This window comes from Dipodomys merriami, unplaced genomic scaffold, assembly GCF_024711535.1.
Source record: "Dipodomys merriami isolate MVZ:Mamm:240054 unplaced genomic scaffold, mDipMer1.0.p SCAF_26, whole genome shotgun sequence".
NCBI lineage: Eukaryota > Metazoa > Chordata > Mammalia > Rodentia > Heteromyidae > Dipodomys > Dipodomys merriami.
Genome location: NW_027204048.1, coordinates 15416686 through 15642388, shown reverse-complemented (window position 1 = coordinate 15642388; position 225703 = coordinate 15416686). Strand labels below are relative to the sequence as shown.

Below are 225703 nucleotides of genomic sequence, written 5' to 3'. Positions count from 1 at the left end.
TTCTCCTCGCATTTTATACGAAGCAGAGCATGAAGGATGGGGGCGTAGAGACGGAACAAGAATGGAAGGAGTAGGTTGAAAAGTACAGCTTGTACGTAACTGGGCATGTTTCCTCTTCCTTCCGTGATCCTAAATTGCTTTCTGTTTACCAGATGATAAAAGCATCAAAAGAAATCATGCATAGTGACGGAGGTGGAATGATAAAGCAATTTCTGAACCATTCATACAAATAGGTATTGGAAGGAACAACAATCGTTAGTAAGAGCCAGAGAACTTCCCCAAACAAGATTTATAACATAAAACATCTGGAAAATAAAAGCTGCAGACCTGGCTGGTGTGGGGACCTTGTTCTATAATAGAAAATGAGAAGTCTGCCCTATCACAGAAAGTGACAAGTCTGCCCTATCTTGATCCCAAGCGGAAAGAGGACAGAGGAAAATGTTTAGCTACAACTTGCTTGTGGAATAATTGCAGGTTCCCAGCAACATCAAACAAACAACAACAACAACAACAAAAAACAGTCCTGACTTTATTGGCATGAAGTGCTATTAGGTTGTCAAGGATCTTGTGATCTCCAACTACAAGAATAGGCAGAAAATGACTGTGGTGAGACATTAAAGGATTGCAGGTTATTCTCTTTATAACTGCATTATCACATTTATCTCCAAACATTTTGAATTACATGCTAGAGGGAGGGGAAAAATAACCCAAATATAGTTTTCCCACAGGACAATGGATGAAATTTAAGCAAAGAATGATCTTGCTGAGCTTATGGAAGTTCCATCTGATCTTCTATGATAATAATCATGTTAGAAGCAAAGAAATATCGCCAGCTATGATGTGCTTATATTCAGCACGTAAAGCAGAAGCACTGAAATTAACTTTCCATAAGTTATCTTCATCTCAATTCATTTTCAAGAGATTTTTCTTTGTGGGGGGTTGTTTGCCTTAAGTTTAAGGAAGACGTCAGAACTAAATAATAATGAAGTAAATTCCTCTCTCTAGAAACACACAAAGCTTTGCTGGGTCAGGCATAGAGTAAGAAATGCAAAGAGGTCCAGTATACCTTTTGGCTCAAGCTTATCATTAATATGAATGCTCTAAGAGTGTCTGTTGGACATTTGCTGTAAACTAGCCAAGAAGGGGCAGTGTCCTCACTCAGATCCAATTAATAATTTACAGACTGAGCCAATTCCTGGCATCATACAACCTGGCAATTTTCTCAACATTAAATATTACAACTTCATTAAAAGTGGGCTGTGCAGTTCAGGTAATATGCAGCTGGGAAATCCGTTCATTTTGTCAGCGTGGCATGCATTTGAAGAACTTTTTTCTATTTTCATTTCATATGGTTTGGAAAGATCAAACTCCTCTAACTTCAAAGATAGACTTGCAATCCAGATCTGGCCAAAAAGAATCTTTACCACTCGGGAACTAAAGATTAATGTAGGGCCAGGCATGTGACCTAGATAAGTAAGTCAGAGCATTATCCAAGACAATAGCTAGACATGTGGGGTTGTGGGTCTGGAGGGACTTCTCTGGAGCTCAGAAGTCCTTCTGCATCCAAGGTTTGACTGAGGAGGGTAGAAGAGTCACTGAGAAATCTGAGATAAGGTACCCACCATAGACAAAAGTCTTCCACTTTTGAACACTGGTAGATTGTCCATATGGTGAGTACTAGATGTTGTACTGCTTCAAACACACACATGCACACATACATACACACACACACACACACACACACACACACACACACACCAGTCCTCAATTTTAAAGCAGTGTCTTTTATTCTAAATTTAGTGTTCTATTTCTATCTCTTTTCAAAGTAAAGTGCACAATAACTCTCACCCGAGAATCACTGGATTTAGATGAATCCATATTTGTTTAAACATGAACTTTTGCATTCTCTCAGTTTAATCATCTCTGAAATGTATCCATGGCACTTACAGGTGAAAAACTACTAGCCTAAACAGACTGTAATTGACATCATCAGCAAACAAAGATGGGTTTCTTTATTCTTATCTTTAATCTAAGATTCGATCAAACATAGTATTAAGTGTTTATTATACACCAGGAAATACACAAAATAATTTTGCATGAATTTAGCCATTCATTTTCATTTTTATATACCTACTGAAGACATACCCTCTTTACAGATGTGAATTTATGATTGATAGTCTCATCAGCAGTCTCTAAGAGTTCACTTTTCCCCATATCCTTCCCAGTTTTTTCCCTGTTCTTAATTGTGGCCATTCAAACTGGAGTGTGATGAAATGTTAATGTCTTTCTCATTTATATTTCCTTTACGACAAGGGAAGTTGATTATCTATTTATGTGTTCATTGGCCATTTAAACTTCTTTCAAGAATTGTTATAGTTTATCAAAATGAATAGTAGGAGATGAAAGGTGTTGTCAGAAAGTGGGAAAGTCAAGAAGGGAGGGTGAGATGAATGGAGAGAAAGACAGTCAGTGAATACAGTCATAATATTCAATATACTTAAGTGAAAATGAACTAGGTGAAGGGATGCTGGAGGTCCATTAATAAAGATTTATGAGACATAAGCAAAGAAAAAAACTAAGAATTTTCTGTTTCTTTCATCAAACTTGGGCCAGTCTTTTCCTTTTCCACTCCCTTTTCTCCTCCTATGGGGCTTCTTCCATGAGTATCTCCCTAAACTCCTTGAACTCACCAAGGTAGTTTATGTTGGGCTGCAGTCACATATTAAACCCCCAAATTCCAATGGATTTACACAATGAACATTTACTTCCCTATGACATAAAATATCATGTGAGCACTACAGCCTGGCTGCATATCACATCAGTGCCACCTGCAGCATATGGTCTTCAGGGCAGGCATTTCAAAGAAACAGATAGAGGGAAGAGACATTGTAGCTTTTACCAGCCCAGAAGAAATGTATTACACATCCAATCCAGTTTACAGACCCTTGAGAAATCTTATCAGATTTAAAAACCTTGCCAGCATCACAAGAAAATTCATTATACCTCAAACCCAGATCAAAAGAATACACGTTCCTAAATATTATATGAGCTCAGCTATTTTTTACAGTCTTTTTCAATCTTCCTGTCACCATGGCAACCACATTCCACAAGATGCATAAAGAACTATCAAGAGTTATAAGAAGTCTTTTGGTGATTCTAATTTGGGATTCACTGGGTGTTCATTTCTTCTTACAGTGAAGACTTAGTTTCTTGTGATGGATAGCATCTGTAATTAACCCAACAAACATGTATTGCCACCTCAATGCCAATTATAATCCCTAAATTTATGAGTAACTATGCTCATGTCTAACAGCTACACATCTGAGTAACAAGATTCTGTAAGTCCCCAAGTAACTTGGTAAATATTGAGAAATCTTTAAGAATGTAACAAGATAATAATCAAAGGAAAATAGTCAAAGATGAAAGCACACACACATTTAATACCAAATGGCTCTGCCTTTCTTTTTTTTTTTAAATCAGGATATTAAGAAATTGCCATACCAGAATTTATGTGAAAAAGAAGTTGATACTTGGCACACTGTTGCCCATGACAATTCTAATTTATTTTTTTCCTTTCTTATAGTAAATGGCAGCTATGTTTATGGAACAACAGGCCTAGACCTCTGTACTCTATGTGTGTGTGTGTGTGTGTGTGTATGTGTGTGTGTGTGTATGTGTGTGTGTGTGTGTGTGTGTGTGTGTGCATACTTTTTCCGATGTTCTAATCATTCTGTTAAACTACAAGGGACTGAAAAATCTCTATCAGATAAGGAAGGAAACTGAATCTCAAGGAGAGCAAGGTATTTCAAGGTCAGAAACACAGTAATTGTGAACTTGATATTCAAATCCAACCCTAGTTGACATGACTTCAAAACAAACTGACTTAGCCAGGTACTGATGGTTCATACCTGTAATCCTTGCTACTTAAGAAGCTGAGATCTGCAGGTCGTGGTTCAAAGCCAGCCTGGGCAGGAACACCCTGGAGACTCTTATCTCCAGTTAACCACCAGAAAACGGGAAGTAATGATGAGCAGAAAACGGGAAGTAATGGTGAGCAGAAAAGTTCAGGGAGACTGCCCAGGCCCTGAGGTCAAGCCCCATGATCAATCCAAAAAAAAAAAAAAGGAACTGACTTTTTACCAGATGTAAACATGTGCATAAGCCCTTCCCTAACACACATACATACATATACACACATGCACACATATATACATATGCACACGCACACATGCACACACACACACACACTCACTCCACGGCTCTGCTCTTTCTGCATCAGCAAATGGGTAGTGAAATAAATGAAAAGACTGGTAGGGAGGAGCATTGAGGCTTTCCCTTCATCAGAAACCTGAATACGAACAGATATGTTGCTAGGGGTAACACAATGTGTTCCTCTATCCTTCTGTGCTTTCATTCCACCAACAAATTCCTTCCTTTATCCTCTCATTTATGGATCTGTTTATTCACTTATTTATTAACTTCAGGCTTTTTATATTATTGTTTAATGTTCTACTCAACACCCTCTCCTTAGCCAAACCTTCACACCCACAAGGACTACATTCAAAAGAATATCCTGCCCAGCCCTCTGAGTAATGAGGGCTCCAGGCCTGCCCCACTGCACCCAGCTCCCCACTTATTGTGACCACTATTGGTTTTATTAGAGGACAATGAAGCAAAACCCACTTGGTAAGGTTTCCTCAACAAAAGATGAATTTTATTTCAATGGAAACTTTTAAAACAAGGTTAGACAAATGAAGAAGAGAAGAGGGGAGAATACAGTCAAGACTCAATTATTTCTTTGTTGCTTCGTATGTCCCTCCCCCACAGTATAACCCCTGCTTTCACTGTATTTGATGTTGGTATAATTTGTGGAGGGGAAGGGGAAAAACAAGTCGTTTAAATAAGGATGCAGGTGGACCCGTTGCAACAATGAGAAGTACAAGTTGTCATGTCGAAAACAAACTTTACAACTTTGGTTGGGGGAGTAATTAGGTGGGGGGGGCGGGGAGAGGCTGGGAAGGGATGGGAAGGGGAAACAAAGGAGGAGGCTACAATGCTTCATAAGAAATGTACTCATTATCTTGCCCATGTAATTGTAACCCCTCTGTACAGTATTTTCACAAAAAAAAAAAAAAAAAGACTCGAATGTCTATCCTACAAAGCTAAGGAGAGGTCAGGAAGAGGTGAGTAAGGGAGGAAAGGGATGACATTAATTAGGATGTACTGTACTTATTAACTGTTTTGTTAAATGGCAACTCCTCTGTTCTACTGCGTAAAGAAACTGATAAAAGGGAGAAAAATAGGTAAAGGAGGCATTATTTTCAAATCCTGCTTCCACTGATTCTTGTTGTGCAAATTTAAGTCCAAAAATGTGATTTATCATGTGGGGATGAAGATGGAACTCAACCCATTATGTCAACAGATTACATAAAACACACAACACAGGACATAGTACATGCCAGTCACTATTCTATAACCCCTCCCCCCCCATGCTGTTCCATGCTCTTGCTGAGCCCAAGCTAGAACAAGAGAGATGGAGATAATAGGGTAAAAGGAACATCAGACTGCAATATTTTTGCTATGATGAAGACTACTTCTTAGTCTTCATCATAAAGTAGTCTAAATAGTCTCAGACTCTGTAGGATTCAAAACCTAAGCATTTGAAATAACAATCCCCTTCTTGGCAGTCTAGTTCTGTTTGGCACCAACTTCCTCTTATGGATGGAACAGGGCAGAGGGTCACAGGAAGCAAAAGACGTACGAATAGGTCAGTTGATATAAAACCCTCTCCCTCCAGCCTTGCCTAGAGCAGATCCATCTCTATTTTTAATGTATTGTTTGTCTACCATTGTTTTTAAGGTTATTTGAAAGAGAAAAAAAAGGAGATTGAATATTTCTAGCCTGAGCAGATACCCAGTTAAATAGACCTGAGAGTTTAAGAGTGGTATGACTCAGAACTCTTCCACATCCTGATCCTTCATCTCAGATTAAAGCCTGTGAGTTTCCTCACCTCATCCCACAGATTATTACTGAAAATAATCCTCTGTATAGGAAAATGGAAGCATTAGAGGATCCCTCTGAACTTTGCCCAAAGACAGAATAATAAAGTACTTCTCTCTTTTGTGTGCACACCTTCATCCTGACCTGCAGAGTCCTGACCCAGGTCCCCATCAACAGCATTCGGAAGGACCTGCCTCTCCCTGGAGCACTGGGGGAGGAGTTAAATATTGTTAGAGCACTGTTATTGATACACCTTTTTTCTCAGCACCATTTTATATGTTCATTTTGTTTCTTTAAGTGGGTTAAAATTGTGAAGGCCAGGAAATTTTGACAAAGGATTATTAGCCAAGCAACCATGCAGACTGCCCTCATTCCATCATTAGCAGCTCTGAAAACTCAACTAGCACCTTGCCAAAGCCACATGGCAACCAGGGCTGCTTGCTGCTCAAGCACAACTGCAGCTCCTAAAGGCATAGTCCCAGCAAACAGCGTTTGGCCCTCACAGGTCTAACAGAAGACCTGTGACTGATGTAAATACAGCCCCTCATTTGCAGGAAGTGTCTTCCTTCATGAGTGCAGAGGCCCATGTCACACTACCCTTTCTTTCTGGCTATAGAAACAGACCACCACCCTGTGCTGCCCCCTGGTGTTGCCACGTGAACCTCAATCAAAGGCTGATCTTGCGTGGCTGTTCAGCAGCAGTAGAGCAACTGAGCTGATAACCCCAATGAAGAAGTGGGGCCAGAGGTGGCAGCAGGGGCCGACGCAGCAGCAGTGGTGGTGGCAGGCACCTCCCTGGCTGCAACAGCTATAGCAGCAGAGCTGGCAGCAGGTAAACAGTAGGGCAGCCACTACCAGGCAAGGTGACCTTCACCCCTACAGAGTTTGCTTCCTCTGCTGTAGGACAGAGATCAGTTCTAGGACAGCAGCAGAGCACCCTCTGGGTAAAGACAACAGAGTGTAAGATAAAAGGCGATAGCAAAGTCCAAAGTGGCAGCAGAGACATTCACTCAAGTAGAATCAGAAGTAACAACAGTTGTTGTTTTTTAAGTACTAAATTATAGCTACTTCAATAGCTAGGATGATTTTATTACCAGAATTAACTAGTTACTTACCTATTTTGTTGAGCCAAGATGAAACCTATCAGACCTGGTGCATTCATTTTTTTTTCTTTTCCTTTCATGCATTTTTTAATTATTATAAAGGTGATGTACTTAAATCCAGGAATGGATTTAATTGGAAATGTTGATTTTTTTTCCTCTGACATAGACAGAAATGCTGTCTTATCCCTGTCATTTTTCAAAACTTTTCATTCTTAGGTGTTTAAAGGAAAAATCTGTTGTATATGCATAGGAAATAGAGCAATGGTACTCATCCACTCATTCAGTATCTACTGATCAATTTGAATGCTACTGAAATATTATCAATTTCTCCTCATTTCATTTTCTACTATCACAGACATATTTTTTAAGTTTATTGTAAAGACGATGTAAAGAGGGGTTACAGGTATATAAGTCTGGTAATGAGTGCATTTGCTTTTGAACAGTGTCACCCCTCCCTCATTCTCTCCTAATTTTTCCCCTCCTGACCCTTCCCTCCCAAGTGTGTAGCTCATTTTCAATGTGTCTAGTGGATTTCACTGATAATTTGGTTCACAGTTGGTCCCAGTGTTTATTCTATACTTTCCCAACACCCTCCAATCAGATAATCATGGCAAGGAAACCAGACAGCCCTTTTATAAATCTGGTCTGGGTTCAGTTCATTATCATAAAAATAATGAAAATTTTCATCTATGTGGAGCTGTCACAAAAAAGAAGAGGAAGAAGGAGGAAGAGGAGAAGAAGAAGAAGAAGAAGAAGAAGAAGAAGGAGGAGGAGGAGGAGGAGGAGGAGGAGGAGGAGGAGGAGGAGGAGGAGGAGGAGGAGGAGGAGGAGGAGGAGGAGGAAGAGGAGGAGGAGGAGGAGGAGGAGGAGGAGGAGGAGGAGGAGGAGGAGGAGGAGGAGGAAGAGGAGGAGGAGGAGGAGGAGGAGGAGGAGGAGGAGGAGGAGGAGAAAGAAGGAGGAGGAGGAAGAAGCAGAAGAAGCAGAAGCAGAAGCAGAAGCAGAAGCAGAAGCAGAAGCAGAAGCAGAAGCAGAAGCAGAAGAAGAAGCAGAAGAAGAAGCAGAAGAAGAAGAAGAAGAAGAAGAAGAAGAAGAAGAAGAAGAAGAAGAAGAAGAAGAAGAAGAAGAAGAAGAAGAAGAAGAAGAAGAAGAAGAGCAGGAGGAGGAGGAGGGGGAGGAAGCAGCAGCAGAGATGGTGGCCACAGCCAGAATAAAATCAACAGTGGACATGGCCAAGATAATGAGGGATGGCTGAACTAGGCAGAAGGTGAAACAGTAGATTTCTGGAGCTGGAGAAAATCTGAAGGCTGTAAAGAGCCAGAAGGAGAGAAACTGGGCAGTAGTTACTGGAAGATTAACTTTGAAAGAGCTTTCATACTCACCGCCACTGTCTAGCCCCAAGCCCCAAGAGTGGGCCATAGGCCTAAGAGTCTTAGTACCAGGGCCTGCATAGAGCTCCCACACAGGAAGGCACCTCCTACTGCTTCCCACTCTGATTGCTGCTGCCACCCACTGAGGATTCTGGGGTGGGGGTGGGGGGACATCAACTGTTCCCAGAAGTGCTTTGCCACCTACAGTTTCTATTTGGGTCAAGGGACCCCAGCCTGCTGACTGGGAATACCAAAAATGCAGTCAGTAGCTCACAGGAGAACTTAGGGATAGATGGCTTGTCTACGTAGGCATCTGTGAGTCCCGGAGGTGTTCCCAGCACATTTGGATATCCCCAGTATCAAAAAAGGAAACCGTAGTGTTATTTAGTAGATGTAACAATAAAGTGTGACGTTTTACAATTGGCCATTTCTCTCAAAGAAGGATAGAACCTCAGTGAAAAGATATTAAGCCAAGAGCCAGAGCCAGAGACAGACAGGCAGACAGCAACAGATGGATGGACTGACAGAAAGAACAAAATAAGAGTTAAACAAAGCTGCCATGACAAGAAACACACGATCTGCCATTCTGTGAACACAGGTAAATGCCGGTGGTATTGAGAATTCTTTGGTGCATCATTAGCGTCCCTTCTACACTCAGATCACATTGCAAAAGCAAGTAAGATTCTATAATTGCTCTTGGAGGTTAATTGATCATGTCTGAAGACATTTTTGGTTGCCACAACTGGATAGGTAGAGCGAATAGTGTCAAGTGTACAAAGACCAAGGAAGTTGCCAATACTCAAATTTATAGGACAGCCTCCAGCCACAGAGAATTGTCTGGTCCAGAATTTCAGTAGTGCCAAGATTGAGAAACCTTGTTTTAAAGGGAAGAGGTTGAGAAAGATGGTCTTTGATAGTCATGTGCTTTTCTTATGAAAGAGTTAATTGGATTTCTAATAGAAAAAATATTTCCTGCTCTTACCTTGACCAGAAAATACAAACTCCTTTTCAGCTAAAATGTGTCCTTTCAAGATCCAGTCTAAAATGAAGATTAGAAACTGCCAGGAGACATTTTCTTCTCTGATAAAATAATTCATATAAAATATATATTAAAACATAGGTCCCATGGTTTCCCTTATTTGCAATAACTAGTATACGTCTGAGTCAAGCAGAAAAGGTCAGATAAGTTGATGTTAGAGAAATTAACCCAAAGATATGTATTCAAATGTTTTTTTTCATGAGATTGTTCCTAACACATTTATAAGATGATTTCTTTGTTGCTTTGTATGTCCCTCCCCCACAGTATAACCCCTGCTTTCACTGTATTTGATGTCAGTATAATTTGTGGAGGGGAAGGGAAAAAGTTGTTTAAATAGGGATACAGGTGGACCCATTGCAACAATGAGATGGACAAGTCGTTATGTCGAAAATGAACTTTACAACTTTGGTGGGGGGGGGAGGTTTGGGTGGGGAGGAAGGGGGGGAGGCAGGGAAGGGATGGGAAGAGGAAACAAAGGAGGAGGCTACAATGCTTGATAAGAAATGTACTCATTATCTTGCCCATGTAATTGTAACCCCTCTGTACAGTATTTTCACAATAAAAAAATATATATTATAAAAATAATATATTAGATGTTGTGGGTATAAAATATATATATTTGTAGGTTTTTCCCTGAGATGACACAAGGAAATCATGGTCAGTTTTAGCTGTTCATATCAGCTCTGCTAAATGTATTATTTGACTTCATCTCACCATATTACTTTTTTCTTCTCTCTGTTGAGCACCAAGCTAAATAATCAGGAGAATACAAATGGAGACTTTTCATTGTTTCCAAATAGAGCAATCACTCAGGCACAATTAAAGTATTTCACTAAAGTTTGGAATGATATTAACAACTCATAATTAGATATTAATCATTATTGTACTTATCACACAAAAATGATTATAGGATGGGACAAATGCCTCAAACCTATAATGCTAGCTACTCAGGAGGCTGAGATGAGAAGGATTGTAGTTCAAAGCCAGCCCAGATAGAGAACACTGCAGGACTCTATCTTCAAAATAACCAGCAAAAAGCAGGCCTGAAGGAATGGTAGAGCACCAGCTAAGCAAGCACAAGGTAGCTTCAAGCCCTAGGACTGCAAAATAATAATAGCAATTACTATTATAGCAACATACAGAAATATAAATAGAAAAGGACAATTTTTTTTTTGTAAAATGTACACTGAAGTCACAGTTATCTCTCGGAGGTTGGGACTAGACAGTGATCATAGAAGACTAACTTTCTGCTTATGAATATGTAGGCATTAAGTTTTATGTACTTTGCTGATACTTAATGTTCTTCTTTACCCAATTCTTAGAAACATCTCTTTGTACATAAACACCATCCTTTTACTATGATGTTTGTTGAGCCCTGGCTTGCCCCTAGATCTCACTTGCCAACTTCACTTATTTATCTAACCCTCCATCTTTTTAACTTTACCCACCTAAATATAATTTCACGTAGTACTTGTCCAGAGCAGTTCAGCTTCCCTTCCTCTATTGACTTTAGACTTAATTTAATGGTTTACCAAAGCCAATCTTAGAACATCAACTTAAAAATTTCACTAAATGCTGGAATACTTACTATTAGTGCAGAATTAAATATCAGTACTCCAGCTTATATCTGGAAGTTTAGAAATTATAGTGCATCTTTTTGTTCCTTTTGGATCCTACATTGGTATCACTTTGGTATCAGAAATGGTCACAACCAACTTTACTGTGTGTTCAATCTCTACATAAGTCTGGCCTTCCCATCAAACCCTTCTTAGTGAATCATAACCAGAAAAATCCACTAACTCTTTCACTGCACTCCCACATGTTTTCATGTTAATATTATTATTATAGTCATTTTCACTAATTCCAACTATTTTACATATTCATTTATTCTAAAACCTCTTAATAAATGTAAGCGGAAAAGTACTCAGAGGTGTGAAGGAATTCATAAATAGCTACCACGAAAGCTGGTACTGATTTCTTCCAGCTAAGGGCACCTAGGGAACAGTGGATGTAGACTACATTAATCAGCTTTCCTCAACTGTAACAAAATAGTTAAAGCCACTATTTATAAGAAAAAGTTATTTGGGTGCCTGGTTCTAGAGGTTTTGGTTCAGGCCTCTGACAAGAGCAGCCGATCATAGCAGAAGCTCATGGTAAAACTTGCAACCCAAATAATGAGCCAGGAAGCTGGAAGATACCGGGTTCCCATGACCTCCTTTATGGTCACTCCCTCAATAAGCTGTACATCTCCCTCCAGATTCTATCTACCAAAGATTCAACCACTTCCCAATCCTGGGGACTAAGGCTTTTCACATGTGAAATTTTGGAGGACAATTAACATCTAAACTTTCACATAAACAGAGACCCTTAGGGATTCTCTTCTTACCTAGAGATGAATCCTTGTAAAGGAATTCGATGGTCATGAACCCATCCCTGGGAATTTTATCAACTAGGGAAGATGACTTCATATCACTACAAAAAGAGACTGGAGTTTGATACCAAATCCAGAGCCTATTGCCTATTCATCAGGCTGGTTCAGATAGTACTTTCTGTCTCCACACCAAGAAAATTCACCATACATTTCTTCCACTTACCCTCACACACCTGTGGGTCCACCACCCCCAGGAATCTCAGGCCTCCATTTCTTTCTATAGCTCAGGTTGCTTGGTCACCTTCAATCACCCAACCCTGGGTTTATTTATTAGAGATGCAGAAATGAAGTACCACAAAGGAAGTGGCTACACAACATAACGTTTTCCCTCAAAATAGTAGAAGTTAAAAATCTACTATCAGAGCCAGGTACTGGTGGCTCACGCCTGTAATCCTAGCTACTCAGGAGACTGAGATGTGAGAACCACAGTTTGAAGCCAGCCAGGGTAAGAAAGTCTATGAGCTATGCTGCTTGTCTGGTAAGATTATCCTAGATGTATACTAGTTATTGAAAATAAGAGAAACCATGGGACCTATGTTTCTTTGGGTCTGGCTTACTTCACTTAATATAATTTTTATCAAATAGGGCAATGTCATTCTTTCTGATGGAGGCATAGAATTCCATTATATATACCACATTTTCTTGATCCATTCCTCTACTGAGGGCCATCTGGATTGGTTCCATATGTTAGCTATGGAGAATAATTCTGTGATAAACATAGTTGTGCTGGTAGCTATAGTATTGCCTTGTTTGTGATCATTTGGTTGAATGCCCAAAAGTGTGATTGCTGGGTCATAGGGGAGCTCTATGCGTAGTCTTTTGAGGAATACCATACTGCTTTCCAAAGTGGTATGACCATATAAGATGATGCTAAGCAAAATGAACCCTAAGATAGGGACACAAGAGGTTTTTTTTCTTTGTCGCTGTTGTTTTTAATGTATTATGTGATTTTTTTTGTTTATTTTGTATGTTCTTCCCCCATGGTATAACCCCTGTTGTCATTGTATTTGATTCTGGTGCCCTGCATCTGGTGTATACATTTTTCTAATTTGAGGAGGGGAAGGGAAATAACAAAATGCTGAAACAAGGATACAGGGTGACCCATTGTAACAATGAAGATATACAAGACACTATGTTGAAAATGAACTTGACAACTTTGGAGAGAGGGGAGGGAAGAGTTGGGGAGTAGGGGAGGGAAGGGATGCTAAGGGAAAAACAAAAGAAGGGGTAACAATGCTGGACAGAAAATGTACTCATTACCTTACTCATGTAACTGTAACCTCTCTGTACAGTATCTTTACAATAAAAAATATACAAAAAAGAAAGTCCATGAAATTCTTTGTTTTTATTTATTGTGAAAATACTGTACAGAGGGGTTACAATTACATGGTCAAGAAAAAGTCCATGAAATTCTTATCTCCAATTAACCACCAGAAAACCAGAAGTGGAGCTGTGACTCACAGTGGTAGAGCATTCTTCTTGAGTGAAAGAGCTCAGGGACAGTGTCCAGGCCCTGAGTTGAATAACTGAGTTCAACAGGCCCCATGACCACCACCACCAACAAAAATATCCAATATCAGAGTGTTGGCAGGGTTGGTTTCTTCCCTAGCTGTTACTGGCCTTCTGTGCTTCTCCTTGTCTCTGTCTTCTTCTGTGGACATTGTCATATTGAGCCAGTGCTAACCTTAATTACCTCATCCTCACTTGTTACATTTACAACAACCCCCTTTCCAAATCAGGTCACATTTGGAAGAACCGAGGATTAGGATTTCAACATATGATTTTTGGGGAGAAGATACAATCCAGCCCATAATGAATGGCTAAATGATTATAGTTCTGTAGTCACTACAGAGGAGACTATCCAGCAAAAGCCACAGAAAACAGCTACTCACTTCATAGCTAACCCAGTGGGAAGGGACACTCTGAGAAGACAATATAAAAAGGATGCTATTTGAGCCAAAGTTGATCATCCTGTCAGAAAAATAGTCACCCTAAAGTTGATCTCGCTGATACCACTTACCTAAACTCTAGACTGCAACAGGCCCCAGCAGCTCCTTAGACATCTGAAACCCAATTCTTCATTTCCACCTGCACCTCCATCTTCATCTATTATTCCCTCGCTCCTTACATTTCAGAAAGCCTGCTTTCATTTATCTCCAATCTGTGTTCAGAATAAAATAATTTATAACCTCTACTGATACCACGACCAACTTCCTCTGCCTCGGATGCATTGATTGAGAATTTTTGACCTCACGATGGTCTGATAACAACACGCTTTCATTAGCAACGAGTTTTGAATCTGGAACTTTTCCCAGACTCTGTGGCAGGATGTTTTCTTGCTGTGGGTCACAGCAGCAGTGAACTACAGTTCCCGTTCAGCACATGACCGTGAGGGGACACAGCATCTGAATCTACAGGGCTGTGTTGCTAAGCTATGATATTTGCTAGATTAAGCATAGTCAATGTTTACTTACAATGCTTTCCAAAGACAATGTGTTTTATCAGAATGTACAAAGAACATCTGTACCTTGATGCAAGTGACTTGCATTTCTACGCAGGGGTCCCCTGACTGAGATTCCAGTTCTACCCTTCCTCCCTTTTCAGTCCAGATCTCCTGAAAAATGTAAACTTGATCAGGTTGCTCTTTTATGCAGTATTTTTGGAGGTTTCTCACCAGCACTACTTTTCCAACTGCATTTACACGCTCCCTTTTCTCTAAAGGGTCAACCTGCTGGTTCTCAACAGCCAGATACAAATGTAGCCCAAGTACAAAGGTACTGGACGTTCTCTTTGCCTGGATCATTCTTCTCTCAATGTTCACAGCTGACATTTTCTTTCAAGACTCTATTCAGATGTCATCTCAATCAAGCCTATGCTAAGAACCTCAATCAAATGGTAACTTTGTTCCAGATCCTTCTGGTATCCTTTGCCCTGATGAAGACTTTTTCATGAGATTTACCCCCTTCTATTCTACTTGTTATGTTTTGAATCGTAAATGTTCCCAGAAGGCCTTCACGATCAAGAATGAGTCACTGTGACCTGGGTTACTATTGGGAGACTGTGAAGCCTTTAGTAGATAGAACCTACTGGAAAGCAGGTTGGCCATTGTGGGCGTGTCCTGAAGAGGGTAATAGGGCTGGCCCACTGTGTTCCTTCTTTGCATCCTGACACCTTAAAGTGAGCCATGTTCTTCTACCACGTGCTCCCTGAAGGGTGCTCTATGCTGGCACAGGCCCAAAGCCTCAAGCCAAGTGACCATGAGTAAAATTAAGCATTGACTCCTGTGAAAGCAATTTTCTGAAATATTTTGTCACAGTGACCGAAAACTAAAACTGTGTTTTCTAAGCTAGTCACTTTGTAAATATTTCTGTGTAAGCTACCAAGAGGCAAGGAGTTTTGTTTTTGGTTTTGAAATCAGTTTGGTTTAGTATTGCATTTCCAACCTCTGAGAATGTACCTGCAGAGGTTCAACAATACTTGCTAAAGAAAGCAGAAAAGTACAAAGGAAGGTGGGAAGCAGAGGAGGAGGAGAAGGGGGTGAAGAGAAGGGAGGAGAGAGGGAGAGAGGAGAAGCAGAGAAAGAGGCAGAAACAGAAGAAAGGAGAGAGCGGAAGACAAAAGAAGGAAAAAAGAAAGCAAGGAAGGAAAAGAGAACAGAAGAGACAGAAAAGAAAGAAAAATTAGGAGGAACTCATCTGGTTTATCTTCAGGTGATTTTAGTAACCTTCAGTGATTTGGAAGCTATCTTCTAGTGGGGCCTAGAAGCATAACTTTCTAACTTTTGGACATGGTAGTGATCATCAGGCTCCTGCTGGGATAAAAAGCAAACTTCTGTCCTCCTTTTTTAGTGTTTTCCTGAAATTTGGACATAGAATTCAGTGTAGCTCAAACAAAATCTGCCCAAGGAAAGGTAAATAAGTCCATAAAGTTCTTTTCAGTTGTCTATTTGACCCTAATAATTGGAAAAATAATCCATAAAAATTCTCTTTCTGTCATATAATAGGAAATATCACTGTATTATATGTGTGGAACAGTAGGCTTCAGGAATGGGTCTCTGTGTGCACGCGTGTGTGTGTGTGTGTGTGTGTGTGTGTGTGTGTGTGTGTGTCACTTCACAACATTTGAGCAGCTTTATCTATGAATAAAAAAGACAAGAGTAGGAGACGACACTCACCACAACCATTTAATTTTACGTGTCATGTGCAAAACAAAACCTTTTTCTGATATTCAATATTGTAAAGCCTGGCCCAGAAGGGTTTCTGTGTCTTCTTTTGAAGATAGCCTTAAATTCATCTTACTGTTCTGAAATGTGATAACAACGATTTGACCACATGTCTCTTTGCTCCCCTTGTGGTCTTCCTTTCGTCTCTTCCTAATGTTCTTAGGGACTAGGAGAAAACAGAAGAAGTGACAAGATGAGATCAGGACAGATTTAACCCTGAACCAGGGAGTCGCTAAAATGCAGTTTAAAATGTCTTTGAAGAGCCCTTTACAAGGCCTCTCCTGGACTCTGAGGTAGACACAACAGGCATAGTGACAAAAAGAGGTGACTCAGAACTTGTCTCCCCTCCTCCCCCCTGCCCCAGCCAACAAAGATCACAATGCAGAATAATAGCGGAGAGGAAGAGAGTCAATTAGAAACCATAGAATAAAGTTGCACCCTTGCACAACACATACTCAGCCACAAAATGACTCACTGACTCCTTCCCGCAGGATTTCTCAACCTTGGCACTGTTGGTACCTTGGGCTGTATAAGTCTGGGCTGTGTTGGGGGTGTGGGGTGGGGAGGCAGCTTGAACAGTAAGATATTTATCACTCTTGAGTTCCTTTCTTCTGATAACATTCTGCAGCCCTGGGGATGGGAAGCAAAGTCTATGCCAAGCTGAGATTCACTGCCTCAGCAACATAGTTTAGCAAGAGATAAGCAATGAAACAAAATCACAGGCCGTTAATAATGCTAGATGCTTTTCATAAGGGATTATTTTCACAGCAATTAGTATAGAAACCTGATCATGCTCCCTTCTCATTACATTCTCCTGGTGTATACCAACTGGAACGATGCCCATTTTATAGGCAAGAGCACTGAGGCACAAAGGCTGAATTGACAGGGTTGCACAATCATAATTAGTAGTACTGCGATTTGAATCCTGGCTGTCATCTTAATCTCGGCCCAGAGCTATGAGAAGTGATTTTTTTTCAAGTGTTGTTAGACTCACTCATTTTCTCTACATGACTAAAGACTGAATCTGGAGCTATGAAGAGAATTTCTGCTTTTATATATAGTGTTGTAATTTTTGCGAATATTTTTATCTTTTCCATTCTGCACCTCATTAACCCAGTTTGTGTTGGAATCTTTGGTTATGTGAGTCCTGCTCCTACATCCAGAGAAAAATATAGGCTAATTTTGAAAAATGGGGTACATTTTTTTTTTTTAAATTGTATTTTATTTTATTTGAGAACATACTGTACAGAGGGGCTACAATTACATGGGCAGAATAATGCATACATTTCTTACCAAGCATTGCAGCCTCCTCCTTTGTTTACCCTTCACTTCCCTTCCCTGCCTCCCCCCTCCCCCCACCCAATTTTACCCCCCTCCCCCCACCCAATTATACCCCCCTCCCCCCCCCCACACCGAAATTGTAAAGCTGGTTTTGACATGACATTTTGTACTTCTCATTGTTGCAACAGGTCCACCTGAATCCTTAAACGATTTGTTTGTCCCCATCTCCTCCACATGATATACTGATATCAAATATAGTGAAAGCGGGGGTTACACTGTGGGGGAGGGACATACAAAGCAATAAAGGAATAATCTTATAAATGCATTAGAAATACATGCATGAAAGAAACGAAAACATTAAAATACATATTTAAGGGTTCATTTTCCTAACATCACATTATCTGGCCTTTTCCGCTTGACTCATACCTATACTAGATATTGCAAATAAGGGAAACCATGGGACCTATGCTTCTTTGGGCCTGGCTTACTTCACTTAATATAATTTTTTCCAAACCTTTCCATTTCCTGACAAATGGGGAAATGTCATTCTTTCTGATGGAGGCATAGAATTCCATTGTGTATATATACCACATTTTCTTGATCCATTCATCTACTGAGGGGCATCTGGGTTGGTTCCATATCTTAGCTATGGTAAATAATGCTGCAATAAACATAGTTGTGCTGGTAGCTTTAGTGTGGTCTTGTTTGTAAACATTTGGGTAAATGCCCAAAAGTGGGATTGCTGGATCATAGGGGAGATCTATGTGAAGTCTTTTGAGGAACCTCCATACTGCTTTCCAAAGTGGTTGAACAAGTTTACATTCCCACCAACAATGAAGTAAGGTTCCTTTCTGTCCACATCCCCTCCAGCATCTGTTGTTATTAGAGTTCTTGATTTTTGCTGTTCTAACTGGAGTGAGGTGATATCTCAATGTTGTTTTGATTTGCATTTCTTTTATGGCTAGGGATGTTGAACATTTCTTCATGTGTCTATTGGCCATCCTTCTTTCTTCTTCAGAGAAGCTTCTCTTTAAGTCTTTCGCCCACTTATTTATTGGGCAGTTGTTTCTTTGAGGATTTGTTGTTGGGTGGTTTAATTTTTTGAGTTCCAAGTATATTTTTGATATGAGACCTTTGTCCGTTGTATGGCTAGTAAAGATCTTCTCCCAATCGGTGGGCTTTCTATTGATCTTGCCAGCTATGTCATTTGCCCTGCAGAAGCTCTGCAATCTTATGCAATCCGAAAAATGGGGTACATTTTTAATCTTATCTTTGGCAGTTCAGTTACTCCGTAAGGCCAAAAATAAATCCCTAAGTTTAATAAAATATTATGAGCTAAGACCAAATACATCCAGTTATTTCTACTGAAGAGTCTCCATCCAAAATGCCTTCTTCGTATTTCATTTTTTTTTAATCTCAAAGGATTTGAATTTTAAAAAAAGCTTTAATTTACATTACCAATTCTATAACTTATTCAGAAAATACTAAGTGGATGGTTCCTGTGTAAACAGGATTCTTACAGAGTTCATTAGCTTAATTAGGATGCTTGATAGAGTAGTTATCATTTTATACTCATCCTCTTACTCCAATAGAACATCAGATTCGGCTTTTAGTGACCCAGTGTCTGTGGCCTATTAATATATTATTCCAAATCCAGGAAATACTTGAACATCAATATAGGAACCATAATTGTTATCAAAACCCTAGTAATTCACCACATTTCACTATGGATGGTTCTTTGTGGAATTGGGAGTGAAATCAGAGGTTGAGGGAAAGCCACCAACTAGATTCTCTAGCTGGCACCGTAATTCATAATGAAAGTGAGACATCGGAAAGGTCAGGAAGGCTAAGGCCTATGAGATCTATTAGAGTGAAGGGTGCATCATTGTGCTTAATTGCGGCCCAGATGCTTGTCAAGTGATGTTTTGTAATCTTGAAGACTTAATTTAAATGAAACATTCTATGAAGCCATGACACTGTGATTATACCCTTTTGCTATTTAAGAGGTGAGAAAGAGACCCAGATCTGTTAGTTAGTGCAGACTAAACTTCCTACAAGAAGCCAGAAGAGCAATCACATAATATGTATGGCAAGTTATTTTTTATGCGCTTGCAAGTTATATTAGGCTTGCAAACATCAGGCAGATAATAAATGTATAGTTTCTACCTCCAGTTACTACCATTAGTAAGTATAAATAGTCTAAATGTAACCAAACCATAGATATTTCTTTCACAGCTTTCTACAATGAAGAATTTCTACCAACTCTGATAAAATTTCCTCTATTCACCTTAAATATATTTACCCTATATTAAAACATTAAGCTATTTAAATAACAAGCCTATTGCTCTTGTCTGCAGAAGAAAAAGATCAGTCCTTTCTGGTTTGACCCTTTGATAACACATCTGACTTCCTGATCTATTCTCAGTCTGGCCAGGTCCTACTCATCTTTTGGGGTCTATTTTTAAATGTCATTTTGAAGACAGGTCTTTCACTAACTCTTAAGTAAGTTTCAATGTTACACACTGTCCCTAAAGTTATATTGTTGCCAGGTGCTAGTTACTCACACCTGTAATCCTAGCTACTCAGGAGGCTGTGAGCTCAGGATTGAGGTTCAAAAGGAACGTAGGCAAGAAAGACTATGAGACCCTTATCTCCAATTAACCAGAAAAAGCTAGAAATGTAGCTGTGGTTCAGTGGTAGAGTACCAGTCTTAGTGAAAATGCTAAGTAAGAGCATGAGGCCCTGGGTTCAAACCCCACTACACACACACACACACACACACACACACACACACACACACACACACACACACACACACACACACACACACACACACGGAGCTATATTGTTATAAATAGCATTTGCATTTTATAATCTTCTTGGTGTGAGCTTATTTGTTTAAAACCTATCTTCTCCTTTGATGCCTTTTAGTCCCTTGTATCCAGGCCTGGAACCATAGTGGAGAGTTCATGTGTATATAATGAATGAATAATAAATGTATGGAAAATAACAATAAGAGTGACCATATCTTGCTTAAGACAAGCAAAGAATTGGCCCCTGCTCCTCGTAAGCTCATTTCTCTTCCACAAATGTCTGAGATATCCCTGTGACCTATTTAAAATAAAATCCTTTTTTTCTTGAGCCAGCTGGAATGACTCTGCTACTTGTAGCAAAAAAGTCCTAAGTCATAGCCAGAGAATGGAGACACATTGACTCAACAGTCAAAGCAACTATACAAACAACAAGGTAACATTCCAGCAAGAACATCCATTGGAGGGAATTTGCATTGTAAGTGTTTATAAAACTCTAAACAATACTTGTTTTTATACTTGTCTCTTCCTCAGGCTTACACAGAAACCCTTAACCAAGCTTACACTTGAAAGTTAACCCTTTATTAAACTGACCTCTGCTTCCACCTGGTGGAGATAGATAGAACCAGATGCAAATAAAGATCAAAAGCTATTGAAAGTTTTCTTCATGACCCAAACCACAACACTTACCCCAAAATTCAATTAGATGCCCTTGTGGAGTGTGTTTTACTCAGATGCACTCACTGCAAAAGACATAATTGGGGTTGGGCACTGTTGGCTCACACCTGTAATCCTAGCTACTCAGGAGGCTGAGATCTGAGGATCATGGTTTGAAGCCAGCCTGGGCAGGAAAGTCCATAAGACACTTATCTCCAATTAACCACCAGAAAACCTGAAGTGGTGCTGTGGACCAAGGTGGCAGAGCACTTACCTTGAGTGGGAAAGACTGGTCAGAAGTTGACCAAGAAGAGAGAAGAGATTTGCTTCCTGTTTTAGATTCAATTGCCTTTTTTTTTTTTCTTTTTTAGCAGCAAGGATTTCAATTTTCCTTTTGTCACTAGTTTATGGCTAGGCTGTTATATGTGAAACAGTATCATTCTTTTCCCAAACGAGTATGAAATTAACATCGTTTTAATAAGTATATTAATCATTTAAATTTCCTTTTGTGTTAATTGCATATCGCATACTCTGCCTATTTCTATTAGCTTGTTTTCATTTTCTTCTTAGTACATACAATGTGCTACACAACCAAGCATCAGTGGTTCATACCTATAAGCCTAGCTACTCAGAAGACTGATATTTAAGAATCATGGCTCCAAGTCAGCCTGAGCAATGCAATCTGAGAGATTCTTATTTCCACTTGACCAGCATAAAGTGGAATTGGAGGTACGGCTCAAGTATAGAATGCTACTGTAAATGAAAGAGCTGAGCAAGGGGTCGTGAGTTCAAGCTCCACCAGCATAGAAAAAAATTACCATCTATGTTTTTATTTTTCTTTAGGAAATTTTTCCTTGTTTAAGAACATGAACATATTTTCTTTTTCTATTTTTTTTTTTCTGTCCTAGGGCTTGAACTCTGAGCCTGGGTACTGTTCCAGAAAAGCTAGCACTCTATCACTAGAGCTTTGGACTGTAATCCTCAGATCTCAGCCTCCTGAGTAGCTAGGATTGTAGGCGTGAGCCACAAACACCCGGCTTTATTCACTTATTTTAAAATAATCTTTCTCATATTTTAGTCCATGTAGAGTAATATGAGGTAGAAACTTAAGTAGAAATCTTTCCCTCTCTGCTTTGTCATAGACCTGTGCCTTTTATATGCTTGACTTGATTGATGTTCAATATACGTTTTCACTGGAACATTTTAATCATGTCAGAGACAACCCATATAGTCAATTTTAAAGTAGGCTATATTAACAAACTTAGACAATTTGAAACAGCAATGCTAAATCACAATCCTAAAATTTAATCTTCTCCAATCCTCTCAACAAAAGTGATATAACACTGACAATGTTTTTCTGAATCCCACCATCCACACACAACCAGCAGCTATTTCCGGGGGGGGGAGGGGTAGCGATAAACCAAGTTCATAATAGTGTAACAATTCAGGAGTAGATTCAAGACAAAAATCTATACTTCAACTGTCTGGGTTGATCCATTTCAATTACAGGTACCAGTTTTAAGTTAAAGACTTTGTGCTCAAAAGAAGAAAGGTTCTTAGCCATTAATCATGCCATAATCTTTGTGTCTCAAATTGCTTTTGATGGATGACAAAATGACACCCATCTTGGTCAATAAAAGATCAAATAAAGCACATTCAAAGAGAGGTGGCATTGATCAAGATGCATTGTGCTCCTAAATTGTCGTGCAGAATTGAAACCCCTTTCTACAACTAATTAAAGATAAGATTCTTTAAGTTTTTGGAAGATTTTATATTGTAACAGTGATATATAGAGGGGTTACAGTTACATAAGTCAGGTAATAAGTACATTTCTTTTTGAACAGTGTCACCGCTTCCCTTGTTTTCTCCCAGGTTTTTTTCTCTCAATACCCTCCCCCTCAAGTTGTAAAGTTCGTGAATTTCACTGCTGCATTAGTTTACCCTTTGTCCCGCCATTTCTGTGTTTTCCCTTCCCCTCCCAAAATCAGATAAACTTATACAGAAGACAAAAAGGTACAGAAATTTAAAAAAACAGCAACAAAAAGGAAAAAACAGAAAAACAAAAAATACAAAAAAATAAAGTAAACATGCTCTCATCTCCAATTATTGTTCATTTTCATAAAAGATAAGATTTTTTAAAAATAAACATCTATTTTATTACACTGCCAGCTATTACACTGCCTGTATGTATTATAACTAGTGCTAATCTCCCTTGGTGCTACTGTTTTAGATACTCAAATGCTCATTTCCCCCCACCATTACATGGAGAAACCCTGAAATTAAGCATCAACACTGCTACCATTTAAATATAACCCTCCAAATTTATATATTTGGACATTTAATCTTAATTCCAACTGTATTGAGAGGTGACCTTCAAGGGATGATTTGCGGGGCTGAATTCAGTAGAAGAGAGAGAGAGAAGAGGGGGGAGATGATTTGAGCTCTTAATAAATTATCATTGTTATCCTAAGAATGAGTTTATTTTCCCAAAAGAGGAATCCATATAAAGGATGAATTAAACTGCCTCTCTCTTATCCACATGATACCTCCTATAGTGTATATAACAAGGTCCTGAACAGATGTGATCCCTCCATCTTGAACTTCCCAGCTTTCAAAACTGTAAGCCAAACAAGTTTGTACTCACTGTAAGTGATCCAATCTCTGGACTTCTGTTATTATGGCACAAAATCAGCTGAAACAATTCGTAATAATATTAGCATCATGCCTGTCATCATCATCACTATCATCATCATCATCATCATCATCATCATCATCATCATCATCATCATCATCATCATCAATGAATCATCACACCATGCTGTTATTTACTTAACACATACCTAAGTACATGCTTTTTTTAAAAACCTATACATGTTATTCTACTTCACCTTCTCAGTCTTACAAGGGAAGTACATCATCCTTAATTTTCAAATGAGAATATAGCATGGTGGTTTCCCCACTTTCAAACCAATTTCTTACCCTCATTTGAAACTTCCAAAAAGTACATTTTATAGCAGCCTTGGGTCATTTGGTTGATTCTTTACCTAAAATGTAATCGATCTAGTAGTTCTTTCTTCACATGTAGTCAAACATGTGGAACACATGTCTGTAAGTAAACTTCAGTGATTGATAAGTGTATATGTTATACTCTTAAAAAATAAAACAAAATTAATTAATTAATTTTATCAGTGTTGTGGCTTGATCCCTGGGCCTGGGCTCTGTCCCTGAGTTCTTCATCTCCTGGCTAGCGTTCTACCACTTGAGCCATAACGCCACTTCCAGTTTTCTGGTGGTTAATTGGAGATAAGAGTCTCACTGACATTCCTGCCTGGACTGGCTTTGAACCACGATCCTCAGATCTCAGCCTCCTGAGTAGCTAGAATTATAGGCATAAGCCACCGGTGCCTGGCAATTAATTTAATTAAGGTGTATGCCTTTATATTTTGTTCTGAATATTACACAATGGTGAAATGTTGTATTATTGTGTAAACACAACTGTGTTTACAAAGGTGACTGCAAAATTTTTCTGTGTTACTGTATATTACAATGCTATAAGACCTCACTTGAACAAGTCGTGTCTCTTCTCCCAGATCATGGCTTTGACAAGTTTCTTTGTGTGGCATTGGCTTTTGACAAGTTCCAGGCCAAAGTTTCAACAGGCCAAGTAGCTTCTGCTTTTATTCTCTTGAAACTCTGAGGCAGATCCAACTGTCTGACAGAGATAGATTCCATCTTGGATTCCCAGCACAGCTGCTGGCTGACTGCAGCTGCCTACAGGAATCTAAGCAAAGCCAGTAGAACTATTCAGTCTATAGAATTTTCTGAACTAATAACACATCATAATGTTAGGATATTTCTGACATTGTAAGATATAACTCATGTAAAAGCATAGATGCAGACAATAGTAATTTTTTAAGAAATTTCTCAGTTGAATAAAAATTTTCTTAGCATACTTTAAAGGGCAATATAGATTTTGTAAGGACAATGGTAGATTTTTAAAGGCTTTTTAATAGGGCCTGTAAAGTTTCTCAAACAATGAGTAAGAGAATATAGAACATTAGTCTTTGCCTTCTTCTGGTAAAGCAATGTATTATGAGCTGTTACCTGCTCAGGAGACCTATAATTTTTTTTTATCTTTTGACTTTTATCGTCAAGTAACTTTATTGACATTTAATTTTATGTTGTTTTGCTTCCCTTAAAATGGAGCTTCAATCCACAAAATAAAAATTAAAAAAACAACCTTTTCCATCCTTTCCATTTATGTATCATGTAGGAGACTGACTTCTGTTTGTAGATTTCCCTCTGTGGAAATCAAGGGGCCACATCTTCTTTGTCTCTACCCTGATACTGTCAGAGGTATGTCTCTATCCTTAAATGACTTTTCCACAAAATAAGTCAAAACTCAATTTCAGGTAAAAAAAAAAAAATCTGTGCATTTACTTTAAGGTAATAATATGTCATGAAATGGATTAAGACTCTAAGATCGAGCCTAAGGGATCTAGACTGGAAGAACTCCGAAGACCTCAGTAGAAGAAAGCAAGAATATACGGCAGGTTCAATCCTGAGAATGAGTCTGGCAACAGATGCCCCAAGGCTGCTAAGTCTTTATGTACCACCAGCTTAAGATAATTCCTGACTAGGAAATTGAATTCAAGGAATTTAAAAGTGAATGTCCATTGCAACACATTTCTCATAGTTTCCTACATGTCCTTAAATTTATCCCTTTTTATTTCTCTCAAGCATATTCTTTATTGAAGTATTCTAATAGATTAACATCGATCTCCCAAGTACAACTAGAGAATTCTATTTTAAGAATTGAATTCTTTATCAGTGGTATCCATAAACATTGCTAATCTATATATCTATCCAGGAAGGTCATTTCCCCTATTTTTTTGTTTTCTCTACAAGCAATAATGTGAATCACATTTTATGAAAGGTTGATAAATATACATGTTAGTTAAGTAGAATTTACAGACACCTTTGAGTTTACAACGTGTGCCTGAAATACTAGTACATGTAACTGGTTCTAAAGAATTCCATTTTTTCTTTCTTTTTCTTTTTTTTGTCAGTTGTGGGTCTTGAACTCTGGGCCTGGGTGCTATCCCTCAGCTCTTCAGCTCAGGCTAGCACTCTACCTCTTGAGCCACACAGCCACTTCCGGCTTTTGCTGTTTATGTGGTGCTCAGGAATCGAACCCAGGGCTTCATGCATTCAAGGCAAGCACTCTACCACTGAGCCATCTTCCCAGCCCTAAAGAATTCCGTTTTTATCTCATTGTACTGTGACTTTTTTATTTTCAGTTTTCCACCTGATATTTTCTTTCTTAGAATGAAAATTCAAATGCCATCATTTTTTGAGTTGTTTGATCTTCATTGACCAAATATTGTTTTGTGAAATTACAATATTAAGATGCATTCAGCATTGCAAAAGTTCACAATGCTCATTTGTTGACTGTATCAAATTCTACTACAAATATACTACAATCAGTGACTTCTTTTGCCCCTGCCCCCATCTTTTCCCATGAGCGTTCATTCATTCCTGTTTTTCCTGTAATAAATAAACCAAGGCTTAGAGAAAATGATTTTAGCAGTAGCAGAAAAGAGATGTAAAGGGATATTCTATCTCATCTTGCTTGTTTACTGTAAAGCCTTTGCTATACAAACAAAAATGATATAACCAAAGAGTTTGTCATAATGATCAATAAGATTGATGCCTAACTTGAATATTCTAATAAATGCCTGTTAATTGGAGAAGTCCAGGTGCTGGGGAAGGTAGATGTGAACAGTGAACAGATAGGAAGCAAGATCTTCTCATTGTAGGAAAGCTGTCTCTATGCACATAACTGATGTTTAAATAGCACAGTCTAAGAGAATATACCATTTAAGCAGAAATAGATTAAAGCTTAATAGAGTAAAGCAATTATTTGCGATGTGGGGGCTTCCTTTACATTCAGATAAGCAATCAAAACCAAACAACTGCTCATGGAGCTACTTACCTCTCCAGCACATGCTAAAGGAAGAGTTCAGCATCACACCATTCCTCTCTAAAGGCTGCTCTTTCTCCCCAATGTCCCCACAACTGTGTTTATATTAAAAACTTCTAACTTTAAAGAAAAAATGCAAAAAAATGGAAATATTATTGCATAACATTCCCCTAGGAAGTCAGAAATTGATCTAAAAATTGGAATTACTGACCAGATGCAGTGGTCCATCACTGCAATTCTCACTCTTTTGGAAGTGGAGATTAGGAGGATAATAGTTTTTTGCCTGGGATGCTGGGCAAAAAAGTTAGCAAACAAATAAGCCAAGTATGCTGGGTCTAAGCTATAACCCCAGCTGTGCAGAAGCATAACCTAGGAGATAGTATTCCAGCACCAGCTCAGCAAAACCACCAGACCCTTTGTGGAAAAAAACCTAGAATAAATAAATAAATAAACCTAGAGATGTGGCTTAAATGGCAGAGCATTTACCTAACAAGTGCCAGACCCTTATTGAAAACAATAATGCTCTCCATAGGGAAAAAAAAAACTCACAATTTTTACAAAAAGGAAATGAGCTCATAAGAAATCACATGTATGGGCTGGGAAGGTGGCTCAGTGGTAGAGCGCTTGCCTTGCATGCACGAGGCCCTGGGTTCAATTCCTCAGCACCACATAAGCAAAAAGAAAAAAACTGGAAAGTGGCGCTGTGGCTCAAGTGGTAGAGTGCTAGCGTTGAGCTGAAGAGCTGAGGGACAGCGCCCAGGCCCAGAATTCAGGTACCATGACCGGACCCCCAAAAAAAAAGAAAGAAAGAAAGAAATCATATGTATTTTATAACTTTGAACTTTAAAACAAGTGTGATGCATCATAGGTGCAAAATAGAAAAGTTTTTTGCCACATGACAAGGATCAAAATAATGGCCTATTTTATTTTCAAAATGGGAGTCATGGCATGAACAGCACCAGGCACAGCAGATACACAGAAAAAAAAATGTCTGTATATGCCCCGCAATACCTGTTGGCCAGGAAAGCCAAAACTAGCCTAAAGTAGCATATTAGCATCACAGAAGAGTAAAGTACTAAAGCTGATGTCAAGATCTGGAAGCCATATTTGGAGGGCTCTGGTTTCAGCTGAGATTGGAAATGAGAGTTGTCATCTGAAGACAGAACAAATAGAAGTACCTGTAGTCCAGGTGCAGCCAACAAAGCACTATCCGAGAGCAGAAACAACCAGGAAATAAAACAAGTAAACACAACAAACCACATCTCTGTACAAGCCAAAGTATATGAGCTGAAGAGTGAAGGTCCAATTGTAATGGCAAAAGGAAACTGGGAACCTGTGAAAATGACATGATCCTAAACTGGAAATGGTGATTTTAGCTTCTCAGCCTGCAGACACGAGTTTCTTCTTTTACCTATATTTTATTTTAAATTTAAGCCTTGAATTGCTGACCTATGGTGTCTCCATTAGCTCTGTTCTTCTGGAGCCTTTACCTCAGCAGTAATAGGTTAAAAATAAGTAAAACATCACATGAATTTATGCTGTGTGTGTGACTTGTTTTCTGATCTGGCATTTAGAAAGACACAAAAGCAAGTCACACAGAAATCTCAGCAGGAGATATCTTAAGTTGGTACCAGATAATAGTTGAAGAATTTCCCTTAATTACTTTCTCTGGGTCTCATTGTAAGACTTTTTAAAAGAGAACAGTTTTAGCTCCACCTTGTGGTAACCTATGTGGAAAGCCAGGCTCAGATCCTGCTCCTTTGTGGGGGGGTAGTAAGGTATAAAGAAATTATTTCATTTCTTTTCGTAGGAAAAGAAATTTGCCTTGACCAATAGTCTCAGACTGTGCAGAAATGGGCTTTTTGTGGGAAGCACTTCTAATATCAGAAATATCAGCATAACCACTGCTGATCTTTATACATCATCTTGCCAGTAGACCTTATTAGTATGGCTTTATACTAGTGCTAATGTTCAACTGTAGTAATATATCTTACAACAATCCAGGTTTCTACATTCTTTTTCAAACTCAGAAGATCTGGGAGCATTAGGTCCACAATAATTAGCAGAACTAAGTATAATGCTTGGTACCTATTGCAGATCCATTCCAAGTTGGAAATAGCAAAAGCTATGTAAAATAAAACATTTTGTACACCAACAGTGTATAACATGTTCCTTTACATCCTTGGCACCACTAGCTAGTTCTTGCAGCAATTTAAAATGATGTTTATTTCTGTGCAAAAAGCATCGTGTGGGGATAAAAAGGGGGGTGACACTGTTCAAAAAGAAATGCACTCAATACCTGACTCATATAACTATAACTCCTCTGTATATCTGTATACAAACCATAGCCCTGTATATAAACCATAACCCCTCTGTATATAAACATAGCCCTTTACAATAAAAAATAAAATTAAGCCAGGTATTCCCTGGCTCATACCTATAACCCTAGCTTCTCAGGAGACTGAGATCTGAGGATTGAGGTTCAAAGCCAGCCCAGGCAGGAAAGTCCTTGAGACTCTTATCTCCAATAAACCACCAGAAAAACAGAAGTGGCGCTGTGTCTCAAGTGGTAGAGCACTAGCCTTGAGCTGAAGAGCTGAGGGACAGCGCCCAAGCCCAGAGTTCAAACCCCATGACCAACAAAATGTTTTCACTATATTTGATGTCGGTGCCCTGCATCTTGTATATACAACTTCTCTAATTCAGGGAGGGGAAGGGAATAAACAAAATGCTTAAATAAGGATACAGGTTGACCCATTGTAACAATGCACTGTGTTGAAAACAAACTTTACAACTTCAGGGGGGTGAAGGGGTGTAGTTGTGAAGGTGGGAAGGAAGGAATGGTAGGGGAAATCAAAGGAGGAGGCAACAATGCTCGATAAGAAATGTACTCATTACCTTGCTCATGTAACTGTAACCCCTCTGTACAGCATTTTTACAATTAAAAACATACAATAAATAAATAAATTAAATTTGAAAAAAACAAAAAGCAGAGTGTTAAGTATCACGACTACCTAGGTTGTGATCATTCAGTCTTTTTGATAATGTCCTTCCCACAAGCAGAGTGTTAAGTAACACGACTACCTAGGTTGTGATCATTCAGTCTTTGATAATGCCCTTCCCACACTGCTTGGGGCCTTACAAACACTATAGAAGTAGACTCTGGTCAACCAGACCAGAGTGGCCTCAGTGTATCTCAATCTCGGTGTATTCCTGTCAGACAAGCTTGCCTATCACCTGGTAGAGCAGCTGAAACTATCATCGACTTTATTTTACTTTCTCATGATGTCCTTATCATGAGTGGATTCTGGGATTTTTTCCTCATGCATTTATTTATTTCATTTTATATCATGGTTATATAAAGAAAAATAGGCTCCAGAACCTAGTACCATGTCTGACACTGCAAAATCTTCTCAGTCTAGAGGTAGTGCAACCCGACTTGTTGAAAGAATGGTTGCCTTATAAAATCCATTCATGTTGTCTTCAGTTCAATTAGAAAGGAAAATGGGAGTCATGGATGTGCTCCTGCTATTGCTAAGGAAGAAGGCAAAGCCAGACCTCTCGGAATCGAGCAGGTATTCCTTGGCTTTGCTCAGCTGTATGCACACTGTTGGAACTTACTTACCAGTCAGCTTGACCCTGAATGTGATGCTAAGACCCTTCCAAAAAGGTCTTCCTAGTACCAGGAACACAGTACCACTTGATTTCCCCACATACACACAAGTTTCTGAAATTGATTTTTCATAGTGTTCCTGATACAATTCTAAATTCTAAAATGTGTGTAAGAATCAGATAATTCAAAAAATAGGAACAAAAGCTAGGGTTTTTGTTCCTTAGAAGCAGATGCCTATATGAATCATTTATAGTTTATTTTCAACCTGCCAAGACATTAACAATAGTAAAAACATGATTGATAACCACATGAACAACATATTTAAGAAAAATAAAACTGGAAATGCATGTCACAATATCTTGTTTTGTCTGTTTTAGGTGTATAGGGCTTGGAAATTAATATTTAATCTTTAAATAAATTAGCCTACATGAATAACTACAGAATATACTAACCAAGCTATAATAATATTAAGAAACATTTTGTGTTCATTAAAAATGTCCCCAAAGTCATTTATATTAGATTATAATATACTAAATAAAAAAATCTATAAAACTAGATGCACCATGGGATTGAATCTATTTATGAAAATTGTGTATAAATGATTGTGAGTCTGAAAAAATATATCAAAGTGTTATCAGAAGTTAGTCTGAATGTTTTTCCTATCCATTTCTTCTATTAAAATTGATAAGTTTGTTAGCATTAATTAGCCACTACTAAGCATTTTTAAATAATCAAAAGGGTTTATATGAGAATTTTTATGGTATGAATGAAGAAAATGTTTGTCATATAATATCTAATATCCAAGATGAGGTGAAATGGATAGATTTGTTTCCTTTACTCATAAACATTGAGTCATCAAATCTAATCATGGAAAAGCAGCAGGGCCATCCAAAGAAAAGTAGTCAAAGCAACCCTTTATAAGAGACTTTTGTTGGTCATGAGGCTTGAACTCTGGCCCTGAGTGCTATCCCTGAGCTCTTCAGCTCAAGGCTAGCACTCTACCACTTGAGCCACAACACTACTTCCAGTTTTCTGAGTGGTTTATTGGAGATTAGAGTTTCACAGCTTTTCCTGCCCAGGCTGGCTTTGAACCGTGATCCTCAGACCTCAGCCTCCCGAGTAGCTAGGATTGCAGATATGAGCCACCAGCACCCAGCTTGTCAGACTTCTTAATTCCTCTCACAAAGATTAAAATCCTTGGTCTAGATTCATTTCTTTGCCTTCCAATTTTTCCTCACAAATTTAATTGATATGCATGTGAAAAACAATATAGAAATAAATCATAGCAATCCAATCTTCCTAGTAGAAGCCTATTCAAAATAGCTTTGGATGCAACAATCACTGTTTAAGACCTTTGTCTCTGTAGTCATACAGAAATGTTTGAAAAAAATGTTTGCAACATCTCTCTGGAGACTGAAAAGTTCAACATTTCTAAAAAAGATTAAGCATAAATCAAGGAAATATTTAGCTGCTATCAAATTCCAAATTGTGCATTTACTTATAGAGACATTGATAGCTGGTATATACTGTCTGAACATTTATAACATTAACATTTGTTCTAAAAGTTCACCATGCTGGGCTCATGCCTGTAATCCTAGCTTCTCAGGAGACTGTGATCTGAGGAACATGGTTTGAAACCAGGTTGGGCAGGAAAGTCTGTGAGACTCTTATCTCCAATTAACAACCAGAGAGGCAGAAGTGGAACTATGGCTCAAAGTGGTAGAGTGCTAGTCTTAAGCAAAAGAGCTCAGAGACAGTCCCCAGGCCTCGAGTTCAAGCCCCATGACCAACAAAAAATAATTATAATAAAATAAAAGTAAAAGTTCACCTTTAGGAGATGAACACTTTTAGAAATACATGTCTTATCTCATCATCCTTATGAAATAGATCAAAAACACCTCCTGTATTTGACAACATAATAAATTATCTGAACTTATTACCACACAATGCACGGATGGTACAAGTATAAATTAATATTCGCTTTATTTAGTCATGTGCCTTATAACCTACAAACAATAAATCAAGCCCATTGATAGCTAATCAGTTCCTTACATCATAGCAACATTTCTTATGCAAATCACAGAAGTTCTGATTCACAATACAGCTGCCTTAAGTTAAATTCATTCAATTGAATCCACAAGCATTTCTCCAGTGCACAGCACTATTCTAGGCATATAAAAGAGTAAGAAGATAGGACCCCTGCTCATAAAGAGCTTACAAACTGGATAGCAAACAGGACTCGTACAAACAAGAAACAATAAAGGCCCATGTCAAATCATATGGAAATTAATCAAATTAAGAAACTGGAGGCCAAAGAATCCAAAGAAGTCATGGAGGGCATGATAGAGTTGGAAATGGAAGTAAATCTGGACAAGGTAAGTAAAGAAAGGAAGTCTTCATTGACAGAGGAACCAGTGACCATTCTTTTTCTCAGTGGAAGAATGAGGAGAAGAAGAAATTCAAATGGTAACCAGAACCTGAAAGTCAAATGGCAGGCAAATTGGCTAAGCTCTGGAGAGGGATGCTGTAAATTTAGGAGATGCAGCAGAGGCCACAGCAGAGGAATAGGAGGGCATGGAGTACTACTCACCAAAGTCAACTCCAATGGTACAAAATTAATCATGCTTAAACACATCGATGCACTAAACAAATCCATCCATTAAACCTCCCTTAACAAAGAAGGCAAGAACAATGATAGATTACTGGAACTGAAAACCACAGAATATGCTAACTGGAGGCCAACTGAGCAGACCACAAGGTGACAGCAGTCACGTCTAGTGCTTATTAATTTTTATTTCTTTATTCTTTTTAAACTTATAAACTGGTTGGATCATTTAAGACCCATGTGTCTCCTCAAAGTAAGATACGTTTTTGGACCCTGGGTTGATCAAAAAATCCTAACTAAAACAGGATTTTCTTATTTAAAATGTCTATTGCTTTCCATACTCAATTCAACAACCCGTCAAAAGGTTGTGAGTATATATTTGTGGGGAATCACATTGGGGAGAAAGTTTAAATAAAAGGAAAAGGAATTGGTTCCAAAAGCAAGTTAATACATGATGGCAATGATTACTTAAGTTAGAGGAGAGCAGAAGGTCACATATTTGTTCTCATAATTCAAGAAAACGATGGCAGAACCAATATGTAAGTTGAAAGTTCAATTACCAAATATACTCGGTAACCTACACTTATTGGATCACACTTACTATTAAACTCAGTTTGCTTGGATAAAAGGCTCAGAAACATCCAGGGGAGAAGATGGTTGCTTCTCTGACAAATCCTTAAATGGGAAGAAGATGAGGATCCTAGCTGGAGAAAGATGGGTGATTCCGTGTTGGACCCTGTGTGCTTGATAAGCCCTGAGCATCAGAATGGAGCAGCTGTAACTCTCCAACATTTGTTCTTTAGGTCTTTATACCGTGCATTCATTTAAGCAGGAAGGTAAGGAAGACTTCTGCACCCTCCGGTATCTGTGAAGGTTACTGCCCACCAGCAGCTGCAGCTGTTTAAAAAGAGGGTGGGGGAGGGGGGAGGGATGAGAATTGAAGAAGAGTCAAACAAAATTTTAGCCTTTAATATATCCTGAAATTTATATTATCCCAGAGGTGATCCATTCTGCAACAATAGTTATCATTTTGTACTAAGAAGAATATTTCTATATTTCTTGTTTTACTAAGTCTTCTCAAATTCTAAAGAAACAAGAATGAAGGCTGTACCTATTGGTTACCATAATTATCATATAGATAATGGATCTTCTTTCCAGATTTTTAAGTTAAGATTCCCTCATTGTTCACAGAATATGGTAGACATTCACAGAGTGACAGCACCTCATGGCAAAACATCAGATAAATAGCATCCTACAGCATGATGCTATCATTTTTTAACAATAAAGAGTATGATGAGTCTTGAGCAGAATTTGAGTTTGAGAAGTCAGAATTTTCCACTCACTACTCCAAGCACTAATTTGATAAGGCAATATTCTAAAACAGTATGTGTGAGATGCATGCTTCTAATCCCTTATCCCCGAAGGAGCTAAATACTGCTAATCAGGACATATGGAACTGTGCATATCACAGAGAAATAAGTTCAGAACTGAGCATATTCTAAGCATAAAATTAGAAGTGGACTGAATTCATACATACTACTACTCCCTCTTTGTTATTGTTTGCTTATTATTTTTGTTTTCTTTTTGTTTTTGTTTGGGATTTATTGTTATTTTGTTGTTTTGGTTTGGTGTGTTTGTTTCATCTAGACTCAGCATCTTGTGCACACTGGACTAGCTTGTTCAGCTGGTGCTTGAGTCAGATCTCTATTCCTTCCTCTTGTTCATTTCTCTAAGAAGTTCATCTTTTTAAAATTAAACCCATTTGATTTTTTCAAATTACTTATGTGGGAGAAAAGTTCTACTTATGTAAAAAGGTACAAGGTTAGGAATGGAGGCTAAGTTGTAAAAGACTAATTTGCTTAATTGTCTCTGTCACATAGGGCTCAAGGCACATTATTAGCTTTTGCAAATAGGAATCTACTAATTTGAATATAGCCAATCCCTCCCGATCTCTGCAGGAGACTTGTCCAAGACTCTTTCCCCCACTCAAAGATAGACAAGCTAAGCTGTGCCACTGTAACATTTAGACAATAATGATGGCACAATGACCCAAACATTTTCAAAAGGCAGTTCATTGGATCTTCAGATGCAAACACTGCAGCTGCAGGTCTAACTATATTTAAAAATGACAGAGGTTGAATAAAGAAAGGCTAGCAGGTTAGAAATGCTTTCTACCACCAATTAGGATGAAGCAGAGGAGGACCCTTCGGAGAATGTCCCAAAATTTCTTTCCATGTATAAAAATAGTCCAAATGAGCACTAATCCCATTTGCTATTTGTATAAGTTAGAGGAAGGTTTTTACCATTTTTGGTCAGTTTTTAAGGTCCATTTTTCTTAAGCACTATTAAATTTGCATTATTCAATGTTCCCTTCCCCGTTCTCTTCTTTTCTTCCCCTCTCCTTCTCTCTCTTTCCCATCCTCTCTCTCCTACCATGGAAAGGAAATCAACTCCATGAATGTGATGCTTTGTGATGGGTTCAGACATAGACAGTGAGGAGTGTGGAATGACTGATGAGAAACAATAAGGCCCCTTGCTGTCAAATGCCTGATGTGAAGAATAAAGCAAGAGGAAGCATCACTTGTTAGTAAGAAAATCAGCGCTGACAATGCCATCAGCTCCAACCTGCTCTTGCGGCTGCCATCTTCTTGTTTCTCATCTTGTTCTCCAAAGCTTGCTACATGGTAAGAAAGAACACAACCAAATTAGCTTTCCCAGTCTTTTCAACTGTGTAACAGCAACAAAGACAGTGATTTTAAAACAACCGTATCCTACCAGTTTCATCTTCTTCTTCAGGTCCAGATTTGCTGCCTTTTGGCCCTTGGCAGTTGCATTGAGATAATAGATGGCCAAGCTACATGAAAAACAAAATAAAAATGATGGTGGTGTCTGCAAGGCTCTTCTTAAATTTCCACTTACAGCATAGTCCTTATCATGAGAGTGGACACTAAGGTATTTCCTACTCCAAATCTAATTTTGTAGATTAAAAAAATGAGGTCTAAGGAGGTATAGGAAGCACATGCACAATTGCAGAGGGTAGGATGAAGGTTTAGAGTTGGTCCAAAGACTCCTAAATCCACACTTCTGTCTACTACTCCACCCTGACCCTTATTATCAGCTTTCTCTGGGAAGTTTATTTACATCAGTGTAAATTATAATGAGAAGCAATGTTTTAAATTGATGACAGTGACATCCAAGGAAACAGAAAGTCTACTGAAGCTTGGGAAAATATGTTGAATCAAAATGGGGACGGCTTTCTGCCTGAAATTCCCTCCTTTAGTCTTGACAACTAAAACTGCAATCTTCATAAGCGGAGCCTTGTTTTTTTTTCTATAGACTGCATTGTTTTCATATCTCCTCCCCCTTTCCCTTCCCCAAAGATGTTTTATAAAGGTATATTTTTGGATTTGTCAATGACATTTACATTTTTGGAAAGAGTAAATGCCAGCCCAGCAATTCTGCAAAAAGTAAATATGTTCCTTTTCTCTTGAGGCAACATGAACAAAATGCAGTTAACATTTGAAGAAGGTAACTGACTTTGTTCTTTGTTGCAAGTAACTGTATCTTGAACACATTTCTCCTACTTACTAACATGCTGGATAATATCCTTTATGAGCCATCTGGTGCAAGTAGCAAATTTACTGATATGGTCTGAGTGGGTTTGTGTATCTCTTACATGACTAACTGAAATTGCCTACATGAAAGCATCAGGGGTAATGTCTAGCATGAATAAGTGCTCAATAAATGTGTATATATGTGTGTGTGAAAGAGATAGAATAGAGAGGGAGGGAGGGAGAGAGGGAAGGAGGGAGGGAGAGAAAGCGAGAGACAGAAAGAAAGAGAGAGATTTATAAAGAAAAGTCCCTGGATATTTAGAGTGATGGTCTCTTTTATTTCTGAATTTTCTATCTATCCTTAACCTTTTTTCTGTTTTATAATGCATCTTAAATGAATATTCCTCAAAAATCACTTTCCTTCTCCAAAGAACAACACTGACTACAGAAACCTGACCTGAATTCCACTCAGATACCTGAAAAATGTCCAAGCAGGATTAATATAGTCCACTGGTAAAACTCAACCTGTTAGCCTATAATCCTAGCTGCTCAGGAAGCTGAGATCTGAGGATCACGGTTCAAAGCCAACCCAGGCAGGAAAGTCTGTGAGACTCTTATCTCTAATAAAACCACTCAGAAAACCAGAAGTGGTGCTGTAGCTCAAGCAGTAGAGCTCATGCCTTGAGCTGAAGAGCTGAGAACAACACTCCACCTGTTTGTAACATTTTCTAATTAAAGGTCATAGAAATCCTAGCCAACTCTAGGGGGCCCAGGAGACCTCCAGATTTGAATAAAATCAAATCAGTAATAAACTGAATTTTTGCTTTTAAATTAGAAGCTCAAGGCTAAAGTCAACCTTTGTAGACAGCGATTAAAGTAGGGATGCTGTCCACTTTCCTCTGACTGTCTCTATCAAGGATTGGCAAACTATGGCCTTGATGCCAAATCTAGATCTCGACTATTACCTTTTTGTGTTCTCTTTCCTTTTTTCTTTTTCCACCTCCCTCCCTCCGCCCCCCTCTCTCTTCACTCTGGGCCTGGGCACTATCCCTCAGCTCTTCAGCTCAAGGCTAGCACTCTACCACTTGAGCCACAGCACCCACAGCTTTTCTGCTTATGTGGTGCTGAGGAATCGAACCCAGGGTCTCATGCATACAAGGCAAGCACTCTACCACTGAGCCACCTTCCCAGTCCCTCTTTCTCCCTCTTGTTTGTTACAGTGCTAAGGGTTGAGTCACCCAGGGGCTTACCCAGACTGTTTTTATTTCCCATGTCCTAAGAATATTTTTACTTATTTAAATGTTTACCTAAGTTTTCATATATAATATCCTCATTTTCACCTGTTGGTCTAAAATACATACTATTTTGACCCTTTAAGAAATGCATGCCGTGGGTCTAAAGTATACCTAGTAACTGCTCTAAACACTGACGGGAGGTACAAATGAGTAGAAGAATAAGAAACAAGAGTGAAAAGAGCCATGTCTCATTTCTACCTATTAGCTGCTTTACTTGGGGCAATTTTTCCATGGACTATTTATAATCTGATTAATAAAGCCAACCTCTTCAGGTTTTTGTGGAAATTCACACTAGCCATAGAGATTGACCTTTGAACAATGTTGCTCCTTGGCTTAAGAAAAAAAATTGCTTTCAGCAAATTAATCATATTATAACAAATTTGATTTTTGTATTGCATGTTTAAACTCAATTTCATTTATACTACGGAAAGGCTTGGATGGCCAAATGTCACAGGACAGCTATTAATATGCTCTTATAAGCTATTGTGTGGTGAAATGGGGAGCAAGATTTTCCCTTCAAGGAACATCTGGTAAGCATGCCATATTCAGCACATCATTCTGCAACACATCTGCACCAGAGACTTGCTACTAGATTCTTAATAATATCTCATCATCAAGGTTTGGCAATAAACAATAGTAATCCATTTTACTGTTCAATTATTCTTATGGTTATTAGCTCTTGCATAGAAGGTGTTGTAGTATAAGAGTGAGCCTTGGATTCATACAGAAAGGATTTTCTTTTCCCTTTCCTTTCCTTTCCTTTCCTTTCTTTTCTCCTTTCCTTTCCTTTCCTTTTTCTTTTTCTTTCCTTTTTCTTTTGCTTTTCCTTTCCTTCCCTTTCCTTTCCTTTCCCTTTCCTTCTCTTTTTGTCAATTGTGAGGCTTGAACTAAGGGTTTGGATGCTATCCTTGAGGATCTTTTTGTTCAAGGCTAGCACTCTACCAATTTGAGCCACAGCACCACTTCCATCTTTCTGGTTGTTAATTGGAGATGAGTCTCAGGGACTTTCTAGCCTGGGCTGGCTTTGAACCATGATCCTCAGATCGCAGCCTCTTGAGTAGCTAAGATTACCAGCACCTGGCAAAAGGGTCTGTTTTGATTCCCACGTTACTATAGCATTATCTTCATTGCTTAAGAAAAACAACTTCATTCTTGTATGTCAGTTGCTTGATGTATAAAACTGAAGGAAATGGCTCCTCTCCTCATGATCTTCAGAGGATGTTGAATCCTCGTTCCTGTACTTCACACCACTGAAAGTTTCCTTTCTCGCCTACCATTGTGTTGCTTTTCTGTAAACGAGCCCAGCTTTGTACATCAACTTTGTTCCTGAGATATCCTGTCCTGGAAGAGGCTTACTAATTGCCTGCCTTCACGGGAAGCAATGGCAACGTCAGAATTCTCATTTGAGATGGGATAGGGGATGGGAGGGGGGATTGAAAGAAATGGGCTTTTATGTAAGTTTAGCTATTGTGATCAAGAGTTAGAATGAATGAAAGCTGTATGGGAACCAAAGCCTGCGATGTTCCTCTTTGGAAATCACTTCTCACTTTGAATCCCCACACCCTCTAGCGCTCTGATTTCATTATCATGGTCACATAGCTATTGACAGGTCTCTAAGAACAACAGTGGAACTATTTTCAAGAACCTTTAGGCCTTTCGGCCTAAAATATAACCCTTAGGGCCCCTGAGGGGAACATTAACTTAGAGACTCATTATTTCTGTATATTCACAGCCATCTGCTTTATGGACAAGAGGTGGGAGACATGCTGTCAGAGGAAAGCTCAATGTGCCGATTAGATTTAGCTTTTAGCATTTATGTTTCCCTTGCTTTAGTTGTTTACAGAAAATTATTTTGGTTACTTGGGAACAAATCTTATAATCCTGGGAAAGCAAAGACAGATGCAGATGGCTGGGAATTACATCCAATAGCATCAGCACACAGCTCAGGAATTTCAGCTCCCACCATCATGTAATCAGTGCTGAATTTGGTGATCTTACAGTACACCCCTTGCAGGAAGGAAGACACAGGCAGGCAGGCAGACAGACAGACAGACAACAGTCAGTAATATAGGCAGACAGACAGAGACAGAGAGACAGAGAGACAGAGACAGACAGAGAGACCCAAAGAGACATAGAGACAGAGACAGACAGAGTTAGAAAGGGACAGAGAGTCAGAGACAGTGAAAGAGAGAGAGAGAGATAGTGAGGGGGAAAGAAAGCTAGAAAGACACAGTAGGAGGGAGAGAGAGAGAGAGAGAGAGAGAGAGAGAGAGAGAGAGAGAGAGAGAGAGAGAGAGAGAGAGAGAGAGAGAGAAGGTTGAAAGGTAAAAGGAGCCCAGAAGAGTCTTTCTATGAGAAGAGGAGATACATACACCATCACCAGAATGATAGCGATGACTAGTCCAGGGTTGGAAAGCTGTCTCAAAATTTTTGCCATCCAGCTTGGGAAGTCATTCTCTAGAGTCTCACCAATGACTTCAAACATTCTGTTTTTGCCACTGTGAGGGGAAAAAAACAAGAATGACAAAGAGAGGATGTGTGTGTGTGTGTGTGTGTGTGTGTGTGTGTGTGTGTGTGTGTGTGTGTGTGTGTGTGTGTGTCTATTTAAAACAAATGGGAAAGTCCTGGCTACAGCAAACAAATTGGAAATATTTCTCAAAACCTGCCTCAGAACCCTTGGGTTGAGAATCTGATAGAAGCTACATCTGCTGATATTTCAGCTTAATCCCTTCAACATACGAATAAGAGTTGAGAAGTCTTTTCCCATCATGCAACATGGTCCAAGTTGCTAAGAAATGAACCGCAGATTAGATATTTCCATATTTCATTGCTAAGGGTTTTAATTGAAATATATTTCACGCAGAGCTTGTAAGGCTGCCCCTCAGCTAGCTATACTTGTTTGAAGTGAACACACAGTACTCAATTTTTAATTGGTTTTGGAAATGAGCACAAGAAATAGCCTGGTGGAAGAAAAGCCACAAATAAAATCAACTATCTGTTTCCATGCAATAGTTTCCATCCTGTTTTCCACCAGACCTCCCTCACCAAGGATGCTAGCAGTTTTCTGAATAATTTGCCCTTGACCTTCAGTGCTCCTTCTGCTACAGGGCCCCAAATGAAAACCAACAAAGACCTGTTAAGTTTATCGGAGAATAATTCCTTTAAGCTATCAAAGTCAAAGCAGGATGTTTTAACTTAATATAAAGTCATGTTATAACAGAATAATCATTAGAAGTGACTTTTCTGTGTACGTGCATTAACCCTACTATAAAAAGTTGTGATTTTTCAGTAGTGATTTGTTTTTTGTATTTCAAACAATCCTGTGTACTTAGAGTAAAAGTTTAACACTTAATATGGTACTTAGTTCTCCTTTGTTTTTTAATGTCTAAACATTTTCAGTTGCTAAATGGACATGACCCATAAGCCCCAGAGAATTTTTTTCTTTTCAGTTGCTAAATGGACATGACCCATAAGCCCCAGAGAATTTTTTTCTTTTCTACTGATCAAATTAGTATTTTCTCTCATCAGACAAGAGTGAGTCTAAGTAGTCACAGGTCTTTGGGCTTGCATTTAGCTTCATTTTTTTTTGTTTTCTTCATAAATTACAAATCTGGAGAGAAACAAACAAGTATTGTAGTAACACCATATGACTTTCATTGTCCCTAGTGCATGATCTCAGTTATTTATAAAAGATCTATGTAAAAGGAAAATAGGCGTATAAATACCAAAATACAGAGCTGTTATTTCATGTTTATGATATTATGGATAATACGAGTTTAATATTACAACATTTCTACAATTTCCATATTGCCTGGGATATATAATTTTTGCAACACGGTGAAAACACATAAGGATTGAAATGCCACAATATGTGTCAAAACCTAGGAAATTTCCATGCATTGGTAATTAGCAACTATGAACCTTGCTACTCAAAGGCTGAGATCTGAGGATTACAGTTCAAAGGCAGCCCAGGCAGGAAAATCCATGAGAATGATATTTCCAATTAACCACTAAAAACCTGGAAGTGGAGCTTTGGCTCAGCTGGTAGAGTGCCACCTTGGTAGGCCCAGGCCTTGAGTTTAAGCCCTAATATCAGTGTGTGTACATGCGCACGTGCGCGCGCGCACACACACACACACACACACACACACACACATCCTAGGGAACCAGAAATTGTTCAGAATTATTGACAAAAAGTGAAGGGGAAGTGGCACTGTGGCTCAAGGAGTAGAGCTCTAGCCTTAAGCTGAAGAGCTGAGGGACAGAGCCCAGGCCCACAGTTCAGGCCCTATAACTGACAAAAAAAAAAAAAGTGAAAAGGGTATCAAGTGTTGGGAACTATGACAGAACAATTAAAATCATCTTAACCTGGAGATCAAAGAAATAATTTTTAAGTTGTCCAACTATTTGAGGTAAACCCATTTAATAGTCATTGGAATAATATTCTCAAAAATTTGTTGTGTGCATAAAGGGTCAATACGCATGGCATTTGGAAATATCTGCAACTTAATCTACCTCAAATTCATCTTTACCAACCTTCTCCCCAACCCATAAGAGATCAGGCAACCTTTAGCAGACACTTGAGACTAATCAGTCCGTGTAGAGTTTGTAGAGACAAAAAGCAAAAATAACATGCTTCTCATTTCTAGAGCAGAACAGACTTTTCAAACTCTTGTGCAGACAAAGAAACATTGCCTTTTTTTCAAGAATGTGAAAGAAAATGACTAAGTAGACTAGACATGCTCCTTCCCAGAGATTCCCCCCCCCAAAATTAAATTTCCTTAATCTCAAAATAGAGAGCCATGTACTGAGATTACCTAAATTTGGTGAAAGTCAGATAGTATGCTCACAGTTTGCGACATGGAGCCCTTGAAAACCTGTAAGAATTAATTAGTACATACCACAGAATTGAGAAATAGAAGGGAGAGTGTAGGTTGAAGGGGGATGAAGATGTTGAATTCATGACCCAGATCAAGGCACATTATATACATAACCAACAAGAAACACCCTAAAACTAAGAAAAGTGAGGGCAGGCGTGGGTTTGGCAAAGGTGGGTAAGAATGTGGAAAGAGGTGATATTGCTCAAGATGTACTAGATTTGTAAACTGCTTTGGTGAATGCCAACTTCTTTGTACAACTACTTAAAGATAATAAAAATATTCAAAAATAAATTGTCTAGGTTAGAAAAACAGAAAAGCAACTAAACTTGTGCAGTCCTTGTGCCTGTCTAACCCAGTCGGATGGAAAATCTAAATGCACTTGTATAACCACTCACCTCTGTATTTTCATGATGAGCTATCCTTCAACACCTAAGGCTTTTTGCCAGGCTTTTCTGAAAATGATTGCCTATCAATTAAAAACCTGAACATATTTTAAAATTGTGACTTTGAATAATAACACATCTCTTGAACTTTGTACGTAGATTTATCAAAATGTCTCCTTCAAGACTGTAATTTCACCTTTAGTCTCCAGATGTCACTCTCTGCATGATTGATTTCAGTCCATTTGAAAACACACACACACACACACACACACACACACACACACACACACACACACACACACACACACACACACACACACACACACACACACACACACACACACACACACACACACACACACACACACACACACACACACACACACACACGATTTCCTGATCCTGACAGAAATCCAGCTATCTTCTGGCTACACATTTTCTTTCTTTTACCAGGAAAGTAGTAACTTACGCTATCATTAGAGCACAAAATGCCTTTAATGTCAAGTATGTGGCCAATGAACCTTTGACTTTAATTCGACCACTGGGGCCTGACAGGAGGAGGGGTAAACACAATGTGGCCCCAGCATCATGTTCATTATTCACATGGACTTCACGGTCTCTTTCCCTTCAATCTGTATGAATGCTGGCTGGTAATTCCATATGCATTCTCAGGCAGACTTGTGGTCGATCCACTTTTAAGTTTCTCTGGGAAAAGTAGTCCTACTCTGCAGACCCCAGGGACTCTGCTTTCTGAAAGGTAAAGTTTAACGTGGATCAAAGAGCCTTCTTGACCCTTCATTGCTGACTTCATTCATATAGGGGAGAAAAACTGAGGAGCATAGTAAGTACTTACTAACATAAAACATTTGGGATCACAAAGAGTATGATCCTCTTTATACTTAGTAGTAGTTGATAATGTTTCTCCTTCCTTTGTTTGAACAATCTCTGTTTTAAAGGTGACGTCTGACCCCTGCTGAGATACATTAAAGAAAAGAATAGCTGGCTATCGGTGGATATGATGATAAGCATCAGAAGCATCACTATCCCTTACTATGGAAACAACTCAGACTCACCAACTGTGTTTCACTCAGGCAGTGCCTAGAACAGCATAAACCACTCCCCCTTTTATTATACATGAGAAAATGGATGGAAACTCCCGAAGACTTCCTTTGCCTCTCTTTGCATAATCTTGACTACTCAGTCTCATTTCTACCAATCAAAAATGTCATTGTTTAAAAAGAAAAAAAGAAACTAGTCTGCTGTGTGGGATAGGTGGCCATCCCCGCTTCCTCCTCCAAATGAGCACGATGGCTCAGAGAACAAAGAAATTAAAGACACGAGACCTGAAAGGACCACAATCAAAAGATGGCGGGAGAGACACGATCATGTACAGGACAGGCATGGTGGACAGGAAGAGGATGAGCAGCAACATGCCCAGGTAGAAATTATTTGATCTGGACGCTTTGAAGACCCTGGCTTCAGGAACGTTGCAACACATCACTGCCCAACACTGGAAGTACATGGACGTGTGGAGCCGGAGAATATTGATGCCAGGGAGGCTAGGAGCGAAGAAGGAGCCCATCCTAGAAAGAAAACAGAGATTTGCTTAGCGTTCAATCTTACCGCATACCAAAGACAGAAAGCATCTGTTTATTTCATGCTGCCTTGTTACAAAGGGAGAAGCTGTATTTCCGAATTGAACCACACAAACTTACTGATAAGTAAATCTAACCAGTCAATTTCCATCTTCTACACACATTTCCCACTTTATGATAGGTAATGTAAGCACCATTCTTTAATAGAAATTATGCTCTGAACTGATTCCACGTATCATTAGCAAACATAAGAATATAAAAGTAAACAGTATGTTACAATTGTTTTCATTTCTTCATGCCTTTCCTAAAATGAACCTAATTTCCCCTAATACTCAGGTCATTAACATATCTAAAAAATGACCCTGAACGTCATTCATTTTATTCAAATAAACTGCACATTTAGATCAATCGTTTTTGTCATGGGTAAATAATTTTGGCTTGTTGAATAAGAAAACATTTAAATGCATTTTTGTTTTTCTGATGCCAGTCTTTTTCTCATTAAACCAACTATAGCATTTTAGAGTTGATGGAAAGATACATTTGTATGGATATATGTATTATAAATAAATGATATTTTCTTGATAATTCATAGTTAGCTTTGTGTGTTTTCAAGATCAGATTCTATGCATCCATTTGCATGTAGATTATCTTCCTACTTTCTTATTTGACTTGTCCTGGAAATCCACTGCTTTGTGCACCTAATTTTTTAAAGATAATTTGTGTGTATGTGGGGGGGTGTAGTGCACACGTGCAATTGTGTATATGTGCATACCTGTGCTGGGGCTTGAACTCAGGGTGCTTTATTTTTGTTTGTTTGCTTTTCTTTTCAAAGCTAGTGCTCTAACACTTGAGCCAAAGCCTCACTGCTGGCTCTTTAGTAGTTAATTGGAGATATGATCCTCAAGTACATTCCTGCCTAGACTGGACTCAAACCATGATCCTCAGACCTCTGCCTCCTGAGTAGCTAGCAATTAATTGCTGAGTATCTCAGCAATTAAAATAATAATAAAACCTTGCCACAATTTGGATTATTTTGTCAGTAAGAGTCTAGAGAACAGTTCTTTAATGATATTTAATATACTGAATTGACCAAAAATGTTATTAAAAGTTATTTTTAACAGAAAGGTAGAGTTTCAAACAACTACTGACAACCCCATTTACTTTTGCTATGAAACACTAAGACAGGACTTGGAACTCAAACAAAGGATAAAGTGGTGATAGTACCAGCTGGCGGGTCAGAATTGCAAAGTCCTAATTTCTGTCCCAAATTCTAATTCCTGAGAGATAATACACGAAGATGACCAAGCTCACATGGACTTTGCGGCTTGCTTGGGCCAATAAAGGAACAGGAGCTAGCTCTTACTCTTTGATGGAAACTTTGTAAGCCATGAGTGGATTCTGTTTTTTTCTCCCTCTTCTATTGTGACCAACAAGGTTGTAAACAAATCCCAGTTCATACGTTTATGTCTTTAAAGCAAAGGTGAGCTGTCTTCCAACCTGCACTGGACATGTTCTTTCCATAAGACACTAAGAGCTGAAGGCTGAGTTTCATTTCTGTGCAACCTGATTGAATCTGAGACAAAATTTTGCATGTCATTCCAAATCTAGATATTCCTAAAGTCGCCTTATTCCTGAACACAAATGGGCATTGTCTATAAGCAAATATTTGTACACATATTATGTGCATATATTGGTAATGAATTTTAAATTAAATATCACATTGACATTATAATCAAATGACTAAAGAGCAATAACCTAGAAAAATAGGTCCTGGTATATTAATGTCTAAATCTTGAAGATTGGTTTATCATTCACAGTTCATTAGCCAGGTGAACTCACGAAATCCCTCCCCCAGATTTGATACTATCACCTGAGTTAAAAAATTATTGTGATAATTTAGCCCTATGAAATTCTTCCTTAACTTTATGCAATGACTTTCCATGAAAATCAAAACAAAAAAACCCCACAACTCTTCCTTTATTTAGCCTTCCTATTACTCCAAGACCATGTGGATGTAGGTAAATAATTCACATCGGATCAAGTAAGAAAATGAATAGAGAAATCTCCTAACCCAGAATATTCAGTGGAACATGGTTGGAGCAATGTTCAGAACTCTTCTCCTCAATCCCATCACCCTGTTCTCTGCCACCTTTCTGACATTCTGTTGTAATCAAGATAGCATGTGTTTTCTTCATTTAAAAACATTAGCCAGGTATTGGTGGTTCACACCTGTAATCTTACCTTCTCAGGATGCTAAGATACAAGGATCAAAGTTCAAAGCCATCTGTTGCATAACACTCCATGAAACTTTTATCCCAATTAAGACCAGAAGTAGAGGTATGGTTTGAATTGTACAGCACCAGCCTTAAGTAAAAATGCCAAGCAAGTCCATGAGGCCCTGAGTTCAAGACCCATGCGCACACATTATATATATATATATATATATATATATATATATATATATATATATATAATAGTATATGTGTTTTTGTGTATGTGCATTTGTGTATACATGTATATAGTTATTTTAAAAAGAAGTGTGTAAGTGCAGGTTTATTAATTATTTAGACAAATTATAATGTGTTTTGTCAATAAGTTTTGGCTTTAATAACATCTACAAAAATAACTTCCATGTTTCAGCAGTTCTTAAACTAGAATATGAATGTCTCTAGTCACAATCTAATGGAATTAGATGGTAAAGCCCCATAATTTTTATTGTTTCTCTCTGAAATGGCTAACTCGGGGATCAGATCCTTACAGCCCATGAAATACTGGTATCATCAGCATCTCTGGAGACCTATTTGCAGAATGAGCCTACTAATCTTATCTTATACCTCCCTCATACAAATCTTACTTCTGCATAACATCCCCACTCCCACACCAACCCCCTGGCTGCTAGAAGAGTATTTATGAAAAGCATTTGACCTCATGGTGATTAATGGTTATCTCCTTCTGGAACTCTGGAAAGCATGCAAGTATCTCTGTATATTCATATAACACAATCACTCCCTAACGCCCTACTCAAACTAATCAGAAACAAGCTTGGCCAATGAAAGAAGAATGAATATATAGAAAGCATAAAGGAAGTAGATTGCAGACACTTTGTGGTGCATCTGGGAGGGATGTTTAGATGTTTCAGAATTTCAGTGTGAACAATAGCGGATTAAATAGTTGCAAAATGGCACATGACACCCATCAGGACAGCAGTTATATCAGTTTTTTTGGACAATAAAAATGATTTCTAAGACAATCGGTTGTCTTAACTCTGAAAGAACACAATAGACAAACAGCATATGTTTGTGCTAGTGGCACCCACTAGGACTGAGAACTTAATGACATTTGTGTGAAAGGCCCAGATATAAGGCAGAGGTTTCCTCGTTACTCCAAGAGAGATGTGAGCCATTTTCTGCTATGACACCAGATTTCCCTCCAGGCAGTGAAAGACCAGAATCCAGGGCATCAGTCACCTCTCCTTGAGCCAACTTGACTTTCCTCCCTTCTTGGAGAATGAAGCACATAATCCAGCCCTTTGTGTCTCTTTAGACGTTTGATCCATATTTGCAAGGATGGGGACAGACATTGCATTTTTAAACACATCGGACAGAGAAAATTGTCTGTTTATAGTGTTTTCTCCATTTTGATTCATCTAATAAGATACAGGAATTTGAGAACTCCCACTGGTACGATGCTGTACCTGTGAGGGTGGTCTCAATGTGAGTGAAATAAGATGGTTTTAATATTTCCAAAGGGCTCAGTCTCTGTCAGAATACAAAGGTTCAAAAATACTCAGTCTGGTCATGGTTAAGGGATTTCAGAGATGTAAGAAGCTTGTTGAATACCTGAGGCTAACCTGGAACTGTGGTAGGACAAGGTGAAAGTGGTGTGATTGGTAGCACAATACTGTATTGGACACATGTCTCAACTGACTGCTTGTGGGTTAGGATGCTTTTAGTTCGGAGTGACAGATTTCTAAGACACATGTCCCCGGATGAATTGCATGCTGTGATTCTGTTTTTAAATGCAAAAACGGTTTCTACTATATTAACTTATCATAACTTGTCATGGTTTACAGTGGAGATGCTTCCATTTCCTTTATATCAAAAGAAACAATTCTAATATAAAAAGGACACTGTAAAGCAAGTTACAAACTACAGATCCTACTTTAAATTTGAACATCTAAAAACAGGTTTTGTCTCTATAGACTACTGAAGATCATTTTTAAATAGCTATAAAATGTATTTTAAATATGTTTGGTAGTGATAAAAATAAAATCTGTTGCTCAAAAAGACTTTATATTGATGTATTTTGTATTTCACAGGTGATCATTGCTGTTTCCATGTTAGATCTTGGTGTCACAGAATATAAAAAGACATTTATACAAATAAACTTACCAAGGAACACACACATACCCATGATTTGATGAGGAAGGTTTTGAAAAACAGGAAGATGAATTTGAAGACAATGACTTAGAATATGCAAAAAAAAAACAAACCCTATTTAGACCCATGTACCTTGCAAAAAAATAAAATTAGAATCCACAGACTGTTCCCCTGTGACCCCCACCCTACAGGACTTTCTGCAAAAATGACCTTGAAGACTTTTTTTTTATAAGGATAAACTGCTCAACAACTGGCCTACCATATCATGCCTTGATTGAAGATCAAAGCGAGGACGTTGCCACTGATATCAAATTCTGTGTATGAAGGCTAGAGAGAACACAGGTATTCATGAATGAGCATCTCAAATTTAAAAAGTCAGGAGTGTTTCTGAATAGGTCTGTCTTTCAGTAACAGCAGAATAAGCAGTAGTATACATAACGAATAAGAAAGTCAAGTTAACATTGTAACACTCACGTAAAAATGCTGCCATGCAATTCTGTGTAAATATGTCTAGTCACTCTTAACCTCTAATGGTGAAAGTGAAAACTGTATCCAAATTTTGGAGAAAACAGTTTGATGATGCATAACAAAGAATATCATTTACTTTCATCCTGTAACACTACTTCTAGGAATTTATCTTAACAGAGTAACTTGTGACGGTGATAAATTTTAACAAGAAATGAAACCATCTGATTTTCTAACAATGGCTAAATTAGCCCAACATATGACAGTATTGAAACTGATTGCAATCATTTTAAAATATTTTCATGGGTAAAAACTCTGTTCTAATGATAAAATACCTGTAATGCTATAAACACATTTTCATCAAATCTACAGAAAATAATAAATGACTGAAAGCTAATCAGCAGGTGAGATTGATAGTCTGTGTTTTTAAATTTTTTCTTTTCTACACTTTTTTTTTTCTATTTAACAATGCTTTCAACAGCAAGCAAAAAATAAAAAAAAAAGTGAAGGACTTCCTGAAAGTTGGTGACACCACCACAGGTAAACTCCCCACAGTGTTGCTCCCTCTAGCAGCCAAGAAGAAGACTTTGAGAACGCCAGACCCCCCAACAGGTCTCAGCTGGCCAGCTGTCAACACCAGCTCCAGAGCCTGTGCGTCACCCATGGGAGATCCCTCCCTTGGGGAACCAGCTCTCGGTGGTGACCCAAAGTTCCCTGACCAGATGCCCTCCCTGAAAGAGAGGGGTCATATCTGAAGAGGGCAAAGACCCAAACTCTTTACCTGCACCTTCTCTGGCTACCCAAGAAAAGATTCCAGGACATAGCTCCCCTTCCTGTGCCAGCAAACTACAAATCCCCACTCCCCCCAAATCTCCCTCCAACTCCCATTCCCACTAAGTTAGGCTGGGAGGAGAGGCACAATGTCTCCAAGCCTGCAAAGCAGAACATTTTCTGCTCCTTGAAATAATCTGATTTGACCATCCATGTGTTCCCCTTGAGTTATAAGTTAGGATCTGACAATGGAAATCTAGGTAACAGGTTCACTACAGTATCAAAAGGATATCTGAATCCAACCAAGCCACAAGGAAAACTAACCATGGGAAGGCAATCATGACTCCACCAAGAGACTGAATAGAGAACATTGATGAGACACAAGCTCTCCCATACTGGAAATCTCTTTATTTTTTTCCTTCTTACATCTTCATTGTTATTCTGTTTAGTTCTCGATATACAGTACAGTGGTTGCTAGGTTTTTTTTCCCCCCTATTTACGTGCATAATTAATTCTGGTTGTATTTTTGATTACTCGGTTTTCTATTTTTCTATCAAGTACTTTTTTAATTTTAGCATCACTTTTTCTCATATTTTTATTTTAATTTTTGTTCATTTATTTATTTTATTTTTCTCTTTTCCTCTGAATTTAGGTCTTAATTCCCTTCATTCTGTTCCTTTCCCTCTAGATACTCATCTACTTTTATCAGCATCTCCCTCTATTTTTCATTATATCCTTTAGTATTTCTTTTCATTTTACTTTTACGCATTTCCCTTTATTTGTGGTCCTTCTCCATTTTCTTTAGTCCATTGATCTTTAATTGTGTGCATCTGACTTAGAGTATATTTGGTTCCACTTATTTAGGGAATACCCATCTATGATATCAAACCTCTAATGTATATACAATTAGAAAGTGTTGGGCTGATTCTTATCTTAAAATCATGTTCTCTTGTCATACTGCGTTGGCTTTTGTTTCCAAATGGGCAGAACAACCCATAGACACAGAAGAAATAGGGCAAGTCAATGAAACTCAACTCCCACTGAAAAACAGTCGTTGAAAGACCCAGAGGATAGCTCTCAAAATACTTTAAAAAGCACTGCTGGTAAATATACTGAATATGGCTGCCCATGGCTATGAATGAAAGTGATGAGATTAATAGAGGAATTCATGGAATCCACAATAGAGGGCTGAATGAATTCCAATAGAAGGAAAGGGAGGCCAATGAAAATATGGCCACTCAGCTAAAGGGTTGGAGAGAGAACACTGACAACCAAATAAAGGAAGTCCATACAAGATCTAAAACAAAGCTTCAATAAAGAAATAGAAGCCAAAAAAATAACCAATTAGAAGAAAAATAAGAAACAAAGTAGAAAGTCTTGACAGCTGATTACATGAAACAGAAGATAGAATCTCTGGAATTGAAGATAGTATAGACTTATAGAGAAAGAAGAGGCATTTATTCAAAACAAAGCCAGCAAACAACATATACCCTTACAGGAGCTACAAGACACACCAGCAGGAGACCTAATTTAAGGCTAATTGATATTGAGGAGGGTCAGAGAATGAAACTGAAAGAATAGAAAATATATTTAATAGAATCCAAGCAGGGAACTCCCCAAACATCCAAAAGGATATGCCCATACAGATAAAGAATCCTTTAGAACTCCAAACAGACCAGACCAGAAAAGGGCATCCTGCCGTCACATTGTAATCCAGACAAGATCAATAGAGACCAAGGAAAGGATCCATAAGCTGTCAGAGAGAAGAAATCAATCACCTATAAAGGAAAACCAAACCAAATAACTATACATTTCTCAGCAGAGACCATGAAAGCATGGAGAGCCTAGAATGTGGTATGCCAGGTCTTAAATATAAACAACTACCATCAGAGAATAGTGTACCCAGCTAAGCTATCACTCATAACCAAGGGACAAATAAAAACCTTCCAAAGCAAGGAAAAATTGAAAGAATATATCTCCACCAAACCAGCATTACAAAAAATACCAAAAAGACATTCTGCACATAGAAAACCAACAAGAACATGATATTAGCAGAGAAACAGCCTCTAAACAAAGAACCAGAAAATTATAGTAAAACTTAATGCAGCACAGTTCCTAAGAAGGTGCATAATATGCCAAGAACTACCCAACACCTCTCAATCCTCATTCTCAATATTAATGCACTTAATGCTCCAATTAAATGACATAGATTAACTAGTTGGATCAAAAAGCAAGAGCCATTTATCTGCTGTTTTCAAGAGACACATCTCACCCACAAAACAAATACATTCTGAAAATGAAAGGCTGGAATAAATCTATCAAGTAAATGGACTCCATAAACAGGATGGAGTTGCAAACTTAATATCAGATTTAAATAGACTTCAAATTAAAATAATTACATAGTAATAAAGGGATCTCTCCTACAAGAGGATATAACAAACCTAAATATCTATGCACCAAATGCTGGATTACTGAACTTCATCAAACAAACACTACCTACACTAAAAACACCATAGTTCCAAACACATTGATAGTTGGTGACTTTAACACACCATTGCCACCTCTCGATAGCTTGATATGGCAAAAGCTCAACAGAGAAAACTCAGAACAACAATTGCATAGACAAACTAGACTTAACAGACATCTAAAGAACATTTCACTCAGCAACATCAGAATATATGTTCTTCTTGGCAGACATGGATCATTCCCCCCAAATAGATCACATTTTAGGGCACAAAGCAAATCTCTGCACATTCAGAAATATTGAAATTATCCCCTGCATTCTCTCTGACCACAATGGAATAAATTTAAAGCTCAACACCAAAGCCACCATACAAAATCCTTTTAACACATGGGGACTGGAAAACACATTGATGAATCATCAGTGGGTCATTGAATATACCAGAATGGAAATCGAAACACTTATGATATTTAATAAAAAATGAACACAGAAAATACCAGCTTCTCTGGGACACAGAAAAGTCTGTACTTGGAAAACTTATAGCTCTGAGTGGCTACATCAACAAATTAGACATCTCAAAGCAACAATTTGAGGATGCGCCTTATGCTCTTTAAGAAAGAGCAACAAGCCAAACCCTAACCCAGTAGATGAAAACAGATAATAAAAATTAAATCAGAATTAATTGAATGAGAGTCTAAAAAACATGAGAAAATAACGAAACAAAGAGTTGGTTCTTTGAAAAATATTAATAAAATTGACAGACCCTTAGCAAATCTTACCAAAAAAAGAAGAGACCACACTCAAATAAAATCAGACATGAGAAGGCAAACATCCTGAAAGAGACAAGCAGCAATACTTTGTAAACCTTTATATTAACAAATTTGAGAAGCTGGAAGAAATGGAATAATTTATACTAAATATTGATATACCCAAACTAAACCAAGCAGATTTAAACCAACTAAATAAGCCCATATCAAGTAATGAAGTAGCAATGTCAATAAGAGACCTTCCATCGAACAAAAGCCCAGGACCAAATGGATTCACAACCAAATTCTTTAAGGCCTTCAACAGAAAACTCACGACAATACTCCTCAAACTCTTCAATGAAATTGAAAAGGAAAGTTCACTACCAAACTCATTCTATGAAGCCAGCATAACCCTCATCCTAAAACCAGACATGGACTCATCAAAGAAAACTATAGACTCATTTCTTTAATGAACATTGGTGCAAATCTTCTCAATAAAATTCTGACCAACTGACTTCAACAACTAATAAAAAAACTCATACCTTATGACCAAATGGGATTCATTCCAAGGATGTAAAGCTGACTCAAAATATGCAAATCAATTAATGTAATTCAACACATCAATTTCAATTGATGCAGAAAAAGCATTTGACAAGATCCAACACCCCTTTATGATGAAAGCTCTGGACAAACTAGGAATCCATGGAACATTCCTCAATATAATAAAGGCTGTACATATGTCAAACTACAGCCAGCACTATACTTTATGGCGAAAAGCTAAAGCCAATTCCTCCAAAATCAGAAACGAGGTACAGAAGCACATTCTCTCCACTCCTCTTCAATATAGTATTAGAATTCCTAGCCAGAGCAATAAGGCAAGAGACAAACATAAAGGGGATCCAAATAGAGAAAGAAGAAGTAAAACTCTCCCTTCTTTGCAGATTACATGAGTCCATATTTAAAAACTTCCATAGAGTCTTCTCCAAAGTTACTTGAGCTGATCCAAAACTTTGGCAAAGTAGCACAGTATAAAATTAACTCAAAAAATCAGTCGATTTTCTGTATGCCAACAATGAGAAAAGTGAAACTCAAATCAAGAAAGCAATTCCTTTTGTAATTGCCTCAAAAAAGAAAACCTAGGAATTAACTTAACCAAAGATGTAAAGAACCTCAATGATGAAAACTTTTAAAACCTGAGAAAGGAAATTAAAGCAGATTTAAGGAAGTGGAAAAACCTCCAATGCTCCTGGATTTGTGAAAATGACAATACTGCCAAAAACTATCTACAAATTCAGTGCAATATCCATCAATGTTTAAAAAATCTTTAATGAAATAGAAGCAGCAATCTAAAAATTCAAATGGAATAATAAAAGACCTTGAATAACAAAAACAATCCTTATCAGGAAGAACAGTGCTGGAGGAATATCAATACCAAACTTCAAACTCTACTACAAAGCTATAGTAATAAAAACAGCTTGGTACTGGCACAAGAACAGCCCTAAGGGTCAATAGAATAGAACTGAAGACCCAGAAATGAGCTCACAGACCTATTGTAACCTAATCTTTGAAAAGGGAGCCAGAAAAAACACAATGGAAGAAAGACAGCCTCATTAACAAATGGTGCTGGCAAAATTGGCTACACATGTGTAGAAAACTGAAGTTACATCCTTATATATGACCCTGCACAAAAATCAATTCCAAATGGACCAAAGACGTTTAGGTAAAAGTAGATACTCTGAAAATACTACAAGAAGGAATAAGAGAAGCACTAGGGCTCCTTTGCACAGGTAAAAATTGTCTAATAAAGACACAGAAACACGGTAAATCAAAGAAAGGTTGAATAAATGGGATTGCATGAAGCTTCTGAATGGCAAAGGACATAGTTAGCAAGAGCAATAGAAAATCCAAAGATTGGGAGAAGATCTTCACTAGCCATACAACAGACAAGGGTCTCATCTCTAAACTATACTTAGAGCTCAAAAAACTAAATCTCCTAAAAACAAATCTCCAAAGAAACAACCACCCCACTTACAAGTAGGATAAAGACTTAAAGGGAGAATTCTCTGAACAGGAAATAAAAATGGCCAATAGACACATGAAGAAATGTTCTGTATCTCTGGCCATAAATGAAATGCAAATCAAAACAATATTGAAATTCCACCTCACTCCAGTTAGAATGGTCATTACCAAGAAATCTAATAATAACAGATTCTGGAGAGGATGTGGCCAAAGGGGAACATTATTACACAATTGGTGAGAATGTAAACTTATTCAACCACTCTGGAAAGAAGTATGGAGGTTCCTCAAAAGGCTAAACATAGAGCTCTCCTATGACCCAGCTATCCCACTCCTGGGCATTTACCTAAATGACAACAAACAAGGCCACACTAACACTACCAGCACAACCATGTTCATTGCAGTATTGTTGACCATAGCTAAGATATGGAATCAACCCAGATGCCCCTCAGTAGATGAATGGATCAAGAAAATGTGGTATATATGTGTATGTATATAATGTATGTGTGTGTGTGTGTGTGTGTGTGTGTGTGTGTGTGTATATATATATATATATATATATATATATATATATATAATGCCTCCATCAGAAAGAATGATATTGCCCAATTTGTTAGAAATGGAAAGACTTGGAAAAAATTATATTAAGTGAAACAAGCCAGACCCAATGAAATATAGGTTACATGCTTTCCCTCATTTGTAATAACTAGAATATGTCTATGATATTCTTAGCAAGAGATCACAACAGCCCACTCACTAAGTGCATAGGACCATATATAATGAAGCATATCAAAATGAACTCCAAGAATTGGAAACAAGAGCTTCTTATTATGTTTTGTTTGCAGTTATTTTTATGTTTTTAGTGTTTTGTACCCTTTGTCTTATATATAAGCTTATCTGATCCATGGAAGGGAAAGAGAATCACAGAAACAGCAGGACAAAGGATGACCTAATGTGACAATGATACTCATTAGACACTACATTGGAAATAAACTTTACAACTTGGAAGGGATGGGAATGGGGAGAGGAAAGAAGGAGAAAATGAGGAAGGGGGTAACTATTCAAAAAGAAATGTACTTATTACCTTACTTATGTAACTGCAATCCCCCCTGCTCCTCACTTTCATAATTTCTTACAAATGTGAAGAAAGTTTACCACAAAATAAATACAGAAAAAAAGAAATATAACCAAATTTAAGAAGGTATTGGATTCAAAGCCTATTCTTCGTGTCCTAATTATCACGATCATGCTCAGGACATTAGCACAAAGCCATTCTTCATGTAAACAGCTACTAATAGTACCAACGAGAGATCCTTTGTAAGGATAACCAGATAAAGTTATCCTGCTGATACATAAGTTATCATGGCAGGAAATTTTCTTTCAATGGAAGTTTGTTTCCAATAGCAAGAGAAACACAACTCTATTATACTTAGTTTGAGATGGAGAGGTTAGAGTAGAGGGACTAATTCAGACTTAGAATGTCAGAAGGTGGCCAATATGAAGTAAGACTATGAGAAATGCCTATAAAGGGAAAGATCCTCAGCAAAACCTCAGATATTAATATTTCCAGGTTTACTTCAGCACTTCCATATCCCTAATACAATTCTCAATCCATACACACACATATTCACCCTCACAATCACACACACAAGATAACCTGAGAGAAACTCTGCTTTTTCTAAACCTTAGAACTCAAGAATATTTATGTAATAAAATAGAACAGCTCTCTATTTTATAACTCTCACAAAACTATTTCCAATAGTCAAGTACCTTGTCTCCAAAGTCTCATGAATCCAGTTCCAACTTAATCACTTTTGCCAAAGGCAATAGTGCTTTTCCTTTACAACTGATGCATAAGCTTTTCAGGAAATAACAGGGATTAACAGCAAATATAGCATAGCAAGAATCATTAAGTAGCAAGATAAAACAGTCAAATGATGTCTAATAAAATAATAAATACCTCTGTATAATAGATACAATAATGACAACCCAGAGAATTTCAACATAAATTAATTGAGGACACTGTTAGAAGATACATAAAGTGTTAAATCTATTCTGTTGCTTTTCTAGAATCATAATGCTCACAGAAGGCAAAAATGGTTGGTTGGCAGGTTTTGTTCTAAGATAAGTAATGATAAAAATGTGTCCTTCACAGGAGAAAATATTGCTTCTTAACTGGAGAATCTGAACTTCAATTCTTTCTCCTTTTATGGGAATATTTTGCCCTGGATCATGTACGTTTTTCTCCTAGAGTCCAACATGATCAAAGAACACTTTCAAAAAAAATGCTCCATCAGGTGGCGTATACTGTCTGTGAAGTGGGAATCGTTTTTCTCTGTGTCAGTTCAACAATTAAATCTTCAGCTTCCTTAGAATGATCTCACATTTAATCTACGAAACTATGGAACACAGAAAAAGAAAATTCAACTTCTAAGTTGCTTATTTTCTTTGATCTCTCACAAGTACATAAATCTCTTGAAAGGCATTTGAGATAGTTCATAACTACTGGATAGGAAAACACAAAAGACACCCTTGGGAATGAATCCTTGATCTACATCTTGAAGGAGGAGCAGCTGTAAGAATAAAAGCTTTGATTTTGAAACTTTTCTGATGCAAGCAGGATATGAGAGAGTCCTAACTACCAAGGGTTCTTGTGAGATAGACAATTAACCTGGATCTAAATCTATCACACTTTGCCCTCCCATTTTGCAGCTAGATGAGCTGGGTCAGACGTTTACCTCTCTGGGGGCCTTAGTTTCTTCACAGACAAACTAATAAAATGAAGTGGGTCAAAGGTCAAAGCACATTACAACCTGTAAACCAAATCAGGACTGTCCCAAACATGTGAATAAATAAAATCTTATTTTAAATCTTATGGTAAATAAAATCTTATTGTAATAAAATTTTATTTGGCTGAGCATTTCTTTCATGAAAACAAAAACAGAGCTTACTGGCTACAGAGACCATAGGATTTTCCAAATCTAAAGTATTTTCTGTATGACCCTTTATGATTTCTACAATCCTTTTCTAACCTAGGAATCTAATTGGAACCAGATATTAAAGAATTGGAATTCAATACATCATATATAAAACATAGAACATCCCATTCTAAAAATGAAGCACATGCAAGAGAAAAAAACAACAAAAAAGTGACATATGTGGAAAATTAAATGCTCATTCTTAGGTAGTCTAGAAAAAAACATGAGATTATAAATATATTTTAAAATAGTAAAGCAATATGTCACTACATATAAAGTAATTTATAACATGCTTGTTGACTTGCTTCTACAATAGAAGAAAAAAGGTCAAGGATGTTGGGTAGGGGGAGGTTTTCTTAAAACCTGAGACAATGATGTGATTCAAATAGGAGAAATAAATATTAAGTTCACTAATGGGCACTTCTACCCACACTGTAAGAGGCCAGCCACAAGGGAGCCTATTTGGATTTGGGCAGAGAACAATAGTGAAGGGATTAGATGGTATTTTCTTAATTCTGGACCTTTGTTTGTAGAAGGCCAACATCAGTCAATTGCCCGGAGGGAAGACATACGGTACCCATAGAACTGAAAAAGTCTGGGGAGATCCATTGTCTCCTTGTAAATTCATCTATTTGGAGCAGATTGTCAACCTATGGATATTGTGACATGCAATTCGAGACCTCAGAAAGAATTAATTCTATCGTTGAATGACCTGTCTGGCATTTTTCACACAAACCTCAGTTGCCACAGCTTGAATCACTCTACTTGGAGCTGTGGGGCTGCTCTGGGCTTAGCTTTAGATCATCCATTCTCCAGTGTGGTCTCCAAACCAGAGTCAACAGCACTTTCTGGGGAACTCGTAAGCAAAGTTAATTCTTTGGTTCTGTCCCAGAGTTACTGAATAGAAATGCTGTGTTTTCCCAGGTCGTCGGGAATACACATTCAGCTTGACAACCACTGATGGAAGACAAACCTTAGCTTCATTGACTAGGATAATTCAGCTCTTGGAGCTTTGTACTTGAACCCTTCAAATGGGATCTGTCCACATGTTTGAGTAAAACTTCAAATAAAGATATATTGTCCCTGTTTCCGTGTCTCACACCTTCTAGAAGATAGCAATGTCTTCTGCTGATGGTGTGTTTTGCTATCTTCTTCACTGCTACCTAGTATCTCCATGTTCCCAGTAAGGAGTATGAGTTTATTTTCTAATTCTATATTCCACCTCCTCATCCTAACACTACTCTACTGCAAATAAGCTTGAGTGTAAATGCAATACAGTCCAGGCTCTAGTGGACCGTGCCTATAATCCCAGCGACTCAGAAGGCTGAGATCTGAGGATCTCAGTTCAAAGCCAACCCAGCAAGAAATCCATGAGAGTTTCCGCTTCAATTAACCACCAAAAAGCCAGAAGTGGAGCTGTGGTTCAAATGGTAGAGCACTAGCCTTGAGCAAAATAGTTCAGTGATGGCACCCAGCCCCTGAGTTTGCACACACACACACACACACGCACACACACACACACACACACACACACACAAAACACAAACACAAACAAAACAAGGTAGAAACCTAGTTGTTGGTGGCTGGAAAGGTGGCTCAGTGGTAGAGTGCTTGCATTGCAGGCATGATGCCCTGGGTTCAATTCCTCAGCACCACATAAGCAGAAATAGCCGGAAGTGGTGCTGTGGGTCAAGTGGTAGAGCGCTAGCCTTGAGCTGAAGAGCTGAGGGACAGTGCCCAGGCCCAGAGCTCAGAACCCACAGCCGACAGCAACAATAACAACAACAAAAAACATTGTTGATGGCCCTGAAGTTAATCCGACATGGGTTTAATTTCACATTCTCTAAGTCTCAGTCGTAGGAATAAAATAAAAATAATATCTACCTCATAGCATTGCTGTTAAAGTTACATGAAATACTATACATAGTCTTTTGTGGCATTTCTGAAGCATATTAAGTAATATATAAAATGTAACACTATAATATGGAATACAATGTACTGTGATTGTGATCCACACAGTTTGTGAATCATATGGTATTTATTCATGGGTGATCTTCTGCTCCTTCATGAAGTCTGAGGAAATTTCCCATATTTTCCATTTATATAATTTGAGCAAGGATCTCCTTTCAAAACACAACTGTAAACAAGTTCCTCAGATGTCAGCCTCCTTGAGTATCTAGTATTACAGGTGTGACTCACCAGTAGTCAGCAAACGTTGCCATTTCTAGTACTTAAAAAATGTCATTAAATTTATTTTTTACCAGAATTCCAAAAATAAAATGGATTCATTGTAGAATATCTGGAAAATATAGTAAAGCTAAATATGAAAGTAAAAAGCATGGGTAATTCTACCATGAATGAGAATATTTAAATCAAATAATAATATCAATATTATTTGTGTATAGATAAATAACATACATTTTATATATAATACTATTTATATATTTTCTTTTTCTTTTTTTTTTTTTTTGGTCAGTCATGGGGCTTAACTCTGGACCTGGGCACTGTCCCTCAGCTCTTCAGCTCAAGGCGAGCACTCTACCACTTGAGCCACAGCGCCACTTCTGGTTTTCTGGTGATTTATTGGAGATAAGAGTCTTACAGACTTTTCCTGCCCAGGCTGGCTTTGAACTGTGATCCTCATATCTCAGCCTCTTGAGTAGCTAGGATTACAGGCAGGAGCCACCGGTGCCTGGCTATCTATATATTTTCATACATATAAACATATATTTTTGTGTATATATGTATATGTGTGCACATATACACACAGAACAATAGATAAGCAACATCTACATCCTACACCTCTCTCACACACGCACACACACATTCTCTCTCTTCTTCTCTCTTTCTCTCTCTCTCTCTCATTCTCCTCATCAAAGTTGAGAGAAATTGATCTCTCCTACAGCATTTACCTCTTATGCCTTTGTAGGTATTGAGAGATTATAAGATAGAAGAGCAGTGGAAATGAGGATGCAGATGGGCTATCTTTCCCCCAGAAGACAGTGGGAAGTAAGTGGAAAGTTGGGTCTAATGTTGTGAAGACATCCATTGTGTCCAAAAATAAAAACAAACAGCCCAAGCATCCATGTCTTTATTTAAAATTTCCTAGCTTTTAAAGATCAGCTCATGTACTACTACTACTACTACTACTACTAATAATAATAATAATAATAACAGAAACACAACACTAGGTAGTCAAGCAAAAACTAAAACCCTAAAAACTAAAAACTAAAAAGCCTTTCTAGTTGAAGCCAGCCTACAGGTCCAATTTCCATCCTCTCAGTGGGTTATACTTTCTACATCTCTATTTCTTCCACACAGCCCATTGTACCATTGGGCACACATTGGGTAAGCAATCCATTTACCGGGACAATGATTATATGAGCCACAACCAAAATAAGTCATTCAAAATGAATGTTAAAATCTTGTTTTGATTCTGAGCGTTCCGTCAAAGAGCCTTCCTAAGATAACATGAGAGAAAATTCTTTCTCTAGGACCTAAAACAAAACCTTGTTTCCTGTTCTTTGTAATAACTCAAGAGCTCTGTCAGCACTCAATAAATAATAAATTACAGTCATTTAATTACAGCTTTTATGCATCCAGGTCATGTTATTTTTTACTTCATATTTGCAGTCAAATTTTCTACCATTTTAAGGAGAAAGCAGCAAGGGGATAAAAGACAAACAACAGCCAAGCAATGGTCTAAAAAAGAAATAGAAATGCTGAGTCCGGTGAGGAAAATAGAAATGAAATGAAGCCAGCTGGATATCTCTTAGCAAGCAATGGAGACGCATCACAAGAGGATCTGGGATCTATACCACCACCTCATGTCGTGCACCAAAGGGCATTACCTAAATGGGAGGGAAGCCCTTCCATAAAAAGTGCTAGAGATGAACTAATAAAAGGCACTGTCTCAGAGTCAGATACCCAAAGGATCTACCCCAGAATCTTGTAAACAGTCTTGAATGTAAGACTTGTCCAGAAACTAAGAAACTAGAGAGTATGAGACAAAAGAGATCAGCTGTAAAGGAAAGAAACTGGTGAGAAGAGAAACATCATTAGGTCTAGAACACCAAGCTGGAATAGCTCCATTGGCCGTCACTGGAAAGGGATCTTCCAAAAGGAGAAAGGAGAGCAGTAACATAAAACCAACACTGTAGGTTAACAGCCCTCTCCAAAGGGACAGAATCCTGTCAGAACCAGATCTTTAATGGCTCCAGGAGGTGGAAAATCAAGTTCAACAAGGTACTTAGCACATAACACCAGCTGTGTGACCAGAGAACTTCTGATTCAAGTAATAGAGGTCAAAGATTAGTTTCTCTTTGCAATGCTTTTGTTCTACATGAGAAAGAGAGTTAAACACATTTATTAAAGAATCATCAAATACTGCTACTATATATATATATATATATATATAATGTTTACTATGTATACTATATATCTACACATATATAGTATCTATGTATATATAGTATCATATCTACACATATATAGTATCTATGTATATATAGTATATTTACTATATATGTATGCATATGTATATACAGATATGTGTGACATATGTATACATATACACATATATGTATATATGTATATATACATATATATATACTATATACACATATATATATTCTGTATATATATATATATATATATATATATATATATATATCCAAACTACAGGTTGGACTAGAGATTGCTTCATAGGTTACATTTGATTGAGTAGTCAGGGAAGAGAAGATTTCCATCAGCTGAGTTTTTAATGATGAGAAGGAATCTGCTATGCGAAGTTGTAAGAAGCTCACGTCTTGAGAAAGAGGCAGTAATGACTTCTTGTGGTTGAACATAAACAGCAAAGCTCAAGTCTGCCAGCTTTGTAAAGCAAGAGCAAAGGTTATAATAGATCTCAGAAAGAAAGAAAAGGAGTCGATCATAGAGTGCATGGGAATTTACGCCAAGTGCTTAGGAAGCCGCTGGAGGATTTAGGCAGAGTACTGTCAATTCCCTTCGCTCACGTTTAACTCCAGGATAACTGGGGCCAGTTTCATTTACCAAAAAGAAAAAGAAAGAAGGGGCAGGGGTGGGGAAACAGACTGTAAAAAACCTGGCAATGCATTAGGGCACAGATGATGCTTCCTCCCTTAATAGAGTCTGTGCCAATGGGGTTTAGAGAAACCTGTGTTATTCTATCAAGAAATTAAGCTGCTCCAACCCAAATTTGACGCTACTTAGCAGATCCTTATCAGTAAAAGTCTTGAAACTTCTACACACACACACACACACACACACACACACACACACACACACACTACCAGTGTCTCTTTTAGGCTCTTGTTAGACTGTGAACTTCATAAAGAGAGTGAAATAGTTACTGGATCCTTTTATCTGCGAGTCTACTGCATGGCAACTGACATATGATAATTATCTCGTAGTCTAGGAGAACTCAGAGGAATTAGTGCTTGTACAGTCGATACTCATCTTCCCCTGATTCTAAAGATGCCAGCTTTAAAGGGAGGAGAATGGCAATGAAGCCAAGATTTCCCGAGCTCAACATTTTCACTGGCAGATCACGGGCCATCGCTTTAGCTGTCCTGTGCTGCTTTTTATTCCAATGTTAGAAACTCAAGTATATAGAAACTCAAGTCTGGCCTCTCTTGAATGACAATTGTACTCACTGGTGTTCACTTAAGGACAATCTAACAAGGATATCTCATCCATCAGACCCGGGAGCCCTTCTCTGCATAGCATGTGTAAACGATGAATCCCCAAAGGAAATCTAAAGCATCATACTTACATATCCATATTCCAAATCCCAGCACCAGCAATAATTGCAAAACCTTACAAAACACGCCCTGAGGAAATCACCAATGAGGATTGTGACGTAAGTGGTGAGAACATCAGAAACAGTCAGCCGCACGAATTCCTGAGGAGAAAAGGAGACAGAGACGTCTTCCAACGGCCTTAGTGGTAATGTCAGACTTGTCTTGTTTTGAAAGGCTATCAGCTTGAAGATGACGATGAACACTCAACAGAACTCAAGCAGCATACCTCAGAAGTAAAAAATTATTTGTCTGTATTTTTGTTGGTCTAAAAAGATTCCCTCACCATCTCCAAATTACTATACCAAAGCTTTTCTTCTTACTTTTTAAAATTCGTTTATAACTATGAAACACAAATAAAGTCAACTATGAAAATATTCACTGCAGAGGAATTTTAAGATGCCTAACTGGTACTAAATTGCATATTTAAAATAGGTAAAATGTTTGATGTGAAAATTACATTCCAATACAGTCATTTAAAAAGTGCTAAAAATCCTGATAGGTAATGGGATTTTAAATTTTACAAAATAAGTTAGATGACATGAAATAATTTTTAGCAATGGGATTTTAAATTTTACAAAATAGGATATGTGATATGAAATAATTTTTAGTAAATCACACTATATAGGTAGAAATGATTATGCCTATGGATATGTGTATATATGTGGAAATGAATATGCATATGTGCATGCATGTGGAAATAAAAGTTATGATATGGATTTGAATTTATGAGCAAAGTACATCTATTATGAGTTAGTTAGAGAAGAGGGTCATTATTTCTTCATGGAAATCAGATGACAATAATTAAATGTTAAGAATGAAGATACAATCACACATTTTCCATCATCGTAGCTTGCTTCTGCTATTCTCTTTTTTTATTTCGTTCCAACAATTTATGCTTTAGGATTGAAACATTAAACCAAATAGGTCATAATTTTTCAGAAGTACTAGTGTTCTATGAGTCTTTTGGCTTTCCTTTCTAGCAACCTATCATCTCTCTTCCATAATAACTAGAGAGTTGTCTCATAAGACAGAGGTGCACTTGGTAAAGGGGCATTAGATTAGTTTCTAGCCTTGAACTTCAGAGCTGTGATTCCTAAACTTTCTGCCAATGTGATCTCCTTACAAGTCCACGCACCATTCCAATAACACCTGAAATGTTACTAGCCAATGTTTCTTTTAATTTTAATATACTTTATTTTTTAAATGACTGGAACTATTATAAGTCCACAGTGTTCATCGGCTAGCTATAATGGAAAGACAAGGAACAAAACAAAACATTATTGAAAATGCATAATTCAAAAACTGTCTTAGCATTCATTCTCATTAATTCCCACCAAGAATAGTAGTAGGAGTCTTCTTGGAAGTGATCTCAAAGAAAGAATGATACAGTAACGAAAGAGTGTCCTCTCCCCTCTCCCCCCTCCCTATGGTGACAGCTCGTAACAGTGAGCCTTCACCCTCTGGAGACCTGCACAGGCAGCTCTTTATATTCTTGTGTTGCTCTTCCCTTTGTTCCAACTCACTGGCTTTTGTTCACACCCTCATACTTCACCTTTTTCTATACCAGTGGGCCTTCGTGGTACTAATCGCTCTTAACTCACGTCTTATCTCAGTTTATACTGATTAATAGACATCATTGCAACATTACTAACTAGGAAACCCTCTTTCACCTCTGTTATAAGGCCAGCTCTCAGAGCCCTCATTTTATCTTTGGTTACTATTGTATTTTTGCCTTTTTGTGGGTGTCATTCTTTTACTAATGATCTTCTCTCTCTCCATCCTCCATAGATAATGATTTTTTAATATCTTTAAAATATATCACAGTGCTTGGTGTTTAGCACTTGTTCGATACATATGGAATTAGTCTCAGGTTTCAGGAATATGGAATGAAGAGCTTTGAAGGTAATCTTTCTATCTTCTGCTTCTTGGGTCCTAAATTTATCTCTTCTAAACACACACACACACACACACACACACACACACACACACACACACACACACAAACACATATTTTATTTCATTTATTATTTATCGGTTTCTATAAACATATATGAAATATACATGCCTGAAAAATTAGTTCCTCAATAAGTAAACAGGATGTGACACAGTTTGGGAAATTTTTAAAAGTAAAATCAAAGCTTTTCATTGTAGCATACATTTTGTACTCAGTCTTTAATCATGTATGTTCAGTATCACATCTATTTATTTAATTTTTTCTCATAATTGAAATCACAACTAATTGGCCTTAACCCAGTGAACATGAGATTAAGTTAGACATAATATCAATATTTGTTGAAATGATCTTAGTAAGTACACAGCAAGACGTTATGCTAATAATTTCCCAAAGAGGTTGCGTTACCGCTGAATCTAAATGGTTGTCTAACAGAAGCACTATGATAAATTCAAAATTCTCTGTTCCCAAAGAAAAACTAAAGTCAATTTACTAAATAAATGCACATTACAAATGTTAATAGAATGAGTTAAAACAACACACTTCTCAAAATAAAATCTGAATCTATACAAAAATAAGAGGACCCAAAATGAGTCTTTGTTGGTTTTATTTGATTTGGTTTGTTTTCCCCTGATTAGAAAACAAGCTATATGAAATGTTATTCCTTTTCTCTAGTAAAACACACTACTCTTAGATTAAAGGAATTTACATAATTGTCATGAAAACAAATAAATTAAAACAATATTCCCTCTAAGACTCAATTTCCTCTACGGCTTCAGGGAAAAATCACTATTTTATTCAGTAATTATGATTACTACTAATTCTAGTATTCGTATATGTTCCCCCAAGAAACAACTTTTATTTTGATGTTTTTGGCAAGCAAGTAACACTAAATAGAATTTCTTTGAAATATTAGCTTAAAGCTGTACCTAAATATAGGTGCGTTATTAGAAAATAAGCAGAGAGTACAAATTTCTTCAGACCATTTCAAGCAATTGTCCTTTTAATGTATCACACACACACACACACACACACACACATAAAGGTAGACAAGAATACTGATATTATATGCAAATAAAACACTGTATTGTATACAATATATATAAATAAATATATATATATATATTTGTTTCAGGGAATGAGTATGAGGATTGCATGAATTAATGTATATGAAATGCAGAGATAGAAAATGCAGGGTACTCAATAAAACTGAGCTGTTTCATTCATAAACAACCTGCTCTTTTATTCCCACCTGCTGATGGCATATTCTGTCTTCATAAAATTACCTGTCCCACCATTGTTTCCCAGCAGGGTCCTCGTGGTACATCTGCAGGATGCACGTAAAAGGGAGGCCCGGTGGTATTCCCTGAGAGGGATGCGTTGTAGGCCTTGATCATGTTGGCCTCCCACAGTGTGATATTGGCCTTCACATGCTTCTCTTCTTCAATCTACAAAGCAGAGGTGGGAGAAGAAATCAGACAAGACAATTTCCAAAGGCAGTTCTAGCAATCTCAAGACTAAGTCATTCACTGGTGGCAAGGACATTCCAGACAAAGACTCACCTTGTTGTTAATCTCATCCATCAGAGCAAGAATAAAAACATACAAGTTGCCTAAAAGAAGAGCGAAAATGCGTCCCAGAAGCCATTTCAGAGCAATGAGAGGATGATAATCTTCCAGTTCAGCAAATAAGTCAAACAGCGTTGGACAGAACATTCCCAGGAGAGACATAACCATGTTCATCTACCAGGAAACACAGGGAATGAACCAGGTTAACGAGATTTTAGAAATTACTATGGTTTTCCTCAGAATTTGGGGGGCTTTTCCACTAGGTTCCTATGATCTTTTATGCAATGGAAAAAGACTTTTAGAATTTAATCTCAATAAAGCAATAAAGACCATATTCCACTCACATTCACAAGATGTATATGTGTATGAGATTGCATATGCGCCAGTAAAAATGATTTGTCTCCTTCTATAGTGAGGGATAAAATTTACATCGCTTTCTTCCCAGGGAACACATCTTGTTCTCCATGGTAACTGATTGTGATATGATGATGTGCTTCATGGTGAGTGAAAACAAATAGAAAATGATCTGCTTATGAAGAAGGTCCAAACTGGGAATACTAACTTATCAAACACCAGCACATGAATTCGTTTAATCAGCTACAATGGACAAACTCTTTAAAATTGCCTTAGGACTAGATATTGAAACTTAGGGAATTCAACTTTTGAGAGAGAGAGAGAGAGAGAGAGAGAGAGAGAGAGAGAGAGAGAGTAACAAAAAGAGAATATATATATGTATATGTATATGTATATGTATGTGTATTCCACTATTGGGCATCTTTTTATTGTATTATTATACTAGATAAGATTAAAAAAACACCACAGAACATAGGCTAGTTTTATAATGAAGAAAAAAAGCTTTCAGGTAACTCTGTGTTTTCTCCAAGTTTTTGGCTCAAATTGTCACAACTGAACATTTTCCATTCTTTTCCCTGAGTATTTATACTTGGAAAGATTATATCTACCAGACTATCCTTAGAAAGTAATTGCTATTACTTTTTATTAAAAGCATCCTATCATTATGGTCAACAAGATATAAAACTCATCCTGGCATAATATTAAATCGGCTTGAAATAATTTTAGCCTCACACACACACACACACACACACACACAAAACAGCAGATGCTGTGCAATTGAGCATAAGGCAAATTTAAATTTTGTTTCATTAGATTTATAAAATTGTTCATGAGTCCCCATTATTTTCTAAGTTTGCCTCTAGGATTCAGGGGTTTCTAAATTCGACGTTCGACAAGTTCCTGTAAAGGATGACCCTTTTAATGATAATCACATGCATCCATCAACAAGGCTCATTTATCCTAAAATAGTATCAATATAAACTAAGGACCAAAGCTCCCTAATAAACTTCCCTATGAATAATATTACAATTATAAGAGAGAATGTTGAAAGCAAGCTTGGTAAATGCTTTGAGTTCAAGTTAAAAAAAATCCATCTTCTTGGGCTGGGAAGGTGGCTCAGCGGTAGAGCGCTTGCCTTGCATGCATGAGGCCCTGGGTTCGATTCCTCAGCACCACATAAGCAGGGGAAAAAAGCCAGAAGTGGTACTGTGGCTCAAGTGGTAAGAGTGCTAGCTTTGAGCTGAAGAGCTGAGGGACAGCGCCCAAGCCCAGAGTTCAGGCCCACGACCAGACCCCCCCCAAAAAAATCCATCTTCTGGACAAAGGGTGAACAAATGCAGCAATGGTACCCACTGGACACTACATGGGAGATGAACTCTACAACTTGTGGGTGGGACTGGGAGGGAAAAACTGGGAGAGAGCGAGGGAAGGGGTGACACTGTCCAAAAAGAAAAGTACTCAGTACCTGATGTACATTACCTTTATAATAACAATATTTTTAAATCCTCCTTCTTCCTGACTTACTTTCCATTACACATCGGATGTTATAGTCTCTTAAATGTATGGTTCCTCATTTCTATTGCTGCATATAAATACCTAGATTTTTTTTTTCAATTTGGAGCTTTTCCATATGTAGCCTATAGCATTGCTTCTCTGAGACTTTGCTAACATATTCTACATTCATGGAGATTATTCTTAATGTTTAATTTTAACAATTTCCACGAAGCTCTGCAGATGTTTCCTTGTGGGAACTCTATGCTTATCACAAACTGAACCTGAATCTGCATAGACTTTAAATATGCTCAAATTCAAAATCATGTTCCATTGTATACTAGAACACGTTAAGAGAGAGGCCATGTCCTAGCAGGAACTCATGACCAATGGAGTCCAGATTCTAAATTTCTGCCTCTCACCTCTTATGGTGACACAATCAATGGGCGGAGCCTGAGGGATCACTTGACAAAGAGCTGGCCCTCTTACTGACTAACATTATAGAACAATTGTCAGCTTTGGGGAGAAAGAGACAAGGGCGTGCTGTTCAACTTCCCAAGCAAAGAAGAAACAAATGAAAACCCAGACTTGCCCATAGTTGGCAAGCAGTGTGAATGCTTCCAGTGAAATGAATATAGGAACCAAGGGCAGGAAAGTAGCTGTTGAAGAATTAATCTTTCAGTGGCAGATCCAAGATCTTTGGAGAAAACAACATGGCTTCCTGGAAATATAGTTGGCCTCCTAACACTGTGACTCTAAACCCGATTGCTGCTCAGTCTCATCCCATCTGTAAAATAGTGCTGGCACTCCATCCTTTCTAATATCTATTTGGAGTCTAATCTTCCATCACATCCAAAAGTGAAAGACAGTACAGATTAGGAGACAGGAAATGTGCATCAAGCAGGGTTAGCCACAGAAACAGGATGGAGGGTAGATAGCACAGCCTCATCTAGAGTTTCGCCTTCGACACACAGCCCTCCCAATAGCCCATGTCAGGTTCGAAGCACGTAAAAAGCATGCAGAGACGAACTTCATTTTTCTCCCACCACCCCAGGGTGTCAGGATCTTGCTGTGCAAATTCCTGGGATCGTTTCACGGCCCAAAAGATGAGGTAGCCACTGGCACCGAGTGTCAGAAACACAAAGAAGTTAGCCAGAAATCTCAGGAATCTGATCAGATGGACGTTTTCTTCTACTTGGGCGGCTCTTTCTTCTGTGATAGCTTCCTGTACCCGGTAAAGCAGAATTAAAAACAACAACAACAACAACAACTTTAGTTAGGGAGAGTACTGTGAACTCCGCAGTGTTAGAACTAAACATTTACACTAAATTTAATATTCAAACCCCAAGGCAATATTACCCATCAGCCCTGGCAAAGAAGAGAAAGAAGCAAAGATGCTGGCAAACAAAATGAACACTGAAATGGGACAATCTGCATTCTTAAAAATAATCGTGTTTTCAAGGAGAGGATCAACGGGGGAGTGGGAGAGGAAGAAAGAAAGGAAGGATGAGAGCTGTTCTCATCTTCAATGTGCACGTGCGGAATGGTACTAGGGTGTCTGAGGAGATGGGTGAGGATGGGATATTTGGGGAAGAGGTGACATTGGTCAAGATGCCTTGTGCTCAGAAGCTGACATGTTGAAATGAAACCTTTCTGCACAGCTACTCAAAGATAATGAAAAATAAATGAATAAAAATAAAAGACACCCTCCACCATGTATGTATGTAACGCTGTATAATAAAGCTTTATAATCATTTTATATGATGAGCTCAGGGTGTGCTTGTAGATAATTCGTAAGGATCCTTCTTCTATTATTCAACTTTATCTTATTCTGATTACTGGTGGTCTCCTGTTTTAACCGAACAACACTTTTAAAACCAAATGTAGCGGTGAAAAGGACACGCTGGATATTTCCAGGTCGTCATCAGAGCCAGAAGGCAGACACGTGAGTTCACCCATTTCTAACTGTCAAATCCTTTGCCAGGTAGCGCACATGCAGTACCTCCAAGGTTACTCTTTAGAAAACAAGGAACAGACTCCCGAGCTTTGTCTCTTTACCTTAAAGTTCATCGTGATGGAATTGAATTTGTTGTCAGCTGTTTCGGGGTTGCCTATGAGGTAGTCCCAGCTGCAGAAGACCTTCCAGCTGAAGTTGAAAGTATTGTCATCGCCACCTCCGTCGTCACCAATGTTTTTGGTCATCCTGTCAAGACAGGGAGTTAACCCTTGTTCACAGGCGCATAATCTGTATTAGTCTTTCCTATCCCTCCTCTCTCTCCTCTTCATTTGAAGCAGTTTTGATTACAAGATTACCTTTATGCCATTTTCATACTATATTTAATGTGCTTCTAAAGTATTCACCTCTTAGTATCATCGTGTGTGTGTGTGTGTGTGTGTGTGTGTGTGTGTGTGTGTGTGTGTGTGTGTGTGTGTGTGTGTGTGTGTGTATACTTGTCCTGGAGCTAAAATGCAGGGCATGAAAGCTGTCACTGAGCTTTTTTGCTCAAGGCTAGTGTTCTACCACTTGAGACACAGCTCTACTTTCAGTTTCTTCTTCTTCCTCCTCCTCTTCCTCCTCCTCCTTCTTCTTCTTCCTCCTCCTCCTCTTCCTTCTCCTCTTCCTCCTCCTTCTCCTTCTCCTCCTTCTCCTCCTGCTCCCCCTCCTATTTCTTCTTCTTCTCCTTGAGTATTTTGTTGGAGAATGAAAGTCTCATGTACGTTCCTGCCTGGGCTGGCGTCCAATTTCAATCCTCAGATCTCAGCTTCCTGAGTAGCTAGGATTACAGGCATGAGCCACTAGTACCCGGCCTGGTATCTTCTTTTTTGCCTTCCTCTCATCTATTAATTCCTCCTCTAAACAATTACCCTTTTAAAACCATGTCACATTATCGTTTTTTAGGTCTAGATTCCTCATAGGCTGGAAAACATGCAATATTTGTCTGTGAGTTGGGCTCAATTATACAGAAATATGAAATTATTCTGTTTAACTGTTTATAGAAAAGTGGGTGGGATTAGAGAACACCATGTTAAGAGACATAAGCCAGGCTCAGAAAGACTTGTGTGCAATCCTAATGCAAATTGGTTACATATATTCAAATACGAATTTAATTTTTTGCTTTTATATATTATAGTGCATTCATTATAGATTTATTTCAATGGTTCGAAATTCAACATACTGCACATCTTTTTTTCCTCTCTCACTGTAAATTAAATTTTACAATGCACCTATTATGAAATGATTCCATATGTGTTCTTTTTTTTTAATAGTGACCTGAGACCAAAAGGAGGAAGAAGAGCAGTAACATAAAACTAACACTGTAGGTTAACAGCCCTCTCCAAGAATATCTAAATCCCTGTACCTTTAGCCATACTTTGTATGGATGCTTATATATTCTTTTGAAATTTATTTGTTCATTTTGAGATGTTTGTTTCCTTACTAGGAAGCCCAGGTGGTCCTGGAACTTCTGAGCTTCCTACCTTCACTTCCCTAGCATTGGGAGTACAGACACGCACTGCCAAAGTTCATATATTCTATACAGCCTAATAGGTTCTGAGAAATACCTCAACACAATTATTCCTTTCATCCGTCTCCTATGTTACCCCTTGAAAAGGTTAATGTCACAAATTTTCATACTTGTTCTCATCAAAGCTTAGCAAGTGATCAGGCAGTTACTCATTTTCTCTTTCTTACACCTGAGCAGGTTGAGTCTCCAAGTTATAAAGTCATTTCCTGGATCTTATCTAGCAATAACCAGGCAGACACATCAACATCTCAGGCTCTCCACCTTTATTCCACATCCAAACTAGGACGTCAATGAGGAATGCTAAACTACATACATGTCTCTCTTTTTTTTTTTTTTTTTTTTTTTTTGGAGTTTCGAAAGGATCAGAACCAGCTAGTCCTTATCATGAACCGAGGGAGAAAATTGTTTATTTGATAAACATGGCATTGTCACTGTGCAAAGGGCAGAGCCCCAAATAGAAATGCCCACTTGGCAGATAAGTGATTAATGGATCTCTATTACAGCGTTTTATAGCTGAAGATAACCTCTGACAGAAGGAGCCTTAGCTAGAGGCAAACTCGAACTCTCTGACATATGAAAATCACATGAAAAAAGATAAAATACTGAAAATAACAAAGGAGGATGGCAAAGATAAAGCTGCTCACACACGTTTTTATGGAGGTTTGGACCAGACACAAAGTCTTCCACGTACAGCTCTACTTCTTATCTAAAAGAGCACAAATGTACCCACATATCATGTTTTTCCTTTTTCAAAGGGGTTATAGTTCTGAACTGCTTTATCTATGAAAATAATCTCAATATATCATTTACTTTGACAGAGCTGTCAGGGAAGGTAATTTATGCTATTACCTAACATTTCTATATTGAACTTTTTTGCCCTGAACTTCAAGTCTACCCTGTTATTTACACGCTGGCATCATCTGGTTATTTTATGATGCATGGAAGTTTATAAATATATATATATATATATATGTATATACATGTATATATATATGTATATGTATATATATGTTCTTATGGTGCATGGACATTTTGAATAAATCAAATAAATTCCTCTTTAAAATCCTAAATCAACTCTGATACTTTCAGATAGCCTTTAAGAGAAGTTAGGAAAAAGAAGAGAATTCTGAGGAAGGTAAGAAAAGAAACTCTTTAGAATCTGACAGAATAAGACATAAACACACACACACACACACACACACACACACACACACAGAGCAAATCGTTGAATGGATGATACAAATTATCATGTGCTGATTTCTTCACAGAAAAAAAAACAGGCAAAGAATAACACAAAAATATAGAGGCATAGTACATTGGTTAAAACTACTGGTCAATCTTTGTAGTCTGTTTCCTAGCTGAGAACCATAAGAAGAAAGACTTTTTAATTTCATTCGCTGTTAAATTCCCAGATACTAGGAGCTACCTAGAATTCCTATCAGAGGTTCTCCATATATAGTTATTTAATGAATGAATAAAGCTGCTTGAGTTGTACACAAAAACACCACTTGGAAAAACTCCACTAAATAAGTAAAAATATCATAAATAGCTTTTACCTGAGACATAGCATACATGATTGCTGTGCTATTGTTACTCAGACGGACGCTGTGATGGGTTTTCACAGAATCCCCTCACTTTACAAACCACTATTCCTAGTTCATGTTCCCATGAAGAAAGATCCTCAGACTACAGTTGATCACTGTGGATTCAGAAATGGACTGTGGTGATTTCATGTTTTCCTACCTCACTGCTTTTCTACCCTAAACATTAAGTGTATTCTGTTGTTGGTGATTCTTTTTTCATTTTGAAGGGGAGGCATGCTATTCCATAAACTATTATAGGTTCTAAAATTTGCCATTTGCGATATCTAACATTGTCATCTTCTGTGAAAATATCCCTGAAGAGTAAAAATATTGGACTTAGATCAATGAGGAGCTCTGATTGGTTAATCAGACAAAAGATAGTTTATTTGTGGGTGGGACTGAAGAGGCCGATACCACATCTACAGTTGTCTCACCTTTGTAATCCTCACCAGCAGCATGTGTTTACTGAGTCCCAAAAATATGACTAGTAGCTAGGTGTGCCTACAAATTCAAAGCCATGGGTTCAAACCTCAGTACTGAAAAATAAAGTGCATAGAGTAATACACATCAGGTTACAATGACTTTATTCTCTCCCCCCCCCAAAAAAAATATAAAATTTCATTAATAGAGATTAGGGATTTAGGTCAGTGGAGAAGCACTTGCCTAGCAAGTGCAAGTTCCTGAGTTTGAGCCTCAGCTCTGAAAAATAATCAATAATGATTTTATAATGATTGCATCTTGAGAAGGTATTATTTTTGGAAGATATTATTTTTGAATATCATGCTAAGGGCATGATATTCAACCTTGTTTATATTTTTATATGGTTACAAGAAATTTTTAAATCCTATATTTGTCTTGTCTTGTACCATCTTGCTCGGGATATGTTAAGTTTATCCGAGAGGAAACTGTATTAAGCACAAATTTATTAATGTATCTATGAATGCACAACCGCATACTCGTTTGTGGTGATCTTCTTTTGTGCAGCTCTGGGAATTAAACCCAGGAAGAGTGTACCACCACCCTGACTCTATGCTCTAAGAATATTAACATTTTTAGAATAGGCTAACAATATCCCCACAAACTTCAATTCATGTATCATAAATAACCCCCTGAGGGGTGTTGCAAAATTCCCTCTGCTGGTTAGAGGACAGTCAGGTAGAAAGTCAGTGAGACATTATCTCCAAGAACAAGCCAGGTGTTATGGTGTGGTATGGTATGCCTATAACCCCAGGTGTACAAGAAGCATAGGTAGGAAGATTATGGTCTGAGGCCATCCTGGCCAAAAAGTACAAAAGGGTTAGGGACATAGTTCATAAAGGAGAGCACCTGCTAAGAGGTACAAAGCCCTAGTTCAGACTAGTTCCACCAGAGAGAGAAACAGAGATAGAGACAGAGGCAGAGGCAGAGAGACAGAGATAGAGAAAGAAAGAGCAGGAAAAAGAGGAGGAGGAGAAGGAAAGGAAGAGAGGAGAGGGGGGAAGAAGGGGAGACAAGGAGGAAAAGAAGGAGAGAGGAAGGTGGGAGAGGAGAGAAGGGGAGAGGAGAGGAAAGCAGAAGACAGAACAGTGGTTCATTAGTGATCATTAAAAACACTATCTGGCACAGCTCAGTGATGGCTTGCCTATGGCTTCACATTCAGGAGGTATTAGATTCCATTCTCATCCTCTCTCTCTCTCTCCCTCTCTCTTTCTCTCTCTCTCTCTCTCTCTCTCTCTCTCTGTGTGCGTGTGTCTCACACACACACACACAAACACACACACACACACACACACACACAGCTGAGTACAGTAATTAGATGTGCAAACACATTCTAAAGTCCATGAACACTAAAAGAGTAACACAGAAATGACACATGATACATAACCCAGCCATAGAAATGGTGCATCTCATTTTTTTATTCCAGTCAAAAAAAATGGTCCAAAGACCAGAAAATAGTGTAGACTTTGTTTTTTACAGTTTGGTTGTTCTTTATCAGATGAACAAGATATTTTGTATCTTAGATTTCTGATTACATTTGGACCAGTTAAGAATATTTTGGATATGTGTTCTTAATGAAGACTTTTTTCAAGTCCTGAAAAGATTCTTGAAATGAAATCTGACATTTTTCTTTGAATGAGCAAGCAAATGAGGTAAAGATAGAATGCAAGACATGTCCCAGAGCACCCCTGCTTTGCCTAAGTGGATATCTTAACCCTTCTTAGGCTCTAAGACAGAAAATATGCCCACACGGAGGCAAAATGTTTGGTTTAAACATCAAAACAGAGTTCATGGTATCATGACTGTATGCACAGCCAAAAGAACAGGGCCCTTAATTGAGATATTACAGCTCTTCTCCTCATCTGGTTCAGAAAATTAACTGAAAAATGGTTTTCTTTTATAGTCCCAAATAACTGTGGTAGGTTTTGGCAGTGTCTTTATGTAATCAATGTCCCAGTGAAATTCTTTCCTCTACTCCAATAAATCCTTTCCCATGACAAACTATGATTATATAGTTGATTTCAATAATCTCACGGGGTCTTGTTCATTTTTGTCAACTTAAAAAGCTAAAGTTTTGTTTGTGGATGAGTGATTATATACTGGCTTTAAAAGAAATTAACAGAGAATGCATTCTGCCTACTGAGCTGATGCTGCTTCACAAGGTTTTTTGCATGCAAGAGGTGGGGAGCTTCTCCCTTGTCTTGGCACCCTTGATTGATACCTTGAATACAAAAAGGCCCTTTGCAAAAATGTGCAGTTCTTAAAATACAAGATAGGCACCATCATCCTAAGCCCCCAAAGGTGACTCAAAGGTCTGGGTTCTTCTTCAACCCTTTTGCTTTGGAGAATATTACTGTCCAGCATTTGTACTGATATTAAAACTACATTTCATCTCTCCAAGACTGTGCAAACACTAGACGTGACATAAGAACAAACTTATATCCAGTTCTCAAATAAGCTCCCCCTTTGATTCCAGGAATCACTGTGTATTTCCCAAGAGACACGTAAAACTTACGCTTTGAGGACAACCAGAAAGCTGTATCCGATGCACATGATCCCCACCAGGAAATAAGACAGGGGAAGTCTGAAGTTCAGCCATCCGATCGTTCGTTTATTGTCATAGTAGCCATAAAAGAGGATGGAATATTGTGCCAAACCCTAAAATCCAACAATAAAACCACTTAGCAGATACCGCAAAGAGAAACTCAAAGGACAAGAGAGCCTGGAGAGGAAGAACAAGATGACATTTCTTTTCAAATATGGGGTCACCTGTCTGACAGCAGCCCTAGTTTTTGTTCCACACTGTGAAGGTTTCGGCTGTCACAGCTTCTTGGTTTACATGAAATTCAGTGACTTGTAAGTAGACAACATTTTAAACCAAGCCCAGGCTTGCTCCACCGTGACAAACCCATTGATTTAAACATCAAAACAGAGTTCATGGTCGCATTCGCTTTACAGTGTTGAAAGCTGCTTAATACGGTCAGGGAGGAAATTCGTGTCAGAAAAATGATGTAGCAGGTTCCCTTTTCCAATCAACTGAGCCATAATTAAAGCAATTCTACAAAGTGGGAGAAAGAGAAAGAAGGGGTAACATTGTCCAAAAGAAGTAATGTACTCATTACTTGACTTATGAAATAGTAAACCCTCCAGATAACACCTTCATAATCACAATAAAATGATATTAAAGATAAAAGAGCAGTCCTCCTTCAACACAGAGGTTGTGTCTCAACTCCAATTTATTAGAAATGCTAAGTACTCAGGAGCATACTGGAGGCTGAGATCTGAGGATCTGCATCAGAAAGTCTATGCAACTCTTAACTCCAACTGATCACCAAAAATCTAGGAGTAGAGCAGCGGCTTCTTTGGTGAAGCAACTAGCTTTAAACATAAAAGCTCAGGAACAGAGCCCAAGCCCTGAGTTCAAGCCCCAGGACCAGTACAAAGACAACCAGATGAGATGACATTGGATCTTCCATTCCTAAAGACTATAACAGCATTTTCTCTAATAAGCATGTCCATTGATATATTGTGTTTTCTTTCCTAAACATTACTTGCCAAGAGTTACCATTTCCCAAAGCCTCCCGAGAAACTCCTGTTCATACAGATAATACCAGCATATTTCGTTGTTTCCTCTTCTATGGTGTTTACCTCTCACACACACATACCCTCTGTTTTTCACTCATCAATATTAACACATGGTGTCCACATTACCATACAGCCGCTTCCATCTCCTCTCTGATTTCTCTCTGACAATCGTTTCATATTATTGTGCTTCATAAAATGAGAAGACAATAACTTGCCAATTTGAGAGATTCTCTTAAGATCAGATGACTCAAACTAGAACCTTACAGAACTTAACTGTTGCCTTTAGCATCTTTACTAACTGCTTAGTTGTGGGACTTACAATCCCATAATGCAAAAAGAAGTGGGGAGACAGGAAGTGTGGAAAGGAAGAGGGAGAAATGAGTCAGATGCCAAATTCCTGGGGAGAGAATGATGCCGGGTAATTGAGAAAATAGCCTTAAACAAAGATCCTATCTAACTCAAATCAGAGGTTAATGGAGATGGAAAGAAAAAAAAAACGATCGCTTCCAAATTTGCGGCAATGTTTTTAATACCGGAAGAACGAGTGGGAAATAAAATCAGCAGAAAATCTCCCAGGACCTCGTGGGTTTAATTAGGGCTGGGATGAGATGAGAGGGTTGTAAGTAAATAGCGCTGAACTTTCCTGCTCTACACAGGCCTGTATTTTTTTTAGTTTCAGAAAAATAAAAGAAGGCCATTATGGGATGGTTAATCTTGTGTGTCATCCAGCGTGGACCCTGAGGAGGGCAGATCAAATAGTTTTGGGGTGCCTCTGGGAGGGAGTTTCTGGATGAGATTAGCTTAATCTTTGAGTCAATGAACTCAGTAAAGCAGATTGTCCAGCCCAGTGCATTGGGCCTTGATCAAGCCATCTGGGGACTGAGGGCAATGCATAATAGAAGGAAGAATTTTCTCTTTTGTATCCTGTCATACTGCTTCAGCCCGGCAGGCTCAGCTCTTCTCCTCCTGCTCTTAGACTGGCTTCCACGCCATCAGTCCCTTGGTTCTCAGGCCATTGGTGTAAGACTTAATTACTCTATTGGCTAGCATGGTGTTCTAGCATTCAGGAAGCAAAGGACTTTGCCTCCATAAATGTGAGTTGATTGCCTAAAATGAATTTCCTCCTGTATGTAATAAATCCATTATTTATAAGTACTGTCAATTATATATAATATACAAAGATTTATATATCATAAATCTAAATAAGCAATTGAAAGTCTGTCTGTATATTAGTTTTTGGCTATCCATTTCTGGAGAACCCTGACATATGCAATCCTGATGAACACTTGCAGGTAAACCATTAGCAAAAAAAATAAATAAAATCTCAATTGTAGAGCAAATGGGCTAATCGTGTGTCAAAAATTTAAAAAAAAAATAGACACGGATTTATCAAGACCAGAAATCTTTAGGACTTCTAAGTGCTGACTTCCATTTCATCTTCCTGTTTCATACTAATCTAGTTCAGGCCTTGCCCTCAACTGTGTTAAATCCAATCTCTTTCTATTCTGTCCAGAATCTTCTCACTTGTTACTCTAGCTTGGGGCAATGATAGCCTGTTTATTTTCCCCCGTGGAATGATGGTTTCCAAGTTCCTCTGTTTTCTTTGCCACTGAGCCTTCCCTCACAGTCCTGACACTCAGCATCAATGAGAGCTTGATAGTAGCAATCAATATATGTTGTGAATGACTGAGCATGTGTTGAGTGCCTTCCTGCCGCTCCCAGGATTCCCTTGGGAGCCTGAGGAAGTTGCCACTGTGAGGAGTAAACACTTCCCCTCTCTGGGTGCTCTGTTCCACGTGCCGGAGATCCATAAAAGTAACTCTGTCAGTAGTTCTGGCCTGCTTCACTCTGACCCTGAGGAGTAGAAACCAAGGGAATAGAAGGGCAGTAAGTGATGGAGTAGAAAGCTCCTTTCCTGCTCCGGATAACACACTGTGTCCTCTATCCCTGCAAAAGGAAGTCTGTGCTGGCAGAAAGGTCTAGATGCAAGGCCTACTTTGTCCATAAAGTGCTGCCACATTCTTCAATGCCTCCTTATACGGTTACAGAGATGACACGTCGAACTCCACCCAACTTACACTTTGTTTGCTGATGTCTTTGTGGTTTGTTTGTTTGTGTCTGTCCTGGGATTAGACCTCAGGGCCTGGGCACTGTCCTTAAGATTTTATGCTTGAGGCTAGCTCTCTACCACTTGAACTCCAGCTTTTTGGTTCTTAATTGGAGATAAGAATCTCACCGTTTCCTATTCAGGCTGGCTTAGAATCTCAATCTTCAGATCTCAGCCTCCAGACTAGCTAGGATTACAGGTGTGAGCCACTAGCACCTGGCGTTACTCTTTGTCTGTTCTCTGGTTAGCTCAAAACCTGGCTGGACAATAGAGGAGGTATCATAAACCGCAATAGTTACTATCCCTATACCTATTTTACACATAAACTGAGCCTCAGAGAGGTTAGGGAACTCCTCCAAGTTCACACAGCCAGTAAATGACAGTTGGAATATGAATTCGACCCAACTTCAATGCCAGGTAGTTAAGAACTTTGCTATATTCCTTCTCCTGGGCTGTTTTTGTCTCCCAAGATTTGTATCATGCTACGGCCATATATCCCCCCAGAAAGAAAGAAAAACAGAAAGAAGAGGAAAGAAAAAAAGAAACAGAGAGAAGGAGAAACCGGAGGCCATGGCTCACACCTGTAATCCTAGCTACTGAGGAGGCTGAGATCTGAGGATCACGGTTCAAGGCCAGCCTGGGCAGGAAAGTCTGTAAGACTCTTATCTCTAATTAACCACCAGAAAACCAGAAGTGGAGCTGTGGCTCAAAGTGGTAGAGTGCTAGACTTGAGCTGAAAAGCTCAGGGACAATGCCCAGGCCCAGAGCCCAGGCCCATGACTGACCAAAAGAGAGAGGGGGGGGAGGGAAGGAAGGAGGAAGGAAGGATCATACCACCACGCATGCGTGGGCTTGGATCTGTGCCCTTGGATTAGTCCTAAAGGTGGCAGAACCTCTTAGAAAGAAAGAACCCTAGACATCTTATTAAAGAGAGAACTTCTTCTCTATATCCGTAAATGTGATAGTCTAGCATTTTTTCCTAATTGATAACTTCAGAATTGGGATCAAAAGCCACCTTGAAGATGACATGAGAGGGAAATGTAGATATATAACTAGCAGCTGGTAAGCTTGTTAGGTGAGCACAATAGCTACCAAGCCTCTGGCTCATCTGGTGTGTGTACCAGTCAACATATGTTCAGTGGTTGGCACTTCATAAATATTACACCACACCACGGTGGGGGCGGAGGGCATCCTGATTCTATACCAAGCTTTTGCTCCGCTTGCCTAGTTGCTCTACATAGGAAGAAATGTGTAAATGGCAGAGGTATTATTAACAAACATCGTTTGAACATACCCTTATCAGACGCATCTTAGGCTTGAAATACGTAACTCTTAGAAGCCAGGAGGATACCCCTCCTTTCCACCCAGTGGGCATGTGGCTCCCCAAACATCTCTGAAAACTCTGCAGTGGACATCTGGGAGTGACTAAAATAGAAATGAGTCGTAGCCCAGCCAGTGTTCTATTCAGTTTCCATGTCAGTGCGTCCTGCTTTCTCTGTGGGAGCACTCCCACACCCCCAAATCTGTGACAGAAGCCAAAGCTGGAGCCAAGGGTCAAATGAGCACAGAAAATTCCAGCCCAATGCTGAGATTCTATGCTAGAACAAATGTGTACTGATTCTGTTGAGAAGCTGCAGTAGGTCTAGGACAGAGTCCCTGACACATTTTCATAAGAAAGGTAATGCTTTGATTATGGGGTCACTATGAATCAACTCCTATTTATGTAACTAGCATATATGAAGAACATACATTAATATTTGCCAAATATTCTACGTAGACAGAATGGGAGGCTGGATTACAGAGGTGCCGAGGAGTTTTGCAGGTAAAATATCTATTCATAAGTATTTGTCACCTGAAAGTACAGTCGAATACCATCTCTTCAGGGTCTCTTAAGATTATAAAGAAATAATCACTGGGTCAGCAAATCCTGTCTCTGGAAGGTGAATGAGTTTCATCACTCAAAAATCTACTGGACCATTAATTTGGGGGAAAACAAGTTATACAGTTTTAACTGGTGGGAAAGGGAAGCAGCATTTACAAAGCATACTTCTTAAAAGTATGTGAGGGAAAAGTGAATCAGGGTACACTTCTACTTATCTCAAAATTGTTAGCAATACCTTCATATGGAAACGAGTTCCAGGTGTGGGTAAAAGAGGGATGATTTCACTGAATAGCTAATAAAGTGGAACTGGGGAGAAAAGCAAGGAATGATCACAAATCAACACTGATGTCACAAGAACAGCAACCAGGGCTGGCCCCAATCGGCTGCAAGCTGACACTCAACCACATCCTCCTCTCCAAACAGACCCAGCAGGCTTTTGCCTACTGCTTCGTTCACATCTGAGTTTTCCTTTCTCTTTACTTAGATCTAGACCCCTAAAACATGTCACATGGAATGAGGAGGTTACAAAGAGGTAGCTGGGCTGGGCCTTACCAGTTCTTCTACTAGCTGTCTCTTTCTATGTCTTTCTTTCTATCTTCATAAAGGGCACACAGCTGCTGGAAGCTTCCTGCCATCTCGTAGCATCACCATCAAGATCTTGTTCCTATTTGTTGTCCCTCCAACAAATTAATGTGTTGGTGAGATTAAGTATCCAGAGCAGACATTTATTAAACATCTACTGAGAGCCAGACATGATGCTAATCATTTATATAGACAATCCCATTTATTTTTATGACAGCCTGATAGGTGAGCATCAGTCCCATCATTTTCCACCACAGGGTGGTTGTCTAAAAAACCTCACAGGTAAGTGTGCTGGCAGGATGTTTAAACCCAAATCTGTCTGAATCCCATAGCTCAGTTCCCTTCCATTTTTGTTCTATAATAATTGTGCAGTTGCATTTTCTTTTCTTTTTAATTTTTTATTGTTGAAACACCGTACAGAGGGGTTTCGATCACATGGGCGAGGTAATGAGTACACTTCTTATCAAGCATTGTTGCCTCTGCCTTTGTTTCCCCTTGCCTTTTCTGTTGTGTCATAGCAGGTACCTAATATCCAAAGTGGAAAATTCCAGACCCTTGATTGGACGCCCATGGTACCTCATGTCACTTGGAAGTTGTACAGAAAGTATATACTCAGCAGATTTAAAGAGCTGCCCCAAGCCTGTTTCCTTCTTTTCTTGGGGTATAGCCCTCCCAACACAACCCAAGTTACCCCCATCCAAAAACCCAGGCATTAGCATCATTGTCTCAATTTCACCCACAATCCATACCCAATTGCTTAATGAATCCCCAAGTTCCTATGCCCCCCCTCATTAAGACATTAAGAAATGTCTGAATTACTACTATTCACAGGCCTCCACAGGCTACAATTTACAAGACTCCCAACCTCATTACATAGTAGCCCAATAAGACTGTGCATCACACAGTGGTCTTCTAAAGAATGGATCAGACTATGCTTCTAACCTGCTTCAAAATCCTCCTATCTCTCTGCTTCCAATGGGAAAAATCTGACTCTTGGAATGATGAAATTATCCTCCCTGACTAGATCCTTCTATGTGTGTGAGGTTGTACAACAATTTAGTCTAATCTATTTCCACGAAGGTAGGCATACTGGAGGTAGCAGTATAGAAAGTTCAAAGACAGCCCAAACTGAGGTAGTGGGGAAAAAAACCCTATTTCAAAAGCAAAGAAAAAGAGTCTAGCATTGTGATTCAAGTGGTATAATACCATGAAACCCCGGGTTCCATAAATAAATTAAATGATACGACCTTGAAGCCTCTACAGACCCTCTCAATCAGACCTAACTAGCTGTTTCTGGAGATATGAATGCTTATTCCTTTTTCTCGGTAATTCTTTCACATCCCCAGAGTTTCACTAAATGAATCACCATTCAACCATCATCTATCTTTCCTTCCCCTCAAACACCAGGGAGATGACTACAGTGATTTCTCCACTTGATAAATGGGGGATTTATGAGGCTGCTACCTCTCAAAAGCAACTTCTTGAAAATAAGCTGTGATCAATGTAAACTGGATTAATTTAGAGTTATATAAAAGCAAGCCCATTTGGCTAAGGGTCCTCTTGTTTGGTCTCTTTTGGTAATGGTTGTGGGATGTTTGATCTGCCTCTCCTTTTCAGACAAATTGCTCTGAGCTCAGATGGGAAAGAGTTATTGTTACTGGGTCCTCTCAACACTCTGATAAACTGAACTCCAGTAAATCTCAACTCTGTCTGCCTCCTCTCATTATGCCTCAATGTGCCTAAAACAAGGATGTTATGTCATAACATCTCTGTGCATAGGGAATATGTTAGCTGTCGTGATACTCCCAGTATCCTGCATTCAATTTGTGCTTGCAGAATGACTGAATGGAGAAAGACATTGCTTCTGGTGATCATTAGCAGTCCTTGGTTAAAGTAAATGCCTTCAGATTGTCTTCTAAGCCACACTTTTCTATTCTCCTGTTCTGTATTCACCCATTTTAATAAACCAGTGTTAAGTCATTCAAGACAGCAACATGACAATAGTAATCTTATACTCAGGTCGAATGAGTCAAAGCATCAAAAAGGGTCTGAGAGACAGTAAAACTAGAAAAACGCCAGTGTTTTCCTATGATCTAATTGGCTAAAACTCACAAACTTAGTCAACATCAGTCCTATAAAAACAAGCTGCTGTGGTGATTTTATATCACAAAGAAAACGTACTCATGAGCTGCAATGTGGTTTAGTTGTCTGACATATACAAGCCCTAGGTTCTAGCCCCACCAATGCACATGAACATGTGCGCACACACATGCATAACACATACACACACACAAAATTGCTACAAAGTAGCAATTAAAAGTATCATATTAGGAAGTTTTCTTGGATGGTTTTGTTAGAATTCTGAGATCATTAACTACCTCCTTGTTTTGTAAAGTCACACAGAGAAGTTTCATACTTGAAACAAAAGCTGTATGGTCACCTAGATGCAGCCTATATTGACTACACTGACTATTATCTACTTAAGTGGGAGTCTGATGGAGAAAGCACACCAGTAAACACTGACTTAGGGAAAACGCACCAGAGAACATTAAGTTCTGAAATGTTCAGTCTCATATGAGGAGCATATATTCTATTTCAGACATTTCAGTGTGTCATCCATGTCAAGCATAATTTACAAGCAATTGAAGGCATAAGGTGCTAACACACGGAATAAATTCTTGACTGAATTACTTCCAAATGTTTGGGAAGGTAGCAATCTATCACAGTAGAGGTATTAGACTCATGTTTTGGTGCCATGTGCTCATAATCTACAATATCATTTAATAGGTTTGAGATGCTCATGTAAGCCAGTGTTCAGAGATCAGAAATCCCCTATCAGGGGTAAGTTAGCAAACAGTCTTAATTTCTCATTGGCACACACTGATACATGCAACGTGGTGGTGTCCATTTCTCAAGAAATCTGAAACAAGCTCCTGTTGAAAAAGGAATCCCCGAGTGTTGAGCAATTAAGCAACTCTTAAAATAAAGCATATTATTCTATGCACAGATTCCAAAAATGTCTCCTCTAAATGTAGCCACTACAGTAAGAGATGAAGGAACTTAAGAAAGCTGAGTTATGTTCCAGAGTACACAGTCTTACTTTGGAAGACCAGGATTTAAAGATTTATCCATTCTGAGTAAATAAGAAACTTAACTTCTGTTCATCTACATTCATGCTATCTCTGACCAAGATCCTTTGAGGACAAGCTTCAAGGAGGGGATATGAAGAAAGAAAGAGATGTGGGAAATGGAGTAAAACAAGCCATAGGTGTAAATTCTCCTTTCCTGTCCCTTCTAAAGTTTCTCTTACTTCCTCCATCTATAATGACCAATTGAAAAGAAAGCAAAGTCAATTCACCATCGCACACTTGGCACATACATGAGCAAAGTGCAAAATGCCTTCAAACTGAACACTACATGCATTTCCCTTTGCTCACATTTCAAACCTATACTCCTGTTATCTCTTTGAACTGTACAGTCTCTTTCTCTTTATAATTCCTGTATCGTCTTTGTGCCTCCAACCATCCTGCCAATCGGCGTCATCTTCTTCCTAACTACCACTGTCAGCTCTTCACTATCTATTAAGGGCTCATGTATTCAGTGGTTGGTCTTTAGACTGGGAGGTGTGACGCACTCAGAAGATGGTTCCTGGTGGGAAGCCCTTGGGTGGTTGGGGGTGTGTTCTTGAAGGGGATTGTGGGACCCAGTTTCTTTGTTGTTCCTCCTTTGCTTCCTGGCTGTGAAGTGAGCAGTTTGCTCCACTACCAACCCCTTGCCTGGCACTGTTACCAGAGGCCCAAAGCAGCAGGTCTACACAGTCTTGGATTGGACTCCACAAACCTCTGAGCCCAAATAACGCCTTCTTTCACAAAGTTAATTATGTCAGATAGTTCCTTACAGGGAAGAAATCTGACTAACACACTGACTTGATTCATTCTGCTAATTCTACTCATTCAAATGACATCATTTCTGCCAATTTGATTCACAGCCTCCGTATTAGATCATCTCCCTGCCACTGACAGTTTTAATAAAATAGATTTCTCTCCTGAACAGGAAGAGACACCACAAGGCTCTCAAGGAGAGTGCTTTTCCGAGGGTCACTTGGAAGAGTCCTAAAGCTGGCTGGCTGGCTTGGATATATCAAATGGTACCTGTCTAGGGTTAAACAGAATTTGAATAACATCTGATCTCATTCATAAGTGAAGGAGAGCTGAGTTTGCCTGGAGCTCAAAAGGAGGATCCAAGATTTCCACCGGAAACAACAGGTTTCTAGCACCTCACAAGCTTCACACCTATACACCCACTTTTCTGACTCTCTCCTCTTTCAATAGGCTCTTCTACTACAAGAGGCCACGGTCATACTTGTTCCTTTCATTTATTTTTTACTGTACTATCAATGCAGAGTTATTTTCTCTACCCATCTTCAACTTCACATCGATAGAATGTTCTTGAAGGAAATCAAACACCGGTTATCCTTGCATCTGACACAGGCCTTTTTTTCCTGATGTTCCCAGGGTCTTTGGAAGTCATCACTGTGAGTTTTTAGGGAACTTAATGTTTTGACAATGGTTTCTCCCATCATGCCATAATAAATGCAATACTGCACTTATATTACTGTCTGCTATTTTCTATAAAGTGATTGTTTGGAAGATCAAGTAAGAAATCAGGTAGGAGGAAACACTCAGCCTGCCGCTCTGTTTCAGAAGTTGGCTTAGAAATTGCAAATCTATTCTACAGGAGAAAACAGGATCCACCTGCTTCACTTTTCCCTTTGGCCATAAATAATGAATTAAACAGGGTCAGTTGGTGACCCAGGACAGTCTGTGAGGAGTTATTGGAAATTCTAAAAGGATTTTTTCATAGGATAGAAGACCTAAAAAGATTAAGAGCTTTTCCACTGAAAGACCCTAACCTTCCTTCTGAAACTCAGTTTCTCTGTCTATCTGGGACATATCTATCTAGGTTGGAAGATCTGTAAGGGCATTTCTCATCTCACAGTTACCTCATTGTGAGCGTTCCCAGTACAAATTATAGTTATTCCAGGGATTTGCAGAAGCTGTAAATAGAGGTGGTTTCTTCAACGCTTCAGAATCAGATCGAGTATGAGAATCCCATACCCATCATTTGCCACCTATGCAAACTGAGAGAAATGTCAAATCCCACCAAACTTATAGTTTCCCCATCTACAAATTCTGCATGTAGATTAGAATATGCATGAAATTATAATATAAACAGAACAGAGATCTAGATGTTAAGCTACTACTTTTTTATCATTAATTCCATTCTCTAGTCTCAAAAAAGTATGCTATCCCTGATTTCTTTTCTTCTAAGATGGACTGAATTCCTTCTTCATCTGACAAAAATGGAAAACAGAACATCGCTAACATCAATCAAGCTCTTTCCTGGACATATTTAGCATAAAATCTTTGCATAAAAAAACAGAGACAAATTTCTTCAAACCACAAAACACATATGTTACATAAAACTCCTTAAAGTGTCCATAGGAGACTGTAAGAATAATGACATTCAGTGTGCAATAGCTTAACCTCATCACTCCATTTCCCTGAGTTATTCAATGACTCCTCATTACAGCAAGAATGCTTTCATTATTTAGTTCATAAATATCACATAAACAGGCATTCGTTACCTGGTCCCATCTATAAACCTGGCATTGTCTGCTATAATCAGCCCAGCGTCCCAATTCTCTTTCCAAATAGTTGGTTGCCTTCAGGCAAGTTGTAGGTTCTTGTTGTTTTTAAGGAATACTTACTGTGTGTCATAGGTTCTATGCTACAGGCCCTTTCATAGAGTACCTTAATGATCTTTGTGTTAGATATTATTAATTTCACCTTACATATGAGAACACACACAAGCTTAATTTCAGTTAAAAAATACTCAACCATGAAAGAGTTGTGAGGGGACACGTCCTGCCTGTGACTCACAGTTCACTCCTAAGTAACACAGGAAAATGAACCTGTTCTTAGGTGTGTAATCTCATCATGAATACAAAGAACAGAAATAGTTACCAGAGGCTAAAATGTGCAGGCAAAACGGAGATGATAAACCAATTATACAAAGCCTCAGTAAGATAGGAAGAATAAGTTTGAAGGGTTTTATATTTTCCATATTGATTCAATGATGTGATGAATACAGTTAATTTTAATAACGTGCTTTGATGAGGTCCCCACTGTCTGGGGCATGCTGGGGAATGACGTGCTGAGCCTGAGCCTACCCTTCTGATTTTTTATGTTGTTTTTGAGATAGGATCTTACTGGCTTTGCCAGCACTTGCTAACCTTGAATTCTTTATCTTCCTGCTTCCACTTCCCAAATAGATGGGACTACAGGCATGTGCCACCACATTTGGCCATTTCTGTATCTTTTAAGGAGTAAGTCTCAAATGTTCACATCACAGTTGTCGAGTAATGAGTACATTAACTAGATTGATTTACTTACTCCATATTATATTAAAAATCATAACTTTATACCCCATAAGTATATACAACTATAATTTGTCAGTATCTCATTTGAAAGGAACAGGAGGTTAAAATGGCAACAAGATACACTATGATTCCAACAAGATAGGCTATAGTTAAACAGACTAACAGCCAGGCACTGGAGGCTCATGCCTATAATCTTGTCTACTCAGGAGTCTCTGATCTGGAGATCACAGTTCAAAGCCAGCCTGGACAAAAGAGTACACTAGATTCCATCTCCAGAATAACCAGGAAAAAGCCGGGCTGGAGTCGTGGCTCAAGTAGTAGAATGAAAGCCTAGCAAGCATGATCTCCAACTAAAAAAAAACCAAAAACCTAAAAACAACTAAAAATACCAACTGTTGAAGATATAAAGAAGCTGCTTTTCTCAGACACTGCTGTGTTTGTATTAAATTCTGTACAAGCATTCATTGGTATATCCACTCTTGAAAAATTGTAATTTCTTGCAAAGTTAAGCATATATTTTTAATATTACTGATTTTTTATTGTCAAGGTGATATGCAGAGGGGCTACGGCTGCATAAGTGAGGTAACACATACATTTCTTGTCAAACTTGTTACCCAGCCCTTAAGCATATGTTTATACAGTGATTCCCTTCCTGTTCTTCATTCAAAACAGAAACACACAAAGACGTGTATGTGTTGTTCAAAAATCAACAAAAAGAGATCTCTTCTTTTATTTTGTGGCTGGAGCTGTTTTCATATATTATATATGGTCTATTTGCACGTATATGTTTGGGAGGATTGGGTGGGTGAGCATAGAACTCAAGGGAAAAAGGATGAAAAAGTGCAGCAGTGGAAATGGTGATGAACGTAAACTGTATAATTTGTGGGTGGAAATGGGAGGGAGGGACTGGGGGAGAGGGAGAAGAGGGAAGATAGCCGATGAAAGGAAATGTACTCATGTGATTGTGATCACATTTGTAATAACAATAAATTAAAATTTTAAAATAACCCAAAAGAAGGATAATGCAAATATCCAGCCATTGATGATGGATAAATAAAATACATAGAGCCAATACAATGCAACACTACTTTGGAATGAAAAAAAAACTATGGATGCATATGAATGTACAAATGAAATTCAAGAACGTAGCACTAAGTAAAAGACATAAGAAACTAAAGGCTAACCATCATATAATTCCATTAATTTTAGTATGATATGAGACAGTACTCAATTTGGTATAAGAGTCACCTTAATATTATTTAAAGTTAGAATTTGATATTTGTTGGTACATAATGCTTACCTTTATTTAGTAGTTACTATTAAGTATAACTGGAGAGGGACATATTTAGAAAATGGAGATTTTAATATGTAGTGGATAAACTAATTCTCCAAGGATCCAATGAGGTTTCCAAAAAGAAACGTTTGCAAATTCTTCCTTTATTCTATTTCAAAGGCAGGGATTCAATATTTGCTTCAAATCTTTGAACTCTGAGCTCACCTTTATTCAGTAGTCTCCATTTCCCTTTTATCATACTCTCATACTTCATTTTCAGCTAATTCTATTATCATCTTGTAAAACCTTACCCATATATATATAGATAGATAGATATAGATATAGATATATAGATATATATGCATATTTGTATGCGCGTGTATCTATATGTGTCTTCTTTTCCTTTTTAAACAGAAAACATGGATATTACGCATAAGATATTTCCTGACAGAAAAAAAAAGGCTGAAACCATGAGGTCTCCAAATAAAATAACGTCAGGGAGAACCCATTCCCTTACCAACACAGTTGAGTGGAGACAACTTACATTGAAGTCATACAGCACGCCAAAATTGGCTGCAGAAGCTTCTTCGGCTCTTGGGACGGTTTTCCTGGGTAAGCTGCCATATGGTAAACCCCAGAGGTACTATGTGAAACAAAAGGAGCAGTTAACAAGTAGAAACAAAATCTGAGCCACACATGGGATCGCAAATGGTTTTATTTAAAAACACTTCTGCGACTTTTTCATGGGGACTCTGTGGATCTTCACGTGGGGTCCCATTTTCTGAGAACCAACTAAATTCGGCATTAAGAACAAAGGGGATGCGAACATCCCTGCTCCTGCAAGACATAAAATCAGCCTTGGAAGTGAAGGCTGTCAATAAGGAGGGGACAGTTGTTTCCTGGTTACAGTGTCAGTGTCATCTCAAATTCAAGATCGCTGTCCTGAATTTGTTCTGCCACAATAGTAGAGGAGCATATACGTGGAGAATCATACTAAAAAGCGGTTGACCATCAAAAAGAGTCACAGAAAGGTGTCTGGGTGAATACTGGCCAAAGCAGCCCAACCTCATGGCTTTGCCTAGTGAAAACTCGTTGTTTGACATGGAGCCTTCCTTCCTTGGGGCTGGGGCAGAGGATGGGTACAGTTGGCAACCTTGCTGCGCAGTTTGATTGGGCAAAGGCTGGGAACCAACGCCCGATCCTTTCCCTTTACATAACCCGTGCGATCGTGCACTGTTGCTGCTTTGGTCCCTCTGGCTTCCTGGTCTTCATAGACAGGAAGTGCTCTCTTACGTTTAATTGCTTCACCACCAAACACAGAGAACACACGAGGCTGAGGTGTTCATGGTATTAAGAGCCCTGTGGTTTAAGGACAAAGAAGTTTGGGCCAAAAGAGCAATGCCGTGGTGTAAAATTGAATGAGTTTGCTGGGTAAAATGATCAGCATGTCCCCTGGAGATGCCTATGGGTGGTCTCCGGCCCTTCTGCAAAGTCAGAAGGGAGCTCATTCTCTTGGGCTCTTATGCAGGTGTCATCATTACCCAGGAAATGCCTTGCCCCTTCACATCTAACACAAACCTATGAAAGAATACTCAGAGTCAATAAGCTCCTAGTTCTCAGACTACAACCAACCCAACATATATTCATCCCATCCATCCCATTCGGGGCATTGCACAATCTCATTCAGTTCAAAAGAATTAGCAACAGCCTCACATTTCTCCAAAAAGCGGGCAGCAAGATGTGGGAGGCGAGTAATTGTAGCTGACAAGATCGCATCTCTACTCCTTGGGAAGCTGAGGAGTGGTTTAGTGGGTAATGAATGAATGGTGGACTTGCAGATTTTCTTAGAGAGATGAAGAAAAGCAACAAGCTGGGGGCATTTGAAATAGATGAAGTATGCACATTCTTCAGAGTATTCAATTGAGAAATAAACTACACAGGACTTCTCACTTACAGCCACTGTCTTCTATGAGCCGGACAACCTTAGAAGCACCAAAATTATCTCAGGAATTATAAACCTAGTTAAGTAGAATCCATACTTTGAGGGGAAAATAGGATCATGGATTTTAATTTCACTAAGTCCAGCACTAGTGGCTCATGCCTGTAATCCTAGCTATTCAGGAGGCTAAAATCTGATGATCAGAGTTTGAAACCAGCTAAGGTAGGAAAGTCCATGAGACTCTTAGCTCCAATTAACCACCAAAAAGCCAGAAATAGAGGTATGGTTCAAGTGGTAGAGGACCAGCTTTTAGCAAAAAGCTAAGGGACAGAGTCTAGGTCCTGAATTCAAGCTCCAGTATGGGCACAAAATAAATAAGTAAATAAGTAATTTGCTCTGAGACTCACTAAGTCATATAACGGTTGTATGACTTGTTTACCACGTGGTTTAAATGCTAAATGGGGGATTGGAAACTTCTACACTGTCCCTCTTACATTTGTTGTAAGGCTCTACATGTAAAAGAAGGGAAATTGCATTCCATTACTCAAAGCTATTATCTTTTTGTAACTGTTAAGGCATTACTACGGTGCTACGGAAGAGGTTTAGTACAGAAACTGTCACTGATTTTAGGCTTTCAAGGTAGAAAGTCATTCACATATCAAAGTTTGTCCTTGCTAACGTATTGCACAAATTCAATGAAAACACTGCTACTTGAAAATGTCGTTTGTAAATTAAATACAATCTGACCCAACTCAGCTATGGTAAGTACCTAAGGAGATCAGAGTCATTTAACTTCTTGTGGACCCAGGTCACACTCAACCTGGCATTGTGATCTCAGTTTACCTCATCCACATCAGCTCAAGGCTCTGCCTTCTTCCGTCTGGACTCATGGCCTGCTTTACTTTCTGAATTGGGTGAAGACCCTACTTCAACCCATTAAAATATGGGTAGACATGTAAGGCAGAGAGGTATTGTATCTGCTTGTTTTGCGCGTCTTCCCTTTAGAAAAGCTAGGTGCCTTAAATTTTATTATGGAGTTTTACTTTGAAAGCAAACTTAACAAATTAACCACAACTTACAAGGTGCCAAAGCCTTTCTCAAGCACGGTGGCATTGATCTGTGCTTTGAGTGTCTCCTAGGAGAAACTAACTTTTCCACCAAAAAAAAAAAAAAAAGTGCATTTAAATGTAAGTATACTTAAAAAGGAAAATATTTAGGTTTTGTGTAAAGATGACTTAAACTCAAATTTTGTGACTAAATATCAGCTTGAATTTATGTTCAAGATACAAATTTATATTAAAGGTATAAATACAAGCCAGGTGCCAATGGCTCACACCTATAATCCTAGCTACTCACGAGGCTGAGATCTGAGGATCACAGTTCAAAGCCAGCCCAAGCAGGAAAAGTCCATGACTCTTACGTTCAATTGCATAACAAATAAGCCAAAAAGTGGCACTGTGGCTTGCGTAGTAGAGTGATAGCCTTGAGCAAAAATGTTCAGGGGTTCTTTGTTGCTTTGTATGTCCCTTCCCGATGGTATAACCTCTGCTTTCACTGTATTTTGATGTCGGTATAATTTGTGGAGGGGGAGGGAAAAAAACAAATTGCTTAACTAGGGATACAGGTGGACCCATTGCAACAATGAGATGTACAAGTCGTTATGTTGAAAACAAACTTTACAACTTTGGTGGGGGTGGGGGGGAAGAGGATTGGGTGGTTGGGTAGGAGGAGGATGGGAAGGGATGGGAAGGGAAAACAAAGGAGGAGGCTACAATGCTTGATAAGAAATGTACTCATTATCTTGCCCGTGTAATTGTAACCCCTCTGTACAGTATTTTCACAATAAAAATAAGTTTAAAAAAATTTTTTAAAATGTTCAGGGGCAGTGCCCACGTCCTGAATTCAAACCCTAGGACCAGGACAAAAAGTATAAGTTCAGCCTCCAAATTCATATTAAATTTATATGTTAATGACTTCTTGTCATAGTAACAGGCTCACTGTCTGGGAAAATAGTAAATTACATTTTACATGCAGGACTGATTTAGATTTGCAAAGAGCATTTGTTTTGGTGAGTCTTCTGCAATATTTCAAATAAAATAAATTATAAGGAAAACAGATACAAAATAAATATAAGTGCCCCACATTTTACATACACTTTCACAAGAGTCAGGCACCCTCTGGGAAGGCTTAGAACCTTTGGCCTGAGGGAACCCCTTTGCAGGTTAAATTCACTAGAAATCCTATTCCTGCAAGAAGAGAACATAGCCAGCTACCTAATCACTCTTTTTTATACAGAGATGAAAAGCATTGCTAGGAGAGCGATGACATAAGAAACTTTTCTCTGTGCACCTTATAAACTGAAGTCATATCTCACCTCAGGAAGCATGATCAGGGTAAATGTCAGGATAAAGAGAACCATATTTACGCCATACATCCATCTCAGGAAGAGGAAGTATGAAGCCACCGATGAACCAAACTGACCTGTTACAAACAAAACAAGAAGGTTTGTATAGACAGACAGACAGATAGATAGACCATACACACACACACACACACACACACACACACACACACACACAATGGAATTCTACACTTCTATCAGAAAGAATAACACCGCCCCATTTATTAGGAAATGGAAAGACTTGTAAAAAAAAACAAACAAACCATATTAAGTGAAGTAAGCCAGATCCAAAGAAACATAGGTCCCACAGTTTCCCTTATTTGCAATAATTAGTATATGTCTAGGATAACCTTATCAGATGAGTAGAATAGCTCAATAGCTACATACATAGGACCACATAAGATGTTGCTAAGTGAAATGAACTCCAAGACATGGACACAAGAGGTTTTTCTTTGTTGTTGTTGTTTTTAATGTACTATGTGATTTTTTTTGTTTCTTTTGTGTGTTCTTCCCCCTGTGGTATATTCCCTGTTATCTCTGTATTTGATTTTGGTACCCTGGTATGGTATATAGGTTTATTTGAATTAGGTAAGAGGAGGGGAACAACAGAATGGTGAGACAAAGGACAAGGGGGAACCAATGCAACAGTGGTATACACAAGATGATATGTTGGAAGTGATCTGTGCAACTGGAGGGGGGGTGGAGAGTTAGGAGGAGTGGGAAAGTAGGGAAAAAATGAGGGAAGGGGTAACAAGTTTGACAAGAAATATACTTATTACCTTACTTATGGAACTGTCACCCCTCTGTACATCACCTTGACAATTAAAAAAAATATTCTGCCAACTCACACCCATCCCAAACAGAGAAGAGTAAAGATCTGCCCAGACATACTGGCTGAAACAAAAGTAGAAAGCTGAGGTTCTCAGGTTGAGATGGCCTAAATATTTACGAAAGCTGGCTTTGCTGACAATCACTAAAGATTCAGCGTCCAGTTACGAGTGCTCCCAATCTTTCCAATTATTATTTCAGTTCCTCAAGAAAACCCAATGACCAGCCTCCATGATGCTCCCTGCATGAGCCTCCCGTTCATCCAGCGTCCTCTTCATGACTTACGCATTTCTCTACACTGCCAGCCTTTGAAGTCAACCAAATGGGAAACATTTCCACTTCATGGGGCAGAAGAAAGTCCAACTTCTACTTACCAACACGAAGCTGACCACACAAGACAGAAATACCTCTATTTCTGTAATACCTCTATTTCTGAACATAGATTTTGTTTTGTTTTGTTTTTTAGCTAAGTATCATTTCACTGATTCTTATAATACAGTGCAAGTTTTTCTTTTTTAGGAACTTAAAAAAAAGATGACTCTGTAAATGGACATTTTAGAAGAAATCAATTAAAGAACTTGTATTCATTTCACATCACAAAGCAGGTGGCATGCTATATGATTTCTAAAAGCATGTCGTTTTGATATAATATCCTCCCAGGTGCTGAAGCCACATGCCCTGGTCTGTGTGCTACAATTTTAAAGCAGCTCTGAATGTCCCAGGACATCTGATCGCCCACCTGGCTCCCAGTGATTTCATATCATTTCACGGATGTTATCTATGTTCTCTGGTAACAACTATCAGAGGCCTGCACCTCCAGGCTCACCCATCATGTTTTATTGAAGGCAGTGGGCTTCCAGCCTGAGAGTCAGCAGCACAGTCCCACATTAACTGGAGGAAAGAACCACTGTCTGTCTCTTAGCAGGCCTGGGCAATTTATTTTTCTTGAAGCCTGTGGGAGAGCTTCTGATGTAGAGTGTAAATACAAACAAATATAAACTTGCCTTGCTCCCCTCTCTCCATCATTTTTTCCCTTCCTTCCCTCTTGTCCTTTCTCTTTCATTTCTTTTGTCCCTTCCTCCTTCTCTTTGTTCCTTCCTTCACGTGCTTTTGCTTTACTAGCTCTCTCCATCCTCATCTACAAGCCCTGGGAAAATGACACGCTGACTATGCAAAAGACAGAAGTGAAAGAAGATGTTTCAAAAAGTGTATTCTCCTCCTCCAACACACATGTGTCTTATGGATAAACATAAATACTTTAGATTCTAAAGCTTCCAAATTCCACTTTGGGGACTTCAAAGTAAATTCCAAACTATTATGTTGAAAGTACATTCTTTATCATGTCCAAGTATATTATTTTTTTGTCTTTTACCATCCTGTGTGTTTATTTGTAGATTTATAGGTACTTTCTGTTTCTTTGGTTCTGGCTTAGTTTTCTTATTTTTTTCCCCAAATCTTTCCTTTTCCTTATGAATGAATAGTACAATATTATTCTTTCTGATGGAAGCATAGAATTCCATCACATTTTCTTGATTCATTCATCCTCTGAGGGGCATTTGGGCTAGTTTTATATCTTGGCTATGGTAAATGATGCTGCAATGAACATTGTTGTGCTGGTAGCATTAGTGTAGCCTTGTTTGTGGTCTATTGGTTAAATGTCCACAACTGGAGCTGGGTCATAGGGAAACTCTATGTTTAGTTTTGAGGAACCTCCATACTGCTTTCCAGAGTGGTTGAACAAGCTTACATTCCCAGCAATGGTGTGTTCAAGTTCTCTCTTGACAACAGCTCCACCAGCATCTGTTATTGTAAGATTTCTCTATAATGGCCCTTCTAACTGGGGTGAGATGAAATTTCTTTTTTGGCCAGAGATGTTAAACATTTCTTCATGTGTTTACTGGCCTTTCTTACTTCTTTCGAGAAGTTTCTCTTAAGTCTTTAGCCCATTTATTATTATTATTAATTGAGTTGTTGCTTCTCTGCGGCGTTTGTTTTTGAACTCAAAGTATATTTTAGGTATGAGGCCCTTGTCTGTTGTTTGGCTGGTGAAGATCTTCTCCCATTCTGTAGGCTTTCTATTGATATTGCTAGCTATGTCCTCTGTCATGCAGAAAGTCTCCAGTTTTCACAATGAGACCAAAGAAGGATATTCTTAGGAGAAGATCACAAAAGTTCAATAGCTATGGGCATATGATCATATAAAATGATGCTTACAAAAATGAACTCCAAGAAATGGAAACAAGAGGTTTTATATTACTTTGCTTCTTGATTTTTTTTCTTTGTCACTACTTTTGATTTTTGTACCTTGTGTCTTGTTTTGTACTTTGGATGAACAACTGCAGTAATGATACGCACTAGGAACCACATTGAAAAGGAATTATGTAACTTGTGAGGGAGGATGGAAAAACTGGGAGAAAACGAGGGAAGAGGTGACACTGTTCAGAAAGAAATAAACTCACTACCTGACATGCAACTGGACAGTGTCTTAACAATCACAATAAAATTGAAAAAAGGAAGTACATTTGTTACAGAAGCCTAAATGCAAAGAAAACGAATTTCAATGAAGTAGATTTCATCAAAACTGTACTATTTTGTAGAAAAGACCCAGAAACATCTCAGACAGACTGATGAAGCCAGAGGACAACTTTCCATCCACATTGGAACTGTAGTAGCAGAGGGGATAAGAAAAGAGGAAACAATATTAAAACCAGATTAAACAAACCAATTGTTTGACATCAAAGCTGTAGAGGACCTTGCCCTGTCTCAACATAAAAGTGAAAGAAAGAAGTATTTCTTCTGAGTCCCACTTATTCTAGCAATTTCTGTCCTACCGGAAGTTGCAAAAAACTAGTGTTCACCGACAAGAGAATCTTCTATACAGTTTAGCTGAGAGGCCTAAGAGATGAGACAGATAATTTGGCTTACTTAGTGTCTCAAATAACACTGACTGACTTCCATGAGGGGAAAAAGAGTGGTAGTAACAATAATAATTAACAGCCAGTATCTCTGGCTGGTCAGTCTGTGTACTAGGAAATGTACCAGCCCCAACTTGGCTGCCACCGGAACCCAGTGTGCTTACGTGTTGCCAATCCCGCTCTGTAATCCAGCAATCAGATTTTGAGCATAGCAGTTGGCAGAACCATAGGTTAGTAACTTCTTCGTAATGAATCTGCTCCAGACATCTATTTTATCTCTGTGAATTAATTTATTTAAACATCATCAAATCCCTATCAAGTGGGAGCTATTTTGCTCCCATGTTATAGAGACTTGGGACTATGAGTACCATAGTTGGTTTTTTTAAAAAAAAATGAAACCAGGGTTCTAGAGCAAGCTGACATCAGCTACAGGTGTTGGAATCCAAATCTGATTCTCTGAACCACCATCTTGCAGCCTCTCCAAATAAAATTATAGATGATTTCTTAAACAATAGGAAGTACCAAATAAATATGGGGGAAAATGTGCGCATGTCTGAAAGTATATCAGCAGGTAATCCATCAGTCAGCCAAAGCCATTCAAAATCACAATTTAAACAGGACCCATAAATCCTTTTTTCTCTGTCATCTAACGCATAAGTGATGCTGTGGTAAATTATTAATGTGTTAAGTCTTTGACATGTGTTAAAATGAGAATTAAGTGTCGGCATATTCTTGTCACGAATTTTCCTGTGTTTCTTTCAAATTAAGATTAAAGTTTACCTCTCCCTCCAGTTATTTATTACTCAGACAATGTAATTTGTAGTTTGTCATGATATATAATTTCCTCTTGAATAGATGTGCAATAGGACCAGCAGATAGGTATGTGTGTTTCTATTGAAAAACAGGCCAATTAAATGACCTGCTATACGAGTACGACATAAATACCATTATGGTTAGCTAAGATATGAGGTACAATTTTTAACCAGCGAGTCTACAGTTAGAAAGTTAAATGTGGCAACTTTGATTTGTATTTTCTGGAGGCCATGGAATAGGAGAGAAACATGAGGCTTAAATTCTGGGCTCTGGATTGTCTATCTGAAGCTACCTGAAGCCTGGAAAATAAATCAGTCACACCATATTTTGGGAGTTGTGTTCTACCTCTAGTTTGAAGGACATCCAACTATTCACTGAAAGTAAATAGTAATGTCAGTATTTCAGTTTTCATGGGATTTCTTGGACCAAATAGACTTCAAAATGTGGTTAAAAGGAGTCCCAATGAGATGTGTCTTGTATCTGGCTTAGAAGGCTGGTGTACATATCTCCTGGCATTTTGAGGGGATAGACAGGTTCACAGCAGCTTTGGTGGCAGGAATCATTGAACGTTATTTTTAATGAAAGAAAAGTCACAACTTGGGTGAATATCTGATCCACTCTAGAAAAGGGATTCGTGTCTTACTGCAAATGACATGGTAATGGCATGAGTTTCAGACTCGGGCTTGAGCTCTTCTCTCATCATTCCCACTATTAGTCAGGTCTTGGGTAAATTCAGGGAAGACTAGTCATTGGAGACTCCACTAAAAATACTCACTACGTATTAACTTACCAGTTGGGCAGAAAGTAGAGGCAAGTGAATTAGATGGGTGTGAGTGAGGTACTGCTGCCTCTCTTTGGAACATACCACTTACCACAATACCTAATAATTCTCTCTGTTCAGAGTTTATATTTTATGATCTGTCTTCCCCATCCAACATTTACCAATTAATACATTTGGATACATAATTAATGAAGTCGGAGCTTTGCGTCTCTAACAAAAGCAACAGTGCTTAGAAACACACCTAAGACATGAAAATCTTTCAGTGAGCATTCATTCAGGTAATTAACCAATAATGCCAAGATCATTCTGAAGATGAGATATTGTATCTAGAATGACTATGGCATTTAGATTGAATATAACTTTTCTGAGCCTTTATATGATTTCAATGGCCATTTCTTTTAAAGTATTAATACTTGTTTTATAATTAGATGCATTTTATACATAAGGCTCATATTTATCCAACTTTATTCTGAAAATAATTTAAGAAGATGATTAATGCTATAGGCTGTCAGTGTGAATCTGTTTCCCCTCAAAATTTTTCAATAATTTTCCCTTCAAAATAGAAAATAGAACAATTTTACCTGCCTAACTATATATAGATGGGCCTAAAAATAACTGTATCATACCTACTCAATCTCCTAGATCGATATGAAGCCCTAACTGTAGAATGAGAAGACAAGAGGTTAAAAAAGATTACCCAGAGTATAGAGCAATGGGAAATAAAAAGGCCTCAATGCTTTAAAAACTCATTCTACGTCCCATTGCTTTTCATTTTCCATTCAGTTCAGCTTCAAAGACCATCAAAATTTGGACTTTCCTAGATCTGGTAGAGTGCTTTCTACATCATGATCACTCTCATCCAATGAATCTGTTCCTCAAGAGATTTCATTCTTACTACCTGGTGTGATAGTACAGAAGCACATTATCCTCTTATTATTATCACTGATAGTTTAGTACATTTGAATCATATGGAGTATGAAATATATTTTTAAATAACTCATGCAAAAAATATAAACTCTTCAGCTACACATACTCCTAACTAGTTAAGTGGCTGAGATCTGAGCATCATGGTTCAGATTCAATCCAGGCAAGAAATAACACTAGTGGTTATTTCTAATTAACCACCCAAAAGCCAAAAGTGGGTCTGTGGTTCAAGTAATAGAGCACTATTCTTTATCAAAAAGCTCAGAGATCATGGCCCAGACCCTGAATTCAAGCCCCAAGACTCTCTCTCTCTCTCTCTCTCTCTCTGTCTCTCTCTCTCTTTCTCTTTCTCTCTCTCTCTCTCTTTCTCTCTCTCTCTCTCTCTCTCTCTCTCTCTTTCTCTCTCTCTCTCTCTCTCTCTCTCTCTCTCTCTCTCTCTCACACACACACACACACACACTAAACATTCAAGAAAATAGGAACTAATTCCCCATGTGAGATAGTTTATCAAGGAGACATGTAATTACTCATCCTGTTAATGACCTGGTACAAATACATAGCATGCTTTAAATGCTTAGAAATCTTCAGTAGAGCCAAAAGCTATATAGGCTTGAACCCAGACAGACTCTTTCTGTCCACTTTTAGCTATTCCAGGACAGTTATTTAGCCATGAGTAAATGTACATGCTGAACATCTAATAAAATCTTTAGAATATCTGACTCATGGCGGTACTTCATAAATGATGGTTGTGGTGGTTGTAGTGATGGTTGATAAACATAAAATATGGGTCAATTATCCACAAATGAAGGGAAAAAACTATTCACAGTGAATAAGTTAGGAGAACCCACTCTACAGAAAACAAAATAGCACACATTTGCATCATTTTCTAGCTGGGCTGCTTAAATGTTAGAGGAAGAGCTCAGGTAACTGAAGGAATTTTTGAGTAGCTCTCCAAATTTCTCAGGATGCACCTCATAACTGATCAAGATTCAACCCCATCATTTCACAAGTTTATAAACAAAAACCCAGGAATAGTTGGCTCCAAAACAAACCAAGAACAAAGCCTGAAATTCTTTCCACACTGATTTGACCAGGATCATAAGGTTCTACAGGGTCTTCTGTTCCTCAATCCTTCTCCAGGTAACATAATTCAGCTATACTACTGAACCTGATGGCTTCACGGTGCCTTCTGTTTTTCTTTTGTGACTAAATTTGTCTTTCTTTCCTAGAATGGAACCATTTGGAGAATGTGCAAATCTCTACCATGTTAGCCTGAAGCAAAAGGACAAAGTAACCATGGATGGAAAGACTTTCAAACTGTGTGATAAAATAAACCTTCACTACTTTTAAGTTGATTGTTTTTGACACTTTGTTACAGGAGCTAAAACATAGAACTTGTCAATGACACAAAAAGAACAAATAATGGGTTTTGGGGGGGGAGGTGTTTTTGGGTTAGATGTTTTTATTTGTTTGTTTGTTCCTTTACCCAAAATGCCAGAAACTCAGAACAGTAACTGATAAGCTCCTGAGTCCTCTATCCAGAATAAACTCCCTGTCTACTGGGTTAGGATGAGCACTTACTTTCAACTGCCTTGATTTTGTTTTCCCATGGGACACAAGCAGCTTTGAAGTTCTCAAAATCACGGAGGAATTTTGCCCATTTCTATAAAAGAAGTAAAAACAGCAGAGCTCAATCTCTTGGATTGTCAAGATATTTATCCCTACCTCAAAATGACATGGTAATGAGTTTTGAAATATCTTTCTGTCACTAAATATTACTTTCTTGTGAAAAGAGAAAAGAGCAAGTTTTATATCCTGTGTATTTTCCACCATCCTCAGACTAACCTAATTCAAAATCATGTTTATTGTCAGCCACAGTGGTTCAGACCTATTATCCAAGATATTTGGGAGGTCGAGGAAAGAGAATTACAAGCTAGGATTCCAAGTTTTGGATCAGTTGAAGTAACATAATGAGAGGCTATTTCAAAAAATATTGTCCAAAAATATTTATTGACCCCTGTGTTAGAGAAAATGCTGACTGCCCCCCAAAAAGTCTGAGTATTCTACCAGGAGTAAGAAAGTAGGAATTAGAATATGCTCTATGTTTAAGTAACATTCACTATGTGATGAACATGATGAAATATAAATGAGATACAGTTCCTGACTGTAATTCTCCAGGTCATTTCAACACAGGGTGATCATGCAAATCTGTCTCTTAGTATACAGCAGTATACATCAACTTAAATTTTCCTTCCTCCACGGTTGATTTTTAATTGCCTCTCCACAAATTTTAATACGCAGGTTCACTGCATGTGTAGTTACATATCTGTGCTTTATGCATACAAGAGGATGGATTTTTGGTTTTAACCTCTTCGATATAAACAATGTTCTGCCTTTTTGGGGGGGTGGGGAGAGCGGAGAGTTGACATGCTAGATGCCAGAACAATTTGTGAACATACCTACCTTGGCCATCATCATCTTAAATGCAAACCACTGCTTTCCTTTTCCTTTCCCAAGAGCCCCTTCATTCTCGCTCACGAATTTTTTTGCTTCCCTGAGAAAAGAAATCCAAGTAAGAGGTAGAAGTAGGAGACAATTAATAGACTCACAATTTTTATTGCATGTGTAACTTTTCAATTCTAGTGAAGAAGAGTAAGGTAATTTAGTCCCCCTTATTAGTCCTCTAGAGTCATTGAAAAGTAAGGAATTTATGCTAAGTGTCAAAATAGAGAATCCTAGTCTTTCTCATTTCTACTACATGTGAATTTAAATCGGAAGTTTATTTTGGATCCTGGCAATTAGAATGTTTAGTTTTAAAATACTTTCCTTCCCTTAAAAACTTCTTTTATAAAAAATGAGAGTTTAGGACACACTGACATAAAATATACTTACTGTCCTGGTATTTAATACCATAAAAGCAAGTGTGTGTGTGTGTGTGTGTGTGTGTGTGTGTGTGTGTGTGTGTGTGTGTGTGTGTGTGTCAGTGTGGGGCCTGAACTCTGGGCCTGGGCGCTGTCCCTCAGCTCTTCAGCTCAAGGCTAGCGCTCTACCACTAGAGCCACAATGCCACTTCTGGCTTTGTCTGCTTATGTGGTGCTGAGAAATCGAACCTAGGGCCTCATGCATGTGAGGCAAGCACTCTACCACTGAGCCACCTTCCCATCCCCAAAGCAAGTATGGTTCAAAGCAGAAAGATCATACTACAAAGCAAATAGGGTTAAAGAAACCCAGGAAAATGATTTTTTTCTTTGTCTTCATGCCAAAAATGGGCATATTTTCTTAAACTAGGGATGAATCCAACTCTTCACTCATTCTACCCCTTGAACCCTAGTCCCTAACCTAACTTTTTGTTTATCTTTTGTTACATTGGTAGCAGAAGCAGCATCATTTTCTCTGGTGTTAGATAAATCTGTAAGTGTTTGAATCATCATGTACTATAAAATACTGTTATTGTGAATATTCAGGACTATTGTACCCAAAAAGTATTCACCAATCTTTCATCTTTTAAGGTGTAGTTTGTGTTTTAAGACGTTTATGTATATCTTGCTTCGAGGGGCTTTGTGAAACCATGGATTCCAAGGTCCATGAAACAGCATTGCACCTGAGGAACCTCATCAGATTTGAATAGCTCTTCATATTATGACAAGAGAAGCTCATATGCTCCTTTCTATTAAGTACAGCATATGGTCTTCAGCTCCTCAGAGAAGAAAAGTCCATAACAACTCTATTTTTAAAGTAATTTTCACTGAACAGACAACCATCAAAAGTGACTGTATTAGAGTTAATACTGAGAGACCAAATTTCCATAGACTTTGTGGCTTCAAACACAGACATTCGCTTTCTGAGTGAAAAGAAATACACATCACCAAATCCCAATTCCCTGACAGCAGATTTCTTAACCAGAAGACATCTTCCACTGTGCAACCAGAAAGAAGTTACGAAAAGAAATTGCATGAGACGGAGATCAGTATTAGTCAGCACACTTCACACCAACATGCCTGTGACAAAGTCACACTGCAAGAAAATAAATTACAGAGTCACTCAAACACTACAAAGCAAGAAAATGTCTATATTTTTCCTGTAGTAAATCTACCTTTCCATCCATTTCCATTTAAGTAAAGAGGCTTGATTCCGTGGCTAAAATGTCATCGGACTTTGTGGCTACTCTTTGAATATCTATTGGCCCTACACGATCCAAAGATCTGACTGAAAAATGTGTGTCATCCCCTTAAACTTCCTGCCAAGATTGTAATCTTGTCCCTGGGTCTCAGGGCTCAAACAAGCCTGGTACAATGTGCTCTGCTCTTTGAGCTGTAACCCCAGACCCAGTGATAAATAATTGAGTGAGGTCTATTTAATGACAATAATACCTGGCCTCATCATTCATTTATCAACCTCTTGTGTTGGTAATTAGAATAATAAAGTCTAGTGGGCTTTCAAGAATGCTTTCACAGTTAGTTGAAGGAAAACACTTTGCCCTAACTTACAAAATAGATAATTTACCCATAACATATGATACAACCCTGACTGCACAGAAGAGTTAGGACATGAGCCTTTGACACATTCTCCTCCCAGGAAACACATTCCTCTCTGGGTTAGGTTAAGTTGACTTTCCTCTCCTCATGTTTTCAATTTGACGTAATGATTGAGCAATCTATTTATCACTCAAAAGTAAATAGAAACCACGCCAAAACTGGTGTATAGGACAACTATAATCAGAACATATATTCATGAACATTTAAAGCAATCAGAAGAATAAAGAGTCTCTTTCTACTGAGTACCATCACTTAAAAAAAAATTAACCTATAGTCAAAAGAACTCTAACTTGTCCGGAAATACTGCTGAGTAACTCAAAGACTGTTACAGAGATTAAAAATCTACACTAGGGATGCGGTGTGGTGATAGAGCACTTGCCTCACACACGTGAGATCCTGGGTTTGATACTCAGCACAAGCAAAAAATACCTGTGTGTGTACGTGTATGTATGTGTGTGTGTGTGTAAAAAGCTTTATGTGTGTGTGTGTATATATATATATTTAAATGCTATTATATATATATGGGTAAAAAGTGATGCTAGTAGTAATAGAACTTCATAATTAGTTCATAACTAGTTTGATACTCAGCACAAGTAAAAAATGCCTGTGTGTATAGATATATGCATATGTATATATGTGTATATATACATATATGTTAAAAGCAGCATATATATAAGGTATTACATATACAGGTAAAAAGCTATGCTAGTATATACGGAGCTCCATAATGAGTCATAATTAGTTAACTTATCTTGTAGTGATTCAGAGTATGTGTTGTTTAAAGAGGTGCCGATGACAGTACTTTCAATAGTTATAATGCTTGGTAGGTTCATCTATAAAATGGGGATGATAATGTAGCTACTTTGGAGGGCTTTCATAGCACTAAAATGGACAGAAAGTATATAGCTATTTGGACTATGATAAACAGCAAAAGCATGATAATTTACCTATGATTAAGAACAATTATGCTAATAAGATTAGTTTTTGTTTCGTAGTGCTTAATACAACACATGCTACCAGTGTGAATTTCAACACTTCTAATGGAACTAACACTGGTGAGAATGGATGATGGATGACAATTGAGACTTGGCTCTGACTGCTGGTACCTTGAATCACTGCAGTTTTATACAAATTTTGAAAGTCTTCTCTATTCTAGATCATTTAAGTCATAATCTCTAGGAGTAAGATACGTGCACCATTTTTTTTAAGTTTCTGATTCATTCCAATGTGCAACAAGTCAGAAGAAAAATTTAGAATTAAACTGAATTCATTTTCTGAGAATACTAAATTTAAGAGATCAAGCAATTGTCAGAGGATTGCACTAAAATAACCCACTCTATCACACACAATTGTTTCCATGTCCCCTCGGAATGCCAGTACTTACATATTCAGAAACATGTTAATTGCCTGTGTGAATAACTTTATTTTCTATATCCCTAGTGCATTCTTGATCTTATATCACTAATGCAGCAAAAATAAGTTGCATATTCAGGTAACCTCTCTTGGCTTGTATATGTATAATATGTATGTATGTATATTTTCTTTTACATACAACTGTTCACAGAAAACATGTATGTAGGCTATAAGGGCTTCCAAAATTTTTATCATTAGCAAACTGTAGTGACCAGTATTTATAAAGAATTCTTAAACAAAGGAGGGGGTAACAATGCTTGACAAGAAATGTACTCATTACCTTACTCGTGTAACTGTAACCCCTCTGTACAGCATCTTTACAATAAAATAAAATTTAAAAATAAAGAATTCTCAAGGCACTTGTTTTACTAGCTCCAATGTTATGTGTGGAGCTACATGAAAGCCAGATGCTGGGACTGGTGAAGAGCTGAAAGCCAACTTGAGCAAGCCAAATCTGTATTCAACTCCAAGTCCCTACTAATGGAAATATTCCAGACTTTGGATACCTTCTTTGGTCCCTCGGGCTCTCAACAGTGTTAATTTTCATGGCTGGCTTAAATGTCAAATAAACGAAAACACATTTTAATCATACCCTGAAGGTCAGTCAAGCATCCCAAGGTAATTTTAGATATATTAAGGGGGTGGGGAGAAAACTAACTAAAGAACTGGGCTTCAGGGGTTTAATATATTAAAAAACAACAACAACAAACAAACACTAGATTCTCTCTCTGCTTACTAATTATTTCCTAATTCTGTGCTGTACCCAGTCTATTGAAAATTTAATTTACCCTTTGAAAACTCTGTTATACTGGACATGGAGCTGTGGCTCAGGTAGTAGAACACTATCCTTGAGCAAAAAAGCTCTGACAACTAACTCCTTTGTACAACTACTTAAAGATAACATAAATAATTTATAGAAGTAAAACAAAAATCCTTTATATTACAGTAGCAAGGGAAAGAAGAACATATAGATTGCCCAGGCACTAAAAATCTAAAAATCTTGTGCTCTGTTTTAAATATTGAACATAGCACAAACTGGCTTTCTTTTGTAGAAGAACAAAAATATCTAAGATTATACTATTAGCATTAGCAGTGACAACTGAGGGGTAACAGAATACAGCGTCTCTGAATATGTCACTTAAGTAGTATGCCATATAATAATTTTAAAAAGTCAAAATATATGCCAAAATATGATCGAAGACTTACTTTAAGCTGCAAGCACTTGATAAGAAATAGATAAAAGTCCTCTGCATTCCTATTTACCTGAAAGCAGGATATACATTTATAAAGAGGTCTCCATCAACCCTTATGCAACCAAATTACCATAATGAATTCTTTCTTGGTAGTAATTGTATAAATCACTCATTAGCAATCTTCTTTAAGTTCTATTTACAGGATTTTATGTTTTATTTATTTTGGTTGTCTTTTGTTTTAATGACTATATTTAGCAAGGAATTTCCAGTACTACTACTGAAAAGACAGGCAGTATTATAGACTATAAAGTACCAGGCCATGTCTGTATACATCTAGGAACTTCCCAGCCTACTATTATAACCCTAATGTTTAGCTCAAGGCTAAGGCTCAAGGCTACCACTTGAACCACAGCTGTACTTCTGGCTTTTTAACATTTTTTTTGGTGATTAATTGGAGATAAGAGTCTCACAGATTTTCATATCCAGGCTGGCTTTGAACTGAGATGCTCCTGTGTAGCTAGGATTACAGACTTAAAACCCCTGGCTGGCTGTATTCTTTACTAAAACAAACAAAAGCCCTTTTAGTGATCCTCAGAGGATGCATGGAAAAACAAAACAAAACAAACAAAAAGTTCTTAATCAACAAAGACCTGCAAATGCTAGTGTTTCCTCTCTCACTTATAATGAGCTTATTTTCAGAAGCAGTTAGACATAGAAGAAATTATATGGATACTGTTTTCTCAGAAGGACCCATTGACAATTCTAGTTAAGAAACAGGTATAGTGTGTTTCTATCATCTTTCATTTTCCTTTATACTTGGTCATATTTTCCATAGCATTAACTAAGTGTGTCTTTGGTTCTTAAAATTATGTTCAGTGTTTCGAAGCAGTGAATGTATAGATTTGTTTTCTGCCGTTTCAACTCTGCTAAGGAAAAAGCAACCATGAAGGGTAAAGGAGAAGACAATGAAGGCTTTAAGAATTGTTGAAGACATCGTAGATAATAGTTTTGTTGATATTATGGGACTAGAGGAATTTGCGTAGGCAGAGAAAGCCATTCCAGGCATCAAGCCTGCAGGAATTTCTAGAACAAAGCAAGGATTTCTACCATGAGTGCCACACACATAATCTATCCTCTCAGATACACTAACAATTAAATTCCTTGCAAGGACATGGTGGCTCAGTAAATAGAATGTGTTCATTTTGCTTGGCTCATGTGCAGTCGAAGCAAAGATGTTTTCATGACTTCTGAATACTAGAAAGCAGAAGAATGATGGAGGTGCTGCTTCTAAGTGAGAAAGTTATTGCTTCCAAAGTTTGGTGGATCATTGTTTTCCATCCTGCATTATCTGTTCACATGTGTACCCTTCAAACATTTCATAGTAGTTTGAAGTGTTTCAAACTGCACATATTTAAGAGTGTGAAGTGCAAACGGTTCTGCCTTTTCAATTGGAACTGTATGTTCTATCTTTTGACCCAGAGGGGAGGCAGATTTAAAATGTACTTAAATTCATGGCAGTTCAAACGGTCCTGCAAACAATCAGACCTACCTGGTCAGTCGGATTGCTTGCCATGGGACAAACTTAGATTTGGAAAACAGCTCCATGTACTTTAGAAACAAATCTCCTATGAGGCCATCACAGAGCACACAGTATGTCCACGTGTGAGCTAGTCTTTTTGCCAAATTGACTTGAGTCTCACCATTTTTGTGTCCTTTCAAAACTACCCCAACCCACAGAACTGACACCTGGGGAGGCCGTGACCAGCAGGATCACAAGTAGAAGCCAGCTTAGTCCAAATGGTCACCAGACTCCACCTTAAACCAGGAGCTGAACACCATGGTGAATGCATGCAGCTGTGTGGATGGCTAGGATCAAAAGTGTGGTTCCCGGGTAGCCTAGGCATCAAAGTTTTCAAGTCTCCGTCTCAATTTAAGAAGCTAGTCATGATGATACATGCTATCCTCCTAGTATGAAGTATAAAATAGGGGGATCAAGGTCAAGATAAAGACTGGCAAGAAGCGAGAGCCTACTTCAAAATTTACCAGTATAAATCATGGCTAAGTGTGCAGCTTAGTAGTAGAACATTTGCCTAGCAATCAGGAGACCCTAAGTTCAAACCTCAGCACAGAAAAAAAGAATACCAATCTATGCACAAAATATAAAAAGTAATTTTTTCCTTCTGTAGATATATCAGTGCTTATGTGTATATATAATTGTATATAGATATATTTACAGGTATATATGTAAATGCATGTATATATTACAAAAATATCAACACCATTGTTTTTCTTACTGTCATCTAATTGTTATTAAAATGCTTTTCAAACATAGTAAAGATTAACCATTTTCATGCTATAGCAACACACTTAATTACCACTCCCTCTTCAAAATAGTAAACAATTTATCTTTCCTTCATTTTACATATATATATATATATATATGCATATATATATTCTACAGAAACTACATAAAGAAGAGGGTTATCTTAACAATAAATACTTTACCTAAGATGGATGACATCTTCCCAAAACCTCAAGGACAAATTTTTCTAACTATTGTTCATTTTCCCATTAAGTACACATTTGCTTCCTTCTACTGCTAATGTAGTATGTCAAATTTATTCAAAAACATTTCTGGCTAATCATAAGTGATAATTAATGCATTTTTCTTTTCAATCACCTTTCAAAAATAACATTATATTTATAGTCTAATAAAAATGGTGAAAATTAGCTGTTACTGGTAGTAAGCATGCAGAAGAATATAATTCAGTAATTTACTATTGAGTAAAACGTGTTGGCAAGTAGCATGCTCTGGCAATCTGAGAAAACTGATTCCATAGCTATGCTATACAACATGTACATTAGATCACAATGGGAAATAGAGTGTGATGAGGCTTGATAAAGTTCATAGTGGGCAAGGTGTGGGTCAGAGATGGAGCAAGTACTTATCACGCTTCAAGCCCTTGGTTCTGTACACAACACACACACACACACACACACACACACACACACACACACACACACACACACACACACACACACACACCAATAACAAAATAACAAACTAAAAAAACATGGTTGCCAGGCACCAATGGCGCACGCCTGTCATCCTAGCTACTCAGGAAGCTGAGATCTGAGGATCGCGGTTCAAAGCCAGCCCAGGCAGGCTTATTATCTCCAATCAACCACCAGTAAGCCAGAAGTGGTGCTGTGGGTCAAATGGTAGAGCATTCACTTTGAGCTGAAGAGCTGAGGGACAGAGCCCAGGCCCAGAGTTCAAGCCCCATGACCAACCAAAAAAAAAAAAAAAAAGAAAGAAAAAATAATAGATGAGAGTAACCATACCATACCTTCATCTGCCAGAAAGAAATCATTAGAATTTTCTGTCTATTTTTATTATCTATTATTATTATTATTACCACCAATCAGCAAGAATTTCAGGAAACATCCTCGAATTTTAATATATATAAACCCATTTTTTTATGTTTGCTTGGGTTTTTGGGGTTTTTTTCTTGGTTTTATGTTGTTTTGTTTTTGTTTTGTATGCTGTGGGCTCAAACTCAGGGCCTAGGTGCTAACTGAGTTCTTGTCAAGGCTAGTGTTCTACCACTTTGATCCACAGCTCCACTTCCAGTGTTCTGCTGGTCAGTTAAAGAATCTAATGTATTGTCCAGCCTGGCCTGAACTAGAGAGTAAGACCTTGTCTCAAACAAATAAATAGTAAATAAATAAGTATTTATAAGGTAGCAATTACCATACGCGAGTTAAGCAGCCCAGTATTATCCTTTATTTCCTTTATTTACCTGGTCATCCTAGCCTTTAACTAGCCTTTAAATATCATGTTAATGATCCTCCTATTTTGGAAATGAGTATCCAACAGCAACAGAAAATGTCACTAATATTGTCACCTACACAGGAGCCATTAATCAAATGTGATGGACAAAGTAATCTGCTAGATTCTGAGCAAATAAGGAGCTGAAGGTACTTTCTAGGTCCAGAAAAGCTCAAAATCTATTCTGAAAAGAAGCTTTACACATAATTTAAAAATGCAGTGCAATGCCAAACAAATCATTCAAAATCACTGATCTCTTTGTTTCCATATATATATATATATATATATATATATATATATATATATATATATAGTTATATAGTTATATAGTTATATAGTTATATAGTTATATAGTTATATAGTTATAATAATATTCACCTGGAAAAAAAAAGTGAAATGATGGTTTAAAAATCATAACAAGTAACATGCAACCAATGATTACTATATGCCAGGCACTATTTTAAATGGTTCATGTCTTTTGATTAAATTCTTCAATAATTCTACATAATTGTACCTTTTTGTTCTCAGTAAGGAAACTCAAGACAAAGGTGTTAAGAAACTATTGATAAATTAGCCTAAACAGAAAGGACTATGGGATATTTGAACTACCTGTGTCTGAAAATGGAACCTTTTAAAAATGATCATAATGCCTACAGCAAGCACTACCTTTGTAGTCACTGATGTATCCTGGTAGTTTTCTTTCTTTTCTTTCTTTTTTTTTTGGTGGTTAATTGGAAATAAGAGTCTCCCTGACTGAGACCCTGGGTTCGATTCCTTAGCACCACATAAGCAAAAAGAAAAAAAGCCAGAAGTGGTGCTGTGGCTCAAGTGGTAGAGCACTAGCCTTGAGCTGAAGAGCTGAGGGACAGCGCCCAGGCCCAGAATTCAGGCCCCACGACCAGACCCAAAAAAACAAACAAACGAAAAGAGTCTCCATGACTTTCCTGCCCAGGCTGGCTTCGAACTACAATCCTCGGATCTCAGCCTCCTGAATAGCTAGTATTACAGAAATGAGCCACCAGCACCTGGCTTGTATCTTGTTTTCAATAAAAGCTTCACTTAAGATTTTTTCCTTCAAGAAAGACAAAAAAAAAAAAACTATTGATATGGAGTTACTAACAACAGAAAAATAGATGACAGTATTATATTTTGGTGCAGGAATTGTCTGTAGCTTCTCTTTAGATAAAAATAGAAAGCATTGTAACTCAGGTGGTGGTACTGTAGGCCTTCACTGAAGGCTTGTATATTCTGAAGGCTTATACTTCAGTTGAGCTATTGGTTAAAAGTAGTCAAAAAGCTGGGTGCTGGTGGCTGATGTCTATAATTCTAGCTACTCAGGAGGCTGAGATCTGAGGATTGCAGTTCAAAGCCAGCCCGGGCAGGAATGTCTGTGAGACTCTTATCTCCAATAAAGCACTCAAAAACCCAAAAGTGGTGCTGTGGCTCAAATGGTAAAGTGCTATCCTTGAGCTAAAGAGCTGAGTGACAGTGTCCAGGACCAGAGTTCAAGCCCCATGACTGACCAAAAATTAAAAAATGAGTCTAGAATCACTGGTTCATACCTATAATCTTAACAACTCAGGAGGCCGAGATCTGAGAATTACCTTCAAATCCAGCCTCAGTAGATACATGAGAGACTCTTACCTCCAATTAAACAACAGAAGGCCTAGCTTGAATAGTAAGGTGCCCACTATGAGTGAAGAGCCCAAGTCAGAGTTCAAGCCCCCGTATTGGCACAAAAAATGAAATGTAAAGATTCAAAACAATTGAAGGCAATGTTGGTGGGTTGTTCACAGGCATGAAAAAACTTCCTGTGTGAAATCTTGTCTCTTCACATTATCAGGTGAAAGAAAGATTTTCATTAACTAACATACAAACCATGATTGTTGCTCACAAACACCTTAAGATCTAAGTAAGATGGAGAGGAAAAGGAGTCTAAAGGAGAGTGGTTCACAGATGGCTTCAACAGAAAAATTAACAGTGGGTTTTTTTCACTTTTTTAGGAATATATTAGTTACCCAAGTGGGGGGAGGGGGGAGAAAAATAAATTAGCTGCACAAGGTAGAATGTTCCCTTAATGGCTAGCTGATCGTTTAACGCACCTGTTTAAGTGTAAATGAAATCCTAAGGGTAAGTTTCTTGGCTTTACTGGGTATCTCATTAGTAAATCACCTGGCATGGTCTGTCAATGGACGGTTCCCAGAAGTATTGCGTCATGGCACCACAAGTCTAGAAACTTACATAGCCAATATAATGGCTAAGTAAGGTATTCTATAGATGAAATTTTAGTCGCTGGCTTCTAAAAGGTCAGATTCTGTTTTAAAAAATGTATATTTGGAGTATTCCTATATCTTAATCTGTGGATGCATAAAATGTTAGAATTGTCCTCTGCTCAAAATAAGTGTTTTTAAATACCCAGCTAAACAGGACCATTGTGGCTCAACTTGTTTCTTATTATAATATCCATAGACACATTCTTTGAGTGAATGGTTCCTATGTTACTACATTGTGTAGAAGAAAGACCCTGTATATGTGTTCTGTTGAAGCTGGCTAGAGGTCAAGTGGTCCCCTCTCTTGAGCTCTATCTTTGCTCTGAACTGATTTTGTCAAATCACTTGACCTGGGAAGACTGCGGCTGGAAATCCATGGGCCATACTCCAAGTTCTTTGCTTTATAAATAAATCAATAAAAGCTCAAAGAGCTGAAATTAGGATCAGCTCTGAGATCAGGGCCTAGTCTCTTAATCTTCAGAGAACAACCAATTCTAAGACAACAAAAACAAGATGCTTGGTTATTTAAGTTTAGTCTTAAGGGCTTTTAATGTTTTAATCTACCACTTAGAATGTTCTGATACAGTTCAAAGTTTTTGGTTTCAGGATGAATGAGACCAGTTATTTTCCACCCAGATGTTTTATTTCACCTGTGATGGCAGCTATGATGTAATTACTGCCACATTTTATGGGTAGGAATGATCTAGTCATCCAACTTCTCAGCAAATGCCATGAGCTACTTAAGAACAAAACATAATTAGTAGCTTCACTGGTGGGTAATTTAAAGTTAGATAATGAAAGAAGGAAGGAAGAGTGCAAGGGAAAAGAAAAGAACTGAATTCAGGTAAATGGGAGGAAAAAGCTATTTCCCTCTCTTTGCTTGTAATACAAACACACACACACACACACACACACACACACACACACACACACACACACACACACACACACACACACCCCTATTTAGTAAACTATGTGAAGCAGAGTGGCTTACTGATTTTCTGTTCTTTAAAGTTTAACATAGAAGCTCTCAATCCTGATTCATACCAGTGACTTTTCACTTAGAGTAAAAAGTTAAAATCTGAGTCATTGGTCATTTGTGCTAGGCATACCTGTCCCTCTACCTAGATATTATTATTTACTAGACTTAAGGATACATGTACTGGATGTGTGAAACTGTACAAGGAAACATTAAATCATGCAGAGAAGATAGAGCACAATTCTTCAGTGACAGTCAAAAGGAAGGAGATAATTTCCTCTCAGCTCTAGAAAGTCAAACCCGTATTTGATGTTGGTATAATTTGGGGAGGGGAAGGAGAAAAAATTGTTTAAATAGGGATACAGGTGGACCCATTGCAACAATGAGATGTACAAGAAGCTATGTTGAAAAACGAACTTTACAATTTATGCGGGGTGGAGGGGTGTAGCTGAGGAGGTGGGAGGGAAGGGATGATAGGGGAAAAACAAAGGAGGAGGCTGGATAAGAAATGTACTCATTATCTTGCTCATGTAACTGCATGTAACTGCCACCTCTTTGTACAGTATTTTCACAATAAAAAACTTAATTAAAATATTTTTTAAATGCTGAGCTCTGTTTTTTGAGCCATGTTTGGGAGTTCATATGGATTTGCAACCATTTCCTGGTGCTCTTGCCTATGTTTAGCCATCTTTTGGCTTGTTGGTATTTTTTTTTGCAATGCTGTAGTGATTAATACCCCCAGGGTCTTGAACATAGTAGATAAGTGCTCCACTACTACCATGGGGTTGCATCCCAGGCTCTATTTATTAACCATCATTGGCACTCACAGCCTGGTGATGCTCATGTTCCTAGTTGTAGATGTTTATATATACCCACACATATACATGTATATATTTTATCTCTGATTAACCAACAAAAAGCCAGAAGTGGAGCTGTGGTACAGGTGTTAGAGCACCAGCCTTGAGCAAAAAAGCCAAGTGAGAGCATGAAGCCCTGAGTTCAAGCCCCAGTACTGACACAAATAAATAAATATAAATAAATAAATAGCAATCTTACCTGAATCACTTTACCCTCAGAACTATAAACTGCTATTCCCAAAGGTTCATATCTTGGAACACTGACCTTGTTTAAAATTTGTTTTGTAAAATTTCCCAAGTTGGGCTGGGATGTAGCTCAGTGGCAAAGCACTTGCCTAGTAAATGCAACACCCTAGGTTTGATCTTCAATACCAAAAGACAAGACAGAGACAAAAAAATACATTTAAAATATCACAAGTTTTTCAAAGTCCCAACGCAGATCCAAACTTGTGATTTAAACATCTTTCCCAATACTTTTGAACCTAATGTTTCCATAGACTTCGCAAGATCGAAGACGGATGGCTAATTCTGGGAATAACACAGTGTTTAGAAACACACTTCTTAGAGTCGATTAGTCTGAAAGAAATAAAAGGTGGACGGACACTAGCTGGTTCTCATGCCTGAGAAGCATTAGGACAGAGAAAAGTTCCCAGAACCCGCTCTAACTGACTGTTCACTCGGACACTGTGATTGCCATCCATGGGGGAGAAACCCAATACAGCACTGGAACACATACAGAGGGAGACAGGTCCAGCCCTTTAGTATTCAGAACTTCATCACAGAGCCTGAACACAAAGAGCATCAAGCAGCCCAGGGTTGCTGGCTCCTGCTGTGCAGAGACTTGAAACGCCAGAATGTAAAAGCCAGGTCCACAGATCATGGAAAACCACCAGTAAAGGCCTGCTGACAGGTGAGCAGCCATCGTAGTTTCTTCTCTGGGCCTGAGTTTGTTTTTCCATTCCATGAGCTGACTTTGGCTTTGTGGTTCTGAATCATTGACTTGGTGACATGGCTAGCTTGCTCTATCGCTGGTCTGGGGGGAGGCAGCAGATTTGAATGTCTGCAAGGTCCAATCCAGCAGAAGAAATAAGCAATGTAGATTCTTTGAGAACTATTCTAAATGAAGAGTGAGCTTCTCATTTACAGGGACAGTTCTTAGAGCACCAGCTGTAGGGATGTGGCACAAGGGAATGTTTTAAACATAAGATCTCCTACAATTTTCAAAAATATATAGGCACAAAAAAATCCTATGATTAGGTAAGCCTAAAACATTTTAAATGGACAGTTTTATTAATACATATTTTAACCACAAAGTACAAGAAAGGCATTTAGAGAAAGAAAAGGGAACAAAAAGACATTTGGGCCAAATAAGAAAGAAATACTCATGTTCTAGTCTGAGCTGAGCTGCAGGCTCCTATTTTCAACTTCTGCCCTAGTACTAGGATTCAGTGTTCTCTTACTTTTCAGAGCAATTACCACTTCTCACTTCAAAGACTTTGTAGTCCTTGGACTTCAGTCCAAGCATATGGCAGAAGATTACCCTAAGGATACAAATTAGAGGGTTGAAGAGGAGTTTGACCTTTTAATTCCTTTAGTTTGAACCTCAAAATCAGATATCTAATCCAGACTAGGACCAATGTACCCACAATTCCTCAAGGCTCCTGGGGTCTCCTTTGAGCTAGGTTTGGTCTCTGCTAGGCCCCCAAACTCTCTCCATCTCTCCTGTCACATTGTAGGTCATGAAGCATCATTGAATCTGTTCATGGGGGACCTAATAACTACAATTGTCTTTCCCAGATACCCATAATACTTTAATACTTTGTTAAGTGTTTTATATCACTTAGGTCACTTTAAGATTCCCAAACAGTTCCATACATGAGTATAATTTTAGAAGAAATCAGAGGTCGGAAGCATTACACATTTCATCCAACTTTGCAATTTAAATGGATGATCTGAGATTTGCAGTCAAGTTTGAAGCCCATATCTATCTATACTTTTTCAGGGGTGATACAGACAAAAGAGTTTTGTTTCTATCTTTCATGCTACTCCTAGGCATTCTTCCTCAATTTTGTCATTAGAAAATTCACGTTAGCACTTTCCAAAGTATAATCACCTGTGATCGCAGGTTTGGGGTTTTATAGGGCATGCATATTTCAAAATACATTTAGGACCGACAAAGGGCAGCCAAAATTCTATTGTCCAGTTCAGGATACTTCTAAACCCATAAGTTCATGTTATTATCATTTCATTAAAGGGAAAGTATTTCAAGAATACGGGCAAACTGAGGCTAGGGATGGGATGGCGAAAGATGGGAAAAAATAACAGAAGTGACATTGGTGAAGATACATTGTACTTATAACTCGACCTGTGGAATTGAATTTGTACAACCACTTATTAAAATCATAATTATTATACAAGCACACACGCACACATGCACACCCCCCCACACACACACATTAGATTCCTTGAACAAGGGAGTCTGCGTGTCACTGCCTCCATTCATGCTAAATATGTTTATGCACAAAGAGTTTCTGGGCAATCATTGTGTAATGTTGCTGTCCCTGAGTTTATTTTGCTCAAAGTTAGCACTCTACCACTTGCACCCAGCACTACTTCTGGCTTTTTGGTGGTTGATCAGAAATCAAAGTCTCAGAGACTCTACTGCCTAAGTGGGCTTTGAACTACGCTTCTCATGGTTCAGCCTCCTGAGTAGCTAGGGTGACAGATGTCATCCACCAGTGAGTGCCCAGCTAGTGCTGTAAGTTTTTAAATGATGACTAGATCCCAGAACAGAGGGTTGATCTTGAATTTCATCTTTCTTCTTCTTCTTTTTTTCAATCAGATATAAGGTAATCATCGAAGTAAAACGATTTCCTTAACTAACATATAAACTCTTCCAGAGCCATGACTCTAGAGCAAACTATCTTAACAGCTACTTTACACTCTGCTACCATTTTAACAGCATCATTAGTTAGACAGATTTCAGGAAGTAAGTTCAGGAAACTTAGCACTATTTATTTTCAAAATAAAAAAAACTTGTGGAAAAGTAGTATTTGTTCAAAATTTGGGAGACACAGGCACATCAACACACAACACTTGAATGTTCTCTTTATTTACATCCTGCAGCCCCCAACCAGAGGTGAATCTGCTCCCATCCCCCAAGCGGCATGCTCTTTGGATCTTGCATATGAGAAATTTATAAATCTGCTCTGAGCATATTGTACCCACATTACCAGTCAGCATCAAACTGAAACTGGATCACTGACATATTACCAAAGAATCACATATTAGCATATGCCTTAATTGGAATCCTATTTGCTGGACTGTTGACTTAATATACTCACTCTGTCTTCAAAAGATCCATCACCTGAAAAAAAAACATCACCTGAAAAATAATCATAGGACCCTAAAGAGAAACAACAGTGGGCAAACACATTAACTTACAAAGTTTAACTACATTTTCTCTTTCAGGGAGATGGTAATCAATAGGCTAAAATAAGGAGAAATCAAGTTAAGAAGCAAATGGTTGAAAGTAACCACAGAGGTTAAAAAATCTTTACCAGGGAAAATATGATATGTGTGTATATGTATATATAGTATGTAACTTACCTAAATAACACATCATACTATTTTCTACCATATATAGCAGATACATGGTAGAATATATAGATAGATAGATAGATAGATAGATAGATAGATAGATAGATAGATAGATAGATAGATATAGATATATATAGGTAATACTGTGACGATTTATGAGATCAGTATCAAAAGAAAGTTTCTACATTATGAAAAGTAGCAACATACTTGAGAACTTCAATTTTCTTCTCCATTTTCCAAGGTTTGCATTTGACATTAGCAATCATTTGTCTCTTCTCATCTAACTCTGCCTTCAATCTTTCCAATTCTTCCTGGTCAATTTCTTCTTCTTCCTCTCTTTAATGAAAAACCAAAACAAACCGTAAGATTAAGCTTTGCTTGACTCCAGAACTTAAAAAAGGCTAATGTTAGATACTCAGCATTTTGTTTAGCATAGACATATACAGTCAATATGAAGACCTATAAGAATTGGAACATTGATTCAGGATTATTGGAATTATTATAATGTTAAACAATACTGTTTTCATTCTGAAGTCCTGAAACAAATTTATCTTCTTCTATTCCTAGCCTTGAGCTCTCAGAACTAGGAAATATATGAAAATAACAGTTACAGATCAATAAAGATATTTGCCTCTTTTCTTTTTCCCTCATGTACCTTGTCTCTCTTCATTTAAAGGCTTTATTTTTCAATAAGGATAATAAATTAAATGTGAAGCTGTCTTTGAACTGCCCTTAAAATTTTTAAATTAGCCTTGTCTCAAGAGAAAGAGGGGAAAATGAAATGGAAAAAACTAAAAATCTATTTCTCAAAAGTAACCTAATCTGTTAATTAAGCTCAAGACTTCAATTGATAAAATTCAACCTGAAATATATTTGGTGGAAGAAAATCCCTTTGAAGAGAACTTCAAAGGAGTTTGAGTTCTCACTATGTTCCTAGTATTACAAAAATAGAGTCTGTAACTCAAAGAAAACAATCTAATACAAAGTACATAGCTGTAAGTGAACATTGTAATACTATATTGTAGAAATCAATGTTTGATAATAGGTTCAGATATTAAGCCATTGTCTCAATTCAAACACATCTATTATACTTAATATTGTGGTAATGAGACTGAGATTCTGTAAGTCACAATTTGCTTTGTCAGTTGGCCCAGTTTTATACTTAGATTATAAAAGCTATAAATAGGAACTCAATCTGCTTCCTGTTGGCTTCCTGCTACTTCCTGTTTGCTTCCTGGTGTAACCTTAAAAACACTTTTTTCACTCCAGGAGCTGAAGGATCTCTCCATACCTTCAGTGAGTCTAATCTGCCCGTTCTCCCAATGCTAGCAGACTCAGATTGATCACCCTCTACACAAATCAGCTGCTCAGGTTTCGCATCTACCCTGTCATTTCTATCTTTCCATTGTTCATTCAGGTTGTAGCTGCTTCCTAGATCTGCTATCATCATATTTTTTTTTTAAATTCTCTATCTGACTACTCAATAGTCTAGTCCACAGTTGCTTTATTTATAATACTTTAATGGTTTTCTTTCCAAATTTTCTTAAATTAGCTGTTGAAGTCTCATTCCTCATTAGACCATGACTAATAAACAAACTATAAAGTATTCAGTGCCACTCAGAAGTATATTTTGTCATTCAATAGACTCAGGACTAAGTACTAGTTACTAGTAAATTTTTGATTGCCATTAGGTTATTTATGTTTTAATTACCATTAGTTTATTATGTAAAAAAATCTATGGTGCTCTATAACCATGGCATAAAATAATTAATACTTTTCAACTCCACTTACATTCATAGTCAATTGTTTCTTTTTAATTTGCCAATGTACAATATATAGGTTGGTTTGACTTAAGAATGGAAAACATGTTTTAATGCAAATAATTGACATTATTTCTCTATTAAATCTAAATTATATACTTATTTATTTATTTATGCTGGTACTCAGTTCTGAACTCATCATTGAAACATGCCTATAAAACTGAAATTTTTACTGGTTGTTTTTCAGATAAGGTCTTGAAAGCTACCTACGTTAGGAACAGCTTTTTGTTGAGAAGGATCTCATAGACTCTTCTTCTGACTGAGATAGTTTTGAACCACAATCACAACAATCTCAGCTTCTGAAGTAGCTAACATTACAAATATGAGTCACTGACACCTGGCTGAAGATGTTCCTGTGGCTGAAAACAATTATTGAACTGGCTGTTGGTGGCTCCTATCTGTAATCCTAGCTACTCAAGAGGCTGAACGTGGGACAATAACAATCTGAAGCCAGCCTGTGCAGAAAAGTTCACTCAACTGCTGTTCACCTAATAGCTAGGCACAGTTGTTCTACCTATATGTGAGACTGAGATCAGGAAGATTGCAGTTCCAGCCAAACCCATGCAGAAAAAGTCTCTGAGACTCTATCTTATTGGGAGACTATGGATATTATGATATACACCTGTGATCCCAGCTACTTAGGTACAAATAGGAGGGTTATGATCTGAGACCAGCTTATGCAAAAGACTCTACCTGAAAATTACACTAAAGCAGAAAAGGTTGGAGCCATGTTCAAGTATTAGAGTATCTACCCAGCAAGCACAAGACCCCAAGTGTATATTCAAAACTTTCCTGGATATTTTGGGGTTATTATCCCAAATCTAGTGTTCACATCAAAGCAAACTATAATCACTCCCTGCCAGATGCTGGTGATATAGAAAAGACATTTATTTCTACACTGAATGACTCCAGACTGGGATATTTTTTAAGACTTTGTTATTAATTGTTGATTGTTCCCAGAAGGACTATACTCTGCTGTGGAATATACTGATTGACAGATAAGTTGTCTTTAAATATGCAAGGAATTAAAATACTGCTCTCACTAACATTACAAAGAAACTACTTTTCTAGGAACACACCACAGAAGGGCTATTCATAATTTTTTAAAAGATGTAGGATACATACATTTTTCTTTCATCTTCCAAACTTTAGAATTAATCTGTGCAAGAAAAAATTTCTATCTTAAGCTCAATTAAACAGTTGTTAAGGAAAAGAAGGCATAACATCTGAATGTTTCACTACTATGAATATATTACTTATTCTCTTAAAACTGGGTCAGACAAAAGTCTCTAATGCTATTATAAATACTCGAAAATGTCTAACAAGGCAGTATTTCTTAACTGTCTCCAAAGAAGGAGCCTCAATTTCAGTTGATTTCAAATGGTTTGTCAGTGAAGGGGAAATTCCCTGGGGCATTGCTTGAACATGTTCACACACAATAACAGACCCTGGATGAGTTGATACAAATCAGTGTGCTCTGGTTTTTCTACTAATTTACTTTGAAGTATATTTGCTAATAATTTTTTAAAGAAAATTGTTTCTTATCTTCAAAATCAACAATAGAAAGTAGCCCCTAAAATATTGATCTGAAACATCAAAATCATCATAAACAATCAATAACACTATTTAGATTAGACCAAATGTGTTCATGTGATTATAATTTGCAACATCTATGGGGGAAAAGTTGTCACACATGGGTGCTTATGGGATTCTCTGAATCAAAGTGACAATGAAGCCAGTTAAGAATAGACCCTATGTTAGGAACAAAACCTATCTGATTCACCTGGTTCTATCTCACAGAGGATCATACATTGACCAGAAGATCAGAGAAAATTCTACCTTACTTACATTTTTAGAAGGACTTCCTGGGTATAAATGAAGAGAAAAAGCAAATTCTGGAACATAGCCTATAGCATACACATGTCTATTGATGAAATTTATTCAATGAAATACTACTGTCACAAAGCTTAAGGCTTGCTAATAGGACATAATCCTGTATAATAATAGAACTTACAGTCCTAACATTACATGGGACTTAAAAATTGATTTCACTTTATTTCTACAAAGAGCCAAGATTTTTAAAAATACAACATAAAAATAAGTAAATATCTTGGTGTTCAATAGGAAAAGGACAGAAATGTAGAAACTTAAACTAGACTTACACTAAAATATAAAGCAGATGGGATTGAATTTATTCTAAAAAGAAATGCCCTTTGAATGCTAGATACAGAGTAGTCTCATATCATTCATAAAAGTTTAAAATCCAGCCAGCTTGTAATCCCAGCTACCCAGAAGGCTGAGATCTGAGGATGGCAGCTCAAAGCCAGCCTGGAGAAGAAAGTCTGTAAGATTCATCTCACCAACTAACTACAAAAGAAGAAGAAGGAGGAGGAGGGGGGGGGGGAAAGAAAGAAAGAAAGAAAGAAAGAAAGAAAGAAAGAAAGAAAGAAAGAAAGAAAGAAAGAAAGAAAGAAAGAAAGAAAGAAAGAAGAAAGAAAGGAAAGAAAGAAAGAAGCCGCCAACAGTAGAGCTGTGGCTCAAGTGGTACAGATCTAGTTTTGAGCACAAAAGCATAGGGACAGCTCCCAGGTCCTGAGTTCAAGGCCCAGGACCAGCACACACACACACACACACACACACACACACACACACACACACACACACACACACCTTTAAAAACTATTCTTTCCTCTTAAACTATGTATCGCCATAGTTTTCCAACCCCTACTCTGTAAAATAATGTGACTTAAGTTTACTCATGAGGAGTTTTCTACTTAATTTAGAAACAATGTATATATAATTAGTGGGATAATTTAGAAATAATCAAGTTATTTATAATAGCTTAATAACCTATTATGATTTAAATATATCACCAAGGACTTCCTCATACTCCATTCTGTATATATTCCTTTGAAAAACACAAAAATAATTAAATTAAGTGGACTAAAATGGCAGAATTAGATTAAGCCTGTCCTACTGAAACTAGTTTTAATTATCAATTTTAATATCAACAAGTATCTACGAGGAATGGACTTCCTTCAGTGTCAGATGACTTTGAATCAGTAACACATTCTATTATATATCAAGTGTCACTTACGCTCCTCTTCTCAATCTCCTCCTTCTTTCTTTTTCTCTTGCCTTCCTTGTTTCTTCATCCTCTGGTTCAGGTTCTGGGTCATCTTCATTGATAACATCTCTCTTCCGTTTCCTCTTTGGTCTTAAGCTCTCTCTCCTAGGTAGTTTGTCTCCCTCTTCTTCACCTAAATATGTTGATGATTCCATGAGCAACATCAGAAAGTGTTTTTTTCTGTCTCTCTCTTTATATATATATATATATATATATATATATATATATATATATATACACATATATGTACATATATATGTATGTATACATAATATATATGTATAAATACAGAATGTATATGTATATATGTATGAATATACATACCTATGCACATGTACACATATATATGCATATATACAGAATAATGATTTAAAGCAGGAAGGGAGAAAGAGAAAGTAATTGAAAGGGTGAAGTTAAAGTGTGTCATATGCATGTATGTTGGCATTTATGACAATGTGGATGAGCTTTGATGATGTTAACTGGAATAAACTAGTTATAGAAAGACAAACATTGGATGCTTCCACTTGTCTAAGGAAAGGTGTCTGGATTACTCAAGATCAGAAGGAGAGAATCGAATATTGAGGTCAGAAAAAGAGGAAAAGGAAAGGGTTTGCCCAACAGTCGTAAAGTTGCAAATTATCCAAGAATAATAAATTCTTGAGATTACTGTACAATATTATGCCTACACAATCATCTGTTTCCTTTGTTACACATCCACTGGCTCAACAAACCCCAAACTGAAAATATTCAGAAAAACAATATTGCCTTTTCTCCATGTGTACAGGTGGTTTTATTCTTGTTATTCCATGAACAGTAGAGTATAACAGCTATTGCTAGTATTTGTATTGTATTAGGTATTTTAAGTAATCTTAACGATTAAAACATAAAGGGATTTGTGTAAGGTGACACAAAAGTACTTGCCGTCTTACACAGGAAATTTAGCCATCTACATATTGTTGCATGTACTCCAGTATAGTCCTAGAACTAATTCCCAATACACACTCATGATAATTTAATTAACAATATTATATCATCCATTTTGATATTAAGATGACAGATTTCAAAATGTGCTTTCTTATAATAATGAAAATGAATAAAGATATTGAAAACTTGATTAATCAATGTGACTTAGCATACAAAGAACAGTACCTAATAACAGCACAAAATAAGTTTGGGGTACTTTAAATATTTGCTACAGGAACTCATATATATACATATACATATATATTATATTCTTTTATTCTTTATGCCAGTCTGGGGGCTTGAACTCAGCTTGGGAACTGTCTCTGTGCTATTTTTCTCAAGACTAATGCTTCACCACTTAAGCCACAGCTCCACTTCTAGTTTTGTTGATGGTTAATTGGAGGTAAGAGTTTCATAAGCTTGTCTGTCCTTGCTGGCTTCAAATCACAACCTCAGACAGCAGCCAGCTCATTTGCTAGGATTATAGGCAGGAGCTAGTGGTGCCTGGCTTATATTCTGATCCATAAACAAGTGCCAATACATTCAGGAGTCTAAGCATCATACAAGTTTTATTATTTCAACCATAAGAGAATTAAATTTTTTAAATATCTTTTAAGAATTATTTATTTAGGGGCTGGGAAGGTGGCTCAGTGGTAGAGTGTTTGCATTGCATGCCTGAGGCCCTGGGTTCAATTCCTCAGCACCACATAAGCAAAAAGAAAAAAGCTGGAAGTGGCGCTGGGCTCAAGTGGTAGAGCACTAGCCTTGAGCTAAAGAGCGGAGGGACAGCGTCCAGGCCCAGAGTTCAGGCCCCATGACCGGACCCCCCCACCAAAAAAAAAGAATTATTTATTTATATTTATTTTATTTATTTATATGTATATGTATTATTAAGAATTATTTATTTATTTTATAGTACTGGAGTTAGGACTCAGGGTCTTTACTAAGCACTCTTAGTTATGACTTAAGTCATAACTTCATGCCTTGGATAGTTTTTAGGTAGAATCGCATGCTTCTGGAAGATACCGATCCTTCTACCTTCATCTTCCAAGTAGTTGAGAGGACCAACATAAACCACCCTACCCAACAGCTTTCAAAAAAGTTTAGTGGGGTGACAATAGATGTATGAGTGGAAACAATCCAATTTCCCTGAATTTAGTTTTTAATCTATTAAAGTTGCCCAGTTTTATCCTACATTAAGTATGAATTATTAAAATTACCTATTGCCATTTTAGAAACAAAAATCAGTTTTTTATATTTTATCTAGTTGCCAATGTTCCGATTCTAAGGAGCGAATTGGCTGCCCGCTAGACTCCCAACACTGATGTCTGGCTCAAGTCACGGCACCAGGACCTATGTGAGATGCTGAACCATCTAGAAGGCACTTGAGTGATAAAACAAAGGGCTTGTGAGGACTCACTGGCTGTCACAGTGTGTCCTGATTGTCCCCTAGCTACACTCTTCTTTAATTTCATTTTTAGTAAAATCAAAGCTTTTGTTCATGTAAGGTCACATCATGTGTTTGATCTAAGTCTGTACAAAGTAAAAACAAGACAAAGTCAAATAAAACAGCCATGAGCTGGGTATAAAAAGTCGTGCTCTTCCAGGTCAGTGCCTCCTGCCTTCATTCTGAGCTACTCTGGAGGCTGAGTATTTAGGATGAAGACTCAAAGTCAGACCAAGTAGGAATCAAAAAACAAAACAAAACAAAAGCCTGCTATCTCCAGCAAAAAAAAAAAAAAAATGGTGGATTCTAAGCATGAATCAAGTGGTAGAGCGCTAGCCATGCACAAGAAATCTCAGCATGAGTGTGCACGCACATGTGCACACACATACACACACACACATTATTTTATTTGAATGGAAGCACCAAGCTAGTCAACTGAGTCAAAACAGCCAATGTATTCTATTATATGACCCATCTTAGAGGAAAACTATTATATTTGAAGACTTTTAAGGTAAAAGAAGAACTATAAGAAAGCAAAATGTTTTGAACTACACCTAGATCACTAATAATTTATAAGTTGTGTGTGTGTGAGAGAGAGAGAGAGACAGACAGACAGACAGAGAGAGAGAGAGAACTGCAAATGAGGATTTTCTTTGTTCTGTTTGTTTGAAACACAAGCCCACAAAATGACAGGAGGAATCCCCCGACTGCTACAATGAACAGGAGCTGGTTTCCTAAGGTATATTCTGCTTACTTGAGCTTTCCTCAGTATCCTCTTCTTTTTCCTCCACTTGGATTTTCACTGTTGAAGAAAGTATAAGTACAGCAATTATTTAAATGCCTGTATAATTGTTAATAACTGACTTCTACTTTTATTATTTCTATAACAATCTTGTGCAGTTAATAAAAACATTTCTAAATAAATGTGTCAAAGTGAACATTATTTGTTGAACATGTAGAGCCACAACCTCTTGCACAATGCTAAGTAAAGATTGCTCTACTTTATAGCCTACAGAGATTTACAAAATCTATCAACTGTAAGCCTATCAGCTCAATTCAAAGTAACTTCAATGAAAATAAAATCTGCATTACAATAGCTACATTGAGGTTTCTTGGGTCATTTCGTTTTATGAGAAACTGAATTATCAGTAAAGCTATATCCACATGCCCAAACTAATTATGTTGTAATAACCAAACTACTTACAATATAGAAAATTCATTCAAAGTAGCTTGAAGTAGCATGGGTAAGTCTTTAGAAAAAATGCTTAAAGGTCTCATCTTTCCGTATTTTAATGATTTTATAGGTATTATGTTAATACAACATATATGTCCCAATAGCTGATTTGCCTTCATAACAAAGGAATAGGTACATTCATAATCCCATATAGCACAGTTTTGAAATTTGCTTGGCTGCAGTGAGGTTTGAACTCAAGACTGTGATTCCTAGGCATGTTCTAGCACTTGAGCCACACGCAAGCCCCTTTGTTGTCAGTTGTGGGGCCTGAACTCAGCCTGGGTGCTGTACCTCAGTTCTTTAGCTCAAGGCTAGCTCTCTGCCACTGGAGCCACAACACCACTTCCGGCCTTTTCTGCTTATGTGGTGCTGAGGAATTGAACCCAGGGCCTCATGCACTCTACCGTTGAGCCACCTTCCCAGCCCAGCCCAGCCCTTTTTAACTTCAGTTATTTTTCTGATAAGTTCTTGCGCTTTTATCCAGACTATGATCATGCTGCCTACACATGCCCATGTACCACTATACCCAGCACTCGATAAAACACTTGTTTTATTTCCCACCCCATATTCATATAGCATTTGGGTATTTTGTTTTTGTTTTAGTTTTTCCTTCACTTTTGTAAAAGAATATACAAAAGATTATATAAACGTTTTAATAGTATGGTAATATAAACTAAACATTAATTGGCAAAGCTTTTTCTAATCCCAACCTAATGCCCCCTGATTACGGGTTCAGTGACCCCGAGATGGAATTCTACAGCTTGCTTTAATAGAAATGAAGACTACACTACTGCATAAAACTCAATGTCTAGTGTACATTATGTACATATTATATACACCAATTTATGTTTTTGATTTAAGGTAGAATGATATAAATCCAAAAAAGCAAAGAGCTCCGAGTAAATGAAACAATCTCTGGTTTTGTTTTTGCTGTTGCGCTCCAAAGTTTCTTATTCAGTGCCTGATAGGCATATTGAAAAGTCAGCATGCGCCAACGGTGTAAATGCCATTCACAAAGCAAATAATTATAAATGCCCTCTTTGCCTTTAAATACTATCTGCATAAAATGTTTTAGGATATGCAAAAATGTTATCACTGAACCTCAGCCTTGGAATGTGAGAATAAATATCCTTTTGTTCAGGGTGGACGTGCTTCTTCTGTTCCTGGTTGTAACTAGATCTGCACTGGACAAAGATTTTATGTCACTACTGAGAGCCTGCAGTAATGAAGGCAGACACTTCTGAGTAGATATTCCACATTCCACGTTAGGTCATGGTCTCTTATTTGCAATTAACGAAGCTTCTGGAGTCAAAGAAGAATTCCCTAGGAAGGCATATTAATGACGTGAGATTAGTCTTACAGCAAAGCCTTATCAGTATGAATAATATAAAAGGGTTGAGAACAAATAACAAAGACTGACCTACTGCCTATTAGGCCACACAGTTATAGAATGCAATTTTAATTTCACAATATATTGTGCTAATCTGAAATAATCAATTCAATAGAGCATGTTGAATAGACAATTAAATAGAAGAGGAAAAGCCACAAAATGGGAAAAAAAAAAAAAACATAAGAAAATCTTTGGGAAGGTTTTGTATAGTAAATAAAAAGATGCCAAAAAAAAGTCCTAAACCAAAATAGAGAAAACTTAGTTCTCTCTCCTCTTTCCTATCTCCTTCCTCCCATCCTTCTCCCACCATTGCATATGGTATGATGAATTGAACTCAGGACCTCATGCTTGCTACACAAGCAATCTCCTACTTAACCCACATGCTCTGTCTTCAGATTTCCCTAATAACAAGATGAGCAAATGAGCAAGGCTGGAAGACTTGGGTCACTTTCTCTGGTATACAATAGACAGTTATAAATGACCGTTAAAGAAAACCTATAAGAGAGCTTTGAGGTCAAGTAGAAAACTGAACAAGAACTATGATTTCCAAGTGGTACAATGAAGAACATGAAAACACTGGCTTATCCCAATAATCCTAGCTACTCAGAAAGCTGAAATCTGGTTCAAAACCAGCCTGAACAGACATATCCATGAGATTCTTATCTCCAATTAACCAGCAAACAGCTGAGAGTGGTAGAGCATCCGTCTTGGGAAGTAAAGAAATGGCCTATTTCTTCCTCTTACATTGGTTTTCCTATAGAAACCCTGCTCCTGCATGGCCATCCCCAGGTTCTTATTAGGTAACATCTTGACTACACAGCATTATTTTGCCCAAGGAACAAGCATTTTTGACAGTCATGTGGATAATAATTGTTTTGTTCTTGATCCAAACCCTCAATTAAGGTATAACTGGCATCAAAACTAACTAGCAGCTCTGTGACCTACAGACATCACTCTACCAAAATCCTTGATGGATTTTAATGAAACAGTATTTTCCCTGAAAATCACTGTCCACACTAGTCTGTATTACCTCTAACTCCAAGCAATGTTAAAGAATTATGCTAAAAACCTTCTCTCAGACAAAAGCCTGTTTATGCAAAGAATAAATTCAGAACACCCAAATGGGAGCAGGCACTGTCTTTCCTTTCCAAGATAATCTTTCCAATGGCCTGTTGCCACTCCTTCTCTTAGCAATCCCTGGTACCTAAGTCCCAATTGTATGACCCTCCCCCATGCTCTGGCTGCTCCCCAAAGACTATTATGTTGTACTTTAAAAATAAGCCTTCTCTCAAAGAAATGGTCAGAGGACAGTAAAAAGACAGGAAATGGAGATCTGTCAAAAAGTTGGAGGCAACAAGCAAAACTGCATTGAAGCTTGCATACTTAAGAGAAGAAGATGCAATTGGAGCAGATGAACTCCTAGGCAACCCAACTCCTTATTTCATGCAAACAGAGCCAGTAATTAAGAACCATAAAAGGAAACAACACCAAAATGTCACATTTCAGAGGCATGGGAGTCGTTCAGAAAAGCAGATGTTGTTCTAGACTTTCGTGTTTAATCCCTAGTGCTGAAAGTCCTTTATGCTTCTTCAGAATCTCAGTCATCAAGTGGCTGAATGACACACTTGGTCCTCTGACCTACATTTAGCTCTTGAAAGCAATGTGTTTGACACCAGATTAATGGTTCAGAAACTGAAGCCTTATTTATTCAATTAACACTGATGTGTGCCAGCAAAATTGTACAGAACAAATGCCTGGGGTAGGAGTGTGTAGCTGCTATAAGAAGAGTCTCGTGAGTTAATGAACGCATGACTTCAGAACAATGAGTTCTGAGATTAAGTATGTGCGTTGGTGCCTATTAGTCAATTGGATATTTGTACCTCAAGTTCATAGAAAGGTTTCGGATGGAAATAATGAAGCAGAGATGCGGGATCTAACCGGCGCCATCTTGGCCATGTGGTAAATAGAGAATTGGGTTTAACAGGTTTCATTTTGTCTTCATGGTAGAGGAAGGGGAAGTTCCACCTCCCAGATGATAGGCATGCCTGAATTCCTAGAAGCAGGGTTTTGGATGATAGTTTACTGGACCTGTCAGTCCTATGCCTTGAACTTGGGAGACTCTCGAGTTTCCTGTGACCCTGCCCCCTGACTTGACCCTATTTGAAGGTCAGATCAGCTTCCTGTTTTGTGTCTCTGTGGAAAACATGGTGTCCCACTTCAGCTCTCCATTGGGTTGATCGGAGTTGTTGACATGGTTTTTCCTGCTCTTTCTTTCCTCTCCTGAGCTCGTGGCTCAGTTTTCTGACACTGTTAAGTGTATTCAAGGGGCTGCAGACCTTGGTGACAGGGGTCCACCTGCAGACGCCAGCTTTCTAATAAAGACTCCCAAGTCGATCTCTCAAAATGTGGCTTCTCTGTGTGTTGCCAGCTGGATTTACATTACAACAACACAAATCTGGAATTATTATCATATAGTTCATCTTTAAGCCAAAAGGCTAAGTGAGATCACCAAGAAAATGAGTTCAGTAAACAAACAACAAACAAGAAACAGAAAATGGAAATCTCAAAGTTAAAAGGACACAGAGAAGAAGAAGCAACCAAAGGGCCTGCAAATGAGCCATTGGTGAGGCAGAAGGAAATAAGACACCATGGAAAGTAAGTGCTGTGCATCATAGATGTGCCATGAACGGCTAAGGCAACGACTACAAGGCCTGAAATTTTGCTACTGAGAATGTTCTTGCATTCTCAAAGAAAGATCCAGTAAAAATGAGAAATTGATGATGAATGTTATTAAACGAACTCCCTTGAACAGTGTACGAACAACATGAATAAGATCAGCATTTTTATTTCAATTCTGTTCTGTTGTTCTTGTTGCTTATCTGACTGAGACTTTATTAAGAGACTGAGAAACTTATGAATACATTGTTGCGTATATTTTGGGCCACGGATTGCCAGTACAAATATATGAGACTAAAATGTCAGGATGGAAGAAGAGAGATGAAAAGACAAGCAGGAAGAAATAAGGAGAGGAAGAACATAAAAAATAGGAAATTAAAAATATATAACAAAGTGGGAATTATAACATATGCTGAAAAGAAATAAATACAAAGCCAAATAAAAGGCAAAATGTACTTTGGTCCTTGGAACCAATGATAAATGTATTTATCAATTGCCCTCTGAGGCTGCAAAAGAATTGATTTCAGGCCCCCCATGGCTACTAAAATCTACAGATCCTCAAATACCTTCTATAAAATGACCTAAGATATGCATAACCTGGGTATCTTTCTGAATGCTTTCCACTCATCATCAGGTAGTTTATAATACCTAATAAGCAAGCAAACAGTATATTTTATTATTTATGGAATTATAACAAAGAAAATGATTTTACATGTCCAAGATATTAGGGTTTTTTTCTGAATTTTTTCCTGAATTCTGATAATGCTGATGGTGAGGTAGAATCTGATAAGGAGAAAAAAGTGTGTATGAATGCATGTGTGTATGTGTGTGTGCACATGTGTTTCAAGAACCACACCTAAATCCTTGGCTTTTCTAAACCGGAAACAAACAAACAAAGTAAATGAATCCTCAGTTCAAAAGGAACAAATAAACTTAGTCCTAAAGAAGAATTTCCCAGCCATTTGGATATATGTTGAAATCACCATCATACTGAGGTACAATCTCCTCCCATAGAGCATCCCAGCTCTTTGTTTCCATCATTTATTATGACACTAAGAATGTAGGTGAGATAGAGAACAGAAGTCATTGCCAATAAAACCAAACCAAAAAAAATGAGTTATGATCCTTCTTCCTCTAGAAAAATGTTTCCCTGAGACATCACTCAGATCTCAGGCTCTGAAATCACTTCTTTTATATACCACTTTTAGGTAAGGACAAGAGATGTTCATGGCATTCATTTTTGACAATTCTCATTCATCCAAATGATCGAATTTAGCATGATAACATTGGAAGCAGTGAGCAAAGAGAATGATTAATTTTATGTCACTCCAATACCTTAATAAACTTGCAAATACCTTAATAAACTTCCAAATGTGGAATGAGATACTTCTAACTTAAATGTCATCAAAGTAGCTAGGACAAAGATTTAATTTGATGGAGGTAGGCTAACATTCCCTCTGCATGGTCCAATACTTTCTCATCTTCCTTAACTCTAACTTTGAGAAAACTGAGAGCCACATATACTGTTAGGGAAAGATCAAAACACCCTAGTGGAAACTTATAACAAATGCCCACAAAAAAAAATTGGTCCTATTTTTCAAACATTAAGATGTCTTGGAGAGGCTAAATAATTATTTTTAAATTTATGTGGATTTCAAATTATAAAGAGAATAATAATTATGACCTGTGGTAAGACTCAACCTCCTGAAAGAACCCAAAGAATAATTGTTATAATAATAGTTGTAGTCCAGTTTTCTCCTTCTAGATTATGCTCATTTTTGAAGCTCTGCCCCCCACCCCAACAAATAGAGAATAAATAGCTGCTGCTGACTGTTTTATTAAAAGCACAGTATAAAATATTGCAGCTGCCAACTGGAACAGAATAAAGTCTGTGGAGAAACACATTTTCCTGTGTGTGAGGTTGCAAACAAAGGATTGCTAATGCTAAGAAGAAAAGAAAGAAGAAAACTCACTCAAAATAAAAATTCCCTCTCTATCCTTTTAGGATGAAAAGAATTTTTATGTACATATACAAGGAGGAGTAGGGATGTGCATTAACCATGCATGCACTTGTCCTCTGGCTTTTATTATACAAGAAATTATAATTAAGCCCAGGCTGAGCAAAGTGAGTAGTTGGTATGCTTCCAAATTCTCCCACCCCTGAGCTAGAAGAGCAAATATGAAATGCTGAAACACAGTTCTTCACATGGAGAATTACAGGCTAGAGTATTTGTGTTGTTTTTTTAATAAGATTTTTATTGTGAAAATACCGTACAGAGGGGTTACAATTACATGGGCAAGGTAATGAGTATATTTCTTATCAAGCATTGTTGCCTCCTCCTCGGGCTAGAGTATTTGTAAGAATCTGCAATTAGTTACTTTATAAGACCATCCATCCACACAAAGAACAAAAGCAGTTTTTTTTTTTTTTCTATGTGGTTTGGACAGTTGGCTTTTTCCCCCCTTTTAAACAATACAAATTCAATAAGCAACGAGTTAGAATTCTCTGTGGTTACAAATTTAGTCAGTGGTGAGTGTGGCTTTTTCTTTGCATTTAGATTATTTGTAGTGGGGGGAGAGAATGTGTTGTCCTAATAACTATTCAGAGCCTGTGCTTTCTCTTTGCAATTACCGCCATAAAGGACAACCACTGTAAATAAGTGTGGTGAAATGCAAACCCTTGTGAGTTTTCATGGCTAAAACCTTTTTATAGTAATAGGATATGAAAATAACAACTGGATGAAAACACAAATGTGTGGAACCCCTTAGCTGCTATGTTCTTAGCCTCGGATTACTGAAAACACAAAGGAATCTTTCTGCTCTCTCCCTTGCATTTCTGCACCGCTCCAAGCGATAGAGAAGAATGGTCACTAGGATGGCGAGATAAACAAACAAAATTTAATAAACAAAAAACACTAGAGAACTGTGAGATCAAGGAAAGCAGAGAACTGTTCCAGAAGCATAAAGAGGCTTGCAAGGCTAGATGAACTCTGCCTGCATCTTTATCCTCCCTTTGTTCCCATCAGAGATGGAAATTAATGCTCATTAGCATACATTAGCAAATGTTAATCAGCATCTTCTAGAGAACAAAAGGATGTGGAGGCAGGGTAGAGGTGGGTCTGGTAGTTAGGAAGGTCCTCAACTGAAAACTAAGCAGAAAAGAGAAAAGAAAATTCAGGATCTGAATGTGTGGTTTCTTCAAACTTGTAAGATCTTTCTGATAAATAGTAAAACTGCACCAAGAAGTACAACTTATTACCGCCACTATATACTGGTGAGAAATCTGAGGTTTCAAATAGTTACTTGCCTTTCTGACATTTATACAACAAGAATATATAATCAGAATTCAAACTCATGAGCATGAGTATAAACTCCAAAATTAATGTTCTTAAACACTATAATTCATTATTCATTAAGATGAAACATCTGTCTTCAAAGTGAAAATGGACAAACTAACAAGATTCACATCCAAGATTTATCTGTGTGGAAGAGCTCTACTACTGAGATCAGTAAACACTAGTTCAATCTCACCCTTCTAGCAACAAAACTAGGAGGATGTTTTAACAAAGGCCAAAAGGCTTGCCAAAGGTTATACAACTAGTATGGAGCAAAACCATGATTTAAACCTATCTTCTAGGTCCACATACAGTTGTTTTTATGCTATGCTGCCTCAGGCACAGCCATCGTTAAAAAAAAGTTCACCCCAAAGTTGCAACATCTTTGTTATAAAACCAACAATAATGAATGGAAATGTCTCATTTCACAGTGATTCTAAAATAGATAGGACACTTACCTGGACCCAAATTTAGCTTCCTGCCAACAACTGCATTTTCTATAATAGCAAAAGACTGACAAAAACTAAAGGCCACATTTACTCTGCAGACTCTATTCATTTTAGGAGCTTCTCAAGGGTCTTGGTCGGGGCTTTACCACAGCAGATGTTCAAACGGATTATCGAGTCAAATTTAATCCAGAAAACAAAAAGAGAAAAGTCGTAACAACGGACTGTTTCTAGAGCAAATTATTATAGAAGGAAGCAATCCCAATATTTTCTTTTCTTTTTTTTTTTTTGGAGGGGGTCCGGTCATGGGGCCTGAACTCTGGGCCTGGGCGCTGTCCCTCAGCTCTTCAGCTCAAGGCTAGCGCTCTACCACTTGAGCCACAGCACCACTTCCGGCTTTTTTCTTTTTGCTTATGTGGTGCTGAGGAATCGAACCCAGGGCCTCATGCATGCAAGGCAAGCGCTCTACCACTGAGCCACCTTCCCAGCCCCCAATATTTTCTGTCAGTATTGATTACAGGCAGAGTGGATAACAAGTATGGGCTTGTAATCATTGACTGATACGTCTAAACTTTATTCTAAGGATAAGTTAGCTAATGTCATTCTGTAAATAATATTGATTATTTTACGCAAGGCTCAGTGCTCATTATTACAAAGAAATGCCTGAATTATTAAGAGTAAGTTAATTTTTGTGTTAACTTGACTGGGCCACAGGTTGCTCAGTGTTCAAGCATTGTGCTCTGTCTATGAAGATATCATTAAGTAAAATTATCACTTGACCTGATAGAATGACTACATTCCCTTCCCAACGTGGAAGTGTCCCATGGGAATTCGATCGGTGAGATACGGAGATGCCACCATTTAAGAGGTCAAATCGGGAGTCTTCATTGGAAAGCGGGTGGCCACAGGTGGACTCTTGTCATAAAGATTGCATCCTCCAATGTCTTTTGCACAAAAGCAAACACCACATGTTGAGGTGGAGACCAAGCCGTGCCTAAGTGTTGTATATAAAACAAAGCAAGCTTGCTGAGGCCAGTTATTCCTAATAAAAGTATTACACACGGCATCTCAAACCATCCAGGGGAACTCAGGGCCCATCAGGACCCCACTTATCTAGAGGAAGCATGATCTTCCTGGAGCTCAACAACACGTGACATATTTGCAACCCAAAGAATGGCCTCTATCACCTCTAGAGTTCTCAGAATGTCCCCATCTTCTAGTAACTTCTATCATGATGCCAAGATGGCATGACTTAGACCCAGTATCCATATTTCAGATGAACTTAGTCTTAATCCCATGGAGGCCTGCCTAGAATGAAAGGGTGAACGACAGAAATTTTTCTTTCTCTGCTTCAGGTCTGGGAGCCTGTACATTGATCTTCCCCTGCCTTCAGAGTCTGACTAGAACTTGTATTATTAGATTCCCCTGTTTTTTAGTCCTTGGGAACTGAAGATTTAGGGCCTTCTTACTCTTCATTAGTGAACTCTTGATGCAATATTTGCTATTTATATGCATTAAACCCCTATTATTTCTGTTTCTCTGGTGACATCTGGCTAATACAGAGAAGCTGTACCTGTAAGATTACTTTTTTAGAATCAGAAGCATACTGGAAACAATACACAAAAGATAACTTTAAAAATCCCACCAAAGAAATATAGGAGAAAGTCCTAAGATAGAAACACAGAATTTAGGGTAACATTTTATTCTTAGTATTTACCTTCGGGTGAACTGACCCTTCCTATTGGCTCAGGCCAAATATTATGACAATTCTCCTACTTTCAGAGTCAGAATAAAACACAATAGGCATGTTTTCCTTACCTTCCTATATGCAAGAGGCCAATATTTGAGCGTAGAATGAGTTAAAGCATTTGAGCAGCACCCATAGAGTCTTATAAACTACATCCTGTATCACACACTGGACTATGGACATTACACATATTTACTATTATACTTTGTTCTTACACAATATATAATATACATAAAAAGGACCTACAGAACTTTTTTACTTTTTGTTCCTCAAAGATTGTTTGCCTCCTGTAGGTCCTTTGTGTATATAAATAGATACAAAATATATAATCCTGAGGCTAGCTGGTGTTAGGAAAGCACTAGCAGTGGACAGAGCTACATTACAGCATGATGCCATGTAACTGCTCAGACAAGGCAGAGAAAAATTACCTATGACAAGCTTCCACCTCCCATCTCCTTAGTCATGAAATCTCATGATGAGTTATGTATGCACAGATGTGTTTGTGTGTGAGTGTGCATGTGTGCGTGTGTGTGTGTTAGAGAGACTAAGATGTAGTGAAAGCTTTCAAACCATGAACTACATCTCTCTCAAGCTTCTCTTTACAGTAAGTTAGTACTAAACAACACATTATGCCAGTTATTTCTCCTTGGTAAAGCTTTTTGTTCACCCTGAAGCAAAACCATCATCAATACCCTGATGAGTAAATATGAGATTCGCTTATGTCTTATTCATCAGCTCAGCTTGCCAGCACTGGGCGTATAACGTAATGGTTTTCATGGACGAAGGCCATCAGTTTCCCTTTTTATTCTGTGCTACAGATTCCACCACTATCTCCATACTAGTTTTCCTGTCTCTCCAATCTTGGAGGATTTCTGTCACAGAGAAGCCAAGACAATGCTTCACAAAATTGAATACTTATTATTATCACCTGGAGATGTGGGAGCACAGGTGGTCTTGTTATCACCCACAGAGAATCTGGTTTAGTAGACTAGTTAATTGTCTTTTCTGAAAAACTCTGAAGGCATGCTAATGTCACTAGTTTTCTTTGGGAACCACTGCTTCAGATAATATCTTGCTGGCTGAAAGATAATAAGTTTACCACCTTCTTTCAAGAAACATGACTCTCATGACCTCAAAATTATCTTTCTGTGTGTATCATTATGCAGGTTTCACATTATTTGGATTATTGTTGCTTTACAATTAACCTTGAGGGTAAGTGTATGTCTTCCAAACTTTTTTACTTTTTGTTCCTCAAAGATTGTTTGCCTCCTGTAGGTCCTTTACATTTTAATATAAATTTGAAGATCACCTTGTCAACTTATGCAGAATTTAAAGAGCAGCAGCGTCCTGTCAAAATCAGACAGATTTTTCTTTAAAAATAGTTCTACATTTCAAAAGCTGACCATAAACAACATTCTATCCTCTGAGTACCAACTTCCATTTCATGAGTCCTGAAAATGATTATCTCATGAGAGTACTGTGATGAATAAATAGATTAAATATATGTGTCACTGACTGATATTCAGAAGGCATCAGTACACTAATCTAATGAATTTTGGCAACTACAAAGTAAATAAGATATTTTCATTATAATATGTCACAATCTAGCTATATATACATATATATATATATATGTTTGTTTGTCTTTTAGATGATTGCCATTCTGACTGAGGCAAGGTGGAATCTTAATATAGTTTTGAATTACATTTCTTTTATGGCTAAGGACATTAAAGATTTCTTTATATACTTATTAGACTTCTGTATTTCTTCTTCTGAGAACTCTTTATTCAGTGTGCCCAATAAAAATCAGACTATCTGTTCTGTAGCTGTTTAACTATTTGTGTCTTTTGTACATTTTAGATATTAATATATTAAAATTTTCCCATCCTGTGGGTTGTTGCTTGATCCTGATAAGTGTTTCTTTTTATGTGGAGAAGTTTATTAATTTAATACAGTCCCACTCAATCATTCTTGCTCTTATTTGCTGAGCTATTGTGGTCTTATTCAGAAAATAGCTATGCCTGTGCTTTCCAGATTTTCTGTGTGTCTGTGGCGGGAAAGGGGATTATGCACATATGTGCCAGTACTGGGTTTTCAACTCAGGGGCTTGGTACCATACATTAGCTTTTATCACTCAAGACTGGTGTTCTACCACTTGAACTGCACTTCTATTTCAGCTCATTGATGATTAACTGGAGATAAGAATTTCATGGACATTTTTGCTTTGGCTGGCTTCAAACCTCCATCCTCAGATCTTAGCCTCCTGAGTCGCTAAGATCACAAGAGTAAGCCCTGTAGTAGTTTTAAAGTTTCAGATATTATAGTACAAACTTGGTTGGGGCCAGTTGGCTTGATTCTTATACAAGTTGGCTTGATTCTTATCCGTGTTGTTCGTTCTTGATAGTTCATTCCAATAGTGCATCGTGAATGAGTAGATGAATGAGTGAATAAAATAGTTAACAAATGAAGCAATAGGGTTATTACATCCTAATTCCCTTTCCAGGCCCACATCGACGGCATTGGGACTGTGGACTACCACAGGACACTTTTCCAAGAGGAAAATCACAGGAAGCAGGGGTGTTGATCATGAGTGAAGGGAGCAGAGGTTTGCTGGACTAGCTTGGGAGTGCCCCTGCGGGGGCTCCCCTACCTTCCCTAGAGAAAGAAGGTCTTCTATGCTTCTTTCCTGCTTCTCTGGATCACAGCTCTTTTTTTAATTGTAGCTTTCACAAATCTGCCCCCTTAAAATTCCACGTATTTTAATTTGCTGCCTCCTGATAGCAACATTTGTGCAGTCTGGCAGCTTTGCTTTTACAGCACACAGATTTCCTCCATTTAGAGGCAGTTCAACCAGGGGACGCTGGGGAGGAACCCCGGCAGGGAACAGCAAGTCATGTTCCTCACTTGTGAAAACAGTGATGCAGGTTCATCCCAGCTCAGGGAAAGCAAAGGCTCATCGTGGGATAGCTTTTCCTCCTCGCAGCTCACACCGATGGCACACAAACATCTTCTACCCCCACCTGCTACCGGTCAAGAAACTATCTTGTGGGAAGCAAAAGAAAGACTAAACAGATTTTCTTTGAACAGAATAGATTCAATAGTCTTAGCAGATATACCCACAAGTCTGTAAACTAAGGAGATACCATGGCACCCAAGGTCACTTCCAGATCTCCTGACCACCGCTGAGTCACTAGTTACTTGTGAACTGGCTGTGGTTTATTTCAGTATGCCAGCGCATCCATCCATCCATCCCAGGTCATCTACATGCAGTGCTAAAGCACCTCCTATGTGACATCCTACCTGTGAAACATCTTTGCTCCACTTTCCATTGCAATCTACCTCCTAAGTTACCAGATCTAAAATTAGAGCTGCTTCCTTCACTTCTGACTTTCCACCCAATAGACTGGGCCAGCCTCTTTTCTTAACACATCATTCAAGCAGGAGCTGAGGACAAGGAGTGAGGACCAGAACTACAAATGTCTCCTTGGATGGTTCTTAAGGCCCCTGGAGAGAAAGCCTCAGCGTGGTGAGGATAAATGATGTCATGAAGTCCAGGGTCACTTTGCCTATCATACGTACACACTGTCCACCTAATTGAACATCCATTCAGAAAGTTTCAACTATTCTTGAGCAATGGGAATATATATCATAAAAGACTAGCCATGTCCCTGCTTTTCCAGCCAGTGACTTATTCTGATATTTGTGGAGGAGTCCTGATGATAAAGATTTCATGGTCAAGTTGTTAATGGTTAACTTGTTAGGATTTTTTTCTTCTCTCATAAACACATTTTTTAATATATGGCATAAATAAGAAATTACTTATAATTCAAGACCAAAATGAGAAACTTTAAGCATTATTATCAAGCCATAAAAGATGGCACAGAGCTAGGTGCTGGTGGCTCACACCTGTAAACCTAACTACTCAAGACGCTGAGACCTAAGAATCACAGTTCAAAGCCAGCCGTGGCAGGAAAGTCTATGAGACTCTTATCTCCAATTAGCCACCTAAAAGCAGGAAGTAAAGCTGTGGCTCAAATTGGTAGAGCACTAGCCCTGAGTGAAAAAGTTTATAGACAGGGTCCAGGCCCTGGGTTCAAGCCCTACCACTAACAAAACAAAACAAAACAAAACAAAAAGATGGCACGTTTAAAAGCTTCCCACAGAAACAGAATGCCAACCAGGTTCAGGAATTCACAACTGTAATCCCAATTACATGGGAATCAGAGTCCCAGAGGAGGTTCATTTGAGGCCAACTCGGGCAAGCAATGGGGGACCCCCATCTTAACCAAGCGTGGTGTGGTGGCTCATACTTATAATCTCAGCTATGCAGTATGCTTAGGCAGTAAGATAAGGGCCTGAGCTTAGCCCCTAGCCAAAAGTTGGACACCTTAACAACAACAAAGAAACATGACTAAGCTAAAAAGGAACGGAGACAAGGCTTGAGGGTGAGCCGAGCAAGCGCCTGGACCAAGCTCAACTCTCAGAGCTGTCAAAGTCAAAAACAGACAAACAAAAAGCCTTAAGGGAAGCAATAGATGAAAGGAGGAGAGGAAGAGGGAGGAAAGGAAGGCTGAAATGATGAAGGGAGGGAGGAAGGAAGACAAGAATGAAAAAGGACAAGGAAGAAGGAAGAAAAAGTCAAAGCAGGAGGGTGTAGGCCTTAGCTACATGATTTTTTTTTTGGGGGGGGTGTCCGGTCGTGGGTCCTGAACTCTGGGTCTGGGCTCTGTCCCTCAGCTCTTCAGCTCAAGGCTAGCACTCTACACTTGAGCCACAGTGCCACTTCCGGCCTTTTTCTTTTTGCTTATGTGGTGCTGAGGAATCGAACCCAGGGCCTCATGCATGCAAGGCAAGCGCTCTACCACTAAGCCACCTTCCCAGCCCGCTACTTGATATTTTTGACCAGGACTCACACACATCATTCCCCACATCTTCCACAGATACTATTACAAGAGCAACCTTGTATATCATCGTGACAGGAAAATAAAAACTAGAATGTATTTATTTTTTCTGAGAATTCAGTGGCAGTGTATTCTATTCATATTTCCGATGTCTCTATATGCAAAATCTTGTGTGTAAAAGCCAAAGAAACTCAGATACCCTCTGTATATTTGTAAACTTGGAACAGAACTAGAAAAGACAGAAAGACTTTTGTCCTTCGAGTCAAAAACAAAATGTTATTTTTTTCCCAAAGATGATAGAACTGAGGAAGAAGATGGTATTTCATTAGGCTTTGTCTCTCAAAACCCAGATTTAAGGACTGGAACTCAGCTGAGTATAATTCAGAGAGTTCAAGCATACAAAAACATACCTGTGATAGAGATTTCTATTTCACAAAATCACCATATGTGAATGAAACCTTGAATTAAATATGAGTGTAAATTGCACATAATATTAGCCACAGAGTAAAATATTAAAAACAACAGAATCAACATAAAGAAATACAGCTACTATTGATAAGACATCTGCTTATTTCCCAGAAACCATCATGATGGCACACAAATCAGGGATAGATTTTTCACTCTAGATTTCAATAATCAGAAGAGGACAGGAAAAGCAAAGCAGACAAAATTATCCATCTGCACAGTGTGTAGAACATCGGTCTTTCAAGGAGAAAGAATAGACATGAGGACTGAGGAACACATGAAGTTTCAGGAGTAGAAAATTACTTACAGCATCATGTGGTCATTACAAAGGAATGGTTGGGGGAGAACACTCAGCTATCAGGAACTAAGACCCAGGAATTGCAAAGAGATGTCATAGCTAAGAACAGAATAGAATGTGCGGGATAGCAAGTTGTGTCTGTCCTATTAACAACTTCCCTTATGGGTTATTTTCTCCCTATAGATGACCCTCTTTCAGTCTATGGAAATGATATCCTTTTCCCAATAAGCTTTCTAATCCCTCACTCTGTTTTTCTCTCGTGTGCACGCATGCACATCTCCCCACCAATTCTTTTCCTGGATCCAATGACTGAGGTAGATCGCTGAACTGACTCCCTGGTAAAACATTTTTCGGTGCCAAGACTCAGCTCAAACCTGTCGCTTTGGACAGGAGAAAAGAACCCTCCTTCCTGTCTCTGTCTTAATTGAGGACATGTTTTGCTACTGTTTGTATTCTGACTTCTTTTCCTCACCCAATATTGTTGTCAGACAGCTTGGGTAGGCATGACTGACTTTGAAGTTCTTTCCAAGGCTGCCCCTGAGAATATTTTTCTGGGCTGTTCCACAGGGACCTTGCATGGAGGAGACCTCACTCTGATATCAGCTAGTCCAAAACGGTTACAATTGGGATGCAGAATAATAGAAAGAAGCCACACAGAGGGCTTGGACATCTTTGAAGTCTTTCAAATTTGAGCTGATTGCTGCTATGTACATCCATGTGTGGTGACCACTAAGGTCAGGAACAATCAAACAGTTCGATGCTAAACAATTCCTGGAATTGAGGAGGTTTGGGGAAAGTTTATATTATCCACTAGTCAAATAAAAATTGTAATCATAGGCTTTGTTTATACTCCTTAGAAAGCTTTTGTTTTTTATTTTTTTACTAAACCAATTTAGCCTTGCTCTATACCTGTCCAAACTAAGCTTGAAACAATTCTCACAAGCATACTGTGAATCCCAAGCTGATTCTCTGTATTTGTAACCCAAGAGGGGGGAGTCAGAAAAAGAAATAAGGAAATTATGATTGAAATTATTTTAAACTTGATAGACTCGTATCGATCAAAGACCTAACCTGGGCACAGTGATACTAGGTATTCAGAAAGTAGAGATTGAGAAGATTGTGGTTCAAGGCCAGCCTGGGTGAAATGTTCATGAGACTCAGCCTCATGCATTGAAAAGTTGGGTCTGGTGGCATATGTCTGTGGTTTCGGCAACTGTAGGAAGCATAAAAAGAATCGCAGTCCAAGCCAGCCTAAGCATACACATGAGACTCTATTTGGGAAACAATAAAAGCAAAAGGGGCTGAGAAGGTGATTAACGAGGCAACTCTAAAGAGTTAATAGTTTGTTATTCTGTTTCAAATGATGTCAAGTGAAAGAGAAAGCGTGTCACATGGTTACTCTTTAAATTGCTATTCAGAATTGCTCTCATTTTTCCACAAATGGCCCATGATTGGTCTGCAGTAGGAGCTATTACTCCACCATGTCCAGAAGTCCTGCAGTGACCACCCTCCTTCCCTCTGGGGACTGACTGGGCCTTGGCTTCTCTGACTCTCTTCTCTCCAGGGTCTCTTCTCATCCCCTCTGACCTACCCATTCTATTTCCCCTTTAACTCAATACTCTTCCACCCACCACAAAACGCTGAAGTCACCCAGAGTGCTATTATTGGTCCCTTTCCCTGGCATTCTGTATGCTTTCTTAGGAAGCCACGTAAGCACCCGCGATGTCGCTCAGTGGGACAATGTTTGCCTAGCATGCATTCACAAGGCCCTAGGTTTGATCCTCAAAAATGAGAAAAAAAAATCAAGGAAGTCACATGATTCTAATAATGACATCAAAACCTGTATAATCAATGTTCATCTCCCTCCTGACTAACCCAAGCCCCAAGCATGCCTTTTCTTTCTGAAGCCTCCCAGTTTCACATATTGAAATTTAATTTGGATTAATCGGCCAAGCCAAAAACTTGGGAGTTATTCTTAACAACTTCTCCTTCGTCTCCCCACGTCCCACCTTCACCAAATACTACTAATTCTATGTATCAAACATGGATGGAGTCCTGCCTGTCAGAATCAAATGTGAGTTCTAACCTTGAGCCAAAGAGCTCAGGGACAGCACCCATGACCTGAGTTCAAGCCCCTTGACTACCACCAGAATCCCATGTAAACCTCAAGTACTTCTGTAAACATCCTCAAATGTGCCTTTCCTTCCCAAGTCTCCAACTGCATCCCATCCCCAATCATCCACTTGCCTTTGAGGTACCAAGAATACAACAGTATAGACTACCTGCCATCCCAGAGATCTTAGGTCCTCTGTCATCTTCACACTTCACTGGAAGTGCGAGGGATGCGGCACCCTAAGGAAAGCCCTGTTTACCAAAACTCGCATGTTGTGTTAATTCTCCTTGGAGGAGAAATGGTAGATGAGAGCGAGCCAAGGAAATCAGCTTGCCTTTCTTCACCTCTTTACATACAATCCACAGGCACGTTTTTTTCTCTTGTGTCCTGTGGGAGCAATTAACATATTGTGCAATGCACTATGCAACTGACTTCTTCTTTCAGTTCATAACTTGTTGAAATTGGTAGGAAACATGTTAAGAAATCACTTCCCACTGGTTCACATCTAGCTATCATGTTGACTCATTATTGTGCATTACCTATTGTGCCAAACACTCAATAATCAAAGCTATTAATATGATACCAGATAGCATATAAATCAAAAGAGGCAATGTTATCATTCTTCACCTTCCTTATGACGCCTCAACCATGTCTATAAAATTACATTCATTTATGTATTAACTTGCACCTACTTTATTCACCTTATTTCACTTGACATAACCATATATTTCTGGGCAACAATGTGAGATTTTGAAATATAATTACATTAAGTCCATTTTCTTGAAAGTAAATCAAATGTAAATACTATGGAAAATATCTAGAAGATACCCAAATGCCAATGGTGATCTTTCGTGGTTGAATTCTATTATTTTCTTAATGTATTTTTTAATATTTTTTCTGAATTCTATAAATCTTCTCATTCACGATGTTCATAATCAAAATAAACAAAATGCATTATTGTAAAGACAATAAGGTAGTAGTTGATTTTAAAATAGCATTAGTAATCAGCAAGAATAATCAATTGTAGAGCTGGGAATGCGGCTTCATGGTACATGGTACCGTGGTACATGGTACATGCTTGCCTAGCATGTACATGGTCTTAGATTCAACCCACAGAACCACAAAAATAAAAGTAAAAACAAAAAAAAGAATAATCCTTACCCATTTAGTGAGATGAATCATGGAGGTCTGGTGGAGGTCTAATATTTTTTAAAGCCTGACAATTTCATAACTACCTAAATAGACAAAGGACTTTGAGGACCCCAGGGTCAAGAAATCTTAGGTAAGACTAGAATCTCCCCCCCTTATTAACAGAAAACCAACTTCATGCTGTCAAAAGCTAATGTGTAACTCTGGGCTAATTTCATTAACTTCTTGATGCAGATATAGAGAAGCTTACAAGTATGTTTTTTTTTTGGAAACAGTGGCTTACTTCATTAATGATATTCCTAAGAATCCCCAGATGATAGACAATAACATGACTGAGCACATAAAGTAGGATACTACTCAGATTACCAAGATACTGGTCTGAAGCTGGATGGCTTTAGTAGATTATCTGCAAATGAGGTCTCTGTCTCTACCTTCCATTCAAAGATCAAACGAATCAGCCAGACTGCCTGGACTAAGCATTCTGACTGAAAAGCAAGAATGTATGTCTACATTTTTTTCCCATTTGAAAGTAGTTCTACTAGATTGTTTTTGGAGTATTTTCAACATTATTTAAAACAGATCCAAAGCAAAGCAAACATCAGAAAACAACTACTGACCATGCCACATTATTCAGCAGATATTGAAAGATCAGTAGCAAGTCATAACAATCAATGATATATTTCATGACATTTCCCATTTCTTTCCATAAACACTTCTGCAATGTGATTCTATGTCTCTGTTCTTATCTTTCCTTGTCTTATCCCCTTTCCTCCTCAACTTTACTTAAAGCTTTATTAGATGGATAAATTATATCAGAACACAACCCTTTCAAGAAGCTGTGTATGCACCAATCTGCTGACCGATCACAGCTACGAAGCTTCAGTCTGAGTTGCTGCTGTGGAACCTCTGTGTATTTTGCCTTTCCCACTGTCTCCTTGAATGCATGAAAGGTAAATTTGGTCATCTGTCAGGTGGGAAAAATCATACATCCAAACAAGAAACCTTAATGCTTTTCTACTTCCTAAACAAAGGATTCTATCCATCTTGCAGGGAGAGGGAGGAAGAGAAGAGAGGAAAACTGTGCAAGAAGAGACAAAGATTGTGAAAAACATTTCACAAATAAACATATACCTCTATAGAAGGCACACTATTTCACAAAGAGATCTGTACTTTGAAATACCTTTCTTTGGTGGCATCCTGGTGGTGGTGTCCTGTTAGAATGGCTCAGTGGGTGGCCGGCTGACTCAGGAAGGGATTGCAGTTTGGGGGAATGGATGGGGGGGACCAAGGTTTCAGGTTTGATCTAGCACACCTGCACAGGCCTGCCTGCCACCCAACGTCTCCACCGGTGCTATTTCACGGTCTGAAATATAAGAAGGTACTAATTTCCTCACCATCAAATTTTCATGAATGTTTAGTTTGCCATTTAAGGATGAGAGTCTTCGGTCACCAGGGTCACATTTTGGGGCTCATGCTTGAAAATACAGTTAAATGAGTTCTGTAAGTCTTGTTGGGCTGAAATCTGGCTTCATCTTACCATGTGCTCGTTTTCAACTTCTCCTCTCCCAGCCTTTACCCTAATTACACATGCTAAGGACAGTGTAAGTTCACTCTTAGAAAGGTGAGAAATACTAACCAGCAGGTACACTTGATCAATGAAATGAGTAAGTAACGCAGCTTCTCCTACACCCAGGAGTTTGGGTTTAGCAACGAAGTTATAAAGCATTCAGCCTAGCCATTTATCTTCCATGTGGAGATGTTTAAAAAAAACCCAACAAACAAAAAATAAACAACAACAACAACAAAACTTGACTCTTCTTTCCTCAACAACTACATAAATAAAAATTGCCATAAAGTATTTGGTATTTTTTTTCTGAAGAGCTACTGACTTTTTCTTGCTATAGAAACTTCCTTTAGAATGGTCATTCTAGAATGATAAACAAAAATAATGTCCAGGATTTGAATGAAAGAAAGGGACAGAAAGTGTTGAAATGTCACATCGCGGAAGAGGGTGCACTTTTAGAGTGAAGTTCAAGCATTCTCTGGTTACCTTGGCAATAGCTGGCGAGGCTATTCTGACCGTGGGAGGAGAAAGTAATGTTTTGAAATGGATCCTCGTGGCATATTTATACCAGAGCAGCATTGGCTCCTCAAATCAATTGGTGCGCTTACAAGATCCTTCTAGAATGTATGGATAGATAGATGAGTGTCTAATTTTAACCTACCCAGTATGGAGCAAGCCCTCAATTGTTTCAAACAAACCTCACAAGGCTGATGTTTATCTAGAGTGTTTCACTTTTCTAGACACCAGATCTGGATGGACACTGGAACAGTAAGACAAGAGACAGCTGGCGCAAGTGTTCATAGTTTAAAATATCCACAGTGGTTCTTTCTCTTGGGATCTAGGAAGAGCTGAAATTCTGTTGCTACAAAATTACAGAATCTATCATCTAGAGTGAGATTAATATGAAAATATAAGCACAGATAGAAAGCAATTCTAAATACTATTCTGACAAAAACCACATAAAAACTAGTATAAATTAACAAAAGATGTTCTATAAGGCCTAAATCCACACAAATAATAATATAACATAACTGTGTAATTAACATAATATTACAATTACATCCAGACACAAACAGAAAAGCAGCTGTGAAGGTACAATAATTTAAGCTAATTTAACTTTGTTAAAATAATTTCTATTTATTAAAAGATGTTTCAAAGATAAAGTAAGTGGGAAAAAGTTGCAATTCTCCTAGTATTTCATAGGACTAACATAGCAAATGAAGATCTCCTATGTATCCATATGAAGGAACAAAACATTGAAATTAGGGAAAATAACACAAGGTATGAATAGATATTTCATATGTGAGGACATAAAATGACTTTGAACACAATTAAATAGTGAGCAAGAACACACGTATTGATTTTGAAGAAGACAGAAGCATATATCCAATACACCTGTGGGGAGAGGAACCCAAGATCATCTGAGGAAACAGAAATCAAGACCACTGCAGATGGATAAAAATGGATAACCATTTTTACCTATTTGCCTTTCAAAATTCATAAAAGTGCCAAGGCCAACTATTAGAAAACAAGGAGTAACAAGATCTTTCATATATGGCTGGTAGATTAGCTCAAATACTATAGATATCCATCCAAAAGAACACTGGAAAGTTGAACTTTTGCTAAACCATGCATGATTCAGGAAATCTACTGCTAAAAATATGCACAAGAAATTCTCAGAAGACTCAAGAAGGGTCATCTACCAGCACTATAGGATAACATTAAAAATATAAATATGGTCATTAATATATAAATTATGGGGTAGTCACAACATTGCAAAATATGATTTTGAACTATTATGAAAACAATGTATAAAACACTAAAAGTAAATAATTTGCTGATTCAGAAACATGTACAAAAATAGAAATTAAAACTGAAAAAAACTTTGTAAAGAAAAAAATAGTTGGAAGACTCATACTACCTAGCTGTAATATTTTATTAGAAAGCTGCAGTAGTCAAATCAGTATAGCACTTCTTACCCAAAAGACAGACAAAACGAATCACAGGGACAGAGGAGAAAATCCAGAAATACTCATATAAGCAGTAAAGTTAAAGAGAATTCAGCTTAGCAATATTTCTTCAAGTGGAAAAGCCTAAAAACATTACTTTCCCTTCTTCAATGACTGTGTAAATAAAATTTGCATTAAGGAAACTCATATTTTTCTGATGAACAATAATTTTTATTTTGCTTAAGGCTAGTTTCCTGCCACAGCTCCACTTCTGGTTACTTGGGTCTCATGGACTTTCCTTCTTGAGCTGGGTTCAAACTGGGATCTTCATATCTCAGCCTCCTGAGTAGCTAGATTATAGGAATGAGACACTGTGGCCCAGCTCCAAAAACTTCTTGATATTTTCATGTGCAACCAAATATTAGCTTTAAAAAATGCATTCTAACAGGAAGAATGAGAAGAGGTAAACACTTAAATGATGACTTAAATGATTCATCCTCAGTAAGTAAAAAAAGACAGGTAGTAAGTGGTGGCTGGTGTCTCTCACCTGTACTAGCTACTAGAGAAGCTGAGATGTGAGATCCTGACTCTCTCTGCTCTGTCTTCTCTGTCATGTCAAGGATAACTGGCAGAGTTCCATGAACTTGGAGAGCTGTTCAGTGGAGTGGATAGTTCCAGTGTATGAAGCAGAGATAACCTCTGTCCCTATGCAGTGAGTGCATCTGCACTTAAAACAAAAAGAAAGTGTGTTCCATGGGCATAGGCTGAGGTGGCTTGGCTTCGATCAGAACTGCTTAATAATATACTCTGATCATTTTACACTATATCCGGAACAATCGCTAAGCTCATTGTGTGAAAGAAGAAAATGAAGATCAGAAGCAAATGGCTGACAGAGTAACACCAGCAACGTTCATAACCACCTCTGAATCATGGTGAAGGGCCAGGTGTCTGCTGTTGTCCAAATTTGGCTAAGCCTGGGCAGGATAAAGCACGTGGACCCTATAGCAGGATGAGAGAGCAGGGACACATTATTTTAAATGGCCAAGATGTGGCATCGAGCTACATTTAGCCTAACAAAACACAGAATGTCCATGTTTGACATGAACCCCATGAATACCTGGCTAATGCATTTCTTTTTTTGTTTGTTTCGTTAATACATAATAACATCCTTACAGAAACTGCAGACATCCCAAGAGAATAGCACAGTGAATTTTAACCAAATGACAAGACCTTCTAGCTCCCTGGCAGCCTCCTCCAACGTGGTTTTATTCAAGGCTGCGTGCATGCGCTACTGTTCCACAATAATAATTTTTAAAAAGCCTTATTGGGATTTTGATTGAGTTGCATCAAAATAATTTGAGGATGGCGTTAGATTGGGTCCCTCTTACTTCCCTTAGTGTTCAAAAGAGTCTTCTGATAAAGGTTTTGGGGACCTGGAGTTGTTAAGGTGGGGGGCTATGTTTGGAGCAAAAAGAGTGGATTATAATTATGGATTCAATTTCTTTATTAACTAGAGAAGCATTCAGAAATTTTTTACGCTTTCTCCTGTCTGTTTTGCTAAATTTCTAAAGAAAAACAGATCCCATCCCATCTACATTTTGTAATCCATTGGCTTTAGGGCTGTTCCATAATGCATGAAGGAATAATTTTGTGTGTTAGAAATGTTCTATGTCTTTATTTTGGTACTAGTTACACAAGGGTACACATTTGTCAAGATTCATTGAATGTGCATTTTAAGCAGGTATCTTTTTTATAACAAGTGTTTTATCAGCATACATTAATTCTAAAATGGGGTTTCATCATGACTAATAATTCCATAGATGGATACAGTACACTTTAAACAAGTTCACCCCTCTACTGCATCCCTCTTCTTCTCTACCTACCTTTACAAAGGTATTTGTTTGATTTCAGTAAGCTGCTTAATTTTTAGTAGTGCCAAGGATTGAATTAGGAGCCTCAGACTTTCTAGGCAGGTGCCCTACCACTTAACCTCTGCCCTCAACCCAATTTGGAGGCAAAGGTTTTTCTCTTTGTGTTTCTTATGAAGCTGAGATGACAATCACACACACACACAGGGGAGTCTGCTGCACTTTATGCCTGAGCTAGCCTCAGACCAGGGTCTTCTTGATCTTTATATCCCAAGAGACTGGCATTACAGGCATGAGCCACAAACACCTGTCTCTATGCTATTTATGTATCCATCCATCTAGATAGATAGATAGATAGATAGATAGATAGATAGATAGATAGATAGATAGATAGATAGATAGATGATAGATTCACTTCACTTCCAAGAAGTCTGTCCTTCTCCCATATCTCCCAAACCCCCAGTTACTCTTTCTTTTACACTCATGTCTCTCTACTATAATATTGACATCATCATTTTAGATGTGGATGCCCTGTATACGTGTCAATACGTGTTACCCAGCTTCTTAAACTTGGCCTGTCTTGTTTAATGTGTTAACATCCGTCCATTCTCCTAAAATGGCTTCATTTCATTATTCTTTATAACTGAGTATGTCTACATTTTCTCCATCCATTTACTGCTTGTTGGGTACCTCGTCGGATTCCACATCTTGGATATTGTGAACAGCATTACAAGAACAGCAGGTGCCTTTTTAGTATGTTTAATTACACACTTCTTCAGCCATATGCCCAAGAGTGCTATGACAGGGTCATAAAATGGCTCTATTTAAAAAAAATATATATATATATATATATATATATATATATATATATATATATATATATATATATATATATACTGATTTCCTACGTGCTCAGACATGTTTACTCTCCCACTAGTAAGATACAAGTGTCTGCCCCACCCCACCCAGGATGATTACCATCTGAGTGAGGTGATATGGAATCTCAGGGTAGTTTTGATTTGCATTTCCTTTATGGCTAAGGATGTTGAACATTTCTTTGTGCATTTATACTTCTTATACTTTCTACAGAAACTGCTTCATTTAGTTGGGACCTCCCATATACAACTATGTAAGCATAGTAAAAAGAAACAATCAAAAGAACTTTGTGTTCAACTCATTTACCCATTTGCTGCTGTTGTTGTTATTATTATCTATTTATTTTTGAGTGTTTTATGTATTATGGGATATTAAACCTGTATCCATTGGGTAGCTGGTAAAGATTTTGTGTAGTTCTATGGATTATACCTTCATGTTGGGCATTCTCTGATGTGCAGAAAGTTTTCAGTTTGATACAGTCCCATTTATCCATTCTTGCTATTATTTCCTGGGAAATCACAGTCCTGTTCAGAAAACAATTACTTGTGCCTGTATCTTCTACTGTTTTTCCTGTAGTAGTTTCAAATTTTTATCTTACATTAAGATTTTTCATCCATTTTGATGATTTTTATACAAGGTGTGCGATACAATGTCTATTTTTGATCTTCTGAATGTACGTAGCTGGTTTTACCAGCACTATTTATTAGAAAAATGATGCTTTTTCTCCAGTGTATATTTTTGTCTCCTATGACAAAAATCAGATTGCTGTAGTTGTGTGATTTTATTTCTGGATTTTTATGTTTCATTGGCCTTTGGGTCTGTTTTTATGTGAGTATCATGCTGTTTTTGTTACTATGGTTCTATAGTATAATTTAAAGTCTAATATTGTGATATTGCCAATATTCCTTACCTTTGCTCAGGATTACTTTTGTTATTCAGGATATTTTACACATCCATATGAATATTTAGGGTTGATTTTTGCAAAGAATGATACTGGAATTTTGATGGGAATTTCATTAAATCTTTAGATTCAAACAGTAGATGCTACTAATCCTCCATCTTGCTGTATCTCCTCTCATATCTTATCTGGAATATTTATTCATTCATTTATTCATTTTTTGTCAGTCTTGGGACTTGAACTCAGGGCTTGGGCACTGTCCCTCAGTTTTTCTGCTCAAGGCTAGTGCTCTATTGCTTTGAGCCATAGCACCACTTCTGGTTTTCTGGTGGTTAATTGGAGATAAGAGTCTCTTGGACTTTTCCAGCTGTGGGCTAGCTTTGAACTGTGATCCTCAGATCTCAGTCTCCTGAGTAGCTAGGATTACAGGCGTGAGCCACAGGAGCCCAATTTTTCTTGAATTTTTCATTACACATTTGTATATAAGTATCAAATTATCATGATCTACCCATCTAAATGTATACAAATGCTATGTGTCGATTAAAAAATCAAGGAAAGGAGAAAATAATAAATGTACAGCCAAGCCTTGCATTTAAGCAACAAAGTATAGAGGGACTCAGGCTGAGGACTTTTTTTGAACAAATCAAAGAAAGAACTTGTAGATATGTGGTCAAATTCTCCTGAAATTTAGTATTACGTAAGAAAAGAAGATTTATTTTAATCTTGGTCCTTTCATTGGCAAATGAATTTCTATAGCCTAAGTACTTATTTAAAAAACATGGAATTAACGTCTTTTAAGAATGTCACTGTAGGGTCCTTAATGCTTTTCATTAGAGTTTGTGATTCCTTCTAATCTATACACCTTTGACTCTTCAACACAAGTCCATTTTACTCCTTTATTTGTATCTTTAATGTTTGTTCTGTTTATAATGATCTGTCTTGCTTCCTTCAGGAGACTTGAAAGTTTTAGATTTACTTTCTAACTCCATTTTACCCTCCATGTCCATTACCTCTAACTCCATTTTGCCCTCCATGTCCATTACCTCTTACTCCATTTTGCCCTCCATGTCCATTACCTTTCCCTTTCCGGATGTTTGTTCTTCTGCTCTGTGCCTTGGAGCAGCTGCAGCTGGGTGGAATCTTACTCCCTCAGCCTGGCTGTTTTACTGCTTTGTGTTGCTTTCTATCCTTGTCAGTCTTCACCATTCCCCTGTGTCTATTACCAGCACGGCCTGCTGGGTTGGCATCTTGGTTTACTTCTTTTACCCACTGTATGATACTGACCTGGGGTCTTTTTTAATACTATTCTTACTTTTGTAAGCCTCACTTAAACCTTTCCTGTGATTTTTCACTTCAATTGATGTTTTCAGGTAAGCAAAGAATGTGATGATCTGCTAGTTTGAGGAGTACCAGAGAGCTGACCCAACTTCCCAACAACTTAAGATCCAGCATCTTAGACAAAAAGAACCATTCAAGAAGTTAGATTTGATGTGAGCCTAACTGTGGGCCATTGTACCCTAGGAGATATGACTCACAACGCAAATGTCATACTACTTAATAGAATTTAAAGCACTTCGTAGCTTGTACCTAGCCTTGTATTTTATATTGTTGGTCATAAATTATCATGGTTACTGTCTTTCCAGAAAGTCAAAAGTTAGTGGCTGGTAAAGGCTGTGAAGGAAGATCTCATTCTTGTGCAACAGGGCTATCCAAGGAGAAATCTTGCCCACCTGTCTAACTATAAACTTAGTGGTAGATGTTTACTGGACATCAAAAAAACCAAATGGGAAATTAGAGACTATGATGCATCCTCCTGGTCCATTACCAAAATTATTTCATAATTTTAATTTCCATATTCAATTTGATTTGGTAAAAGTTAAAACAATTAAAAATTATCACCCAGAACATACCCATCCTCATATGTACACAGACTATAGTGTTTCTTAGAATCTAATAGCACCTTGTAACTTCTTCAATAGGACATAATATTCTGCATCAAAATTGATGTTCTTGTTTCTTCCTTTCTGGTGCTAGTACTGAGGCTTGAATTCAGGGCCTGATGCTCTTGCTCAGCTTGCTTGTTCATGGCTAGCACTTGAAACATACCTCTAATCTAACAGTTTGGTGGTTAATTGGACCTGGAGTCTCACATACTGTACCTGAATGGCTGGCTTCAGAACTCTATTCTCCAGGCCTCAACCTCCTAAGTAGCTAGATAATTTATGTTTTTAATAGATTTTCATGCTATTCTATTGATCCATTGGGTGCAGAAACAGTTCATTTTTGCTCATTTGCTTGTTTTTAGGTCCCAAACCGGGACCCAAACTTGGTAACCTGATGTTTTCACTCATTGGCTACTTACCAACTGAGCCATACCTCCAATCCCTCTTCTTTGCTTTTAGATTTTTGCACCATTGATCACAGTGATTGGAGAAAGTAGAAACCCAATAAATGGCTCTATAACTCTGGATCATATTGAACGATATGCATATTTGCCTTTCTTGCAGCAGAATGTGTACCCCTCAGTGATGCCTTCATTTGGAAGTGCAGGTTGTTTGAGTACCAAGATTATCAACTTAAGAGTTGGCCAACCACAGCCTCCAGCTTCTAGCTCTGCTGCAAACAGGCACTGTGTTCTTCATTATCCAGAGCCCTTGAGACTCCATGGGAGTATGGTGATCATAAAAATGTCATGTCTGGTTTTGTTGAATATAAAATGAGGAAATAAACATGCACAAAGAATGTGGCATACAGTGGCAACTTAATAAGTAGTCTCTGTCCAGTTATTGATAAGACTTTCCATTATAAAAATTATTAACAAATACAAAGAACTGATTTTTTTTTACATATTTTTCTTTGTGTCATAAAGACCAGGAGACAAAGCCAATGACATCACACATATTCTTGCTGCCTTGGCAAGACTATTTTTTTCTAAAGCAAATCTGAGAAAAGAATTAAATCTAATCACAGCTTAGAAACGAAGCTTTGTGTTTTTCCACAGGCAAAAGAAATAAAGTTCACTGTAAAATAACACATGCTATAATCATCTGGTACTTATTTTTTTCCCCTGTTTGTCCCATGAATATGACTGGAGGTATTTGAAAACCTGAAATTACTATTAATAAAAATACCATTATCCCTGATGGCAGAAGAATAGAACTTTTGAAACATGCTCTACTTTCCATTTCTAAAAATATATTCATTTGGGCCACCCTAAGGATTCATGTGAATTCTGGAGTTTGGAAATCAGATCCAGACTGGTGGCATGTTCAATACAAGAGCATGTCCACGTGCACACACACACATACATATACTCCAAAGATTCTCTGAACATTGGCTTCTATTTTACACATTACTATGATTCAGACATGCCTTCTGTGCGCCTCCCGAGACACTAAAAAGCATTTTGCATCCATCTGCCCACCAGATGAACCTGGAGAAAGAGTCACAAAGACAACATGAACGTGATGGCACAAGTATTGGTGCAGAATCTATTTGCCGAGATTCTTTTCCCTCTCTCCCTAGCCCAAACACTATTTCACAAGCTCTTTTATGGTCCCACAGGCTGCAATTTTCCATTCAAATGACAGCTCAATCTCCCCCCCCCCCGCCCCCCACACACACACATACACAGGATTTCATGGTCCCAGGCCTAATTCCAAGCAATCCTATGTGATTAAATCAAGCATGGGATAGTTGTAGGATAGCAGAGACTGAAATATAGTCAGGACGTAAACTGCTCCAATGTGGCTTTTTTTTTTCCTTTTGTCAGTCCTGGGCCTTGAACTCTAGGCCTAGATACTATATCTGAGCTTCTTTTGTTCAAAGCCAGTACTCTACCACCTGAGCTACAGTACCACTTCTGGCATTCTCTGTGATTAACTGGAGATAATAGTCTCACAGATGTTCCTGCTCAGGCTGGCTTCGAACAGTGATCCTCAGATCTCAGCCTCCTGAGTAGCTAGGATTTTCAATACGACTTTTGTCTCTGATCACCTTCTGTAGTCATAGTTCCTTCCCAATGGAGTCCGAGTTGCTCTCTCAAGCGGGGTTCCTCAGATACTAAGAAATGTCTAAGATTTTTCCATTGTAGAGTTTTCTTGAATCCTAAAAAAATAAAGACATGCCCCCTGATAAATATTTTCAATAACAGTAGAACTATTTACATGTTTACGTCTAGTAAAGGAATGTTTTTCAATAACATTCTCGGTGGTGATAATTACAGGGTAACTTAAAGATCTGTAAAAGATGGTACAGACAGTAGACCTCAAAATATGACAGAAGTTGAAAGCACCTGTTATGTGCATCCTTCCTGATCTATTCATAGTGATTTTGTCTATGTGTATGACCTCATTTTCAAGTGACATTTGAAATACAATTCTCAAGTCATTTTTAAAAATTTTTATTGTGAAAAACCATACAGAGGGGTTACAACTACATGGATGAAAGGCCTTCTTCTTCTTCTTCTTTTTTGTCTGGTCCTGGGGCTTTAACTCAGGGCCTGGGTTCTGTCCCTGAGCCTTTCTGTGCTCAAGGCTAGCAATCTACCAGTTGAGCCATAGTGCTCCAGACTCTCTGAATACTTTATTGGGCGAAGAGTCTCATGGGGACATTTCTGCACCTGCTGGCTTTGAACTGTAATTCTCAGATCTCAGCCTCCTGAGTAGCTAGGATTACAGGTGTGAGCTACCGGCACCCAGCCGAAAGGCTTTACTCTTGACCCAATGCCCCTCCTTGCCAGACTGATTGCCTGTATACATCAATGGAAAGGAAACCATAAGCAAGTAAGGAGAGACATGGCTTAAAATTTGCCTTCAAAAAAGGCAGCCAGGTGCTAGTGGCTCATGCCTGTAATCCTAGCTACTCAGGAGGCTGAGATCTGAGGATTGCAGTTCAAACCAGCCTGGGCAGGAAAGTCCATGAGACTTTCCACCAGAAAACCGGAAGTGGTGCTGTGGGTCAAGTGGTAGAGGGCTCACCTTGAGCTGAAGAGCTGAGGGACAGCACCTAGGCCCAAAGTTCAAAGGCCATGACTAACCAAAAAAAAAAGTATAGAAGCTTCCAGAAGGCAAATGAGGTCTCTGTAGTAGAATCAACACACAGGCTGGGCAGAAAGGAATTTCTCTCCATAAGCCCCTAGCTCCTGTGGCCAAGGAAGTCTTGTTCACCCTCCACCCCCATAACTCAGGCCCACAGCAGCCTCCCAGTAGTGAGCTGGACTGGAGGCTCTGACAAGCAGGCCCATGAATCAGCCAAATATGACTCGAAGAATGATTGCCCGGCTTCTCTGGCAAAAGTAGGCTATTCCTCCTGCCGCGTTTATAACTTTTCAGTGGAGGGTGTTTTTCCTGAAGTATTTACAAGGCACCAATGAGCACTGAATACCAGGTACTATTTTAAATGACCAACTATTGTAATTTCGAGAGAAGTAAACAGTAAAAGATTTAAAGTGATGGTAATGACAGACCAGAAAAAAAAAGAGCCAATCCGACAGAACAGTATTAACATATTTATCACTGAAAAGTATGGCTAAAGCATAACATTAAATATACCCCTGGAAATGACCTGTGCATGCTAGTGTGGAATGGTAGGGTTCGCAATATGATGGCATAGCTTTTGTGTTATTAAACCATATGGAGAAGGGAGCCATAATCTATAGGAAAAGCAGCATGGACTTTGATGTCACTTTCTGTCACCTCTTTCTCTCCCCCCCTACATTCCGGCTTCTACCGCGTTATTGCTTCTCATTTTCCCCCAGCAATACAAACTCATTGTTGCCAGTTCCAAAGTACACTGGAGTCTTTTCTTTCTTCCATAGCGTTAACTGTGAACCGCACTCTCCTTTCAGAAATGCTGTCATGTCCAGCTTCCTTAGCATCATTTCTTCGGTATTACTCAATCACTCCTCACACTGATTCCTTTTCTTGTTGGTGGTGGTGGTGGTACTTTCTTGCTTCATTCACCATTGTTATTGAAGATGCTGCTATAGGTTTTTTTTTGTTCTTCTTCTCTGTATACATTGTCCCCTTGGTGATGTTATGACTTCAAGAGCTTTTTTTTTTTTTGTCTTCCTCTAGAGTTCTAGACTGCCTGCCAAATACCTGTAATCAATTATTTAGTACTATGCCATGTCTGGAGGTACATGCCTGTAATCTTAGTACTTGGGAGACTGAGACAAGGAGGACCGTCAACTTGAGGCCAGCCTGGGCTACATAGTAAGACACTGTCTCGGGAATAGAAAGAAAGTAAAAAGAGTTATCCGGTACTTCCTGTATAATAAAGTTCCCCTCTCCGTCCCAGGATAGTCACTTAATTTACGGTGAATCAGTTATTTCACTTGGGAATCTGGAAGTTAGCGAGGCTCAGTGAGGCAGCTCTGACTCACGCAGCTGTGGCCAAGCAGTAAGCAGAGCTACCATCATCTCAGTCTTCTTCACCATGGCTTTCTGATGACTTGAACTTTGGGCCATTTCTCTCGAAAAGAGTGAGCTCTCTCCTTATGGTGGCTCACAGTGACCAAACTTCTTCCATAGAGATGAAAGCTGTGAGGACGACAAAGCAGCCCTTCATATCCAGAACGGATCCAACACTGTTCCTCTCCTGCTAGCCATCACAATATACAGAATAGCAACCCTGCACGAGGCTACTCTGAGCCTTGATAAAATGAAACAGGAGAAATCCACTTTGTAATCTTGGGTTAAGCACAGACAAAAAAATAAAGTCATTATGCCAGAAAAAAAAATCAACGTATAGAATTACCCCATTTTCAGCCAGCATCTAATCTACAACAAATTCTGTTTCCTTAAACCCTTCTTAAAATGATCCAACCAAAGTTCAAATGCTGAAATAGGCTTTTTCTAAGACCTTTGTACTGAGAAAACGGATGGTCTCGTGACATGTGTTTCTCCTTGTTATAATGAGTAATAAACCTACGCTGTTTAACGGCAGCTGAGTTCCTGGTAAGCTTTAGTTTAGATAGGGGCAGTCCCCAGAGCAAGTATCTCTAGAGAAGGTGATATGGTTTTAGCTAAGCTAGTCCTGGATCTTACACCATCACTTTTACTCTATTCTCTTCATCAAGGCTGTCACAAAGATCCATCCAGAGTCAAGAAGAAGAAAAAAGCATTCTACTACTTAATTACTTCAAATAATTTGCAAACCGGTTTAAACTACCACAACATCTATGCCGACGTGACTCACAGATACTCAATATTGGAATGAATCATTTCTAATAGTGAACTTGACCTATCCCTCTGTATACTCCTCTTCTTGCCATTCACCCAGACCAAACTTCTGGGGAGAAGTTGGCCACTGTGTCCTTGGAAAATCCAAGTCACTCACAGACTATCCTGCTTACGTCATCGCTCTTCACCTTGGTATGGAAGTGTATTTACACTGGAACCACACATAGGTTCCATGGCTGGAATCCACTGAAGATCAGTGAAGGGTCTACAGGAAGCGACCTAAAAGCAGTTGATGATAAAGGAAGCAGTCGAGCCTGCCTCATTATTGGGCTTGGTGTGATGTGTTAGATCTAGAGAGCAATAATCTGATGTTGCCTTGTATTCCCACCTGGTGGCCTCAAAGAAGAAAGGTGAGGGAAATCCCACCAGGCAGCACCGGGAGGACCATACTTGTGTTTGTCTACTTCATATGGAAGACCTGATCCGCAAATGCTAAGCGGCTGAACTATTTGGATAGGAACCTAAAAGGAAACAGATATGAAGACAAGAGAAAAGAAAGTCTGAGAAAGAGGTTCTATGGGTGAACCTACTATGAACACAAAGCAGATCTCATGTTAATGGCTCCCAAGAACATCTACTATCTAGGACATGCTCAACAAATGTCTGTACCAGAGATTTAGCCTGTGATACTTAATAAGTCCTATCTTCATCCACCCAAATGCTTGTAAACAAAGCCCATGAGCAGTGTCCTTAGTGCTGCTATAAAGATTTTTGCATTGACCATGAAAGATGGGCCAATGACTGGCACGGCTAATTCTCAGCCTGTCAGCAGCAGGGTTTGATACCATGACCGTAGCTCTGGGAAACTTGCCAAGCTGCCTGGTGGAATATTACTTCTATAAGAACCACCTATCTTGGAAGGGAAGGAATAGCAATTTGTCTGTACATAAATCGATACACACTGTGGACATATATTTGCCTTCCATCTTAATGAGTACCTCTACTAAGGGTCCATGAGATGACTAATGCGTAAGTATGGTCTCTCTTTTGTCAGCAAAGGAAAGCACCAGTGTATCCATTAGTGTGGGAGTCATCGATCTTGTCAGTGACCCAAAATACCAGAAATACCCACAAAGATGGGACATCGTCTAGATCAAGGCTCATTTAAATCATAAGCTTGGAAATAAACCTTCATAGCTTTCAGGATATGGCAGGCATGCAAAACTAATAATAGCTGATACACAACTCTCTGCCCAATAGCTAAAATGTATGGGTCCGGGAATTAAGGGGTAGAAGCAACTATGTATCAGAGTGCCCAGTGACTCACCACCTCCCCCAAAGCAAACAAAATAAAACAGAACAAAACAAAAGATGCGCTTTACTGAATGAAGACTCTTATTCTTGGAGCCAGGTAATATTCCTATTTTACAGGGCACATTAAGGCCCCTTTTTATAACTTATTCTACAATAAGAACAACAACAACAAAAAACATGTAATAAAACATTTTGGCTGACCTAAGGCACCTCTCAGTACTTCCGGATCAAATTCCAACAAACGAGTAATTACAACCATGATGAGCTTACGAAAGGAGCAAGCAGGGGCTGGGAAGGTGGCTCAGTGGTAGTGTGCTTGCCTCTCATGCATTAAGGCCCTGGGTTCAATCCCTCAGCACCACATAAGCAGAAAAAAGCTGGAAGTGGCGCTGTGGCTCAAGTGGTAGGATGCTAGCCTTGAGATGAAGAGCTGAGGAACAGCACCCATGCCCAGAGTTCAGCCCCCTACAATGGACAAAAAAAAAGGAGAAAGCAAATAAAATCATTTCAGACCAGACGCAAGAAATAGACCATCAAAAACAAAATTCTGACAATACTCGGCAATATGTGGAGGCATGGTCATTTATCCAACTCATTCTTTATTGCTGAGGCTTTAACTCCTAAATCATTCCAACTCCAGGCAGCGGAAAAATAAAGCATACAGTTATGTGAACAGGGAAAATGTAATACCCCACAAATCATTAAGTAGTAAGAGGCAACTCTAGGCTGAAGAAGTGGGCCAGATAAAGACAAGAAGTTCTTTTCACCAAAGTTGTTTTCAGAACAGATATAAATACATGCCTCATGCCCAAGTTCAAACCATGTTACAATAAAGTATCACACTCTGATGACTAGTAGTTGCAGATTTAGTGACATTACTTTCCATGTTCCTAACACGTACCATTTTGCATTCTTTAACTGTCTTTACTGCAATAAAATCTCAATGCGATGAATAAAAATAGAAGAGAATCACATACTGAATGATCATATATTTGCTTTTGTTCCTACTTCACTTATTTTACATAGCCATGTAAGTACTTCTTTTGTCTTATTATTATCAACAAACTGCATCTCCAGCTTAAAAGAACTCATGAAATAAGCAAGCACCCATTGGAGCGAATTCTATGTGGCATTGTGCTTTGATTGTAGATGCTCTTTTTTATGTTTTTTTATTGTAAAAATAGGGTACAGAGGAGTTTCAGTTATATGAGTAAGGTAATGAGTACATTTTCTATGGAGCATTGTTACCTCTTCCTTTGTTTTTCCCCTACCATCCATTCCCTCCTCACCTCTCCAACTCTCTCCTTTTCCACTCCCCACCACCCCCCCACCCAAGTTGTAAAGTTGGTTTTCTACATAATATCTTATACATCTCATTGTTACAATGGGTCAACCTGTATCCTTGTTTCAGCATTTTGTTATTTCCCTTCCCTTCCCCAAATTAGAAAAATGTATGTACAAGATGCAGGGCACCAGAATCAAATACAGTGACAACAGGGGTTACAACAGGGGGGGAAACACATACAAGAGAAACAAAAAAGTCACATAGTACAAAGGAGGAGGCAACAATGCTTGGTAAGAAATGTTCTCATTACTTTGCTCATGTAATTGTAATCCCTCTGTATGGTATTTTCACAATAAAAAAAACTTAATTAATTAAAAATAGCAAGAAAGAAAAAACAAGTAGATCCTTATATATCACCCTGCACCAGAATCAACTCCAAATGGATCAAAGACCTCGGAGTCAAAGCAGACAGGATGGAATAGGAGAAACCCTAGGTCTTGTTGGCACAGGCCAAAATTTTCTTAATAGAGACCCAGAAACACAACAAATCAAAGAAAGGTTGGACAAATGGGATTGCATGAAATTGCAGAGCTTCTGCATGGCAAAGGACATAGCTAGCAAAATGAACAGAAAACCAACAAATTGGGAGAAGATCTTCAGTAGTCATATATCAGGCAAGAGTCTCATATCTAAAATATACTTAGAGCTCAAAAAACTAAATCCCCCAACAACAAATCCTCAAAGAAACAACTGCCCAATAAACAAGTGGGCTAAAGACTTAAAGAGAAACTTCTCTGAAGAGGAAATAAGAATGGCCTACAAACACATGAAGAAATGCTCAACTTCTCTAGCCATAAAAGAAATGCAAATCAAAACAACATTGAGATTCCACCTCACCCCAGTTAGAATGTCTATAATCAAGAAATCTAGTAACAATAGATGCTCCTTTAATATCAGGGAACTTCTAATGACACAAATGCTTCCTGGAGTCAAGCAAGTATCACAAAGTGAATGAAGCAAGAATCCTGGAAAATAATAAGGGTGTAAAATACAATAACAGACATATAGAAATCCGAGAGACCAGTCCCCATTCAAAAGCCAAGTATGAAAGATATACTAATATGAAACAAAACACTTTTTAAGGAAAAAATATTTAAGCTGCATTAGACTAGCAGCCAGTTTATGACTTTTGTGTCAAACACAGGTAAATTCAATTAGAAACTAAGTAATGTTAAGAAACAAAGAAAAAACAAGATTAGCCAGGCAGATTCTGAGGCAGAAATCCCATTGATTCTAGCTCAGTCTCTTCATATGCCCTTCCTCTGTCAACATTTCCTTTTGACTTCTGAGATACTGGCCCCTTCCACTTTTCATATCATCCTTCCTCTGGGCCACATTTGAGACCTTCCTTTGGTAAGTGGTAAAAGTCACATAGCCTAGAATTTGGTGGGCAGTGCATTGGTACTCAGCACACTGAATTCCACACTATGTGAACTCACAGTACTGTGCAACCAGCACTACTACCCAGTTCCAAAGACATTATGAGACCTGATCTGTTAAAGCACTCATTCTCCACCTTTTCCCCTAGCACCAAGAAGCTAGCGATTGGCTACTTGTGAGGACTTTATTTACAAATGTAGTTCAGTCAACAGCCAAAAAAAAAAAAATTAAACCTGAAAATCTGATAATGTAAGAAAACAGCAATGAAGGAAGACTAAACTTTCTATGGGTTCTCTGAATTTAAATTCATGACCAAAGACAAAACACACATGAACATACAAGCATGTGTGCGCACACACACACACACACACACACACACACACACACACACACACACACACACACACACACACACACACACCACCCTAGTGATAGCCTTTTTTATTTCTGTAGGCTACTAAAGAATCTATCATGACCCCCCCCCAAATAAAAAGATGTAACATTTTCCTATTCTCTCAGTTTTAAACAGCACTCATTATAAATTGATCTAGTTTTCTTGTTCACTCCTTTTAAGACAAGGATTTTCTCAATTACATCATTTTTAGGACCATAGATGATGATCTAAGCCTAATGAGATGATTTCCTTACTAACACGTCTTTCTTGTTTTTCAGTTGAGTGTTTTCTTAATGCGCTAAACTGTAGCTGATTATGCTTCTTTGTCTGTAATTACTTGTGCTTTATGCTTCAAGTCAGTTGAAAAGGAGCCTAAATCTACCTTGCTTTATTCTCTGTGGCAAAGCACTTTTGACACACTCCACTTTTCACCGATGTCAGTCTACTAGACAACCAAGTAAGGTACTTAGGAGGCCCCTCAAGGCCCCTTTCGCTAAAAGGATGAATTGCCCTTATTCCTTACAACCTTTTGTACCTAATTATATCACTACTGAGAAAATAACCTCATAAGATGTGATGGAATCATAATAAATCGATACAGTCAGATCTTGAGATGCTTGGAGGTCGTTTTAGTCATTGGTGAATCAATCCTGATAAAGACATTTTTAGAATATTTCACCATTCTTCTTCAGGCTTGGACAATAACTTTCAAGTTTTGCAGACATAGATAGAGTATCCAGGTTAACTTCAAATGGATTTAAATTAATGTATTTATATATTTAATTTAGATTCCAACCAATCTAATTTGAAAAACGTAAGCATGTACTTTTCTTTTCTTTTTCTTTGCTTGGTAAAGATATGTACCATAGCTAAGATATGGAACCAACCCAGATGCCCCTCAATAGATGAATGGATCAAGAAAATGTGGTATATATACACAATGGAATTCTATGCCTCCATCAGAAAGAATGACATTGCCCCATTTGTTAGGAAATGGAAAAACTTGGAAAAAATTATATTAAGTGAAGTAAACCAGGCCCAAAGAAACATAGGTCCCATGGTTTCCCTTATTTGCAATAACTAGTATATATCTGAGACAAGCAGAAATGGTCAGATAAGTTGATTTAGGCAAAATGAACCCCAAGATAAGGACTCAAATGGTTTTTCTTTCATGCTATTGTTTCTAACATATTTATAAGATGATTTCTTCGTTGCTTTGTATGTCCCTCCCCCACGGTATAACCCCTGTTTTCACTGTATTTGATGTTGGTATAATGTGGGGAGGGGAAGGGAAAAAACCAATTGTTTAAATAGGGATACAGGCGGACCCATTGCAACAATGAGATGTACAAGATGCTATGTTGAAAAATGAACTTCACAACTTTGGTGGGGGAGGGGAGACAAGGGAGGGGATGAAGGGGGGATCAAGGTGGGAAGGGGAAACAAAGGAGGAGGCAACAATGCTTGATAAGAAATATACTCATTACCTTGCTCATGTAATTGTAACCCCTCTGTACGGTATTTTCACAATTAAAAAAAAAAGAAAGTCTTAATGAATTACTTTCCTGGATTTTAAAATGAAAAGGATATGCAAACATTCATTATTGTCAATGTATAGTATGTAAAAAAATAAACCATGTAACTTAAGGGTAGGGACAGAAGAACAGGGAATGGAGACCAAAAGAAAAGATGAACTTGACCAAGAAGCTTTGTACTCATAACCTGATTTATGGAATTATAAGCCTTTTTATAACTACTTAATAATAACAATAAAAATCTGCAAATAAATAAAATGAAAACAAGTTTAACTAAATCAGTAGTTTTCTACCCAAGACGCTGAATTTTTGAACCTCATATAAGGATTATTTGTAATCTGAAAAATAATTCATTCACAGGCTGCTGTTTTTTAATTACTTGAACTAATTTTTTTACTCAATAAATGTTTCTTACCAGTATCTTTGTGTGTGTGTGTGTGTGTGTGTGTGTGTGTGTGTGTGTGTGTGTGTGTGTGTGTGTGTGTGTGTGTGTGTGTGTGTGTGTGTGTGTGTGCCATTCCTGGGGCTTGAACTCAGGTTCTGGTTGCTGTCCCTGAGCTGTTTTGCTCCAGGCTAGTGTTCTACCACTGTAGCTACAAGTCCATCACAACTCTTTTTCTGGCTTTTTAGTGGTTAATTGAGATAAGAGTCTCACAGACTTTTTTTTTTTTTTTTTTTGCCCAGAAATGCTTTTGAATCTCAGTCCTCAGATCCTAGCCTCCTGAGTAGCTACAACTAGAATTACAGGTTTGAGCCACCAACACCTGGTTCAGTAATTAGTATCATTTATATTAAAAAATGCAAAGTTATGTGTTAAATGTGGGAAATTAGAGACAAAAGGAAGATAGAAATCACCTGTAGTGATTATTCATAGTTGACTATATCTATTTGCATCCTGCTCTCTCTCTACATGTATTCATGCACATTATTTTTAAAAGTCAGAATATACCTTATACACAACATTTTATGACTTTTTAAACCCAGTAACTTAAACATACCTTTAAATCATAACATTTTCTGTAAAGTTTAAATGGCATTTCTATAATAGGGCCACAGTACTATTTTTCAATGTTGATTAGGCGTTAATTAGCTTATAACTACTGTGACGTGATATTTGCAATCATCAACTCACAGGGAGTAAAAGATTAGTTCCACTCACAGTTGCACAAGTTTTACTTCATGTGTGTTTGACCCTCTTCCTTGGGGTCTGTGGAAGAAGTATATGGCAAAGAAGGAATGTTCACTCTGTGTTGTTTAGGAGAGAGAGGGGGGAGGTAGAGGGAGAGAGAAAGGGACAGGGAGAGGGACCGGGACCGGGACAGGGACCGGGACCAGGACAGGGAGAGGAGAGGAAGAGGGAGAGGGAGATGGAGGGAGGGATGGAGGGAGGGAGGAGGAGGGAGGGAGAAACAGAGACAGAAAGGAGGAAGGGACCAGAGGCCCCAATATTGGACTCTCTTCCTTCCACCAGGCCCCACTTTCTAAGGGCCACCACCTCCCAATAATAAGTGAGACTTTGGGGAACATTTCAGCTCCCAACTGTAACAGCTTATTTCTAACAGTTTATTATTTTAATGCTGATACAGACGGTTATGGTATTATTAAATACAAATTATTATGAATTAAATATTGCTGAGTCAATGGCTCAAGATGTCAGGAAGATCCTGCCTAGCAAGCTTACGACTCTTCAGAAGCTACAAATTATGGTATTTCTCAGGAATTGGAGATAGGAGGATTTCAGTTGGAGGCCAGCCTGAGCCACAGACACACATATACATACATATAGCAAGACTCTATGCCAGAAAATTATCCAGGCATTGTGGTACATGTCTATAGGTCCAGCTACTAGAAAGTAAAGATAGAAATGATTATGGTCCAACATTGACCAAAGCAAAAGTTCACCCAGAAAAATAAAATAAAAACAAAAGAAATTTAAACTGTAGGGTCGTGATTCAAGAATGCTAAGTACAAGGCTCTGAGTTCAAATTCAATGACTACCAGTAAAAAATAATAAATAAAATAAAATAATTTTGATTAATGTTCAAATTATCTTGTCTCTGGATAATGAGGGTCTCTTTGTGTTGTCCCATGAGTTCTTTTTATGAAATCACTATAGTCTTTTATAGATTCCCTGCTTTCCAGTTTGATAAATGTTCCAGGCACATTTTGTATGTGTTCTTTCTGTATTTGAAGCAGCCAATTCTCCAAAGAGCCTCATTTGATTTCATGGAAAATGGTTTTTAAACTGAACCATCTGGACACAGGATTGATTATTGTTGTTGTCACTGGGCTGGTAATTGTTAGCTGTGCTCAGGAAACCGAATTACAAAATAATTTTTAAAATAAAAATCAGTAAAATTTGTTCTAAGATTTCCAGTTTCTGTTTAAAAAAAGATTTTATTACCTTTTTAAATTTAATATTTTCATCACTCTTAAACCCAAACCATGATTCCTAAGAAACTGATTTTTAAAATCACACTTAATAAAGCACACGTTAAGCATGCGTGCATATAGTATGTTAATGTATATGTTATGCAGATAATAGCTTTAGAAAGACAAATCAACATTATTGTTAACAATAGGATTATTGAAAGCTAATTGGTGGAGTTGTTCTTATTTTGTTTATATTTCATCACGGGTATGCAGTCAAATCATTATTTTGAAAAAATGTGTGGTGCCAGTTTTGAGACTTGAACTCAGGAGCTGCTTTTATTGTTTTTTCTTTTTCTTTTCTTTTTTTCTTCTTGCTTGTCTTTGAGATCTGTTCTTACTATGTCCCTGGAATTCACTATGTAGTCTGGCTGGCCTCTAATTCAACATCCTTATTCTTCAGCCTCCAAGTGTTGGGATTATAGGTGCTCTTCCACCACATCCACGCTTACGTAAGCAACTCTGGTTGGTTGATTAGAGAAGGAGTCTCATGGACATTTCTTTTCCAGCTGACTTTGAATCGCAACCCTCTGATCTCGCCACTTGAGTAGCTAGGATTACAGGCATAAGCCGCTGGCATCTAGCTCAGATCACTATAGTTTGATTTCTCTTGAAATAATTTCCTGTTGTGTGCTTATGCAACCAACCCAGCTCAAAATAAGGTTAATATTCTTATTTTTACTTTCTATCTAGTAGCTTTTCTTTGTTTTACTTTTTGTTTTGTTTTGACTGATGAGAAATAATAACTTGGTCTTAATAAGGTTAATGTGCTTATTTTTACTTTCTTCTTAGTATTTCATGTCTGCTCTGCCTTTGTTTTGTGTTGTTTTAAATAATGGAAAATACTTAACACAATTTCAACGTCAAATGAAGTTATCTATCTATATTCTCTGTCCTGGCATTTTAAGAAAATAAATAATACTCTATCTTTCTTGTATTTCCTTTAACATACACACATGTACATCCTTGTAACAATTAACTCCACTTTCCTGTATTCAAAATACTTACAGAACTGAGCACCCTATGATTTGCCCTTTAGTTTAGGCAAATAAATCATTTAAAGATTAGATTTTACTTCGCTCTGTTCTGGGCTTCAGTGAGTAAGGTACTGCTGAGCACTAGTATAACCTCCGTTACATATTAACTTCTAGCTATGAGGGTCTATGATGATCTTCAATGTTATATTCGTGTGTGTGTGTGTGTGTGTGTGTGTGTGTGTGTGTGTGTGTGTGTGTGTATGGATGTTCTGTTCATTCCCTAATATGTAATATCTAGAATTTACCAGAGTTGAAATTCCAACCAGTAGTCTATGGTGCTGCGCCATCCACACTAAACAAGGCTAATGTGTTTTCATGACTTGAAGACGTGGAGGCAGAAATGGTGTAATTCATGACGAGAGCTCAGAGATCTGAATTTGGATCATTCTAGCCCAGTTCTGCTTTGTGCATTTGGATAAACCCTTGGCTTTCTGGGTTTTAGCTTCCTCTTCTATAATGTAAAGAGACTCCATTAGACTAACGTGACAGTGTTTTACAATCATAACATTCTACAGCATTTTTATACTGACAAAAGGTTCCATATATAACAGAACAATTCAAACAAGATTCTCCCTATTATTTTATCTTATTTTATTTTCGTCAGTCATGAGATTTGAACTTGGGGTCTGGGTGTTGTCCCTGAGCTCTTTTGCTCAAGGCTGGTGCCCTACCATTTTGAGTAGTAGTGCCGCTTTCAGTTTTCTGGTGGTTAATTAGAGATAAGAGTGTCAGAGATTTTCCTTCCCAGGCTGGCTTTGAGCCATAATCCTCAAGTCTCAGCCTCCTGAGGAGCTAGTGATCCTCAAAACTCAGCCTCTTGAGAAGCGAGGCTTATAGGCCTGAGCCACCAGTGCCTGGATTCTCCCTGTTATTTTGCTGTGGAATGTCTGAGCCAGTCACTAAACACCAAACAAAGCAGCCATGGCAAAAGAAAAATGGGAATTCTGTGGATCTAGAAGTAGCTACTCCCAATTATTTATTGTTAAAAGGATAAATATTTATTTAAGGATGTGGTTTTTAAAAGAGAAAAAATACTATCTTATAATCACTATATTGGAGTGGAAGAGGCATTTTGAAAATTATTCAGCACAATCCATCATTTTACACATTCAAGTATGTGATTTTCCTGAGATCACACAGCTAGTTGTACCCGACTCAATATTTGTTATTATCTGAGTTATCAAGATACAACATGTCACAACATCCTTTAAGTTGTCTTCTCTAACTTGCTACCAAAAACACAGAAAAGAAAAAAATACAGAAAAGTATGACAAGGTGGTTAAGAATAGACTCTATAATTTCTGGTGCAAATTTCCAAACAAAATCACTCACTCCATAAACTCTTTATGCTTCAATTTTCTGGTGGCTTCCCCATCTAAAAATTGAGACAATAGAACCAAAAACAAAAAAAAATTGAGACAATAGTTACATATGTGTTAATGCACCAGGATGATCAAAAAAAGCAATCCATGGAAGTTTTCTGGTATATGCATAGTACATAAGAAATAATACATAAATGCTATAAGTAGGATTAGCCTGGCTAAATTTGGCCTGATTTTTAAATTAATAATTAAGTCAAAATTGTTTCACTGGTAATCATAATTATTCTGAAACAACTTTTCAAGAACTGTCAGTCTAGATTGTGAGTATTGATAAAAGATACCCACTGATGAAAATGAAATTATAAGCATTTTTAATGTTCTGGAGTGTAAAGTTGTTTCCTACATAGTATTTTAAAGCCATGTTATTCCCTTGAAGACCCTGTAAAAATGAGTCACAATCATCATATAAATAATACCTCATGCACTCTTCTCAAGATTTTTACCTCCATTAGTTAATTGAGAACTTGATTTCTGCCAGTACATACACATTGCTTTGACTATGTTTAACCAACTGCTGATTAAATCCATTCAACAAAGCGCATGACTCTCAAAAGGCCTTTAGGACTATTTATCTCATCTTTGTGGACTTTAAAACTTAATAGCTTAGATGGCAATAAAGAGGTAATTGTCAAAAGCTGAGCATCGCTTCAAGGCCACCAGCAGGCTGTTCAGTTGAACACAATTATGATGTCACCCAGACACAGAGCGCCAGGTGTCCTTGCTTTTCAACCTGTGCACTAATTAACAATGCAAGGTAAAAATGGGGAGATGAGAGTTGCATGGCCTTCTGTCATTAAACAAAGGCATTCGTCAAAGGCATTCTCAGTTCATGGAATACTATTGTTGCAGTTTTGCTCTGGTTCAATTGTTTTAAGATGATACAGTTGCATTTAAAACTCACAGTACAATAACAATCCCATCTTTTCCTTCCTTTTCTGAAAAAGAGCCCAGAAGAACATAGTAGGACTAGCTTAAGGGCACATCCCCCAACGTACCTTTTTCATCTACTTGTATTTCCAGCTGTCATCCCTCCTCCCTCTCTCCATCAATAAAATATCCCCATTCCCTATCATCTCCAGGAACCTTCATAATCTCACCCACCCTCACCAGCTCACCCTTTCTCCTGCAAACACACTTAGTATTCTGATTGTGTACATTCACTCTTCACACATGCCCAGTGCTCACCCCCCATACACACTCAAGCCATGCTCATACTCATTCACTGGGCCAAACCTGATTCTTTCACCTGGTAGCCCTTCATCTTAAGACCACACCTGGGAAATCCAAGGAGACATAGATTCAGTGAGCTATCCAGACATAATTTATGAAATGAGGCATGAATACATTTATTACCCCAAAAATCGTCAAAAGGAGCGATTTGAACTGGATGAGTAAGATTAGAATGGTGGGGTTGAGGGCAAAAAAACTACTATGGAACGCATCACATTTCATAATAAAGAACATTTCATTTTTCTAAGAAGCATCATTAAATAGTTTAAAACAAAACTAGAAAGAAAAGCTAGTCCCAGCAGACCATAATGGTCATAAAATAAACCATGTAGCCAGTTGCTGGTGGCTCATGCTTGTAATCCAGGCTATTAAGGAGGCTGAGATTTGAGGGTCAAGGTTCAAAGATAACCCTTACAGAAGAGTCCACAAGACTCTTATCTCCAATTAACCACCAAAAATCCAGATGTGGAGCTATGGTTCAAGTAGTAGAGTACTAATCTTAAGCAAAAAATCTCAGTGACAGTACCTAGACCTGAGTTCAAGCCCCAGGACCCTACATGCACACACACACACACACACACACACACACACACACACACACACACACACACACACACACACACACCCCAATAAAATAAATAATAGGGCTGGGAAGGTGGCTCAGTGGTAGAGCGTTTGCCTTGCATACCTGAGGCCCTGGGTTCAATTCCTCAGCACCACATAAGCAAAAAAGCCGGAAGTGGCACCGTGGCTCAAGTGGTAGAGCACTAGCCTTGAGCTGAAGAGCTGAGGGACAGCGCCCAGGCCCAGAGTTCAAGCCCCATGACCAGACCAAAATAAATAAATAAATAAATTAAATAAAATAAATAATAATGTGATTCTTTTTCTCCATACCACAGTGATATGACCAAACTGACAACCTTCCTAACAGCTCCCTCATTAGCTTTCTCTCATCCTCCACACTATTGATACTTGAGTCAGAGATACTTGAGAAATGATTGTTATTGCAGAGTATCCTGTGCATTGTAAGATGCTTAGATCAGCAGTACTAGCACATGTCACCTCCAGTGTGACTGGCAAAATGTCTCCAGACCCTCTTAAGTGCTCTGCTGGGGAAGCCAAAATAATTCCAATCTGAGAAACACTCTTATAAATACAGAGAGAAACTACTTGCCATAGATCAAGGATCAATAAGCTGTGGCCCATAGGACCACAGAAAAAGCCACTGCCTATTTCTGTGAATAAGATTATTAGAACACAATCACATTCATTTTTTAACTTATTGTCCACAGTTGTTGTCTTAATAGAAAGGAAGAGAAGGAAAGGTAACAATTGTATGGCCCACAAAACCGAAAATATTTGCCTTCTCGCTATTTATAAAAAGTTTGCCAAGGGCTGGGAAGGTGGCTCAGTGGCAGATTGCTTGCTTTACATGCCTGAGACCCTGGGTTCAATTCCTCAGCACCACATAAGCAGAAAAAGCTGGAAGCGGTGCTGTGGCTCAAGTGGTAGAGCACTAGCCTTGAGCTGAAGAGCTGAGGGACAGTGCCCAGGCCCAGAGTTCAAGCCTCACAACTGACAAGAAAAAAAAAATTGCCAACTTCTGCCCTCATCTGCTGGTTTCAAAGGTTTTCATGGTGAGGACAATGCTTTTATAATGAAATCTTACATAGAACCTGTGTCAGACAAGGTCCAGACAAAACATCTAATTGGGTAATTTAAGGAAGTAAAGCATGGGCTGAATTATTTATGTGAGCAATTTTACGACATGGCAGGATATAGAGAAAGTACAAAGGCGAAGAACACTGAGCATTATTACCACTTCTCGGAGCCCAGATGACCTGTAAGGAGGCCTTGAGGGAAGAATAACTCCTCAGTAACCTCTGATCGTTCCTCTGATCTCATGTTAGTGCTTCCAAAGGCTGAAGCCACTTAGAATAAGAGGCCAAAATAACCTAGTGGTTCATCTAGGTCTGTGTACGAATCTTCCTAATCACAGAGCAATCCTGGAGAAGAGAGAAGAGACCTGTGGTCAAATAAGAGATATCTCACATAAAAGCACAAAGAGCAAAGCTCTCGGGGAGAGTTTTAAGATCATCCCAGGCTATTCCTTTCTAACCCACTTGTGATAAGAAACCAGCATAAATCCCTGGTTGCAAGAAAAACAGACATGCCCATAAGGCCATTTTTCATGACTTTCAAAGAAAGGTCTGAGGGTACCAAATAACTCTCACCGGAAAGGGGCTGGCAGAGTTGAAGATGCAATTCCTAGAGCCAGAGTTGCTGGTACCATCTTGATATGCAGAGTTTGGGGTTGTGTTTGTTTTGTTTTGTTTTTGTTCTGTTTTGAACAAGTGGTCTAGTGCTGAATGAGAACTGTACATTACCCTCACTTTTCGTTGCTTGGGATACCAGGGCTGGTGGTAGGAGCCTATAAGGGTGTCATGCATTTGGCAGGCATAGTGGCAAAAGCATTAACTACACCTTCTCTGCCACTGCACTGCTATCCTTGACAATCATGCCACCTTGGTTACTCTGACTCCACCCCCAAGGGGGGCAGGAGATTAAACACATGCGCTGCTTGCTGTGATCTAACTAATAGCAGCGGTGCCATCAAGGAACAAGTCAAACATCTCAGAGAACTTGAGGAAAATATCCAACAGAATGAAGGGGGATGGGAGCTATTCCAGTGGCTTTCTCCCTGGCTCATGCCTATCTTGGGTCCCTTAATTGCAATTTTTGCCTCATACTAATAATTGTGCCTTGCCTATTCAGGTGCATGCAGAACATCCTTGCGGGAAAGATGAGCTTTTCACTGATCAGTCAGTCAATCAGATGATTCTAGGAGGGTACTGGGTCAGGCATCCCCCATTGAACCCTTTTCTCAGCAGGAAGCAGCTCAGGAAGAAATGACCTTCGCCCCTGCTCCCAACCAAGTGTGACTCTCATCCAGTTATTAAACTAAGGAGTGGGGGATATTGGTCCAGAAGCCTCCTCACTCATGGCTTATTATGCTCTTTCCCAGGTAACACTAGGCCAGTGTAGTAAAGGCAGCAAATGATCAGCCCCTACCTCCTTTCCAGGAGAGATCATCCCTTTGGGATGACCATGACCATAGAAGGCTGCGAGATCCCCCAAATCCAGGAGGTTATAAAAGGTCACCTGGGACAGTAGCTCAGCACCTCACCTGGTAGGATGGGGTCTTGCCGTCCCCTTACCGGCAATAAACCTTTCCTTTGCTCTTCCTGCCTGGATGTGCGTGTGGTTTTCTAGCAGTCTTCATTTACTCTAACGAGTATCCATCAAAGTAATGACTTGTGTACTATTAAGCGTGTCGAGGTTTCAACAATATTCATAGACGTGCTTCCGCAAAACTCCTTCAAATGATCACCTTGTAAATAAGTATGTAAAACTACAATGCTACCCTTTACAGATGTCTCTTTCCCAAATATTTTAAGCTACAAAGCCAGGTGTCCAAACCAGGCCACCATGAGCTCCCTTACCCAGTCTCCAGAAACAGAGCTTGGGCACCAAATGGAACTCCTTTGGCTTGTGACCGGTTGTGTTCTCCTGTGTCATTCCTATCCATCAGTCCTGTCTCCTAGTCATACCTTTTTTGCCTGATCTCATAATCCTCCCCAGGGAAGAAACTCCGCTCATGTGAAAGCCTCTCCAACCTTCTTAGTGCCCGCCCCTCTCTTAGCCATGCTGGGCACAGTCCTCAGAGCCACTGCTACGAGACTGTCACAGGTCCAGTGGAGGGAAACAGGGAACGTTGCAATCCCAACTCAGACAACAACAGCTTGGCTCACTGGGCACAATTATCCTCCAAAATAGATGCAGGCTTGCCATACTCATCCCTGCACAAGGGGATTGGTGCCTTAGAAGAGAAGGACATCCCGGCCGGATCCCCTAGCCCGTGCTCTCCATCCATTAGGACCTTACCAGTCGTCCTCTTACTCCTCCTTCTTGGAACCTGTTTTCTTAACTCCTTGCTAAAGTTGCTCTTTAACAGGCTAACCACCCTTCCCTGACCGACATCCACGCAGGAGCCAGGCAAGGCCATCCTAGTACTGAAGGAAACCCAAGACTTCTCTTAGGGTGCACAGACTTGGACCTTGAAGACCCCAGCCTCAGTGACCCTGGAAGCTGGACAGGATGTAGCAGGATGTAGCCATGACACCCTTCAATCTTTTCGATTCTTTCAGGGTCTCCAACGATGGGAATTTGCACTCCCAAAAATGTGAATGTCAGCCGGACGCCGGTGGCTCATGCCTGCAATCCTAGCTATTCAGGAGGCTGAGATCTGAGGATCACAGTTCAAAGTCCATGAGACTCTTATCTCCAATAAACCACTCAGAAAACCGGAAGTGGCACTGTGGTTCGAGTGGTAGAGTGCTAGCCTTGAGCTGAAGAGCTGAGGGACAGCACCCAGGCCCTGAGTTCAAACCCCATGACCAACAACAACAACTACAAAAGTGAAGGTCCACTCTCCCATTTATCCCACCAGGCGATGTCTATGCCTGAATTCCTAGAAGCAGATGAGGCAGGGGCTTAAACAATAGCTTCCCAGACCTGCCAGACCTCTACCCTAAAGTCTTGAGACTGAGCTCTCCAGCTCCCTGTAAGCCTGCCCCCTAACCATGACCCTACCCCGCTGCCATTACACCTGACTCCTGTCTCCTGACCCTCCTCAAGTCACCTTGGCATCCCACCTTAACTGTCCATTAAAGTTGATCAGCTCTGATGACAGTGTTTCCTGCTCTTCCAATACACTTGTGACTCAGTTTTCTAATGCTTATGAATGAGTCATTTCTGTATAACTCTTAACAAAATGTAAGTACCTTCCAAAACCTTTTTACATCGTGCATTTCTCTTAGTATTCTCATTTTCCTAGGTTCGAACTCCCAAAGTGAGGACAAAACAGAACTTTTGGAACTAGAAGAATCTCTAAAATTACCAGCACTCAATGGATGTGAACAATGACTTCATCTCCTTTTGCCTTCAGGTAAAGATTCTAAGAAAGTATTCCAGCCCCTGCTTTAACTAGCCTTTCCCTTGGCTTTGACAACATTAATAGGGTTGCTGAGGATTTTTTTTTCTGGTGGTGGAGGAGGTGCTGGTGAAATTGATGCTCGAGATGGAACCTAGGTCTTCTATATTCTAAGTCCATGTTCTACCACTAAGCTCTGCTCCATCCCCCATTAGCTTAAATGCTTTCATCTGTGAGGTGTTAGCAAATGTTTATCAAGCGCTTTTAGTCTTTCAATGTTTAGTTTTACATGTCCACTTGACTGAGTGACAGCGTGTCCAGACTTTTCTCCAATAAAAAAAAAAATCACACATTATTCTGTGGGCTATGAGAGAGTTTCTGGATGAGATTTAACATGTGAATCGATAGAACAGGTAAACAGATTGCTCTCCTCATGTAGGTGGGCCTCATGCAATCTGTTAAGAGCCTGAACAGAATGAAAAGGCAAAGGAAAGGAGTATTCTTTCTAACTGCATAGGAGACAGGGCTTTGGCATTTTCCTGCCTTCCGAATTAAACTGAAGTGTGAGCTTTTCCTTGACTATAACTATATCATCCTGGATCCTGGGTCTGATCAGAGAATGAGTCAGATTCCAGTTCCTTACTTGAATTACATGAGAACTGTCTGTATCCTATTGGTTCTGTTTATCTAGAGAACTTTCATTCATATAATTGTCTCACAAACTGTAGCCCAGTGTTTTCAAAACCAAGTTTAAAAACCTCTGACAGATGCAGTGCTAGGAGCTCCATCACAAATGAAAAAAAAAATTTGTTTGTTCAATAAGGATTAACTAAATGTCTTCTGTGTACTAGGTACTCAAAGTCAGCTCCCGCCCTTAAATGATTCTCTAGGTAATGGTGTCAACAGATATGTCACAAAAAAGTAGTACATGGTCATAATTAGACAGAGGTAACAGGGCAAAGTGCTAAGCCAGAGGGGAGAAGAAGAGGGGAGAGAGCTGCTATAAGATAAGATTTCCCAGGGAGTAAGATTCAAACAGGACGGAGTCACTCACCACAACTATGATCGAACCTAGGAAAATGAGAATACTAAGAGAAATGCACGATGTAAAAAGGTTTTGGAAGGTACTTACATTTTGTTAAGAGTTATACAGAAATGACTCATTCATAAGCATTAGAAAACTGAGTCACAAGTGTATTGGAAGAGCAGGAAACACTGTCATCAGAGCTGATCAACTTTAATGGACAGTTAAGGTGGGATGCCAAGGTGACTTGAGGAGGGTCAGGAGACAGGAGTCAGGTGTAATGGCAGCGGGGTAGGGTCATGGTTAGGGGGCAGGCTTACAGGGAGCTGGAGAGCTCAGTCTCAAGACTTTAGGGTAGAGGTCTGGCAGGTCTGGGAAGCTATTGTTTAAGCCCCTGCCTCATCTGCTTCTAGGAATTCAGGCATAGACATCGCCTGGTGGGATAAATGGGAGAGTGGACCTTCACTTTTGTAGTTGTTGTTGTTGGTCATGGGGTTTGAACTCAGGGGCCTGGGTGCTGTCCCTCAGCTCTTCAGCTCAAGGCTAGCACTCTACCACTCGAACCACAGTGCCACTTCCGGTTTTCTGAGTGGTTTATTGGAGATAAGAGTCTCATGGACTTTGAACTGTGATCCTCAGATCTCAGCCTCCTGAATAGCTAGGATTGCAGGCATGAGCCACCGGCGTCCGGCTGACATTCACATTTTTGGGAGTGCAAATTCCCATCGTTGGAGACCCTGAAAGAATCGAAAAGATTGAAGGGTGTCATGGCTACATCCTGCTACATCCTGTCCAGCTTCCAGGGTCACTGAGGCTGGGGTCTTCAAGGTCCAAGTCTGTGCACCCTAAGAGAAGTCTTGGGTTTCCTTCAGTACTAGGATGGCCTTGCCTGGCTCCTGCGTGGATGTCGGTCAGGGAAGGGTGGTTAGCCTGTTAAAGAGCAACTTTAGCAAGGAGTTAAGAAAACAGGTTCCAAGAAGGAGGAGTAAGAGGACGACTGGTAAGGTCCTAATGGATGGAGAGCACGGGCTAGGGGATCCGGCCGGGATGTCCTTCTCTTCTAAGGCACCAATCCCCTTGTGCAGGGATGAGTATGGCAAGCCTGCATCTATTTTGGAGGATAATTGTGCCCAGTGAGCCAAGCTGTTGTTGTCTGAGTTGGGATTGCAACGTTCCCTGTTTCCCTCCACTGGACCTGTGACAGTCTCGTAGCAGTGGCTCTGAGGACTGTGCCCAGCATGGCTAAGAGAGGGGCGGGCACTAAGAAGGTTGGAGAGGCTTTCACATGAGCGGAGTTTCTTCCCTGGGGAGGATTATGAGATCAGGCAAAAAAGGTATGACTAGGAGACAGGACTGATGGATAGGAATGACACAGGAGAACACAACCGGTCACAAGCCAAAGGAGTTCCATTTGGTGCCCAAGCTCTGTTTCTGGAGACTGGGTAAGGGAGCTCATGGTGGCCTGGTTTGGACACCTGGCTTTGTAGCTTAAAATATTTGGGAAAGAGACATCTGTAAAGGGTAGCATTGTAGTTTTACATACTTATTTACAAGGTGATCATTTGAAGGAGTTTTGCGGAAGCACGTCTATGAATATTGTTGAAACCTCGACACGCTTAATAGTACACAAGTCATTACTTTGATGGATACTCGTTAGAGTAAATGAAGACTGCTAGAAAACCACACGCACATCCAGGCAGGAAGAGCAAAGGAAAGGTTTATTGCCGGTAAGGGGACGGCAAGACCCCATCCTACCAGGTGAGGTGCTGAGCTACTGTCCCAGGTGACCTTTTATAACCTCCTGGATTTGGGGGATCTCGCAGCCTTCTATGGTCATGGTCATCCCAAAGGGATGATCTCTCCTGGAAAGGAGGTAGGGGCTGATCATTTGCTGCCTTTACTACACTGGCCTAGTGTTACCTGGGAAAGAGCATAATAAGCCATGAGTGAGGAGGCTTCTGGACCAATATCCCCCACTCCTTAGTTTAATAACTGGATGAGAGTCACACTTGGTTGGGAGCAGGGGCGAAGGTCATTTCTTCCTGAGCTGAGAAAAGGGTTCAATGGGGGATGCCTGACCCAGTACCCTCCTAGAATCATCTGATTGACTGACTGATCAGTGAAAAGCTCATCTTTCCCGCAAGGATGTTCTGCATGCACCTGAATAGGCAAGGCACAATTATTAGTATGAGGCAAAAATTGCAATTAAGGGACCCAAGATAGGCATGAGCCAGGGAGAAAGCCACTGGAATAGCTCCCATCCCCCTTCATTCTGTTGGATATTTTCCTCAAGTTCTCTGAGATGTTTGACTTGTTCCTTGATGGCACCGCTGCTATTAGTTAGATCACAGCAAGCAGCGCATGTGTTTAATCTCCTGCCCCCCTTGGGGGTGGAGTCAGAGTAACCAAGGTGGCATGATTGTCAAGGATAGCAGTGCAGTGGCAGAGAAGGTGTAGTTAATGCTTTTGCCACTATGCCTGCCAAATGCATGACACCCTTATAGGCTCCTACCACCAGCCCTGGTATCCCAAGCAACGAAAAGTGAGGGTAATGTACAGTTCTCATTCAGCACTAGACCACTTGTTCAAAACAGAACAAAAACAAAACAAAACAAACACAACCCCAAACTCTGCATATCAAGATGGTACCAGCAACTCTGGCTCTAGGAATTGCATCTTCAACTCTGCCAGCCCCTTTCCGGTGAGAGTTATTTGGTACCCTCAGACCTTTCTTTGAAAGTCATGAAAAATGGCCTTATGGGCATGTCTGTTTTTCTTGCAACCAGGGATTTATGCTGGTTTCTTATCACAAGTGGGTTAGAAAGGAATAGCCTGGGATGATCTTAAAACTCTCCCCGAGAGCTTTGCTCTTTGTGCTTTTATGTGAGATATCTCTTATTTGACCACAGGTCTCTTCTCTCTTCTCCAGGATTGCTCTGTGATTAGGAAGATTCGTACACAGACCTAGATGAACCACTAGGTTATTTTGGCCTCTTATTCTAAGTGGCTTCAGCCTTTGGAAGCACTAACATGAGATCAGAGGAACGATCAGAGGTTACTGAGGAGTTATTCTTCCCTCAAGGCCTCCTTACAGGTCATCTGGGCTCCGAGAAGTGGTAATAATGCTCAGTGTTCTTCGCCTTTGTACTTTCTCTATATCCTGCCATGTCGTAAAATTGCTCACATAAATAATTCAGCCCATGCTTTACTTCCTTAAATTACCCAATTAGATGTTTTGTCTGGACCTTGTCTGACACAGGTTCTATGTAAGATTTCATTATAAAAGCATTGTCCTCACCATGAAAACCTTTGAAACCAGCAGATGAGGGCAGAAGTTGGCAATTTTTTTTTTCTTGTCAGTTGTGAGGCTTGAACTCTGGGCCTGGGCACTGTCCCTCAGCTCTTCAGCTCAAGGCTAGTGCTCTACCACTTGAGCCACAGCACCGCTTCCAGCTTTTTCTGCTTATGTGGTGCTGAGGAATTGAACCCAGGGTCTCAGGCATGTAAAGCAAGCAATCTGCCACTGAGCCACCTTCCCAGCCCTTGGCAAACTTTTTATAAATAGCGAGAAGGCAAATATTTTCGGTTTTGTGGGCCATACAATTGTTACCTTTCCTTCTCTTCCTTTCTATTAAGACAACAACTGTGGACAATAAGTTAAAAAATGAATGTGATTGTGTTCTAATAATCTTATTCACAGAAATAGGCAGTGGCTTTTTCTGTGGTCCTATGGGCCACAGCTTATTGATCCTTGATCTATGGCAAGTAGTTTCTCTCTGTATTTATAAGAGTGTTTCTCAGATTGGAATTATTTTGGCTTCCCCAGCAGAGCACTTAAGAGGGTCTGGAGACATTTTGCCAGTCACACTGGAGGTGACATGTGCTAGTACTGCTGATCTAAGCATCTTACAATGCACAGGATACTCTGCAATAACAATCATTTCTCAAGTATCTCTGACTCAAGTATCAATAGTGTGGAGGATGAGAGAAAGCTAATGAGGGAGCTGTTAGGAAGGTTGTCAGTTTGGTCATATCACTGTGGTATGGAGAAAAAGAATCACATTATTATTTATTTTATTTAATTAATTAATTTATTTATTTTGGTCTGGTCATGGGGCTTGAACTCTGGGCCTGGGCGCTGTCCCTCAGCTCTTCAGCTCAAGGCTAGTGCTCTACCACTTGAGCCACGGTGCCACTTCCGGCTTTTTTGCTTATGTGGTGCTGAGGAATTGAACCCAGGGCCTCAGGTATGCAAGGCAAACGCTCTACCACTGAGCCACCTTCCCAGCCCTATTATTTCCAATCAAGTAGTAAAAAGCCAGATGAACGGTAAGTGCCAGCTGTGAACAAGAATGCTAAGTTAGTAGGGCTCTGAGTTCAAGCCACCATGTACACACACACACACACACACACACACACACACACACACACACACACACACACACACACACACACACACACACCCCACTTCCTTAGTGACCACACAGCAAAATACAAACCCTGTAGTCTGTTATTAAAATTACTTCATAATCTGACAACCACCACCCATTCTTACCTCTCCGACCCCCCTCCCATACAGCATACCTTATCTGGAGCCATTGTGGGCAGGAAAGGGGGGACATTCTCTGATAGTGTTTTCTGTTTTCTGGAATAATGGTTTTGACGTCATGGCATGGTTTACAGCCTTAAGCTTTAGCTCAAGGCTATATGCTATGTTTTATAGCACTCAATATGTGCTTCTTGCCATCATTTTATAATGCTCCCAGATACCATGACCTTTCACGGTCAGTTCTATTATAAATTCCATACGGCAATGCATATGTGTCATACACTAAGATTTATTAAATCCCTACAGTGCATCCAGCATCACATCAGGTCTTTAGCACGTCTTTCATACCAGGACCTAGCTAAGTCTTCTTATATGTATTAACTCATGCAATTTGTATAAAACAGATGTCATTTGCTTCTTCATTTCATATGTGAGAATCTCAGGAAACAATGATAAAATAAATTGCTCAAGTTGTCACAATGTTGTTTTTTTACCCATCCTAGGGCTTGAACTCAGGACCTGGGCACTGACCCGGAGCCTCTTCGTGATCAAAGCTAGCACTCTACTACTTGAACCACAGTTCCACCTCTGGCTTTGTTAGTTTATTGGAGATAGGAGTCTCATGGCCTTTTCTGTTCAGGCTGGCTTTGAACTGTGATCCTCAGACCTCAGCCTCCTGGGTAGCTAGGATTACAGGTGTGAGCCATCAGCACCAGGCAAATCACAATTTTTGAACACCAAAATGCACATTCAAGCTGAAAGCTTGAAGTTAACCGCAATTTTTATTGAGAGAAATTCACCCTCGGGCACTAATATTTGCAACATTTATGAATTTGTTTCACAAAAACTTCGAAGTTCTCTATAGGACTGAAATAACTCAATCCTAGGAACCATAACCCCCAATCAGTTATTACGGCAGCTAAAACATTTCATTGTCACATTCTGGTAATCAAAGTACTTAAAGTTATATCAACACATGAACTTTTGTCACGTACATGTTTATTGTTAGTGTACTTGTAGTTATCTCCTAATATTCACACCCTTTGTATGGCCCTCAACCACAGGTTACCAATGGAATATGGTAATGAGAAGAAGTCTATATATTTTGTCTTGGATCTTCCTCTCTGTCTCAATTTCTGTTTCTTCCTGTCTATCTGTCTGTCTGTCTCACTGTCTGTCTGTCTGTCTGTCTGTCTGTCTGTCTGTCTGTCTCTCTCTCTCTCTCTCTCTCTCTCTCTCTCTCTCTCTCCCTCCCTCCCTCTCTCTCTTCTAACTCAGATGACTTGTTCTGGTGGAAAAACTAGCTGCTATGTCATGAAGTCACTTGTAGGCCTACATGTCAAGAACTAAGAGCTTAAGCCATCTGCCAGAAGGATGGAGCAGTGCCAAAGCAGATGCGTGATATAAGCTCATCCTTCCCTAACCCCTCCATCAGCTGACTATTAGCTCATGAAAGACCATTACAAGTTCAATTGTGTCTCTACCCTCAAAATGCCTATATTTGACTAACTTCAGTGGCTATGTCTAAAGAGGTAACGAAGGCTAAATGTGTGTATTATGAGTGGATTCGACTTATATTTGACTGCATTTTGTAACCATATTTTGAGAAAAGGTATCCGAACTGGTAATAACTTTAAAATGTAGCTTTTATGATGGGCCTCAATCTAATCTGATTTATAGCCTTACAACAGGAGGTTTCGATTCAAAAGAGACACCCAGGATACACATGCACAGAGAAATGACCTTGTTCTGAACAAGGTCAGTAGGTTTCCATCCACAAACCAAGGAGAGAGGCCTCAGGAAAACTTGGTCATGAACTTCTGACTTCCAGGCCTGGCACCAGTGGCTCACACCTGTAATCCTATCTACTCAGGAGGTTGAGATATAAGGATCAAGGTTCAAAGCCATTCCAGGCAGGAAAAGTCCGTGAGACTCTTATCTCCAATAAGCCACCCAGAAAACCAGAAGTGGCACTGTGGCTCAAGTGGTAGAGTGCTCGCCTTGAGCTGAAGAGCTGAGGGACAGCGCCCAGGCCCAGAGTTCAAGTCCCACAACGGACAAAACAAACAAACAAACAAAAAACCATCTTGTTTTCTAAGCCACCCAGTTTGGGGCATTCTGTGATGGCAGTCGTAGCAAATGAATGCAAATAGCCCAGCACCATCCAGTTAATCTGCTCCTAGATTTCTGACCTTCAAAATAATGGGATCATAAAGAATTCTTCTTTTAAGCTGCTAAATTTTAAATTAACTTGTTATGTAGAACCAGTGGAGCAAATTTACTCAATTGCTTAGATTCTTTGTCTTATGGTGACAAGTGTTTGTCTTTCTAAATTCATGCTATCATTAAATGCCATTTTGTTTTTGACATATGTTAGAGATAATGCTTTGTTATCTCAATTGCCAAGAAACTATTTATGCATGAAGTTTAGTTTTTTTTTTTTCCATCCACCTCATTTCATTTTTATGGGAAGAAGAAAATAGCCTCCAAATAGACTTTAAAATAATCTAGGACAATTTGACAACGTTTCCTTTTCATATTTGTTTTGTATTTTCTATACCACCAGTATAAAAACTAGATTTTTCAGCTACTAAGTAAAGTATGTACTAATATTTCTTGTTCTGTTTTCCTCATTACATGGAAAGCCTCAGAGATGAAGAATTACTCCTACCCAAACTTACCATTGTACATAGTACAAACTTATTAGAGGTTTATAGTTTCTTGAATTTTTGTTGTCAGTGACGGGGCCTGGTCACTGTCCCTCAGCTCTTTTGCTCAAGGCTCTGGTCTTCTGGTATTTAATTGGAGATAAGAGTTTTAGAAACTTTCCTGGCCAGGATGGTTTCAAATCTTGATCCTCAGGTCTCAGCCTCCTGAATAGCTAGGATTATAGGTGTCAGCCACCAGTGCCCAGCTTTCAAAATAATTTTTAGTTCCAATGATGAACATTAAGCCAATATCTTTCATCCATTGAGCTATTTATTGTCACCTATTCCTGCACCAAGTATTTATTTGATACCTACTATATGTCTGTCTCCTGTCATAAACACTGAGACTATAGCAATAAACAAAATGAATGAAAAAAAATCCCTCTTTGTGGAAATTTGCAGATAGGAATAAACGTGAAAAATAAGTAAACTTTTATCATGATGGAAAACTGTCACCTCAGACTCTCAAAATGTTTCCAGCTAAGGCCAACTCTTCCCTGGATATAGAAATGTAGATATTTGGATCCTGAAAGAAAAAAATATCTTATAGATCATTATATATCAACAATAACTATTGAAGCATATAAAGTTTCAAGGGTGTAGGAGTTATATTCCTGTTTGTCTCATTTTGGTGCTAATCTTGTGATTTGTTTCAATGTAGAGTTTCTTATTTTTGCATTTATGTACAGGATTATGAGCACTTATTAGCAGAAGTGGCATATATATATATATATATATATATATATATATATATATATATGTCTTCCATTGTGACAGATTGGCATTGATGTTATAAGCACATTAGGTATCAATATTTTCTCTTTGAAAGTAAGAGTACTGATACAAGAAACTGTCATCAATAAGTATAGCCTTTTCTCCTATTATATTCCAAGACCATAATAACTTTAAAACTAAAGTTGGGTGCCAGTGGCTCACGCCTATAATCCTAGCTAATCAGGTGGCTGAGATCTGAGGGTTGTGGTTCAAAACTAGCCGTGGCAGGAAAATCTATAAGACTCTTTCCTCCAATTAAACACTGAAAGTCTGGCAGTGGAGTTGTGGCTCAAGTAATAGAGTGCTAGACCCGAGCACAAAAGCTCAGAGACAGTGCCCAGGCCCTAAGTTCAAGCCCCAGGATCAGCATAGAAAACAAAAAACAAAACAAAAAACCCTAAAGATGACATTGCCATAGTAACAAGAGATATTTTATACTTTGCTTCTGAACACAGAAATCTTTGTTACCAAATCTATCAATCATAAATGCTGTGCATGTGTGTGTGTGTGTGTGTGTGTGTGTGTGTGTGTGTGTGTGTGTGTGTGTGTTTGAGAGAAAGAGATACAAGGAGCCAGAGAGACAGTAATGCATCGCTGGACACTATACTTTATTACATGTACATGGTTATAGATAAGGCAAGAAGACAAGCAAAGAACCAAAAAAAAGCAATAAAAAGCTTTTGAGTGTGGCCAACCATAAAGTTATAACTTGGGCCTTCAGTGACTCTAGAAATGAGTTAATCTGATAAAGTGTGTGTCCATTTTAGAAACTCAAAGGGCAAATGAAACAAAGTGATTTACATGACCAATTTCCTCTGAGTCAGGATCATACTCTTCTATCCCAAGGTGCTTCAAACACTTATCTGAGCCATCTGTACTCCTGAAAAAATAATCTCAACATAGCTCTCAAGACCACCTCCATACACAGTATTGTAAAGGCCATTCGATGAAATAAAAATAAAATTATCTACAGTGGGTGTTAACCTATCCTTCTGCTACCACCCCCCACCAAAACCAACAGCCATCAACTAAATACTAGATGCTCTTTATTTTCGTTATGAGTCAGCAGGTTTGGCAATTTCTCTATAGTCTGATTATTCATTGGTGATGAAGTAGATTTATATCTAAAAATATAGCTGTTTTCACAAAGTACAACATTCATCTCAGAAGGCAATATTAGTTGCACAACCCGCCGGCACAATGTTCTCAGTGTCCTGAAGTTTCTTGAAAGGTGTACACTCGAGAGATACAAATGTACTCACTAGAAAGATCAAAGCTGCACATTTGCATATAGATTTCTGAGTTCCTTCTTCGCACACCACTCATTGGCTGAGCGGCCTTCGAGGATGTGCTGCTTCATTTTCTTACATTTATTTCAGTGTCTTCGTCTGTAATGCTATGCTACTAAAAATGCCTATGTCCCATGACTGCCAAGAGGACTAAATAAGCTGATCTGATTTAAGCTATCTAGAAGAGGTAGAATACAGGCCAAACCTGCCTGTTATTCTTTCCCGGGACCAGCAGCTTCCACAGCTCCTGACACTGGTCAGAACACAACATTTTGGGGGCTCTTTGCAGAGGTGGGACTTGTCATTGGCCTTAATAGCCCTCCAAGTGAAGCTGATATAGGCTGAAAAGTAAGAGCCATACTTATTCTTTTTTCTTCTTCTCTTTTAAGTTGGTTGTGGGGCCTGAACTCTGGGCCTGGGTGCTGTCCCTCAGCTCTTCAGCTCAAGGCTAGCGCTCTACCACTTGAACCACTTCTAGCTTTCTCTACTTAATGTGGTGCTGAGGAATAGAACCCAGGGCCTCATGCATTCTAAGCAAGCACTCTACCACCAAACCACCTTCCCAGCCCCAAGCCATATTTATTCTATCAGGGAAAACAGAAAATAAATGGTGCATAATTCATTATGAACAACTTCTGGTGCCTATTTAAACACAGATACTTATGGAGGAGAGAAAAGTTCCCTCCTTCGCTCTCTAAATTAACACAAGTGATTAAAAAGAGAAAAATCGCATCCATTTTCTTCATTTTAGGTGTACCTAAGGATCCTTACCAAGGACTGAAGCTCAAAGAAATCATCAAAGTCTGATGTTTTTATAGTTTTTAAAAAATAAAAAACAATGCATTTTTTTGAAAGAAGGACAGGAAAAAAAATGGGTACGTGCACCAGGATAGTAAATTCTAAGGATGTTACTCAGAGATACAGTATGTATGAGAGAGAGGTGGGGGAGAGAGAAAGAGAGAGAGAGAGAGAGAGAGAGAGAGAGAGAGAGAGAGGCTGTGTATATGTAGAAACCAGTGAAAGGTAAAAGCTATTTGTGAGTTTCTCCATTCAGCTTCTCTGGTGATGAAGCCTCTTTTCCAGCCTTGCTATAGGAAGGCATTCCTCGAGAAAGGCTCTCTGTGGCTTGCCAGAGAAAGTCAGATCAAGTTGCCCTTTCTAAAGTTCTGGATTCTTAACAAATTTTAGCTAAAAGTAATCAGCATATTTAATTTAGTGTATGGTTGAGATGGCATACATCTCCTTAACTTCTTTAGCATGCTTATTTGTTGTTAGTGTTCTCATTGTGCCAGTCCTAGGGTTTGAACTCAGGGCCTAGACACTGTCCCTGAGCTTTTGTGCTCGAGTCTAGTACTCTACCACTTGAACCATGGCTTTACTTCTCATTTTTTTGGTGGTTCATTGGAGATGAACATCTCCTGGCCTTTCCAGGCTGGATTTCAGCTGTGGTCTTTAGATCTCAAGCTCCTGATTAGCAAGGATTACAGGTGTGAGCCATTGATGCTCACCTTTGTATGCCTAATTTTAAGAAACTAAATAACTAGAAAAAAAAAGTATTTCAGCCATGACTTGAGAGCACTAATACTTTTATAGTAAAGATAACTCTTACCAACCCTCTGTTTTACTTTGCCCCACAAAGAGATTTATTTTCCAACTGTATTTTAAGATTCTATAAAGCCACTAGGTGCCGGTGGCTCACCCCTGTAATCCTAGCTACTTAGGAGGCTGAGATTTGAGGACTGTGGTTCAAAGCCAGCCCAGGCAAGAAAGCCCAAGAGACTCTTATATCTCCAATAAACCACCAGAAAACCAGAAGTGGTACTGTGGCCCAAGTAGTAGAGTCCTAGCCTTGAGCTGAAGAGCTGAGGGACAGTGCCCAGGCCCAGAGTTCAAGCCCCATGACTGACAAAAAAAAAGATTCTATATAGCCAAATAATGGATAAAACTAATTTGAGAGGGAGCCTATACAACATTGCTCATACTCATGAGCATGTACATTTGAACACAGCTCATCAGCTACCTTCCTTGTTTCTCAGAATACGACTGTAAGACTGCAAAATTAGAAGATGAGCATGTGATCATTCAGGGACAAATTTGGACAGAAGCATGCAAGCAGGATTTATTTCCAAGTGTAAATTTGTTGCTTGAGTTGAGGTCAATAAGGTACAAACATAATTTAAAAATTGCCATTTAGAACAAAGTGAGCCAAAGCATGTATTTTTGTCACGTTCTCCTGCACAGTGCCGCCGTCGTGGTTTTTTCTGAAATACATATTTAATCAGGTCACCTCCCAGATTAAAAGAGGGACTTGGCATCCCTCAAGTTAGATACACAAGAGCCTTTGTTATCTAGTGCATACAGACCAATTATACAGACCCCTGTCTTACAATTACTCCTTTTCCATCAAGTTTTCCCTGACCCCCAACCTCCATCACTAGAAAATGAGTCCTTCCTTCTGCTACCCTTCCAGAGATTGGCGGTGCAGATCCCTACTGTAATTCTTACATTACATTGTAAGAGCTATTAAAATATCAGCCTTGCAGCAAGACATTCGTTGCACTTTTACTGACAGCACAAAGTGCATTTTCATTTCTATGCCCCTCCCCAGCAGAAGTCTTGGCACAAAAGAGACACTTGGTAAATAAAAACTTTTCATAGCTCTAACGTGTGAAATCCATGCATGAACCAGAGAGCTCAGCCCAGGAAAACAGCAATCATCCAGAGCCTTTTTCCAAGGACCAGCATCTTTGAATTTTGAGAATAAAGCTCCATTACTGGCAAGGCGCTAGTGATATCTTCATTACAGAACACATGCTGTATCTCCAAGTCAGCACACCCTAACTGTTGTTACTGTCTCCTGGCAATCACTAATACTCTTACGTTATTTCCAATAACCTGAACTCCAAAACTGATATTTGCATTGAAATCCTCAACTTTAACCTTTGGATTTATAGCTGAACTTTGTAGTGTCAAGACAAGACAAAGCTGCAAAAGAAAAATGGGTTTCACAAGCATTTTAAAAGCAACCAGTATCCTGTGTTTGTTAGCCCAGGAGGTAAGCTTCCTGGCCTCAACTTTCAAGATTCCCTGATAATCCTTTGCTCATTCACAATGGTCCTCTCTTCAGCAGACTCCCTTGCCACCCAGCTACCTTTCACGTTTCACCACTTCTCAGATTTGCATTTTAGCTTACTTTCCCCTTTTCATTTGGCTCTGCTCCGTGCCCCTGGTATGTTATTCTTGCTAAATCATTTAACTGGAAATATTTGGCTCAGGGTAGCTGGAACAAGCAACCAGCTATGGAAGCCAACTCTCCCCTGAAGAACTCAATTTTTAACAGTCATGGCACCGCAAATCAATTGTACGTTGTTTGATATTCCTGTTTGTTTGTTTGTTTGCCCATCATCACCTCTCCCTAACTGTTAAGTCTCTTAAGTAAGATGATATATTTTCAGGGCATTATTACTATTATTAGTTATTATTGTTGCTTGTACAAAGGAGGTATCATTCCATAAGTCAGGTTATGAGTACATTTTTGAAGTGTATTCAAGCAATGCCTGGGTATCATTGGGTAATGGAAACTGATCTTTGTAAATATCTACTTCTTCGAGATCTGCCTTAAGGAGTCTATTGACAGTTCCCTGTTGCTGATCCTGAGATGTCTGAGGCTCCTTTTTCCCTCTAAACTTTTCTAAGGTCCTTTTGTTATGACCAGTGGAAACTTCATCTTCACAGGACTTCTGTAAGGATTCATTCCTGTAATATAAGCAAAGTAATTGGCACATACCATGCACATTGTTAATAATTAATACACAGTATTAATACTGAGCATTAAAAATGGATTCTTGAGGCTTCATTGTTTCCTAGAGCTGAGATAACAAGTAGCAAAAACTTATCTAAAACAACAGACATGGACCCTCATTAGAAAGAATAGTATCATCTCATTTTCAGGGAAAAGGAAGGACCTAGAACAAATCCTGTTAAGTGAGGTAAGGCAAGCTCAGAGACCCAAACAGCACAGGCTCTCTCTCATATCTTGAAGCTAGATCTAAAATACACTGGGACATGATAAATTATACAGGACTCCAGGCATTCACACACAGTGAGACCAAAGGAAGATACTCTTAGTAGAGAAACACAAAGGCACAATGAGACTAAAAATAGAAAAAAAAATGTTCATCATACAAATTCTTCCCCCAAAAAATCTCATTTTCCTCTCTTCTGGTGTCCTTGTAATATGGTTTACTTATAAAGATTGTGAGTTTAGGGGTTTGTGGTGTTGCTTAGTGGTACAGTGCTTATACAACATGGACCAACACCCTGGGTTCCCTCCCCAATACCAGAAGGAAGAACAAAATGGAAGGAAGGAAGGAAGGAAGGAAGGAAGGAAGGAAGGAAGGAAGGAAGGAAGGAAGGAAGGAAGGAAAGAAAGAAGGAAGAAAGAAAGAAAGGAAGGTTGAGGGAGGGAGGGAGGGAGAAAAAGAAGGAGGGAAGGAGGAAGGGAGGGAGAAAAAGAGGGTTGAAATTGTGAGATTAGTTTGGACTTTATAGCAGAAAGAAAGCAATGATGAGGAATCTCACGGCCTAAAATCAGGCCTTTGGCCTTTGAAAACTCAATTACTTTGTTGTCAGAGCTCTGTACCCACAGTTATAGTACACTAGCCAGCAGCCTCTGGGAATAGAAAAGATAATAGTTAATAATAGGCAACATTGTAAGAGAGAGAGAACAATCAGGCCCGCACAGTGTTCCATTGCATTGTTATTCTAGTAATCAAGAAAATCAAAACTGACTACCATCAACTCTTACTTCCAAGGGGGAAGACTAAATGGGTTCAAGGTCAGGGGTCAGGGTCACAGGTTGCTAGGAGAGTCTGGAGAGTTCACTGCACAGGATTGGCAAGTCCCCACCCCTGCCTCTAGGAATTCAGGCACACCCATCACCTGGGGTGGGAGTTCCTTGTCTCCACCATGAAGACAAGATGGCGCCCGTTAAACCTAATTCCCAGTCATCCATCAGGTGGCCAAAATGGCCGGTTAGACCCAGTATTCTTATTTCAGTATAGAAATCTCAGAGGAAATAGAGAAGAATAGTCTGGTCTAACAACTGGATTATTGTTAACCACTGATAATTACTGTCAATAACAGTACTGATAATGCTGTTACTGTCATTGCTTGCTTTCTGTTATCCACTGGGTAGTTGGCAGCACCAAGCAGAACACATGCACAGCTCTCAGGGTGACATCCATATCGGGGTTGGCCCCCTGTGGTCTGAGCAAGGAACTGGTACAGCTCTCATCACCAGCTCTCATTAGGCCCCTTAGCCACACCAACTTCTGTTTACACTCAGAACCATGCAGATGAGGTGGTTGGGTCCCAAGATTGATTTGATCAGCCAACACTGCTACCAGATACAGGGGAGAGTTGGTGACATTTCCCTCTAAAAGCTAGGAGTCTGCACTTAAGGTCCTTGACTTTGATCGCAGAATAAGAATTTCTGATGGTGAGCAAACTTGGCAGAGCTTTCTTGAGTAAGTAAACAAGCAGGCAAGCAGACAAATAGACAAAATGCAGACAGACAGACAAGCTGAAAGACAGAGGCACGCTTTAGCAGAGTGCGGCTACTCTTGAGGGGAGAGACATCTCTTTGGCATCAGAGGTATTTATATGATAAAGGCAGAGCGGGGCTCTGACATAGTTATACAAAGACAGGGATTTATCTTTGTCATAATCACTCTTGGTATTGCTAACATACTGGGTTTTGTTTACTCTTTAATTTCGGGGCATTTTCTCAGGACGGAATGCATCCTTCTAAACAAAATGTTAATTCTTGAGGTAAGGACTAGATCCTGTTGTTTTTCATAGAAGCAAATATAGTGATATAACCTTGTTTCTGGTTTGTCTTTACTAGGCCTCGTTTTCCCTAGTCCATCCTTCCTCAAAACCATTTCAGGCCAGTGGCTACAACTCTACCATGTCCAACTTTACACCAACAGTGGGTGCACAACGCAGGTGTGAAGGTAGCCCTTGGTTTGTCCAGAACTGAAATCCATCTCAGAGCAGGAGGACTCCACAGGATTCCTAGATCAGCCAGAGTGCCTTGTTTTAAGAGTCACAGTCCCCAAGTCCCGCTGACTTGCTAGGCAAGGGCTTTGCCTGCCATGCGTGAACAATGCTCGGATCATTCCTTCTGCTCTATGGCTGGCTGGGACCTGGGCCCATTACCCACCGACAACATGCTTCTCAAAGAGAAGGCAGTAGTAGAAAGTCTCTGATGATAAACTTTTCTATTAGGAATTCCATCTCTCCTCATCTCAGAAGTCTCCCACATGGTGGATTTGCAATAGTCATCCTGGCTCACTGGCATAAGCAGCACGGTTTCAATTTGTTTCAAATCTACAAATCCTTCACCAGTGTGGCTTTCCACGCCATCACAGTGACGAAAGGTCCTGACTCGTTCACAGTGCAGACTTACGAATATCATACATTTTTCACAGCCCTCAGTGATTTGTTTTTTGTCCCCAAGCTTTTAAATTTACTTTGATTATGTTTCTTCCAAGAAAGAGAGAGAGAAAAAAAAGAGGAAGGAAGGAAGGAAGGAAGGAAGGAAGGAAGGAAGGAAGGAAGGAAGGAAGGAAGGAAGGAAGGAAGGAAGGAAGGAAGGAAGTCTTTTACATTTGAATGTGACTGAGGAGAGCTATAGATACACAATTCTTAACTTTTTAAGATGAACATGTAAATAATGCTAAATAAATGTTACACTCAGTTTTCATAGAAAAAAAAACTATCTATATCCTTAACAACCTGTGGTACAAACTTCTGCTCTTGACCATTTTCTTCCTGAATGGAAAAGCAAATCACTCTAATTGTTTAAGGACACATTCAGTGGAAGTCTTGAGTCCTGGTCATGCAAACAACTTCCCACTTCTCTCCTGGGGGCTTATGTGGGCTGGGGGCAGAAAATAAGATGATACATTTCCTGTCCCTTATATTCACGACAACCCCCCCCCATAGAGCAAAAGACAGTTTCCCAAGAGAAAAAAACAGCAAATGTACTTGAACATACTTTTACATAATAGAGGAACCTTCCGATGAAAGATCCAAGGATAAAGAATGAACTATCTATTGTTATGTTTGGGTCTGATGAAGCATGAGTATCATTTTGAAATCTGATTGGATGTAAAGAGTAGGAAGTCATAATAGTAGAGTGGATGGGAAAAGCCAGGAAAATGAAAACAATGGCTTCAAGCTATATGGTTTTCTATTGGGGGGAGGGGGGCAGGGTGCAAAGGAGCTTCTGTGACTTGTCCCAGGGAAGATGACTTCTTGTTATTGTGGTTTGTCATGAGATTGGGGGAGGAGGGAAGAGACAGGCCGGAGAAGAGGAGGGAAAACAGGAGGACTGGAGGTCAGAGAAACTTTGCCTAGGAGGCTGCTTGGGAGACCCGCTGTGACTGACTTTGTAAACCTCATCCAGTGTGAGGACAATCACAGGAGGCTAGGTGAGGCAATGTGATTAGCTCTCGCCACAGGGCAAGTAAGCCTGGTGGCTGCAGAGCTGGAGCATTCAAGGCTCCTGAAAACCCTTCTGGGGGTCATTGCGTCCTTTGCCCTGAGCAAGAACCATCACCCTTTCTACTGGTGTTCCCATCCAAGCAGCCCCGAGGAACGGTGACACAGATACTGGAGGAGCAGCTGACGCAGAAAGCGCTAGCTGACGTGCTATTTTCCACCTGTAGCCAGCCATCACAATTCATTTAAGAAAAATGTTCACCCTAACCAGGAAGAGAAGAACAGCCCTGATCATGACTGAGAACCTATCCTTGCAAAGACTCTAAACAAACGTCCCTTCAACTACTTTTATTCCCAGCTATCTATTGCTCTCTGTATCTCCTAACAAATTGCTCACAATTTACAGGGCCTAGCCCAAGCCCTTCGCCCATTTTTTATTTCCTTGTTTTCTCTAGAAGATATAAAATCTTTCTGCGACAGCCATTTCTTTTCTTAATTATCATTTTATTATCTTTAAATAGTTATGCAAAGGGATTAGCATTGGCCTTGGGATCAGCACTCGTGTAAAAATCCATAAATCGCAAGGTTTATCTCAGCCTATCTCATGCCAATGTTCAACCCTTGGACACACCTGAAGACCAACAAAGGCTGAGAAGAGAATCTAATCTCCTCCCCGGGACAACAGAAATCAGAAACAAAGAGAAATGTCAGAATGAGTGCTCAGAGGTGCCTGGCCTGGCCTTTCCACCCTGGCTGTAACTGAGGTCTGCTTACTTATCCACCTTTCAGCCCTGGGTGGGGAGGAGCTACAGAGGAGACAGCCAATGAGGCTCTCACTGCTAGGGAAGGCTGACAGATCACCCAATGAGTAATACCCTCCCTGACATTCAGCCTCAGAGCCCAGCGCAGCCTCTGAGAAACCCAGCCCTCTGCCTGTTCCTGTTGCTATCTGTGTTGTTCCGGTTGGGTGGAGAGCTCTAACTTCCTTGTTTCCACACCTGTCATGTCAATAAGCCATCAATGATAGGGATTTGAGCATGCACCTCTTCTTCAAACACAGAGCCCTGTTTTCAATGAATATGTCTGAGCCCAACTAATTCTTAAAAAAGAGAATCCATATTATTCTTTCTAAAGAATTTTTTTGTACTTTTGAAGTTTAAGGGGACGGGAAAGGTCTTGAAAAACTTCGCTCTCAGAGCAGCGTTGTTGAAATAACCCTGAGCTTAGTCAAGGTAAATGTTGATATAACCCTGAGCTTAGTCAAGGTAAATTTTCATATCATCAATGTCCACCAGGTGGCGCTGCCGGTGGGTCATCTACCCATCTACTTGCTCTCCTGGCCCAGAAAACAACTGCTTCAGAAAGGTAACTGCTGTCCCTATCCCTGAGAAAAGTCACCACTGTGTCAACAGCTACCCTCTCCTTCACTGGTCCGCTGGACATTGAGGAACCCTGAGAGTTTGTTGAGTATAAGATGATGAGAAATCCAATGGTGTTCTCTGGTAACTACAGAAACAGATGATAGGGGAGATGATCCTTTAGCCAATGCACATTCACACACATCATCTCATCTCAAGATTTGTGCCTGAGGAGGAAATAAATGTATCTTCCTGCTAATACTGCACATAACCAAGTCTCATGGATGTGATCCAAAAAGAACTGGAGGCAAATTGAGAAGAGAGGGGGAGGAAGCAAAAAGATGAAGAAGGAGAAGGAGGAGGAGGAGGCGAAGGAAGAGGAAAAGGTAAGACGAAACCAAGGAAAGGGACTATTGCACTTTTGGTAGGATCATGAATAGGAGAGAAACCAAAGCTTTAAAACTAAGGATAGCAGTGAAAGAAAATATAACTTAAAGCTTTCATTAGACTCCAATTAAAGAGTCGAATCGTGGCAAAGGACGGAGAAAAGAGATTTATTATGTAGCACATGCATACCAGAGGACAGAGAAAAATAAGCATTCCAGCCAATTGTGGAGTACAGACATAAGCTTCAGGTTAAAATAGAGGAAGACTCAAGGTAGGGAATAAAAAGTACTCTCTGTACTGCCTCTTTACAAGAAAAAAAATTAAGTTTAAAAGAGTAAGTATGGGCTGGGAAAGTGGCTCAGTGGCAGAGCGCTTGCCTTGCATACCTGAGGCCCTGGGTTTGATTCCTCAGCACCACATAAGCAAAAAGAAAAAAGCCAGAAGTGGCGCTGTGGCTCAAGTGGTAGAGTACTAGCCTTGAGCTGAAGAGCTGAGGGACAGCGCCCAGGCCCAGAGTTCAGGCCCCACGCCCGGACCCCCCCAAAAAAATAAATAAATAAAAGAATAAGTATACATAACTACTACACAGCCCTGGTCACATGGGGCCCAGGGGTCCTAGGTATCCCAGATGCTTAAAATCTCCGGCTTGACAGGTGGAGTCTTGTTACAACAGGAAGCCATTGATTGTTGCCAGCGGGGAGGAGCTTTTTACTCTCCCACACAGGAAGTTCAGCCATCCTGTTCTCTCCTTCCTGGAGTCCAAAATGGCTGCAAGAGGACGGCTCAGAGCAAAGGCCACAGCTACAAAAGGAAAACAGAGAGGCCACACTTATATTCTGCTTTTAGCGTCTATCTTCGGTTGTATTATTTTTTGGTTCTTCGTTGATTTGGGTTTGGTTTTTAGCAACCTCAGCTTCTAACTACCTCATATTATTAAAAGAGAACTGGTGATCCCACTGATACGTCTGAGTACAAAGAGCCCTTCATTTGTATCTCTGATCCTCTGCATGACACCCGCAGCACTGAACTTCTAATTTCCGGTCTGACACATGGACTGTCTCCTGACTGTCAGTGAATGGCATGCAGTGTCCACACTAACCTGCAACGTTTAGAGCATTCTGAGTCTTCGAATCCTCTACAAGCTACCACCACAAACTGTTGACTTTTGCCTACAGATCTGACATTTTGTCTCTTGGCCAGTCATTCTCTAAGTGTGATCTCTGAACAGCCAACCTTAACCTTCTTCCCCCTCCCCCCACTAAGAAATACAAATGGCTACTCAATATGCTACCCAGGAATCTGGATTTTCGCCCCACCCAACAGAAGAATCCACTGCCTTACAACCCTATTCCATCATTCTCTGAGCTACCTCAGCCTTCTTATATTTTCTTCTTCAAAGCTCCTTCAATGGTGAATCTCAAGCATATCAAGCTTTTTTACCTACTAACTAAGCTAACCAAACCAGGCTGTCTGGTGGTAAGCCCCAACTTGGAGTATTCTTTTAAAAAAAGCTTCTCTTGGAAAGCCAAGGCTGACAACCACTACTCAATTCGAATCGTTCTACTCTGTTGCTAGTTATTTAAAATGCAAATCTAGCCTCGCAATGTTCCTATTTTAAACTCGATTTGATAAAGCCCACAAAGGCCAACAGAGCAAAACCATTGTACAAGACCTTACACTTGAAGCCACCCACCAGTCAGATCTCCTGTCCCAGATCCTTTCCTGCAGCCTTCCGCAGGCTCTCAGCCTTTTCTGGCCTTAGAGTTGCCCTCCACTGCTTGCTCCCCTGCCCTCACTCACTTCCTCCACACACTGGGTAGATGTTGAGTCCTAGCAAAGCTGTGCTCGGCCTTGTCCATCACCGTAACCTGAGGTTGGGAGGAATCCTTGGGCTTCTGTTTGCCTATAAAAACTTGATGTATGCCGGCCATTCCAGCATAACGAACAGCATCGCGTTCACCCTTGAAGATGTCCCATTTGGGACGAGAAATTACATCATCCTGTCACCTATGCCACGTTCTCCAAGCATTCGCACATCTCTTCTCTGTGACTCATGACAGTTGCAGCTTCACATTCATTTGTGATGATTTGATGCAGGCCTATCTTCCTCACTGAATTGCAGACTACAAGGCTGGGACACACAGGCCGAATGTAACAAAAATGACCACTGCCCAGCCAAGAGACATTTTGCAGGGGACGTTAATTCATGCTCCCCGGTTATAAAGGGAAGGTGAGTTAGAGAATGTTTAACATGTCTCACCAAGATCACTCAGCATTGGATGGTGTCACTGGAGTCCAAATTCAGGTCCTGAGTTTTGCAGGCTCCTAACAATGAAGTTGCTCATGCTTCAAGATAGAGCTTTCTTGCTGTCTGCTTCTGGGAAACTCCTCAGTAGCTCAGGCTGAAGCTTATTAGAACTGAACTCAGCTTGAAAGCCACGCAGTTATTTCCTTTCCATTGAAATTTCAATCTGCTCCAAGGAAATGAAGCTTGTGGCTCTCCCAGTATAAAAGGGCAAGTGTGTGGGAGAAGCCAAAGATCAAACAGTCAAGTACACTTGTTATAGAATATTTCATGAGCTGAATTCAAATGCTATCATTTGAATCCAGGCTTCTCTCCCCAGGATATAAAAGATCGAGAACAAAGGAGCTGGGAAAGGCAGCTGTCAGTGAATAATCAGGAGGCAGAGGGAATAGTTCAGGCCCAGGGACAAAGAAGAGAGGCAGCTAGGGGTTGGGACAGAGGTCAAGAAAGACCCACTGCAGCAGAAGCTGTTTTCCAAACACTGGAAAACAGCAGTACACCACTTACACCAGCATCTACAGCCTTCCCCCTCCCGTATAATTGTGACTTGTAACCCATTTTACCTCCCTACGTCCATCTGCAAACTGTGTAAGTTCAATCTAGATGAACTTCTGACCCACACAGCACTGTTAGGATTCACTCAAGAAAACTAGAAACTAGAATATTGGCAGGAATCCCTTGCACAAGACTGTTATATGTTCCCCCAACCTTTGCAGCGTCTCCTGCTTGCTCAACCACTTCTCTCACGTGCAGTCTGCTCTGAGATCTCATCCGAACCAGAGTTCAAAGCAAACTAAATGCCACTACCTTCCAAATCGGTCTGCCATGGCAAACACACGCACTGAATTAATAGAGAACATTCTGTGGCAGTAAGTTTTTTTTTTTTTTAACATTTTAGTAACCTCATGGGTTTGCATTACAAATTCATCATGTGTCATTTCAGACCATGAAATTTAAAAAAAAAAAAAAAAAAACAACCCAGACAATCATTTACAGTTGTGAAACCCGGTGTATTCATAGACCTTTTCTTATTGGATGGAAGCATTTCGTGAGATTTAGGTCAGCCTGGGGAGAAGCTAGGGGGTTAGGGGTAGGGCCTGGTAGGAAACAGAGATGGATTCAGCCGCTCGTGTTTTGGCTCAGGCTCGTTCCTTTGTGTTGAATGCATGCTCCCTCCGTTCCTCCTGAAGAAATCTTGGCTTTTTTTTCACATGGTGGCCTACTCATCTTTAAACCACAGCTCTCCCACGTTCTCCACTGTTGGTGCTCTCCACGTACAGCATCTCGGTTGCTTTGCCTTAAAGGCGGCCTCTGTTCCTGGGTGCAAAGAATATGGTGGGAGCGGCGCTGCACTTGGGGTTTCAGAAAAATTGGCAGCATTTCCTTTCTGCCTGGGAACACAGCCACCATGCTGCAAGAAAGCCAAACTGCCACATGGAGAGCCACCAGTGGATGGTCAAAGCTGACAGCCACAGCTGGTCCACAGCCAGACGCGTGAGGGCGCGGCATGCCATTCCCCACCCTTCCAGCCCCAGCCTCCAGCTAATGCCACTTGCCACAGAGACAAGCAGGTCCCACACAATCCTGTTCACAATACAGCTCCGTGAGCAATGGAAGGGAGCACTGCCATCTTTATCTTCTAACTCTGGGACAATTTTTTTTTAATATGCAGCCATAAATAACAGAAAGAGAAGATTTCCTTCAATCATTATAGGACTATCATACCATAGCAAGAGGATTGGCTAACATTGCTCTCCTTCTCTCTTCCTTCAGTATGCAAGTCACAAGTGTAATAATATGGACTCCACACTTTTTGGGTTTTTTTGGTCAAAGGACTTGAACTCAAGGCCTGGGTGCTATCCCAGAGCTCCTTTTGTTCAAGGTTAGCACTTCTACCACTTTGAGCCACAGCGCCACTTCCGCTTCTCTGATGGTTGGTGACGAGAGTCTCACAGACTTTCCTGCCCAGGCTGGCTTGGAGCCATGATCCTCAGCTCTCAGCCTCCTGAATAGCTAGGATGACAGGTATCAGCCCCCAGCTTCTCCCCACTTTTAAATGTAGGCCTGTTTACTGATATATCACAGTCAAAGAAATGTGATTAGGTAGAACATAAGTTGATTCTGGGTGGAAGCTTGAAAATACAGCCTGTGATCCACCCCCATCCCTTCTCCTGCCTCGGTGAGGGGGGGATGAACACAAAGAAATGCGTTTCCCATTGTCCAGACTCCTTGACAGTGCTAAGAGGAGCCAGGCTACGCTGCAGGCCGGGATGGAAAGGAGACAGGATAGGAAGAGTCTTCTAAAGCTTTGTAGGTTAAAGGCTTGGTCCTCAGTCCATAGCACAATGAGGAAAAGTGGGATCTGGGGATTGGGAGAAGGAAGTTAGGACTTTCCTAACGAGACTATCAAGGGTATTTCCCAAATAGGACTATGGCCTCTTCTACTTCTTTCTATCACATCCCAGCAACAAGGGAAAGACGTAGCTCTCCCATGCATTCTAACTATCGCATTCCTCCTCGCATCTAAGGCCTAAACACAATGGCTGCGCCTCACATCTCTAGTAGGAAGCACCATAGCCACTGCTTAGGAAATCCCACTGGTTCTGCTCTACTGCTGCTGCTTGATGTTGTAAAATAATCACCCAAGGCAGACAGTACAGTCAGTAGGAGCCCAGCCTCAACACCATCACGATCCCATCCCCGCCTCCCCAGTTTCTCTACACCCACCTCCCAATCCCACACAGCCCTTATTTCATCATGGCGGATGGCTTAATGGCATCGAGTATGCTCCTATTAAATCATCACCAGTTCCTACCATGACAGCGCAACTGTATGATCCATCGGCTTCCCACCGCCATTTCCCCCCGATGTTATCATGTGTCATCTCAGCCTTCCATGTTGGTCAGTCAGTGCAGAGAAACTCTATCTTGAAGATTCCCATAGGATATTTATCTTCATGCTTTCTTTCTGCTTTAGAACAATCTAGCTCTTCGCTGTCCTTGTGGCTTATTTTCTTGGTTTTTCATATTATCTTCTCTTTTCCTCTTTTGCTTAATGGCAAACTACTGTGTAGTAGATTTTATTTATTGTTTAATAGACATTGGTATTTCTCACTGCAATTTAACAGTGTTATAGTTTCTTCCTGCTGCCTCCTTGGCTTGCAGTGACCTTTGCCCCATTACTGGCCTTTGAAAAACCTTCTTTACCTTTTAAGGTCCTGCAGAATAAATTGTCCTCTGTACCTCTGTATCAAATTGTTTTACCGCTACCCACCACTTACTTATTTTGTCTTGCATTATTCATAGTTCCCTCTTCCACTCTAGCCCCAAAGACACTTTGGAGAGTGAAGAGCTAACTTTCACAAACTTATAAATCACCTGCCAAGAAAGCATACAAAATATATATGAAAGTAAAACAAATTAGGAACCTGAAGATCCCTCCCAGGGTTGAGCCTGCAGAATGTATTATTTGCCAGATGATTGACTTATTGACTTATTAATATTCTCCTAGTTTCCATAATAATTTTTGAAAGCCTATACATACTTGCATTTATTTACTTATTTATTTATTCATTCATTTACTTATTATGCCAGAACTGGAGAGTTTGTTTATTGTTTATTTATTTATTTATTTATTTATTTATTTATTTATTTATTTATTTTTGTCAGCTGTGGGGCTTGAACTCTGGGCTTGGGTACTGTCCCTGAGCTCTTCAGCTCAAAGCGAGCACTCTACCACTTTGAGCCACAGTACCACTTCTGGTTTTCCCTTGGTTAATTGGAGATAAGAGTCTTCATGGGCTTTCCTTGCCCAGGCTGGCTTTGAACCCTGGTCCTCAGATCTCAGCCTCCTCAGTAGGATTACAGGCTTGAGCCACCAGCACCTAGCCAGTACAGGAGTTTTAACTCAAGGCCTGGGTGCTGTCCTTTAGATTTTTCACTCAGAGCTGAGTCTTTGCTTCTTGAGTAGTAAAATTCCACTTTCAGCTTTTTAGTGACTAATTGGAGATAAGAGTCTCAGATTTTCTGCCTGGGCTGGCTTTGAATCTCAATCCTCAGATATCAGCCTCCCAAAGTAGCTAGGACTATAGACCTGAGTGAGAGGAACATAGCTACTTTCATGCTTGCTTACTTATAATTACATATTTTGTCAACTAGAGACCATGATGAAGGTCAATATCAAGGAGAAAGAAAGTGTCCAAATATACAGTTTGTAAGATTTTACATACCCATAAAATTGAGGCTACAAGCTTGGTTCTGAGCTTTCTGGCAGTCAAAATGCAAAGGGAAGTATGTTCAATTATATGGTTCTCACTGTCCAGGAGAAAATAAGTCATTGGTTGAGGAAGCAAAATTTTCCTGGCACTTAGTCCTGAAACAAATGTTCTTGTATAAGATTTCTCAGCGGGAATGTTAAGTGGGCAGACCGTTGTCTGGGTTAGAATCTGAGTGCATAATTTATTTGTTCTTTGGACTGGTAATGAATCATCATGAAAAAGGAATTGTAGCAAAACACATTATAGCAGTCCAGCTACTATCTCTGTTTTCCTTTTTAATAACAAAAAAAAAGTAGAACAAGGTTAACAAATACAGCTCAGGCAAAGTCTCACAGCACCTCCCAAACACAGGTGTAAAAATGACTTCATAGCTGCCTTTGGTCTTGTTTATAACAAACTGAAGGCATTTATATGTTTTGATTCTGTGGAAACTTTAAATGGAAACTTTAAACTCGTACCTATGGTTTACTGATGGTCTCTGAACTTGGCATGAGTTTAACAAGTGGGATATTAAAAAGGCATTGAATAACTTACATTGAATTATTACACAAGAAATCAGCTGAAAATCATTTCCCCTAAAAATCTAATATAAAGCACTCAAAATTCCCAAACTCAAGGGCTATATCAAATTGTGTTTCCCCTATACATTGAGATTGAAGTCCCAGAGATCATGATTATAAATAACAAATTAGCATATGGAGAGCAAGGGTCAACAAGAAGAAAGATAAGATGAGTGAAAGGGAGATCACCACCCTCTTCACCGTCTGCAAAGGCATCAGGTGAATTTCACTTTGAAAACTAGCTCAGCCTTTATATGATAACTCAATCCCAAGTTAGTATACACACTGCCTACCCAAACCAAGATGAACTATGTTTTAAATTTCATTTTAAACATTCAAAGGAGGGAAAAAAAGTGAATCAACTCTGTAGCTAAGGTATTAAAGCATAGCATAATTTTCAAAATGTGTTTTTCTCACCGTTTGCCAACATTTACAAATCCTTGCACATTTATTATTAAATATAGGACACTGTGATTCCCTCTAAAGTTATTCAACATGAAAATTGATAGCACTGTTTTCCTAAGTCCCCTTTCTGCATGCATCTCAAATTATTCTCTATGGGGGAGGGGGGGAAGAAATAGCTTATTTTTCAATGTGGTAAAGTATAAGAATGTAAAATGTAAAGTATTCTCCCCAAGAATAGTTTACTAATATAAATAACCAGACTTCGGTCATTTCTCATTGTTGCTTTTATTTATAGAGTTCTGTGCTATTACTCAGGAAAAAACCGGGCAGATGAGAAGGCAATAAATTCCCAAGCAAAATATATCAAGAATAATATTTGAAATTTAAGCAGATTTGAGTGCACTACACTGATGTATCTTGCAAGGTCACTGTGCGATGACACTGTAATTCTTCTTTTTGTAATGAAGCTGACTCAAGAGCTTGGAGCACGAAGCCAGTGAGGACTCATTTAGAAAAGAAAGTGGAAGTTAGAAATGGGTTCAATGCATCTCAACAGAACTTCAACTCCAGGTGGTACTCATTCCTGTCAGACAGTGGTTGAACAGAAAACCATGAACATTACAAAGGGTTGGAGGAATGATATTTATTCATGAAATATTCTTGTGAAAGATGGTACTGAAGAAACAATCTTGGGAGCTGAGTACACTAAAATAAATCAAGAGCAGAGAGCATCATGGGAAGGTCTCTGGCTTGACTTGAACAATCTCTAACTCTGAATGCAGTGATAGTTTTGAGGAAATGCCATGCTATCAGTAGATTTATTTTTGACATCCTCCCCTACTTCGCTTTGAAGAGATAGTTGAGTGCTGGATAAAACACTTGAAAGTCACTGGATGTTTGCATTTCTTTAGGAACCTTTGTGTGAAGTAGAATTGCCAGCAAAAAATCCTCAGCTGTGATGCATGAATTGAAGCATGTATGGTCAAGCTACATTCTGTGTGTGTGTGTTCTGTGTGTTCACACTTTCACAACCACTCCCAGGTTTAGAGAAGGGTCTGGAAGTCTGTGTCTTCAACGTCTAAAAAACATTAAAGGGGCTGAGCACTAGTGGCTCACGCCTGTAATCCTAGCTACTTAGGAGGCTGAGACCTGAGGATCTCAGTTCAAAGCCAGCCTAAGCAGGAAAGTCCATGAGACTCTTATGTCCAGTTAACCACCAGAAAACCGGAAGTGGTGCAGTGGCTCAAAGTGGTAGAGCACTCGCCTTAAGTGAAAAAGCTCAAGGACCATGCCCAGGCCCTGAGTTCAAGCCCCATGACTGGACAAAAACAAAAAAAGCTCAAGGAAAGGAATGTAAAAACTAAGGCAAAAGAAGGCAAAACCAGACGTAGGCTGGATTCTTCCACTCAATATAATCCTGTGGGGCAGTAAAACCACTGCTTGAGAAAGATATGAGGCAACACAGTGAGCTAATAGCAGAGCTTCTGGGAAACAACAATTCTTCTGAGCAATGCAGTTATGAAAAACAGAAGAGACAAGATCTTGTAATGGGAAAATACATGGCAATCTAGGTTGATGCTTCTTAAACGTTGGGCACCTAATCTTTTGGGCTTAATCTTTGACACGTAGAGGGCTTGATCAAAGATATTTCTGGCCCAGTAGGTCTGGGATAGCAAGCATATTTGCCTTTCTACCAACACTACATGTCATACTGATATTCCAGACCCCAGACCACATGTGTTTAAGTAGCACAGCTGACAGACGGGAGGTATGATCCTTGCTCTGCCACTTTGCAGCTGGACACTTTCAGGAAATTATTCAGTTCCCCTGAATCTCTATTTTCATCCTTAAATTAAAAGATGATAATATGCTATTCTTTGGTGTGTGTATGTATGTATGTATGTATGTGTGTGTGTGTGTGTTTGTGTGTGTGTGTGCCATTTCTGAAGCTTGAACACAGAAGCCTGAACACTGTCCCTGAAGTTTCTTTTGCACCAAGCTATTGCTCTACCACTTGAGCCACAACTCCACCTCTGGATTTTCTGGTGGTTAATTGGACATGAGAATCTCAAGCACTTTCCTGTCCAGGCTGGCTTTGAATTTCAATCCTCTGATCTCAGCCTCCTGAGTAGCTAGAAGGAAAGGCACTAGTCACTGGTGCTGGCTGATAATATGTTATTCATTCTTATGACTGTCATAAACATTAGATAAAATAACATATATAAAGTACCTGGAATATAATATCCGCCTGACTAACACTTCCGTGTAAATCCCCTCTAAGGGCAGAGGTAGGAGAAATGGAATCACAGCCTGGAGGGACTCCAGGAAAAGAACAGGAGGCTATGAGCTAAAAAACTAGAGCAGTGGTTCTCAATGGTAGGGAGACCTGCCCGGAGAGCCATTTAGAAGTGATAATGTATTGATGAAGTCAGAAGTCCTAATGACTCAAGCACCTCTAAATCAGCAGCTGGCCCCCAAGCTTTCCTACCTGAATCCCCTGTCATCCTAGCTACTCAGGAGGCTGAGATCTGAGGATCATGGTGCAAAGCCAGCCCAGGCAAGAAAGTCCATGAAACTTTTATCTCCAGTAAACCACCAGAAAACCAGAAGTGCACTGTGGCTCAAATGGTAGAGCACTAGCCTGGAGCTGAAGAGCTGAGGGATAGCACCTAGGCCAGGAGTTCAAGGCCCACAACTGACAAAAAAATAATAAAATAATAATAATGACTATACCCATCACATTAGTGTGATGAATAGCTCTGAAGCACTCCTGTGTAACATCTCCAGTGTCACTCATCCCTCAGCATAAACAACAGAAGCAGGCCCTACAACTGCTCTAGAAACTGTCCTGTCTACCTGCCTCCTTGCCAGGATCTGGGATGGAAGGCCACACTGCAAAGGCAGAGTTGTTTGGACTCCAAAGTACTTCCTGTTCAAAGGAAACTTCAAGAGCTTGGCTTGTGTGTCAGCTGGCTTTCGTCACTCATGTGGCTGAGAAGACGAAAGTATGTTACAACACACACACACACACACACACACACACACACATGCATGTATGCACACACAGAGTGAGAGGAAATATAATAGTATTCAAAAGAAAATGGCATGCTTGAGGGGAAAAAACATATTGTCACGAGGTAAAGATGAAAACACAGTATGTTGGCTGTGTGAAGAGCCATAACTCAGTTGGCTTGTTTTCCACTCAAGCTAATATTCCTCTCCCTTGAAGCTTCAGCTTGTAAACGTATTTATAGCTGCTCACACATAATATGCTCGACACTGAAAAAACACTTAGTCATTGTTCCTGGTAAACCAGTTTCGCAAGAGTTAACCTAATACTTCATATAAAGCTGAAAATAGTTGGGCTAAACACTTTAGCCAGGAAATCACCTCCTGCCCTAAAGGTTAGCTGATCTCAATCAATCCATCCCAGAAAATCACATATTATTTATTTAGAGTGGGAACTGTTTGGGATCTGTCTAGAAATCAAGGCCTTTAAGGGTTTCCCTTGACTGTATCTGGGCTCTTAGAGGAGTCTGTCTTTCATGCAATCACAGTAGGGGTCTAGAAAGGTGTTGGGTTTGTTTTTGTTTGGATTCTTCTCTTTCTGTTCCACCCAGCTATGGGTACCAGTCAGCTAAAGTAGGACTTGGCGAGGTAAGCCTGCCAACCCTCCCCATCAACGCCTAGAACTTTAGAACAATTAGGTGACTCCCCTAGCTAGAATGGTAGCACTAGAAGCACTGTAAGGAGGGCAAGGAACAGAACCTGTATTGGGAAAGGAGCTATCGGAGGCCATATTACCAGCCCCTCCCCTATTCCACCCTCCCACTTGAAACTACGATTTAATAAGAAATATGTTGAACCTTAGATTATATCCTATAGATCTGTGAAAATAGTAAACTTTTCTAAGAATAAAGTCATGTAGGATTGAGGAAAAAGTAGCCAGGTGCTGGTGGCTCATTCTGGTCATCTTAGCTACTCAGGAAGCTGAGATCGGAGGATCAAAGTCCAAAGTCAGCCCAGGCAGGAGAGTCTGTGAGACTCTTTTCTCCAATCACCAAAAAGCCAGAAGTGAAGGTATATGGCTCAAATGGTAGAGCACTAGCCTTGTGCAAAAGTGCTCAGGGACAGCATCCAGGCCCTGAGTTCAAGCCCCAGAATATCATTCTCTCTCTTCTTCTTCTTTCTCTTTCTCTTTCTCTTCCTCTTCCTCTTTCTTTCTCTCTCTTTGTCTGTCTCTCTATCTGTCTCTCTCTCTTTCACACACACACACACACACACACACACACACACACACACAGATTGAGAAAAATTCCAATTTTCATATTACAAAGTAAGAATGCTCAGTCTATTAAGTAAAAGGCTTCTTCAGGAGAAGGAAGTGAGGCTGGAGGAGAGTCTTGCGGAGCCCCCTGAGCTGTCCACCGTTAATCCATCCTGACCTCCAGCTCTGAGCACTGTGCTTGTATGGGAGTCCACATACCTGTTGAGTCTAAGGGACACTGAACACTTAATAGAGAAGAGTAGGGAAGAAATAGGAACAGAAAAGATGAAGGGAAAGAAGAGAAGAAAAAAAGAGGGTAAGAAAGAGGCAAGGAAGAAAGGGACAGGAAGGAAATGGAAGAGAAAAAGGAGGGGCTAGAGAGACCGAAAAGACCATGACACACTTGGTACACAAGCTGAGATCATCAAGACTATTTATGGGGTTCCTCAGAGTTCAAGTATATTTTTAACCTCTTGGCCGACAACTCCAGTTTTGGAAGGTTGCCATAATCACAGCTCTTGTGCTTAAAACTGGGCTTTATTTTTTCTTTCTAGAGCTGACTAATCATACAGATTTTTTTCACTCTGTCTGTGTGTGTGTGTGTGTGTGTGTGTGTGTGTGTGTGTGTGTGTGTTAGTAGAGATCTAATTTAGGACCTTTTGCATGCTACACAACTGGTCTACCAGTGAGATATATTCAGTGTCTGCCTCTGCAGACATTACCACCAAAACTCATTCTCCTGCCTATGTTCCTCTAACAAGTTCTTCCTGTCTTTAGGGACATGTGTTTGACAGAAAGATAAGCATGGAACCCAGGCTTAATTAGAGAGACCAGAGACCCAAATCAGAAACTAATGTCACCTTGAGCAGCTTTGTCATTTGCATTTGAAAGAAGAAATGGATCTCCAGTACTGCAGTATACAGTCTGAGGTGAGTGATGTTGATCAGGTCCACATTCACCCCTATCTCCCTACTTACAAAGGGATATGTGATATTGTACTTGGAAACAGGGGTGAATGAAATGTCATGATGGGGACTGGAAGGAACAGTGTGGTAAAGAGACAGCCATGAATGAGTCTTACGAGTGTTGAGAGTTGACAGCTGGCTTCTCTGACCAACACCAACTCTAGCCATTAAAATCACTCACAAAGCCGGGTGCTGGCAGCTCACGCCTGTAATCCTAGCTGCTCAGGAGGCTGAGATCTGAGGATCATGGTTTGAAGCCAGGCCAGGCAAGCAAGTCCATGAAAATTCATCTCCAATAAACTACTCAGAACAGGCCTCAAGTAGCTCAGTGCCTCAAGTGGTAGAGTGCTAGCCTTGAGCAGAAGAAGCTCAGGGACAATTTCCAGTCCTAGAGTTCAAGTTCCAGAACTCCCTCCCTCCTCCAAAACATTGCTCACAAGTTCACAAGGTACTGTGCTAGGACTGGGGATCATAGAAGTAGGTAAGCATTACAGTAGCTTAAGTAAACAGTTACACTGAGTAATTCCAACAACAAAATATAACTGGCAGTGTATGTAAGGAATAGAGAAGGCTGCAATCATACTATCTTTCTTGGAAGAGTTGACATCTAAACGTTCTTTTGCAAAAGGCTAGGGGTTTGGGTTACACGTTAAAACATTTACCCACAATGCATCAGACCACCAACTTGAGTGTGGATTGAGTGGTGCTGAGACCAAGGACAGCTGTGTACTGGTGAGCGAGGCTGATGGAGTCCAGCCTCCACAATGAGAGCAGGCTCTAGAACAATGCTCCCAGGTTGGCTTGGCAACTCGGATGCCACCCTGTCAGTCCCGGAGCTGAGGAACCAGTGAGGATGTTCACCTGTATGGAATGTCAGGTACCTTGACTGTATCAGGAGATGAATGACATTGCACTTCCCTTTGTCTTCCTTAGCTACCTGCACTGTCCATGGCTCTCTTCTATCTTCTTCTACTCATCTCAATCCTACCATTTCAAAAATGTGTCGTTGGTAAAATGCATACGAAAATGGAGTGCAGAGCTTGGCTATAGTCGAATAATCAACAGAGGAGGAAAAAAAAGATTTGAAAATAAATCATTGGACAGGAATACGTGTAAAATGTTCTAGAAGCAGAAATTCTAAGAGAAGGGAGATGAAATGAGTCAGATTCCTCTCCTCCTCCTCCTCCTCCTCCTTCTCTTTGTCCTCCTCCTCTTTGGGCCACTCCTCCTCCTTCTTTTGAAAATTAAAATTTTATGGACCACGTATTTATTTAGTCTTAGCAACACATCAGCTTTTTCTCTGAGTCATTTAGAACCATTATAAATGGTACAACCACTTTTGGCTAACCCACCTTGCAGAGAAAATTGTGCCTGTCTCCACAGTGGTTTAAAACAAAGGATGTTCTTTTCCAAGGTTCAAACATGGGTCTTAGCAAACATTTCCCCTTTCTCTTTCATTCTGGGCCATTTCGGTAGGTAGAATGCTGCCAATGTCACCATGTACTAATCATTCCATTCGTGGGTGGACTTTAAAGGTGTGCATTTACCCTCTGTTTTCTTAGTCTAAAACACCTAATTGTAGGAGAACACATTGTTCATTTGCCTACATCACCTTTCTTTATTTTTGAATCCACTTTCATGGCTCCTGAAAGTATATTCAACATTGCGGATTTAGAATGAAACACGGGGAGATATATTTAAAGGGAAATATCAGAGAATGAATAGTTGGATAGACTATGACTAGATACACATCGAGTGGGCCAGGAGTGTGAGCAGGAAAATTCATGAGGAAACCTAAACAGCTGATAAAGGTGTGGGAAAAATGGTTCAACCTCCCTAGTTATCAAGGGAAATGCCTATTAGAATAATGAAATATCCTCTCATAACCAGCAAGACGGACAAAAAATGTTTAGACCAACAACAAAAAAAAGAACAGGTGTAATCAAGAATGAAATCAATAGAATCAGGAAAGCATGCAACTATGAATGGAAATGTAACCAGGTGTCATCTTTTTGGTGACACATTTCTTTCTAGATAGTGGGGTTGAGGATGGCTCTCTCCAGTTGCTTGTCCATGAAAGACTTTCAGAGATGACCCAATGAACACATTGCACAGCTCCATGTCCAGAGAAACACATTTTGTAGAAGAGTAGATTTTTTAAAGTCCCTCTGTGGAAAATATATGTATCAATACAATATTGAGTCTAAAGACAATAAACTACAAAAATGATAACATATGCTATGAATATAAACTGCTTAATAGAAATAATAGTAGAGTAGCAGATAGGATATTAGCAGATAGGATGACAGTAGGATAACAGAAAAAAATTATTTCATGTTACTTCTGAATAGATACATTTGTAGAAAATGATTTTTTTAATAAACATGCATGAGACATTCATACCCACTTCAGAATAGTACAAATTTCTAGGATATAGAAAGAGAAAATGAGAAATAAGGAATTTGGAAAAAGGCAATTTGGAAAAGTGTTATAGTTCTTTTTTTTTAAATTTTATTTTATTTTATTTGAGAACATACTGTACAGAGGGGTTACAATTACATGGGCAGGATAATGCATACATTTCTTACCAAGCATTGCAGCCTCCTCCTTTGTTTACCCTTCACCTCCCTTCCCAGCCTCCCCCCTCCCCCCCACCCAATCATACCCCCCTCCCCCCCCCCACACCGACATTGTAAAGCTGGTTTTGACATGACGTTTTATACTTCTCATTGTTGCAACAGGTCCACCTGAATCCTTAAATGACTTGTTTGTCCCCATCTCCTCCACATGTTATACTGACATCAAATATAGTGAAAGCGGGGGTTACACTGTGGGGGAGGGACATACAAAGCAACAAAGAGATAATCTTATAAATGCGTTAGAAACACATGCATGAAAGAAACGAAAACATTAAAATACATATTTAAGGGTTCATTTTCCTAACATCACATTAACTGACCTTTTCCACTTGACTCATACCTATACTAGATATTGCAAATAAGGGAAACCATGGGACCTATGTTTCTTTGGGCCTGGCTTACTTCACTTAATATAATTTTTTCCAAACCTTTCCATTTCCTAACAAATGGGGAAATGTCATTCTTTCTGATGGAGGCATAGAATTCCATTGTGTATATATACCACATTTTCTTAAATCTAAATGGTGAGTATATTCACACCAATGCTATTCTGCTTTCCCATATATTTGAAGTATCTCAACTTAAAAATGTAAAAAAAATGTATTTACACAGAACAATAGTATAAGCCTATAAAAATATACTGGGTGATTTTTTAAATGATACATTTAAAAATAAAACAAATTAAGCAAACAAACCTAGAAAACTGTAGACCAAATTAAAATTGTTGAGTACTTTAATAGTTTTGTTTTTTGTTTGTTCTTTCAGCTTTAGAATTTGTTTTTAAACTTTTGCCATGAATTACTTTTGTAACCAGAACCATCTACCAACAAATTAGAAGGTGACAGAGGTAAGGAAAGCTATAAGCTTACATTTAAGAACCCATGTGCCCAAATCCTCTGAGCCTCATCCCTTGGTATCATCTTTCAAGGAATGAAAGCTTGTTTGTTTATTTTCTTAGAAGCCAATAACGAAGCCACAATCTTGCAATTATGCAATACCTGCTTCTATTTCTGAACAGTCACTAAAAGCTAAAAAGGGGCTTATTGAATTGTTCTGAAATGAACTACTTTTCCTTTATACTCTCAGAATAAGCATGGCTATTGGGCTGGCCAAGTGCAGTCATATCTACCATCTTAATCAACTTTATGTCCCTATTCTCCTTCAAACATTATCACCTACATTTAAGCTGTCTCGTGCATGGATCTTCCTTCCTTCCTCTGGGAAAGTAGAACTCACAAGATCTTAAATCAACCCTTTTTAAGGCACAAGACCTTAAATCAACCCTTGTTTCAATTACCTCCCCACAATATATCCAACCATCCTTCTTGCAGACAAGATTATACATTCACGCTCATTGGAATAGCTTCTGAGGCCGGACTCCACGATAAAGGTCTCGTCTACTTCACCATAACCATCTGCTCTTCATATTTCAGCAATATACTCTCTGCAGCTGTCTGGAGGCCTGTGGACTTTGAACTGCATTTTAGGTTGTTTCTTGCATCTCCTGAGAGAACTAACAGTATGTTTACTTCACCAATAAGTTTGGTTCAGAACTTGCCTTATGAAGACTTTTCTAAATCTCATACACACACACACACACACACACACACACACACACACACACACATGCACTCACACGTTCACATACTACACACTTGCCATGTGCACGGTCCCTCAGGCCAGTTTTATTTTTAAATTATACCCCGTTCTCATTCAGGACTAGTTTCCTAGTTCTTTCTGAGATTACTAAATACAAGATATTGTTATTGTTATTGTTGGTTATAATTTATCTTTTTATTCACTTCTGAATGTCAACTTGGTTTTTGTTTCAAGTTCTTGGTTTTCCAAACATGTCTGATAGTTCTATTGTTTACTATCCAATTCACCTCTCCTTTTGAAAAATATTTGGAGTCTCTTATCTAGTAATTCTATGCCTTTCCATTCTTTATGCTTTGTTAATGTACTTAATTTTCCACCATTCTTTGACTTTAGGGAGGTTTGGAAAGCACTAGGACATAGCACTATAGGCCTTCAGAATCTGTTGGCTGAAAATCCATGGGTTCATTGAGTGAAGAATTGACAAGTTTGTGGGCAATTCTACTACTGAAGAACCTTTTGACATTAGTATCTTTAAATAATAAAAAATTATCATTTTCCATAGCGTTTTCATTGGATTGTGTTGTAATCTAGAGATACTGAAACTATATAGGATTATGGATATAGGTTGTATTTAAACACTACACCATTTCATGGAATGGACTTAAGCATCTATGTGAATCTTGGTATTTGGGGGTGGGTAGAGAAATTCAAAACCAATTCTCAACCAGGGGTCAGTCTAACATCTTTGATCACAAGGTGATCAACCATTTTAGACTCCAGTGACTTGATTAATGTTGTATGATAATGAGAAATAAGCAAATAGAAATTGTAGGATATGAAATATATAAGAATAAAGGTCAAGAATATAATAGTTTAGCAGTCTCTGTTCTGTAATAACTGTGCAGATTACTATGTAAGCTTCTTTGAGGTAAAGTCTATCCTCTCTCCATCTTTGTATGGGTAGTGCCTAGACGTATGCCTAACTCATAGCAAATCTTTAATAAATAGTTGTAGAATCAGGGAAACATTAACAGAAGTGCCTGAAGTAATCTTCTTGCTTTTGTTCTGATTAATCCATGAGTGGAATAAGATTCCAATCTAGTTGCCATTTTAATTAGAATGCAGAGAATGTAGACAGAGCTAACTATACATAGCACACTTACAGCAGGGCTCCTACGTTTGTCATTTCAAAGAAATATATTTTCTTAACAGGTCAAGTTTGGTGACCAAGTGTGGAAGATGCATCGAAGAGGGAAGTGTTTGGTTTGAAGTTTGAGAAGAGATAGAGTAGGAAGAAGAAAAAAACCCCAAGCCAAAAATAAACTGGGGAAAGGAGCTGACCACAAAATCTAAACTATTTCTTATCAGGCAGATACTGAACATCTCTTTTCCTACTAGAAATTCTCAAAGAAATGATATTCAGTATGAGCATCCCTCCATCTGCCTTCTTCCCTCCGCATCTCTCTATTTACACATTCTCCACTCTAAATGCAGTCCTCATAGGCAGCAAACATGGGGATTTAAGCTAGGTATATTTTAACCTATTAAAAAATAATCTGGGACTGAGATCTCTTACAAGATTATTAACAATCTTTAAGGCCCTAAGATCAAGTCTGAACTAATATACAAGATGTAAGAAGTAGAATTATGTGTTGTAGACAAAATAAAGCCCGATGGGTGTCTTAACTTTCTTCAGATTGACAACTATTTTATGGATAATGCATTTATTTATAGTTTAGATCTTTAATATCCTCACAAGGCTTTGACAAAACCTTTAGAAGGTGAAGCCTAATTGAAGAAAGAAGATTCTCCTAGTACCACACCCTTTGGGGAGGTATTGTGACCCTAATTCTTTCTGTTACTTCCTAGATGCCATGAGGTGAACAGTCTCCACCGCCTGTTATCCCCACAGTGATATACTGTTAACCACCAGGGGTCCAAAAGAAATGGCACCAAGTAACCATGAACTGAAACCTCAGCCAAGGAAAGCTTTCCCCCTTCAAAGCGGATTATCCCAGGTATTTTTGTCACAGGGATGGAAAGCTAGAGAGCACGGTGGATGGATCCCTTTCGTTTGGAAGGACTAGCTTTTGTGAACTACCACATACCACAGCTGTTGTGGCAAAAGGTGGTAGAGTGATAGGGAGATTGTCTCCTTGAGAAGAGAACACAAACCAACGCACAGGCTAAAAGAAGTTGTGTTCCAGCCTACTATGGGCCAATGACAAAGTGCTATGAGAACATGACAACTAACACTTAAAAGTGAGGAATTAGAAAAACATTTCAAATCTAAAGAATGAGTACCTCATGCAGGGATAAGTAAGATGAGTGGAGATCTTCCATGGGAGGAAAAGGGAGAGGGGAAAAAAAGTCCTATGAGCTACGGGCTGACACGCATAGATGGAAAATTTGCCCAGTCCCACGATGTTGTTGGGTCTGGAACGGAATCCGGTTTCCTGATTCCTGCTCCATGCTCTTCGCCTTAGACCTGGGGAGCTGGCATGAAATGTGTGTTTAAGGGGATGGCAGCCATTCACTGTAGAATCCCGGGGCATGTTCCCTCTCAGTGCCAAAACTAATGCCAGGTCTTTTCAATGTGCGTATGGCTTTGTGTTGGATGGAAAAGGTTTCCTTTTCTTTCTTTTTCCAGCACCACCTACCCCATTATCCTGTTTTGAAAGGGAGTTCTGTCCGGCACATCAAACGTTCAAAGCAATGGGAAATTTTGGAGGTTTGTATGTAATGTGCATATTTTTCTCACCAATGAAAAACTTTACTCCTTGGCTATCATACCAAAGAGAGAAAATTTTTGTTGCTCTCCTTCCTTGAGAGAGAGAGAGAGAAAGAGAAAGAGAGAGGGGGGGGCTTAAAAAACCCTTGGCAGAAACTACTACAAAGACTGGAGAAATAAAAATTTCAAGCAAGATCAGATGAAAAAGGCAAAAGAACACATGTGTTCAGGATAAAGTCTGTTTTCCATTCAGGCTAAAATACTGCTGCTTCATGATTCTGAGAGATTATCTTTACAACCAGATTGTAGTCAACAATTTTATGAACAGTTTTATGATTTTCCCCTTGGTCACCACAATTAGCAAAACAAAACTGAGTGGAGGGGTCAGCTTTGAACAGATTGCATTGAATACCAACCACCAAAAAAAAATGGCAGTGGCAAAATTACAATTTTTCTAGAGAACATAATAAAGGGTTGGTGTGTAAGACCTGACATCTCTTCTTTATATACATGGATGTGTATGATTAAAATTATCACCAGGATTGATATGATCACCAAGGAAATAATAGCTTAAAAGAGTACCACTGAGTGCAGGCTCTTGATACCCCATAGCAACCGCCAATTGCAATTCTGTATCTCTCTGCCATCTCCAGTTACTCTCATCCCTGTATTCCTCTTAGCAAAAATATCATCAATCACTGAAGAAATTATGTCGTTTTCTGCTATACTCTTCTCTTCCTACCCTCCAGAATGATCTTTCAAATCCTTTCTTAAATAAATAATAATAATCATTGCAAACCCTAAATTCTATGTCTTTGGAATCTATGTCCAATGTTAATTCTAGCTTTCCTTGTCTCTTGAATAATTGCCAGATGAGGTTAATGAATTGGTCCCTTCCAGCCTACTCTTATCTAGCTCCTTCATGTATTTTTATGCCAAGCTCAATTTTACCATTGTAAAAATATAAAGCTGATAATGGCTTACAACTTTCTGTGGTTCCCTAAAAAAGGCAAAATTCATCTGATCTGGGAAAGTTTTGTGAATTCTGTACCAGTCCACCCCCTGGCCTTTCCACATGATCAGTCACTCACTGCTATGACACCCATCCTGAGTTTCAAGTGCTGGCCATCCTTGGAATTCTCAGAATTTTCCACCTATTTTATGCCTCCATGTACGCCATACTCTCTATTTATAAATCCTGCATTTAGCTTCCCCTCGTCTACCTAGTAACTTTCTTTTTACTGAAAAAGAATGTTCTTTGATAGTACCAAAAATTTAGTTACATCTTCCTCCATATTTACATACTTTAGTTAATGAGTTGGGTTTTTTTAAATCACATATCCCATGATATGCTATATTTTACTAGGGAACTCCTTTTAAATTCCTTTTGAAGGATTTAGCTGACCATTAATAATTATACATATGCTTATGAGGTAAGTAAGAAAAATTTCAGTAGATTAGATAGTAGTCTTCTTGGACTTCCAGTTCCTAATAAAATATTTGACAAAATTGGGATTGAAATGTTTATAAGCACAATTAAGTTATCTAGCTTTCCCCTAGTAATAATAAATTTGAGTTATTTTCACGTATACTCCCCTTAGTTAGACTTTCAACCATCAGAAGGGTAGATGGGTTCTCAAACAATATACCATGGCACAAAGCTCTACTGACATAGACACATCCTATTCCATGATGCGTATCAGGCAACAAGTTGAGCAGATAGGACTAAGTATAGGATAAATTGAACTTGGCACATGCAAAAGCTTAAAAAGAACGATGTAATACAAAGTCAGTGAAGCAACAAACTGAAAACAAGTACTATTAGAGCACCTTTGCTTGGGAGCAGGTAAGAGAATGAAGTCAGGGATGAAGGTGGTGTTTTTTAAGAATGAATCAATTTTCAAGGGCAACCAAGTGGGAAGAGATGGTAACTGTGTATACCATAATCAGGTGAGATGTGCTTTGACAATAGTTACAATCACGTACGATTATTGCTGGTGTTCTTGTGGCCTTTGAACATTTACAACTTGACTGGAACTTCTAGTGTTTGAAGTTTGACTACAAAGTAGAGAAATGGTTGAAGCAGAATTGTGTACTTGAGATTTAAAATAGGGCAGCCAGGGTCTAAATTTCATCTCTGAACTTATAACCTGTTTTGAGCTTAACCTTTGGTCTCCAGATCCACTGTGTAATATGTGACAAATCCTACTAAATAAGGTTATGAGGATTATATTGTAAACTCTGCCTGGCTTGAGCTATTCATTGTTAGATGTTATCTATTGTTATTTGTTAATGTTGATGTTGTTGTTTTATTACTTTGGATCCTGATGAGCCTAAAGCTCTAGTTTCACTTATCAGCCTTTCCTATTACTATGACCTTCTACAACTGACAGCTTTACTTGCTTAGATTTGTCTCCTCCATTTCCATAAAAATCTAATAAATGCTTCAGAGAAACAGGGTAGAAACAAATGCGGTGATGTCATTTTCTAACCTAGTCATCCAGAAACAGAATTGAGCTCTTGTCATTATTCTGCATAAAGTAGGAAATACTCACTTGCTTGAAAATCAAATCTAAGCATCTCTGGCCAGTAACTATTCCTGCAGAGATCTACTGCAATCGCAAAATCATCTTTGCTTGGGCAGGAAAGTAAAGCTCACTACAAGCTTAGTTGAGGAAATCTGGCAAATCTTTCAAAGCATCACTTGGAAGCAGAGAGTATGTCAACACCCAAAGAAAGAAAATGGCAAAGTGCTGGGCACTGATGGTTCACCCCTGTAATCCTAGCTAATTGGGAGGCTGAGATCTAAGGATTAAGGTTCAAAGCCAACCCAGGGAGGAAAGTTAATCAAACTCTTACCTCCAATTAACCACCAGAAAACCAGAAGTGAAGCTGTGGGTCCAAGTTGGAGAGTGCTAGTCCTGATCAAAAAGCTCAAGAACAGTGCCCAGATCCTGAATTCAAGCTCCACAACTGACCAAAAAGAAAAGGAAAGGAAAAGGAAAAGGGAAAGAAGGGAAAATGACAATAATTCTGTATTACAGAATGTAAGTTTCTGTATTACAGAAATTTACAAATTGAGAGTAAATTAGGGAGATGAGGCAAACTGAGAAAGGGCAAAAAAGGATGTTATGTTTTATGTGATCAAAGTTAAATAAATAAAGATGTGTATATATGCATGTGGAATTTCATGATACATCCAGGTATTACTTCAGCAATTAGATACCTGTGTAATTTGGCTCTCAGGAAGTAAGTAGTAATAAGCATGACTCAAGTGAGAATTGTTTTCATGCAATCATCCAAGACTGACAGTTGCCTACGGCACGTGTTTACATCTGCCTTGGTGGATATTGAGATAATTAATGTTTTCAACAATGTTTTGAACTGTAGAAATCTAGGAGCAATGTCATGGCTATCAGACACACTATTATTATTATTATTTTAAATCAAGGACACATCAAGCTCTAGGGCTCTTCTTAATGTACCTCTCTAAAAATGAACAGATATTATATTATTCAAACAAATGAAAGCTTTCTGTGTGATTCTTCCCTAAATTCAACCTGCAAACATTATGCACCAATATAACTAATCCCTCTTAAATACATTAAAGTTTATTTTTATACCTAGCATCATTATTTCTTTGATGCAGAACCTATCTGGACTGTGCAATGCCCACAACATATAAAGTTACTGTTCATCACTACCTTCTTTGGGAGAGGAGCATTCTTATTATTATTTATTTTTATTCTCTATGTGTTTCTATTCAGGTGTCAGGATCATATGTGTTTGGGTCAGTTTTCCAAAATTTTATTTTTGCAACCCCCATAATATGCCATTTTCAAGATTTTGGTACCTGCTTTGGAAATTCCTGGTCAGCCTCTCCTTCTGTGTTAGTTTCTGTGACTGCATCTCTGAGGCAAGCAACCTGTACAGAGAAACGACTTATTTCAGAGTTCCCTCCGATGACTGGCTGCTCCTATGGTTGAAGGCCTGGGGTGAAGAAGCCCATCACGGGAAGAAGCATGCGTCCTGACAGAGCAGAGCTGCCCACCTCACAAAAGGGAGTAAGAGAGAGGAGGAAGAAGGGCTAGGTGGGGCATGTCCCCTGGTGACTACAAGGCTCCACTTTCCCAAGGTTCTACCTTCTTCCAATGTGTTGGTTTTCCATGCCAGTAATCCTAGCTATTTCACAGGCTAAGAATGGGAGGATCATAGTCCTGGAGAAGCATGGCAGAAATGTCCCTAAGACTCCATCTTTACTGACAGTAGAGAGATGTGCATACCTGGGCTCCCATGGAAGACAGGAAGCTGAAAGCAGGTGGATCAAGGCTCAGGTGTGTGTGTGTGTGTGTGTGTGTCCATGAGAAGGAAGACATTTTCCTAAAAGGGATAGAGGTACAGCTCAGTGACAGGACTCTAGCTTAGAAAGTCCACCTCAGTACCACCACCAAAAAGTAATTTTTTATCACCTTCCAAGAGTGCCCAAATGGAGACTAAGCTATGAGACCTAGGCTTTGGGGGGCATTCTAGATCCAAACTACAGAAGTTGCTTGGTGAGGTTTTATTCTTTTCTTCCCATTCTAGCGCAGTATTATCCATCACTGTGATGCCACGTGACAAACAATAAGTGATAAAAGAGCTCAGAATAGATCTGGTTATTATAGAGCGTATCATGAATAAAGGGCACTTGAAGTGTTCCTGAAGAGCGTAGATAATGGGGCCTTATTAACTTTCTGGTACACAATTGAAGTTACATTTACATAACTCTATTCTTACTTTAGTGTCCATTCCAGCTTACTGTTTATAAATGTTTTCTTCTAAAGAAAATCCTTTGTGTTTTCATTTTAGTGCTTTGATTTAATAAACTTTGCATTGAAGAATTGCATAAGAAAAAATCGATTAGGCTTATATCAACAGGTGTTCATATGAATGTAATAAGTTATCCAGTCACAATCTGATGAGATTTCAACAGTCTTCGAATGCTTCAAAGATTTCCCCATAACTGTGGAGCAGATTCATGCATGTTGAAAGGAGCACTTCAACTTGCATTCTTTATAGTCAAAAGAACTGCTGAAGAAGAAAATTCACAACTGCCTGGATAATTTTATAAAGGGACTTCTTATAAACCTAATAATAAACATAAACCTTCTTCTAAAAACAATTTTCAAGATCAAGACCAGAAAAGCTGGCCTGGAAGGGAGTACAGATTTTAACAGATTTCCCCAAAAAGACCAGCATCTGCTTGCAGTTGTAATTCAACTCTACATTTTTAATATTTCTAAAGGGCTCTAAAATAACACGTGATGACACATAAACCAAAGAACCTTTACCACCCCAGTTCTTCAAAGGATCAAATAGAAGCAGAGATTAGGGAAAGCTATCCACCCTCTCCCAAATAGCCAGTGGTATCAGATCAGAAATCACCCAACCTGAAATTCCATCTGGCTGTTTAAGTTGGGGTTCATGATCACCAGTTAGATGGGTGCTTCCCAACATTTGCCAAATTTGAAAGAATCAGTGTAGCATCATAATGCTTTACTCAAAAAATTCAGATCAGAATTTCCTTGCAACCTGGGGACCTTAGAAACAAGGTAGGCTGAAGTGATTAACAAGCTCTTCTTAACTTTTGTGCCTGTCTGCTGAACTGGAAAGGAGAGTAGAGGACAAAGAGTTTTAACACGTGCTTACTTGGGCTGAGGTAAAAATCAGGAGAGCGACTGGAAAGTTTTGCTTAAGTCAATGTGCTGCATTTTAGTTTAATTAAGATGGATTTTTCCATGTTTTCATTTATGGAGAGAGAGAGAGAGACAGAGACAGAGAGAGACAGAGAGACAGGGAGAGACAGAGAGACAGAGAGAGACAGAGAGACAGAGAGACAGAGAGAAAGGTTTTCAAGCTAGACAAGTTTCTGCCCACTAAGGAACATTCTCTTTTACTCCTATCTTATGTTGCCAGGAAAGTTCCTGTCTTTGAATACTACCTGATATTTCACTTACAAATACATTAACTGCCCACTTGAGCCAGGATTCGACTTACCAGGATTTCACTTACTCAAAGCCAACTGTGATTCAAAAATAGTAAAGGAAAATTTCCAGAAATGAATAGCTCACAGGTCTTAACTTTTGTGACAGTACCTCACCGTACTTGTTCTATTTTCTCACTGGCTATGATTGGTAATTCATTACTTGATTGTAGGTATTTGTGCATAAGGAAAAAACCTATGGTTTCAATATAGGGTACTACCCGTGGTTTCCACCATCCATTAGGGATCTTGGGGTGTTTCCTTGAGGTCCGGGGGCTACTGTCATGGGCTTCCAGGGGCTCTTCCTCAGGGTTCAAAATGTCCAAAGCAGTCCAGCCGTAGAAGAGCAAAGGGCACCACACAGGGATTTAGATGTTTCTCAGTGACAGCACAAATCAAAGAGAAACAAACCAGCCTGTTTCTCCTTTTCCTTTTCATGCTGTCTCTCACCAAACTACAGAAGACTTGAGCCAGCAGAGCGAATCCACTGGCAAATGACTCAGTGGAAACCTTCAGTGTTTACAGAGGTTCTCTTCAGCGCCTGGAATCCAAGCGGCTGCACTGGAAGGCCTCCTCCCACCATGGTTTCCTGACTGCTCACCACGGAGAAGCCTGGGAGGCATGCTGCCTCTGAAGTCTGCTATCAGAGACTGGCGACCTAGATCTGGGAAGACATCTCTCTGGGGGTGATGCTTCCTTTTTCATTTCCCGACTTTGTGTATTTAATGGTTTATAAAAATAAGAACACGATATATTAAATGTTTGGAGAGAACCTAGAAAAACTAGAACAGGTTTAGAAAAAAAAAAATCATCCTAATCCCATCCAGGAAAGAAAACATTCATCCTTTGAGAGTCCAGCCTCTCCACTCACTATCAATGCAGCTTCTAAGTTGGACTGTTGAGTTTCGTGAGATGGGGCTGCTGAGAGGTGCTGGGCAGAGTCCCTGGCCTCCATCTACTGAGTCTCAGTTCCACCACACACCCCACCCCCACCCCAGCCATAACTATCCACAATGGTTCCAGATACTATTAAATGTACTTGCCGTGGTTGGAGGCAACATAGATAGTATGCTTTTAGCAAGTAGGAATGTTGGTTTGAGATTGATATATGGAAAAATGCTTACAACATTCCTGAGGACTCACTCAGTTCCAGATGAAGATCTCCCCCCATGAACCGTAACCAGAGCTTGCCCAATTCCCACATGACCGATTTTTCCACCACATAGTTCCTATCGGATGGTCACACATGCAGACCGCAACATCACACCTGTCTTTGGCTCTTGAGTTCCAC

The 225703-nt window shown here is 38.9% G+C and overlaps 1 protein-coding gene across 1 annotated transcript; it reads right to left on the bottom strand.

Moving 5' to 3' along the window:
• Positions 1-33928: 33928 nt before the first annotated feature.
• Tmc1 (transmembrane channel like 1) lies at positions 33929-155855 on the bottom strand. Its single transcript, XM_070035435.1, has 21 exons — positions 155816-155855; positions 154353-154493; positions 128667-128714; positions 125473-125635; positions 120763-120891; positions 104340-104430; positions 103458-103539; positions 95589-95695; positions 91820-91918; positions 77920-78062; positions 71879-72023; positions 70851-71045; positions 67970-68149; positions 67694-67855; positions 64429-64557; positions 49457-49524; positions 44567-44806; positions 40333-40458; positions 35887-35965; positions 35737-35788; positions 33929-34008 (listed from the first exon to the last, which is right to left on the bottom strand). Exons 1-21 carry the CDS (start codon positions 155853-155855, stop codon positions 33986-33988), a joined length of 2442 nt encoding a protein of 813 aa, XP_069891536.1. The 3' UTR covers positions 33929-33985.
• Between the last annotated feature and the right edge of the window lie 69848 nt (positions 155856-225703).

Bases quoted from the DNA above. Each gene is read 5' to 3' on its own strand.
- Tmc1 (XM_070035435.1), bottom strand. From the start codon at position 155,855: ATGGAGGGCAAAATGGAGTTAGAGGTAATGGACATGGAGG. The intron at 104,431-120,762 runs GTATGTTGCTAC...TTCTTTTCTCAG, and splicing joins AAGAAAATTGAAGTTCTCAA to GGAAGCAAAAAAATTCGTGA. The intron at 40,459-44,566 runs GTCTCGTGTCTT...TTCCCCTCACAG, and splicing joins TTTGATTGTGGTCCTTTCAG to TGGCAAAAACAGAATGTTTG.